This window comes from Cnephaeus nilssonii, assembly GCF_951640355.1.
Source record: "Cnephaeus nilssonii genome assembly, chromosome: 6".
Classification (NCBI taxonomy): Eukaryota; Metazoa; Chordata; class Mammalia; order Chiroptera; family Vespertilionidae; genus Cnephaeus; species Cnephaeus nilssonii.
This window is the reverse complement of record NC_137077.1, coordinates 37,029,697-37,262,640: the sequence shown is the minus strand read 5'-3', so window position 1 is coordinate 37,262,640 and position 232,944 is coordinate 37,029,697. Positions and strand designations below refer to the sequence as shown.

Here is a 232,944-nt window from a genome sequence, read left to right as displayed (position 1 = left end):
TCAGGTCATGTCCATCCTCCACTGTAAAACCTCCAGTTGCACCCATCGCGCCTTTCCATCACATCTCCGACTCCCACTACTCCTGACAACAAGTTTTCACACACTCTGGACTCACCATCTTGTTGTTTCACAAACACATCTGGCTGTTTTCTGCTTCAGAGTCTTTTACGGATGATCTTCCCTCAGACACGTGCAGGACTAACCCCGTCTGCCCCTTTAATTTTGTCAAATGCTTTTTCTGCGTCAATTGAGATGACCATGTGGTATTTTTTTCTTTATACTGTTCTTACACTGATGAATTTTCATATGTTGACTCATCCTTGCCTCCCAGGAATAATTCCACTGAATCATGATATAACCCTTTTGATATGCTGCTGAATGTGGTTTTCTAGTATTTCATTGCAGACTTTTACCCCTCATCTCCTTTAAGTCTTTGTTCAAATGCTACCATCTCAACGAGGTCTGGCCATCTTATTTAAAGTCACAGCCCTTCCGTTCCCCACCTTCCTTTCCTCCATAGACATTCATCACTTGTTTTGCCTATTGAATTCTCATGAGGACAGGGACTTGCCATGAGGAGAGGGATTTGTTGCATTTTTTTTTTCTTTTCCCTAATTCACATACACAGAAATGCACAAATCTTAAGTGATTTGTCACATGAGAGGTTGTTTTTTTTTTAAATGTTTTTATTGATTTGAGAGAGAGAGAGAAAGGGACAAGAATAGAGAGATAAAAATATCGATGACAGAGAAACATCGATTGGCTGACTCCTGCACGCCTCCTACTGGGGATTGAACCTGCAATCTGGGCATGTGCTCTGACCAGGAATCGAACCAGTGACTTCTTGGTTCATAGATCGATACTCAACCATTGAGCCACACCAACCCAGCAAAAAAGTGAGAACTTTTAACAAAATTTATGTAACTGATTAGAAATGATTCTTGGGTTTTTATTTTCTCCATGAGCACTTACTTAATATGCTCAGAAGTCTTAAAGTGTAATGACTGATAAGTGCATGAACTTTCATACGAACTATTAACTTATTTAATAAAGAAAAATTAGTCTGGGAATAGAGATATTAACAATAAGGATCTCAGTGGTTAGAAATTCTCTCTGTGGTTGTGGGGAAATTTTTATGCTTCAGTGGAAAACTATGCATTGTTTATCATTCACCCTCAAACCCCCGGGTCCTCTGATTCTCTGGGAACTGTTTTTACAAGTTTGTAAATTGTAGCTAGCTAACAGCAATCCTAAATAAATCCTATCGGCATGCAAATTCCTTCTGTCCTGCTCTGTAGAAAACAATGCTACTTTTGCCTCCATTTGCGGATTCATTACAATATTCCTGATCTATGAATGAATCTGTAGGCATCCCCTTTGAACTGGTTGTAGCAGCTGACCAGTGTGCAAAGAAAATTCAGAGAGCTCCGCTGGATAGGGAATATTTTATTGATCAAGAAACAAAGGTCACAAACTGGGAGACTTCAAAACCACCAGCAGTAAGCAGCTCAGCTTCAGCAGTGACAGCTCCGTAAAGCATGCAGGAGGAGGTGCACTGTTTTCTGCTGTGATTGGTTACTAGAAGCTCACGTTCCGCTAAGAGGAGCAGCATCGCTAAGCTTCCTTGTTTGTGGCTGATTGGCTAGGAAGCTGCATAGACATGCTGACTTGAAGAAAGCTTAAGGTGTTTTTTTGTTGTTGTTGTTTAAGGTCAGCGTGAGCATTTGGGGGAGATCAGGACAGTTGAAGTTTTACTTATGTGGCTAGGGATGGTTGGCTCAAGGGTATACTCAAACTGTGGCCTTCATTTTGGTTTGTCTTTAACACAAGTTTCCTCATTAATGATTTTTTAAAAATCTTTAACATGTGGGTTTTTTTTCATATCTACATGGGAGTAATGATTTTACCCTTAATTATCCTTTAATTGAATAATTGGTCAATCAATTAAAGAAGTAGTTAACCATACCAGAAGGCTTATTAATTAAGTTCTAAGTGCTACACTTAGGTGTATTATTAGCAGAAAGTGGATCTTTAGTAACAGAAGTGTGGGTTGGTTTAGCCAGAATTCGTTTTATTGTCCTCCCTCTCCCCAACATACACATGCTTACCGATTGATCAAGCTGGTCAGATTGTGAATAGATAATTGAGGTGATATTTGATCAGAAACTTGGTCTTCAATAGTCATGGCCTCTTAGGTCTTTCAATAATTTTTAAAATTGATTTCAAAGAGGAAGGGAGAGGGAGAGAGAGAGAGAAATATCAACGATGAGTGAGACTCATTGATTGCTGTCTCCTGCACGCCCCACACTGGGGATCAAGCCCACAACCTGGGCAAATGCCCTTTTTGGGAATCCAACAGTGACCTCGTGGTTCCTGGGTCGACACTCAACCACTGAGCCATGCAGGCCAGGCTGCCCCCAAACCTTGCTTACTCCCACTTCAGTTTTCTTTCCAAAGCAGCGCTTTACCTTTGCCTATTTCCAATTTTCTCATCAGCAAAAACTGTTGTTCAAATGCAGTATTACGCAGAACTCAAGAGGGCGTCACCACAGGTGCCTGTGCCTCCCGCTGGAGGAAGCCCGCGCTTGTCCTACACTGGGAACCAGATTCGAAATACTTGCACCTCTCAGTACCGCAAGACAGTGTCCCTCAAACCCTCACCTAGGACCTGGGTAAAAGTCGGGTGGATCATGGTGGTGCCCGAGAGTCTGCATTTCTGACGAGCGCCCAGGGAAGGCAGTGCAGTCAGTGGTACCATCTGAAGAGCGTTTCCGCATTACACAAGCACACCCCTCCCTACACGTTCAGGCGCAGAATCTTCAGAGCGAAAGATGGGAGCTGTCATTTAAAAAGCTCCAAGAGCCAGTTCCGTGTACGAAGTTCTAGTCCAGGGGTCGGCAAACTCATTAGTCAACAGAGCCAAATATCAACAGGACAACGATTGAAATTTCTTTTGAGAGCCAAATTTTTTAAACTTAAACTTCCTCTAACGCCACTTCTTCAAAATAGACCCGCCCAGGCCATGGTATTTTGTGGAAGAGCCACACTCAAGGGGCCAAAGAGCGGCATGTGGCTCGCGAGCCACAGTTGGCCGACCACGGTTCTAGGGCAACGTATTCCCAACTCCCCTGATGAGAAGAACTTAAGCCACTTGATTAAATTCCAGTTCCCAGGTCGTGACTGGGAGATGCTGATTTAGTAGTTTGGGGATGCAACCCTGAAATCTATTTTACAAGGAATGTATGACTAGCGGCCCCAGGGTTTGGCAGACAACGGCCCTTAAACACAATTTGGAAGCCATTCTATTCCGCATTCCGGCTCTAAGATGTCTTCATTCTTGCATTCATTGGACCTCAGTGTTAGCTTTTGCACAATCTCCTCCAGGACTTGAGCAACTGCTCTGTTTCTTTATCTTCATCTTCATCGACTTTCAGGTGATTCTGAAAGGTCCCCGCCCCAGGCAACTGTGACCAAGGTAAGTTCCTCTGGTCATTTTTCCAGTTATCATTTATTCTTTCAACTTTCTCTGAGGGCTGAGGACACTTAGGGCCGCTGAGGTCATGCCTGACAGAGCCTTGGAGAGTTCCTTCATCGCTATTTCGGTGAACTGGGTTCCTCTATCACTACCCAAGTTGGTGGATTTTTCCAGAAGCAGAGAACTAAGTTTCCTTGCTACTGTCAGAGCGGTTGTTTTACAACAAGAGAAGTCCTCTACCCAGCCAGAAAACAGAGTAGTAAAAACATATTAACAACCTCACGAGGAAGAAACCCAATTAAATCCCTTTGTAGAGGCTTTAAAAAGGACATAAAAATGTTGGCTCCCATCAATGTTTTATCTTTATCGTTTTCCCAGGGCTGCGGTTCAGACGGATGGATCGTATTCCAGAGATACCCTCTGAACTCCGAAAGTTGACATAATGAAAAATATTTACTTGGTCTTTGTCCCTGCGTCAGGGCGTGCCTGCACCCCATCTGGCAAAACTGGGGCAAACAGTGAAGTAGCTGTGAGGCAGGAAAGTGAGAAGCTAGGAAAATTCCTGGGCAAGGGGGATGGGGAAACTGAGACAAGAAAGTGCAACGTTAGGAGATTTCTTCCTTGTGCGAACATCACCGCGTGCCCTCACACACACCAGGTGGTGTAGCCTACTCCACACCGAGGCTGTCGAGCCTATTGCTCCGAGGCTGCACACCTGTACAGCACGTTGCTGTAGGGAGTCCTGTAGGCAATTGTAACACAGTGCTAAGGATTTGTGTGTCTAAACATAGACAAGGTATAATAAAAGTGTTACAAGACAGTGAGAAGCTAGGAAAATTCCTAAGCAAGTGGAAAAGGGAAACTGAGACAAGAAAATTAGCCAAGGCGGAACAGTTTGGGGAGCTTGCAGCCAGCTCGTAAATAACAAGCCATCATCTTCCCCAACCAAGGACAACTGAGAGCAAAAGGCTGAATCCCTCTCCTCACTGAAGAATGCGGGAAGGGAAGGGGGAGAGAGAGGGGATCTTAATGCCCCTTCTCTCTCTGACCAGAGAAAACCTAGTGTAAATCACCCTGGAACTGAAGGCAGGAAGGGGGAAGAAGAGAGAGCGTTAAAAGCCTGTCTCACTGAACAAAGAAGCCAGCCGTTTTGGGAAAGGAAGAAAAGTTGGGGGGTGGGAGGGAGCAGTTTCATTTCACTCCCTAAAGAGAGAAGGCAGCAGTCTCGGGCCTTGTCAAGATAAAATTACCAGGTGCTTCTCATAATTCTGGGAAAGCCATAGCAAATAAAAAGGGAGACCTCAGAGGTGACGGATGTTCGGACTGTAGGGCAATGCAATCCTGAATGGCCATGTGCAGGCTTCCCGCCACGGGAGAACAAAAGACCGGGAAAAACTCTGCCAAAACCGGTTTGGCTCAGTGGATAGAGCGTCGGCCTGCGGACTCAAGGGTCCCGGGTTCGATTCCGGTCAAGGGCATGTACCTTGGTTGCGGGCACGTCCCCAGTGGGGGGTGTGCAAGAGGCAGCTGATCGATGTTTCTCTCTCATCGATGTTTCTAACTCTCTATCCCTCTCTCTTCCTCTCTGTAAAAAATCAATAAAATAAAAAAATAAAAAAAGACCAGGAAAAACTCGCTGGACACCAGGAGGCAGACCATACAAGGGATGGAAACTTCCCGGAGGCACCTGATCGCATACCTGCATTCCACCCGCATTCCAAGCCCACCAGCTCAGCCTCCAGCCCCACTGCCCACGAAACCTCCCCGCCAAGGACTACATATGAGGGTGACACCGCAGCTCCTGGGGCTGCCATCATCCACCGTGTCCCCTCGGCTCGGAGATGTGCAGCCCTTCCCTTGGTTTATTTTTTCAAACTGATTTTATTTTATTTATTTTATTTATTTAAATATATTTTTATTGATTTCAGAGAGGAAGGGAGAGGGAGAGAGAGAGAGAAACATCAATGATGAGAGAGAATCAGGGATTGGCTGCCTCCTGCACGCCCCCTACTGGGGATCGAGCCCACAACCAGAGCATGTGCCCTTGACCGGAATCGAACCCAGGACCCTTCAGTCTGCAGGCTGACGCTCTATCCACTGAGCCAAACCAGCCAGGGCTCAAATACTTTTTAACCTACCTACCTGTTTTAATCTATGTAAGATTTCACTTAACCTAGAATATCTATAATAATAAAAGTGTAATATGCTAATTAGACCAGACAACCTTCCCGATAACCTTCTGGATGAAGCCAGGGCTGTGAGGGAAGCCCGGGTCCCGGATGCCAGAGGGAAGCTGGTGCCGGCAGCCGGGGGAAGGAAGGCCTACTCTTGCACACATTTCATGCATCGGGCCTCTAGTTCTAATTATAAAGCATTCTCCATAGAGGGATGAACACTGACCCTCGCCCCCCTCACCCACCATTCCCATGTTACAGTTAGAACCTATAACCACTCGGAGGGTCTTGCTTCGCTCCACAGTTGCAAAGACTTAACATACACAACGAAGAACATTAAACTAGAGTAATGTTCCCAAGTTCCTGACATAATCTTTGGGATTCAGGAAAGAGAAATCAGAATTCCCAAGAATTCCAGAAGCACTAAGTTCCTCTTAAAAATACTGCCAACATTCTTTCTACTCTTTATTCATTGTTATGGATATCTGAAACAAATTTGTTTAGTGATGAATAAATATTAAGTTTGGAACTAGTACAAACAGCTGTAGCCTATAGAGAATAGTCAAACCCTGAGAAACCATGAATGAACATTCGTAACTAGTATTTGATTAATGTAACATGCAGATATACCAGCAAGGTTAACAGCCCTACCAGAAATCATATAGAGAAATTGCCAACTTGAGCATTTATCTTGCTTCGCAAATGTGTTATTTCTTGTAACACCACACACAGGACTTGCACAAAGTAGATCATGCATGTAGGCGCATTGATATTTATTTTGTCAACTAGCATTCCCGTTGCAGGAAGTTTCCTGCAATAGGGCTTCATGCTGCACTCTATCCTGCCCTGCCTGCTCTCCCTTCCCCCGCCCCGCCTTCTCCGCCAGCCCCGCCTGCTTTCCTCCCTTTTCCACCAGCCCTGCCTGCACTCCTTCCTTCTCCGCCAGCCTGCCTGCTCTCCTCCCTTCTCCCCCGGCCCCGCCTGCTCTCCTCCCTTCTCCCCCACCCCACCTTCTCCGCCAGCCCCGCCTGCTTTCCTTCCTTCTCCGCCAGCCCGCCTGCGCTCCTCCCTTCTCCTCCTCCCCGCTTGCTTGCTTCTCCACAGCTTTGCTCCCTTCTGCAGCTCTTGGCTTCTTTCTACGCTGTCTTGATACGCAAATTAACCACCATCTTGGTTGGGGTGATTTGCATATTCACCCTGATTGGCTGGTGGGTGTGGCTTGGGCGTAGTGAAGATGAGGTCAATTTTCATATTAGTCTATTATTAGGTAGGATATGTTTGGGGCCGTGAATACACAGCTATAAAACAGAACAGCCGCAGTCAACACTGATTAGATGGTGACCGCTTCTCTCTAAGTGCTGATGTCAACCTTCAGCTCCACGTGTCAGCCAAACGAGGAAAGGGATTCCGGCACAGACACAGTTAAGTGGGGGCAAATGCAGTAACTCTTGCCTCAGGACCAGCAGCAGTCACCTGTTTGCAGCTCACCCTCATTGCATGCGTACCAGGCCCCTGCCTGCTGGGGCTGAACTTGGAAGAGCCCTTTTGCCTTTTATCTTCTCCCCAATATTAACTAGCCTCTACTTCCTTTCCGAGACCTCCGGAACTCCGAATGCTGCTTCCCTGTCATGACCTCCAGCTGCTTCTTCTCACACCCATTTCCCTGCCTCTCAGACTGCCTACCGCCTGCTTGGCTCCCAGACCTGAGGACTGCCAGCCCCCACTCCTGTGGATGCCCTGGTGACATGCGGACGCTGATAAGTTCATCTTACGTAGGTGGGCCTTAAAAAGAAATACATCTATAAACATAAAAATACCTGAAGCCCATAGAGATAAAACACTTCATAGATCATCTCAGTCTCCTGGCATCTCTGAGAGGCTAAGAAGATGGCAGAAATTACTTTCTCCAGCTGGAGGTGAGAAAAACGGATGCGTACGGAAGGTGCGATAAATGTATCAACATTTAGTAGGGCTGGACTGGGACCCGTGTTTCCATTTGATTCTTTGGGTGGATCTGTGAGTGCCCGCTGGGTGCCAGGCCCCTGATGCAGCTCTGAGGTCACTGCTCCGTGTTCCCCAGGAGGGAGTGCTCTTGCATTAGCAGGGAAGAGCAGCTTCCTGCCAGTCAGGTTATTGCAAACTGATATTCATAGCCAGAGGTTCCCGAGGAAGAGTCTGTGCTGGTGGGATGCTGTTTAGAAAGCATTCATCACGTCTGGGTACTTTCATTAATTGTTTCTTAATAATCGATGCTAAGAGCTAATCCATCCACTTTCACAGCCCAGAGAGAGATGCCTGGGGCACAAGGCAGAGGGGGACGGGAAGTGCACTCCAGTTTACAAAGTGCTTTCACTTTCATTCTTCTAAAAGCATGCTCTGAAGGAGCAGGGCCAGGAGGATCCTCAGCACACAGAGGAAAACCAGGGTGGGGGGGGGTGGGGGGGTGGGAGGGGGTGGAAAATGAGCTCCGAGGACTACTCAGCTCTTGCACTCTTGATACATTCAAACTGAGTTTGGAGAACCCACGTGGGGGCCAGGAATGTGGCAAGAAAGTGACTTTGATAGAATATTTAATTTTACCCAAATGACAAACTAAGATAAATCTTGCGCTGTCATTGAGCAATCCACCCGTTTTATTTTTATTTTTTTAATTTTTATTGATTTCAGAGAGGAAGGGAAAGGGAGAGAAAGACAGAAACATCAGTGATGAGAGAGAATCATTGATCGGCTGCCTCCTGCACGCCCCACACTGGGGATGGAGCCCGCAACCCGGGCATGCGCCCTGACTGGGAATCAAACCATGACCTCCTGGTTCATAGATCGACGTTCAACCACAGAGCCACGCGGCCGGCTGGGCCCCAGTTTTTGACAACGCATACAGGCTGAGACTGGCTGCCTTTGTAGCTTCAAGCTAGCAGCTCCTCTCACTGTGTTCCTGTGTGTTTGTTCCCAACAGCCCAGGTTCAGCCGCACTAAGTTGCTGTCTCAGGAGCCACCACTGAATGCTACATGGAGTGCATGTCATCCACGCAGCTCCTGTGCTTAGCGAACCAAAAAGCAGCTGGGGGGATATGAGTTTGCCAACGAGAGGCAGTACAATACAGTGGCTGAGAGTTTGGGACCCTGGATGCGGCTTGGGTTCCAAATCTGGCTTTGTTATTTGCCGGTGGTGCAACTTGATCCCTTTCCTTACCTCCTCTGTGATTCCGGCTCCTCGTCTGTAAATGGATAAATACGGCACCAGCCTCAAACGTTGTTGTGAAGATGAGGTGGCAGAATATGTCACCCCAAACAGGCCCCTGGGACACAAGGATTATTTTGAGCGAAGGCATCTACAAACACGGCAGGTGCAAGAAGGGTGCTCTGAGTCTTTTCTTCCTAAAAAGCAGGAGATAAAGCCCCCAAATGAAAAAACAGCCCTGGTGGAAGAGGTTCCTTTCTCCCGTTAATCTGTTTTATGTCAATTTAATCCTCAGGCCCTGATGAAAGGCTGAAGGTAAATGTAAAATGTTGCTTCCCGTATGAGGATTAAGTAAGATAACAATGTACCTGGAACACATCAATACAGAGAAATGTTTATTATTACCTACTAAATATGTGCATAAGTATGAATGTAAATGCAAAAAAAAAATCTGGAAGAACACAAAACTGACAATAGTGGTTATTCTAGGGAAGTGAGATTTGCGGGGAGGGATTGGGAATGATGGGTACCTATCCCATTTACTGTTCCCTTCTGGATTTTATATTTTTACAATAAGAATGTATTGATCAATGTAGTATTTGTGGAATTTTAACAGTGATGTATAGATATGGACGGTCATTGCAGCACTCTTAGAAAATACCCCATTATAGTAGTATATTAAAAATACCTATCATTTCATAAAGTAATACAAGATGTGTACTTTTTTTTTTTAGAAATCAACTTTATTTTTGTTTGTTTGTTTTGTTAATCCTTCCCTGAGGATTTTAGAGAGAGTGGAAGGGAGTGAGAGAGACACACAGAGAGAAAAACATCCATGTGAGAGAGACCCATCGATTGGTTGCCTCCCGCATGTGCCCCAACCAAGGCCACGGACAAGTTTGCAACCGAGGTATGTGCTCTTGACCAGAATCGAACCCCGGACCCTTCAGTTTATGGCCCACGCTCTATCCACTGAGCCACAGCTGCTAGAGTCAGGTTTTGAATTTTCTAGAAAAAAGATACAAATCTGATTTTTAAGATCATATTGGTTTTGCCATGGGAAATTGTTGCTCTAGGAAATGACTAGAACAATGTCATAGAAACACACTAATGTGCTCTCACCGCATCATCCTAGAAATCTCAGGTGCTGTAATTATAACAGAAGGTACGTGCACGGCAATGCTATCTGTTTTCATTACCGAGCTGCCGCCGTAGACTGGTCATTGCCTTTAGCCTGGGGCAGTCATACCGTGTATATCTGAGTTTCCACATCATAAACGTACATTCACGTGACCAAAAAGAAGTCCCCGATGTGTGCTGCTGTTGATATTCCATCAGGGCCACAGCCCTAAGTTATGTAGGATGTGTCAATGGATAAGAAAAGTAAGTTACAACTAAAATAAACTTGTAAATTTAGAGTTTATGTTCGGCCCACTAGTGATGAATTTTTTTTTTCTGACTTTTGTGGTTAGTGTGTGGGAATATTAAGGAGAACGATCCTTGAGCTGTTTGAACAGTTTTACCCTTCATTTCAAGGGCATAAACGTTGGGAGGAGGAGCCAGGGTACAGAGCTTCTGGAGTTTTTATTCCCACAGATAGAACCTAATTTTCCCATCAGAGGTCTCCACTGACCCCTCTCCTCCAGGGTCAGGTGTACTGACAAACCACGGGATGAGGGATGCGTTAAGGCTGAGGCTTGAGTTTCCCCAGCTGGTAACTGAGTGGAAGATAATTTGGACATCTCTTCAGTATGGTAGACCATTTACACTATCCCAAAAGGAAAAAAGCCGTTTCCAGGGAAAGGTGGGAGCTGAAGAGGAGGGGGAGGGAGTGGAGAAAAAGGGAGGGGCTGAGTGTTAAGCAAAACGGGGCTCACAACCCCAGAATGTGGTCTTTCCAGAATCAGCCCAGGTAGAAGCTCCTGCTGTTACAAGACATAACCACCAGGTGGCGCGTATGAAAGCATCAAATTTAAATCTAAACTTCAGGCTTGTGTTAGCTGACCAGCCCGCGGGGTCAAATACAGAAAGCGTGACTCTACACCCTCGGGAACTGCGCGGCATCCAGGTAAGAGGGAATTAGACGGGGCTTCTAATAGGATAGGGTTCCTGTTGGATGGTTTTGAAAAGGTTCGGCAGAGTGAGGATTGCTCTGAATTGGATGCTGTCAGAAAGTGGGCGTCATTTGGAGACAATTTTTACTGAGGAGCGGGCAGGAATGGGATAAAGAAGCAGCAGTTGCTCAGGTTAGCCAGGAGAGGGAGCTGTTTGGTCATCTCTGAGGGTCACACAGTGTTCTTGTTCTTGGGCTAAGACAGGAGTGACAAGTGGTCTCTTCTACGTCTCGCTCCGTGGCGGCCAGAGTGAGCTCACTAGGCTTTTCTTTCTTTTAAAATATATTTTTGCTGATTTCAGAGAGGAAGGGAGAGGAAGAGAGAGAGATAGAAACATCAATGATGAGAGAGAATCATTGATCGGCTGCCTCCTGCACACCCCCTACTAGGGATTGAACCCGCAACCCCGGCATGTGCCCTTGACCAGAATTGAACCCAGGACCCTTCAGTCCGCAGGCCGACGCTCTATCCACTGAGCCAAACCGACTAGGGCTCACTGGGCTTTTCTGTTCTGTGAAGTGGCTTGTGTTTGTGCCAGACCAGTTCCAGGCTGACAGCTGTCAGAAGTCTTATTCTTTCTCACCTGCTTCCCATCCCCAAGTAGGAGGAGCAAGCACGAGAGGGAGCACCCCAGGAAGCCGCCCCTCAGGAAAGCCCTGGCATGGTGATTAGATTCCCACGCTGTGACCTTGGACTGGCCTGACCTGACTTTGCATCCCAGCTCTGCCTCTCACGGGCTATGTGGCCTTGAGGAAGCTATTTACCTTCTCTGTGTCTGTTTCCTCGTTCCTGAAACAGAGCTGAAACGATGGAAACTGGGGAAATGAAGTGACATAACATATGTAAACCACGGAAAACAGTGCCTGTCGCATAATGAGCATTTCACTCAGGCCCTCTACCCTGTTCACCCTTTGTCAGAAGTCACCTTGTCTTGGCAAACCACAACCCTCTGGAAACCCAGCCCTGGGTTTGAATGATCAAACAATATTTGATTCCAATAAAACTTGTTTTGATGGAAGGAGCTCAGAAAAGGAGCTGATGGGTTGTCTTTCATTTCTGGTTTGTCAAATTTTCTAAAAAAAATATATTGTTATTGATTTCCGAGAGGGAGGGAGAGGGATAGAGATACAGAAACATCAATGAGGAGAGAATAATTGATCAGCTGCCTCCTGCACACCCCACACATTCAGACATGTGCCCTGACCGGGAATGGAACCATGACCTCCTGGTTCATAGGTCAACACTCAACCACTGAGCCACGCCGCTAGGGAAGGATTGCCAAACTTTTTTAAAAAAACATTCCAGACTTGGTAAGAAGAGACTTGCATTCAAAAGGATTATCACAAGGGGGGAGGGGAACTGTGGCCATAGGAGAAAGCTGTGACCTGAAGGTCTGCAAGCACCTCAAGAGTTAGGCAGAAAGCGTTTTTCTGTTGTAGACAAGAGTACACAAGGCTTGGAGAATCAGACCCGGGCAAGGGGGAGGCACAAGGGGCATGATCAATAGTGGATCAGAGAAGGCTTGACCCTGAGGCCCGGCTATCCTCAGAAGGGGGGCTGTGTGCTGACTCAGGCTGAGGGAAGGTGGGTCCAAGCTCAGGGGCCTGGAGGAAGGACAGAAACTTAATCAAAGTTGGGTTAACAGCATATTGTTGGAACTGATCAGAGGGCGAGCAGTTCAGTTAATCATTTCTGAAGCAAAGAAAGGGATTTGAGGGTCCGTGTCTAGCCTCATCACAGGTAAACGCGGGTGAATCTTATCTAAATCACCTGGGGAGGGTGCGGCCTTGCCGGAAGCCCTTTCCCAGAACACCGGGGGCTGGGGGATTCCGCCCGGTTACTATTTTCCAGGATCCCTGGGCTCAGGTAAGAGTCAACATTGTCCGGTTGCAAAGTACATGTTTTCTGTTTCTCAAATTGTTGTTTTTCAGATAAAGGATGACATTTGGGCTTTAACGTGACCTGAGAGGTTCTGGGTTCTTGTAGGGAGGCGCAGGTCCCCGGGGGAGAGGGGCTGGGGCTTGTTGGTTTGTAGCGCCCTTGGCAAACCAGACTGTAGGGCACATACTTGTGTAGCTCTTGCATTTCTTCTGACTTAGAAGTGAACCAAGGAGAAATAAAACTTAAAATAAAGCAACATGCCTGGCTGGTGTGTCTCAGTGGTTGAATGTCAACCCATGAACCAAGAGGTCAACAGATCGATTCCCGGTCAGGGCACATGCCCAGGTTGCAGGCTTGATCCCCGTAGGGGGTGTGCAGGAGGCAGCCAATCGATGTTCCTATCTCTCTACCCCTCTCCCTTCCTCTCTCTCTCCCTAAAATCAATAAAAACATATTTTTAAAAATAACTATAATGAAGCAACATCGGCACAAATGCTGAGACCACACTTTAGTTCAACCCCTTTGACAGCCTCTCTCTTTCTGGGATGCAAGAGCCTGCCTGAAGCTCAGCCCCGAAACGCTGCTCACTGGCCTGCTTCCCCTGCAAAGTTCCTGCTGTCTCCCCCCGGAGGCTGGACGGTTTCCTGTGTTGCTTGCTTTGCTTCCCTTCAAAGAATTCAAATGCTTTGCCTGCGTGTCAGGGCTTTCTAAACCAGTTTGCACCTATAACACCTCCCTCTTTCCTTTGTCCCTCTCCTTTTCACAGCCCCCTGTCCTGTAATTCCTACCTGCTAACTGTCCTGGGAAGCCAGCCTGGATCTGAACTTGACCCTGAGCAATAGCCTCGGGTCCTCGAGCCTGCTCCTTCCCCTCGATGGACATCTTTAGTAAAGGTTCCTGCCCGATTCTGAGCCATCCATCAAGCTTTGCTTTGCTTTCCTTTTCTAGAGCCGAGGGAATAAAGCTGTCAGGTTCAAGCTGGTGATCTGAACGAATTCGGAGGACTGGTGGGGAGGCTCAGAATCCTAGTGGGAAACCAGGAGCAACAGCTTGACAACCACAACTGGGAAGTGGGTGCTGTGTGTCCTTCCTGCCCTCCTTGCACTGCCCCCCCTCCCCCAGCCCCTTTCCTCTTTGCTGAAGAAGCTCCTCTCTCCCCAATCTAATGCCCTCTCCCATTCTTACAGATAAAACCAAAAACTGCCTGTTGGGGGAAGAAAGGATGTGAATCATCGAATCCTCTAACTAGAGGGAACTTGAATGAGTTTCTACTCCAACTCCTTCGTTTTGTAAAATACTGTCACACACACACACACACACACACACACACACACATACACACACACACACACACACATACACATACACACACACACACACACACACACATACACACACACACACACACATACACACACACACGTGCGCACGAAAGAAAAAGAAATACTGTCCCTCCACATTTGGAAACCCAGCTCTAGCCCTTTTCCTTTACATCTTGGAAGCTTCTAACTATGCATTTCCCCAGGAGCGGAAGAAAAGCAGTCGCTTTTCATCTGTTGTCCTCCTTCCTTCCCCTAAAGGCTGCGGCTTCTGGAAGAGAAGGGTATTGTGTGGCACCTCCGAGGAGAAATGACAAAACACTTAGAAATATCATTGTAACCCTAACTGGTTTGGCTCAGTGGATAGAGCGTCGGCCTGCGGGCGGACTGAAGGGTCCCAGGTTCAATTCCCGTCAAGGGCATGTACCTTGGTTGCGGGCACATCCCCAGTAGGGGGTGTGCAGGAGGCAGCTGATCGATGTTTCTCTCTCGTTGGTGTTTCTAACTCTCTATCCCTCTCTCTGTAAAAAATCAATAAAATATATTTTTAAAAAAAGAAATATCATTGTATCCAGGGCAAAAAAAGAAAAAAAAAGAAAAAGAAAGCGGAGTATCTTAGAGGGAGGCATTGATTACACCATTGGGGTGGGGATGAGCAAAAGATTTGGTCAAACAAGGCTGTGCACTGCTACTCTCAAAGACACCGTCATGTCTGCAGAGGATTCCTGCAAAGGAGCAGGAGAAGACAGGAGGGTGTGATGTCCGCAGCCCCATCTTGGACAGAGTATTCATCCTTCCCTTGCCGCCTCTTAGTCACTGTGCTCTCAGTGACACTGAATCAGCACCAGGGATGGAACAAGTGGCCCAGCCTAAGCCAATCAGCACATTCTCCTCCCCCAGGCCACTGTGATTGGTTCAGAAATGAGCACAAGATCCAAGATGGTCCAATCGTTGGACCCCAGGACTTGTGTGGCAGCTCCCTGGAAGAATGTCTCTCTCCTTTTCATTGAACTTGAACCTAACAGATAGTGAGGCTGGAGCTTCTTCTTCTTCTTCTTCTTCTTCTTCTTCTTCTTCTTCTTCTTCTTCTTCTAAATATGTTTTTTATTGATTTTAGACAGAGAGGGAGAGAAACATCAATGGGAGAGAAACATTCATCTGCTGCCTCCTGCACGTCCCCTACTGGGGATCAAGTCTGAAAACTATGCATGTGCCCTGACTTGGAACCAGCCATCTTTTGGTGCAACTGAGCCACACAGGCCAGGCCCAGAGCTGCTTCTTCAACCACCTACTTGGAGCCAGAGAATAGAACCAACAAGCAGGGGAAGGCAGAGTCAGGCAAGAAACAGAGAAATCTCTTTCTCCTTCACATTGTTTGAGCCCTGAGTCAGTCCTCTCCTGAAATGAGTCCTCAATTCTGTGTGCTGATAAATTCCCATTCACCTCAATCCAATTTGAATTCGTTTCCATCACTGGATACTCTGAGTCCTACCTGAGAGAATAAATATTATTACTACACTAGAGGCCCAGTGCACGAATTCATGTACCAGTGGGGTCCCTCGGTTTGGCCTGCAGTATCGGGCCAAAACTGGCTCTCCGACATCCTCCGAGGGGTCCCAGATTGTGAGAGAGTGTAGGCCAGGCCAAAGGACTCCATCGGTGCACTATCGGGGCCAGGGAGGGACACAGGAGGTTGGTCAGCTGGGGAGGGACCACAGGAGAGCTCCAGGGCGTGTCTGGCTCATCTCGCTCAGTCCCAATCTGCTGGACTCAGTCCCCAGCAGCAAGCTAACCTACCAGTTAGAGCGTCTGCCCCCTAGTGGTCAGTGCACATCATAGCAAGCAGTTGAGTGGCCTTAACATATCATTAGCATATTACGCTTTGATTGGTTGAATGGCTGACCAGGTGACTGCACACTTAGCATATTAAGCTTTTATTATCCTATATAATAAAAGGCTAATATGCAAATAAACCTAATGGTGGAATGACCGGTCACTATGATGCGCACTGACCACCAGGGGGCAGTCGCTCAATGCAGGAGCTGCCCCCTGGTGGTCATTGCGCTTCCACAGGGGAGCACCGCTCAGGCAGAAGCTCTGAGCTGGGCTCACGGCTGGCTAGCACAGTGGTGGTGGCAGGAGCCTCTTCTGCCTCCGCAGCAGCACTAAGGATGTCCAACTGACGGGAGTGGGCCTAAGCCATCAGTTGGACATCCCCCAATGGCTCCTGGACTGTGAGAGGGCACAGGCTGGGCTGAGGGACCCCCCCCCCCAAATGCATGAATTTCATGCACTGGGCCTCTAGTGTAAGATAATAGGAGCACAAATAGGTATTGGAATCAATTTAATCATCAAGTGAAGGGGTTCAAAACAGGCCGCCCCAAGATGAGCCACTTAAGTGTGTGGATTATTTTGAGCTGAAGGTGATCAAGACCCTGTGGGTTCAAGAGAAACTTTTACCTCTCCCTTAAAGAATTTATATTTGGAACCTTGTCTATAATAAGAGTTATCCGTAGAAATAACTTTTATGACCTATCTATAGGGCAGGGCACACTTCTAATTACACCAACCTGTCAATGACCCTCCTCTCTGAAACCTCAAGGTGACTTACCTCACCCTTAGCTCAAACTGTCATATACACCTAATGTTACCTTTGTGTCTCTGACCCTCTCTTGTATATGGGGTTCCAGTACATGCACATGTAGTTAAATTTGATTCTTTTCTCTGGTTAATCTGTCACCTGTCAATTTGATTATTAGACCAGCTGGAAGAACCTAGAAGGGGAGCAGAAAATGGCTTCCTCCTCACGAGCATCTGTTGTTGTTTTTTAAAAGATATATTTTTATTGATTTCAGAGATGAAGGGAGAGGGATATTTTATATATATATATATATATATATATATATATATATATATATATATATATAATTGATTTTTTACAGAGAGGAAGAGAGAGGGATAGAGAGTTAGAAACATCAATGAGAGAGAAACATCGATCAGCTGCCTTTTGCACACTCTCTACTGGGGGGGGATGTGCCCACAACCAAGGTACATGCCCTTGACCGGAATCGAACCTGGGACCTTTCAGTCCGCAAGCCGACGCTGTATCCACTGAGCCAAACCGGTTTCGGCACGAGCATCTGTTTTTAATGTACCGTGCAGGTATCCACACACATTTTAGTCCTTCTGGGCTCCTTTCTTCAAGTGAGTCCAAAGAGCTTCATGTGCTTCAATTCAAAGTAGGTGAGCAGTAGATATTATTTCTGATGGAAGATGAGCAGAATTAAAGTTTGGCGGGAGCAAGAAGGAAGAAGGAAGCAAACTAGAGAAAATGAAGATAAAAAAAGTTGGTGGAGGACTTCCAAAATGAGTCCTTACCTTCTCAGAAGAGAGGCAAAATAAACATCCCTCCAAGGAGTTGGATGCTATTGATCTCTCTTAAGTGAAGAAACTTAGAAACAGTGCAGAAAGCCAGATGCTTATCTGGCTTGCATCTCGAAAAGCATAGACTTTTAAGACACTGCAAATGGTATGAGCTGGTTCAATCCCATTAGAATTGGTTTTGCCAGCATTTGGGGGAAATTTTTCATTTTTGACTCGTGTTTCAAATACTTACTACTAGGTAACTATCACAAAACCTGGTGGTTTAATAAGTTTATTTTGCATGCGGTCTTGTGGCTAAGGAATTCTGGGAGGGCTGCACTGGGCCGTTTGCCCACCTGGCTTCATGTGGGCAGCCAGGTCTGGAGGATACACTTCCAGGCGGCATCTTTGCTCACATGTCTGGTATCGCAGAGCTCCTGGTACTTTCTTGTTCTCCACCCGGGGCTTCAGACCTCAGGGCTTCTTCGTGGGGTCGGGGTTTCTCACAGCACAGTGGTCTCATGATAGCAGTGCTTTCTTGAAGCAAGAAATAGATGCTATCAGCCAAAACCGGTTTGGCTCAGTGGATAGAGCGTCGGCCTGCAGACTGAAAGGTCCCAGGTTCGATTCCGGTCAAGGGCATGTACCTTGGTTGCGGGCACATCCCCAGTAGGAGGTGTGCAAGAGGCAGCTGATCGATGTTTCTCATCGATGTTTCTAACTCTCTATCCCTCTCTCTTCCTGTCTGTAAAAAATCAATAAAATATATTAAAAAAAAGAAATAGATGCTATCAGGCCAATTAAAGGTTCTACCTGGAACAGTGCCTAGATCAGTCACAGATCACACCCAGGTTCAAGGGGGAGTGTAAAGGTCGTGTTGCAGAAGAGCAATGAGATTGGAAGAGAAGTTGTTATGGTCATCTTTAGAACATATAATCTGCCACAGCCCATAATCTTTTCCTTAGGAATTTATGGCATGGAAATAATGCCAAAGAAGGTATACACACAGGGAAGTTCATTACGGCTTTTGTAACACCACCGACAAAAAAAGTGGAAGCAACCTACATGTCTACTAATAGATAAAGGACCAAGTAAATTATCACATAATAACACACATGTTCCAACTAGAAATATGAAGCCACTATAATTAAGAAGATTACGAAGCAACATGAACAAATGTTGCTATAATAGGAGAAAGGGCAACATTAAAAAGCATGTGCACTCGATGATAATTACCTGAAAACCTGCCTGCATCTGGACAAAGTCTGGAAGGAAATATACAGAAATGAAAATAATTGCATTAAAGTGGTAAGATTATGAATGCCTTCCATCTCCCACCTTATTGTTAGAGCTTCACACACAAAAAAAGTGAAAATTAGATGAAAGTAAGAGAATTGAAGCTTTGTCAGTGCTCAGAACCTGGCAAGAACATGTACTGAAGAAGCACAGGAGAAAAGGGAACCCATAGTTCTCCCTATAATTCACTCAGATCCGGACAGACTGCCAGGTCAGGGGGTCCACAGATATTCTCATCCATAATTCACCTTCTGCTTTGACCACCCCCCCATCTTTGGAATGTTGATTTTCATGGAAGCAATAATTGTTGTATTAGTCTTTCTCTGTGCGTAAGGCTGTTGTTCATGATATAACACTGAAAAAACTTTAGGAAACATAAGGTGATATTTTAATCTTTTCCAAAATGAGTCCATCTTCTCCAAGGTTTCTAAAATTGTCTTTGGCCATTTGGCCTGGGAATTTACCCTAGAATGCTGTAGTGAGAACTAGACGAACTCTAGGCCCCCTGTTCACAGCCCCCATTTGCCTGGGGACTGTTTTGTAGGTGAAGAAGCTGTGGGGTCTGGAATAGTCTATCCTAATTAAACTGCAAGCAGAATTCCTGAAATAGCCTTGAATTTAACCTGGGTCCCAAGACCAAGGACCAGCCCTCATGGGACTATGACGCTCCTCGCTATGGTGACCTTCAGCCCTTCACCATCAAACCCAACCTTTGAACAGCATTGCTTTCTAATATTACTTTAACTTGTTAGTCATTATTGTGTCTTTTTTTTTTTTTGCAGGAGTTTAAAAAAGTTATTAAGGAAGGTGAAAGAAAGTTCAATAAAGCTCAAAGTCTTAAGAAATTCTGATTAAATAATTGCAAAAACATTTTTTTTAAAAAAGAGCTATTTGGTTAGTTGGCATGACCACTGGTTGTGTTTATACAGTTAATGATTGGAGAAAACCTGGAGGAGGGAGGGGTTTAGATAATGTCTGGTAAATTATTTTGATTTAGTTCAATTGCCTTTTTGCAAGTTAAAAAAAAGAGTCTATCTACTGGTTTATAAATGCAACCACTGATGTTATTAGAATTACTGTTTCAGCCCAGCCGGAGTGACTCAGTAGTTGGGCATCAATCCATGAACCAGGAGGTCATGGCTCATTTACTGGTCAGGGCATATGCCCAAGCTGCGGGCTTGATCCCCAGTGTGCAGCCTTCAGGAGGCAGCCAATCAATGATTCTCTCTCATCATTGATGTTTCTATCTCTCTCTTCCTCTCCCTTCCTCTCTGAAATCAATTAAAAAAAAAAGAATTAATGTTTTCCCCCTTGAAACTAGTGTTTTATTTAACAAATGCTTACCTACTAGTCATTATGTGGCCTTTCCTGTACTTTGTAGGTATTAACAAACTTAATTCTCATTCATAGGTACTATTATCACCAGTCTCATTTTCCAGATGAGGAGATGGGAGCACCAAGAAGTCAAGAAACTTGTGTAATATCACCAACTAGTAAGCAGCCTAGTCAGGACTCGAACCCAAGCAGTCAGAACCCAAGCAGAGTCCTGTACTTAACCACTAGACTGTGCTCCCTGGGTTAGCCTGCCATTAGAATTCCGTTAGATACAGCCACAAAGAGTCTTTTTTCCATTTATTAGCTCAGTGACATTTATTTCAGCTTTTGATCTGAGTTTGTTTTTCTGCTCTTCCACAAAGAGTCTTTAATAAAACACTGCCATATCTATGTGTACGCTTTTTGATCAAGTGGCAGCAAACAGTCCAATACTCAAAGTAATTCATAAGCTTTCTCTGACCTTGTTCATATCACTCTGCATTAAAAAGGAGTTCCATAATTTGCAACACAGCCAAAACCTTTAGAGGATTTCCTCCCTCTCCAGCTACCAGCCAGGATAACAATAGGTGAAGCGTACTGAGCCTTTGCATGGTGTGCTTGTCCATTTCATTGGTTGCCTCGTGGGGACCCATTCCCGTGGAACACTCCTGTTGGTCTTCATGCTCCCCCATCCCCCTCACCCCCCTAGTCCCTTGAATCTGGGCTGGCCCTGTTGACCAGTAGAATATGGTAGAAGGGATGCTGTGCTTATTCCAGGCTCATGTCTTGAAAGGACAGTAGCTTCTACTTTTTTCTCTTGCAAGCCCTTTGCTGCCATGTAAGAAATCCAGCTGCCTTGCTGTGGAGACCATGCAGGGGCCATGTAGAGAGGGAGAGGGCCCAGCCCAAATAACCGGTTTTTTAAAATCACTCTTTTGGGATAGTGTGTAATGCGGCAACAGAACACCGGGGCACCAGGAGACTTTGCCTTTTTTAATGCACTCACTCCAAAATATGTATTGAATATCTACTGTGCGCCTGTTCTAGGAACTGGATATGTGCTGAAAGTTAACGATTAGCCAAATAAGTAAACAATGTTTACTCTGAATAAAATATAGCTAGTTAAAGAGCGCTTGATGCCAGCGGCTATTTTAGGTCAGGGGCGTCAAGAAAGGCCCTTCTGAGGATGTTCCATTCAAGTTGAGATCTGAATGATCTAGAAGGAGCCAGCGACCCACCCCAGGATTAGAAGGCAGCAAATTCCAGACATAGCTGACCAGTTAAAAGGCTCTGAGGTGGGAGGGGCTTGGCATGTCTGAAAAGCAGAAGCCAGGGGTGGGCCATAGTGAGTGAGGGGTAAGGTGGTGAGGAAATGCAGTCACAGAGGTTGGCAGGCACTCGATCATGTTTGGGCCGTGGTGGAGTTTGGATTTCATTCTGTGTGTAATGGGAAACCATTGGGGTGTTTTACACAATGGAGTGATAATGGGAACGCTTAAAAAGATGGTTCTGGAAGGTGTGGAATAAGAACTACAGGGGCAGCAGGCCACCCTGGTGGGAAGTTCTCACCCATCAAGGACATTAGTTAGGCCAGTGGTCAGCAAACTCATTAGTCAACAGAGCCAAATATCAACAGTACAATGATTGAAATTTCTTTTGAGAGCCGAAAACCGACTTCTGCGCATGGGCCACGAAGTTTCAATCGCACTGTACGTGCGCGCCCGCACGTGGTGTCTTGTGGAAGAGCCACACTCAAGGGGCCAAAGAGCCACATGTGGCTCGCGAGCCGCAGTTTGCCGCCCACTGAGTTAGGCAATAGTCCAGGACAGTGATGGCGAACCTATGACACGCGTGTCAGCACTGACACGCGTAGCCATTTCTGATGACACGCGGCCGCATGCCGAGGATGAAACATTTGCTGCTCCTGAGGATGAAACATTTGCGACTAGAGTCTTGGAGTTAGTTTTTTCCTCAAAGTGACACACTACCCAAGTTGTGCTCAGTTTTTTGGCGAAGTCTGACACACCAAGCTCAAAAGGTTGCCCATCACTGAACCAGGAAGTAAGTGAGAGGGGCTCAGACTAGGGACGTGGTTCTCAGTGTGGACTTGCCAGCTTGGTGGGTCCTCAGAGTTAAACACGGAATAATTACATGGCCCTGCAGTTCTACCCCTAGCTGTATACCCGAGAGAACTGAAAACATAGGTCCACACAACAACTGTAGGCTCATGCTCCTAGCGACTTTACTGGTAATAGCCATGTTAACGTAAAAAACCATTGAAACCTGTAAAGAATTTTTGTGAGTTTATTTGAACCAAACTGTCGACATATGCCAGGAAGCAGAACCTCAAGAAATTGAGATAATGCTCCGGAGAATAGCGGGTTACATCTATGTTTATACATAGCAATCGAAGGAAAGGGACGTAGGTGGGTTACAGGAAAGTCATTGGTGATAGATTAAGGAGGTGGGATAAAGCAAAGCAGTGAGAGCGGGGCCGGGGGCGGGGGGGGGGGGGGGGGAACGGGACCTCTGGGATAGGGTAAAAAGTGAAATGATGCACAGGGGCTTCTTTTACAGAGATGGATACAAGATAGTTTAACATAATTAACAGTTGACGATTAACTTGATAGCAATAACAATGAGGGAATGTCCTGATGCCATTTGTTGTGCCCTGAGGGGTCCGGAAAAAAAGGGAAGTTACAAGTTACCCAGACATTTCACAGATATGTTATCTTAGAGGCAAAAAGACAAATGGGCTCAGGAAAGATCTAAGTTGATCTTTGTCAGGGAAAATACTGGCCTAGGATGTGACTAACCACCATAACCTGTTTGTAGTTAAATATTTAATTTTCAGGCCATCTTTTGTGGTTACTTTAGGTCTCTGAGTTTGCAAGACCGCCATGCAGGCCTCCCCTGAGCTTGTCAGGTTAGCATGTGGCCCCTTTCGTCCACAGCCAAAAGGAGAAAACAACCCAAATGCCCACCAACTGATGAATAAATAAAGTGTGGTATGGCCAGACAATGGAATATTACTCAGCCATACCACAAATGAAGTACTGATACATGCTACACCATGGATGAATTTTGAAAATATTATGCTAAGTAAAAGAAGCCAGGCAGAAAGACCACATCTTGTATGGTTCCGTTTTTATGGAGTGTCCAGAATTGGCAACTCCATAAAATAAGAAAATTGATTCATGGTTACCAGGTGCTGGTTTGAGGGGGATGGGTAATGATTGGTAATGGAGTGATGAAATTGTTCTGGAATTAGGTATGGCGATTTTGATCTTAAAAAGATAATGTTTTTGGTATATAAATGAGACCTCAGTTTTTACAAAATGTTAAAAATTGTGGTCTGGGAACCCCTGAGACATTCTAGTGGGTCTGCATGGTCAAAACTATGTTCCTACTCACAGGAGGACCTTATTTGCCTTACTTAGTCTCATGAAAGAGTGAGGATTTAAAAAAAAAAAGGTATATTCCTTTTAACATGCTTTCAACACAAAACAGTACATGGAAATAGTTAAACTACAGTATTTTCTGGTGAAATGATATGTTATAATATCTGACAGTTTATTTTAAACAATCTAGTGTGAAGGAGGGGTGGAGACAATCTATATATATAAAAGGCTAATATGCAAAGTGTCCCCTTGGGAGTTTGACTGGGCGATCCGGAGTCTGATTGCTTGCTATGATGTGTGCTGACCACCAGGGGGTGGCACGGAACAAAGGAAGGCTCCAGCTGGCAGCCGGAAGGCCCCGTTCAGCCCTGATGGTTGGCTGGGCCTAGGGACCCTACCCATGTACAAATTTCGTGCACCAGGCCTCTAGTAGAGTTATAAATGAAATAAGATTGGCCATATGTTGCTAAATGTTGAATCCAGGTAACAGATGCATGGGTACTCATTAATCTATTCTTTCCACTTTCTGTATATTTGGAAATTTTCATAACAAAAGTTTAAGAAAAACGTTCAATATTTATCCAATGTTTGGAGACTATGGCTGCTGTTCAGAAAAGCATACACAGGATACAATGCTGTAAATTGTTTTTTATATTTCATTTGCTTTAGGTTTGTTTTTTTTTGTTGTTTTGTTTTTGTTAATCCTCACCTGAGGATATTTTTTCTATTGATATTATTTTTTAGAGAGAGTGGATGGGAGGGAGGGAGGGAGGGAGGGAGAGAGAGAGAGAGAGAGAGAGAGACATCTATTGGTTGCCTCCCACACACGTCCTGACCAGGGCTGGGGAATCAAACCTGCAACACAGGTACATGCCCTTGACCAGAAATTGAACCCGGGACCCTTAGGTGAGAGGGCTGACGCTCTAACCACTGAGCACACCAACCAGGGCTGTTTGGTTTTTTAAAGGGATTTTGTGAAATTGTACATTTCAAGATGAATATAAATAGTAGTGTGTATTTATCTATAACCTCCTTTATAGTAGCTTCTGTGTGCCTCATGTATTTCTAATTATAGCAATGAGAGTAAATAATTACCCCTGATTTGGTCTCAACACTCAACTGCTGTCACATTAATTGCTACCTTTGTGTAGCTACTGCCTGCCGGTAGTTAGTGGTTAACGTTTGAAAGTACATTTCTAGATAAGACAGACATTTTAGTGTCTAGTTCAGATATTAACTTAGCAAGCTTTCCATTTTTAGTAATTTATTTTTTTGGGGTGAGGCGTCAAACCTTAATTCTGTTATTGGCTTAGTTCTTTATTATAATCTGGCCATATTTGCTTTAGAGGAGTCTCCAGAATTCTCTTTTTACCCAACAATGTTGAAAACGTGGTCCTACCATATTTAACACTTCTAGCTATAAATTATATATATACAGGGTGTCTGGAAAATAATGTATACACACTTTGAATACAGTGTTTATTAAAATACATTTTCTTTTCACAATAGTAATAGAATCTATAGCTATCAGCTGTTAAAGTGTGTATACATTTTGGGGGGGGGGACACACTGTATCTATTAATATTTTTTTCACTGCTTCCTCCCCTGTGCCCCATGTGAGGACATAACAAGAGGTTGGCTGGCTGCAAACCAGGAAGAGAGCCCTCACCAGACAACCCATCTGTGGGCCCCTTGGTCGTGGACTTTTCAGCCTTCAGAAATGTGAGGAGTAAATTTCTTTGTTTAAGCCACCCAGTCTATGGTCTAGTGCTACGGCAGCCTGAACTGAGACAAGAAGTTTGGTGTTTTATAAGCCTAGAGTGTCAACAATTCTGTGAAGTGATAAAGAGTTAAACTTAACTAAAGTTAAGGACAGAGCAGCTAAATACAGAGAGTCGGGGTTATTTTATCCATCTCAAACCTTGAAGAAATGGGCGTATAAATTTAGCATGGTTGTTCCATGCTGCTGGCTCTTCACTACTAGATAATGTTCTTTCCTACACTTAGTTAATAACATGCACATCTAAATTTAAGCCTCTTGTGTTGCCTTGGATTCTGTTACTTTAAATAGGCACCCACCAGATTATAATTTTTGCTTGTTTGAAGATTGTTGGAGTCTGATATTATTTTTTTTCCTGCCCCCCCCCCCCAAAAAAAAAATCACAATGGGCAAGCTGGAATTTAGAAACAATTATTCGGCATAGTACAATTAAATTGGCTTTTCTCCCGGCATTTTTTTTTTCTTACTACCTTTAATTATTGTTAGACTCTGAAGTTCAAGGAAATAGTCATAGGAGAAGAATTCTTTCAACAAAAAAGAGAGTGTGCATAGTTTCCCTAAACATAAAAGGTACTTTCCATAGTGTATTCCAAAAATTACATAAAGCTGAAATTGCTCCCCAAAAAGGATGCCTATGGAGGGATATTGCAGGCATACAATAAGAATTGTTCAATAATGAATGATCATATAAACTTGGGAGATAGTTGCTTAGAAGCGAGCTAAGATGAATAAATATCCTAAAATTTCCATTGAAGAGTTCAAGCCTAATTTAATAATGGGATTACATCTAAATGGCTAAACTTAAAATAATTGCCTCATGAATGGTATTATCGATTATGCCTGAAAAGCACAGAGGATCTGTGCTCTATTTTTAGTTTAAATGAAAGCTCTTTGTTGAGGAAGCTGAGGGATTCATTTACTCGATCAATTTTCTGAGAAAGTGAACCGCGTGATGTGTGAATGTAAAGGAAGAGGGAAACAGATTCTGACTTCCAGGAGCTCTCAGTTGCACAAGCTGGAAAGAAGAGGTTTGCATACCTGAATTAATTAACATTGCAATACTAACTTGTGTAGGACTAATGACAAGTGCCTCTGAATCAGAGTGGGAGAGAATAAATGAGTAAGATTTCTGTGATTTAAAGGAGGTGTTAGAAATTGTATCTAATAATTTTTACTTGTTTGAAGATCATTGGAATCTGATATTAATTTTTCTAAAACTGAGAATTCAGGTTCAAATTCTGCCATGTGGCTAAGATCTAAAGATGCTGCATTGCCCAGCCAGTGTGGTTCAAGGGTTGAGCGTTGACCTATGAATCAGGAGGTCACGCACACATGGTTCAATTCCTGGTCAGGGCACATGCCAGGTTGTGAGCTCGATCCCCAGTGTGGGGCATGCAGGAGGCAGCTGATTGATGATTCTCTCTCATCATTGATTTTTCTATCTCTCTCTCTTCCTCTCCCTTCCTCTCTGAAATTAAATTTTTTTAAAAAAAGGATGCTGCATACAAAATATACTCAGATCAAGATTGATAGTTTTATTTACTTGGCTATCCAATTCGGTGCTTTCAACCATAAGGTTTTTGAATGAAATTGAGAAAGATTACAAATTTATGACATGAAATCAAGTTCATCACTGAATAGCCAAATTAAATGTTTTTGATTATTGAAAATTATACATACATAAACATATATATTTGGCTCCATCTCAATATTTATAGTTACTTATATTTTTGAGACTACTTGGGGTCTATAAATATGCAGCACGATTTATCTATACGACTTTTAGTCATTGACATATGCTTAGAACACTGCCTGGCATATATCAATAAGAATTGTTAAATAATGAATGATCATGTGTGTATGTGTACATATGCATATATGAATATATGTATAGTCATTTGAATTAATGTCAAGAATCTATATATATAAAAGCCTAAGCAACTGGTACAACCAAACAACTGGAACCACTGGAACAACCAGTTGACCATTTGCTATGACGCACACTGACCACCAGGGGGCAGATGCTCAATGCAGGAGAGGAGCTTCCCCCTGGTGGTCAGTGCACTCCCACAGCCAAACTCCTGAGGCCCCTCCCCCAGGCTGGCCTCCTCCAGCCCCTTCCCCCAGCCAGCCCAGCCCTGATGGACCCTAATCGCTGGCCAGGCTGAGGGAACCCCACCTGTGCATGAATTCGTGCACTGGGCCTCTAGTAAGTCAATAAAATAGTCACAAGTTTGAGTTATTTATATAATAACTATGATTCACAAAGTTGATAATCTTTTCTCACAGGAAGATACACACTTAAAAAAGAAAAGCTTTGAATTGCAAAAAGTAATAGATACCTGTTGTATAAATTTTTTAAAATACAGAAATATGAAAAATAAAAAGTAGAAGCCTTTCATTTATAAGCACAAACATATGTATATACTTTTTTTAACACAAACAATAAAATCATATTATAGGTTTTTCTTTCTTGACTTTTAAAAAAATGTATTTTTATTGATTTCAGAGAGGAAGGGAGAAGGAGATAGAAACATCAATGAGAGAGAATCATTGATTGGCTGCCTCCTGCACGCCCCCTACTGGGGACTGAGCCTGCAACCTGGGCATGTGCCCTTGACAGGACTCGAACCTGGGATCCTTCAGTTCGACAATCTATGCACTGAGCCAAACCAGCTAGGGCCTTTCTTGACTTTTCTATTCAACTTTATTAGATACATTTTTTTCCATCAATGCCTCCTCATTCTCACCATTGCATTGCATAGATATACCAGAATTTATACAACTGTTTCTTCTTGGTAGAGATAAGATTGTCACCACTTTTTTAATTATCATGAACAACGTTTCAGGGAACGTCACTGTACACATATCCCTCACTTGTGTATTTCCGTAAGAGAGACTCTGAGATGCAGAACTGACAAATCAAAGGGTATGAGTGTTCTAAATTCTGATAGAAAAGCTGCATTTTAATAGCTATTCTTATATGGCTGATCTTGGTTTAGTGAGAAGGAACCCAGCCAACCAGGAGAATGACTTCTACAGAAGATTGCTAAGATTTCTTTCTCATCTTATGGCCCAGATTCCCGGAGGGGAGCCTGCCGTAGCTGCCTGAGGCCCTAGTGGCATGTTATTGACATCTCCTTAAAAAGAGATAGCTCTGGGATTTTTTTCCCTAGAATATGGAATTATATATTTCTTCCCCTTTAGATTTAGAATATATTTTGTTAAATGGAAGGGAATTTAGAGATCAACCTTCTCATACTAGAGGTGTACTTTCAGTATCAAGTAAAAAAAAACCAAACTCCAACTGGCTGAAACAATAAATGGAATGTATTGGCTCACATTAACTGACAAATTCTAGATTATCAGCAGGCTTCTTGTGTGACTTGGTCAGAGTTTATGATATAATCTGCTTTTTTAGAGTTTCTCTTGGCTCTGCCCTGTTCTACAAATTGGCTTCATTCTTGGCCGGGCTTTCCTTCTAGGGCTACCAACAATTCGCAGGACCGTATATTAACTTGTTTATATCCAATGTAGGAAGAGGGTGTTTCTTCCTCCAAGCATAATACAAAATTCCTGAGCCTCACACTAATTAGACCAGTCTAGGACAATTGTCCATCCCTAAATCAATAACTTACAAGGGACGACGTAGGTTCCCAAAGCTTCACCCTAGAGCAAGGAGTAAGGCCAATGTCAAACAACATAGATGCGTCGCAATGAAGGAGGAGGGGAATTGATTCAGATTAAACCACTGCCTCTTAGGGAGGGACTTCCTTTCTTCCTGCCTCCTGCTTCCAAGCAGTAGGGACTTCCCCTCCTGCAGCACTCTGGGCTCCTCCTTCACCTCTTCCTCCTTCCTTGACTGTGGATGGCAAAGTCTGACATGTAAGGTCCTCATTTCTCCATGGATGAATCTACGCTTATTAAAGTTTGCAAGCATTGAAGATTCAGCTGTTTTCCTTGGACCTGGAGCTTGTATGGGGCAGCGATATAAGATAAATGTGGATGTTCTGCAGCCTCAAACATCCCTTTCTGTGTGCTGTGCTGGGCCTGGCCTGAGGGAGAGGGGGTTGAAGGGATGTGGAATAATGCGGCAAATCGTTATGTCCACTGAAATAATTTCTCTCTTCTAATCCGCTTTATTAGTAGAGTCTGTATTTTGTTCCCCATCTCTTGGTGTCCTGTCTTACTTCTGAGCTGGCTCTCACTTAGGACAGAGAGAAGAAATGGCTTATTGGCCTTTTAAAATCCAACACTACACTGTTTCAGGTTCTGGCCTCTTTAGGGCTTTTCCTTCCCATACATAGATGACCTGAATATGATTTTCCAGGCCTCTCCTTGCCCCATTTCCTGCTTCAAATCTAGATCTTCTACCAAATCTAGCCCCCATGTTTCCTAGTTAGAATTTGTCATTGTGCCTAGGTTACTGAAATTGGGTCGTATCTTACATGCAAACGTCACTCTCCTTTGATGAGCCCTAAGCCTTACGTATCTTAGGTCCAACCTCCGTAACCTACCTAGGTCTCCAGTTCCTTTCTCAGACCGGGCCCTGGCCAGTTCCCCTCTGTGTCAGTTTCCTAGGGCTGAGGCAACAAATTACCACAAACCTGGTAGCTTAAAAGAACAGAAATGTATTTCCTCAGTTCTGGAGGCCAGAAGATCAAAATCAAGGTGTCCGAAGGAACAGCATGGATGGAACTGGAGAGCGTTATGCTAAGCGAAATAAGCCAGTCAGAGAACGATAAATAGCTCATGATCTCATCCATTTGTGGAATATAATGAACAACATAAACTGATGAACAAAAACAGATCCAGAGACAGAGAAGCATCTATCAGACCGTCAAACCTCAGAGGGAAGGTAGGGGAGGGTGGGGGTAAGGGGAAGAGATCAACCAAAGGACTTGTATGCATGCATATAAGCCTAACCAATGGACACGGACACTAGAGGGGTGAGGGCATGAGTCGGGGGGGGCAACAGGGGGATAAGGACACATATGTAATACCTTAATCAATAAAGAAAAATAAATAAATAAACAAACAAATAAAATACAAATACTTAAAAAAAAAAAGGGTGTCCGCAGAGTTGGTTCCTTCTGGGGGTCGTGAGGGAGACTCCATTCCATAGCGCTCTCCTAGCGTCTGGTGTCTGCAGGCAACTTTTGGCAATCCTTGGCTTGTAGGAACATCACTCCAATCTCTGCCTCTGTCTTCTCATGACCTTCCCCTCTGTGTGTCTCTGTATCTCAAATCTCTCTTTCTCTTATCAGGACACCAGGATTGGATTTAGGGCCCATCCTAAATCTAGAGGACCTCATTTTGAAATATGTAACTTTATTATATCACTAAAGACCCTATTTCCAGATAAGGTTACATTCACAAATGCCAGGAATTAGGTCTGGGACATACCTTTTGGGAGGACACAATTTACTCCTTCACTTAAAAAACAAATTAATTTCAGAGAGAGGAAGGGAGAGGGAGAGAGAGATAGAAACATCAATGAGAGAGAATCTTTGATCAGTTGCTTCCTGCATGCCCTCTACTGAGGATCAAGCCCACAACCAGGCATGTGCCCTGACCGGAAATTGAACCGTGACCTCCTGGTTCATGGGTCAACACTCTATCACTGAGCCACACTGGCCAGGCACAACCCTTCACTTCTTAATCCAACTGTGGAAGCTGTGACTCCTATGACTTCCTGAGGCTGACTCCTTGCCCAGCCTTCTGAAGGCTACCTGCATTAGATCCTCTCTTCCGCCACCTTTTGCAACAAATAAATCTTATGACCCCTTTTGATGACGTCTAGATACCTGCTAGAGTTTATGGCCCACCTTGGATGCCAACTTTGACCGCCAAATATAACCTCTGCTATTGGCACCAGCACAGATTCTGGGTTATCCTCACCCGCACTTCCCAGTTTATCACAGTTTTTTTTTTTTTATCCAGTTTATCACACTTTATTGAGTAGGTCCAGGGCTAGGGTTTGATAGCCCCACTGGCCCTGTCTGATTATAATTGATCATGCCCTGCTGTATTCTGAGGTGCTACCCAAGAAGCACTGGACCTTTTGGAATTTTCATTAAGAATTTCAAATATTTATAGTAATATCCAAGCACTGGTTTTCTAATCCCATAATTTCTGCTAAAAGTCAAATAATGAGATATTGTATATTAAACTATTTAGCTCAATGCCGGGCTCCTGGAAACAATACCTTCCATGTATTCTATGCTTTCTGTATGCCAGGCACTATGCTGAGCACATTATCTGTATTGTCTCCTTTGAACTTCACAATGACCCTAGTATGATCCCCATTGTACAAATAAGGAGCTTAAAGCTTAGTAACATTAAGCAGATTGTCTTATGGGTAAGAAGAGAGATTTGAACCCAGGCAGTGTGACCTTGGACACAGATCAAACTGCCTCAAAACATGCCAGCTGAAAAAATGAAGATGGAACAAGTTTTTTAAATAAGAATTTGAATCAGTTCTGTCAATCAACCAAAATGAGTAGAATTTTAGGAATTGTAAAGTTTTGAAACATAAAATGCCATTAAAATTGACATAATTTTTGCGTTTTTTCTTTCTAAGTAGATTTCATTGAGCTATAATTTACAGATATTAAAATGCACGCATTCTATGAACATAATTGAATAGGTTTTGACAAATGTGTGTACCTGTGATATCACCACCATAATTAAAACATTACATTTTTCCATACTCCAGAGAGTTCACTTTTGTAGTTGATTCCCTACCCCTCCGCAGCCCCAGGCTGCCACTCATCTGCTTTCTGCCTGCTCTGGAACTTCACATAAATGGAATAACACACTATGGACTCTTTTGCATCCAGCATCTTCTTGTTCAGCATATTTTTTGACACAGTCATCACCTGGTTGAATGTATCAGAAGTTCATTCTTCTTTACTGCTGAGTAGTATTCTATGGTATAAGCATGAAAATTTATTCATTTACCTAGGGAATGAATGGACAGAAACCATTCATTTGAACAGGAAGATCTATACTAATAAAAGGGTAATATGCTAATTAGAGCGGACGTCTTCTGGATGTCTTTCCAGATGTCCTTCCGGACAAAGCCACAGCAGAGGCTATGAGAGCCAGGCTGAGGCTCAGGCAAGCTGCTGCGGCTTCAAGGGCTGAGCAGCAGGATGATGGGGATGGTGCCTTCCCCTGATTGGCCTAGTTGCCTCCTGCAGAGGGAGGCCAGACTGTGGCTTAGGAGCGGGCCTATGCCGTCAGTAGGACATCCCCTGAGGGCTCCGGGACTATGAGAGGGGGCAGGTCGGGCTGAGGGACCCCCACCCCAGTGCACAAATTTTCGTGCACTGGGCCTCTAGTTTAATATAATCAGTAATTAGTAAAAAGTGGTTAATGACTTAAAGGGGTAAAAGAGGATCTAGAAGTAGCAAGTAGGATGAGGGAGAGTGAACTCTGAAGGAGCCAAGGACTGAGGGGAAGATGCCCTGCCCCTCGCAGGCTCTGGTTCAGACCTCTTTGAAAAGAGCGTGGCTGCCACAGGAATGCACAGCCTGCTTGTCTGTGATGAAGAAACTTGCCAAAGGATACAGGCTGGACCTGGCCCATAGGTGGCCCAGGGTTCCCAGGTAATGCCAGCAGCTTGGAGCTGGTCTTTAGTAGCAGCCTGAGGGGGAGAAGAACAAGGCCTGAGACTGTGGCTGGAACTGGCCAGTGAGGGCTGTGGAGGGGAGTGCTACCAGGTGTTAGTCCCTGGGCTGAGTAAAAATATGGGAGAAGGACTGGCACCCAGAAGGGAAATGCCTTCCTGCTGATATCACCTTGCAGCGTTCCTGCAGTATCCTCAATCTGACAAAGCCTGACATTGTGCCAGTGGGCAGAGAAGAAATGCTTGCAGGCTCCAGCTCCGGCGTCACAAAGCCGGACAAGGAAAGGTGGATTTGAATCTGCGAGAGAATAACTTGATAACTAGCATAGGTGATTTCTGGTTTGGGATTATGCACAAAACTGCTATGAACATTTGTGGGAACAAGTCTTTCCGTGGTCATATGTTTCAATTTCTCTTGGGAAAAGCATACAAGCGGAATTTGCCTGGACATATGGTAACTTTATAAGAAACTACCAAAATGCTTTCCAAGTTGTATCACTTTGCATTCCAACCAGCAATATATGCATCTTCCCCAACACTTGACACGGTCAGTCTTAAATTCCATCTATCCTAGAGCACAGGAAGTGGTATCTTTTGGTGATTTTGTCATCCCTGATGGGATTTAGTCATCCCTGATCTTTATCTGTTGAAACGGTGACTGATGTTGGGCATCGTTTCCTGTGCTTCTTGGCCATTTGTAAATTTTCATTTGTGAAGTGTTTGTTCAAATATTTTGCCCATTTAAAAATGGGGTTGTCTTATTGAGTTGTAAGAGTTCTTTAAGCATTCTGTAGAAAAGTTTCTCGTCAGATATATGTGTTACCAACGTTGTAATATTAAGAGTTTTAAACACAAAATACAATCTACCAATAGGAGAAAAAGAATTTTAAGGTAGTTTTTATTTTTATTTATTTATTTTTTAAATTACTTTATTGATTAAGGTATCACATATTTGTCATCAACCCGCCCCCTATTCCCTTCCCAAACCCCCCCACACGCATGCCCCCCTACCCTTGTTGTCCGTGATCACTGGTTTAAGGTAGTTTTTAAACATTATTTTAAAGAATGCTGACGAATGTGATGCCTTAGTTACTTTCAAATACTTAAGTAAAAAACAAATAAATAAAACAAAAATGGCAAAATGTTAATATTAAAATTAGGTGAGGGGTATGTAGGTATTTGTTATTTTAGTCTTTTTGTATATTTGAAATTTTTTCCTTATACGAAGAAAAAAAATCAAATCCAAAGTGAATCTCTGAAGCTATAAGCAGCATAAAGGGGAAAGATTAGTTAAGCCAAGTAAAGAGCTTTCATATGTTTATAGACATTAGGATTGAAAGGGCCTTTAAGATGTCCTATTATCCAGTCATTTATGCTTTGCTCCTGGTTCACTAACAACGTGTGTGTCACCAAAGTTCTGTGAGACTTAGATATTTTTTTGTAAAATGAAGGGCTGGCTTAGCTGATCTCAAATATTCTGTGTTAAACGCACTCAAAGCTAGCTAAGACTAGCTTTCCAGGTACCAGCAAGGTAGGTATCTATACTAATAAAAGGGTAATATGCTAATTAGACCGGACAAACGAAATTCCGGACGTCCTTCCGGACGAAGCCGCGGGGGCAGTGGCCGAGGCAGAGGTGATTAGGGGTGATCAGGCAGGCAGGCAGAGTGGTCAGGGGCAATCAGGCAGGCAGGCAGAGTGGATAGGGGTGATCAGGCAGGCAGGCAGGTGAGCCGTTAGGAGCCAGCGGTCCCGGATTGCGAGAGGGATGTCCAACTGCCAGTTTAGGCCTGATCACACATTGGGCCTAAATTGGCAGTCGGACATCCCCCAAGGGGTCCCAGATTGCAAGAGGGTGCAGGCCGAGCTGAGGGGACCCCTTTCCCCCGTGCATGAATTTCATGCACCGGGCTTCTAGTAAGATTATAAGAAAGTGAGTCAACCCTACTTACCTGGCATTCAAGGCTCTTCATGATCTGGCTCCAACTGAACTACTGTTCTCTACACACTTTTTTTTACCCCAGTCATTTCTGTGCCTGGAATGTCTGCCTTCCTATATCTACCTGACAAAATCTTATTCCTCTTGTAAGGCCCATCACAAATATTAGCACTTTCATAATATTTAACTGGATTTCTTAAGATTTGACGTCTCTGCTCACTAAATCCCATATCACTTTCTGAACTTGTCATGTGGAATATACCACGTTTTATTTTTATCATCTCTTTTTGGTATTTTAATTATTTCTGAAAAGTATTTTCCTTCCTTCTAGACTACAAATTCCTGAAGAAGAGGGATCAGACCTTATTAGTTTCAGGTGCTCAAAGCATAACACAATGACTTATACAGGAGATTTTGGGGGAGATAATGTTGGACTTATTGTATAAGGTAGAAACAGATTTATGTGAAATTGTGAGTCATCTGTTTTGTACCAAACTCTTCTTGGCATAAACTGACCCTTTTTTCTGAAACTATGATAAGGGAATATGATTATTGATTTTCCAAATAACTTTTTGTTGCGATAAGATTTTCCCAGAGAGTTAAAACCCTGGCAGAAGAAAACGTCACTCAAGATTTTCTTCAATTGCAATTGTGGTTATTTGGCACGTTTTGTGTTATTTAGAGGTTAAAGTTGGGATTATGGCCGCCACTGCAATAAATTCTCAATTCAATCCAGGCAGCAAATGCACAAGGAACAATAGCAGAATGCCAGATAATGTTCCAAACATCTGAGCAGCAACCTGCTACCCTGGAAGGACTGTAGTAAAACCTCAGATGGAGGGCATGACTTGCACTTGGACTAGCTGAGCTCTGCCAGCAGCCGCTGCCTACGGGAAACAGAAGAGTAGAAATTGATAGCACTGCTAATCTGGTGGCTTAAGGTGGTTGACTACAAGGAAAGTGTGGTCCCATGAATGTCTAGGGCTCTAAAGAGTTACTTTAGCAGCCCCTTGTCTCCTGTTTGTGTGTATGTGTGGATGGCATGGTGGAGCTGAAGACTGGGGTTGATAAGGGTTGTCTTAATGTGGGAACAGGATATGATCTCTCTCCTCCTCAATACAATTTAAATATTTTGGAAGATTTATTTCAAGTCATTTGTGTTCACTACACTAATTTATCTCTGTCATTATTTTGGAGGAAAACATGTGTGCAATGGTGTATAGTTAATTCTTGATTATCCTTTCAACTGTTCATTGCAGTTTACTGCAGATTATACCTACACAGTGTTATTCTGAAGTGATAATTAGAAATGGACGCAGATATTTTCAAATTAGTGTGAAATCCTAATGTGTGACTATCTTCTTGAAATCTTTAGGAAAGATTTTGTCAATTTTAATGAGATTTATAGGTCATATTTCAATACATTCTGTTTGAGCTTCGTTCTAGTTCATCATCTTAAAAACTAGGGCTTTTAACGTAGGGCTTTTTTTTTCTTTTTAAAAAATATATATTTTATTGATTTTTTACAGAGGAAAGGAGAGAGATAGAGAGTTAGAAACATCAATCAGCTGCCTCCTGCACACCTCCTACTGGGGATGTGCCCGCAACCAAGGTTCAATCCCTTGACCAGAATTGAACCTGGGACCTTTCAGTGTGCAGGCTGATGCTCTATCCACTGAGCCAAACCAGTTTTGGCTAATGTAGGGCTTTCAAACTCATATATTAGTTACTTTTCAAATGAACAAAAGTAACATCTCTTGGCTAGTGCAAACAGTAAATTAGTTTTTTGTTGTTCTTTGTTTGATTAGTCTAGAATTTAACAAACATTCTGTAAGAAGCTATAACAAAAATAGGAGAAACACATATACCTCCGTCACTCCCTCCCCTTCTTCTTCTTTAATTCCTTTTTTTGTGTTAATCCTCACCCCAGGATATTTTTTTCCATTGAATTTTTTTAGAGAGAGTGGAAAGAAGGGGGAGAGACACAAAGAGAGAAATATTGATGTGAGAGAGACACATCAATTGGTTGCCTCCTGTATGAGCCTCAAGCCAGGGCTGGGGATCGGGTCTGCAACCGAGATACATGCCATTGACAGAAATCGAACCTGAGACCCTTCAGTCCATGGGCTGATGCTCTAACCACTAAGCAAAACCAGCTAGGGCTCCCCTTCTTTTTATTTTATTTATTTTTTATTTGTTGATTTTAGAGAGAGAGGAAGGAAGAGAGAAACATCGTTTTGTTGTTCCATTTAGTTATCCATTCATTGGTTGATTCTTTATGTGCCCTGCAACCTTGGTGTATCTGGACAATGCTCTAACCCAGTGGTCGGCAAACCGCGGCTCACAAGCCACATGCGGCTCTTTGGCCCCTTGAGTGTGGCTCTTCCACAAAATACCATGGCCTGGGCGAGTCTATTTTGAAGAAGTGGCGTTAGAAGAAGTTTAAGTTTAAAAAATTTGGCTCTCAAAAGAAATTTCAATCGTTGTACTGTTGATATTTGGTTCTGTTGACTAATGAGTTTGCCAACCACTGCTCTAACCAACTGAGTTACCTGACCAGGGCACTCCCTCCCCTTTGCTTTACACATTTTAGTGCCCTCTATATGAGGAAAAGCAATAATTGTATAACAAATTAGCATGTGTTCATAAATATGTTATAGATATTAAAGTTTGTGTATTTTCCTAGTAGCATGTTACTACCTAGATAACCACCCTTCTATCATCTATAATAATAAAAGCGTAATATGCTAATTAGACCGGACAGCTGAACGACCTTCCAGATGTCCTTCTGGACGAAGCTGCCGCAGCAGGGGTCAAAGCAGAGGCAGTTAGGGGCAATCAGGCAGGCAGGCAGAGCAGAGTAGTTAGGGGCGATCAGGCAGGCAGGTAGAGGTGGTTAGGGGCAATCAGGCAGGTAGGCAAGTGGTGAGGGGCAATCAGGCAGGGAGGCAGGCAGGGGAGCAGTTAGAGTGGATCAGGCAGGCAGGTGAGCAGTTAGGGGCAATCAGGCAGGCAGGCAGAGTGGTTAGGGGTAATCAGACAGGCAGGCAAAGTGGTTAGAGCAATCAGGAAGGCAGGCAGAAGGGTTATGGGCTATCAGGCAGGCAGGCCGGCGGAGGGTTTTGGGGAGGTCAGGCAGGCAGGCAGGTGAGCAGTTAGGAGCTAGTGGTCCTGGATTAGGAGAGGGATGTCTGACTGCTGGTTTAGGTGCAATCCCACAGGGATCCCTGCAGGATCGGGCCTAAACCAGCAGTCGGACATCCCCCCGAAGGGCCACAGATTGTGAGAAGGTGCAGGCCGGGTTGAGGGACCCTCTCCCCCTGTGCACAAATTTTGTGCACCGGGCCCCTAGTTCATTCAATAAATATAAGTTGAGGGGCTATGTGGGACCAGGGTTCTGCTAGCTATTAGAAACATGGGGAAGCAGAGAGCATGGCTCCTGCTCTGTGACGCTTACAATCCAGCCAAGAAGACACACAGGAAAAGTCATTACAGGTGTTTTGAAGGGAAAGGGCAGAGTGCAACAGAAGATAAAGGTCAATTATCCAGGCTGGCTCACCCTGATTTCTTGATTTTTCTTCCATTTCAAATTGAAGAGAAATGAGGATAGAAGCTACAGTAAATGATGGTATCTTTCAGGAAGAACATTATTCGGTCAAATAACTGAGGTTAGTTCTCTCAGTCCACTTCCCTGGAAGGTTTGCTTGTGTGTTCATGATACCCTCACCCCTCCCCACACCCCACCCAACCTTACAGCCAAATCCTGAAAGAAGAGATGACAATGTGGAGATGATATCCATTCCGTTTTTCACCTTTTAAAGGAGTAAGAACTGGTTGGCGAGCTCCTTCTGAAGAATGGATAATCAGAGGAAAGAGCAAGATAGAAAGCCATGGCCGCGTGAGCAGCAGGAGTTCAGGGTCGAATTCCTGTTGCCTTATCAGTCTCTGATTGTACCTGCAATGAGAGCCGATAATATGAAATGAGTGCAGGGCAGGGAAACTGGAGCGCCTAGGCTATTTTACACTGACCTGGAAAATGTCAGGCGAGGTTAGGGAATTGGTGAGGCGGGGAGGAGAAGTTGGCAATAGTAGTTCTTTTAGAAGTCTCAATGCTTTGTGGCTATTGATTCCTCCGCCCCCCAACCCCCAAGCCTCCCGCAGAGCTTCACCAATCCACTGAGGAAGGATGGCTTGCGAATGAGGGTGAGGGGGATTCAGGACGAGGATCTTAACCTGAGATAGGCGTCTGCCCATGCCACCGTTTAAAAGATGAGGATGGTCCAGACCATATTGTGGGGCAATGATCTCAGAGTGGCTCTTCACCTTGCCCAAAGCTGCATTAAAACATTAGGCTAGCATCCCTTTCGAAGGCGGAATCCCGCGCTTGGGCTAACCTACTCTGCTGGTTGGCGGAGCGCAGGAGGCGCTAGAGTGTGTGTGTGGTCGCCCCCCGCGCCGCATGCCGGGCTGGCAGCACGCACCCCGCCCGCGCCCTGCGCTTTCCCGGAGCCCGCGGGGCGCGTGCGCGCACGGCCGAAACGCGTGCTCCTCGCGCGCGCCCTCCCTGGCGTCTCCCTCCGCCAGCCCCACGCGCCGGCCCCGGGCGCCCGCCCTCCTCGCGCTCCCACCGCGGGAGCGGGGCTCAGCTGACCTGCGGGCGCCAGACGCCGGGCTCGCGGCTGGCCGGCGCAGCGGCGGCGGAACGAGCCTCTCCCGCGGACACTCCCCCTGCGCGCCCCTCCCCCACCCGGACCGGCATCGACACCGGGACTGACTGGGCGCTTCTCCGGCGCCCCGAGAGGAGCGAGGCTGCGGCGGCTGCGCGGTCATGGGCGCGCCGGTGTCGCCCTAGGACAGGCGCGCGGAGACCGCAGCCGGAGCGGCAGCGAGCCTACCGAACGGCGGCGGCGGCAGGCGCAGCGGGGCCGGGATGAGCGGGAGCGGCGCGGCGCCCGGCCCGGGCTCCTCCCCGGCTGCTTGCCGCTTCGCGCACTACTTCGTGCTGTGCGGGATCGACGCGGACAGCGGGCTGGAGCCCGACGAGCTGGCGGGTAAGGCCGGGCTGTGGCGGCGCCGCGGGAGACGCGCGGGAGGCGGGGTGCGGGCTCCAGACAAAGTCAGATGCCGGCAGCTCCCGCTCCCCGGCCGGCCGGGCGCTCGGGCGGCGATTTTTTACTGACATTGTAATTTATTTCGCGTGCAGGGTGCGTTCCTGAGCCCGCGGGCTTGTCTGCGGGGCGCGGGGTTGTGAATAACGGGAGCGGGGGCAGGGGCAGGGGCGGGGGCGGAGGTGGCCCGGAGGACACGGCTCCTACCCGCACGCCGATCCCCTCGCCTGCAGCTGCAAGCGAAGGCGGCCAGTGAGTCACCGGGCACGGCAGCTCCCCGGCCTCCTGCGACCCCGCGTACCCCCCTCCCACCCGCGGTGCCCGGCCGCGAAGTTTCAGCCCCGGCACGTGACGCGGCGCTCGGCCCCCCTGGGGGAGGGGGCGTGGGAGATGGCCGGGCTGCCGGGCGCGCGCCCCGGCGGGAGGCTGGTTGGACTTCATCCCAGCCTGTTCCCGGTTCTGCGATGACGGTCAGCCACCTTCTGGAATCCTGTCGATCTGGCAGGGTCACGGAGCTGGCGAGGAAGGACCTTTGAACGCTCGGGACCGGCACGACGCTCTTGTTGACACTGCGTCTCCTGCTCCCGAGTTTCCGGAGTTGGATGTTTCCCCCTGTGCCGGGCGCGCCGGGTGCTCCTGCCTGGGTTTTCCTGGAACGGCTCCGGTGCCTCCTCTGGACTCGTTTGATGGCGCAGTGCAGGGCTGAGCTGGGGAACCGACGCTGGGGAAAGGCGCCCTTAAAGGATGGATGGAGGGTGGGTGGGTGGGGAGGGGGGGTAACCGGTGCGCAGTGTCGAGAGGAGGAGGCCGGGGAGAAACGACTGACTTCATTTTTCACGCCTCTTTCTTTCTGCTTGCTTTCTTGGATCTGAAGCTTGATTTTTTTTTTTTTTTAATGGATGAGACAAGTGACATCTACCGCCTGAACTTTATCTGTGTCAGTGTTAAACGCTTAGGTCATAGCCTTTCCGAACAGCTTCCTTTGGATATAGCATTCCAGTGTGTTGCGTGTGTGTGTGTGTGTGTGTGTGTGTGTGTGTGTTCTATTTTTCTTTTTGGGTGGGTGGGAGCCAGGAATAATGCACTAAATAATAAACAATAGTAAACAAAACTGTTCAGCCTTAAGATGCAGCACCCATCAACCCACGTCTTAGCTAAGTGAGCATCTTTTTAACTCGTTTTCACAGCAAAACGTTTTCAACAAAAACTCTTAAGTCTAGTCTTAGTTAAATTTTTTTCTTAAAAAAGTGGATGAGTACCAGTTTTTCTGTATGTGTAATTAGGTAATCACGTTGTTTCTTCAACCAAGATTTCAGGTATATGCTAAAAATGTCTTTGTTCAGGAATACAAAGTTAGGAAAAAAATGTCTGCAGAGGTATTTGGAGAGATTCCTCTTTTGGGATTGGTGAAAGGATTATTTTATTTTCTAGAATCCCTTCTTTCCTAAACATACTAAACGTTTGTGGCACAAGGTCACTTGGAGGCCTTCTGTCAGTGGTGACTGGTAAAAGGAAAAAGCCTGTAATTATTTTTTCTTCCTCTGTCTCAAGTCTGTATGCCTAGTAAAGCTAAAACAACACCTGTAGGTGTGTCTTGGGGCTCTTTAGACATAGTGCTAAGACTTCAACAAAATTAAACAGTAAAAAATATTTTAATTAATTTTCAGACACAAACTGGCTTTTCCTTTTGCAGCACTATGCATAAGTGTGGGTGATTGAGGTTTCTGTTCCTTATAATACTTGGTGTTTTGAAGTAACAATTTTGCCTGATAACATTGCAGTATCAACAAATAGTTGAATGAAAGGATTTTGAAAGCCTTTAGGTGTAGATTTTTTTTTCTAGGTGTGTCCTAGGTATGAGGGGCAGCTGTGAACAAAGCAGTCAAAAGTCCTTGCCATTATAGTGCTTACATTCTAGTGTAAAAAACAGTGAAAATACATAGTTTGCCAGATGTTAATGCTTGCTATGGGGAAAAATAAAGCAGAGACACAAGACTAGGCTAGTGCCAGCAGAATGGTGGGGTGGTGGGGTTGCAGTTTTAAATAAGGTGGTATAGAAGGCCTTACGGATAAGTTGGCATTTGACAAGAACCCTGAAGGATTCAAGGAAGCAAGGCACAGGGATTTTCTTGGGGAACAGCATTACAGGCAGAGCCAACAGCACCTTCCAATGGAGATAATCAAGCAGGCGAAGACGTCTTTCAGGGGTCTAAATTTATATTTAGATATAAAGCCATGATATTGGGTAACATCACCCAGGGAGTGAGAGAAGATAGAAAAGAAAAGAGGCTCAAGAGTCCTGGAGACAAGCCAGCATTTAGAGGCGGGGAGGATGAAGAGGGGACATTACTGCGGAGGGTAAGAAGTGTGCCCAGTGAGATGAGAGGAAAGCAGGAGAATGTAGTATCATGTTCCCAATCAGCAATCTTGACTGTTTCCACAGAGCTGCATCTGGGGATGAGGAAACAGGGCTAGTGAGTTTTAGGTAAATTAGCCAGGAGGTTGTTTCTGTTACGCTGCTTTAATTTCAAAGTTAATGACAATGAAGTTTCTATTTTACTTTTTTGGAACTGATCTATTTTTATCATACTTTTTCTTAGCAAGTTGTTACTCTGCCTTGTAGAAGGTCTTAATTAACTACCTTTAAACATAAATTTTACCAATTGCTTTATGGACTTTTTCATAATGTATGCATGTTGCTAGAATTTATACTCCTCAGGTGGTGGGACATTGAAATCAAATTAAGGACAGCCCTGGGTGATGCAGCTCAGTTGGTTGGTCACCGTTGCATGCACAGAGAGGTTTCGGGTTTGATTCCAGGTCAGGGTACATGCCTGGGTTTCAGGCTTGAGCCCTGGTAGTAGGCTTGCAGGAGGCAGCTGGTGTTTCTCTCTCTCCCTCTCTCTTCCTCTCTCTAAAAAAAAACCACACACAATAAAAATATTTAAAAAGAAATTCAGGACACAAACCATATGATGAAATATTAATAAAAATAAAATAGACTAAGACCTATTAAAATAGACTCAGACCAATAAAGTTATCAGGACTTCAAATTGTATTTTAGACATTCCTCCCAATAAAGCCCAGCTTTTCCAACAATGGAAAAGATTTCTTTAATCTCAAATAGGTCTTTTAACAGCTGAAAATAATTTGAATATGTAAATCAAAATATTTTTTAATGGAGGACCTAGAAATTTTCCTGGGAGATAACCTGCAACCCAGGTATGTGCCCATGACTGGGAATCAAACTCACGACCCTTCCGCGCACGGGGCCTACACTCTAACCACTTGGCAACACTTTCCAGGGCTCACACTGATTCTTTACTGCCTACAGAAGAAAGGGTAAATAGGAGTACGTTGTTGGAATTGGTTGATGTGAAGGAAGGCAGATGTCATTTGAAATTTGAAATTTTCTTTTATGGCTCATTTCCTCTAAGATCTAACTATGGGAATTTATGTGGCTTGATTTACAGCAACAAGTCTTTTAGGCAGTGGAAAAATGGACATACTTAGACTTTTGTTTAGGTAACATAAATATGCAAGTCTTCAAGAGGAAAGGGTCTTTGCCTCTCACTTTCATAGTGCCTTATACACAGTACACAGTGTTTAATAAGTGAATGAATGTAATTTTTACATATGCGTCAACAAATTGTGTGGTGACAAAAATACTCTTAAAGCATTCCCATGGTAGCCTGGATTCAGTCCTGCGGATATTGAAGTCTGGTGGGTGGGATTCCTGCCACAGGCCTTTGTTTAGCTCTCTTCCTTGGTGCCTCTCTATTTATTTTTAGCTTTGGTGATCGTGGGTGTGGTTTCCAGAAGAGCTTAGAGACAGTGGAGACCATGGTCTAAATTCAGATACAAAATGTAGTTGAGACTGATGGAGTATCATTATGCATTGAAGAAACCAAGGCTGAGAAGTTAAGGGCCTTCTCAGAGATCACGTGACCAGCAGCAGACACCAGAGTGGAGCCCACTTGTTCTACTACACTATGCTCCATAGTTATTTTAGATCAGCTCAGAAAAAAGATGAGTTTGGAGTTCAGCAAGAATTTCAGGCTTACCCTTATTCCAGACTGAATGTCAGTCATGATTGTTTTTTAAAAATGATGGTCAGGTGTACAGGCCTGGGTGGGGTAGGAGCGGCCCTGATCTGACCACCATAGGTAATGCCTCAGTTGTTAGCTTTGTTGACATCCTTGGGCCCAAATAGATTATGTTTGGGAGTTTGGAAGGCCTGGCCTAGTAATTGGGGATTGGAGGAGTAATGCAAACATCAGCCTCTATTCTAATGAGACCAAAGAAAATTCAAGTCTAATTGCTGTGGTCTAGTGATTGCTTGATTTTTTAAATCCACTGGGAATAAAACTCTTTAAAAAAATATATATATATTTCTTTATTGATTTCAGAGAGTAAGGGAGAAGGAGAGAGAGATAGAAACATCAATGATGAGAGAGAATCATCAACTGGCCGCCTCCTGCACGCCCCCCACTGGGGATCGAGCCTGCAACCCAGGCATGTGCCCCTTGCCGGAATCGAACCCAGGACCCCTCAGTCTGCAGGCTGACGCTCTATCCACTGAGCCAAGCTGGCCAGGGCGGAATAAAACTCTTTATGTTGAAACTAGAGGCCCGATGCATGAAATTCTTGTAAGAGTAGGCCTTCCTTCTCCCAGCAGCCGGCACCAGTATCCCTCTGGCACCCGGGACCCAGGCTTCCCTCGCAGCCCCGGCTTCATCCAGAAGGATGTTAGGTCAGGCGTCCGGGCTAATTAGCATATTACGCTTTTATTATTATAGATTGGACCAAAGTGAGTACAGCTAAACTCCCTGTGATAACCCCAAGGCTCAGGCTTCTGCTCCATTTGTTGATACAGAACAGAGCAGAGAAGATGAGATGATACAGAGAGGAAGGGTGGAGGTGGGGAGGGGGACCAGTGTCTTTGGAGGAGGAGAAAATAGAGGAAGGGTAAGAAAGAGGATGGGGAGAGAGAAAGGAAGCTGGAAGAGTGCAAGTAATATCTGCTGCTAAGGTGTGATGGCAGACTGTTCTGACATTGCTTGTATTTCCACTGCTGGTCACAGACACTCTTGGAGTAATAAAAATAAATGTCTAGAATACACTGCATTGGTAGTCATAATTTCCATGAAGATCCATTCAGAAGAAAACATTTTCCTCTTTTATAATTTACTGGAGGATAGAGACAGTTCCTACATAAGGTACTTTAGGAAACAAGTGCCATATGTCCAGGTCCTTAACATTTTTGATTGATAATGACCTAATGTTTTCAGTAAAGCTATAACTAGCCATTATACTTTGGATTAATTATTCAGTGTAAAATGCTTATGGTGTGCCAGTTTGTGGGGTATATTGGTGAGTCACCATTCTGTAAGAATCTGCAGTGAAATAGCAATAATAAAATAACATTTATTCAGTACTTTCTACATGCCAAGCACAGAGCTAATTGCTTGGTAGTTATTACCTCATTTAATCTTGAAAACACCCATAGGAGGTGGCACTATTTTATTTGTTTAGCAGATGAGGAAACCGAGGCTAGGGAGTTTAAGTTTTTACCCAGGTTCATATAATAAATGAGAGACCTGGACTACAAACTGTCTGATGTGATCCATCTTGCCCATAACTGCTACAGTTGCTGCCTCTGTAAGAATATACATTGGATAACCTTATAATCAAATGAGGTTATCTTTCAACTTCTCTATACAGGATAGATAAAGAGGGAGACTATGACCTGACTTCACTTGTCTCCTCATAAGACTAGCACTAATGGCCCTGGCTGGTGTGCACGCTCAGTTGGTTGGGCATCATCCCAGGCACTAAAAGGTAGCAGTTTTGATTCTTCGTCAGGGCACATGCTTGGATTACTCACAGAAAGAGAAATGAAAAAAAAAAAATCCCGTTTATCATTGCATCAAAAAAATTAACATACCTAGGAATAAACTTAACTAAGGACGTAAAAGACCTGTACTCTGAAAACTACAGGACATTGAAAAGAGAGATAGAAGAAGATATAAACAAATGGAAGAACATACCATGTTCATGGATTGGTAGAATCATTAAAATGTCCATACAAAGCAATCTATAGATTCAATGCAATACCTATTAAAATACCAATGGCATATTTCAAAGATCTAGAACAAACTCCAAAAATTCATCTGGAATAAAAAAGACCTCGAATAGCCACAGCTATCCTGAGAAAGAAAAACAAATTTGGAGGGATCACAATACCAGACATCAAGCTATATTACCAAGCCACAGTTCTCAAAACTGCCTGGTACTAGCACAAGAACAGACATATAGACCAATGGAACAGAATAGAGAACCCAGAGATCGACCTAAGCCATTATACTCAATTAATATTTGACAAAGGAGGCAAGAGCATACAATGGAGTCAAACAGTCTCTTTAATAAATGGTGCTGGGAAATTTGGTCAGATACATGCAAAAAAAAAAAAAAAAAAAAGAAACCAGGTCACCAACTTACACCATACACAAAAACAAACTCAAAATGGCTAAAGGACTTGAATGTAAGAAGGGAAACCATAAAAATCCTTCAAGACTCCATAGGCAGCAAAATTACAGTCATGTGTCGTAGCAATATCTTTAAAGACACAGATCCTAGGGCAAGAGAGACTAAGGAGAAAATTAACAAATGGGACTACATCAAAATAAAAAGTTTCTGCACAGCAAAAGAAACCATCAACAAAACAATAAGAAAGCCCACTGCATAGGAGAACATATTTGCCAATGTTATCTCTGATAAGGGTTTAATCTCCAACATTTACGGGGAACTCATACAACTTAACAAAAGGAAGATAAACCATCCAATCAAAAAATGGGCAAAGGACCTAAATAGATACTTTTCGAAAGAGGACATTCAGAAAGCCAAGAGACATATGAAAACATGCTCAAAGTCACTAACCATCCGAGAGATGCAAATCAAAACAACAATGAGGTACTACCTTACACCTGTCAGAATGGCTATCATCAACAAATCAACAAATGACAAGTGTTGGCGAAGATGCAGAGAAAAAGGAACCTTCCTCCACTGCTGGTGGGAATGCAGACTGGTGCAGCCACTGTGGAGAACAGTATGGAGTTTCCTCAAAACTTTAAAAATGGAACTGCCATTTGACCCAGTAATACCGCTTCTAGGAATATATCCCAAGAAAACAGAAACACCCATCAGAAAGGATATGTGTACCCCTATGTTCATAGCAGCACAATTTACAGTAGCTAAGATTTGGAAACAGCCTAAATGCCCATTAGCTGATGAACAGATTAGAAAACTGTGGTACAGGATTACTATGCTGCTGTAAAAAAGAAGGAATTCTTACCATTTGCAGCATCATGGATGGAACTGGAGAGCATTATGCTAAGTGAAATAAGCCAGTCAGTGAAAGAAAAATACCACATGATCTCACTCATTTATGGATAATAAAGAACATTATAACCTAATGGACAAAAAGATAGATACAGAGGCAGAGAAGCATCGAACAGACTGTCAAATTACAGCGGGAAGGCTGGGGAGGGTTGAGGCGGGGGAAGGTAAGAGATCAACTGAAGGACTTGTATGCATGCATATAAGCACAACCAATGGACGCAAGACACTGGGCGGGGGGGCGAGGGGGAGGGCATGTGCTGGGGGGTAGGGGAGGCTGGGGGAAGGTCAATGGGGAAAAAAAGGAGACATATGTACTACTATTTGTAATACTTTAAGCAATAAAAACAAACAAACAAACAAACAAACAAACTTGACCCTGTATCTTAGTTTGTTCAGGCTGCCTGCCACCCATAGATTGGGTGGCTTATAAACAACAGAAATGTATTTCTGACTGTTCTGGAGCCTGGGAAGTTTAAGATCAAGGTCCCCACAGACACGGTGTCTGGGAAGGGCCCTGTTCCTCGTTCATAGATGGCCTTTCTATGTGGAAGGAGTGAGGGTGATCTCGGGGGTTCTTTTATAAGGCCACAAATCCCATTCACGAGGGCTCCACCCTAAGCACCCCCCAAAGGCCCCACCTCTGAATACCATCACATCGGTGATGAAGTTTCAACATATGAATTGGGGGTGGGGAAGGGAGGGAAGCACAAATGCACAAATATTTAGTCTGACACCCTGGTTTACAAAGCCTGGACTCTGTCTACCTTTCCATTTCCAACCTTCACTGACTGGATCACTCTTTCCAGCAACGTTGGATTTCTTATAGGTCCTTAAACACATCAAGCTGCTTCCTGTCTCATGGCCTGTTCATCTTCTTTTCTCTCCCTGGAATCCTCTTTTCCTAGACCAGCATCTGTAAAATATGAGATGAATTTGCAATTTAAAATGTTCTGGTAGCCACATCTAAAAAGGTAAAAAGAAACAGATGGCATTAATTTTAGTGATTTATTTATGCATCTTGGCTATTATATCAACATTTAATCAACATAAAACTTATTAATGAGATACTTGATTTTTTTTTCTTACTAAATCTTAAAAATCCAGCATATCTCAGTTTGGACTAGCCACATTTCAAGTGTTCAGTAGCCACATGTGACTAGGCTACTGGCTACCCTGTTGGACAGTGCAGCCCTATATCTTTGCAAGTTTGTCCTCTTATTCAGGTCTCTGCATGCATGTTACCTCCTCCGAGTGACCCTCCCAGACCGTCCTGTATAATGTCCTTCCTTTCCCCGCCTGCCCCATTCTTGCCAGACACCCTGCTTCATAGCACTTACTGGTACATGACAATATATTATAAATGCATTTCTTTCCTTTTGCTTTTTAATGTCAATCTTCCTCAATGGATTGTTGGATCCTAAGGGGCAGGACCTTAGTGTCTCTTGTTTAACATTGTACACCCAGTGAAAAATAATGTGGAAAAGGTAGTCTCATTCTGAAAATTCTTGGAATCTCTGGCTAAAAGGCCATTAGATGGTGTCATCTTAAAGACCCAAATAGTGCCTGGCCCATAATAGGTACTCAAATAGATTGTTTGGCTAAGTGAATGAGATAATTTGAAATGGACAAAAATATAACGTTTCCTTCTGCTATTGACAATAAAAGTTAGTATGTTTATGTGTGGGTTTTTTAACCTCTAAAAATGAGAAGCTTGAGATTGATGAAAAAGCAAAAGTGTGGATGAATGATTATAACTTTTTAAAAAGGTATATAACAGCTTTGTGGTGAGCTACTAAAATTCTGTCTGTAATATTTATGAGCCTGTTCCTTCTCTCTTGAAATAAGCTGCGATAAATAAAATTAATAACCTTTTTTTCTTTATCAGCTTTATGCAAGCAAGCATGTAGGTATCAGCAAAGCTTTGATATTTTTAAAGCAAATAGCATGTTTTATTTATTTATAAACTAGTGCCAAGGGATGAGCACATAAGTGGTGGGTAGTGTTTATGGAATTTCAGGAAGTGTTTGTGTTAAAGAGCGCTCCGAGATGCATTTGTGGTTTTAGAGGAATATCTTAGGAAATTGCAGTCACAGTTTCCGTCTTCATGGGCATCTACCTCAGTTTGGGGCATGGTCAGCCAGTACAGTTCTCTTTGTATCTATAAAGTTTAAATCTTTGTATGTGTTTTTCCATTTATATGTTGTCTTCATTGTATCTTGTGTAATGTTCTGTTCTGCCTTAGGCTTGGCTTTTTAAGATGACACCATCTAATGACCTTTTAGCCAGAGATTCAAAAAATTTTCAGTGTGAGACTACCTTTTCCACATTATTTTTCAAACAAAATGCAAAGATGGTTGGCTGAGTGTAAGGAGATAAGAACTGTGAATTCTAGGAATAAAAGTAGAAGTATTTTATATGCTGCTGGACAGCACATCCAGAGGATAGAAGAACATGAAACATTGGTTTTCTCAGACATCCCTGCACCTTTCCCAAGAACCCATGACATTTATTAACTATCCTAAATTAATACTGTAACTTTTAATTCACATGGACTTCTTGAATTAATACCTTTTATTTTTCTTGTATACATCACTGGTACAGAAAGCTATTTTTCTTAAAAAAAATTTTTTTTAATCCTCACCCGAGGATATTTTCCCATTGATTTTAGAGAGAGTGGAAGAGAGAGAGATAGAGAGAAACATCGATGTGAGAGAAACACATCAATTGGTTGCCTCCTACACACGCCCTGAAGAGGGCCTGGGCTGGAGAGGAGCCTGCAACCGAGGTACGTGCCCTGGACTGATATACCACAACCTGGGTATGTGCCCTGACCGGGAACTGAACCCACGACATTTCCATGCACTGGACTGTGCTTCACCCAACTGAGCCACATCAGCGAGGGCAAGGCAAAGGTATTTTTAAGTAGTCTGTTTTTAGATCTCAGAGGCCTAGTGATGTAAATCCACTTGTTTTGCGTAATTTTCTCCTGCCCGTGCCTGGAGAATCCAGGTTTCTGCTTTGAAGACCATGTTTTCTTGCCCTGCCTGGTTTCCTCTTTTCTAGTACAACACACTTTTACTGTCATTTAAGTAGCACAGAAAATTATTCTATAGTTTGAAGAAACATTAGTGTAGAAGTGACAAGATTAAGCTTCTGATAGTCTTCATTCCTCAGTGCAGTGTGACACAAGTTTGCTCAGACCAGGCTTTTGTACGTTTTTTTCCTAATTCCTTTTTCAAAGATCACCCCTACTTTTACCTTAGTCCTCATGAAGCCACCTCCTATTTGCTCTTTTGGTTGTCTCTTTTCTATGGAAACCTGTAGAAGAGGTAATCTTTTGGCAAAAATTTCCAGTGATATTAAAACCTCATAGTGAAGAAATTCTAATGTTTAATTGAATCTCCAGTTCCCTTCATCCCCAGCAGAAACTGGGAAGAGTTTCTTATTTCTCATATTTTCTGTTTCAGGTTTCATATTTTCTGTTTCTAATATCCCTTCAGTTTCCTTCCTTTTGAGAAAACAGGGACATTCTGCTCTAGAGCAACAATATTCTTCCAATATATTAAATTTACATCACTTATTTTTTGTTTTCTGTAGATTGGGACTAAAATAGCAAGGAGGGATTGTTTCCCTCTAGGCAGATGAGACATGAGTTGTTTTGAGGGGCCTGAGCATCTTGAACTGAATGTCCTCCCTGTCATAAGAACCAGCCCCAGCATATCAACTGGAATTCCGTAAGGATGAGACAGAGACTGTCATAAGAAACGTGTGAGCAGTAGGCATTTCGGACTGGCTATAGGTTTAAAGCTTCCCGGACCACAGTGTTTTGTTTGATTTTTCTGGGTTCATGTCTCTTCAGTTTAAGGAAATTTCAATGGCTGGGGTAGAAAGATAACAGGTTGTTTAAAAAGGTTTCCATCTACTGTCTCAAGTGTATTCTTTTTTTTTTTTAAATAAATAAACTTTTGTCTGGATTTCAAAATATAGTGGCTCAGCTCCAGGGAAATGAGCTGTGGTACTTGCCTTCATTTGCTTTGTGCCATTGTTCATGAGAACAATGACTGATTTCCACAGGTTATTAAAACACAAGCGTTGGTACCACTGAGGTGATTATGCCAAAATAGGTTATTTTGTTTAGTTGTTCTCACTCCTGTCTGGCAGTGCTTATTTTTCCATTGGCAGCCCTGGGTACGGTCTGATTTTAAATAAATACTTGAAAGCTGCGTGTGCTTGAATGTAAAATCTTGTGTATCCCTCATAGTGAAGGACCGACAGGTCTCATTCACTGTGAACCACTTGTAAGCCTCTTGTCCGTGGTGGAAGAGGCTAGTGGGGAGAGCGTCCAAGGGTGGGTGCGTGGAAGGTGGAAGGTGGTGGAAAACCAAACATTAAAACCACACTTGTTATTCCAACATCCTCTTTTCCTGATCTGTCCATCTCTCTCATCCTCTCTTCTACTTGGCAAACAGCGTTTTATGGTTAGACTGGGAGAAATGGTACAGAGATAGCCATATAAATGTCCTAGATTGTGGAGTCCTCACAGTTAATTGCCCACTAGAGGAGTCATTATAGAGTCCCTTGCACAAATGTTGTGCCTACTGAAAGTTGAACAAAATTGCGTTCACTCTTCCCTGGAATGAGATCTCGAAGCAGGAGCAAGAATTTAGCTTTTTTGACTGTGGCCATAAGGCCAAGCAGTAGACAGAATTTGTTGAATCACTGGGGGGAAGAGGCCTTGATGTGAGATGCGTGTTGACATGTATGCACATTTAGTATTTATTTCTGTGCCCCATTGAACTCTGTTGAATAGATCAGTCTATTTTGTTGAAAGGCAGTCTTTGAGGGACAGCGGAAACATTGGTGTGTGTGCCTGAGAGAGAGAGGTCTCTCTTCGTTGTTTTTTTTTTTTTTTTGTTTGTTTGTTTGTTTTTCAAATGTAGGGGAAAGAAAGTAACTTCTTAAATACTTGCTCTTAAAAATAAGAAAATTTGGGGGTAAAATTTAGATTTGCCTTGGGGCATAAAGGAGAGTGCAAATGGTTGTATTATTTTAGTAAACACAACTGAATAGTTTTTGAATGTCTTCTGAAATAATGAGATATAGTCTCCTCTCAAGTGTGGGAACTATTTTGCACCCCCTGACCTCTACCTTTTGACCCACTGCTTTGTGCTGAGATTATGGGCCTTTGAGTTTTTCTCCAGTCTGCCCAGGTTTCCTTACACAGCCACATAAAAGCTTTAAGCTTCCTTAAAAGATGTTCTTAGAATTGAGGAGAGCGTTCAGATTTAATGGTGGGCATGACTTTTGTAAATTTTTTTTCTCTAAATTTTTTTATTAATACTGTCCTACGTACCTATATATTTTCTAATAGGAGCTTCCAAGTTTTGTGGCTGTGTGTATGACTAAACACATTTTTTCTTTGGAGTAAAACGTCATAAAGTAATGTTGCTTATTTAGGGAGAGGCTCAAAATTAGAGCTTCCAGGATAAGGGAGCTCAGAGAGACCTAACTGTTTATTCCCCATTGTTGTCTCCGCAGGTCTGAGAAGTTAAAATCTGGTTCAGAGGGTGTCATGCCAGAGCAGCAAACCGAATACTGTTTGCAAAGAGAATCAGCACTTTAACCTGCTGATCTTATAACAAACAGTTTTTTAGATACCTTATCAGATGCCTAAAATAGGGTAGGAAGGGAACCAGAGACAGACAATAGGAAATAATTTGCTACTTGTTAGTAATTTATATGAGTGGTGTTGTTGTTTTTTTTTATGGTTTTATTATTTATTTATTTTTTGGAAAGGGAAATATTAGTGTCAAGATGAGAGTTTGGAGATTATGTATCTTACTTTTTTTTTTTGCATATCGCCTTCAAGTTTATCTAGAAAACTAAGCATTGGCTCTGTTTCAGACCTTTCAGTAGGACTTTCTGAAGAAGGTCTGTTGTATATGGTTTACATGGCACTTTTCTGCTACTGAATATTCCACCAGGAGTGAGGATAGATAAAATTCAATAACTACTTAAAAAAATTGTGGTTTTTAAATTATGAAACTAATATGTGCTTAGTTGAAAATCTGGACAATGCAGGGTTGCATTAAAGAAAACAACAGTCACCTATTATCTCAAAGGGGAGGAATTTAAAATAAAAACAAGCCCCGCCCTGGCCCATGTGGCCCAGTTGGTAGGACGTCATCCTGTGCAATGAGAGGTTGGGGGCTCGATCTCCAGCAGGGGCGTGCAGGAGGCAGCCGAAGTTGTGCTCTCACATCGATGTTTCTCTCTCTCTCTTTTGCTCTCTCTCTAAAAATCAATTTTAAAAATCTTAAAAATAAATAAATAAAAACAAGTTCAGATTTCTGGTCATTAGAAGCCAGAATGACCATTTTTAAAAGTTTATTTATTTTAAAATATATGTTTATTGATTTCAGAGAGGAAGGGAGAGGGGGAGAGAGAGAGAGAAACACCAATGATGAGGGAGAATCATTGATAGTCTGTCTCCTGCACGCCCCACACAGGGGATTGAGCCCACAACCCCGGGCATGTGGCCTGACCAGGAATCGAAACATGACCACCTGGCTCATAGATGCAGGCTCAGCCTCTGAGCCATGCCGGCTGGGCAGAAGGACTATTTATTTTACTGAGGTGTTGTGGTTAAATGAGCTGGGCAACAGCCCAAGAAACACAGTAAGATTTTTTTTTTTTTGTCCAAGCCTTTGCCACTGATTTAGTTAGTATATGACATCTGGAAAGACTTCTGTAATTGTTGACTAAAAGAGTGAATGAATAAATAAAATGGAGTTGTCTACCACACGTGTTGGAGGGATAAAAATTAAGTCTTTAGTACTTGCAACACATTAATTTTTAAAACACTGTCCCAGTGTTGGCTTCCTCTTCAGGGCCGCTTCCGTCGGTAACACAGTGGGGCAGTAGTTGAGGAGTCACATTTGCACAGGACGCCGTCCTCATCCACTCCCCACTCATGCCAGGAAACAAAAATCTGGGTCATTGTTATGCTTAGGCCACGTTAGGGTCACACTTCCCTGGGGCCCATCCTTGAACCATTAGTGTGGCAGGGAAGATGGGATGAAGTGACTGTTTAGAGACCAGTTTGTGATAACAGCTACAGGACTGCCTCACAGTGGGAAAGGGAAGGAAGTGGCTGCTGGGAAGCAACTCGCCTGAAGGTTACACTGTGAAGAGGGCTTCTCGAAAGACAGAAAAGCGTCCTCAAAGGTTTTGAACAGCGGATGGCATGCTCACAGCTGTGCATTAGGAATATCCCTCTGGATGAGGGGTGTGGACTGGGATCAAATTGGGACGAGACTAGAAGTGGGGAAACCCATTAGGATATTGTTCTGTAAAACAAACTAGAGGGGAAGGGCCTGAACTAGGACAGTGGCCGTGGAAGTAAAGAAGAGAGGATGGATATACAAGATAAGATGGACAGTAGACGAACTTGACAACTTTATTGTATGTGAGTTTAAAAGGGGAGATGAGACACAATGACTGAGATCATGGGCCAGGCAACAGGGATATGGTAGTGTCATTCATACAAGGAAAAAAGACAGGAGGGAATTAGTTTTCAGAGGATGGGTGGTTAGGTTAATTTTGAATTTGTGGTAGTGATGGTGCTGGTATGACTTTATTTTCCATTATAGCAAGGAGGATTAAACCCATTTTCTCCACATCTTATCACGATAGTAGTGGTCAACTATATCAAAGGATGTGTGTACAAGCAGTAGTGGAGCTACAACTTGAATTCAAGGCTTTCGATGCACAGCTCTATATTTTTTCCATAATGTCACACCTCTATTTGTAGACATAATTCAATCTCCTTCCTTTCCCTCCCTCCCTCTCTTCCTTATTGAAGGAAACCAAGAATGTATGCATGTTAATTTATTTTGTGTGTGCATACCAATTTAAATCTGTGAGTTTTTTAAAAATGTATTTCTTTATTGATTTCAGAGAGGAAGGGTGAGGGAGAGAGAGAAACATCAATGATGAGAGAGAATAATTGATTGGCTGCTTCCTGCACACCCCACGCTGGGGATTGAGCCCACAACGCATGCATGTGCCCTTGGTCAGAATCGAACTCGGGACCCTTCAGTCCGCAGGCTGACTCTCTACTCACTGAGCCAAACCAGCTAGGGCTAAATCTGTGCTTTTAAACAAAGTATAAAAAATACTATAATTAAGAAAAATGCCATAATTAAGAAAAATATAAAAACTGCCCTGGATACAAGCTGAGATTTATTTTTGAGTTAGGGTAATTTGTGGCACATTAATTAGTAAATAAGTTACCTTTTTTCCTGCGGTGCCTCCGTTTGTAGTTAAAATGCACAGCTGTTTTTGTGGCAGGCTCTAGAGGTGTATTTAGAATGCATCAGCTGTGAGGCAGGGAACCATATGCTCTTTAACATTTTGGAGTTGGTACAGCAGACAACCGTGTAACCGGTTTGAATGTGTGCTGGTGCTTGCACTGGGTTCTGGGCATTCCCACCTAGAATGTTCAGGCTATCTGGTACCACTTGACACCTGTGTATATCAACTGGCTGATAATGCACAGTAGTGCGGATGTAGTTGCTCCGTAAACATCTGCTACGTCCTTGTTAACACAGTTGATTTGATTAAGCCTTAGGCACTTGGATGACATTTCAAGTGTTGCTGGAACTCTCCTTTACATGTTCAAAGACAGTACCCTGGGGTTGTGTCCTTTTTGTACTGAAGGCTAATTTTATTCATTATTTTTAAAATAGACAACACGTTCATGTGGTATCATTTTCAGAAGATACAGGAAGGTAGTTAAAAATGTCTAATCACTTTACCCAGACTTAATAGATATAATCCTTTCTTATAATAGTTGAAAATCATCCACAAGGGCAACTATTGCATTAATAAGAGTTTTACTTAAAAAACACACATGCTTTATTATCTAAATACAGAACACGTTTTGGTTTAATTAACCTTTTTCTTTGGTAAGGTACATTTTTATAAATTATGTGATATCCCCTTGATTTAATGGAGTCTTGCTATGCTAAGTGGAAGTTTTGATGGGAGAGTAGGACATTATCCAGTGTGTATGTTTTGTCTGCCTAGAAAATTTTAAAAAGACCAATACCTTTTTGATATGGAAAACTTTACACTTACATAAAAGAAGAGAGAATAGTATATGAATCCTCATGTGGCCATCAACTAATTATCAACTCAAGGCCAATTCACCTTACTCCATCCTCACTCTTACCTACCACTACAGAATTGTTTTGAAATAAATTCCACATTTTGTGCCATTTCATTAACTTTGTATTGAATAAACAATATGAAATGACTTAGGTTTATTAACCACATAAGCCTAATGGTGCAGTGATTAAATCAAGAAGTAAGTCATATGTGTGCTTTTAAAAAAATTCTCCAGAAAATTTTTTTATTGAATTTTTTCAGAAAGAGAGAGGAAGAGGGAGAGAGAGAGAAACATGGATGTGTTGTTCCACCCGTCTTTGCATCTATTGGTTGATTCTTGTATGTGCCCTGACCAGAGATCGAACCTGTAACCTTGGCGTATCTGGATGACGTTCTAACCAACTGAGCTACCTGGCCAGGGCCTTATGTGTGCCTTTAACATTTTTAAAGTTATATCAACATAGATTTTGAGAAAGTAAGTTATTAAGAGCATGAATGTTATTCCAACTTGGAAATTTAGAAATCTTAGAAGGCTTTTTCTTTTCTTTAATAAAAACAATCCCACACATTTATTATCATCTGATAATAGCATAAGGGTAATCAAAGCAATATGAATAAATGTTTAAGAACTATACTTCCAACAAAGGACACCTAAAAAACACAAACTGTATTGCTTCTCAGCAGTTTCTCAATTTATTGGTTGTTTCTTGTTGGACATACTGTGCTCCAGAGTAATATCTCCTTTTAGCATGATCTGACCTAGTTATTTTCTTGACTTCTTTTTACAATGCATCATCTAATATGAGGTTCATGTACTCATCAAAACCAATGGTATAGCCCTCACGGGTTTGGCTCAGTGGATAGCGTGTCAGCCTGCGGCCCGAAGAGTCCTGGGTTCGATTCCGGTCAAGGACACACGGCCAGGTTGCAGGCTCAATCCCCAATAGAGGATATGCAGGAGGCAGCTGATCAATGATTCTCTCTCATCATTGATGTTTCTATCTCTCTCTCCCTCTCTGAAATCAATAAAAAATGTATTAAACAAAACAAAACAAAAGTCAATGGATTTCCATTCCTTTAAAAAAACAAACAAGCAAAAAAACCCCCAATGATACAGCCCTCTATCCTCATAGTTACTTGCTCATAAAGCCACACCTGAATCCGAGATCTGTTCTGCACGTATCTGGAGGTGAGGTTGATGGGCTGTACGTTTTGGTCCTGGCCACGCACACCATGGTGGAAACTCACAAAGACCACACCAAGCTGGGGGCTACCTCAAAAAGCTACTCCTGAAATCAGAAGGCTCTTTCTTTTAACGCCATTGTTATAAACAAGCTTGTCAATAGGGCTGCTTGATTGTATTAGTTTGCTATTCCTTTGGAACAAATTACCTTACAATATAGCACTCAAAATAAGCGTTTATTATCCTGCATACTTCCGAAGAGTCAGGAATCCAGGAGCAGCTTAGCTGAGTAGTTCTGTCTCAGTCTTCCTCTCATAAGGTCAAAGTCATCTCAGAATCTGTCCCATCCATGGCTGAAGAATCACTTCCAAACTCACTTGTATCTTTGTTAGCAGCCTCTGTTCCTTAGCCCTTGCGTCTCCCCATAGGTCACCTGTATGTCCCAATGACAGCTGCTGGCTTCCCTCAGAGCAAGTGAACAGGGTATGGTAGAGGGAAGCCATATTTTTCAAATAACCTAATCTCAGAAGTGGCATGCCATCATTTCTGCTTTATGCTATTGGTCACATAGACCAACCCTGGTACACTGTGAGAAGGCACTCCACAAGGCTGTGACTAAAAGGAGGCAGGGATCACTGAGAGCCATCTTGGAGGCTGGCCACCATGCTGATTTTGGCAATGTTAAAGCTTTTGTTTAAATCCTCACCCAAGGATATGTTTTTATTAATTTGAGAAAGAGAAAGAGAGAGAGAAACATTGATGTGAGAGAGAAACATTGATCGGTTGCCTCCTGTATGGGGATTGAGCTCGCAATCTAGTTATGTTCCCTGACTGGAAATTGAACCTGCAACCTAGTTATGTGCCCTGACCCTGGGAATCGAGTCCGCGGCCTTTTGGTGCATGGGTCAGTGCTCCAACCAACTGAGCCACCCGGCGGGGGTGCAGTGTTAAGGCTTTTAAACCTCTGATGTAGGACTTAGAATCTTTAGCAATGATTTTAAATAGAATATACCCAAACTGTGGTAGTGTGCAGGGTTTTTATGCAATCGGTACTTGAATAAATAACACATCTATTGTCGAGAGGCAGTGTCACGGAGTGTGAGTGCAGGCTCTGAAGCTGGGTTGCTTTGGGCAAGTTACTTAAAGGCTCTTTACCTAATAATGAATGGTGGTACTCTAACTCCTCTTGGGATTTGCTGGTCAAATGCCTAGAACAGTGCCTGCACCTAGTAGGTGCTCCAAAGTGTTACATGATTATTACTTTCGTTGCTGAAAGAACTCGAGAATATAGGTGAACTCAGCTGCTTTTGTATCTGGAATATCGGGTCGGATGTTGGCAGGAGAGTGCAGAGGTAGGCAGAGACCAGTGTGCTGCGGGAAGGATGGGCCTTCCTAAGCAGAGTTGATTTGTGTTTATGCTGTTGCTAACCCTTGGCAATTAGTGTTTATTTTAAGCTACTTTGTTTGAAAAGAGTGGTTAGGCGTTTGTAGCACTTCCTGTGTCCATTTTTGCTTCAGTATCAACACCTGGATTCATGCTGCAGCTTCAGCAGTGTAGGGCACACAGGTGTTCTTTTCTTTTAAAAAAGTTTTTTTAAAAAAAATAGAAGTCCCACTTTGAAAGAGAAGTTGGGGTGATATTGCTCTTTAAAAGAGGAAAATGAATAAAAGAAGAATGAAAAGGGTGGTAGTGGAAGGAACTGAAAAGTGCTTGATAAATTATGTAAGGACGCATTTGGCTTTGGTCAGAAATTTAGTTGTTAGCCAGCTGCGAGCGAACCCATCTGGCACACTTTTTCATTATTCTTCTGAAATATTCATGGGCTCCAACAGTCCCTGCCTTGTTCCCATTAGATCCTCACATACTCTCCTCTTCCGGTAGCCAATCTGGAGTTGCAGTGGGTTGTCCTTGTTTTGTTTCCTTGTGTCTGTGGATGTAATCAATAAAGAAAAGACCAGGAAAAGTTTGTGCATACTCAAAAATTCTCTTGCAAACTAAGGGATGGGGCAAATCAGTATAAGATTTGAGAACAAGCAATGGCTGAAGTAATCCATTCCACTGTAGTTCATTATGCTTTAAAGTAACTCTAATATTTTAAACATCTCTGAATTACGAATTCCTCTGATCATTAAGCAGTACCCTTCATTTTCATTAAAGAAATTTTATTTTTGATTTAGAGAGCATAAGATTAGTAAACTTAAAAATTTTTATTTATAAAATTAACTAAAATGCACTAGTTTCTCATTAATTTCTCAGACATTTCTTGAAATCACTTAATATGTAGATCAAGGAAGATCATAAGTGATACTTTTATATTTTAAAATTAACTTCTTTACTTCAGATCATAGATACTAGGATTATTATTTAGCATTCAGAACCAAGAGTTCTGAAAATTGGTGATAAATTTATGTAGACGCTCATGAGAGCGCTTTTTCACTGAGTAGTAATTTGAGATTCACCTAGTTATTCCCACTTTATATTTAAGAGGAAACTTCGCACTATTAGGAATGTCTTCAGTGTTCAAGTCTGATTTTCTCTCATTAGCTCCCTGTTTCACTTGGGAAGAGTACCCTCTTTTTTTTTTTTTTTTTTTAAGGAGGTTGGCAGTTTGTATACCAACTGCTGAGATTTTTCTGATCGTAACTGAATGATAGATTAAGATTTTAAAAGCAGAGTGGGGTCGGTCTTTTCATTTTTGTAGTCTTACGTCGTCACAGTAGTATTGGGAGAGTAGGGCGGGTTTGTGTCACAGATTTTTATGATATGGATTTTAGTGTTTAAGTCTCATCTTCCTTTGGTTCCTCTTCTTTTAGCTTTGGCTCCTTTGTCTGCTCTGGTTTTACAAGATGAAGAAACATAATGGCTTTATTGGGGTCAGTGCTTCCCAGAGACCTGGCTGGCTGTGTTTGCCACCTTTTAAACAAAGGGTTTGAAGGCCTTGCAGGCTGCCCATCTGTCTTAGGAAGCTTTGTGTGGCTAATGTGTGAAAGGAGTTTTACTTAGAGGCAGAAGGAAGCTTTTTCTATATAAGTATTCAGAATTTATTTAAAAAAAAACAACACACTACACACACATACACACACACACCACACACCACACACACAGACACTTTCTAGGTAAATACTTAAAGTGGTATTTAGTTTTGTGCTGTACTACAAGTCACCTGACTGTTCCCATATATTAGGAAGAGATGAGTTGGACAGAATTAGAAGTCTTGTCACCGAAGTAATTAAGGTATTACAGAGCAGCTTTTTTAGAGTAGAAAGGAAGGAGCTGGGAATTGGTCCATTAGTGGCTAGGTCAGAGATTGTGGCAACTCAGAATGGACAGTGAGATATGATCAGTTTCTGGTCCATTGGTCTATTATTTTCATTCATTTTATTTTTCTTATAAAATTGCTATCATTACCTAGATCAGTGATGGGCAACCTTTTGAGCTTGGTGTGTCAAACTTCGCCAAAAAACTGAGCATAACTCGGGTAGTGTGTCACTTTGAGGAAAAAACATTATTTCGCAAATGTTTCATCCTCAGGAGCAGCAAATGTTTCATCCTCGGCATGCGGCCGCGTGTCATCAGAAATGGCTACGTGTGTCAGTGCTGACACACGCGTGTCATAGGTTCGCCATCACTGACCTAGATCATACACAACAAGCCATTTATTTATTTAAAATTAAATTTGTCCTTTAGGGAGTAATTCTGTAATATAAAATGTGCACTTTTTACCTGTGGGTACTTAATTTACCATTTTTATTTATCAGGTAGACTTTTGGGTACTAAGGAAGTGGGGCTGGCTGTGTGTATTAACATTATTTCTAAGCACCTCTCTCTGTCCTCTAGACTTGAAGTTAATTGAACAAAACCATTTAGCATAGTAGTTAAGAGCAGGGATCTGGAGTTTCTGAAGTGCCTCAGATTGCCCTGGCTGGTTTGGCTCAGTGGATAGAGCATCGGCCTGAGGACGGAAGTGTCCCGGGTTCAATTCAACCAAGGGCACATGCCTGAGTTGTGGGCTCGAGTCCCAGTAGGGGGCGTGCAGGAGGCAGCCGATTAATGATTTTCTCTCATCATTGATGTTTCTATCTCTCTCTCCCTCTCCCTTCCTTTCTGAAATAAAAAAAGAAACATATAGGGGGAAAAAGTGCCTCAGATTAAATCTACCACTTTCCAGTTTTGCCTTATAAACTTTCTAAGCCATAGTTTATCATCTCTGAAGGAGGGATGCATTTAACTTGTGAAGTTGCTGGATTGAAAAATGAGAGAATATGTAGTGTCTGGGGTACATAGGAAACAATAAATATAACCTACTAGAGGCTCAGTGCATGAAAATTCATGCACTGGAGGGGAGGTCCTTCAGCCCAGCCTGTCTCCTCTCACAGTCTGGGAGCCCTCAGGGGCGGGAGGCAACCTGGCGATCAGGGGAAGGCGATGCCCCATCATACTCTGCTGCTGCCACTGCCAGCAGTGCAAGCCTTGGCCCGCCCTGGTTACCTGAGCCTTGGCCGGCCCTGGGCAGCTGGGCAGCCACCATCCGAGGCTTGCCTGCACTTCGGGCTGGCCCAGGGCGGCTGGGGGGCTGAGGGGACTGGGGGACTTCGGAGGCAGGCATGCGGAACAGCCAGGCCCGCCTGCTACAACTTATGGAAAGTAACTTGCTGCGTGCCTGCTGCTCGGACTGGGTGCCGCCATCTTGTGGCTGTGGGTGCCACCATCTTTGAGGGCAGGGCAGTCAATTAGCATATTCCCTCCTTATAGGCTGTGGGCACCGCCATCTTTGCGACTGCATGAGGGTCAATTAGCATATTCCCTCTTTATTAGATAGGATTGTTCACCTTTCTAACCTCTCAGCCATGCACATAATAGATGCTCATGGTACATTGTTTGAACAGGAAAACTTCCAGAATATGTAGCTATTATCAATATAACTGATAAGTATATTGAAAAGAAAAAAAAAAGCCCATGTTTTTTATATTTGTGCCTCAGTTTGATTGCAGTCACTACACTCTTGAGGTCCTATCAGGTCCTATCATAGGCCTGACAAATATGAGACACTCCATTACATGTTTGAATAAATGGTTGATTTTTCATTCCCCTTTGAAATGGCAACTTTTTCTGTTATTCTCTTTATGTTTTCCTAAAGAAATTGGAGTTTTAGGTATCCTTTTGAAAACTGAAGCTATACATTTAGGAAGTTAGATGTTGGCTAATCAGATTTCAAAATGATGATTTTTGTCATTGTTTTGTTCTTGATTTTAAAGCTGAGCATCAAATCTCAGGTAAGCCTCTTTTCTTAGAGACAAACTAGGACAGGTATATGGAGCAGAAATTGTTTATTTGCGTATACTTGGAATTGGGATATATTTCCTTGCTGTTTCTCTTTTGCCATGTGTGGGTAAGGAAATGCTTTGCTATACTTTACATTGTTTTGTTCCCCCCCCCCCCCCCCCCCGAGACTCTTATCTTAGTGTGTAACAACTGTGTATTTGTTACCCAGATAAGGTCTCTGAATATAGTTCCTTTTTGGTAACTGATCTCTTTTCTTTATCCTTTGCACATAGAGTTCTCTTTTCAAGTCCCTAAACATTACTGGGGTCTTGACAAAAGGTTTCAGCTAATCTCCGATTCCATTTTCTTATGGGAATATATCCCCTCTAGTTCTAGTAATTTCTTCCAGTCTTTGCTAGATGAGATGGGTTTTCTTTTCTTTTTTCTCTCTTTCTTTCTTTCTTTCTTTCTTTCTTTCTTTCTTTCTTTCTTTCTTTCTTTCTTTCTTTCTTTCTTTCTTTCTTTTTTGTGGTGAAGGAAGGGGCTGTTATTAAATTTTAAATAGAGTGGACAGAGAAAGTTATCTTGGATTAAAGGAAGTAAGAAAGTTAGCCAAGTAGATATTCGGGATAAGTGCCTTCTAGGCTAAGAGAACAGGCTGGACAGAAGCCTTCAGTGGGGCCTCCGTGGTTGTCTGATGACTGAAACCCTAAGGGGGGAAATAACCCGAGGGGAGGGCAGAAGCGTCACAGGGAGCCAGATCATGAAAGGGCCTTGTAGTATTGAACGGGTTTTGGTTTTGACCCTGAGGGAGATGGGGAGCCATTTCAGGTTTTGAACAGAGGCGAGACCTCTGACTTAGCTCTACAAGGGTCATCTGGCAGCTGTGTGAAGACTAAATTGGAAGGGTAAAAGGGTAGAAGCAGAGAGATCCGTTAGGAAGCTTGCAGTAATCTAGGTCAGAGATTGTGGCAACTCAGAATGGACAGTGAGATATGATCAGTTTCTGGATATATTTGGAAAATTGAAGCAATAGGATTTTATTACCAAATGTGGAACGTGAGAGAAAGATGGGGTGATGGAATTGAGCACAACTACAAATGGAGTTGCGTCCATTTCAATAGGGAAGACTTAGGTTGGAGGGAGGGTGGTGTAGAATTCAGTTTTGGACATGCTGACTTTGAGGTGCCTAATAGATATCATAGTTAAGAAAGTGATTATATATGTGGAATCTAATGAACCAAATAAACTGATGATCAAAAATAGACCCAGAGTCATAGAAGCATGAAAAGACTATTGAACCTCAGAGGCAAGACAGGGGAAGGTGGGTGGGAAGAGATCAACCAATGAACTTGTATGCTTATATGCATAACCTGTGGACACAGACAATGGGGTGGTGAGGGCCTGCGGGGGCGGGGGGCAAGGATAGGAGTGGGCTGGAAGAGGTTAATGGGGGAAAAAGGAGGACCTATGTAATACTTTCAACAATAAAGATTAAAAAAAAAGTGGCCCTAACTGGTTTGGCTCAGTTGATAGAGCGTCGGCCTGCAGACTCAAGGGTCCCAGGTTCGATTCCGGTCAAGGGCATGTACCTTGGTTGTGGGCACATACCCAGTAGGGAGTGTGCAGGAGGCAGCTGATCGATGTTTCTCTCTCATCAATGTTTCTAACTCTCTATCCTTCTCCATTCCTCTCTGTAAAAAATCAATAAAATATATATTTTTTAAAAAGTGTTTAGATATATGACTTTGGAGTTAGGAGAAAAGGCAGCAGGAATTAAAAATCAGACATCTTTTAAGTTCTTAAGACTGGATAAGATCACCAAGGGAGAGAATGTAGAAGAGGAAAAGGGGCAAATATAGCTCATAAATACTCTAACGTTAAAGACTGGTCAATAAAGACATTTAACACATTTTAGGGGAAACATTATGAGTATTTTGTAAGGAAAAGAATACTAAAGAAGGAGGGCAGCAACACTCAGAGTATCTCTCTTTTCTTCCCCTTTTCCTTCCCTTATGTAATTCTTAGAATTTTTCATTTGGTAGTAAACTCAAGGTCAGAGTAAACACACAGCTGGCCCTTTTCCTGGTTGGATTCACATCTTTTGATTTTGTTCCTTCGCTATTTCATTGAAGTTCTTTTTTTTTTTAAATTAAAAACATTTAAAAATTTATAGACTTGAGAGAGAAAAAAACATCTATTTTTGTTGTTCCACTTATTTATGCATTCATTGGTTGATTTTTTTTTTATATAGTTGTATTGATTTCAGAGAGAGGAAGAGAGAGGGAGAGAGAGAAACGTCAATGAGAGAAAAATCACTGATCGGCTGCCTCCTGCACGCCCCCTACTGGGGATTGAGCCCACAACCCGGCATGTGCACTGACCAGGAATTGAACCCTGAGTTCCTGGTTCATGGGTCCACGCTCAACCTCTGAGCCACACCTGCCAGTCGTTGGGTGAGTCTTGTATGTGCTCTGACTAGGGATCAAACCCTCAACCTTGCATATCAGAACAACGCTCTAACCCACTGAGCCATCTGGCCAGGGCTTGAAGTGCTTAATTCCTTGATTAAACTTCAAGTATATATTTGCTAAACAGATATTAGTAAGTGCTATCAGAATCTTACATTTCCATTTCCCTTTTATTAAGCTGAACATTGAAACAAAATATAGGCAGAAAAATATTCTTACTGCTAATAACATTAATATTATAAATTTTGAAAATGACTAATTGTTGAACATACTAGGGTTTAAAATATTTTCCTTGTGTGTGTTTTTTTTCTCCTTGCCTGAGATAATTCCAAAATATTTGTGTTTTAGCAACATTATGTTCGTAAGCAGTACATCATAATGAATGATAGGAGGTAGCTTATCTAGCTGATGGAAAATCCTTGCTGGTACTTTCAATTAGATTAATGGAGCTGATTCTGAACGGTAATGTGGCTTAGGAGAGTATGACCTCCTTTCTCCTCTCTTCTTCCATGCTGTGTTCCCAATTCCTAGACTTGTCTTTGAATTTGATATGTTGAGGGAAAGTAACTTACGGAGAGTAGCTTGATTTGCTATCAGTTCATTTCCTCTACTAATGGAAAAGTTTGCCTAAAATAGGTTGGAGACTGATTGCTCCCCGCCCCCTTCCTTCAATAATAAGGATTATCAATACTGGGATGGTAGAAAGTTTGCTTTTTATTTTTCACCTGTGGTTAAAGCTTTTGTTTCAAGTGACATTTACTATTGCATTAAGGTGCATTTGGTGATTGAATGACTAATATTTTAAAGGACAACCATACTTTTCTCCTCTCCATACAGATAATGCTTCAATAATGCTGAATAAATTGGCAGTCAGAGAGTCTTAAATCACTCCTTAGGAGGGATGAAATTGTGTTAGTTGCATTTGTTAATAAAAAAAAAATCAATATCAGACTGTATTTATGAGGTTTCCATTTTGAAGAACCAGAGTTTCAAATACTAAAATAAACGTCCAATTGCTAAATGGATGTGTAGTCAATTCCTAGTTATTAGATTGATTTGTGTTTGGGTTTTACTGCTGTAATTAAGCCAATTCTTTAGAGGCAGGGAGTTGATTTCGAGTACTCTACAAAATGTGTTTTTCTCCATCAGTATGAGTATTTTTCTTTTTTTATTGATGGAGTAATAGGTTCAGAGAAATTTTATTAATTTTAATTTTAAAAAATTATTGTTGAGAGTATTACAGATATCCCCCCTTTTCACCCCATTGCCCCCCTCCACCCGATTCCTGCCCCACCCCAGGTCTTCACTACCCTATTATGTGTGTCCATAGGTAGTGCATATATGCATATAAGTTCTTTGATTAATTTCTTCCCTTCCCTCTGAGATTCATCAGGCTGTTCCATGTTTCCATACCTCTGGTTCTATTTCATTCATCAGTTTATTTTGTTCATTAGAGTCCTTGTTTATTTATTTTGGTTTTTAGATTCAATTATTGATAGATATGTATTTATTGCCATTTTATTGCTCATATTTTTGTTCTTCTTCCTCCTCCTCTTTCTCTTCCTCCTCCTCTTCTTAAAGACTACCCTTCAACATTTCATCTAATACTGGTTTGGTGGTGATGAACTCCTTTAGCTTATTCTTGTCTGTGAAGTTCTTTATCTGACCTTCAGTTCTAAATGATAGCTTTGCTAGGTAGAGTAATCTTGATTGTAGGTCCTTGCTATTCATCACTTTGAATATTTATTGCCATTTTCTGCAAAGTTTTTGTTGAGAAATCAGCTGACAATCCTCTGGGTGCTCCCTTGTAGGTAACTAACTGCTTTTCTCTTGCTGCTTTTAAAATTCTCTCTTTGTCTTTAACCTTTGGCATTTTAATTATGATGTGGGCCTCTTTGAGTTCCTATTGTTTAAGACACTCTGCACTTCCTGGACTTTAAGTCTATTTCTGTCACAAGGTAGGGGAAATTTTCTGTCATTATTTCTTCAAATAGGTTTTCAATATCTTGCATCCCTTCTCCTTCTGGCACCCACATAATGTGAATGTTGGTACACTTGAAGTTGTCCCAAAGGTTCCTTACAATATCTTCATATTTTGAATTATTTTTTTCTCTTCTGGTTGGGTGTTTTTTGCTTCCTTATATTGCAAATAGTTGATTTGGTTCTTGGAATCCTCTACTCTACTGTTAAATCCCTGTAAATTATTCTTTATTTCATTTAGTGTATGCTTAATTTCTGACAGGTCCCTTTTTGTGTCTTCGAAATTCTCACTAAGATCCTTGAAATTCTCACTAAGTCCCTTGAGCTCTCATTAAAATCCTTGAGCATCCTTATAACCATTGTTTTGAACTCTGTATCTAAGAGTTTGTTTGCTTCCATTTCATTTAGTTCTTTTTTAGGAGATTTCTTTATTCTTTCATTTGTGACATATTTCTTTGTTTCTGCATTTGGGCTGCTTCCCTGTGTTGTTTCTATGTTTGAGGTAGAGCTGCTATGTCTCCTGGAATTCGCAGAGTGTAGTAGGTGTCCTGTAGGGCCCAGTGGCTCAGCCTCCCCAGTCACCTGAGCTGGGCATTCTAGATGCGCTCCTGTGTGGGTTATGTACACAGTCTTGTTGTAGTTGAGCCTAGATTGCTGTTGGTGTCACGGGGAGGAATTGACCTTCAGGCCAATTGGCTGTGAAGACCAGCTGTGACTACAGTGGAAGAGCTGCTGTGGAGGAGACACCCCTATGGTGTCTTGCATTAGTGGGGCTTTGGTGCTCACTGAGTCTGCCCCTTGAGTGTGTTGCTCGTGTATATGTAGAGTTGTAATCTGTTATGGTCTGAAGCTGTACCCCAGGTGCACTGCTTCTGGGGACTCTGGCACTGCCAGGGGCCACCTGGCAGGAGCTAAAGAGTGATCTACAGATGGCTGCTATTTGTTTTGGGCTTGGAAGGGCCAAGCTAGGCCAAGCTGTGAAGCAAGACAAGCTGCTGCTAGTGCCGGATGTTGGGACTGATATTAATAAGTATGGGGCATGCTTATTCCAGCTGCTGCTTGTTTGAGAGATTTTAGGAAAGTCTGAAGCCTGAGCCAGGACAGGCCATTCATATGAAGAAGCTGCTGCAAACAGCTTGGGTGGGGCTGCAAATTGGATGGGGTGGGGTCTCAGGGAATCACTAAGGCAGAGCCAACAGTTTGAACCAGGCTGATGGAAACTCAAATATAGCTGCCAGTCAGCTCTGCCAAAGGGGAGGTCTCAGCATAGGAACAATGATCCCTGCAAGCACCCCTACCTGGGAGAAGGCTGCCCCCAAGTTCTTGCTCTGATGCCAGACAATCTAGATCCAGTCCCCCCAAGCCCCTCCCCCATTGCTGGAGCTCAGAGGGATCGAGTCCATGTAAGTTTGTGCACTGGCCCTTTAAGAGGAACTGCCTTGGTCTCCAGCAGCGTCTGTGTCACTCGGCCACAATCCCCACTGGTTTTTACAGCCCAAAGTTACAGGGGGATGTCTCTTCCCAGTTCTGGAACCCTGGGTTGAGGGTCTGGTGTAGGGCTGGGACCCCTTACCCCTCACGGGAGGCCTCGGCAGCTTAGATATCCCTCCTGATTAAAAAAACGCCACACATGGGTGTCGGACCAGCCCATTCCACACCTCTGCCCCTCCTACCAGTCTCAGTGTGCTTTCTTCTTTACTCCTCTAGTTGTAGGACTTCCATTCAGCCCGATTTCAGGTGGTTCTGAATGATGGCGGTTCTGTATTGTAGTTATAATTTTGATGTGGTTGTGGAAGGCGGCAAGTACCCTCATTTACCTATGCTGCTATCTTGGTTCTCTGGGTTTAGACAAGTTTTAATGAAAACCCCAATTTTATTTGTAACCTCAGAGTAAATCTTGTAAATAAAAGTTGTGACACTTGGGTACAAACTAAAAGACTAGAAAAGTAAGTTATTTGGATCTCACATCTAAATTTCAGGAGTTCAGGGAAAAACGCTTTGGACCCTAGAGGTCTAGAAGTCTCCATATGTCAGAAACCTGGGGTTCAGTTTTTGTGGTTTGCTGTTTTTCGGTTTCGCTGCAGTAATCTTTGGTGGGAAAACTGAGAGCTCATGTTACTGTGAAGTGTCACCAGTGCAGTTGCCTTCCGTTCTAAGCCCAAGAGAAAGAAAGAGGCGGGAGAGCTCTGATCCATATTGGTACATGACATATAAGAAAATGTAGAAAAGTCCGCTATGAGGAATTACTGAAAAGAACAGTAAAATGTGCTCTGTGACATACTTCCACATTACTTTAAAATGGGCTCTGTGTTCAGTATGGCTAGAGCTAGATTATCGTGACAGTGAGCTCCTAAGTCTGGTCTGTGTGGTTGGTTTTGTTTGGGGGTTGGTATACGTAAGAACAGCTTCCCCCTGTACTGCTTTTGATGTGGCAGAAGTGGTGAGCGTCTCTCTGGTTTTAACAGATTACAGATTGTTCCCACCCTTTCAGCTTTTTCTCATTTCTCCTTTTCCCTAAATACCTGAATTGTAGTAGGTGGTAGATTTTTTTCACTTTCATTATTTTTTTTTCCATTACTAACTTCCTTATTCTGCCTAAGCCTTGAATTTGTACTTCTACTTTTGTTTTTTAAAAAATAATATAATTGTATTTTTAAAATGATTGTAAATATATCATGTGATTTTGTGGAAAATTCAAGCAGTACAGGAAAACATAAAAGAAGTAAAAATGAACAGCAACCCAGCTGTTGAGATATAACTACTGATGCATTTTAATGGACATCATCTCTCTATTATCTATAGTAATAACAGCGTAATATGCAAATTGACCCAACGGCTGAACAGTGGAATGACCGTCCGGACAACCACACTATGACACCCACTGGTGCCAGCCCAGCCAAGGCGAGTGTGATGCGATTGGTGGGGGGCCCTACCATCGCCCGTGATTGCCCTGCGGAGGAAGGCCCAGTCCACTGGCTGGCGGGGCAATCAATTTGGGGGGCTCCACGATCGCCCCAAAAGAGGGAGGCCCAGCCCACATACCAGCAGGCTGAGGCAGGTGGGCGGGGCCTCCCTCTGTGGGGCGATCAATCACGGGGCTCCCAGGCTGCAAGAAGGCGCAGGCCGGGCTGAGGGACCCCCCTCCCCAAGTGCACGAATTTTGTACACCGGGCCTCTAGTATATACATAAAGATACAACATATAATAGGTAACTTATTTATTTAATATGTAATAAGTAACTTGAAAATATATTATTTAAATATTTTAATTTAAATTGCTTAATAATTATAATATGATTTCAGTATAGACAAATACTGTCTTAAATCTTTAAACCTCAATATATTTTGGAGATGATTTCATTTTAGATCTGTGTTATCTTTTTAGTAGTAGAACATCATTTATTTTATGGTGCACCCTTAGTTGTTTACATATTGTCTTCCTTTAGGATCTTAGGTTATTTTGAACCTTTTTGTTATAAACAGTATTGCACAGAACTTTCTAGTAGGAAAATCCTTGTACACATTTGAAATTTATTTCTTTAGATCACATTTCCAAGGGGGAACTACTGAGTCAAGCAGCATGCCTATTTTATTTTACTTTATTTTTATTTTGCTTTATTATTATTTTTAATCCTCACCCGAGGATGTGTTTTACTGTTTTTAGAGAGGGGAAGTGAAGGAAAGAGGGAGAGAGACACACACACATCAATACTAGTATATGAAAGAAACATGGATAGGTTGCCACTCATACACACCCTCCACCAGGGATCGAGCCGGCAACCTTTTGGTGCACGAGACAGTGCTCCAACCAATTGAGCCAGCTAGCCAGGACCTATTTTATTTTTTACTGCATATTGCCAAACTGCCCTCCGTAAAAGCTGTGCCTGTGCTCTTCTACCAGTATTCTTGAAGGAATATTACTGGTTTTGACATTTTTTAAAAACCCTCCACTGTGTACTTTGTTAAGAAAACACCCCACCGCAAGATTCAGAATCTCTGTTCTATAAATAAACAGTCGGTTTCTTAATAGTGTTCTGCAGTGTTTCTGTAATTCCCAGGTGTCGTAAAGTTCTCTTCTGAAAACATGAATCTTAAAATGAATTTTAATAATCTTAGTTTTCATTTACAGTTTTCCTTTAAAAAAATCATGATTTCTTTTTTAAAAATAAGAAAAAAAAGGCAGCGTCCTTTTAGTGTAACAAGAATTGGTTATCATTGCTGATAGGAGCAGTGGTACATTTTAATTCATTTCTGAACTTTCTTACGGAAGCCACAATTAGAAAATGAGCTTGGCTTTCAATATAGTGTTTATTGATCCTGTGTTAAAAGGCCCAAGTTTTCAGCTGCACCCAACAATATATTCTCTGAATATGGAGTCTATCGTACTGACCTTTGAAAAAAATACATAGCCATTAATTAATTAAATGGCCCTCTTGAAGGTCCTCTTGCTGAAAAGGTCTATCCTTTTTCCCAAAGAAGAAAGGGTTTGATTTATTTACAGGTCTGCTCCAGCATGTAATATAGTATTTGGAAAAATGTCAGGCTCTCATGAATTAAAAAAAGTTGTCATATGGGAAATTCACCTGTTAATTGAATTAGCTTCCAGAAAGACGTGAGAGTCTAAGCGGGTCTTGTGATGGGAATTAGGTTTGTTGAGAGGCAGTGAGTTGTGTAAGGAAAAAATACCTGTTCTCAGATATTCTGGGTTTTACTGCTACTGGGAGAGCTGCTTGACCTCTTCAGGCCTCAGTTTCCTCAGCTGTGCTTGGCACACTTTTAATGCACATGCCAGGGCCTGGGGTCCTGTTAAAATTCAGGTCTGGGGTGGGCCTGAGATTCTGCATTTCTCACAGGCTTCTGGGTAATGCCGATGCTGCTGGCCCTGGTGTCGCAATTAGAATAGCAAGGAAGTAGATGATGTCTGTGTTTCCTTCCAGCTCTGAAAGTCTGATTCTAACTTAAGCTGTCCTAGATATTAAGTTTAATATCTTAAGTTAAAAAACTTTTTAAAAATATCATTAAGTGAAAGAAGACAAGCGTCTTTACAACTTTTAAGTTTGCTAGTGAGAAATTGTTTTCTGGTCATCTTCTAAGATTTGTTTTAGAATATTCTAGCACTCACTGTCTTCCTTAAGAAGTTAGGAGGGGAATAGTTAAAACGAAAATAACAAAATACTGATAATTGTTGCAGAGTGAAGGGTACATAGGAGTTCATTATACGTTTCCCTTATTTTCTGTCCTTAGGTGTATATTTGAAAATTATTTTAAAAAAAGAAATGTAAAACACAAACAAAAATAAATGTGAAACTGCCAGGGTCACAGACTGAGGTATTTAAATATTCTCTCTCTCTCTCTCTCTCTCTCTCTCTCTCTCTCTCTCTCTCTCTCATTCAGACAGTGATTTCTCAATGCTAACTTGTCTAATAGGAAGCCAGGTGGCAGTGACCTGAGAGAAACTCTTTGAAGGAAAAAAGCATTTAATGGCTGATGGAGCACATTTGCTGGAAAGAGAGAGACTCAGAGCCACCCTTCCCATGTGTGAGACTTAGGCGGGTTGTTTCTGTTAAACATTGCACATGTGTCTATGCCAACTAAATTTGAATGTGTTGGTGAGATATTTTTGGAAATTCACTTTGCAAACTGTAAACTCAAAATAGATTTTGGTTGCTGTTGTTGAAAGTATCAATCAAATATTACATTTGAGATGAAGATACTTAATCTAGGGGTATAGGAAGTGCATACCCTAGGGTGAACTTTTTTTAATAGGATGAAGATACTTAAAATAAGGTATAGGAAATGCATACACAACAAATGTTTCCCACTACTCCAGGGGTCTTTTAGATGCGAGGTTATAGTGCTGTTTTAAAATCCAGAGTGATGATTTTACACTCTATGAAATAAAAATTTTATTCCAACTAAATATGTATTTTTTCAGGGAGGAATTGAAAACAAACGAAGTGGAGAAGGAGTGTAGCTCAGAGAGCTTGGTTTTGGTAAGAATTTGGGGAAATGGTCAGAAAATGGTTATGGAATCAGTGAGGCATGGAGGCCTTCCACAGCTGAGCGCCGCCTGCTCCAGCCTTCCCTTCTGCCACTGCCTGCACTTCCCGGCATGCAGACCACGCCGTGCAACAACTTCACCTCCCCCCACCTCCTGCCCCACTGGCTAGCCTTGTCCCCATCCAACTCCCACGACCCTGCTGCCTTCTGCGCCTCCTTGGAGCTCCTCAACACCTATCTGGTGTGCACACAGCTCTGCTCACATCCCATCATGCCTCCTGGTTCCTAGCCATCGGGTCGCTGGTTCTGTGTGCCTCACAGGGCCTACACCACAGCCAGGTCCATGTCCTGTCGGCAGAGGGAGGACAACCTTGGTGCAATCACAACCCTCCTCCAGCACATTAAGGGGAAATCAGACTCAGAAAGGGCTCAGCCTGCGATATGAATTCCTTCCCGAGGTACCTCTGTCATATTTTTACATTGAACTTAATTCCAAAAGCAGATTAAGAATTGTCTGGCAATGGGCCATGTCTTTGAAAAGCCAACAAAAGCCAAATACCACTCCTTGCAGAAAGCTAGAACCATTCCAGGAAACAAGAGAAGGGTGCGCTGGGAAGATGGTCTGTCCCTTGCCCTTGGGACACCAGTGCACCAGGGGGCTCTCTGCCCAGAATGTGGAGGCCTGGGCATGGAGTTGGAAACCAGGAGCCTTTGTGGACAGGCGTCGGTCAGCTCCGCTCCTTCTGTGCACTGAGCCTTGATCTCCGCACTCTCTTCTAGAAGGCTCCGGTTCTGCTTGGCCAGTGTCTTGATCTGGCTTCTGAAGTGATGTTTCTCTTCCTCCAAGTTCTGCCTCTCGCGGGTGAGCACCTAAAACCCAGGTCAGCAAAGTCTCACACACCACACGCCCCTGGGACTCCACTGCTGGGAATCTGCTCCTAAAAGAAGAAAAAGGCCACGTGCACAAGGAGGCCATTCCGGTGTGATCTACACCAGTCGGAAGGGCCAACACAGCCAATGACATGGGGATGGCCAAGGGCGCTTTCCAGTCAGGCAGCCACTGGCACGTGTGGCCACTGAGCACTGAACTCGCAGCCAGTCTGAGCTGGGAGGCGCCATCAGTGCAACACATACAACAGGTTCTGGGGACTTAAACAATGTAAACTCATTAACAAGCTGCCTGCAGAGGCGGAGGCCGTTACCTGTCCACCTCCTGCCGCAGTCTCTCGTTCTCCTGGGCGGCCAGGACCTTGGCCTCCTGCTCCTGCTGCAGGATCTCCCAGTTGATGGTCAAGAGCTTCCTCAGTTCCTGCGGCGCCGCCTCCTGTTGGAGCTGGTCCTGCTGCCTGAGTAGGGAAATGCACAAGCTAGGCACAGACTCGCAGGAGCCTGCACAGCCTCCGTGAGCGGCTTCTCTCTGCAGAGCTGAGGGAGGCGGGGATGGGCAGGGGTCTCTTCCAGACCCCAGTCCACCATCTCCCCCCACCCCCCGAGGTGTCCCCAGGGTCCCTTCCAGTCCCTGTGAAGCAGCGGGTCCAAAGGAAACACAAGGGGCCGCAGCGAAGGGAGGACAGGAGCCCTGGGGAGCCGGCCAGTCACCCCGCTAGTGGCCGGCACTCACCTCAGCCTGACCGCCTGGCTCTCCATCTCCAGGGACCCACGCAGCAGCATCTCGGGTGGCTGTGCTCGTCCTTGAGGGCCTCGTCCTGCCCCGACAGGTGGTCATGGGGCGCCCCCTGGCATGCGGGGTCCTGCTTCAGGGCCTCCTGGGCTGCAGTCAGCTGCTCCTGCTGCTCCCCCAGCTCCTCAAGCTCCCGCTCCTCAGCCCCAGAGGGAAAAGGTGAGGATGCCTCACTGGGTGCAGCCCTGGGGAGCCACAGACTCCGCATCCCTGCACCCCCACAGGCAGTGAGGGGCCAAGAGCAGGGCAAGTGCAGGCCCCAAAGGAGCAGGCAACACCCAGCCTCACTGAGGATGGTTCTTCCAGGAATTAAGGAACTGCGCTGGGCCGGGCCCATGGCATGAACGGACCATCACATGGTGCTACACTGCGTCCTGCTTCCTCTCCACACACAGGACCTTTAGGGGCGAATGCCGCCCGCTCTCTGGATCAGCTCCTTGGTTACACTGACTACTTTTAAAAGCCTGTTGGAAAGAAAAAGGGGAAGTAGCCCTAGCTGGTTTGGCTCACTGGATAGAGCATGAGCCTGTGGACTGAAGGGTCTTGGGTTCCATTCCAGTCTAGGGCACATGCCCGGGTTGCGGGCTGGGTCCCCAGTGTGGGGCATGTAGGATGCAGCCAATCAATGATTCACATCATTGATGTTTCTCTCTCTCTCTTCTTCCTGCCTCTCTGAAATCAATAAAATTATATTTAAAAAAGAAAATGGTTATAGAATGACATCCTGTTTAGGAAATGGCATTTTGATATGGGATAAACAAATATTCTCTAATATAAAGCTAACCTATCTAGATTAATTATGTAGGTCATGTGTATAGTTTATAATTTGAAAACAGTATATTTAAAGCACAGATTAATGCCAGGTGATTTAGAAAAATAGAAAATAAAGAAAAAACATTTTAGAAGCATAATCCTCAGCCACAACCATTGTCAATATTTCACTCTATTTGGTGGGCACCAGTCCTGTGGGTGACGACCAGACTTCCGAAGAACCCAGGGCAGGGCCGTGACTGAGGCTGGAGATGCAGCTGAGGCTGGAGCCAGGCATCGGGATGCAGTACCCTCTACAGGCGGGTCCTGGCCCCACTGCCCCGCAGGTCGCAGGTCGGGGTGGCGGGTGGGGGGCGTGGTGCGGTGTCTGGAGGGGGTGGGCACAGTTGGGGTGTCCTGGGCTTCCACGTGCAGCCGCTCAGTCGGGCATTCACAGTGCTGGGGCAATCAAGCACCAACTTTAGGAAATCCAGCAACATAATCCCAGCCCCTCCACAATGTCCAAGGCTGTCTGCCTGGCCCCTCCATGATGCTCAGGGCCAGGAGTCTGCCGCGGGGGTGGAGAGTCACGTGAGGAATAACCAAGTGCTGGGAATTGGAAGTGGCTCTGCAAGTGTCCATGCTGCGCACGAATAGCCCAGAGCAGGGGTCCTCAAACTTTTTAAACGGGGGCCCAGTTCACTGTCCCTCAGACCCATTGGAGGGCCGGACTATAGTTTAAAAAAAACTATGAACAAATTCCTATGCACACTGCACATATCTTATTTTGAAGTAAAAAAACAAAACGGCAAAAACACCCGCATGTGGCCCGCGGGCTGTAGTTTGAGGACGCCTGGCCCAGAGTGAAGCAAGAGAACCAGAACCGCCTCTGTGTTCCCACCTCCTTCCAGGCCCATCTGCCCACCCTGCAGTAGGGCTTAAGGCTCAGTGACCTGGACCGACACCCAGAGATCCACCTCACCCTCGATGGTGCTGATGAAGTAGGTGCTGACCTCCATCTCATCACGGGTGGTGGGGGCCACCTGACCCAGGAGGAGATTGTGACGGGCGGTGCCGGCCCTTTGTCGTGATTGCTGACTTTAGGAAAGATTCCAAGAACCCTGGGGGTCGGTGGCACAAGGGAATCCCCAGGGAGGTCATCCCCATGGCTTACGTCCCAGTGAGCCGAGCTGTGACTCAGAAGTTTAGGGTATGGTGGAACTTCAAAGGGCGGCAACAAGGCAGGTCCCCTGGTGAGGGATAGTGGGAATTTTATCCACAAACGGAGTGAAGTGAACACAGCTATGGAAATGACTCCAGCTATGGTGGACACAGGCCTGTTCATCAGCGTGGCTGAGAGAGTCTGTTTCGGGACGTAGGTCGCTCAGTGAACATGAGAGTGAAGCCTTTCTGTTGACCTGGCCAGGATTGGAGTGTGTTCCCCTGAGTCCCCAGCCCACAGCCAGGTGGACATGCCTCTCCGGGAGCCTTGCTTAACATGTCCGTGCCAGGGGGAGGGCAGGACTGGGGGTGGGGAGTTAAATCCAGTCTTCTTGTATTGTTGTTAAATGTCTTTTTTAAAAAAGAGAAATATAAACATTTTTACTATTTAAATATGCCGTTTTTTAAGCGAAGTACAGCTTGATTACATGTTTTATGTAAAACATTTACCAAGAAAAAAAAAAAAGAAGTGGCCTGTATTATAACTTTTAACTTGAGCCTGCTGGTTAAGCTTCTGAATATTGAGTTTGCCGAATAATGTAAATCAGAATTTTTCTTTAAACTGGTCAAAGGAAATGCTTCCCTGGTGTCTTACTGGAAGCGCTGGAGTTTTCTTTTCTGCCACCCTCCTCGGGCTTTAGTTTTGTTGTGATCACGCACAGTACTTTGTTACACATTTTTAAAAAATACAGTTTCATTGATTCCAGAGAGGAAGGGAGAGAGAGAGCTAGAGACATCAATGATGAGAGAGAATCATTGACCGGTGGCCCCCTGCCCGCCCCCCACTGGGGAGTGAGCACTCATCCTGGGCATGTGCTCTGACTGGAAATCGAAGTGTGACCTCCTGGTTCATAGGCTGACGCTCAAGCACTGAGCCACGCCAGCCGGCGCCTTGTTACACATTTTAAGATGTGGTTTACAGAAGTCTGGCACGTGTAGCATGTGGTATGCAGTGACTAAGTGTGAACTACCAGAGGGAAATGTGGCGGTTCTTCTGTTAAGGGTTCATTCTGACCCCTGTTGTGGGAAGCAATTGGCCTTACTGCTGTGAAATATGAAACACTTTTAAACGGTTGTCTTTCTGTTGTTAGTATTTTTTTCCTTTATTATTACTTGCATGGTTCAGCATTAGAAGTTCTCACCTCTTTATATTGTTTGAGGGTTGAAATAAAACAGAATGGCGCCCCCCCCCCCTCAAAGTTTCGCTATTTTTTCTTTCAGTTTTTAGTGTGGCTGTATGTGGTTTTTCGCCTACCTTATATATTCTTTTATCCTGTGGGTTCCCCCCCCCCCCTTGAACATTGTAAATAAGTACTTTTCATTATTATACATTCTTTTATAAATATTACCTGAGTGAAATGATTCTCTGTGAGGTCTGGGTGAAGATCTTCATAGTCCCCAAATGGGTAGTCCAGAAGTCTCGTTCAGCTTTGATTTACTTTTAGGCAAGGACCAGGTTGTCTATTATGGTGAGTAGAATAGAGATTGGAAGTCATTTTTCTGCTGGAGAGACCAGGTTAGTTGCAGGGTCCATCTAATATTTGAGAAAAGTTTGAATGGAATGATACTCATATATTTATCCTGGAAAGAGATGCAATCCCAAGTTGAACAGAACCACAATAAAACCTGCAGTCCAGAACTGGGCTAGCTCTGATGCCAGGATTCTGGACTCTGAACGCTCTTATGGAAGTCAGACTTGTGAATCAAACCCAAAGTGACCCCTTAGGAATAATAGGGATATGATATTACTGATTTTTGTCAGTCCAGGGAGTTCAAGTCTTGCAAAAATCATAGACTTTAAGGACAAGTTTACTGTAGTCCTTAAGGACAAAACAAAAAATATACATGCACACACATGGATTAAGTGAATTTATACAAATGTGCTAAGAACAGTTCTTACCACATAGTAAGCATATAAGTGTGTGGTATTGTGTGTAGAACTGAAGAGAATTCAAGGCATCCTTTATGTCTGCTGTTAAGTGTATTGGGAGCTTTTTAAATTCAGGAAAGCGTGAATTTCTTTGAATACTGAATAAGCTGAGCCAAGTTGAAAATAATGATTAAGCCTGTTTGTTGCTGCCTCTCCTTCCCTTTCATGTTTTACCAGTTTAACTGAGGACCTTCCTCAGTTTTACACATTTCTTTCATTTAAAAGCTTTTTCTTTTTAATGCCTGGAATAAAATGATGAAGCAGGGGGAATTAGCTCATAACCTCATTGGTAACTGACAGTAGCAACTTAAATTTAAGGTCCCAGGCTTATGTTCCTCTAAGGTTTAAAGCTTTCAGGAATAAATGTACTTATTCTGTTAAGAAAATTCTTTGAAGCAAGTTCTCAGAGAATTTTTATCTTCTGAACTTATAACTTGAACTTGACAAATTTCCCCTCTTACTGCCAGTGTAATTGCTTTGAAAGGAGTAAAAGAGTATTCTATTTTTAAATTAAAATTTTTTCAATCCTGATATTTTGTTTGTGGTTTATTTGGATTTTCAGGTCTCTAGCAATGTTAATTTTTAAACGTCAAAGTTTAAACTATGTTGAGATCATTGATCCATTGAGAGTGTAATATTTGAACCTTTGTTCTAGAAAGATGTATATGCATTCAAAATGTATACAGTTTCAGACTTTTCACGAATATTCTGAAACTTACCCATTTATTGTTTGTAAAAACTGTTGCCCCTTCTTGGATAATTATTAGTCTGTTTCCAATTAGGTAATGTGTCCAATTGTGTTCAGTTTCATTCGAGTTGAAGTACAGTGCTGTAATGTTTAATTTACATAACACAAAAGTTCTAGATCCTCGGTTTGTAAGAAATAATAAAGCAAAGGAGGGACAATTAGTTATACTAAATGATTTTTGGAGGGTGCAGAATTCAAAGTAGTGGCTACTGATATGGCAAATATAGCTATATGTGTTTTTATTACTTGTCTTACTTTTAAAAATTAATAGAAATACTTTAAAAAACTGACATAATTTTTTGGGGAGCATTTTTAAAGTGTATTTCCTTGAGTGATGGTTGTTTTTCAGTTGATAGTAAGTTTGATTCTTATTGTGGGTCTTGAATGCTGTTGTGGAATGCTTAAGTGGAATCTTGGTCCTACGTCCCCCATCTCAGAGATTCTGGATCTGCCCTTTGACTAGCTATATATCTTTTAAAATGTGGGGGAACCAGATCTTTCAAGACCTTTCAGTAGTCTGGGCTTCTTTCAGGGTCTGGGGCAGTTCCTTAAAGAAATGCTGGACTATCCAGTCTTGGGATGTCGGAGGTTATAAAATTTTCTCTCACTCTTCTCTGCCCTGATGCCCACCACCTTGTGATTTCATAGGCTCCTGACACCGTCTTCTCCTTTGGTGATCTATCCAGTGTCATGTCTTTAATGTAATCCAGGATCAACACTCTCCTGATGAGTGCTAAATTTATGTCTCTAGGCTAGACCTTTCTCCTGAAATCCAGACTTCACTGGGTAACTAACTGCCTTCTTTTAAATCAGCTCCATTTTGAATTAGCATCTCAAAATCAGTATGTCCAAAACTGGATTCCTGTTACTTCTCCGCAGAATCTCCCCCTTTTCAGTTGATAGTAAGTCAGTCCACCTCGCAAAAGCCTTGGCATTATTCCTGATTCCTCTCTTTCTGTCACACTCCATGTTTAGTCTCTTAGTAATTTTTGCCTCAATCTTTGGTATATATCCTGAATCCAACTACATCTCACTAACTCCACTGCGACTGTTACCGGCATTGGGATTCTTGGGTTTCCTAAAATAGAAATCGAGAGGAAACCCCAGAGAAACAGCCAGACGGATTTTATTAAGCTTATGCTTGAGCACAAGGGAGGCAGCACAGAGGAAAGGAAGGTCCTCTGAACTGACCTGGGGGCTGGCTCTGCTTGGCTGCTTTTATCGGCTGGGGGCAAAGTGAGCTTACTTGAAAGGGTGGGCGGTTTGAAAAAGGCAGGCTTGCAGAATTTTCCATTTCAGAGTAGGGTGACTTCCTGCTCCAGCTGTGTTGCCCGGGAACTGTGTTGCACCTGCGCTGTGGGGGCAAGATGGGACTGCTCATTACCACTACCCCAGGAGGACCTATAGCAGTCAAACCTTGATCAGCTGTGCTTGCGGGTCAGTAGTTGAAGAAGCAGTTAGAAGGGCAATAAAATCAGTTACCTCTGCGTTTTTTGTGTAGGGAGGGAAGGGTGGTGACATTTTTGTGTTCCTTCTAGCCATCAGGTCTTAACCTGGCTTCCTGGGTATTCAATATTTTTCCATCACCAGGCCCGAGTTACTATACTGTTTCACCCACCCTGGTCAGAGTTACTATCCTCTCTCGCCTAGATTACAGTTTCCACAGTTGTCTGCTTCTACTTTTGCCCTCTCCCACAACCTCAGTATATACCTTTTAGAAATGTTCTTTTTCTACAATTTCTTATTTTGAAAAATATCAAATATACATAATTTTCAAAGAATCCTATATAATAAAAGCCTAATATGCAAATTGACCGAACGACAGAATGCATGGTTGGTGGGGGACAGGGCCAGCGAGTAGGCGGCGCCAGGCCATCCAAGGTTGATGCCAGCGGGCAGAGGGAGGGGACAGCAATTGGGGGGCAGGGCCGACTGCTTGCTGGCCGATGCCATTCCCCCACCCCCCCGATCGGCCTGCTGGTCGCCTCCTGCAGAGGGAGGCTAGATTGCAGCTTAGGCCCTCTCCTTAAGCCATCAGTCGGACATCCCCCAAGGGATCCTAGACTGCGAGAGAGCGCAGGCCGGGCTGATGGACCACCCCCCCGCCACCCCGAGTGCATGAATTCTCATGCACCAGGCCTCTAGTAGTGTAATAAACAGTCATAAACTTTCCTGCTAGATTCACCTGTTGATAACATTTTGGTACACTAGCCTGGAGAGTCTACTTAAAAAAGAAAAACAGCCCTGGCTGGTTTGGCTCAGTGGATAGAGCATCAGCCTGTGGACTGAAGGGTCAAGGGCACGAGCCGGGTTGCAGGCTCCATCCCCAGTAGGGGGCGTGCAGGAAGCAGCCAGTCAATGATTCCCTTTCATCACTGATGTTTCCATCTCTCTCCCTCTCCCTTCCTCTCTGAAATCAATAAAAATATATATTTTTTTAAAAAACAGCAACAAACAAACAAAAAAACAAACCCTGATTGATGTCTCTCTCTCTCACATTGATGTTTCTCTCTCTGTCTCTCTCCTCCCTTCCACTCTCTGTAAAAATCAATGGAAAAATATCCTCGGGTGAGGATTAACAAAAAAGAGAAAAGGTCATATTAAACAAATGCAGTTTCTGTGCAGTTACACACGGTTGAACTTTAGACAAGAAGATTATAGGACCTGACATATTTTCAGGGTTAGATGCACAGTAGTACGTCTAGTCCATTCTCTTCTGCCATCAGAACTTCTCAATCCTATCCATGTTACCACTTAAAGAGATGAATCTTAGAATAACTATTAACCATTTGTGTCCTTTTCATAGGTAAATTTTATAAAATAAATTTGATTTCATTTTATTTGCCTACATCAGTCTCTGAGGGTAATTAATTCTGTGATTCAATAAAGACACATTGAGTACCTACTGTCTGTAATGCACTGCTGTTAGGTAATGGGAATGTAGATGTAAGGAAGAATAAATTTTTTTTTTTTTACCATTCAGGAGCATGGGTTCAAATACAGTATTGATAATATGTAACAGTGTAGTAACAGCTGGTTTGACAACATAGAGGAAATTATTCGTTTTGGCTGGGGTAAGTGAGAAATGGGGGAGGTGAAAAATGGAGGAGGATCACATTTGAACTTGCCTTAAAGTATGTGCAGAACTTTTAAAAGCAGCTTACTTGAGATATAGTTTACATACCCTATACATACCGAACATACCATTTAAAGCAGACAGTTTCAGTGGCTTTTAGTATATTCACAGAGTTGTGAAACCACCACCACAATCAACTTTAAGAACATTCTCATCATCCTATAAAAGAAACCCTGTGCCTGTGTTGACAGTTAGGGGTGACCAGGTCACTTAGTGTGACCAGGTCCCCTTAGTCCCTGGCAGCTACAAATCTTTCTTTTTTAAATATATTTTTATTGATTTCAGAGAGAAAGGGAGAGAGAGAGAGAGGTAGAAACATCAATGATGAGAGAGAATCACTGATTGGCTGCCTCCTGCACCACCCCCCCCCCCCCCCCCACTGAGGACTGAGCCTGTTAACCTTGGCATGTGCCCCGACCACGGAATTGAACCATGACTTTCTGGTTCATAGGTCGATGCTCAACCACTGAGCCATGCTGGCTGGGCTACAAATCTTCCATCTCTATGGATTTGCCTATTCTGGACATTTCCTATAAATGCAATCATGCAATATTTGTGTGACTTCTTGCGCTTAGCATAATATTTTTAAAGTTCATGCATGTTGTAGTACATATGGTTCTTTAGTCTGTTGTATTGTCATATATAATTCCATTAGAGGCCTGGTGCACGAAATTCGTGCATGGGGGTGTGTGTCCCTCAGCCCAGCCTGCACCCTCTCCAATCTGGGACCACTCGAGGGATGTCCAACTGACCCCTTGAGAGGTTGGGCCTAAACGGGCAATCGGACATCCCTCTCACAATCCAGGATGGCTAGCTCCCAACTGCTTGCCTACTTGCCTGCCTGATTGCCCCTAACTGCTTCTGCCTGCCAGCCTGATCACCCCCTAACCACTCCCCTGCCAGCCTGATCAACGACAAACTGCCCCCCTGCTGGCCCGATTGCCCCTAACTGCCCTCCCCTGCTGGCCTGGTCGCCCCCAACTGCCCTCCCCTGCTGGCCCCGTCGCCCCTAACTTCCCTCCCTTGCCAGCCTGGTCACCCCCAACTGCCCTCCCCTGCCGGTCTGGCTCTTCCCCCCAACCCCCAACTATCCTCCCCTGTAGCCCTTGTCCCTCCCAACTGCCCTCCCCTGCAGGCCTGGTCTCCTCCCAACTGCCCTCCCCTGCAGGCCTGGTCGCTCCCAACTGCCCTCCCCTACAGGCTAGTTACCTCCAACTGCCCTCTCCTGCTGGCTTGGACACCCCCAACTGCCCTCCCCTGCAGGCCTGGTCCCCCGCAACTGCCCTCCCCTGCAAGCCTGGTTGCCCCCAACTGTCCTCCCCTGCAGGCCTGGTCACCCCCAACTGCCCTCCCCTGCAGGCCTGGTCACCCCCAACTGCCCTCCCCTGCAGGCCTGGTCACCTCCAACTTCCCTCCCCTGCAGGCCTGGGTCCCCCCCCCCCAACTGTCCTCCCCTGAAGGCCTGATTGCCCCCAACTGCCCTCCCTTTCAGGCCTGGTCCCCCCCCCCCCAACTGCCCTCCCCTGTAGGACTCGTCACCCCCAACTTCCTTGCCCTGCAGGCCTTGACCCTCCCAACTGCCCTCCCCTGCTTGACTGGTCACCCCCAACTGCCCTCCCCTGCAGGCCTTGACCCTCCCAACTGCCCTCCCCTGCTGGCCTGGTCGCCCACAACTGCCCTCCCCTGCAGGCCTTGACCCTCCCAACTGCCCTCCCCTGCTGGCCTTATCGCCCACAACTGCCCTCCCCTGCTGGCCATCTTGTGTTCACATGGGGTTGGCCATCTTGTGTGTTGGAATGATGGTCAATTTGCATATTACCTCTTTATTATATAGGATTGTATGAAAATACTACATTTTGGTTTTTCCATTAATTAGTTGATGGACATATGGGTATTTCCAGTTTTGGGCTATTAGGAATAATGCTACTATGAATATTCATGTATAAGTTTTTGTGTGGATATATTTTCAGTACTCAGGTATTGAAATTTGGGAGTGGAGTTGCTGTGTTGAGGAATTGTCAGACTATTTTCCAGGGCAGCTATACTATTGGACAGTGTATGAGGATTCCAGTTCCAGTTTCTTCAAATCCTAGCCAACATTAGTTACTGGGCTTTTTTTGTTTTGTTTTTTGTTTTCATTTTAGAATAATACTAGTGAGTATGAAGTGGTTTCTCATTGTTTTTTTTTTTTTGTTTTGTTTTGTTTTTAGTTTTTACATTTATTTATTGATTTTGAGAGAGAGAGAGAGAGACATTGATTTTTGCTGTTGCACTTATTTATGCATTCATTGGTTGATTCTTGTATGTGCCCTGTTCTGTGATTGAACCTGCAACCATGGTATATCTGGATGATAATCTAACCAAATGAGCTATCCAGCTAGGGCCTCACTGTGTGTAGTTTGTTTTTTTAATATGTTTTTATTGATTTTAGAGAGAGAGGGTGAGAAGAAGAAACATCTGTGTGAGAGAAACATTGATTGGTTGCCTCCGCACATATCCGAACGGGACCACACCCGGAACCTGGACATGTGCCCTGATGGGGAATCGAACCAGCAACCTTTCATTGCACGGGATGACGCTCAACCAACTGAGCTACCCAGCCAGGCCTCATTGTGGTTTTGATTTGCATTTCCCTGATAACTAATGATATTGAGCATCTTTTCATGTCCCATTTGTATATCTTCTTTTGAGGCATAGAATTTTAAAATATGAAGAAAAGAAAAGGGAAGGGAGCACTTCAGCCTAAGACCATGGTCGGCAAACTGCGGCTCGCGAGCCACATGCAGCTCTTTGGCCCCTTGAGTGTGGCTCTTCCACAAAATACCACGGCCTGGGCGAGTCTATTTTGAAGAAGTGGCGTTAGAAGAAGTTTCAGTTTAAAAAATTTGGCTCTCAAAAGAAATTTCAATCGTTGTACTGTTGATATTTGGCTCTGTTGACCAATGAGTTTGCCTAAGAGAACAGGGGTGCCGGAGAAATGGTGAGACAATCAGTAAAACTAGAGAGTAGAGTCCCCAGAGGAAGGGAGTGGAAAATTGTTTGGCCCTTATGTTTAGTTTTTGATAGGCCAACTCACACTGTCCTTTGCTTATCTTAAGCTTACATTGCTCAAATTTCATGGATATTCCTTCTTTTGTAAATGTCAGAGTGTGTTGTAGCTAGCTCATTTGATGGATCCATTCAACCTTAAATAAGAATTACTGAGGGCTTACTTCATTCCAGGCATTCTGAGCCCATTAGTCAGAGGTGTGGACCAGTGAGCAAAAACAGACAAGCTCCTGGCCTTTCATGGAGCTCATTTATTAATGGGGATGGTTTTGTACCAATAAGAAAGTCTTGTTAGAGGCTTTATCCCAGCATTTCAGGGTTTGGTAAACAAAGCAGGTCTACTTTTGTTCATACTATTGCTGATTTTATCAGTTTTAACCTCTTCAGACAATTTTTAATTTTTAATCCTAAATCTCCCCTTACAGCAGCAGCCTGAAATTCCCCTTGGCATCCTTGTTTCTCTTTTTGGGACTGTTGTAGGTGAAGTCCTTTATTTCCACTGTATTTGGTACTGATTAACTAAAAAGTCTGATAAACTATAAAGTTACATGCATATTTTAAACATTTTCTCTTAAAACATACATATCTGTGTTTCATCAATCTTTTGTTTTAGGACCAAGGCTTTTCCTTTGAATAAGGATCTGCTTACTGTAATATTTACTGATGTTTCTTATATAAACCCCACATGTAATGAAATCATCCATTGCTTTAGTTTCCATTTCTTTACAGTGGAGTGAGAATGTAAAGCAATTCCAAAGAAACCTGAGTGTAAAATCCTTTTAGATTTTTATGATTTTCTATCCTGATTTTTACTTTCTATATCTAATTGGATAGCTGTTTTACTTTTTTAGCAACTTGTCTATCTCTATACATATTCAACTTCATTTTCATAGAAATTACAACTCTTTCCACAATCATATTTCATAGGTCTACTTAATAATTAAATTATGAATCCAGTGTCATGTACAACTGCATAAAGAGGTTGGGAACAGGTCTGTAGCAAGCAGTTTCAGGTAGTGGAAGCAGAAGTGCTACTGGCCATGACCATTTCCGGCCAACGATGGGTAACAGCCATTGTGTTTTACTGGAGAAACAGGAAACACTAGTTCAGTCCAGGTTGTTAGAGATTGCTTAGGAAAGCCTCTACTATATATTCCAAGTTAAGCACTCTTCCACTGTGTTCTCTGCCCACTCTTGTATGACAATTACCTCAGTGTTATGTAATTGTCTACTTTTGGGGTTTCATAGTCTTTGAGGTCAGGGGTATACTCTGTTGTTGTATGCGTAGTCTTTGAGGTCAGGGGTATACTCTGGTTAGTTCCTCGTATATACTTGGCATATAATTATGTATTCCCTATAAAAAATTAATTGACTGCAAGCTCAATAGAACTCAGTAATATGCCCTAACCGGTTTGGCTCACTGGATAGAGCGTCGGCCTGCGGACTCAAGGGTCCCAGGTTCGATTCCGGTCAAGGGCATGTACCTTGGTTGAGGGCACATCCCCAGTGGGGAGTGTGCAGGAGGCAGCTGATCGATGTTTCTCTCTCATCGATGTTTCTAACTCTCTATCACTCTACCTTCCTCTCTGTAAAAAATCAATAAAATATATTATGAAGAAAAAAAAAAAAAGAACTCAGTAATATGATCAGGCTGTCCAAAAAATGTTTAGTGTGATTCCTAGGTTGCATTAGTTGTATGCAATGTTCAGAATAATTCCATTATATTCATATTGTGCTGAACTGTGGTAATAGGTTTTTTAAAAAAAATTTTGTGTGTTTTTCGTGTTTTATTTTGTTAATGTTTTTATTGATTTTAGAAGAAGGTGAGAGGGAGAGTTAAAACATCAATGAGTGCGAGTCTTCAATTGGCTGCCTCCTGCACGCCCCCTGCTGGGAATCGATCCCACAATTCAGGCATGTGTCCTGATCGGAAATCTTACTACCCTTTACCTCTTGGCACACAATATGCCACAATTGCCTAATCCTCACAGCTTCCAACTACACGGTAACATTTAGTCTAGTCCAGTGGTCGGCAAACTCATTAGTCAACAGAGCGGCAAGCCGCGGCTCGCGAGCCGCATGTGGCTCGCGAGCGGCGGTTTGCCGACCACTGACGTAGTTCATGAATCGAAGCTCAACCACTGAGCCACACCGGCTGGGCTGGGGTGATAGATTTTAAGATACACATCGCTGAACTGGAGCACATCCCCTAAATGTCAGTTCTGTGAGGCAGAGAACACATATGTTTTATTCACTGCTGCACTCTAGTACCTGTGATGCAGAATATGAATGCCTGGCAGACAGTAGGGGCTCGTTGCATTTTTAAAAATTACTGAATCCAGGGAATGTAGAACAGGATGATGAAGGTTCTTTATGTTTCTTGAGAAATGGTAAAATGAATAGAGTCTGGTTCCTTAGAAGAGGAAATCAGTAAATATATATCAGCCAATTTTGAAAATTTGAGGCCTGGTCGTATAGAAGAGAATGTGGACCTCATTCAGCTGTAGAGTTGAACAGGGAAGAGAGAGTGTGTTCTAGGAAAGCAGATTGCATCTTTATAATTTTGTTAAATTATTAAGACCATTAAAAAATAAAATGTGTTATTTCATGAGTCACTGGAACAGAAGTTTACTTATTTTAGGGATGTAAAAATACAAATTTTTGTCTGAGATGTCTAGACAAATTCTAAAATTAATCTTAATCTAGGTCCTGTGAATAGTAACCTTTTATTTCAGTCTTTCACAGCCTGAATATTCTTAATCAATCATTTGTCATATAAATTATATAGATTTTATGGCCTTAAACAGAAATAAAATTTCTTAACCTCCCCATTTAATTTTCAGGTTTGGTGGAAAACATATATCTTATTACAGTAAAATATTTTTAAAATGGCATTCTTATAATCTAGTAATTTTGATGGGTCGGTATTTGAAAATCAGATTTTTAAAAGTTCTAATTGTCTGCTTCATTCATTAGTGGTACAGATGGTTGTGTGAATTAGTCTGGCATCAGATTGCTGACAGTACTGTTTGTTGAGTTTGCTGAGTGCAGTAGTCATTACACTCCTGCTTATGATACGTAATGAATAGGCATATTATAATGAATAAGTTCTGTGAAATACAACTATGATATAGTACTATAGAGGTATGGATTTTTGAGTCTTTGCTGCCTCATATCTGTCATAGCACTTGGCAGAATGTCTTATTATTATAAGGTATTCAATAAATATTTGTTAAAAGGCTGGAAAATCTCTTGAGCCCTTAAAAAACTAAGCACCCATTTGTGGAATTATTTTTTGTTTTACAAAAAGTTCATAAATCATAAGTATTTTGGTTCAAATACCAAGGTTGCTCTGTTTGTTTATCCCAAATTTATGATACATACCTATAAAAATGATTTTCCCCTTTGCCTAATTTCCAAAAAACTACGTTCATATTGTGCTGAATGAGGTAATAGGTACTTGCTTATGTACTTCCTCTGCTTTCTTCAGGTGGACTTCTTCCAGTTTTGCCATGGTAACATTTGTGAGGCCGGCCTCCCTCCCTCCCTCCCTCCCTCCCTCCCTCCCTCCCTCCCTCCCTCTCTCCCCCTCCCTCCCTCCCTCCCTCCCTCTCTCCCCCTCCCTCCCTCCCTCCCTCCCTCTCTCCCTCCCTCCCTCCCTCCCTCCCTCCCTCCCTTTCTCTTCCTTCCTTCCTTCCTTCCTTCCTTCCTTCCTTCCTTCCTTCCTTCCTTCCTTCCTTCCTTCCTTCCTTCCTTCCTCCCTCCCTCCCTCCCTCCCTCCCTCCCTCCCTCCCTCCCTCCCTCCCTCCCTCCCTCCCTTTCTCTTCCTTCCTTCCTTCCTTCCTTCCTTCCTTCCTTCCTTCCTTCCTTCCTTCCTTCCTTCCTCCCTCCCTCCCTCCCTCCCTCCCTCCCTCCCTCCCTCCCTCCCTCCCTCCCTCCCTCCCTCCTTCCCTCCCTTCCCTCCCTCCCTTCCCTCCCTCCCTCCCTCCGTCCCCCCCTCCCTCTGTCCCTCCCTCCCCGAGGATATTTTTCCATTGATTTTCAGAGGGAGTGGAAGGGAGGTAGAGAGATACACATAGAGAGAAACACCGATGTGAGAGAGATACATCGATTGGTTGCCTGTCGCACGTGCCCTGAACCAAGCTAGGGATGGAGCCTGCAACCAAAGTGCATGCCCTTGACCGGAATCGAACACGGGACCCTTCAGTCTGCAGGCCCATGCTCTGTCCACTGAGCCAAACTGACTGGGCTGCGAGGCTTTTCTTTTTTTTTTTTTTTTTTTAATATATTTTATTGATTTTTCACAGAGAGGAAGGGAGAGGGATAGAGAGCCAGAAACATCGATGAGAGAGACATCGACCAGCTGCCTCCTGCACACCACCCACCAGGAGATGTGCCCGCAACCAATGTACATGCCCTTGACCGGAATCGAACCTGGGACCTTTCAGTCCGCAGACCGACGCTCTATCCACTGAGCCAAACCGGTTTCGGCGAGGCTTTTCTTTTTGAACAGTGCCCATTCCCTGATATCTACAGTATCACCTTTCTTATTGATTCACACGTATGTGGCCAAAGGAACAACTCTGTTTTCTAAAACGCCTAGAGAACATATAGCAGGTATGTTCCCTCTGTGTTGGTCATTTTGACAAATAGTAATTTTTGGAGATGATGGTTTCAGCTGAGAGAACCATAGATTAGTTATTGACCTTCATATGGAATATTGTGGCTTCTTTCACTCAAAATATTACTAATGTTCATCCATGTTATAGTGTGCATCAGTAGTTTATTGCTTTTTATTACTCAGTTATGTTCCATTGAATGAATGTACCACAATTTGTATATCTTTTTGCTTTTTTGGTGGACATTTGACTTTTCAGTTTTTTGCTATTATGAATAAAGTTGCCATTCTTGTACAAATCACTTTTTTACATATATGCTTTCTAAGGAGAGTTGTAGGTGTTATGAGTTAGATACATGTTTAATTTTATAAGAAACTGCCCGACAGTTTTCTAAATTGATTTTACCATTTCACACTCCCACCAGCAATGTATAAGAGTTCCAGTTGGTCTATACCCTCACCAACACTTGGTATTGGTAGTGTAAGTCTTTTTAATTTTGATCAGTCTAGTGGGTGTGAGATGGTGTTGCATGTGGTTTTAATTTGTATTTTACCTGATGACTAATGATGTTAAGTACCTTTTCATTTGCTTATTGGTTATTTGTATAAGTCATATTTATTCTCTTGTTCAGATTTTTGTCCATTAAAAATGGGTTGTTTGTCTTTTTTATTATTATAGGAATTTTTTATTCTGGTGACAAATCCTTGGTCAGATATAAGGACTTTTGGTTTTGAAAATTAGAAAAATGTTCAGTTTAGAGGTTTCAAGATTCTTTGGAGATCAGAGTGATTGGTCAGTTTATAATTGGCAGAAATGTAATTCCAATTCTAGATCTAGGGTTGTAGAAAAAAATCAGGGGGTACGTGGGATTTACCAGTTACCTATTGCTGTGTAACAAACTACTCCATTGTAATCACTGGTATTACTTATAAACTCTAAGATATAAGTAATACCAGTGATTACTTATATCTTAGAGTTTCCTGGGTTGGCTAGGCAGTCACTCTGCTTCACGTGGCGTTCACCGGGGTCACTAATGTGGCTAGATGTCCAGGATGACTTTTCTCACTTGACTGGGGCGGCCGTAATGACTAGGGGCCAGGCAGGCCTCTCCCCACTTCTCCATGTTGTCTCATTATTACTTAATAGTTCAGCCAAAGCTTCTTTAAATGGTGGCTGGATTCTAAGAAAAAACAGGAGCTGCCTGGACTCGTAAGGACCAGGACTAGAACCGGCAGTGACGCTTCTGTCTCTCTCTCCTGGTTAAAGCAAGTTTCTGGACTAGCTCAGGTCCAGGGGGAGGAAAATAGACCCCTCCTCTTGGTGGAAGAGGCAGCTGGCCACATACAGGGGAAGGAAGAATTTTTGGTGTCCATTTTTTGTAACATTTTACCACAGGGGAATAGATGCTTAGAATTTCCTAATAAAAGATCATGTCATTAAAAGTAGATAGTTTAAGAGTTAGTCCTGTGTTTATGGCTAAGCATCTTTCCAACTCTTTTTTTATTCCATGCATTTGTTTATTCCTTATCACATACATCCTGTCACTAGTATTTCTAAGACACGATACAAAATTGGAGATTAAAAAAAGACTCAGTAGTTTTCACTTAAAAGACAACTTACTGAGCTATTACAGATGTTAATTAGGATTCATTTACTTTAATATGCTGGAAAGAATGTTATGATGCCACTTTACTGATGAACAAAATGAGCTTAATCACATCCTAGGAGCTAAATATTCTGACATTATAATCTCTTCTCCCAGAGCCCATCACAGTAGTCTTAGGATTCAGATCTATTCCCGGGCAACATTGTAGGACCAAGTGAGTCATGTGCACATAGTGAAGGAAAATATGATGGCCTTTGTGGTCCTGGAGTATTTTTTTCATCATATACTTCTTATTTTTAAAAATTGAGGCCAAAAGTTACATAAACATAAAGTTAACCATAGACCATCTTAAAGTGTAAATTTAGTACATTCACAATTTGTACAACTCCTCATATACTTTTTTTCCCCCCATCCTCACCTGAGTTGATTTGAGAGCGAGAGAGAAAGGAACATCGATCGGTTGCTTCTCATAGGTACCCTGCCCGGGGATTGAACCCGCATCCTTTTGGTGCATTGGATGATATTCCAACCAACTGAGCCACCTGGCCAGGGCTTCTCATATACTTTTTAAAGGAAGAGTTTATTTTCACAGGAATGAAGAACAATAAAATAATTGCAAAACAGACTAATAAGGTGTCCAAACATTGACTCAGAAAGAACGTGTCTTTGGTGGAATGGCACACTGGGGCCACTATATTCCCACGTAAGTGCCTATGTCGGTCAGCAGCAGGATGGCCTAAGCGACCTCCTCCTTGCCTCCTGCCAGCTGCCTAAGTCCTCCAAAATTGCAAGAATAGATCACTTGTATTTCACCTTTCCTCTTCTTCTGTGGTTAGTAAGCATCCTCAGGGAATCTATTAAATTGGTCCTCTATACCCCAAGGCTTGGGACTTTCACAGACCTGAGAATAGCCCTTTTCCTGGGAGTAGAGACTGTGGCCATTGATTAGCCTCTGCGGGTCCTTTTCCACACCTGCAGGATGACTGACGCACAAGTTGTCCTAAGGGCTGAGGTCACTCTCAATAAACTGGACATTGCAGGTGCATGCAACCCCTGCCCTCCCTCCCCTCCCAGATAGAAATGCATTTATATGTTTTTGTCATTGGTGCTTTGCTGGGGTCAGGTAAGAACTGAATAGATACAGTAAGTTATTAGAGACTTAAAGATGCTTAAAATTTTTTTGGTCTACTCTCCCCCCCCACACCTACAACCGTCTCAAGAATTAGCTACCACCCTCCTTGACCTAAAGAAGGTTGGAAGGATAGGGGAGGGAGGAAAAAGAAATACTCTGTCCAGAAGAATTGATCATTACAGCATTCATCTTAATGATGAGAATGGGATAGAATAGAGCAAGAAGATTAAAGAGAAAAATAACCTCCTTAGATAGTAGTATCCCAATGATTTTTTTGGGGGGGGGAGGGGGAGTTGGAAAAGGAGTCCTGATGATTATGGGATACACTAACACTAAAAATTAGCAACCTTACTAATTAAAATTGCATACCAGTCATAACTTCTTTGACATTTCTCTTACCTATGAAACGGAGATCTGCCCAATTCCCAGAGGAAGATGCATTTAGGATTGCAAGCTACAGCACATTTTCGTTCCCAATATGACCATGCTTTTGTAAGAAATTTCCAAAAGTAATTCGACTCTGATTTTAGCCTGACCTGATCATATTAGAGCCAAACCCTCAGAAAATTGGACTCCACTGCAAAATATGATAGATGCTGTAAAAGGGCGGTTAGAGGAGTGCATCTAATTCTCCCTGGCGGGAAACGGGGAAAGTGTCACAGAGAATGTAACGCTGAAGTAGGAGCAGATGTTTGTTACCTTGGCAAGGATTGAGGGGAGGATGTCTTAAAATGTGGGAAGACACTTGTAAAGGCAGAAAGGGGTAAGCATATGACAGCAAGTAATTTACTATAGCCAACATGGGTGAGAACAGGGAAAGTAGGGAGTAGAACTGGAGAGATAGTCAAAGGCCAAATCCAAGTTTTATATTATAAGCTAAGGAATTTGGATGCCGTAAAGAACCATCAAAGACTTTTATGCAGGGGATTGTAATGATCAAACTAGCATATTAGCATTATTAAGAAGATGATTTTGGCAGCAGTATAGAGGCTGGGTTGACAAGGAGAGTCGGTTAAGAGTCATTGGAATAATTTGGGCAAGAGATGATAAAAACCTAAACTAAGACAACTCTTTATGATAAATTGAAAGAGGAACTTCAGGAATCTGAGACTGTGTTGCTCAATATTGGAGCCACTTAGCCCCATGTGGCTATTGAGCACCTGAAACTTGATTATTCCAAAATGAGTTGTGCTGTAAAATACCAGATTTCAAAGAATTAGTATCTCAGTACAATTTTTGTATATTGATACAAGTTGAAGCAATATTTTGGTTACATTGGGTTCAATACAATATATTATTACAGTTAATTTCCAGTTTCTTTTTACTATTTTAAAAATGTGGCTAGTAGAAAATTTTAAATTACATATATAGCTCACATTATATTTCTGGTGTTTTGTTTTTTTATTACAGACTAAATTCATTTCACTACAATTACCTGCCTAGTTTTGTGCTGCCTGGTTGACTAAAAAGTATTTCATTTTTATTTGTAATAGGTGTCTGCAATAATTCAAAATTAAAACTGCAATAATGCCAAATTGTGTTTTCATATCTTTGGGAAACAAGGTAAAAAAGTTTGATAGGACCTTATAGCTAATTTTATTAATAAGAGCCTCAATACAGAATATCTGCAAGAAACTGGCTTTTGCAGATGAGTTCACAATGAGTTTTGAAATCCGTAAGTTGGATAATGTTAATTTACTCTTCTGCAAATAAATTATTTTTGCAATGAATCTTCCCAAGCTGCTACATGGATAAGATTGTCTTAGGCTCTACAGCAGCGGTTCTCAACCTGTGGGTCACGACCCACAGGTTTAGAACCGCTAGCAGGGTCACCTAAGACCATCGGAAAACACAGATATTTACATTACGATTCATAACATAGCAAAATTACAGTTATGAAGTAGCAATAAAAATAATTTTATGGTTGGGGGTCACCACAACATGAGGAACTGTATTAAAGGGTCACGGCATTAGAAAGGTTGAGAACCACTGAACTAGAGAAAAAGTTTATTTGGAAAACATTTTTTGAGACTTTGTAGGTGTCTAAACGCTCTAAATTTTTTTTTGGGGGAGGGCATGTTCCAGTTGACAAAGGCAAGAAATGACTGTACAAGGTAGCAAACACTCCTAGCAGATAGAGATGGCTGCCGTATCAAACACTCTGTCTACCGATGGGTACAGGGTTTCTTTTTGGGATGAGCAAATGTTCTAAAATTGGATAGTGGTGATGGTTGCACTACTCTCTGAAGTGATTATATAAAACCTCAATCTCTACATGTACATTTGTTACAGTTACTGACTTGCTAGTCATTTAATGAGAACTGTATGAGCAGACTTATAAAAAGCAATATTTCAAGAATCCTTGTGATCAGACAAAATGGGCTGTACTCTTTTAACTTCTATACCAGCCGCACAGATCTGATGGCATGTAGGGAAGCTTTGTGGCCTTCTTTGGTGGGTATTTGTAAAGTTATTAAACAACTAGAGGCCCAATGCACGAAGATTTGTGCAAGAATGGGCCTTCTTTCCCCTGGCTGCCAACACTGCCTTTGCTCTGGCCGGAGCTGCCTTTCCGCTCCCACCTGCATCCTGCCCCACCCCCAGCCACTCAGTGCCTGTGTATGCAAATTAACCTGCCATCTTTGTTGGGTTAATTTACATACTCACTCCTGATTGGCTGGTGGGTGTCATGAAGGTACAGTCAATTAGCATGTTACTCTTTTATTAGGTGGATGTTTGTCTAGCCAATGGGATGGAAAGATTGAGTATACTTCATTCTCATTCAAATTCTATACAAAATGAATGTGAAACACTGAAAGTTGTAGACTGAATCCAACAGATGAGTGAAAACAAACAAAAAAACACCAACCACTCCAGTATTTAATCATTTGATGCTGAAGAATTTATTATTCAACAAAGTTTTTAGACAAAGTTAGAGTTGTTTACATCTACTCTGGATCCTGTTAGGCACATCTCCCATTTTTTGTACCTCAGGTTCTTCCTGTAGAAAATCATGCCATCTAATTCAGCAGATACCCAAAGGAAAGCCATACAGTATTTTCAGCTTCAGAGAGTGGCGAAGGATGCATTTATTTCTTTCCCATTTGCTACCATCTGAAGTAAGTAACATTTTCTGGCTAGTCACCAAGCCCCCATCATCTCAGAAGCAAATTTGGTGCATCTCTTTTCTCTCCAGTCCTCTTTCCAAGTCATTTCCAGAGAAATACCAAGGCACAGAGAAGAAGCGGGACCCGTTTGTCATGAGCAAAACGCCTAGGTTTGTACACAGCAGCTGCGTTCGTCCCGATCCGTCTCCAAAACAGCCTCATTACCCGGCCTTGCTTTGTGTCTGCTTTCAGCAACCTTTCTGACACAGGTTTAATGCTGATTAGTCCCAAACCAATTCTAGGGCAGGGTTCCCTGCCAGGATAAAGAGGGAACAAAATTGGTTTGCACACAGGCCAGCTGCAGTCGCTGCAGCTAGAGTCTGTCAGTGTGGACCATTTTCTTGTTTACCAAGGCAAGGTTAAATTAGCACAGCATGAAGCAAAACGGATGGGAAATAAAAAAAGAAAACTAGCTATGCTGGTTGATTATGATGCGGTGAGTGTGGAATTAAGGCGATTTAAGTTAGTTTGAGAAGGGAGGGTAGTATACTGTACTAAAAGCTTGATTAAAACTTGAAAGATTTGCTTGCTGTAAATGGGGGAGAAGGATGGATGGACTGCATAATCTTTTTAAAAATATATTTTTTATTGATTTCAGAGAGGAAGGGAGAGGGAGAGAGAGAAAAAAAAACATCAGTGATGAGAGATAATCATCGATCGGCTACTGCCTCCATGCCCCACACTGGGGATTGAGCCCACAACCTGGGCATGTGCCTTAACCGGGAATCAAACCATGACCTCCTGGTTCATAGGTCGCTGCTCAACCACTGAGCCACGCTGGCCGGACAGCATAGTCTTTTAAAGATTATTTAAGTTTAGCATGTTATGAATTATTTGTTTATACAGTGTTATTTTCTAAAATATTTGAATCGGGATTTCCTGCATTTATAGAGTGATCTCTGGCAGAGAGACTTCCAATGTAGAAGAGAAGGTAAAATGAACTATGTAATGAGAGAACCTGACCTAAGAGGTCTAACTCCCTAAGCTTCAAGTTACCAGGCTTCCCTTCCCTACCTCTCTTCTCAGTACTGCTCCTACTGCAGAGCCTGCCCACAGATCTCCCCTGGGGACCCAGGCTTCTGACCCCATGAGCACAAGCAAAGCTGGACTGAGGGAAGGCGCTCCATCCTCACACCCTCCACTCCACCAGCCTGCAGGGGCAAAGTAAATAACTGAGGTAGGAAAGGAAAGGGGGAAAGAAAAGCAAATACAGAGAAGACAGTGTGAGACAGAAAGACACAGAGAAGCATGAGTTCCACCCGACACAAAGGAAAGAAATGAAGTAATATACAAATCCGTAGCCAGCTCTTGAGTAGGCAGATAGTGTGTTTTTCTGCAACCAAAGAACTGACCAGTGACCAAGAACATCCATAATGAAATACCAAATTAATGAAGGAGTGGACAAGATAAAAAAGGCCAAAGCTTCTTAATGGCTTGGGCCCAACATTTTTTTTTTTTTTTGGCGTGAGATACACTAACACAGAAATTATGTTGTGCATCATTATAGGAAATGAATATAAATAAATGACATATTTTAGTTACTATCAGCAAAAGAAGCAGGTTCAGAAACTCTGCACAAGAAATAAGGCTAACCTGCTCACCTACTTTACACTCATGTTTCTACGTGAAAAGTAAGCATAAGCTTTATTTTTCTGAAAGAATGGTTTTAATGCATATATTTGAATTATTTAAAAAATACTGTGTAGCCTCTATTTTGTGATATAGTTGTCTCTTTGCCAGCTGGAATTATTGCCTTCCCATGAATTTTTCCTATAAGCAGTGAGGAAAAATCATTACTAATCATTTTCCTATATTCCTAATACGCTTGGTTAAGCTCATAGCAAGAACTGAATGTATTTGTTGGTTGACAGTATAGAATTTTGAACAGCCTATTCACCACCAGTAATATTGTGCTCTAGTGAATAAATAAGTTCAATCTTGGTGGAAAAAGTATTTCTGTGTAACATAGTTTTGTAAATCACAGTTTACTGATTATTTTTATAGAATTGAACAAAGTCTGAAATTGTTGGATTTTTGTTCATTCATTCATACAAAATGGAAAGGCCTTTAAAACTCATCCTAAAAGCGCCACACACCAATGCCTACTATTAAAAGAATAGAAGACAACAAATGTTGGTGAGGCTGTGGGAAAATCGGAACCCTTGTGCATTGTTGGTTGGAATGTAAAATGGTACAGTTGCTGTGGAAAACAGTATGGTGGTTCCTCAAAAAAATTAAAAATAGAATTACCATGTGATCCAGCAATTCCACTTCTGAGTATATACCCAGAAGGATTGAAAGCAGACTCTTGAAGGGATATTTGCGTACCAGTGTTCATAGCAGCATTATTCATAATATTCATCACATGGAAGCAACCCGGTATCCACTGATAGATGAATGGATAAGCATAGTGTGGTTTATACCTACAATCTAATGAAATATTATTCCGCTTTAAGAAGGAAGAAATTTTTTCAAAATACTACATTGTGGGTACACTTTGAGAACATTATGCTAAGTGAAATAAGCCAGTCACAAAAAGACACAATATAATTCTCCTTCTATAAGGTACTCAAAATCAGAAACACAGTAGAATGGTGGTTGCCAGAGGGTAGGGGGTGAAAGGAATGGGAGTCCTTGTTTGTGGGTACAGGGTTTCAGTTTTATAAGATGAAAGAGTTATGGAGATAGATGGTGGTGATGGTTGCACATTATGAATATATTTAATACAAAAAAAAAAGAATATATTTAATACCACTGAATTGTACACTTAAAAATGGTTAAGATGGTAAATTTTATGTTATGTGTATTTTACCACAAGAAAAAGCTATACAATAATTTGACTTCTTACATTCTCTCGCAAAAGCATAATTTAACAAACATTTATGCAATAAAATTTATCCACCATGTAAGTATACCTGCAAAATTATATGTATCTGGAATGGCCTTGCAGGAGAACAAATTCATAATGCATCTCCCTTTTTCATTTCTCAGCTATTTCTATATCATATTGTAAAAGAAACAAATACTTTTTACAATACTAGTAATGATCATTTTAATTAAGAATTTCAGTATAATTATAATTGCAAACCTTAAATGCTTATTAAACGACCTTCATACCACTATAGAAGTATTATCTTAGAATTTGACATGTAAGATAAAAATCTTTACACAGTCAGGAACAATCACGTGCTCTTTCAACTAGCCTGTGCTCATACTTGTTCATTTACTTAGTAAATAGTCCTTGAATTCATATTTATTTACTAGGTACTGTGGAGGCGCTGGGGTTCAGTAGTGAACAAGATATCACGCTTACCCTCATAGAGCAGCAAGCTTTTCCAGAAGAAATGACTATAAGCTTAGATCTGAAGGATGGCCAAGAATTTGCAGGTGGGATAGGGGTAAGGGGGTGCGGCAATGCTAGAAAAAATGTTTATGGTAGAAAGAACAGCATATGTAAAAGTAGGCTAATTTGAGAGAGCATAGTACATATGGTGAGCAGCTAGTGATTTCTGCATGGCTGGAGCACAGAATACAAAGGATATGGAAAATTCCACGGGAAGGGCTAAGGCATAGCAGTTAGATTGTGAAACATTCTGAAGCTATGCTAAGGAATTTGAGATTTATCCTTAGGATAATGAAACACTATTGTTTTGAAGGAGAGTAACATCAGATTTGTATTTAGAAAGATTTCTTGGCTACTTTATGGAGTAGGAATTGGCAGGAATAAGCCTGGAGGCAGTTAAAAGGTGATGACATTTGTAATAATTCAGATGAGAGATGACATTGGATTGGGCCAATATAGTAGCAGTGGGAATGGACAGAGTTGGATAGATTTAAGAAAAATAGGGGGTAAATCAGTAGGATGAAGTGACTGATTAGATGTGGGGACTAGGAGGGAAGGAGTAGTCAGGGTGACTCTAGCATTGTGACGTGAGCCACAGGTTGAATGGTTATACTATGCTGAGCTAGAGAAATTACCAGGCGGGGTGTTGGAAGTGATTCCCTCTTTGGTCTCTAAGAATTCTTCCTATTGTGAGTCAAAGAATTTGTGATTCTTAATTAAGAAAACCCATTCTGTATCCTGCAGATTAGACCATTTTTGCTGTCACTTAAGTAAATAGATATGTCATTCCTGAGTTTATATATCCTCCTATATAATAAAAGCTAATACGCAAATTGTTCCCTTGACCTGGAGTTCAACTGGGAGTTCGACCAGTGGGCGGGGCTGGCCAGCAAGGTCCCTCCCCCAGCCGGCCCAGCCTGATCAACCTAATTGGGGTGGGCCGGCTGGACTCCACCTATGCACGAATTCGTGCACCAGACCTCTAGTATTATATAATATTATAACATATATAACCCTTTATAATCAATATAGTCATGTGTTAATGACTCAAAAAGTAGCTGTAATGATGACAGGCACTGTCACTGAGGCTGACAACATAAATATACTATTTAAGTAAATTAGTAAATATTTAAGAACTCTCATTCATTGCCAGTGGGAAAAGCAAAGTGCTACAGCCACTTGAGAAGACAGTGTGACAGTTTCTTATAAAACAAAACATACTTCACTGTACGATCCATCAGTCAGACTGCTTGATATTTATCCAGAGGATTTGAAAACTTATATCCACACAAATACCTACTCAGAGATGTTTCTAGCAGCATTATTCATATTGCCAAATTTGAAAGCAACCAAGGTAATCTTCAGTAGATGAATGGATAAATAAGCTGTGGCACATCTAGACAATGGAATATCATTTTTTGGTGCTAAAGAGAAATGAGCTATAATCCACCAAAAGACATGCAGGAACCTTAAATGTATATTACTAAATAAAAGAAGGCAACCTGAAATGACTTTATACTGTCTGATTTCAACTATGTGACTCTTTGGGAAAGGCAAAACTATGGAGACAATAAAAAGGTAAGTGGTTGCCAGGAGTTAGAGGGCGAGGAGGGATGAATAGGCAGAGCACAGAGGATTTTTAGGGCAGTGAAACTGCTCTGTACCATACTATAATGGTAGATACATGCCATTATACATTTGTCAACACCCCCAGCATATCCATCACCAAGAGTTAACCCTATCGTGAACTGTGGGCTTTGGGTTATAATGATATGTGTATCGTATTTAAATTCAGCGTTATCTTTTATTCAGATACCCTCATACCCCCACATATATGAACAAATATTTTTTTTTCTGGCTTTTACAACGCTTTTTGGAAATACTGCTTATGTTGTCTTACATTAGTAACTAAAGGGTATTTCTCCCAACAACAAGACAGTACCTAGTAACACTAGTAGATTCATATTACTGAGAAGTTTGGTGTGGGTGGTGGTTAATGAAAAATGGGTGCCAGCAAGTGGAGAGCTAACTCTGTAAATCAAGAACACTGTTAAACATGCTTGCTGTTGTGCTCACTTTTCCTAACATTTGGAGGAGGATTTTGACAAAACCTTTATACTATTTATGACACATTTTTATGACATAACTTTACTCATCATTGCCATTTTCCTCCTGGGAAACACAGAAAGACTGAGTCGTTTACCCAAGGTCACATATGGCTTAGTCATTCTACATTTACGCTCCAGGAACAGAAAAGCGAAGTCTCGTTCTCCACATTAGAGAATATTGAACCCTCCTTATTACAGAAAACACTTTGTATGCTAGAAGAGACTTCTTTCATCCCATTTTATTTTCCTTAGCCTTTTTCAAGAGAAGAGAGAGCAAATTCCAAATTTTGACTCAGATGGATCTTGGTATTATTTATTGGCACAAGGAATAGAGGAAAAAGAGGTAGCGTCAGGAACACATAAGGAGTTCAGTTTAGGGTACCTTGACTTTTAACAGTTTGTGATAAATATTTGCACTAGGCACTTGGAAATTTTGACCTGGAGAGATGACTGATCAGGCTAGGGTATATATTTGGAAGTTATTTTGGGGTAGTGTAGGCTGTTGGAGTCTGTAGAGTAAGAAAAAAATGAGCAGACAGAGCCCAGCGGAACACACATATATGGAGAGCAGTAGAAAAAGAGGAACCCATGGAGGTAACAGCAAGCTCCCTTAATAACTGCTCAGTCCTTACGAATTAGTGGAAGAGAGAAAATAACAACTTGGATACGGGCAGCTGGACTTTCCAACGCCAGGTCTTGTTACCACTTGCAAATCTCACCAGTCATTGCTGCTACCACCGTGCTGGTTTTGGGGAGTACAGCTCTCTCTCCACTGTGCTGGCCTCTCATTTCTTACAGCCGAGAGTGTAAAACTTCACAGAATTCTTACAGATTAGCAGAAGGAAATCTTAAATGGAAAGTAACATAACCAGTTTAGGAGAAATATGTATATGGTTGCTTTTGCTGCTCATAGAATCAGTTGGTCATTTGGGGCCCTTGACAGAGTTGAGTTCGTTCCCAGGGGGAGGCTCGCCTCCTTGCTGAAACCAGGATTTGCCTCCACACGGCAGAGATTCTTTTCCTTCCACATGTGAGGGGAGTCGTTAAGCATATCTGGACTGCTCGTAGTCTAGGCTCAGAGGAATAAGGTCTAGAGACAGGAAAGAGTTCCTTCATATTGGTCCAGGTTCCACCTCTCATATCTTCTTGTCATGTCATAAGCTGTATTTTCTCAAGGTGCTTAACAGTGGGAGTGTCCACCGCCTTCAAGAGAGACAGACAGTACCCTTTGCCCACCAGGGTAACCATCTCATAATACATTTGTCCAACAAAGGAATAAGATAAGCACGTACCACTGCAGAGAGACTCTTGCAGTGATCATTGACATAAAATAACTTGAAGAGATTGGTGTCACAGAACACAAGGGAACAAGGGGATTGGAGTGTCAAGTGCTATAGAAAGGCCAAGTAGAGTGAGAGCTGAAAATGGCCTTTAGATTTTTTTTTTTTCTTAGAAAGAAGCTCTTCTGCTTTTATTATATATGTCAGTGCCGAGCTTTATGCTTTTGAGTTATTTTTACTTTGAATTATACCCTCCACTGCTCAGTGCTCCTGGAGAGGTTAATCTAGTTCCGTGAGTGGAGTGGAGGTGCCTGGGAGTTTGACCTCACTCCCGCAAGGACGTGGGGTTTAGTCAGCTCTGTAATTCAGAGAGATCCCCTATGGCTGCTGTGCTGTGTCCTGTGGGCAGCAGTCCAGGGGTGAGGAGACGGGGCTTTGAGGCAGCATTTTTGCTGCTTCCCAGTGGTGTGACTTGGGGGGAATTCCTCAGCCTCTCTTGAGTTTCAGTCTCTCGATCTGGACATCGGAGATGTTGGCCGCGGACTTGGTAGAGTTGTGTGAGGGTGTGCAGACTGTGATGCCTCCTCAGTCCCCCTTGAGTGATGCCTTCAAGTCATGTCCGTCTTCAGATTTTTAATTAAAATTGAAAGCCATGCTGATGCAGAGAGACTTACAGGTTGTTTTTGCTTAGCATTTTGGTACCGACAACTTCAAGTAGTTGTGGGAAGAATAATGCTTCTGCTTGATTTGTATAGGAAGGTTCTCTTCTCCAGTGAATCTTGTTAGTAGCATTATTTTGCCCTGTTTTGCTGTTAGAATAAAATTGCATAGACCATGTTAGTGAAATGGATGCACCTCTTCCCTGCCTAGTCATTTATATCTTTCTTTTAGAGAACTTTGTTGATTTCTAAAGTAGGATTTTTTTAAAAGAGGAAACATTGATTGGTACCCCTATGTGAACTAAATTGAGTTGCTCATGCTTCTGACTCCCTAGGTAAATTTTTTGTATGTGTGTGTGAGAGAGTATTGTCAGCGAAAAGTAATGAATGGAAATGGAGGGAAAGGTCTGTTTTAACTGTGTGCACATAGCTGCTGCTTTGAGTCATGCAGCGGAAAAGTTTCAGTTTGAATCATCTTAGAACTCTAGCTCTATAGTATAACTTGTCAGATATAAATATTTTATTTGTAGGTGGCTTTCCTTTGTTCCTGAAAGGCAAACAGGTGTCCCTCTGGGAGTCTCTTTGGCAGAGAATAAGTCCTTTAGCAATAGGGGAGGATTTGTCTTACGTATCACAAAATGCAGCATGAATAATAACATTAATATGCTTTCACACAAATAGTTGGATAAGTGAGTCTCATAAGATAGATATCTAATAATATTACTAATAATGCATTGTTATTATAGTAATGAAATATTCATATTTTATATGTGAGGGAACCTTGAAGGAATTGTGATTTGTGCTACGCTACTAGACCCCAGATATTCAACCAGAACTAGAACCTTGCTTTCTTGGCTATAATTATTATTTGAAAATCACTTATATATTCTTCAAAGTAATCAAAATCACCTATTAAGCACTGATGAACACCCGGTATTTATTTGAGTATTAACCTAAAAAGTTATGGAACCTTTCCTCTTAGAGAGTTTCATGATGCCAGTTACAATACTTCAGTGACTTTAAAAGTTTGTTTCTTATTTTATTACAAAAAGGATAGTTGCCAGTGGAAATGGGGTTCTCTCACGGAGTCGCAAGGAAAACATTGTGGAGGCCCGGGTGTGGGAGGATGTGAAGTAGTGGGAAGGCTTATTGAAGCTGAAGTAAACACAAAGCGCTATCCTGCGTTTAGCTCCTTCTGCTCTGAAAAAGTTCAGCCTTGTCTTCATCAGGTCCAGAAACGGGGCCAGTGTCCAGGCGTGTTGCACCATTGGTTCATTCAGTCCCGTCTAGTCCCTGTCCTCATCCAGCGAGCTTAGCTTCTGATCCTGCCGCAGCCGGGGCCTTGTGCCCAGACCCACCCTTGGAGTCCTGGCTGCTGCGAGGGGCACACGGCTGCTCTGGAGAGAAAATGGCACAAACCAACAATCCAGAGAAAGAGAGAACACTTTCTCTTTTTTTATGTGTTTTTTATCGTTCATGGTGTTACGGATATCTCCCGTTTTCTCCCCCTTTCGAGAGAATACTTTCTAAAACTTGGGTTATGTTGTCTCAGGCTTGGGAAGAACCAGGCATCCTTTCAAACCAACCCATCAACTTCCTAATCTTTCCCAGTCTGGCGCTGGGACCTCCCCTTAACCCCGTGGTCGGCGAACTGCGGCTCGCGAGCCACATGCAGCTCTTTGGCCCCTTGAGTGTGGCTCTTCCACAAAATACCACGGCCTGGGCGAGTCTATTTTGAAGAAGTGGCGTGAGAAGAAGTTTAAGTTTAAAAAATTTGGCTCTCAAAAGAAATTTCAATCGTTGTACTGTTGATATTTGACTCTGTTGACTAATGAGTTTGCTGACCACTGCCTTAACTAATTTATTTCCTAGATCTTGGGAGGGGTGGGGGCTGTGTCCCTTATCCAATCCTATCTTTTTCCAGGCTAGACTGACGGGCCTCTGTGGGCTTGTCTTAGTTCCTACTGCGCATGCCTCAGAGTAGGAGCACCCCACTCCCCACCCCCCCTGCACTATCTTGGCTCCTACTGCCCATGCGCCCAGCAGAGGACTCTCCTGCTGTTTTTATTCCTCCTCCATAATGTTCCTTCCTGCTGGCTTAGGAGGATTAGGTTCCCAGGGTGGAGGATGCCCTGGGGAGTGTGTGAAGCTGTAATTTCCTAGTGAAGCAAGCAGGCTAATTGTCTGATTCAGTTCCCCAGTTTATTATGCTTAATACTATTTGATGTCCCTTTACTTTCCTTCGTTAATATCTAGCCACCTACACTGACAGTATGACAAGCATGGCTTAGGAGCAAAACACTTGTTTTGTTTATTTCTCGTTATCAGAGGACTGTGGTTAGGTGATTTTTGCAATGAAATAAGCCGCTGTTGTGTTGTGTTCTTGGTGGTAGGATGCACGGTACCTAATTAGAATTCCACTGGTCTTTGTCCTGAGTTCCTGGCACACTGTAGGCACGCTGGAAGTTTACTTGAATGAGTTAATATCTCCTATCTTTAAAAACCAAACCCAGAACCCTTCCCTCAACCCCATATTCTCCTCCAATGTTATCCTCCATTTCTCTTCTTTCCAGCAGAAGCCCTCAGGAGAGTTGTTTGTACTTTCTGCCTCTACGTCCCCTCTTGCCTTCTTTCTTGGACAACTCCACACTGGTTTTCACCCCACCACTCCACAGAAACCTCTTTGTCAGGGTCACAGTGTCTTCCATATTATCAGCTTCCTCTTTGTTAAAACATTTTCTTTACTTGGCTTCCGTGATAGCCATGCTTCTGTTTGTTTTATCTTTTTTTTTTTTTTCTCCCTCTTACTGGCTGCTTTTTCTCATTTACCTTTCTGCCAGTTCCTCATCCTCTCCCCAACCTCTTATTGTTATGTGAGTCCCCTGGAGCTCTAACCCTGGCCTTGCTGTCTCCATCTACATTCATTTCCTAGGTGATCATATCCAACCCTGTGTTAACGAAAAAAAACCATTGAAACCTGTAAAGAATTTTAGTGAGTTTATTTGAGCCAAACTGTCGACATATGCCGGTAAGCAGAACCTCAATGAATTGAGATAATGCTCCGGAGAATGCAGGGTTACATCTATTTTTATACATTGAAATCAAAGGAAAGGGACGTAGGTGAGTTACATGAAATCCATTGGTGATAGATTAGGGAGGTGGGACAAAGCAAAGCGGGGAAACTTCTGGGATAGGGTGAAAAGCGAAATGATGGACATGTGCTTCTCTTACAGAGATGGATACAGGATACTTTAACGTAATTAACAGTTGACAATTAACTTGATAACAATAACAATGAGGGAATGTCCCGGTGCCATTTGTTGTGCCCTGAGGGGTCCGGGGTCAAAAGGAAGTTACAAGTTACCCAGACATCTCACAGATATGTTATCTTAGAGGCAAAAAGGCAAATGGGCTCAGTAAAGAAGATCTAAGTTGATCTTTGTCAGGGAAGATAGCAGCTTAGGAATGACTGCCCACTATAACCTGTTTGTAGTTAAATATTTAATTTTCAGACCATCTTTTGTGGTTATTTTAGGTCTCTGAGTTTTCAAGACTGCCACACAGGCCTCCCCTGAGCTTGTCAGGTTAGCAGGTGGCTTCTTTCGTTCACACCTGTGATGTTAAATGCCATCTGTTTGTTATTCACCCCTAAATTTCTGGCTTTCCCCCTGAATTTTATTTTTTAAAGAATAGTTTATTGATTTTTAGAGAGAGAGGAAGAGTGAGAGAGATGGAAACATTGGTGTGAGAGTGCAACATCGATTGGCTGCCTCCTGCATGTCCCCTACTTGGGATCAAGCCTGCAACCTTGGCCAGGAATCAAACCAGCAACATCCTGGTGCGTGGGATGATGCCCAACCAACTGAACCACACCAGCCAGGGCTCCCCCTGAATTTTAAATTCATATATCTAAATGCTTACTCAAAAATTTCACTTGGATATCTAATAGGTGTCTTAGACCCTAACATAGTCAAAATGAATTCGTATTCCAACCCTCTGACACACACCCCCTCCAAATCCAAAACCCCCTCCTTCTCCTTTGTTCCTCTTTTCAGTAAATAGCTACACTTCTTCCAGGTGCTCAGACCGAAAATTGTAGAATCATGGAATCCTTCTTGACAACTCCTTTCTCTCACATCTAATCTGTCAGCAAGTCATATCTTTTATGCCTTCAGAATTATTTAGAATCTTACTACTTCTCACCACCGTAACTCTATTTCCCTAATCCATTCTGCCATCACCTCTTGCCTGGATTATTGCAGAAGCCTCCTGGTAGGTCTTTTTATTTCATTCTCACCCACTACAGTCTGTTCTCTCAGCTGCCAGGGTGATCCCTCCAAAACAAATTCCCTTCTCTGTTTAAAATGCTGCAGTGACTTCCCATAATACTTAGCATAAAATCGAAAGTTCTCACCATTCTGTCCAAGGCGCCTGTTTTATCTGACTCCTGGTTGCCTCTCTGACATCTTCCATGCTTGCCTCTTGCTGCATCTTAAACATGACAAGCTCATCTCTGCCTTAGGGATTCTGCACTTGCTTCTTCCCCTGCCTGAAATATCTTTTCCTGAGATGACCTCATATGTAGAATTAAGAGCACAAACTCTGGAGTCAGATTGAATTTTCTAGTTGTCTAACATTGGACAAGTTAGTTACACTTATTGTGCCTCCGTTTCCGTATCTGAGGACAATAATAGTACCTACTTCATCGAATAATTATGATGACGGAATGAGCTAATACCTGTAGAGCACTTGGAATAACAATGCCATATAGTAAACTCTATGTGTTAGCTGGGATGGTGATGATCAGGCCTCTACTCCCATGCTGCCCGCTCGGAGATGATTTAAATAGTGCCAGAATCATCAGAATAAATGGTAAGTGTGCCTCCTGGGGGATCTGCTTGGAAGAGGACAGCCCACTGTGAAAAGGACAGCTCATGTACAGGTGAATGCCACAGTCGTGCCCCTTCATTTTACTTTCCAACCTGTAACCTTCCACATGCCTCCCCATTTCTCTTTCCCCAGTCAGTCTGTCTCGTAGGACTCACTGCTGTTCAGTATTTTGTCTTCCAACCCCAGCTCATGCCAGTTCAGGCTGAGTCTTTGCAAACCTGTGTGGACAGACATACGAAGGAGAAGAGTTACCTCACCACCACATCCTTTCCTTTCCTCCTCAGTATGGAGTTCACGGGCAGCATCCAGAGTTCTCCATTGCCTCCCCTCGCCTTTATCAAAGTGCTGGGGAAACATTTTCACTGTGAATATTTTGTCCATATTACGTGTGTGTGTGTATGTGTGTGTGTGTGTGTGTGTCGGGGGGGGGGTGTTGTTGTTTTGTATGCGTTTTAAAATGAAAAAGGGACAGGGCGGAAGAGATTAATTACCTTTTTAAACTTCCCATCTATTTCCCTTTTCTTTCTATCAGCAAACTTTTTAAAAAACATCTAGACTTCTGTGGTATCCTTCAGGGACAGGAAGATAGGGAAATGTTGTGAGACTTGACCTTGCTTTGTAGGGAAACACGGTGGCAGAAGTAGTCTGTGGTGGAAATGGATAATGAGGGAGGGAACTCACTGGGGCCCTAGGAGTGAGAAGGTTCAGAGAGGAGATAAGTGAAGAAATCTGTAACAGGGCCGCCAGGCTGAGGTGCAGCTCCAAGGTCACTCATCTCACAAATCCCTCTCTACCTGCAGCCGCATGCACAGGCTATAGAAATCCTCAGCAGTGGCTAGGAGCTGGGGTAGGGTCCCACTCCCAGGGCCAGTGAGAGGAAGCGTGGAGCCACCAAAAGGCCAGGTCTCACGCTCCCAGCCACAGTGAGAAGAGGGGTATTCTCAGCATTCTAACATCATTGCTTACAATTCTCTGTATCACTGGCCAGAGTAGATTGACCTGGAATGACTTTCATTATTATTATTATTTTTTCCGTTTTCTCTGATGAAATCAGAAACAAGGGCTCTTTGAAGTAACTGGAACGAATGGTAAATATTCCTAGTGATACCCTGAACACAGCCAAGAGTTTTCACCTTAAGCAGGACCCAGTGGGTTTTAGATAAGAACCTATTCTGTTAGACCAGTTAGTGGATTGTTTTCCCTACTTTGTGTCTCATTTTTGTGAGAGTGATGCTTGCTTTTCCAAATGGGGAGATTTAAAAAATATATATATACTAGTAGCCTGTTTGCACGAAGATTCGTGCAATAGACCTTCATTCACCTGGCTGCCTGCACCAGTTTTCTGCCGGCACCGGGGACCCAGGCCTTGGCTGTGGCGACCGCCTTCTGCCTTTTTCAGGGTCAGGGCTTGGCCCGGGGCGGTGGCCTTGGGCTCGGCCGCACCCAACATCCCTGCTAAGGATCGCAGGAGCCGACCCCCAGTGGTTTCCTGCGATCCGTGCAGGCTCCCTGCTGGTGCCCAAGGCCGGGAAAGCCTCCGCCCCGAGGCTTTCCCGGCCTTGGGCTCCGCCACACCCCAACGTCCCTGCAATGGTTTCCTGGTGGGCGAGGTTGGTGGGCGTGGCTTGGTTAGTGGGCGTGGCTTGGGTGTAGCAAAGGTGCGGTCAATTTGCATATTTGTCTATTATAAGGTAAGATAAATAAATTTCAGAGAGGAAGGGAAAGGGAGAGAGAGAAAAGCATCAGTGATAAGAGAGAATCATTGATTGGCTGCCTCCTGCACACTGGGGATTGAGCCTGTGCCCTTGACTGGAATCGAACCTGGGACCCTTCAGTCCGCAGGCGGACGCTCTATCCACTACTAGTAAGACAAACCAGCTAGGGCCAAATGGGGAGATTTTTGTGTCATGTTCTAATACTACTACGCTCTCCTCTAACGAGTAGTCATTATTCCTGCAAACTGGAAAGAGGAAATACCTGTACTATATATTTAATGAGTGCGGTCTGCTTCTTGAATTCTTTCATGCCAGTACCAATTGAAAGATGAAACAGAGGGCAGGAGACCAGAATACCAGGACACAGGCTTTATTGGAGGAGAAGACCCTGCCGGCTGCCTTCCAGAGGGAAAAAGAGAGAGCGTGCCAGGGTGAAAGCGCCTTTTGAGGGGAGGGAAGGAGGGGACGGGGCTTAGGGCACTCAGCACACGCTGATTGGTGGTTTCATGTAAGGCACATGATTAGGCACCTAGGGACTTAGGAATCGGGGGCTTAGGGTATTTGGCAGGTGCTGATTGGTGGTTCAATGTACAGTCCATATAAGGTGTTCAGGAATGTTCGGGCTGCAGGTGGAGTTTACGTCATACTCCGTCCATCATTTGGGGGAAGGGAAGATCTATCACCAATAACAGTTGTTTGCCTCCCAGAGGAGTGCAGAGTCCTGGAGGAGATGGACTTTGTATGCCCTCATGAGGGGTACCCTCAGCCAGCGACGTCACACACGTGTGTGGGGCTGTTCAGAGGTCCGTCTGCTTTGGGCCTCTGTCCCTGATGATGGGTGTCAGTTCACAGTCCTGACTGTCCCTCAAGATCCAAATAGCTTTCTTGGTGACTTCAGGGTGCTTTTAGTCTTTTCTCTATTCCGTCAGTTCTGGAGTCCCATAGGCAGCTTCCCCTGGCCTTTAGGTCCCTGCATTGTTCGACTCTTCAACGGAGACGCTGACATCTCTGCAAAGATGTCAAAAAGCTGTAGACATTTAGGTAAACCATAAAAACATCCAGAGGTTTTTTTTTTCTTTATTTTGTTTTTTAATCTTTATTGTTGAAAATATTATGTGTCCCCTTCCCCCCCCCCATTGACCCCTTCCAGCCCGCCTCCCTCCCCCCGCCAAGTTTTTTTTTTTTAAATACGTTTTCATTGATTTTTTTAGAGAGAGAAGAAGGGAGAGGGATAAAAAGATAGAAATATCGATGAGAGAGAAACGTCATCGATCAGCTGCCTCCTGCACACCCCTCACAGGGGATTGAGCCTGCAACCCCGGCATGTGCCCTGGCTGGGAATCAACCAGTGGCCTCCTGGGTCAACGCTCAACCACTGAGCTACATCAGCCTAGCGTCCAGAAGTTTAACACTCTTTAGCGCCTCTCAGTTACCGAGCTCTGATGTGGATTCTTTCATAGCCTGGTCCGCACTCTAGTAAGCTTTCCTCCCGAAGTTGACACTTCTTAGTAAAAAGTGCTTATGAGGATAGTTGATTAAAGTGGAATCTTGGTACAGAGCAAACTTCAGCTTATGCTTGCATAGTGATTTACAAAAGGTAGACTTCTTATAATATTGAATATACTTACATGCTTTTGTCCTTATCTTAAATGTTGGAATGTAATTTTTAAAACAGATGTGATTTTTAGAGCAGTCTTAGATTTACAGAAAAATGGAGATAGTACATAGGTCCTACACCCCTCACCCCTCGTCCACACATGAAGTTTTCCCTATCATTAACATCTTCTAGCAGTATGATACACGTGTTACAATTAATTAATCCATTTTGGTACATTTTTTTTTTAATTTCTTTATTGATTAAGGTGTCACATATTTGTCCTCATCCCCCCACTCCCATCCCACACCCCTCCCCACGGATGCCCCAACCCCCTGTTGAACTCAACCATTGGTTAGGCTCATATGCATGCACACAAGTCCTTTGGTTGATCTCTCCTCCCTCCCCCCACCTTCCCCTATCCTCCCTCTGAGGCCCGATAGTCCGATCGATGCCTCCTTGTTTCTGGTTCTGTTCTTGTTCATCAGTCTATGTTGTTCATCATTTCCCCTAGATGAGCGAGATCATGTGTCACTAGAGATATACTTATATGAACTGAATGTGAGATGAGCAATAATAGTTATGCTGACAGGCAAATGAATCAGTCTGTAGTGAGTTTCTTTCTGGACCAACAGTTCTTTTGAGACCCAATATCAATGTCCACCAGTTCCTTATGTGTACATGTCGGCACTGACCCCTCTGCTCTGGATGGTGGACAAATGGTGGTAATGCAGGTTCGATTCCCTCTGGTTGGGTCTCGGCTGGACCCAGGGGCACGGCTTCATCTGGACCCAGGGGCACGTGGCCTCACCTGGACCCAGGTGCGCGTGGCTTCCCCCGGACCCGGGATCCAGCCTCACCCGGATCCAGGGGCACATGGCCTCACCTGGACCCGGAATCCAGCTTCACCCGGACCCAGGGGCGCATGGCCTCACCCGGGTCCAGGGGCCCACGGCCTCACCCGGACCCGGGCATTTTGGTACATTATTAACTAAGGTCTGTACTCTATTCAGATTCCCTCAGTGTTTATTTAATGTCCTTTCTGTGTTGGGAGGATCCCATCCAATGCACCGCGTTACAGTCAGTCGTCATGTCTCCGAGGCTCCTCTTGGCTATGGCAGTTTCCCAAACTTTCCTTGTCTTTGATAATCATGACAGTTTTGACAAGTATTCATGAGGTATATTGTAGATTTCTCCTCTTGGAATTTGATGTTTTTCTCCAGATTATACTGAGGCTATAGGATCATATGATGAGACTATGTTTAGCCTTGTAAGAAACTGCCAAACTGTCTTCCAAAGTGGCTGTGTACCATTTTGCATTTTCACCAGCAATTTATGAGAGTTCTGTCACTTGTATACTTGCCAGCGAGTCAGTTTTTTGGACTTCAGCCATTCTGATAGGTGTGTAGAGGTTGGGATATAATTTTTAATTTAGTCTTACTATCATACTTTGTTATATCTGACTATCCTATATAATAAAAGGGTAATATGCAAATTGTTCTCTTGACTGGGAGTTTGACTGGAGTTCGACCAGGGGGCAGGGCCACCCGCCAACCTCCCGCATCCCCTCCCCACGGCCAACTTGGCTCTGATTGCCCCCCCCCACCCCGATCGAGGGCAGGGCCGGCCAGCCAACCACCCATGCCCCCTTCCCCCGGCCGGCCCGGCCTGACCGCCCTGACCAGGGCAGGCCAGCTGGACCCCACCCGTGTACGAATTCATGCACCGGGCCTCTAGTCCTCTATAATAAAAGGCTAATATGCAAATTGTCCTCTCCACCAGGAGTTCGACTGGGAGTTCAACTGGGAGTTTGACTAGGGGACGGAGCTGGCTGGCCAACTGCCCACGACCCCTCCCCACAGCTGGCCCCACCCCAATCACCCTTCCCCCCTTCCCGATCGAGGGCAGGGCCAGCTGGCCAACTTCCCGCAGCTCCTCCTCTTGGCTGGCCCCAATCAGGGCAGGCCAGCAGGACCCCACCCATGTACGAATTCGTGCCGGGCCTCTAGTAGAAACATAAGCTTTCTCCTGATATTTCTCTTCAAATTACTATTAAGAAAAGAATGTGAGCTTTTCGCCATTTGAATAACAGTTACAGATGTTTAAGTAGCATTTCACTTATTATAATCTATAATAATAGAAGCATAATATGCTAATTAGACCGGATGTCCTTCTAGACAAAGCTGCAGTGGGCAGGGGCCGAGGCAGAGGCGTCAGAGGCCCACGGGGGTGGCAGGCAGGGACTGGGCCAAGGCCCTTGCACAAATTTCGTCATCGAGCCTCTAGTAAAATATAATGACCTGTTCTCTTTCCTTTCTTATTACTAGTTTATAAGCTGCATACTATTGGCGTTAAGTTACATTCTATTGATGTTGATGTTTCATGTTGATTGCTTTTGTTTAATTTTTTATTCTCATTTTCCATTCTTCAGAGTCCAATTTTTTGCTTTTTTGTTTGTTCATAAAGCTTTTTTGTTTCTGTTACATTATGTAGTTTTGTACCAATGGCTAGAAGCAAATCGTCATGGCAGGAGCCAAGATGCTGCAAATACGACCTCAGGTAAAAATAAAAAGTTGAGGTGTTAGAAATCATTATTTTAATTCACCCAAGCCCATCGTAATTGTTTGTTTATTCAGTTTTGCTCAGGCAAAATATAGGTATTGTTTTGTTTTTCTATTCTTTCTTCTTCATCTTAATTTTTTAAAAGATTGCATTTGCTTCAAGCCTTGAAAAAAATTATTCATGAGCCTGTAAGCTCTCTTGGCAGATATGTCCTATTTTTAAGGGGGAAAAGTTTAATTGCAGCTAGGTTTAGGAGATTACTTGACAGTATTATTTGAAATTAAGTCTTTATGTAGTTGTAGTGGGGGGGATATTAATATTTGCACAAATTTACAATCCTTGTTCATTTCAGGATAATGTTTGAAGGTGGATTTTAAGTTAAGTAAAGGATGCTTATATATAATTTCTAGTTCCTGGGAATCCAAATTCTTAGACTGATTCATTTCTCCTGCTAAGTCCTAGTAATAGATTCTAAGTTAGAGGTTTATTAAAACCTGGGCTCAAAATGAGAAGATAAGGTTATTCCCCCATTTCACATCTCCAAAATGCATCTCCAGGTTTTCTTCTCTGACTGGTGCTAGTAGGAGTAGCTGAACCCACTCATTTCTAAATCCTTAACAGTGTTACCAGAATTTCTCCATAGTTGTTTATTCCCCTAATTTCCTTCAAAATAATATTTGCCAAGACAGCTGCATATATAGCAGTGATCTTTCCTATAGCCCCCACCCCCCTTTATGGCAGTCTAATGAAAGGTGGTGGTGGTGGTGGTGGTGGTGATGGTGATGGTGATGGTGATGATCGTGGTGGTGATGATGATTCTGTTTTTTTGTGTTGTTGTTTTTTTTTTGTTAGATTTGGGTTTCTGTTTCATGAGTTTTTTGGGTTTTGTTTTTGTGAATTTTTTTTCTCTCTGGAGGTGGTTTTCCTTCTCTCTCTTCTGGTGATTAATTAATTGGTCCTCAAGAGGGTGTGGTGTTCCTTAGGGAGCAGAACAATTATACTGAAAATGGCACTATCGTGACTTTTCTGATTTATCTTTTATAACATCATATATGAATGAGGATAATGTTCCTATTTTAACTGAACTCAGGCAGGAATCATTAAAAGGTAAGTGTTTCAAGGAGTTCTGTCCTGCGTAGGTGCTGTTTCTTATGCCCCACAGTGTTTCATATTTTATTTACATTCATGGATGATAACAATAACCATTTGGGGAATTTGAGGGTGGGCGAAGGAGGGCGTTCCTTGGTGGCTGTGTATTTCTGAGGCTGTCCTGTTGTTGTCAGTAGCACAGTCAGCAGATAGACCTTTAGAACCAGGAGGAAGTAAGTATCTGTTTTATTTTTTTCTCTGACTTGAGGTAAAGTAAAAAGTAAACTTTTTTTAAAAAATGAAGAAGTGACTAATCTAGAATACAGGATTAGCTTAAAGATGGCATTCATCCTCCTGAAATAAACGCTTTTCTTCAGACACATTGACTCATGGACCATTTCCCATTGACTTTTTGATGTTTACAGACCCTTAGAAGCATGGTGCAAAAATGGATAACTTTCCCTAGGGATGCCTTTGACATGTGTCTCCTAGAAGTGAAAGCTCTCTACTCCATCTCTTAAAAGATGGAAATATGGGGTAGAAAGATGAAGTGCTTGCCTAAACAAATAAGAGGAACAAACCCAAAGGAAAATAATCATTAGCCAAGGGCTCAAATTAGAAACAGTAGGTTACTTGCAGCAAATCTATTTAAATTATGTGCCTTTATTCAAAAAAGCTCTTATATATTATATTGCAATCTCCAGCAAGATTTTAGAGCAAGCATGTCAAACTCAAAGACTAACACGGGCCAAATAAACAAGGTTTAAGTTTATGTGGGCCGCAAAAGCTTCAAATTTTCATAGAAACATAGGTTTATTTTGATAGAGACGAGCTGAATACAAAGGGCTGAAATAAATGAGTAGTTGTTACCATAAGATAATAGAACACTTTAATAAAAATTAATATTTTTTTGAACATTAACTTACCAGACCCTGAATAATTGCACAAAATAATAAGCGTAACACAAATAAACCTATTTTTCTTGTTCTCCGAAAGCGAAATATTTCCTGTTGCGCACACCAAACAAGTCAGTCCAAGACTAATGATGTGGCTATTGGCTGCTAAAATATTCGCTGCTAGTATTAGTGGAGAGAAATGGTGCACCTGCGCATAAGGCGTGTAAGGGAAATGAATGCAACACGATTATAGTAATCAGTCATTAGCGAATGTTGTAGTTTGTTATTAATAATTATGTATAACAGGATATTGTAAAAATTAAGTTATGAAATTTTTATTGAAATGTTTTTTTACATACCGCTATATTGGCTGGGCTGCAAAAATATTTGTTGTGGGCTGCCTGCGGCCCGCGGGCCGAGAGTTTGACATGTTTGTTTTAGAGTGTGCCTTTTCTCTCCTGTGATCTGTTTTGCACTAAAAGGAGTTTTAATATTCATCTCTTCATATTTTTATGAAAAATGGAAACGGAGTCTGACTACATGTCCAAGTGTGACTCATAAATTGCTTTATGATATTTTTACTTTTACAAATACTGGTAACTGGCATTTATCTTTTGATATAGCAGCTCGTGTTTTGCACTTAGAAAGTAAACTTTAAAAGTACAAAAAACACAGGAGAAAGAATAATGTTGCTCCAAGGTCTTCTACTTTCTCAATCTCAACTTTCTGAAATTGAGAATTTAAGATCCATCCACATTAAAATAGTTTGTGAAACTAAGGCATTTGTAGGTAACAGGTCTCATGGGAGCTAATTTGATCGAGGAGATAAAGAACTGAGCTGACATCTGTTATTAAATTTTCTTATGTATAACAATCAAAGACTAGTCTACTTTTCTTTCCAGATTTTTGGCAGGTGATAAATTTGGTTTAGAATAGATTGTTTCTTTCCAGAGTTTAGTGTGTTCAGTGTGTTTTGTCTACTAAGCTAGACAACTCAGTAATGATGTTTCTAACTCTGTTAATTCTTGTAAAAGCCTGGAGATGCAGAGAATTTTGTGGAAATTTAAGCCCATTGCCTTTTTTGAGTACTGCAGCATTGGGTCTGTCCATGTACAAAATTTCGGGATCATAAGAGGTATGATCAGTTTAATTCAGGATGTTTCTTTAATGAATTAAATATTTCCAAATAGATATTTTTATCATTACATACTGCAGTGAGGACAATAATTAGTTTACGGAAAGGATTATATCATATCTGACTTTTAGTATCAATTGTCTAGCCAGTATTTAAAAATTCAGATTCTAAAGTCTTCAATGCAGACCTTTTATTACAGGTGGTTATTTTTTTTTTCATTTGTCCATTGAGAATTTTACAGTGCAGACTATTAGAAGTAGAAATTGAATTAGATTTCAATACCATCAGTCAATATAGCTACAAAATAAAATTAAAGCTATGGCATGCTTTTGAGGAAATTCTAGATATTAACTAATTGTTAATTATTTGTTATAGGTGAAAATTTTGACCAGAGTCCTTTGAGAAGAACATTCAAATCCAAGGTTCTGGCCCACTATCCTCAGAATATAGAGTGGAACCCTTTTGATCAAGATGCAGTGAATATGGTATGTATTTTTCTTTTCCTTTTTAGCCTTTTTATTTTACTGAGATGACAATAGTGACTATTTTGAATGTCTTACATTATTTTATTTATTTATTTATTTATTATTTATGTTAATCCTCAGTCAAGGATATTTTTCAATTTATTTTATTTTTTCTTAGAGTGAGGGAAGGGAGGGGGAGAGACAGAGAGAAAGAGAGAGTGAGAGAGAAACATCCATGTAAGATGTCTTTCTCACATTGGTTGCATCACGGCCAGGGATCGAGCCTGCAACCGAGGTACATGCCCTTGACTGAAATTGAACCCGGGACCCGTCAGTCCAAGGGCCAGTGCTCTAACCACTGGGCAACCAGCTAGGGTATTATTTAATTCTTTAAATATACATTTTTATATTATAATATACTCATTTATAGTTGTAAAAAATTAAACTCAGAGAGTTTCAGTAGCTTGCCTAGGGTCCCCATAGCAAATAATTATGTACAACGGACCCTCTAAACCATTTTCTTTTTCTACTCTTAAGCTGTGTTGTGAGTTTGTATTAACTAACACAGAGATGGCTTTGATAAACAGTGATATTACTTTGTTTTCCTGGAAAGAATCCTGATGGAAGGAATATGATTACAGTTCTCACATTTCAAGAAATGTTGTATGATAGGCCTGTAATGTACCATAGTCACAGAGTAAAGAGCGAAAGGACCTTCAGTGCGTCATTTAAACAGTAGGAATTTGTTTGTAAGGGCTTTGAATTAATGTCATGCATTACCAGCGGTGATTTTAAGTCTCTTTAGAGATACTTGGGCCTAACTAACTAAGTAGGGTATAGTTTGCAGATAATTTAGAGATCTGCAAATTAATTCTATCTAATAAAGAGGGAATATGCTAATTGACCATCATGTCCTCACAAAGATGCCGGCACCCACAGCCAATAAAGCTGTAATATGCTAATTGACTGTCACACCCTCAAAAGATGGCGGTGCCCAGCCCCCTCAGCTCTGCTTCATCCAGCCAGAGTCCCCCAGTCCCCTCAGCCCTGCAGGGGAAGGCAGTTGGGGACGATCATGCCGGCAGGGGAGCAATTACGCGTCTATCAGGCCGGCAGGGGAGCAGTTAGGGGCTATCAGGCTGGCAGGCAGAGTGGTTAGGGGCAAACAGGCAGGCAGGCAGGCGAGTGGTTAGGAGCCAGCAGTCCCGGATTGTGAGAGGGATGTCTGACTGCTGGTTGTGGGATTGGGCCTAAACTAGCAGTCGGACATCCTCTGAGGGGTCCCAGATTGAAGAGGGTGTAGGCTGGGCTGAGGGACACCCCCCATGCACAAATTTCATGCACCAGGCCTCTAGTGGGAAAATATTAAAGAAAAGAGTGTAAAAATAAAGCAATGGAAAAATGGATAAGAATGTAAATAGATTATAACACTTGATCCTCTTAAATTAGTAAGATATTTCAAAGTATAAATTATTTTGTGAGAAATTAGAATGGTGTCCATAACTAGGGTCTTAACTATAATATAAACCCACAGTCATTTGGAACCAAATATCACAATTGATGTGTGTATTTTTTCTTTTAATCACTTGAATGGAGTAAAAGTGAGATATTCGTGAAACTAGGGAGGGTCCTGCTTAGAAGCCTGGATAATATTTTAGACCTCCTTGAACTCTGTGATTATAAAAATCAGGGGGCCCCAAAGTGAACAAATCAGAGATCAGGCATGATAGGCACCCAAATGATTAAAGGTGGACTGAGACACTAATCGGTATGGGTTATTTTGCCTTTGTTTTTTTAACTATTTTAAAGGTAGAGCCAAAAGACTCTGTTACTATAAGGGAAGGAAGTTAATGTTTAGTAGATGCCTGCTAGACACTTCATGTATGTTACTTTCACATACATGCTTGCATGTACCCATTGAGGACCCTAACTCATATGTTGCAGAGGCTTAGTTACTTGTCCAAAGTTATGCAGGGAGTCTCAGAGGTTAAATCCAGATCATTTTTCCCTCCAGCTCACCCCCCCAACCCCCCGCATGCTGTCTCCCCCAAAGAAAAACTATGCAACTTAGTTTTGACCTGCACCAAGATGATATGGGTCACACTGGACCTTTGTGGTATTTCTATATCACAGTAAACCCATTCCAGTCAGGGGCTTGCACCAAGGAGAGAGTAGCATGGTAATTTTTCTAAGGACAAATGCCTAAGCCTCTTGGCACTTTAAGTCATGACAGAGTCCAGTGTAGTTATTTCTCTAAACTGTCACCCAATACCAAAATAACCAGAGATGCCATTTTACTGGAAGTTAATACTGCGGAGCCCAGCCTCCTCTTTGGTGAAGACAAAACTATAGACATGAAGTAGAACACAACTGTTGTATTTATGGGAGTTGGAGAATTATAGACAAGTTTCTGACTAAAATAGTCAACAAGCAGCAGTGACAAAAAATAATTTATCAGCTGCTTATGCCAGCAAATTAATGGGAAAACAGTAAAGAGTGTCAAAATAAAGCAATGGAAAAATGGACAAGAATGTAAATAGATTATAACACTTGATCCTCTTAAATTAGTAAGATATTTCAAAGTATAAATTATTTTGTGAGAAATTAGAATGGTGTCCAGAACTAGGGTCTTAATTACAATATAAACCCACAGTCTTTTGGAACCAAATATCACACTGATGTGTGTGTGTGTGTGTTTTTCTTTTAGTCATTTGAATGGATTAAAAGTGAGATATTCGTGATAGCTTTTGCTTCTATCTGCAAAAAATTAATTTTTAAATTAATTATTCATTTCCTTGCTCTGTCTTTGCTATTTTCCTCTCTCCTTGCCTCTGAGGTTATTTTATGTAAGCAGCAAACTCTGAAGAATAAACACATAGGTGTGTATTTTGATGGTTAAGCACCACACAGCATTTTGTTCATTGCTGCAAATCTAAAGGGATTTGCTGGCACTCCTTGAAAATCTCTGAAAAGCATCCCATTAAACTAGTCTGCATTTGGGTCATAGATTTACTGCCCTTAATTTCCTCTTTGATTTATTAGTAAGTGCATTTGTATGAAGCTATAATTTATTCCACCCAAAGGCATAAAGCTTTGTTCTGTTTGTAAGATTTATCTTTATTGTTGAAAGTATTACAGATGTTCCCCCTCCTCGCCCCCCATTGACCCCCTCCACACTGCTCCTCCCACCTCCAGGCCTTTCCCTCTCCCCCCTCCCCCACTATTGTCTGTGTGTAGAGCTTTGTTCTTGCTGTTAGCAAAATCCCACTCCAAGGAGTGAGTCACCGCCTTCTGTAGTATCAGTCATTCCTCTAACAAGCAACAGTGGTGCTTTGAAATAAGGGTCAGTAATTTCACACAGAAATTAAGTACCCCAAAGCAGTGAACTTCATTAAATAAAAAAATTCCACGTGTATGAGGACAATGCAAATATAATAGAAAATAGATATAAGTGACAGGTGAAATTGTTTCTGAATTAATTGCTTTTTATATATCTTTTGGTTGTTAATTCAGAGATTTTTATGGGGATGGGGATGGAAGTATCATAAAACAGAGAACAATACAACAAACAATTTTATACCAACAACTCAGAACTAACACATGTCAACACTGACACTTTGCTTCAGATCCATACCTTTCCTCTTAAAGCAAAGCATTGCAAATAGAGCTGAAGTTTTCCTGCCTTTCCCCCCATTTCAGATCTCTCTGCGTACTCTGTATTGGCATCCAGATCGTTTATGCAGCGTTCTAGTAGATAGATCTTCTCCTTAAGAATCTGTGGCTCAGTTGGTTGAGAGTTGTCCCGTGCACCAAAAGGTCGCTGGTTCAGTTCCCAGTTGGGACACAAGCCCAGATTGTGGGCTCAATCCCTGGTAAGAGTGAGTGCAGGAGGCAGCCAATCCATGTTTCTCTCTCACATCGATTTCTTTCCCTCTCCCTGTCTCTCTCCCTCTTTCTCTCTCTCTCTCCTTCCCTCTCTCTCTCTCCCTTCCCTCTTCCTTCCTCTCACTCTAAAACCAATAAAAACATAGTAAAAAAAAAAAAAAAAAAGAATGCAGTGACCTGGGAATTGTTGGAAAGAAAATATGGTCAATACCTTTGAAGCAAGTTATCCTATATAATAAAGAGGTAATATGCAAATTGACCATCACACCCTTGCACAAGATGGCTGCCCCCATGTGGTCACAAGATGGCCACCACAAGATGGCAGGCAGGGGAGGGCAGTTGTGGGCGATCAGGCCGGCAGGAGAGGGCAGTTAGGAGCAACCAGGCTGGCAGGGGAGGGCAGTTGGGGGCGACTGGGCCGGCAGGGGAGGGCAGCTGTGGGGGACCGGGCCTGAAGGGGAGGGCAGTTGGGGGTGACCAGGCCCACAGGGGAGGGCAGTTGGGGGCAACCAGGCCTGCAGGGGAGGGCAGTTGGGGGTGACTGGGCCAGCAGGGGAGGGCAGTTGGCGGTGATCAGGCCGGCAAGGGAGCAGTTAGGCATCGATCAGGCTGGCATTGGAGTGGTTAGGGGGTGATCAGGCTGGCAGGCAGAAGTGGTTAGGGGCAATCAGGCAGGCAGGCGAGCGGTTGGGAGCAGCAATCCCGGATTGTGAGAGGGATGTCCGACTGCCGGTTTAGGCCTAAACCGGCAGTCGGACATACCCCAAGGGGTCCCAGATTGGAGAGGGTGCAGGCTGGGCTGAGGGACCCTCCCCTCCCCCCCCCCAGTGCACGACTTTTGTGCACCAGGCCTCTAGTATGAAATATAAAGATTCTGTTTTGTATATCCTAAATGAAACATCTGATGTGTGATATTTGGCAATAAAAGAGTAATAACTATTATAAAGCTCTAAGTTTACAATCTGTAAAGGTCAGTTTACAGTTTATTATTTACTTTTATAATGAAGAAGGGTGGAATGGAATGATAAGCAAAGAGTAAAGGGTTGACTGGAAAAAAACCCATTCAGATGCCTGTTTTGCAAGATTCAAAAAGAAAAGGGCAGTATATATACTTTATAGACTCAGCAAGAATTTGAAATGGAGAACCCTTAGTTACATTAATAGGTTTGACATTAGAATGAAAATAAGCACTCATTTTAACCCAAATTTAAGTTTTTGTCTCACAGTATACTCATAGGAATGGGATTCTAATCCAGTCATTACCTGGGTAGCCCCCTTGTTTTCTTAGCATCACACCAAGACGATCACACTGGCATCTCCTGCTCCTGTCCTTTCCGTTCCTTGCACTGTAGCTTCTGCCTAAGCTGTTGGTTCTCTCAAAGGCTCTTCTTCACATAGTAAATTCTTATTGACCCCTCAGATTTCAATTTAAATGTGATTTCCTCAAAAAAGCCATTTTTGACCACCTTCCACCACCTTCCCAACATTCAGTCCGGTTCCCGTGGGTTCTCTTAGCACCTTGTACCTTTTGTAGCACTTCTCCCAATTGCAGTTAATTATTACGTAGTTAGTTGTCAACTCCGTGTCTCCTGCTATAACTCTGCATCTCACCATTAGGCCAGGAACACTTTCACTCGTTGCTATGTCCCTCACTTTGCACATAGTAGGGATTCACATCACTGAGTAAGTGGAGGAAAGTTTACTTGCTTACAAAACTTCCCTTCCCCATCCTTGTCTAGTCAGATGTCATCTCTACTGCAAAACCATTCCTTAAGCAGTAGTTAGGTGCTCTCTCTTCTCTATTTCTATAAATCTTGAACATATTCCATAGCAGCACTGATCACATCATTTTGTAACCATTGGTTTACACTATGTCTGTTTTTCCTGTTAGATTGTGAGCTCCCTGAAGTAGGGATTGTTTTCATACTTGTCTTAAGTTATCAAGGTCTAATGCAATACATGCTATAAAATAATATTAAAGGAAGAGAGGAGGGGAAGGAGGAGAGTAGGAAGGAAAGCAAACTGACTATTTCAGAGTTTTCTGAGTAATTTCTCTTTTATTTGGGTAATAGGAGAGAGGGGGCATAGGAATCATAGAATGATAGAAAAGAGAAAAAGGATGACTAAAATTGTAGCCAAACTTCCTAAATAAAGGGTCCAGAGGGACAATAAGGACATTTGCTCAATCAAACCAGGAGATGTGCACAGCATTGTGAGCCCATTTTTTGCTAAATTAATTTTGATTTCCAGTGGCAATCTGGGCAACAGTGACAACTCTGAATTTTTAGCTGTTTTATTGTGAGAGAGTGGTATGGGGCAGGGGGTATTGTTAGTAAATAGCAATATTAGGGAGTAACAAGAGATAGTTGAATGCCATAATGAGTATCTTGATTTCTACTTCAGATTTTCTGAAACATAAACCTGATGTCCTGGCTGGGTAGTTCAGTTGATTGGAGCATCCTCCCAATGCATTAAGGTTGTAGGTTCCATCCCCGGTCAGGGCACGTACAGGAATCAGCCAATGAATGCATAAATAAGTGGAATAATAAATCAATGACTCTCTCTCTCTCTCATATCAATAAATAAGTTAAAATTTTCAATAAAGAAACCTGACAATTCATATAATAATTCTTAACTTTAAAAAATATTTTGTTTATTGATTTCAGAGAGGAAGGGAGAGAGAGAGAGATAGAAACATCAGTGTTAAGAGAGAGAGAGTCATTGATCGGCTACCTCCTATACCCCCCACTGGGAATCGAGCCCGCAACCCAGGCATGTGCCCTGACTGGGAATGGAACTATGACCTCCTGGTTCATAGGTCGACAACCACTGAGCCACGTCAGCCGGGCAACAATTCTTACTTTTAAAAATGAAAAAGCAATAGCATTTTCCAGTTCATGGTTCTCAGATTAGAAATATAATTCTTACTTTTTTTGATTTGTAGGAAGAAAATTTAAGAATTCTTAACATCTGTTATATGTAGTGTAGAAAGTCACTCTTTTACTTTGAGTACAACTTCTGGCAAGCTTTCTCTATAAATGTTTGACTATGTGCTCAAAAAAGCTACAAACCCTTAGGGGAATATTTGGCAGCTGTTCAAGAATAGTTCAAGCTGTAATTTTGTGGTTTATGGTGTCAGGAAAGCCTATCGATTAAATTAAATCTTTATGTTGACTTCAGAGGTCACTATGTTTCTTTTATGGCCTACTTGAGGTAAAAAGAGAACTACAGACTGAATCAAGAGATGAAATGAGTCTGATCCTGTACTCCCCAGCTATCATTTTTGTTTTCTTGTTCATTCATTAATGTATTCATTCAACAAATGTGCCATGCTTTATGCTAAACAAGTTTGAGTTTAGCCTGGAGCAAGAGTGTTTCAAATCATTCTTCCTACAATCTTTTTTTTTTATATATATATATTTTTAATTGCTTTTAGAGAGAGAGAGGGAGAGAGAGATCATCGCGTAGAAGCAGCCGTAGAGAGTGCTGGGCTGGATGAGTGTGATGGTGTTCCAGTAACATTTTGCTTTCAGGCCAAAAGGCTGTAGTCTGTTGATTTAAAACAGGATTATTATTTTGCTTATAAATCAACAATTTGGATAGGGTTTGGCAGGGTTGCCCTTCTCAAAGTCTTACCCATTCCTTTATCTTGTCAGCAGCTGCTTTCACACTACAGTGGTAGAGTCGTTGTAACAAAGCCTATATGACCTGAAGACCCTAAAATATTCATCTGGATCTTTACAAAAAACGTTGGTGGGTCCTTGATGTCGGCACTGTCAACGGCCCACCCAGACTTGCTGGGAGAGTGGCAAGGTTCTGGAAGAGCATGTGGAACTAGAAAAAAATTGGGAGCCATTTTTAGAAATACAGTCTGCTACAGGGACAAACCATGTGGATACCTAGGGGAAGGTTATTGCAGCCAGAGGGAGTAGCAGATTTTGGCAAAAGCTGGCTGGGTGTGCCACAGAACAGCAATCTGGCTAGTGTTGCTGGAGCAGAGTAGGTGAGCTATAGAGCAGTGGGAGATGAAGGCAGAGAAGTTGCTGGGGCCAAGTCATGTGGGGCAGGATTTCAGCTTTTAGGGAGATGAGAGGCCATTGGAGGGTTTCGAGAAGAGTGACAAAATGTAACATTTTTTAAGGATCACTTAAGCTACATATGGGGACTAGATTTTGGGGGACAAAAGCAAAAGCAGGAGACTGGTTAGCAGAATGTTAAATAGTCATCAGGCAAGAGAAGATGTGACTTAGATTAGAGTGGTAAGAGTGAAGATGGAACGAGCTAGTTCGTTTCTGAATATATTTTTGAAGGTAGAATTAGTGGTCTTTGTTGATGGATTGGATAATGTGGTGAGAGAGAAAGAGAGAAGTCAGAGATGACCCCAAGGTTCTGAGGCATTCTTGCCGTCTCCTTGGCACCCCTTTGAAAACCACTGCCTTTCCGTGCAGGAAGGTTGATGAACCACGAGGCACATCTAATTCTGTCCCCCTCCTACTGCTGAAAACCCCTCCGAGGCTTCCGTTGCCCTCCCCAGACTTCTAAGGTCACTCACCAAAGCCCTTCAGGGCCCAGCCCCTAATTATTTCGCCTGAGCTCTCTCTCCCCTCCCCTCACCTTGCATCCTGTTCCCCGCCCACAATGACTCTCAGTTCCTCAGACCCTCATATTCTGTCACCTATTGTCCTCTCTGCCTCCTCATCTCACTAACACCTATACTTATGCTTGGTTTCCGCCTGAATTTTCTTCTTTTTTCTGGGAGCTACCCCTTTTCTCATTTATGTCCTTCTGCTGTGTTTCATAACATCTTGTGTTTACTCTGTTATATTACTTCCCATACTTTATCGTTTATGGTTTTTAAAAAATATATTTTACTAGCATTCCCGTTGCAGGAAAAATCCTGCAATAGGGTTTCCTGCTGCACTCTACCCTGCCCTGCCTGCTCTTCTCCCTTGTCCCTTGCCCCGCCTTTTCTCCCTTCTCCGCCAGCCAGCCTGCTTTTCCCTTCTCCCCCAGCCCCGCCTCCACTCCTCCCTTCTCCCACGCTCTGCCTTCTCCGCCAGCCAGCCTGCTTTTCCCTTCTCCCCCAGCCCCACCTCCGCTCCTCCCTTCTCCTCCCCCCTGCTTGCTTGCTTCTCCGCAGCTTTGCTCCCTTCTGCAGCTCTTGGCTTCTTTCTACGTTGTCTTGATATGCAAATTAGCCGCCATCTTTGTTGGGGTAATTTGCATACTTGTCCTGATTGTTTGGTGGGCGTGGCTTGGGCATAGTGAAGGTGCGGTCAATTTGCATATTTGTCTATTATTAGGTAGGATTGATTTTTTACAGAGAGGAAGGGAGAGGGATAGAGAGTTAGAAACATCAATGTGAGAGAAAACATCGATCAGCTGCCTCCTGCACACCACCTACTAGGGATGTGCCCGCAACCAAGGTACATGCCCTTGATCAGAATCGAACCTGGGACCCTTCAGTCCACAGGCAGATGCTCTATCCACTGAGCCAAACCAGTTAGGGCCGTTTATGGTTTTTTAAATCATCTGTCATTCTTACTGGACTAGAAGCTCCAAAGGAGCAGGGACCGACTTGTGTCTGTCTCTCTCTTCATCCTGCCACCATCGAGGGCCTAGCTCATAAAGGCAGTTAGCAAGTGTTTGTTGACAGTTTGACCAAAGTACGGGTAACTTTCAGGCAAATTGTGTTTTCTTGCTAACGTGGGGATGGATTTGGAAAAACTTCTCATTTTTACACCACATCAATGATCAAGTCTGGAAAAAGGAAAATAAAAATATAATGTAATAATGTATGATAAAATTATTTCTATGCAGAAAGCATATCCTATCTAATAATAGACAAATATGCAAATTGACCATACCTCCGACACACCCATAAGCCATGCCCACCATCCAATCATAGCGAGTATGCAAATTAACCCAAACCAAGATGGCTACAGCCACAGAGAGCAAGGTTTCCTAGGTAACAGAGGAAGCCAAGCTTTCCGCCAGCCGTTGCAGGCCTAAGCCTCCACTCAAGCTACAAAGTTTCAATTATAGAAGGTAAACAAATTCAAACAAATGGCGGCAGAATGGAGCTTGAGAGAGCAGGCCGGGGTTGCCGCCGGCAACAGGGGAAGCAAAGCTTTCCGCACACCCTGGCCGGGCCCACCCGCTTAAGGCAACAAAGTTTCAATTATAACCCCAACACAAATGGCTGTGGGCCTTGGAGGGAGCCCCAGGCTTGGCTCTGCTCCAGGCTACAAAGTTTCAATTGTAGAAGATAAATAAATCCCAGATACCAGGGCCTCTGCTTGGGTTGCCAGGGGGCATAGCCGGGCTGCAAACAACAACAGGCCCCTCGCTCAGGCTGCCCCACACCCCAAGGGAACCCCCACCTGATCCGGGACGCCCTTCAGGGCAAACCAGCTGGCCCCCACCCCTGTACCAGGCCTCTATCCTATCTAATAAAAGAGTAATATACAGATTGGTCATCATTGCAACACACAATATAGCTGCCCCCATGTGGTCAAAGATCCTGCCCCCATGTGGACACAAGATGGCCACCACAAGATGGCCAGCAGGAGAGGGCAGTTAGGAGGCACCCGGCCTGCAAGGGAGGGCAGTTGAGAGGGACCAAGCCTGCAAGGGAGGGCAGTTGAGAGGGACCAAGCCTGCAAGGGAGGGCAGTTGGAGGTGATCAACCCTGCAGGAGAGGGCAGTTAGGGGTGACCAGGCCGGCAGAGGAGGGAAGTTGGGGGCAAACAGGCTGGCAGGCAGAAGCGGTTAGGGGCAATCAGGAAGGCAGGCAGGCAAGCAGTTGGGAGCCAGCAGTCCTGGATTGTGAGAGGGATGTCCGACTGCCCTCAAGGGGTCCCATATTGGAGAGGGTACAGGCTGGGCTGAGGGACAACCCCCCTCCGTGCACGAATTTCGTGCACCGGGCCTCTAGTTAAAATATAAAAGTAAAAAAGGAATATATAAAACTTAATAATGATTCTATTTGGGTAGTTGAATTATAAGTTCTGTTTTTCTTAGTGTATTTCAAATGTTCTGTAATTTGTTTTCTTTTATTTAAAATATTTTTAGAAGAATTTTGAAGGCTCAATTCTAATTTCTTATGCATTTTAAGTATCTTAAATATAACATCTTTAACTCCTTAGGTAATTTATCCCCAAATTTGACTGAATCCTGGGTAGTTCCCAAGACCCAGAGCACAATCTCTACTGGAAAGAATCTGAAATGTCTGGTTTCCACCCTTCTGCTTCAGTAAATAAAAAAATCATTCCACTTTCAACGCTTATTTTTCAAGGATGAAGTATTATATTGTTCAAAATAGATAAAATAACTTACTATTCTGTATTTATCAAGTGAGCCTTCATCTATTCCCTTATTTCTTTGAAACATTATCATCACTCCTCTAAAAATAGTACTTAAATATTAAATATCTGTAAAGTGCTCTTGACTATTTTGTCTTCAAGTCACTGATGTAGCAAATGTTCTAGATAAAGAAACTGGCTCAGAGTAGTTACATGATTTGCTGAAGGTCACAAGCTGGGATAGAGGTTCGCAAACGTTTTTTCCTGGTGTGAGGTTATTCGCGCACTGCATTCTGATGCTTCCCCCCTTCCTCCACAGTTGTGCATGCCGAAAGGGCTGTCTTTCAGAACACAGACCGACAACAGAGACCCTCAGTTCCACTCATTTATAATTACCCGGGAAGATGGTTCTCGCACCTACGGTTTTGTCCTCACGTTTTATGAAGAAGTTACCAGTAAGCAGATCTGCACAGCTATGCAGACACTCTACCAGATGCACAACGCCGAGCATTACAGCAGCGTCTACGCTTCCTCCTCCTGCAGCATGGACTCGCTGGCCAGCAGCATTGACGAGGGAGATACAACTTCCCTTTTGAAACTCCAGCGATACAACTCCTATGACATCAGCAGAGACACCCTGTATGTTTCCAAAAGCATATGTTTGATCACACCACTGCCTTTCATGCAGGCCTGCAAGAAATTCCTCATCCAGCTTTACAGAGCAGTTACCTCGCAGCAGCCACCACCCTTGCCGCTGGAGAGCTACATCCATAACATTCTCTATGAGGTACCCCTCCCACCGCCAGGGAGATCGCTGAAGTTTTATGGTGTGTATGAACCCGTCATATGCCAGAGGCCTGGGCCCAGTGAGCTCCCCCTCTCCGATTACCCTCTGCGAGAGGCCTTCGAGCTGCTGGGGTTGGAGAACCTGGTGCAGCTGTTCACCTGCGTTCTTCTAGAGATGCAGATCCTTCTCTACTCACAAGGTAGGTCTTGCCTAGACTCTGAGTCTCCCGGAAACAAGGACCTATGCTCCCAGTTGCTGTATTTCCATGGGGTGTATTAGAACCGAGTAATTCTTGGTCAGAAGTCTTTTCTGTTTTGTGAAAAAGGAACAGGTGTAGGTGGGGCCAGAGGCTGAGACATTACATCTCTTCAGGGTGGCAGTGGCTGTAGAGAAAAGCAGGAAAGAATACAAAAGCAATAACTTGGCTGACTTGAGTCTATTTTTTCATGGAAAGTCCCCCCTCCACCCCACTTCCTGATAATACGTAATTATCCTAAAAGAAACAGTTCTTTTCATAATGGAAGACAGAGAGTCCGGTTATTACCAGGAACATGTAGACTTTTCATTTTTTACAGATTAGTAAAGGTTCACGTCACAACACAGCTGACGTTAGAAAGGGAGAAACGAAATGGTTAGGACTCTGCAGCTCCCTAAGGCAGCGGTTTCCAGCCTTTTCATCTCGTGGCACACACAAAATATTTATTAAAATTGTGTGGCACAACAAAAACTTTTTTTTTTTTTTTTTTGCCAATCTGACCAAAAAATAGGTATAATTTTGATTCATTCACACGGGACAGCTATTGTTGCATTGGCTGTTGTTACTGTTGCCATTTTTTATTTGACAATCTAAGGGAAAAGAGGTCATTGCTCCTGACCAAATAGTCAGGTATTGCATATGTTAAATACACTTTCGGCACACGGGTTGAAGATGGCTGTCCTAAGGCAATCAGCTTTGGGTCTTTGCCTGTGGGTGATTCCACGTGGTGAGAGAAAGGGGCACAGCTGTGGAACTCTGTACTCTCGTGGGTCTAACAATTCCACCAGACTTACGTGGGGGCTTTTTGTTTTGTTCTTAATTCCAGAAGGAAGTTACCTTGGTGATATTTTTCATTCAAAGATCTCCCAACACATACTTAAGAAACTAGCATGATGTGGGTTTTATTTTATTTTACCAGTATGAATATGAATTTGCAGAGGAAATAGAGATGCTGTGTCTTGATGGATAATGAATTGAAGGAGAGCATAAAATGGTACCTGTGCACTGATGAGCCCTCTGAGGAATGTGGCCCAGATATTGGGGTTTGCGTTTTGCTAACTTGTGTTCAGGCAGAATCGAAGTGCAGCCTCCTGACTGCTGCTGTCAGGCGTATTTTACCACGTTCCGGTTTTTCTCTTCTATTTCAGATGATAAGTGAGGCTGAGCCAAGTAGTCTATATTTGTCCTTCCCCATCTTGTGTGTATGTTGACACTATTTGTGTGTTGACAGCCTTCCACGGGGTTGTATTTTCTTCAGTTTATCCTACGTAATGTTCTTTGATAATGTGTCCCAGTGTCTCAATGCTTGTTGTCAGGAAGCTCTTCTCTAATGGCCAATCTATGTTCTTTCCTTTCCTCGCGCTTTCGCTTTCTTAGTGCTGGCCGTAACCTACGGATCACCCCTTTGTGTCTGAAAGGTTTAACCTGAAGTAATTCTCGCTTCCTTTCTATTTCTTCCTTTCTTGCTTTATTCCCTGAAGGGTGTAAGGATTAGAGAGTTGCTGAAGGGGCAGGGGCTTGGAGCTTAATATGCTCAAGTGTAGTAACTCATTAGAAAAGAGAATTTTAGGTCCTAGATATACAGGTCATTTTCAAGGTCATATAGTTCAGTGTCCTAATGTTCTGGTTAGAAAGAATATTGGTTTCTGAAGTCATAACAACCCTGGGTTCAAATCTCTGCTCTGTCACTTACTGATTGTAACCATGGACAAGTTACATAATCTTCCTGAGTGTTAAGTTCATGTTTATGGGGATGACATTTGTTTTTTTCTTCTCCTCACCGATTTATTGTGAAGGCTAAATAAGAAAACATGTACAAAATACTTTGAGCATAATTGGCTCACTATATGTTAGCCAATGTTGTAATTATTAGTTTTATTAGTCCAACATAATCCTTTCTGAATTATGCACATCTTAAATTGTGAAGGTCTAATATATTACTGCATTTAAAGTATAACTTTGTTAAATAGTTAGGCCTTTATTTCAGGGTTGAGAACCTAATAAATGTTCTCTTATACTGAATGTCATGCTTTTTTTCTTCAAAATATATTTTTGTTGATTTCAGAGAGGAAGGAAGAGGGAGAGAGAGATAGAAACATCAATGATGAGTATCATTGATTGGCTGTCTCTTGCACGCCACCCACTGGGGATTGGGCCCGCAACCCAGGCATATACCCTAACTGGGAATCCAATCCCATGACCTCCTGGTTCATAGGTTGATGCTCAATCACTGAGCCACGCCAGCCGGGCTGTAATGCTTTTCTTTAAAGAAAAAAAACCTTCCGTTATCACACTTCCTGTTTTAAGTAGCACTGTATCTCTCATTGCTTGTGGTCTGTCCTGAGTGCTCATCTTTCTGCTCTGATTACCTTATCACATCTGATTTATGGAGTCTGTTGAAAAGTTACAGTTGATTAATGTCTACCTATTTATTTCAGTTTCAAATGAAGAATTATTACTTATGAGCATGTTTTTGTACTCAAATGAATATTTTTTGGTAACTTGATCTTATGTTTAGAACAAGAGTGACTCTTGATATTATAGAAATATATATATATATATATATATATATATATATATATATATATATATATATCTTTTAAGAGTGTCATACAAAAAAAGTCTCATACAATAATTTTATAGTCACTTGCTGCAATCACTGTATGTTAGGAATTGTACTATAAAGATGCCTTGTTCATTTTGGTTTTATTCTCTACCTTTAATGCTCTCAGCAATGAATTAGTACTGTTATCCATCTTTTACCAAGGAGGAGGCTCAGGGATCCAAGGTCACACAGCTGTTACATAATGTGGTGCAGCTAGAAATGGGACTCGCACCAGTCTTTCTGCAGGGCACTTAACCACCAGGTTCACTGTGTTGGGCACTGCACTTAACCTTTCCTTCTCTGTCTCAATAAATTATTTTTAAATTATAAACACATTCTGCAGGTCTATTGTGTAGATAACATGCTAAGTAATTACAGAGTATTACAGAGTAGTACATGCACATTTTAATATTGACAATGTCTCTCCCATTAGAGAAAGACAATTCATTTAAATGAATGAAATAAAGGGAGTCATTATGTTGATTTGTGCTCTGGTGCCCTCCTTCATTCTTCCTGACTGTGTTAAGGGGGTTTTAATAACGTCTGATACTTCATTTCTTCTTCACTGATAAAAGCTGTGCCATAAAATTTTAAAACATCGCAGGTGCTGAAAAATTACCATGAAACTGCAAAGTGAATCAAAGCAGATGTATTTCAGTGATGAAATGGTCTTTCTAGACTGATTTGAAATTCTGGTCACAGCCCATTCAAACGATTCAGATTGTTACTTAGAGAGTGTGTACATTACCGTCACTTGGCTGTGGGTAACTAGCTAGACATTTTAGGTAGAGAATGCACTCCCCCAGGAGGTTAAAGCTCTTTTCTGGGACCCCAAATCAGAAAAGAGCACTTTCTTCTGCAACCAGGAAATACCCGGAGCAAGACAGGGAAGATTGGAGTATGGTTCTCTTTTCAAAGAAACAGGGGAGGAATAAAAGATAGGGGAATTTAAACACCAGGGTCTAACTTTTGATACCAATACGGTAATTAAAGTCTCAGGAACATCTTTGGGCCTTGCTTACCTCCTTTGACCCTTCACAATGGAAATGAGCAGTTACCCCACAGCCCATACTGCACAGCCTGTGTGCCTACACAGCCTTCTTCTCTGCTCCCCTCCCTCCTGTAAGTTGGGCATGAATTTAACCTTGTCAGAAAGTAGAGCTACTTGAGGTTTTCTAGAAAAAGGGGGGAGTTTTCTAATCACAAGTTGCTGACCATGCTGAACTGAACATCATAGCTTATTGATTATGGAGTTTATAAATCATAAAAGCACAATTGATACATTTTTAAAAATAGGTTTGTTTGTTTTTTAATATATATTTTTATTGATTTCAGAGAGGAAGGGAGAGGGAGAGAGAGATAGAAACATCAGTGATGAGAGAGAATCATTGATCGGCTGCCTTTTGCACGTCCCCTACTGGGGACCGAGCCCGCAACCTGGATATGTGCCCTTGACCGGAATTGAACCCGGGACCCTTCAGTCCGCAGGTTGAGCTAAACCAGCTAGGGCAAAAATACGTTTTTATTGATTTTAGAGAGAGAAGAAGGGAGAGGGAGAGAGAAACATCGATGTGAAAGAGAAACATCGACCAGTTGCCTCCTGCATGCACCTGGACCGGTTATTAAACCCACAACCTGGATAGGTGCCCTGACCAGGAATTGAACTGGTGACCTTCTCGTGCACAGGATGTCGTTCAACCAACCGAGCCACACTGGCCAGGGCACAACTGATATTTTGATGGCAGAAAGTTGGTTCCTATGATCTGTATCTTAAAAGCAGCAGAGTATTGGTCAGCTTTGGCCAATATTTTTATACTATTAGCTTTATTTTGTGATGATAAAGGGGTCTTAATATTAAGACATTTAAAAAAATACATTTTATTCATTTTTATTTTGTTTTTACAGAGAGGAAGGAAGAGGGATAGAGTTAGAAACATCGATGAGAGAGAAACATCAATCAGCTGCCTCCCGCACACTCCCAAGGTACATGTGCCCACAACCAAGGTACATGCCCTTGACCAGAATCAAACCTGGGACCCTTCAGTCCGCAGGCCGACGCTCTATCCACTGAGCCAAACCAGTTAGGGCTTAAGACATTTTAAGTGATTTTTTTTGTTTTTGTTACATATTCAAGAAACTAATCCTTTGTCAATTTATGTGTAACACATATTTTTTTCCAATTTGTGGCTCTTAATTTTCCTTTAGGGGCCATTTCATGAATTAAGATGCTCTTAATAGTCATGAGTTCCAATTTATCAATTTTTTTGAGCTCATGATATAACTTTGCTTTATTTAAGAAGTCCTCTATTCTGAGATCATAAAAATAGTCTACTTTTTTTAAGAAATGTTTTAAAGTTACACTTAGTATTTAAGGCCTTAGTCTCCGTATAAGAAGTTGATTTTTGTTTATGTAGTGAGGAAGAGATCAATTTTAATACTTTAGAAATATCGATAACTAGTTATGGGAGTGCTGGGTACTGAGCAGACATTCTTCCTCCCTCCGATCTTCCATCAGACGTGGAAGGTCCTGTACATGAGGGCGTATTTCTAGCCTTTCCGTTTATTCTGCTAGTCTTCCTGTCTCAGTGCTAAATTACCATAGCTTTACAGTAAGTCTTGGCATCTGATAGGACAATTCTCTTCACCACCATCTTTTTATTGAATGCATTGAATTCAGTTTTGGGACAATTAACATTCACAATATTAAGTCTCCCCTTCCATGAAAATGATATATGCCTCCATTTATAAAGATCTTCTTTGAAGTTTGTCAGTAAAGTTTTATAATAGTAAAGTAGGTAATAATGTGCAAATAATGACAGCTTTGTTGCTTCTGTTCCAATCTTTGTCACATTTATTTCTTTTTCTTGCCTTACAATACTAACGAGGCTCTCTAGTACAGTATAGAATGGAATTGATAGCAGCAGACACTTATGTCTTTTTCCTGATTGTAAAAAGGATGCTTTTAATGTTTCACTATGAAGTGTAACATTTGCTGTAATGTTTTTAGTAAATAACCTCATACCAGGTTAAAGAAATTCCTTGTATTTCTAGTTTCTTCAAAGTTTTTAAAAATTGTGACATGTGTTACATTTTATTGAATACTCTTTGTGTATCAAGATGATCATTTTTTTTCTCTTTTTAATCATTTAGTAAGGTGAAAAATCTATATTCCATCCTTATATTCCTATGATAAATCTGACTTTGTCATGATGTATTATTACCTTTTTAATATAGGCTTGATTTAATTTGATAATATTTTTATTAGAATTTTTGCATTGTGTTTTTTAATGATTTGGTTTATAATTTTCATTGCTTGTACTATCTTGTCTGGTTTTTGGTGTTAAGGTCATTCTAGCTTCATAGAAAGAGTTGGAAAGTGTTCCATTTTTCTCTGGAAGGTAAAGTGGAGAAGAGTTTATGTAAGGTTGGAATTATTTGTCCCATGGATACTTGAGAAAACTTGTCTGTAAACTGGTCTTTTTGAAAGATGTTAAGTACCAATTCAATGTCTTTAATGGTTTATTACTGTTCATATAGGGCAGTGGTCGGCAAACCGCGGCTCGTGAGCCACATGCGGCTCTTTGGCCCCTTGAGTATGGCTCTTCAACAAAATACCACGTGCGGACGCGCACGTACAGTGCGATTGAAACTTCGTGGCCCATGCGCAGAAGTCGGTTTTCGGCCTGGGCGAGTCTATTTTGAAGAAGTGGCGTTAGAATACTCAAGGGGCCAAAGAGCTGCATGTGGTTCGCGAGCCACGGTTTGCCGACCACTGATATAGGGTAAAGTTACATGGGTACAGAATTAGTGGGCTGTTTTTACCACTAGGCCATACAGCTGCATTCAATGTTAACCCCAATTTGCCAGATGCAGTGAAGGCAGGACCAATCAGGCAGGCTCTGAGGAATTCTGACATAAAGGTTTAAAAGCAGAGTTACAAAAGTAGTTCTTGCCCTAGCCGGTTTGGCTCAGTGGATAGAGCGTCCGCCTGCGGACTGAAGGGTCCCAGGTTTGATTCCGGCCAAGGGCACATGCCCGGGTTGCGGGCTTGATCCCCAGTATGGGGTGTGCAGGAGGCAGCCAATCAATGATTCTCTCTCATCATTTATGTTTCTCTCTCTCTCTCTCTCTCTCTCTCTCCCTCCCTCCCTCCCTCCCTCCCTCCCTCCCTCCCTTCTTCTCTGAAATCAACTTTTAAAAAAAAGTAGTTCTTGCTTTGGAATCGTCTCTGCTTTTGGCACTTGTAGTCCTGGGCCTGGTAGGAAAAAGAAAGTTGAGGCAGTATAAAACCATAGTCATTATACCAGCATCCATCTATCCCCCTTCCCCAGATGCACCAGAAAAACAGAGGACTCTATCTAGTGGGGACCCGCCATTAAGCCCCTTCATGTTGAGTATGAGCCCACACGCATGAAGGCGTGAGTCAACTCTTCATGCCTTTATCTCCACCCTGTTAAGACAGCGGGTTTTTCAGTTGGCTGGTCCAGTTCTCTATTAAACCATGACTCTGAGGATGATGAACAACACGGCATGTCCATTCGATGTGATATCTCTTTGCCTACTGTTGAATGCTATGTGCTGTGAAGTGCGAAGTCTGTCTCTTGCTCTGAAGAAATGTAACTCACCAGCCTAACTTGGTAGAGTATCTTCTGTTTCAAACCTCTCATAGTATTTTGAGCATTTGCATCTACCACCGAGAATGCAGAGCTAAATCCAGAATGAGTGTCTATTCCTGTTAGGACTCATTTATAACCCCCACCCCCCAGGGCTGCCGGCATCCATCCAATATAATACACTTGCCAGTCATGGAGGGGGGGGTCCCCCTCCCCCTGGGAATCTTCCTCGGAGCCATCTGTAGTCTCTGTCTCTTGTTGGTAGACAAAACAGTTCCTGTTGGCATTTTGTGCCTCAGAAGGTGTAAGAGGAATATGTCCAGATTCAGCTAATCTCTGCATTGCTATAGCCTCCCCCATGTCTACTCATTTCATGGATCCAGGTGGCCACTTCAGAAGGTGCACTTTGTAGTTCCAGTCACCTCCAGAACCTGGAAGGGGGTTCTTGTAATGGGCATCAACATGTCCAACTTTAATGTGCCAGAATGATTTCCATAGGGCTGTGCCTCATAAGGCATCCTTTTAAAGTCCAGTTTTCCATTGCCCGTGAGTCATTAAAAAAAACCCCAAACATACGTGCTTTTACCATTGTTCAGTTCTCCCATCACTGCTAGGAAAACAGCATGCAAATCAGCCCACTGAGCTGCTATGATTTTCCCTTCCTTGATCACGATGGTGGCCTTCCAACCAGGGTGTTGTTCATTCAGCTTGGAACTGTCATTCATAAACCAAGCAGCTCTCTGTTGGTCATTTGAGAGGTGTTTATAAGGCACTGTCTACGTGATGATGGAATCTAGCAGCTCATCACTCAGTTCGAGAGTCCGTCCTGTGGGGAAGGAGGTTCCTGGTTGTATCTCCTCGAATTCTCCTTGTAACAGGATTCCAGTATAGACCATTTCCATTTTATTATGGAACTCTTCTGAGCATTGCCTTCCCTCATTAGAGTGTTTTTCTTGACATCATGGTTATTTCAGGTTTCAAGATTATTTTATGTCTTTCAGTCATGGGGACAGTCTAGATTAATGTTCAATAGCAGGCTAATAATTGCCTCTCAAATGACAAATCTTTAGTCCAACATCCCAAAAGTTGTCACTGGGAGACGCTCACAGGCTTTTGCCGTAAGTCCCAGTCTGTGCTCCGCATAGGGCTACTGCACAGTTGGTTTGTTCCAGCACTCCAGCTTCTTTCCTGTATCTGCAGGCCCAGGCAGTCTTATTTCCATTTAGCATGTCCAATTAGTGTTGCTTGAGGGGTGCTTTACATGCCTCTGTTTTACTTCTGGGGGAAGCATTCCCATTTAGACATAATATCCATTCCATAAAACATTCCCATAAATGCTGTTTAAACATCCCAGTTTTCACCTAAACTTCCATCTTAATCCTATTAACCTTAATGTTTCTGTATTCTATCAAAGTAATTGTAGCCTGCATTACTTCACCAAAGGATTTTGGTAGCATAGCGCATGCAGGGGGTCCCAGAAACATCTCAAACCTATCCGCCTCCCACTATTTTACCCACTTTTGTTCTCCTCGCACCCCCTCCCCTCCCACTATTTTACCCACTTTTGTGCATTTGGCTTTAAGTTCCCAGCAGGGGGTTGAGCCAGGAGACCCTGATCCTTTTGTCAGTCTCTATCTTGATTACTCTGATTATTGCCCCAGGCCATTCCAGGTCTGGTTTCTCATTAGAATCTTTGCCTTTCCTATGTTTTAAATTTCTCCAAATTTAGACTAAACTTGCTTGGGGACCTTTAATGTAGGGGGATCAGCAGGGGTCCCTTTGGTCTACCCAATCTTATACAGTAGTGCTATATTAAGACCTTTGTTTCAACCACATCAATGTTTGTTTCATTCATCCCATTTCTTTTATTTTTTTAATCCTCACCCATGGATGTTTATTGATTTTAGAGCGAAAGAGAGAGAGAGAAACATCAATGTGAGAGAGAAACAATGATCAATTGCCTCCCATATATGTCCCAACCACGAATCAAACCTGCAACCTAGGTATGTGCCCTGACTGGAGTCGAAACCAGAACCGTTTGGTGTATAGGACTATGCTCCAACCAACCAAGCCACCCGGCCACGGCTCATCCAATTTCTTAATAACCTCTAAAGATTTCCACCCTGCTGGGATGAGTTTCTTGACGCTTCCCCTTTTCCTCTTTGTTTTGCTCCTATCAATGTTTGCTTTATTCACCTGATTTCTTAATAACTGTTTAAAAATTTCCACTCTGCTGGGATGAGTCCCTTAAGTCTCTCCCCTGCCTCTTGGCATTTTCTTGTTAAATAATCTAATGTCTTCATTAGCATCTGTAAGATTCATGAGGGGAAGCTGAGACAGCAAATCTGACCTATTTTGTGGCAGTAAAGTTACACGGGTGCTGTTGCACTATTTATCATGACCTGAATAATGGGCATATTCAGTGGGTGAATACCCCAGTTATCATAAAGCCAATTCCACACAGTACGAATCATATGAACTGCTTCCTCCGGGTGTTGCACTTGGCGTTTGTAGGGGGAGTTGGCAGTCCCCGTTCTCAGGGTAAACAGACTTTACAGTAGCTTTCCTCCAGTCCACCAGGCTGGCTGTTCCCTCAGGGACAACCTGCTGTGTGTCTGGATCGTAGCGAGCCGTCTGTGACCGTCCCATAGTCAGCTGTGGGTACTGCATCAACCCAAGTTTTGGAAAATTCTCATCGATTTTTCTAAACATTGCTTCCATTCCTCTTTTTTTAAAAAAAAAGTCTTTCTGAAACACTAATAAAGCATGTAAATCTGTCTTGCTCCATCTCCCATGTCTCTCAGCCTCTTTTTCTGTCTCTGCCTCTGTGCTGCATCTTGGGTGATTTCTCCATATCTCTGTCCAAGATTATTCTATTTTTTTTGCCTGTATCTAATTTGTACTTAACCCTTCCTTTGACATTTTCATCTCCGTGGCCTATAAACAGTCCTGGTCCTTAGTTCTTCCTTTAATTTCCTTAAACATAAAACATACATACTTGATATTCTTTGTCAGATAAGTTTCAGTATCTGATGGGTTGTGTATCGAGGATATATTCCTCCATGAAGGCTGTTTCCTTTCACCGGGCATCTGAGTTCACTGGCAACACGAGTTTACTTGAAATTAAAATTTTCAACTTAGCGTTTCTTTGGGACATACAGATAGCATAAATTTGGGCTCCGAACATACTTGAAAGCTGGCCAGAATTCTCAGGTAGGCTCATTTTCTTTTCCTCCCAGAGCGAAGGCAGGGCAGACAACTTTCCTCAGCAGTACAGCCCTTTTTGTGTATGTGTGGTATCATCTTGTTTGTTTTTCCTGTCTTGATCTCTTTTCCCTGAGGTTTTTAACCCTCTTTGGGTCCTAGCTTTATGCAAGAGGATCTACTGTCTGGTGAAGGAAAAATAAATCATATATACCAGTCTCTCAGTGTCTAGTGAAAGAGGGGAAAATTGATTTTCACTTCCCATGTGTAAATTTTTCATCGTCAAAGCAAGAAAATAGCCCCGGGTGCTAGTTTCCATTATTTAAGAATTTGTGTTTTCTATGACATTGAACATTTTTTCCATCAACCGTAAATAAAGTAGCCATGCTGTGAGGGGTTTGATTCAACTGCTTAAAATCCTCTGCCTTTCAGCCTAAGTCCAATCAGGAGACAGATTAAACCACACAATAATTTAAACAAAGGAGTGTAATATGAAGAGTGGAATATACTAACTAGGAAAGTAACTCTAAAGACTTGAAGGAAACGCTGAAGGGTACCTTAGGAATGACCAAGTTGGAAGGGGAGGCTCCACTTCCCAAGACTGAGGTTCATTCCTCGTTGAAGAAAGTGTGGTTGCAGGTCCTTAGATGGTGGAGAAGGTCAGTGGGTTGCCTAGGCCTGAGCTGATCCTCAAACGTCAAGTAAATAGAAAACCATCTCCCAGGCACCAGTGAGCTGTGGGTGGTGAACAGGCAGGCATACAGAAATTGTCAGGGCGCCACTGTGGGTGTGAGATCTGAGTGTGCAGTATCCGTGTACGGGGAATCATGTGAAGGTGACCACTGGCCCATCTCTGAGACGGCCTACTTCGGGCATGTGGCTGGGGCAGTGCACCACCAGATGTGTACCTCACATAGCGGCACTACTGATCAACATTCTGCAGGGGCAAGAACAGGCACAACACTGCTCTCTGAACTGAGAAGAAACCCCTTCCTCCTGCAGTGCCCTCTGCTGCTGAGACTCAGCATGAGCTCACTGTAAAGGAAATGCTTACAGGTCCATTGTCATAGGCCATGTACTGAGTGAATTTGGAGCTGAGAGGCAATAAATAGAAAACTGGTACAGGAGCTGTATAATAGAGAAGGAAATAAAAAAGCAGTGCCTGACCTCCAGGAACTGATCTGGCTCTCACAGGTAGACCTCACTGTTATTACGAACTGATCTGATGCTCACAACTAAGCCATGTGCTCCTACGGAACATGAATGGTCCCATAAGAACATCCACTTTAAGCAAGGTCACTGTGCAACCCACAAAATACCAAGCATCCTCCTCTCTTGCTAAATTAGTAACTGCTACTTCACTTCCTTACCAATCACAGCTTTGTCCCCCACTTCAGTCTGCCCTTCCTATAGATCAGATTAACTGAGATGCCCAGTGATAAATTGTCCTGATTTCTGACAGCATCCAAGTCAAAGCAAGTCTCTACTACTTCCTTAGACCCAGGCCAAAATTATCCAACCACGCCCAAATCCTATAATAGGTTTCTCTAAGTCCTCTTAGTAAGACATCCCACAGTTCTCCAGGGTGTGCCTTCTTCCGCTCTGCAATGAGTAATAAATAAATCCAACTATTCAAATACAGATGTGTTCTTGGGGTTTTTGACTGAGGAGCATTGACAGAATAAAGGATTACTAAGTATTTTTTTAATCATTTTTTTATTTTTCAATTACAGTTGACATACAATATTATATTAGTTTCAGGTGTACACCCCAGTGAGTAGACATTGTATAACTTATTAAATGATCATCCCAATAAATCTCATACCCATATGACACCATACACAGTTAACACAATATTATTGACTATATTACCTATACTTTACATCACCATGACCATTCTGTAACTACAAATGTGTAGTTCTTAATCCCTTCACCCCTTTTACCCATCCCTACCACCCCCATCCCATCTGGCAACTGTCAATTTTCTCTCTTATCTGTGAGTCTGTTTCTAGTCTGCTTGTTCATTTATTTTGTTTTTCAGGTTCAATTGTTGATAGGTACGTATTTATTGCCATTTTACTGTTCATATTTTTCTTCTTCTTCGTCTTAAAGAAGACCCTTTAATATTTCATAGAATACTGGTTTGGCGGTGATGAACTCCTTTACCTTTTTCTTATCTGGGAAGCTCTTTTATCTATCCTTCAATTCAAAATGATAGCTTTGTTGGATAGAGTAATCTTGGTTGTAGGTCCTTGCTTCTCATCACTTTGAATATTTCGTGCCACTCTCTTCTGGCCTGCATAGTTTATGTTGAGAACTCAGGTGACAGTCTTATGCGAACTCCCTTATAGGTAACTAACTGCTTTTCTCTTGCTGCTTTTAGGATTCTCTTTGTCTTTAACCTTGCATTTTAATAAAGCTTATATAAAGCATCAATGACAGAGTTATTTAAAAGGATAGTTTATTTGTAATTATGTGAGGTGATAAATATTAATTAAACTTATGATAATCATTTTGCAATATATAGACACATCAAATCACCATGTACTTACAAAACTAATAGTGTTATATGTCAACTATATCTCAGAACTGGGGAGAAAGGATACTTTAATATTGTAGACAGATTTTAGTTTTGATAAATTAGCTCACGTAAACAAAACACAATAAAATATAAAAAACCAACCTTTAATTTTCTGGTAACTTTTCACTTTGTCCCCAGATTTGATAGTTCTATAGTTGGGGGTTAAATATAGAAAGTGTGACTATAAATGCGTATATCTGTTGATTTCTTATACCTACAAAATTAAGTTTAACAAAAATATAATCTGGATAATTATATATACAAGACATAAAAGCCTCTGAATTTGGGGATTGTATAGATGTACATGTATACAAGAAGTGATCAATAGCTATATTCTGGTACACTTTTAATGGGAGAAGTGCCAAGAGCAGTTTACTTAGTTCTTGTTTCCTCCACTTTTTAAGGGAATGTAATTCACATATCAGTGATGTCAGAAGCAAAGAATATGATGATGTTTCCCACCTATCCATCCTCTCTTAAAACCACTCAACTGAAACCACTTAACTCTTTAATTATGGTGAGATAGAATGACCTATTTTCTGTATGGTCATAAAGAAAGATTTTATTTATTAGCACAAGAATTTTTTTGGAAATTGATACTTTCAAGCTCAATGCCATGACTATGTTTTTACTTGGAATCTTCCCCTCCGTTTTTCCTTGTTCTGTGCAGATTACCAACGCCTGATGACTGTGGCGGAAGGCATCACCACACTCTTGTTCCCATTTCAGTGGCAGCATGTGTATGTGCCCATCCTCCCTGCTTCTCTGCTACATTTTCTTGATGCTCCTGTCCCTTATCTGATGGGTCTTCAGTCAAAAGAAGGAACTGACCGTTCCAAACTAGAACTTCCTCAAGAGGTAAAAGTTATAATGAATGATGAATCATTTGCTGTTTGTTGATTTAGGTCAGGGATACTGTCCTTAGATAGCATTGCCATTGTCCAAACCCTGTCTCTGTTCTGAATCTCCCAAGTAGGTTTAGGGTAGAGCCCGAGCCGTAGAGCTATAGACTGCAGATCTGACTCCTGGTGGTTCCTGTGACAGTGGTTAATTGAACCTGGTGCAAAGCAGGACGATGGCATGTAAATTTGTGAAGATGGAACAATAGCATTGTTACTTAATTGCTTTATTATTCCAGTGACATTTTATTTCCTTTCCCCGATTCACATTATACATTTTGTTTCTAAAACAATGCAGCCCAATTTTAACATCCTTTGAAATCATTGTATTAATTGAGGTGAATTTGATTCTTGACCTTCATCAAATGAAAAGTAACATCTTTCAGCAAGCTAGGGATAATGGAAATATCAAATGCTTTAGTATTCTTTGTTTTTGGCCTAAGGCTAGTTATCAACTTTTTCTAGGTGTCAGTTTAGCTAGGTGGTAGAGATAAGAATTCTAACCCCTAGTTTTTAGGCCCCTTAAGGTTACTATGCTTTCTGTGGGTTGTATTTTCAAATGTTGTTTAAGAAGAAAGTAAACAGGAACTTCTGAAAGCATTTTAAATCTGGTTTATAGCTGTTGTTTACAGTCCTCAGAATTAGAGTGTTAAGCCTTTGAAATGAAATATCGATGAGTGCCATGGCCTATTAAAAAACATAAAATGGTTAATTACATTATTAGCTATTTAATTAGCACCTTTCTTAATAAAATCTTTTGTGCTGTGCTTCACTTTTATTTCTTATTTCCCATAGAATGTCTCATTTTAATAAGTGAATTTAAAAATAACACACTAAGCTGCAGCCATTATATTCAGTAATGATTCCTCTAATCATCCATTGCTTACTTTATTCTAATGAGCATTTTCCTACCAAAACTAGCATTTTTGTTCTGGGGAAAGTAAGCATGATTCAGATCATATAAAACACACATGCAGACTGTCTTGGTCTTTTTAAGCTTTATTGTATGCTTTCTGCTTTTGCCTCCCTATTATACCTTTTTTTTTTCTGTTACCTGAATGCTCTTGTTTTCTCTTTTATTAAATTAATCTCAGTATCGTGATGGCTTAAAGACGTAAATCCTTTAAATTTTCAAGGAAAAAGAAATAGACTAGCCAAATGCATTTTGTTTTCAAGTCTTAAATAGTGACATGTTTTAGTTTCTTGAGTATCTGGTCTATTTGTATGTTAATCAGATGATATTTTATGAGATCCTTTGTTTATATATAAATATTATTATTCCTTTTTTGCATGAGTAATAATAGTTGAGGATTTTAAGATACTACCGCCCTAGCTGGTTTGGCTCAGTGATGGAGCATCGGCCTTCGGTCTGAAGGATCCCAGGTTCGATTCTGTCAAGGGCACATGCCAGACACATGCCGGGTTGTGGGCTTGATCCCCAGTACCGGGGCGTGCAGGAGGCAGCCAGTCAATGATTCTCATCATTGATATTTCTATCTCTCCCTCTCCCTTCCTCTTTGAAGCCAATAAAAATATGTTTAGCTCTACCTGGTTTGGCTCAGTGGATAGAGCGTCGGCCTGCGGACTGAAGTGCCCTAGGTTCGATTCCAGTCAAGGGCATGTACCTTGGTTGCGGGCACATCCCCAGTAGGGGGTGTGCAGGAGGCAGCTAATCGATGTTTCTCTCTCATCGATGTTTCTAACTTTCTATCCCTCTCCCTTCTTGTCTGTAAAAATCAATAAAATATATTTAAATATATATATATATCTTTTTTAAAAAATACTGTCTTGATGTAGTTGGGAAATCTTTCTGTCTCTGTCTGTGTGTATCCTCTGACTCTAAAGATAAACTTAAAAATTTTGTAAGTTTTACAGTAATATCTAATTTTTATTCATTAAATCAACACTATTCAATAAATATACATACCCATCTATTTATTCATGGAGTAGAATAATATGAAATTACTTGAATCAGCTGTGACAATAGCAGTGCTTCTGTCTAGGAAGTATAAATTAGTCCATGGCTTTCAGAGGAAAGTATATCACTTTGCTCTGGTATCATTTTATAATGAGATGAAATAATTTACTTCACATAATTTGGGGAGGAAATAGGTATAAAAATAGCCATTTAAAAAAAAGTACTTAAATATGCTCACTAGTAATACTCACCACTACCACCACCACCTTTTTCTGAAAACTGTAAAATAAAATAATAACTAAAAATAATAACAAAGCTTCTTAGAATAGTTGTGAAAATGTTTACGAAATGGTTATTTTAAGAAGATATGATTTTAGTTGTTAGTTGACTGATGTTACTACATAGACTTAGAATTAACCACCCACTCCCTTTCCCCATGATTCCAAATAATGGGCACAGGGAGCCATTTGTTGTATTTTTTTTTTTTCTGGGGTTGGGGATGATGGTGGAAGAATATAGCACTGAGGAATAAATGCATAAGATGGCACCTTACTTTTTAAAAAAATATTTATTGATTCAGAGAGGAAGGGGGAAGGAGAGAGAGATAGAAACATCAATAATGAGAGAGAATCACCAGTCAGCTGCCTCCTGTATGCCCCCTACTGGGTATCAAGCCTGCAACCCAGGCATGTGCCCTTGACCAGAATTGAACCCGGGATTCTTCAGTCTGCAGGCTGACACTATCCACTGAGCCAAACCAGCTAGAGCGCTTCAATAAATTTTTATAACAAAAGTTCCCGATTCCCATTTCTACTTTGTGATAATCAAAGCCCCAACTTGGGCTCTTCTCTCCAGACACAGAGAGTCTCGTGGGAACACAGAGCCAGGCCAGTAGCCGTGGTGCTGGAACACCCACCTTGCCATACACTTTCAGCTCAGCAGTGATGACATGAGCATAACAAGCTTTAAAATTTCCCAAAATGCATCACTTTTTATTCTCCTAGGAGAAGGTGAGGGATAAAAAAGGATAGCAGAAAGGCATTAAATGGAAGCAGTACAAAATGTAAGTGGTGCGAAGTTGCTGGTTAACATTTAGATTAGCAAGTTAGTGGATTTTTTCTTCCATTTTAAAGATATTGAATCATCCATTTGAATTATGGTGACCTACTTTCTCCCTGTAAGCTTTTCAATATAGCCTGCTTTCTAGAGACTAAAATACATGTAAAGATTTGGATTTAAAGAAAGCTGTAAGCAGCACTACTGTCTTCAGCAAGATGTGACTCAAGCTCTTCTTCATTTAGAGAAAACCGTTGACATTGGAGAAGAGGAAAGATGTCAGGAAAAAATCCCTTAAACCACCAGGCTCTTTGAGAATGCATATCTGAGACAGGTGACAGGAAGTCATCTACCTTTTTTAGGACTCAGTTTCTTCATCTGCAGAACTAATGGGTTAGATTCAAAGGCTACGCCACACTTGAAGAAGTTACTGTTGGTTCTCTGTTTTTAGATGGGGATATCTTGAGTCTGTATTGAGCTTGATTTGGAACTTTGCTATACTTCTTGCTCATCGATATCTAACATGAAGAGAAAAACAGAGATCCAACTGTTAGCTCTCCTCTTTTCACCTTTCCAGCATTCAGGATCAGAGGACCATGTGAATTCTCCCCTTGCTGACCTGGGAAGCGGGGGTGAGGGCGGGGCTGGGTGGGGAGATGGGGAAACACAGATGAAGCTTCCTATTCTGTTTGTTGACTTGCACCCCGTGCCCTGTGTTCAGCCCCTACTGCAGTCAGGATCAGTTTTATGGGCCCCTTCCCTCCCCAGACTAGGGTTGCCGTCTTCCTTTATACTGACAACCTAGTTCAGATTAAGAGGGTCTAAACAGTAAAAGTAAAATACCATTTTGGAGTCTACTATAATCAAGTACCTGAGAGATAATCAAAATTTTATGCAGCGCTTGGCTCCTTGAATTTTCCATATCTACTTGAAAAAATATTTAAAAGTCTTTTTATTGAAAACGTGGAGTAGAAGCAAACTCATAAAAACATTTCCTCTGATTTCTGTCTCCTCTTTTCCTCAACTCAGAAATATCAGGATCCTGAGTCAGCTCTTAATTATCCAAAAGTTAATCATTTATCGTTCTCTAAGCACTGCTTCTGCCACCTCCCTCTGCCCCCTGTTCTTATCTAATAACTTCTGAAATGGGTTTGTTGTCCAAGAGGTTGAAGCTAATTTGGGATAAAGTAAAAATGTGTGGGTTTGCTGTGATTTTGGATTGCCAATTTTATCCCATTTTTTTCCCGGGGGGGAGGGGTACTGTAACTGCTAAATTTTAGCAGATGTTATTTCTAAATTACAAACGGTGTTGGAGCCGTGGAATGGCATAGAACGTTCAAGCTCATTCAGTGAGCACACGCAGTGCCTCCTATTAGTAAAGTACTTACTATCAGTCCGTGCACCTTTACTCACTTGGGAATACCTAATGGATGCCGTATATTACAGAAGCATGTCTTGATTATAATAAATTGATGAGACCCAGGAAAATTATTTGTTTATATTCAATATGGTATAGAACACGCACATAAGGGGAAACTGCTGGCAACACAGGTTTACTTTTAAAGAATAAGAAGTTGTTAACCTTGAGAAGGTTAACATAAAAGGCTGTGTAATTTGTGATTTTGTTTCTAATAATTGGCAAAGATATTTTAGAACTTAAAATTCCTTTATTCTAAAACCTTCCCCCCCCCCCCTTCTTTTTAGGCTAACTTGTGTTTTGTGGATATTGACAACCATTTTATCGAGTTGCCTGAAGAATTTCCACAGTTCCCCAATAAAGTGGATTTTATCCAGGAACTCTCCGAAGTTCTTCTTCAGTTTGGGATCCCTCCTGAGGGCAGCCTACACTGCAGTGAGAGTGCCACCAAACTGAAGAATCTGGTTCTGAAGGACTTGGTCAATGACAAAAAGAATGGCAACATCTCCACTAATAGCATCAGCATGTATGAGCTACTGAAGGGCAACGAAACCATAGCCCGGCTCCAGGCGCTGGCCAAGCGGACCGGTGTGACGGTGGAAAAAATGGACCTCTCTGCCTCTCTGGGTGAAAAGGAAAAGGATTTGAAGCTGCAGTGTGAAGAGGCAGAGCTGAGGGACTACCAGCTCAACGTGCAGCTCCGAGAGGTGTTTGCTAACCGCTTCACGCAGATGTTTGCCGACTACGAGTCGTTTGTGATTCAGAGTGCCCAGGACATGGAATCCTGGCTCACCAACCGGGAACAGATGCAGAACTTTGACAAAGTAAAGAGAGCCATAGTTTCCTTTTATGGTTCTTAGTGGGCTATCTTATTTGATTTTGTTAACTTTTTTTTAAACACAGATTTTTTTTTTTCCCCTCTTTCCCTTTCCTTAAGAACTTTTCTTTTACCAGTATTTTACACTAGATACAACAATTTCACAGCAAAGCAAATCAAGTAGCTCATTAAGCCGGCTATTGAATTTTGTATTAAGTTGCCTTTCATTTCATTTTTAAACGTTCTTTACTTGAAAATTTTTGAACTATAGAAACTCAAATTTCACAGGTTTTTAAAATCTGTTAACACTATCTGATCCTGTAAGAGTTTCATTGACTCTTATTTTAGTTAGGATCAGGTGTAGTCCTATTCCTTTTCTAATAAATCCTGTTTTTATATTGTGTCTCCAATATAATGAAGTTACGATTTGTCCATGTTAAAGGTAACAAACAGTTTGGTTTCAGAGGCCAAATTTTTATCTCATCCGAGAATCAAAAGAGAGAAGGAGGAATGAATTAGGTTTTATTATTATAAGCCTAAGGCTCTGTTCCAGTTTTGGGGAAAGGAAGACAGAAAGTGGCACCAGCTTTTGATTGTCCTGCTGGCGTTGAAGTGTCTTACTAAGATTTAATCCAGATTATTCTGCCAGGTTTTTTTTGACATATCCATCAGACACTCCTCCCACCACCCCCAACCCCCCAGGACAAAAGCACTTAAGGGAGGGGCATTAACTCTTTCAGGTCACCAGGGTGTAGTTCGGTCTCCTGCCTCTGTGGTAGATGGGGCATGATATTGCCATTAGAATGAATTATGGCTTTTCGCTAAATTGTATCCTTTTGTTGTGAAAGACCCCTTAAAGGGGCTAACCCATTCTGAGAGCCTAATCTACAGTCTTGGAGCATCTGACAGATAAACGTTAATTTTAAAATTCTATAAGAGTGGGTAGTATAAAAGATTATTTTCTGATTTCATCAGATACTTTTTTCAGGTGGAGGATATAAACTATGATGAACAGCTAAGTTCTGGTGCCCTTTATGTTTGAGAAAACTTCTTAAATAATTTAAGAAGCCTTCACTTCTCCAGATGTATTTGTGCTCTTGGGTTCCTTTCTCATTAAGCTTAACCATTTTTCCACATTTTTTTCCTGTTCAGCTTGGAACTACTGTGTACACTCATGATGCTTGGGGTAATTCAAATGCTTATCTAAATCGGGCACTGGTACTTTCTTCCTCCTTAATCTTTATGTAGCTTGAAACTATAAATGGAATTCTTTTTATATAACCCCTAGAGAAATGAAAGTTTCATGTCGGATTCCAGAAGGCTTGTCATCATCTAATTTTTCACTAGGACAATTTACAGGACTGTCACCTACTAGCGGAGCAAGCCAAGTCTCTGCGGACCTTAAATGTTGTGGTCCATGAGAGTCTGAATATCAAAGCCAGACATTAGGCCTGTTTAGGGGGGAAAAGGGCTTTTTGCTCTATAAACTTGGCTGTTTATCTGTGAAATACCTCTTAAGGAGATGAACTGATATCTAGAGACTACTGTGAACCTTCTTCTGGCTATTTGGATGTGTAAATATAACTGAACTGTGGAAGCACTTAAATTAAGTAAGTGGGTTTCTGTAAGGAAGTTTTTTAAAGGCTCTCTAAGTTTCAGAATGAGAAACGTGCTAGGAAGAAGCCGACGAGTATTCAGGAGAGTAATCTTACATGAGAACTTACCCTCCCATCCTCGAATCTGCTCTGAAGAACGAGAAGTCAAACCAACCCAGCAGCTGGAGTAGTCATTCATCGTCAAATTTCAGCTGGTGCCAAACTGCAGCTAGGATTTCTAGACACACAGACCTGAAGAACCACAAAAAAATGAACACTGTGAATTAAAAGCTGATTACAATTTACTGAGCCATTCTGTGCAGCAGACAAACCGGTAACAGGAGTGTGTTGTGCACAATTTCCAAAGGCTTCGTTTGCTTCGGATGGTTTTTTAGAAAATGCTTTTTTTAGTTGTTAAGGCCCAGACTATTCTTGTCAGCACAGGTCCAGAGGAGTCTGATCTTAAATTAATACTCACCCATCAGTCTCTGACAGAGTTGGGGCCTAGAAAAACACCCACTTAAAGAAGAACAAAAAGATTCCACCCATAAAGACAAACTCCATGTTGTTTTTAGTTAAGGTTATTGTGTATATATCATTATTGTATTGGTTAATTACCCCACTGCCTTACGACTTGGAGGTATATTGCATAGGCTAGAAACAGAGAGCAGAAGAAATTATCGCTCACTGGGGGAAGGGGTCAAATTTGATGGTCAGTGAAGAGGATGATTGATGGTCTATAGCAACTGACCCATCATCTTTCACTAATGATGCTCTATTTTCTACATGATGGTCATGAGTATCAGAATGTAAATCAGGTTTGAAAAGTAGGATCAGAGATAAAGACCTAAGTGGCTGAAATTCCATGAAATTAGAAGAAAGGAAGGCATAGTGAATTTTTAAGGATTTTTGAATTTTGTCAGGTTTGTGTGTTATGATTTAAAAAGAAATCAAAATAAATAAGGAATCTAATGGACAAAATAAACTGATGAATAAAACAGAACCAGAGGCATGGAAACATGGAAAGACTGATGAATCTGAGGGAAGAAGGGGGGTGAGAAGAGATTAACCAAAGAACATAGGCATCTATGCATTACCTATGGACACAGACAATAGGGTGGTGATGGCCTGGGGCGGGATGGGAACCAGGTAGAGGGGGGCAGTGGTGGAAAAAAGGGGGGCATCTGTAATACTGTCAACAACAACGATTTTTTTTTTTAAGAATGACCTTAGCAACAGATAATTTTGGGGTTTATCATGTCGTATTGAGGTGGGTCACTTTGCCCTAATAATTTTTTAATTATCTCATTACAGGCTTCCTTTCTGTGTGACCAGCCTGAGCCACACCTGCCATTTCTTTCACGCTTTATTGAAACCCAGATGTTTGCCACCTTTATTGATAACAAAATTATGTCTCAGTGGGAGGAGAAAGATCCTTTGCTTCGGGTCTTCGACTCTCGGATTGAGAAGATAGGACTGTATAATGTCAGGGCACCCACCTTGCGGACATCCGTATATCAGAAATGCAGCACTTTAAAAGAAGCAGGTGCGTTTGCCATGCCTTTTAAAATTAACTTAAAATCCACGATTATTTTGTGTACATTGTTGGCCTTATAAACCAAAATATTGTCAGTTTTAGACTTGATGGCTCGTCCTTATAAGAGGTACTTTCTTTAGTTTTGTTCCCTTCTGTTTCTGTGAGTTAATGTCCATCCCATTCCTACTTGACATTCCTTTCTCTTAGAAGAGGAAAACGATAAATCGAATGGAGTATAATTACAAGGTTGCTATGATTCTTATCATGTTTTCTTTATCGCCTTAATAGAAAAAAAAAGGTTAATTTTTATCTTGCTGTTGCTTTTTTAACTTCTGGCTTCTTTTCTCTTTATCCAGGAAAAGATAAGTATTCATTTAAAATAGTAAATCTGAGATGCTGCCTAATTTACATAACTATGACTGTATATTTAGTTTAGTGGTGCCATTAATTATAATAGCTTTTTTTAAATTGAAATTACATCTCTGGATTCTTGTATTCAAATTAGCAGTTTCCTAACCCTGACACCAGTTTTCCCCTCCAAGAATTATGAGTTTTGGGCCAGCGTAATATAGTAGTCTACGAAATAAATAGTCATATTAATAGTCAGTGTTTACTGACTACTTACTGTGTGCTGAACATTTTATGGTGTGTTTTACATGCCCTTTTGCATATGATCTTAATGATGAAGGGTGGGAGGGATGTAGGCACATTTACTTTTGTTTGGTTTTATAACCACCCTCATTTTACAGTTGAGAAAACTGAGCAGTCAAGCCACTTGCTTGTGATTGTGTAGCTTGTGGTTGTGTAGCTTGTGATTGGTGGAGTCGTGATTTGAGCCCAGGTGTGACTGATTCTAGCCCCCGAAGCCTCACTATGATGTTAGCTACGCATTTAATAAACACGTAAAATGTACCAGTCCACCCAATTTTATGTATTCATCCCTGGCTCCTAACCCTTCGTTTGCCAAGTAAACATATTGATCACCTGAGTGCCCCCTCCTTTGATTTACTATTTCTTCAAACGTAGGAGCTATTGGGAAGCAGTTTTTTGTCTGGAGAAAAAGGAGGCAGCAAATGTGCAGGGTCTTTGCTCTGCTTCTGTTACTTGCCTTTGTCACTTTATGTCCGTAGATCAGAGTCTAGGAGTTGTGAGGCTGTGGTTGCTGCATACTGAAGGAGAGAAGTAGGTAAAGAATGTCTCATGTCACCGTAGAGGTCTCCCTAGAGCTGGCTGGACCCTCGTCCTGTTGTGCTCGTGAGGGTGGATCCTTGGAGCCTTTCAGGGAGCAGCAGTACTGCTGTGTCTCTGGAAATGGAGGGACAGAATGAATGAATGGTCCCCGCCTGTTGGAGTCTCGTCTGACTTCCGGTGCCTTCAAGGCCATCCGAAGAGTATAATGCCTTTTTGAGCCAACTTCATGCCTCCCTTTCTGACAGAACTTTTTTAATGGGGCTCAGCACTGATTCCTTTGTGTGCTTCCAGAAATCTTTTCAATTAACATAGATTTTCTTTCAGCCTCTTAGAGAATTTGATACTCCCACTATCATGTCAGAAATTATATAATACTCTTGAAAATGTACCATGATAGATTTAACAGATATGAAAATGAGATTCAGCCTAAGCAGTCAGTAGTCTCCCAGGAATTTAATTTATCAGAGACTTTTTTTTTAAAGTAAAAGGAGGCAGCTGGCTGTGACTGTTCATTTCTCAAAGAGGGCACAGTAGTTTCTTTTATCAGATGAAATTGTCTTCCCCCCTCCTCCAGCATACGCTGTGAAGGTTGGGATTTTGTTGTCAGCATTGGATTTTTATTGTGTATTGTTTTTGTCTTTTGTTGTTTCTCTTTTGCCTCTAACTAAAAAAGGATTTTGATTTGCAGGTGAATTCTTTAGGCAGAGGTTATCTGCTGTTGACATTGTGGCACCAGAACCTCATGATTTCTGTGCTGAAAGGCAACAAGTTGACCGTAATTCAGTTTTCTTTTCCCTTACCAATCACAGAAACTGGATATTGGCACAAACCCTTGAAAGTGTAACACCCGTGACCTCTTAAAGCAGGCATTTAATCATCTCTGAATGTTCAGTATTCACTGGTGGCATAATCACTGAAAAGTAACTTTGCATTATGTTCCCTATGGCAGTCTTACATGTAAACCTGAGAGTAGTTCATTGTGAATGATGATTTTTATGTTTTAAAAAGATTCCTAACTAAAGGAGAATAACTCAGTATCAGATGGATTTCTCTGTCATTTAAATCCAACGGAAAAAACTGAAGCTCATTTTCCTTTCACGAGGACAGAGGCACTAGTTGGCAGAGATGGAATTTTGTAGTATTTCATGGAACATAAAATTGGCAGGAACTTCATGCCATGAATCTAAGCATTATTTTGCCTAAACCATCTGTTAATTGTGCTTTATAAATATTAGGAAGCATTGAGAGCATAAATAGGGCTGTGGAGTGCCAGGGGTCATTGTTGAAAATTAAATATCATTTCACATTAAAACATGGCATCCGCTGGTTTGGCTCAGTGGATAGAGCCTCGGCCTGCAGACTGAAGAGTCCCAGGTTTGATTCCAGTCACGGGTACATGCCCGTGTTGCGGGCTCGATCCCCAGTAGGGGGCGTTCAGGAGGCAGCCAATCAATGATTCTCATCATTGATGTTTCTCTCTCTCTCTCCCTCTACCTTCCTCTCTGAAATCAATTAAAAAATATATTTTTAAACAAAACCTGGCATCCTTTTTGCCCAGCATAGAACATAGGGACTATGTTTCAAGATAAGTTACACGTTATGCATTAAAAATAAATGAAGTTCAAAAAATTTTTGGATAAATTTCTATGGAGAAAAATTAGGGAAGCTTAACATTTTGAAGTTTATGTCATAGAGGGTAATAGTAAGTTCCTCAGAGCTTCCCTTAATACTATTATCGTCAGACACAAACAATCGTTTTGGGTGAAGCACTGATCTCACATAAGAAGGTGTTAAGCGTGTTCTTCTCACAAGAGAGTCAGGGGCAGACCCCTTCCCACCCAAAAAAGAATATTTTTAGACTGTGTTTGGGCAATAACTGGCAGTACTAAATCTGTGGTATTGAAAGAGGCAAGATAATCCCAATGTTAGCAGTTCCGCGGTGTGTTCTATTTATCACACAACCACGGTCCCTGCTCGTCCTCCTGTTTTAGTAATTTCTAGGCAGAGGATTGGAGACATAGCCTTGATTCTCAAATACTACATTTCCTCTTGAAAATTCAGTTAATGAAAACACTTAAGTCCAGATTTTTTTTAAAGACAATGTGACTTTTTAAAAATTATATATTTTTATTGATTTCAGAAAGGAAGGGAGAAGGAGAGGAAAAGATAGAAACATCATTGAGAGAGAATCATTGATCGACTGCCTCCTGCACGCTCCCCGCTGGGGATAGAACCTCCAACCCGGGCATGTACCCTTGACCCGAATCGAACTCGGGACCCTTAGGTCCGCAGGCTTACGCTCAATCCTCTGAGCCAAACCGGCTAGGGCCAAATTTTTTTTTTTTTAACCAAAGACATAATTCACTATTTCTTGGGTCTTTGAGACAGTCCCTAACTTTCAGTGGTTTAAAAATAGGAATATTGAGTAATTCCTGTCTTTTAACTCTGTCCCATTCTTTAAAAGGTCAGTTTTTTATCCTCTGGACATTTTCTAAATGCCTGCTTGTTTTATTTGTCTCTGCATTACCCCTCTTGATCTAATAAACACTCCTACTAATGAGAATGTGACTGTTACTAAAAATAACTTCACATAATTCCTTGTTTTACAAATTCCTTGCTTTTACAAAAAGAACCACGACTATTTAGTGGGTCTTTGTACAAAGAAATGCAGTTAATATAAGGCTTCTGTGCTTGCTGTTCCCTTCTCTTTACCTGTCTTTCAGCTCAAGGGAAATATTTGCCATCCATTAAGAATGTTGAATTTCCCACTTATGGGAAACTTTTCATGATTTTTTTTATCCCCACTGCCCTACTTTTGACAAAGGCAGAAATATTGTGAAAATTAATTATCTAGCATTTACTTAAGATTATCCTTTTTTGTACTTATATTACACTGATTTTGAAAAGCTTTAGTAAAAATCTGTTTCAGGATGTCAGAAAGAATGAGTTCCTTGTAGGTGCATGAATGGAGGAAGAATTATTTTTTAAGGCTTAGCCAATGTCTCTAATTTGTTATAAATTCCATTTATAGCCCAGTCAGTTGAGCAGCGGCTGATGAAAATGGATCACACTGCAATCCACCCACATCTACTTGATATGAAAATTGGTCAAGGCAAATATGAGCAAGGGTTCTTTCCAAAGTTACAGTCCGATGTCTTGGCAACAGGGCCAACTAATAACAAGTAAGCACATTCTTGATTTGAGTAGTTGATTGAGGAATGAATGAAGGGTGTGTGCTCTGCAACTCTAATGGAGTAACGCTTAGCCATTAAACATTTTACCAATCTGATTACCTTTTTCAAAGACCAAATTAATTCATTTGAGATAGGGTTTGACTTTTAATTTGCTCATGTAAAAGAATCCAAAGACTATAGATTTTTTCTTTTTTAGGTAACATGCACTTGGGAATAGCTTTGCTTTAACTGACTGTGTTTAACTATAATGCTAATACTGTCTAATGGAATTATAAAAGTTGTACTTTCATTATCTGTGTCATTATACTATCTGTATTAGTTTCCTAGGATTGCGGTCACAAAGTTCTACAAACTTGGTGACTTAAAACAACAGAAAATTGCCCAGCCGGCATGGCTCAGTGGTTGAGCATCGACCTCTGAACCAGGAGATCACGGTTTGATGCCTGGTTAGGGCACATGCCTGGGTTGCAGGCTCGATCTCAAGGAGAGGGCGTGCAGGTGGCAGCCAGCCAACGATTCTCGTCATTGATGTTTCTATCTCTCTCTCTCCCTTCCTCTCTGAAATCAATAAAAATATCTTTTTTTTTAAAAATCAACAATAACAGAAATAGATTCTTTTACAGTTCTGAAAGAGGAAAATCCAAAATCAAGGTATTGGCAAGGCTTTTAGGGGAGGATCCTTCCTTGCCTCTTCCAAATTCTGGTAGCCCCATTCCTTGGCTTCTAGTAGCAAAACTCCAGTCTCTGTCTTCCTGTTTACATGACTGTCATCTCTCTGTGTATGTGTCCAAACTTTCCTCTTTTTATAAGCACACTGGTCTTGCTGGTTTAGGGCTTGTTCTGATGACCTTAACTTGATTACATCGGCAAAGACCCTATTTTTAAATAAGGTCACATTCACAAGTATTGGAGTTAAAACTTCAACATATCTGTTTGGGGGACACAATTCAACCCATAACACCATCTTTATATTTTTTAAGCATTGAGTGCAAAAATTGCAAAACAAGCAAAAAGAAAGATAAATCCTGTTGAAAGATGATTCCTTTCAGAAAATATCTGAATGTGGTTAGAAATGGGCTCAGTTATTTGTGTTTAGGGGAGTCCTTGGTTTTAGGTGAATACAAGTGTTTTAACAAGTGCATGATAGGGGTTTTACAAGAAAAGACGCAAAGAAGGTTATTAATGGGGAATACAGTAAGTTCAAAAGAACTTTGGTAAATCAGCAGTTCTGGAACTTAGTTCATTCTTAACCACTAACCAGCTTAGGAACTTTGGACAAACTGGAATCACTTTCCTCTCTTCTCATCTGAAAATACCATTTTACACCTGTGATCTAATTAAAGAGAGTCAGAGAAAGGGGGGGGGGGAAAGAAGCCAGGCTGTGGCAAAGAAATGGGCTAGAAGACGAAAGTAAACACAACATGGACGTGGCATTGAGCCACCTAAGTTTTCAGAAGGCAAATGTAGAATCAGTGAGGGCCATAAAAAAGAGGTGGAATTATGCCTTTTGGCCTAAGTGGCCCACTTGAAATAAGTAATATGAAGGTTTTTAAGAGATGGCCCAAGAGTATTATCAGTGGGGTGCCCTTTGTGTCCGGTGGAAGTGGGATTCTTGAAGTGTTGCAAGGAAAGGTATTTCCTGAGACTTGCACAGGAGGATGAGGTATTGTGAAAGCTTTATTGATGTAAAATTAAGGAGGTTCCCTTCTAAGGTCCCTTCTCCCTCCATCTTGCCATGGAAAAAGCCCAGCCTTGTCTTTAGAGCAAGAATTAAGGCCACTGCCCAGAGTTTCTGCCCCATATTAAAGTCCAGTCCAATCCAGCATCTGGCTAGCTTTCCTTGTATTCCCAGCTGCAGTCTATTGCATGTGGGGTCCACATGGTCATGGGCCATGCAACTACTTAAGACCACATGGCAGGCAAGTCACAGAGCAAGAGAATGCAAGGGAGCGGGAGCAAAGCAAGAGCAGAACAACAGAGAGACCTCTTTGTCTAGGGGTTACGTATTCCCAAGTTTTTGTGGGCTTGCATTGGGATGGACAGGGTCGCACTTTCCCTACGTCACACTAACTTGTGTGATGTGCATGTGCCCATTTTCCCCTTTGTTGGACCCCTTCCCCAGGTGATTTGCAGGGAATGGACAGGTGTGGAGTGAATTTTCCATCAAAACAGATTAGTCATCGATTTATTCACTGTTTTCTTATTTATAAAACACCCTGTTTGAATCACTTCGATACAGGGAGACTTTTAATTTTAATAGTTTTACTTCCTTTGGATAGCATTAGATTGCTCATTCATTCATTTGGCAAATATTTATGGAGCCCCTCCTAAATGTAAGGCACTGTCTTGTACACTGAATGCCTAGCAATAAACAAAACAACCAAAATCCCTGCTTTCAAGCAGGAGAAAAGAAACAAAGAAACTTAGTAAGTAAAATAAATAACCTGCCAGGCAGTGATAAGACTTATGATGAAAAATAAAGCAGGGAAGGGAAGGAGGGGGGCGCTCAGGAGAGAAGATTTCAGTTTTTAAATCTTACTGCCATATTTTCTTGCTTTTAATCTTATATATAATCTCAAGGTTTCCCATTTCTACACAGAGCCCAAGCATTGTATTTTCAGATAGACTGCAGTCTGAAAGAAAAAATACCTCAGAACTAATTTCAGGGTAAAGGGATTTATAACCATGCCCATGTAAATGGTTGATCAACTGTTAGCGAGAATTTAATATGCTGCTTACAAGGCAAAAGCAAATAAGCAATCCTTAGTGATTCAGCAAATATGATTATCTTTGGTAAAATTATACTTAGTAAATAAGGTTTAATAATGCAAAGAATAAATTAATTATTTAACCAGATCAGGAATGTGTGGATTTTATAGTAATTTTTTAAAGCAGGTGCTCATTTACCTGTTTTGAAAATAAAATTAAATAGGGCATTTTTGTCCCACTGAGTGTATAGTAAGATGCTAGTTATATTATGTAAATTAATATTTATCCTTTTCTTTACCTAAAGTCTTTACTACTTTGTCTGCCAAGGGGAACGTTCTGCTCTTTATATTCTACCCTTCTTTTTATTATATAAACCAGAGACCTGGTGCATGAAATTCGTGCACGGGTGCAGTCTCTAGGTCTGCCGGAGATCGAAGCACAAACATCTGGCATGGAAGGGCAGGTCCCAGCCAACCTCTAGGCCCTGGGCCCCCGGGCCCTCATGCGCTCCCCTCCACCTGAGTCACCGTGCCCAAGTTCCCACGTGGAGATGCGGTGAGCGTGGCCAGACGCTGTGAGCCCGAGTGCAGTGTGGGCCTCTGGGCCGCCCAGTGGCGCTTCACGGAAGCTGATGGGCAGCGCACTCTCTCCCAGCCAGCCCTGCGGTCCTGGCGGCTGCAGCCTGGCTCACCCAGAAGAGGCCACATGGGTGTGAGGCGGGCTCCTCGCAGGCATCCTAGCACCTGACGCGGGGGCTTCCCTGGAGCGCAAGCCCTGGCGTCCCGGGGGAGGGTAGCAGGGGGAGTGAGAGCGAGATACCCCGCATTCTCACCGCACTTCCGTCCCATCACCCCCGCCCCCAGGTAGCTGGTGAGAGGTCGTAGTGCATCGCCGAAGCCCACCATGTTCCGCGCCACCCCCTGGTAGCGCACGTTATAGTGAGTGGTCGAACTCCCGGTCTCATGATCGAATGACCGCCCGAGGGGACAATTTACATATTAGGCTTTTATTATATAGGTTTATTTAGCTGATGTCATGATTCTATTTTAGATTTTTACTGAAACCACCCTGCCCAATAGCCTTAATTTCTTAAAACACTGAATAGATTTTACAAACTTACACTGGCTTTTTTTGCTACAGGGCTGTTTTCAGGGCCTCCAGGTCAGAAATCTATACCCAAGTCTTTTTTTTTTTTAATCCTCATGTGAGGATATTTTTCCATTGATTTTTTGTTAGAGAGAGATGGGAGGGAGGGAGGGAGGGAGGGAGGGAGGGAGGGAGGGAGGGAGGAGGGGAGAGAGAGAGAGAGAGAGAGAGAGAGAGAGAAACATTGATCTGAGAGAGACATGGATTAGTTGCCTCCCGCGCGCACCCTCATCAAGCCTGCAACCAAGGTACGTGCCCTTGACCTGGAATCAAAGCCTTGGCCCTTCCATCCTCAGGGCCTTTGCTCTAACCACTGAGCACTGACTAGGGCTACACATATTTTTGTTACTTATATTTTACTCTTTCCCTTTATTTATTGTATAAATTTTTATCAGCTGGTGTTTATACTCTGCTTCAGAGTTGTTAAAGGAAAATATTCATGACATTTTTGAAGATGGTAAGACAGACTATTCAAGAGACCATGGCGGTAGGTGTAGGGACCACCACAAGGGGGTACTGCAGTGTGGAAGAGAGATTGGCCTCAACTCCAAACATATGATGGGCAAGGGGGGATTTATAGCCAAGGAGCAGAGATGGGAAATTATTAAGAGGAAACATTAGGGTTGAGGAGGGATTCAGATTAAACTGTCCTAACTGGATTCTTGCTGAAGGCTGGCCAGCTGATTGGGCATCACCTGGGGGATTCGAAGGATGAGGAACACAATCAGATAAGAGAGTTCCTGACCCTGAGGGTGGGAGCTCCTTCTCAACTGACTTAGGGTTCTGACTAAAACGGGATTTTACAAGGAAGTGAACTGATGGGCCTGGAAGGAGGTTCAGGTGCCTGATTTTGGTTTGGTCAAGCAAAAAGTCTTTGTCAGTGTCTTACTATGGTTTTTTTTTTGGATCTTTTCCGTTTCCTCAATTTTCTTTTTATTTTTTATTATATATTTTTATTGATTTTAGAGAGAAAGGGAGAGGGAGAGATAGAAACACCAATGATGAGAGAGAATCATTGATCGGCTGCCTCCTGCATGCCTCCCACTGGGGATCGAGCCCATAACCCCGGTATGTGCCCTTGACGAGAATCAAACCTGGGACCTTTCAGTTCGTAGGCCTATGCTCTACCCACTGAGCCAAACAGGCTAGGGTTCCTCAATTTTCCTTGTATCCTTTTTACAGTCTTACAGTGATCCTTTGCTTGAGGGAGATTTCTAAGGATTCCACTTCAGAGATCTATCACTAGATCTTTGCACATTTTTCCCCCTGATATAAACTATCTATATTCTTTTTTAAAATATATGTATTTTAAGAGAAGCTATCTTTCTTGCTACCATTTTTCTTATAATTATTTAGTGTTCCTCTAGCAGACTGAAATGAGATGATTGAGAAGCTTAAAACCAAAGTCATGCATAAATTATTTTAAAAGAAACAAGCAGCTTTCTCATTTTAAGTTTTTTGTAAATTGGATACTTTATTAATAACATATTTAAAAGTAATAAGTTGTCAGAAATGCAATATGACTTTTCCTGAATGACTAAAATATAAGTTCATTTTAATATATTTTTATTTATTTCAGAGAGGAAAGGTAAGGGAGAGAGAGATAGGAACATTAATGATGAGAAAGAATCATTTATCGGCTGCCTCCTGCTCACCCCCTACTGGGGGTTGAGCCCGCAACCCGGGCATATGCTCTTGACTGGAATCGAGCCCGGGACCCTTCAGTCCACAGGCCAACGTCCTATCCACTTAGCTAAACAAGCCAGGGCTATAAGTTCAATTTAAATTGTGGTTATCTCTGCTATCAAGGATATACTCAAGAGTAAATATTCTTAGAATGGTTTGATGAATACATAGTCAAACCTAGGAAATTTTTTAAAATAGTTTAATATAAAACAATACACATTCATTCAAAATTTTACTGGAAAGCGATAGGGTAAATTTTAGACCCACCCATAATGCCATCATCATGATATGTGAACATTTGTTGGTGTTTTTCCATTGCATGGATCCTGGTGTGTGTGCACACATATGTGCATGTTCATGCTTTTTCCTTTTTTACAATATTGTTTGTAGAATGTTCTGTCTTGCTTTTTTTTATTCATTATTGTATCAGGGGCGCTCTCCCATAGTACCTCCTATTGTTGAATATTAGGTTGTTTTGAACACATTTACTTAATTCTAACTGTTGGGTGTAAGATCTGCGATTAACTCAAAAGCTTTTTCAAAAAGTATGCATTCAGCATGCTTTTGGAGTGAAAGGTATATCCTAGTTTCAGGAAAATTTAAAAGCCAAAATGTATCTTGGAATAAAGGAAACATACTGCATATGTACTATGATGAACATCTGTAAACCTAAATGTTAGGTTGCATCTGTGATTATTTATTTAAGGTGTGTTTATAGAAGAGGCAGGTGACGTAGTAGATTCTGCCAGTAAAATGGCTGATAGAGATGATACAAGCCCTTCAAGAGTTTATAGTAGAGAGGAAAGATAAGTAAGAATAACACACTGATAGGAACTACAGTTGGGGAATATCAGAGGGTTAGCAATTTAGATTTGGAAGAATCATAGAACACTTTCTGTGTGCTGTCTATGCTATCTGAAAGATGAATAGACGGGAGAACATCGCGTGGACAAAGGCTCAAATGTGAGAGAGCATTCCATTGGAAAATAGATGGGGTTTTAAGGTAGAAGGAGTGATCAGCAGTACTAAATGTAGCAGAGAGTTTGAGTAAGCTAAGAATGGAATGAATAATAGCCATTGCATATGGCAGGTGGGGGTATTTGGCTTCATCAGGAGCATTTTCATGGGAAGAAGCTGATTTGAGATGAACTAAAGAGCCAAAGGTAAATAAAGGCCTTACCACTAAACTTTCTAAATATTTTAAAAGTATTTTTACATAAAAAGAGTGAAGAAAGTGACTTCAGCATAACTATAGAGGGTCAGCATGCTTGTAAGCTAAAAGGAAATATTCAGGTGGGAGAGAAAAATTGGATTGGCAGCAAAGGTGGTGATTAATAGAGCAGGCTGAAGAAGGCAGGAGAGAATTGGTCAGGGATATAGGTGGAACACATAAGTTTTGAGGCATGGCCAATATTTTTCATACTTTGGGATTAGAAGAAAGATGAGGTGTCTGTGTGTGTGCATCACTAAATAGAGGGCATGAGGAAGGAGGCAAGGTGGGTCTTCAGTTCCGTGGAGGTACTTGAGAATACAGTGAAAGGTGTGGGAATCGTCTTTGAGGGGGTTGGGGGACACTTGATAAAGGGCAGGTAAAGTGATTCATGGGTAATCATGAATTAAATAAAAAACTAACCTTCATGGGTATGAGAATAAGGAAGTGAGAGGGTAATATTATTCACTCAGGGTTTGGGGTTGTGTTAGGTGGGCAAGATGGAAAGGAGACGGTCATTACAGAGGGGATAACTATGCATTTTTATAAATGTCTTGATTGTGGTGCTGATTACATATCTCTTTGAATATAGTAAACACCATTTAACTTCATGCTTTAAATGGGTGATTGTATGGTATTTAAGTTACATCTCAGTAAAGCTGTCATGTGTTTTAAAAAGAAAAATAAGTATTGTCAGTCTTTTGTTTTGAACAGTTCCTTCTATTTTAAAGTTAAGTGACTGCATTGCTTGGGTTTGTTTGTTTTCACCTCTGGATCCTGTTTTTCAGTCGCTGGGTAAGTCGGAGCGCCACCACGCAGCGCAGGAAAGACCGCCTCCGCCAGCATTCCGAGCACGTGGGCCTGGACAACGACTTGAGGGAGGTATGTGGGCTGCCTTCCTGGGATGTTTGATGCAGAGCCACCAGCTAGGCTCACTCAGCCCAGCAGGTGTCATTGTATAGGGCCTTTCCCATTCTTAAAAAAAAACACAACAAAAAACAGTTCAGTTATATTTTAATCCTTTTGTACTGACTTAGAGCAGAAAACACCTTTTTTCCCCCATTTTTGTAATTTTAGTACATCTAAAAAAGGCTCGAATGCAAGTCTCCTTGTGTATCACAATTACAAGGCCAAGTTTAAGATAAATTTTTGGTCAATATATCTCCTGTAGGGAAAAAATTTTATAAGAAGCATAGACATTATTTTAAGCATAATTTAAACATAGTAGGTAAAGATGTATCTGCCTGGTCTTTGTCTTCGTCTTCGTCTTGCTGACACCATTTTAAAAGTTTTCTTAAGTTATTTTAAAATTAAGATCCTATGCTTTATTTGTACTACTTGAAAATAAAACCATAATTATATGTTTGAGTAATTTTAAATAAGTTACTTCTTGAGATCAAAAGAAAAAATGCAATCAGAAAATCTATTAACTATAGTCTAAACTCAAATATGTAAAAATAAAGCAGAAAACATTTTAAATATATATTGCTTTTTTTTGTTCATGCCTATATGATTTTAAACATTTTCTTAAGAACTGAATTTATGTAGTGCTTTTCTTTGTGCTACTGTATTTTCTCTCTCCTTTTTCTTTTGCTGTGACTTTATCATATGCATGCTTATTTTGCTTGTCTCTTTCTCCCAAATCCTTTTTTTTTTTTTTGTCTTTGGCATTCTCCATCCTCTTAGCCTTCCAGGGAACTTTTGGTCTGTCAGAACTCCATGGCATTCTGGGAGTGGGATCAGGGCCCACCTCCTCCTGCACGACTTCCCAAAAAATCCTTCTCTGAGTGCTGCCTGGTATGTTCTTAACCTGAAAGTGCTTTGCAGATGTTCCCGAATCTTGCCTTTGGTGTTCCTTGAATGACCCACTGCGTGAGTGCACAGAGCTCTAGCATGGCCCACATCACCCCGAGACATGAACACGCCGCCTCTCCATTCTGCATTTCGCTGCCTCTTGTGTTTGGCACCTTTTCGTGGTGGTGTGTGCTAACACGAGTAATCCTATACCGTTGGCGGGGATTCTTCAAGTCCCTAATCAGTGTGATTGGCAGGGAGGATGGAGAACAGATTTAGCAAATTATTTTTCTTCCAAAGGGAACTATATTAAATATTTAGACTCCCTTTTATTTAAGCATTTTGCAGAAGTGATTTACTTTTAATCAGCTTTTTGGTTAGGTTTTTATCTCCACAGCATTTTAATTTACCCTTTCTGGTCTGTATTTAATGTGGTCATAAAATCGGCTCATCAAGGTAGTATCTTAGTACTAAGAGAAACCTTTGAGGTCACTGAAGTCCAAGCAACTTGTCCAAAGTTAGATGGATACACAAAGGCCGCGCCGGCCTACAGCCCAGGACTCCTGACTTCCGGGCAGGTCCTCTTCCCTGACCCTGCATACCAGGTGGCACTAACCAGCCACCCTCAGGGCAGGAGGACTCTTCGTTGTATTTTGTTCCTATTATGACATTAGCATAAATTTACCCAACTTGACAGTGTTCTTCTCTTCACACGCTCAGTGCCAGGCTGTCTATTAGAAAACTCGGGGAGAGCCTGTACTGAAGAGCAGTTGGTCCGGTGGTGATTAATGAGCAGGATATATTTCCATAGGTAGTTCCTAGTGGTCCATTGCTTTTGGCAGAAATGCAGAAGGGCATATTAGAACTCTCAGAAGAAATCCAAGGTGACTTCCCACTGCAGTGAAGTAGGCTATAGTATTATAAAAACATTCCTTGTGAAAGTTTCTCTTTTTCCTCCATTTTCATCTTAAAATACACCTTGTCTTCCAAAAGCAAATCACGTTTTTCTCATCGCTTGATTTGTACAGTATACGGAGGCCGCCTCCCTTCTTGCTGTGAGGAAGGGCCTATGCCACCCTCAGCCCCCTTTCTGTGCATGCCCGTGGGATGTCACGGTTCTGTGCCTCCAACGGAGATGCTCAGGAGACTTGACACGTGGCCTCGTGGGGCTCACTGGTGGCTGATAACTGTCCCCACGCCACGGGTACAGTGCTGGGTGCTCAGAATGTATGGCCACTCAAAGGGCAGCCCTGTTATAACTTTTCATTTATATACTAGAACACAAATTTTAAACAGGGCCTAATTAGTAATCCAATTATTTTTTTCTTCCTACCCTCTTGCCTGACCATGCTCCTCACTCCTTTTCTTGCAGGCAGTGTTTCTTCCTAAGCCAAGTTTGATACTTAACCCTTCTTGAGAATTGAGTCTTGTAGTAGTTCTCTCTGCATTTGCACAAGTCCTAGAGGCAGAGGAACTGAGGATGGGGGAGAAACAGAACCTCACCAGATAACATTGTTTTTACCAGTCTTCTACCTCTGATTCGTAATATTCCAAATAACATTAGTACAACCTGAAATAATAGGAATTGCAGATACAATTCTCACATGGGATCCCTGCCTCTATCTCAGGTTAGTTTTTCTAACACTTTATTTCCTGCTTTTATTTCTTTGAAAACTGACCTTCAGGATATTTCAATAGACCTGTTAACACTTAGTTTCCTAGTGGTGATAGTTGTCTCTCATTCTCAGCTCTCCCTCTAAAAATGGTTTGAAGCAGAAAGAGGTATACATAAGTTTATGGGAACTTAATGCTTGTGGAGTTCATTTGACTTTTAAATCTATATTTAAAATGGTTGCACTGGAAAAGAAACAGGTCATTTCGTTAATATGGCATTTCATCAGGAGAGTCGGGAAATAGCAGGTAAACTAGTCCGTTGAATCCCTAATCAGTGGGATTTTAAAAACAAATTATAACAGCTTTATCAGATTATTTTTCTTATGGAGGAGAAATACATTAAAGCAGGGGTCCTCAAACTTTTTAAACAGGGGGCCAGTTCACTGTCCCTCAGACTGTTGGAGGGCCGGACTATAGTTTAAAAAAAACTATGAACAAATTCCTATGCACACTGCACATATCTTATTTTGAAGTAAAAAAACAAAACAGCAAGAACACCCGCATGTGGCCCGCGGGCCGTAGTTTGAGGACGCCTGCATTAAAGTATAATCTCCCTTTCATTTAAAGAATGCAAAGGATTTTACACATCTTCACTTACAGTTTCAAATTCTGCCCTTAAGATAGTAAGATAGATTTCACATATGTGTCTGTGGGAGGACGCGCTGGCTAGCAATCTCTCTCCCTCTCCAGCAAACTGCTAGTTTTACTATATAATTTAGAGTAGTTATTCTCTAAATATGGTCCTACGGTACTTGGAGTTTGGGGGATTCTGTCCTGTGGTCCTGAAGCAAGCATAAGGTACCTGAATGAGCTTTTGCAGGTGGCATAGAAAGAGCCAGCAGGCGTTCTGCACACATCATATGTAGTGATTGTGTGTTTTTCTGGGAACTTACTAACCAAAGCTCAAGCTCCGTGGACTGGGTTTCTCAGCTACTCTCTGAGCCCTCACAAGTATGGTGATGTTCCCACTTTCTCTTGGTTAAGGAAGAAGGCACAGGACAGACATGTCACAGAAACACGCGGCCTCCTGCATGTGGGCCACTTTTCAGAGTGGTCCCAGGGCCTTTCTCGTGAGGGAGGTGGGCCTGTTTTGTGCCCATTTTATGAATAAACAGAACGCCCGTGGTCATAAAATCAGTTGCCCCCAGATTCTAGAGTTCCTGCGGTGACTTGATTTGAGGAAAGGGTTGGGCTGGGAGCAGTGCCCGAGAGCCTCGTGATCTGAGGTGTGGGAAACCAGTGACCGGAGAATCACTGAGTTCCTGCAGAACCTGGACTGTAACCCAGACACCCAGTTTTTTCATTCCAGCCATGCTCCTGACTAATCACAACCTCGCGTCTTTCCAATGAAGAGACCGAACGAGGTGAAATTCCATCTCATTTTGAATGCATTTTATCCTGATGGGGTTTCTGTCCCCGTTTTCACGGGGCTGACGGTTGGTGGGAGCACAGGGCCCTCTGCCTTCTGACTCACTGAGACCTGAATTGCTGTTGCACGTGTACACGTCTGTTGTTCCCACACTTGCTTTTATTCAAGGTTAAATAGGTCAGAAGAATATCTGATGTTTATGCATTAAAAATGTTCTTTAATTTTTAGAAATATATGCAAGAGGCACGGAGTTTAGGAAAAAACCTGAGGCAACCCAAATTGTCAGACCTCTCTCCTGCCGTGATTGCACAGACCAACTGGAAATTTGTGGAAGGCTTATTAAAGGAATGTAGAATGAAGGTACGTATTACTCACAGATGCGAGGACACGGTGCACGTTCACGGGTACTCCACGTGTGGGGCTACGATGAGCAGAGGTCACCCCGTTTGAGCCCGCAGCCTCCCTAGAAGAAAACTTGTACTGGGGCCTAAACCTCGTGTGCTTTCTCTCCTGAGGTCATGAGCCTCCATGGCTCCTCCGTGGCCCATAGAATCAGTGACTTGGGAGCCCTGCACAGTTTTGTCCCCTTTTCAGCCATGGCTGTCTTCCTCTCTGACATGAATGGTTATTAAGCCAGTCAGAAGCTGTGTCAGGGATGTTGTCATCTTATGCAAAAGACAGCACATTTATGTGTGTGTGTCTGTATATGCAGCTGTTGGAACCTTATCTGTGCCCATACATGTGTGAGTAGACCCATAAGGAAGAAGATGCTGGCTGTGTTGTGGGCTTGTGTATATTACGCACCAGTCTCCTCTCTGATATCTGTATTTACCAGAGGTGGCAATACAGATTGACAAACCTCAGAACATTTTAACCAGTAATTTTATTCATTCATCTGTCAGTCATTTCTCCAGGACTTTCTCTGTGTGTATTCAATAAATGCCCTATTTTTAGCATCTGCAGTCAGTGCTGAATCAGACAGACAAGGTCCCTGCCTAAAGGAACTAGATTCCCCCTCACTTTACATTTTATAAGAGCAGCTAAGACTGCTGTAAATCAGCTTACCTGAACCTGATTTCCATTTCCTTTCCCTTTTTCGGTGCATGCTCATGAGCACACAAGAAATGAAACAGAAAAGGAGGAAGCAAAAAAAGAGACCCAGTGCACTCCTCATTAGAGAGTTCCGCTTTGTCTTGTGGCTTCTGCCTCAGTGCAGTCAGAACTAAGTGCAAATACTGTCCGTTTGCTGAGGCGTGGGGCAGTGGGGTTTTAGCTCCTGACGGTGCATTTTCCAGGTCTGGTGTAATTCCTCAGCGTTACTCAAGTTAGTCATCTGAAAAGTGTCGTGTATAAACATTCACATGTTTACATGGGGGTACTTTAAAATGGTTTCAGAATACCTCTTTAGTGACCCTCTGTTTCTCTGACAAAATAGTAAAAGTATACATGATACCACTCCAGTGAGTTGACCGCAGAGATTAAGACACTTTTCCCAGGGTGACTAAAACTCTGCAGTTAGAAGTGTAATGCAGGGACCCCAGGCCTCCTGACCCGGTGACGGACTTGTTGGGCTCTGGCCTCGCTGCTGGGATAACACTGGTGGCCACACGCGATGTTTGCAGACCAAACGCATGCTGGTGGAGAAGATGGGCCACGAAGCGGTGGAGCTGGGCCACGGAGAGGCCAGCATCACGGGCTTGGAGGAGAACACCCTGATCGCCAGCCTCTGCGACCTCCTGGAGAGGATATGGAGCCACGGCTTGCTGGTCAAGCAGGTAAGCGTCTCCGCGCCCCGGTGGCATGGCCGTTAGGAGCCCTGTTAGGAAATGGAGGAGGAGACAAGGACGCCATCATAATGAAAGGGTCGGTTTCCTTGTCCCAGGATGACTAGAAACGCACCCCGGGCGTTTCGATTCCAGAAAAAGAAAACATAACCCCGTGATTAGGAGGCGGCCAGCTCTTTCCTGTTCGACAGGAAAGGATGAAGCCGCCCACTCTCTGCAGAGGCTCTGCCCCCGTGGATGCCACTCAGGGCCTGCTGTCACTGTCCAGCAAAGACGTCTGTCAGCCAGAATTAGCACTTCATTTCATGTTATCTAGTTATTCAGGATGGAAAATTTAAAAAAAAAAAATTGAGATGGTTTCTTTGCTTTTGTCTCTCTCCTGTCCCTTTCTGGTTTTGTGCTGTTTCGTTTTGTTTCTGTTGGGTGCGTATTTCTTCCTTCTTTCCCTTCTCTCTTTCTCCTCTTGTCCCAACTTTCTTCTCTGGTTGCCATTCCATATATTGAAACGTATTTTGTATATAGATGTGCAAAAACATCATGTGCTGCTAGAGCCTCTTAATTCCCTGGTTTCTGGTGTGGCTAATATAGAGAGTCCTAAACACATACAACTAAGGAACAACCAAGCCGGAGCCAGCGATCTGTGTGCCTCCACTTCTGGCCTCGTGCTTAGTGGCGCCGTCCCCAGCTGTTGCCAGTGTTCTCAGTGAGGCAAAGAATGACCCTCGTTACATGTGGAGTGACGCGCTCGGGGCGTCACACAGCTAGGAACGGATGCGCTTGAGTCGCCAAACTTCACAGTGGCTGTTTCAACGTGAATGGTTTTGATGAGAAATTATTTTTTTATGAATTATTTCTTATAAAATGAAAACTTTTATATCCCTTGTACTTTCAGGGGAAGTCGGCTTTGTGGTCGCATTTAATTCAGTTTCAGGACAGAGAAGAGAAACAAGAGCACCTTGCAGAGTCACCAGGTGAGAGTTCATTGGTTTGGTTGTTTCTACAGAAGAGGCAGCATGGGACCACGTGAAGAGTCAGCTTTGTCTCTACCTCTCTCCCCACTCAAACTAGCCCCGTCTCGTCAGTAGTGGGGTAAAGTAGAAGGAGCAGCATTGTGTACTAGCTGTCAAGCCTTTCTGATCTTCAGCTTCCTCATTCACCAGACAGAAAAAATAATAGTATCTATGCCAAGACTGTAATGTTGATCAAATAACACATGTAAAGGATCATGCAAGTGTAGCAGTGTTCTCGAATAATGTCATTTTTTCAAAGTTGTTTCGTTATAACGTTGATGAAGAAAAAGTCAGTTCCTGGCCGTGGCCGTTGTCTCTATGGAGTTGTCTCCGTGGACTTGTTTCCTCCCACATCCCAAAGGTGTGTGCGTGAGGTGGATTGTTGTGTCTAAGTTGTCCCACTGTGCGTCAGCGTGGGTGTGAGTGCGCCCTGCGACGGAGAGGCGCCCTGTCCAGGGTGGGCTCCCACTGTACCCCTGTTCTGCCAGGCTAGGCTCCAGCGACCTGTGACCCTGAACTAGAATAAGCAGGTTGGAAAATCATCTTACTTGTTTTCTTAATGGTAACATGGGTTTTGTCATACATCATTTTGCTTCAAGTCACAGTTTCTAAGAACTTACCGATATTAAGTGAAGATTTACTGTATACCTTACTCTCACCGTATTAGGGTGATTTTTTCTGAAAGAAAAGTTTTATAACCATCATTCGTTTTTCAGGGGAAACAATGTGCATATATGTCTCCAAAATCTTCAGGAGTGAGATTTCTTCGTCAGTTTATAACAGGACATCATTGTTAGAAGTGTCATACTTCTTTAGCTAATTAGAGTTATGTAGGATTCCTAGATAACTGGGTTATTTTTCACAACAAGGAGCTTGCTTTTCTTTATGTAAAATAGCCATCTGTTTCTCAAAAAGTAGAACAGTGGAAAGCCTAGTAGAGATAGAATGTTTTATACTGAATTTGGAAAACTTTTCTAAAATTATATATTTTTTTAGACATTCAGAAGTATAAAAAATTTATTTTAAATCATAAGCCAACCTCCAGCTTAAGAAATAAAGCCTTGTGTACAATTGCTTAAAAAAAAAAAAGAAAGAAAAGAAAAGAAATAAAGCCTTGCAAATAGGATTAAAGCACTCTATTTTTATTCCCCTCACTGCTGCTAGAGCACAATACTACCCTAAATGTGGTGCTTATTGTAGGAAACCTAGTTTTTAAACGTAGCCAATGAAACAGCTAGAAATAAGATTTTTTTTAAAATTTTGTAATATGTTTTTATTGATTTCAGAGAGAGGAAGGGAGAGGGAGAAAGAAGTACACATCAATGATGAGAGAGAATCATCAGCTGCCTCCTGCACACCCCCTACTGGGGATTGTGCCCGAAAACATGGACATGTGCCCTGATGGGGAAATGAAATATGACCTCTTGGTTCATGGGTCAACGCTCAGCCACTGAGCCACACTGGCCAGGCTAGGAATATGACTTTGATACTGCATTCCCCTAGAACCCCTCTTAAAAGGATGTTATGATTCTAAAGACCCAAAATGTATATTTATAAAGACTGAGGTCCACTTTAAAAGCATTCTCTAGTGTCCATCTCCTTTGCCCCATTTTTCTGTTGAAAAAGTAAAAATGCATTGGCATATACTCTCTGTAACACTTAACCTCTGTTCATAGAAAATGTAGCTTTTCAGCCCATAAGACCATAACTAAAGTAGCTTACCCTAGTTAGAAAACATAAATTCCTAGGCGGGCAAATTAGCCATTTTTAGGATGAAGTGCTGGAAAGCCAAGCTCAGTTAAGGCTGGGAGATAGAAGCCTTTGCCTCTTGCGCCAAGTGGGGCATGTGAGACTGTCCAGCTGTTAAACAGCAGCTGCTGGGCAACGCTGGCAGCTTGGTGGCGTTGGCAGGTCAAATGTTGGGTGGTTGAGCTGGAGACCAGAGACCCAGCTGTTTCCAGTGGCCTCCAGTCAGTCATTCATGGGACCAGCAAAACTCTGAAGTCAAGGCTAAGAAATGCCGAGTGTCAAAGCCCCGCGCAGTCACGGTGCTGCACTGTCGGGTGCTGAAGGGCTAATGAAGCACAAATGAACATAAGCTAAATATTTTACTGACCCGTAAGAGGGTAAATATAAACCATGCAGCTTTTGAAATCAAATTATTGTCTGTTTGGAGGAGTGGATTTTATAAATATTGCTCTAACACTTTTGATGATTCAGCTCATGAAGTTAGGATTTAAAAATATGACAGTGTGAAATACATATAAACACATCAGTTTAAAAATGAAATATTTCATTATTGAGAAACAGTGTGTCCTAATTGTACAGAAATGAGCAATTCTGTCTGCTTTTAAATCCAGGTGGTTTATTTGGTTTGGTTTGGTTTTTCAAAAAATACTTTTTGTTTGCTAACTATTAAGCTTTGTAATTAATGCATTTTCAGATTAAGGAAAGATCCTCCATAGAGTCACAATGGGTTTAAACACTGTTTTTTTTTTTATTATTCTCTACAGGTTTCTTTTTAAAATCTTATTTATTGGTTGATTTGAGAGAGGAAAGGGAGAGAGAAAGAAAAATTCGTTGTTCCACGTATTTGTGCATTCATTGGTTGATTCTTGTATGTGCCCTGATCAGGGATCGAACCCGAAACCTTAGCGTATTGGGACAATGCTCTAACCCAGTGGTCGGCAAACTCATTAGTCAACAGAGCCAAATAACAGTACAACGATTGAAATTTCTTTTGAGAGCCAAATTTTTTAAACTTCTTCTAACGCCACTTCAAAATAGACTCGCCCAGGCAGTGGTATTTTGTGGAAGAGCCACACTCAAGGGGCCAAAGAGCCGCATATGGCTCGCAAGCCGCAGTTTGCCAACCACGGCTCTAACCAACTGAGCTACCCAGCCAGGGCTGAGCACTGCTCTTATTAACATTCAGCCAGGATGAGCCTAGATGATAGATCATTACTCCTTCAAAAGCAGCACTATACAGGAGTCAGAGACATTTAAGAGTTGCAGAAGAATGGAAAAGGTTTGTCTTAGCAAGAGGACCATAGCAGGGTCGACTTTCTTAGTATTTTTTAGCAGACTTTATATTTTCAAGCAGCTTTTGGTTCACAGCAACAATAAGCAGATAATACGGAGATTTCCCATATACCCTCTGTGTCTCCCCCCCACACACACACACACACAATGAATAGCCTCCCCCATTATCAGCATCTCCCACCAAACTGGTACATTTCTTACAATTGGTGAACCATCAACCAAAGTCTGTAGTTTACATTCGGTTTCACTCTTGGCATTGAACTCTGAGTTTAAACAAATAGGTAATGACATGTAGCCACCCTTATACTGCCCTGAAATCCTCTGTGCTCTGTTCATCTCTCCCTCCCTCAACCCCTGGCAACTGACCTTTTCACTGTTTCCATAGTTTTATCTTATCCAGACTGTCATTTAGTATATAGCCTCTTCACATTTACTTCTTGCGCTTAGTAATGTCCATTTGAGTTTCCTCCGTGTCTTTCAGACAATCTTGATTTTGACCTAGTCAGGTTTTGTCTGTGTCCCTGCACATAGTAGTTTGAAGTTATTTTATGGATAAAGGACCTCAGACTGCAACTGGTCCTAAGGAAGGGGACTGTTCTTAACACATCACCCAAAAGTTTCTACTTTTAAAAATGTTGGCCAGCTTAGACACAGGCTTGCATCCTCAAACAGGGTTCCACTAAACTGTAAATGATTTTTATTTCATTTTATTTTTTGTTCATCTTCACAGAGTATTTTTCTCATTGATTTTTAGAGAGTGGAAAGGAGGGGGGGAGGGGGGAGAGAGAACCATCAATGTGAGAGAGACACTTTAATTGGTTGCCTCCTGCATGTGCCCCAACTGAGTCCAGGATTGAGCCTCCAACACAGGTACATGCCCTTGACTGGGAATCAAACTCATGAGCCTGTGGTTGCACAGGCTGAGCGATGTTCTAACCACTGAGCACACCGGCCAGTGTTTGTTTTTATTTATTTATTTATCTTTATTGTTGAAAGTATTACAGATGTCCCCCTTTCCCTCCCACATTGACCCACTCTACCCCACTCCTGCTCCCTCCCCAGGTCTTCCCAGCATTATTATCTGTCCATGGGCTATGCATATATGCCTATAAGTTCATTGAGGAATCTCTTCCTGCCCCCCCTTTCCTCTGAAATATGTCAGTCTGTTGCATGCCCGGACAGGGTTTTAAGTGGATTTTTAAGTCAGTTGACAAGGGCTAGGGTAGAATGCAGAAAGGGGTGGAGATACTCCTTTTAAGGGGTTATTCTAGATCTAGCCCCAAAATTTTGAGTCTCTCTTCAATCATCTGATCTTCATCAGAAGTTTTCTGTTAATGACTTGCCTCCCTATAGACTATAGATGGTTCTGAAAAAATAATGCATAGTCTCTGCAAAGGTGCTGCCTGTGCAGTAAGCACTGATTCAGGCAGATACACAAAGGGCGTTCCTGTGGCTGAGTATTAACCCGCGAGGGTTTTCCTGAAGGAGAGGGTAGCCTACTGCATTTAAGTGTATTGAAGTAAGAAGTAGTATAGAGGCATATATTTAAGTAGTTTATACATTTTTCTTCTGGAGTAGACCCCATGGAAACCTTAGATTTTAGATCTCTGCATTTAAAGTATGGCTTCACTTCGTAACCAGTTAATTGCCACACGTCCAAAACAGAGACCATCCCCACACGCCACGGTATTTGGAATTTAATTTAAAAAATCAATTTGCAATGAATATTATAAAAAATAAGTATATTACAATTCAGGTGTTCTTAAATATTTTCAGTCAAAAATTCTCACGAAAAATGATTTTAAAGTTGGTCAGGGCTGCCACTTAGGGAAAACTTTTTTTTTAATTCTTCCAAAGAACATTTTTAATTATTTTTATGTAGCACATACACAGTTGAAAAAAAGTATTATTTACCCTTAGTTATTATTTAAAAAATTAAAATGGCCTCAGTGTATGATAAAGTTCAATGGAACAAAACATAACGGAACATTACATTGTTTACAAAAGTATCTGGTTTCTTTTTGCTGTTTTGTATCAATACTAGAAGAAGAGCATACCAAACACCTTTTCCACATAGATTTTTTTTTTTCCCAATCGATGGATATTCCCCCCAAAAAAATGTCATTCCTATAATCTGGATGGCAAGTCAGTGGCATAGCGTTTTCTTTTTCTCAGGTCGTGCTAATTTATGTTTTTGAATTAGTTGCCTGATTACCTGTAACTGGAAATCACCAAGTGTAATATTGCCTTTTTTTTTTCTGCTATAGACGTGCGTGGCGTGTGGGGAAGGTCCGCCGCTTGTGTCTATAGACGCTTATAGCGTACATACAAAGGGTTAACTCCTATCTGCCTTCTACTCCCAGGCTTCTAAACTGTTTCCTCCAAAGTCGCTAGTAAACTACTGTGTTGGTTTCCTGGGCTACTGTAATAAAGTACCACAAACTAGTCGACTCAAACAACAGAAATTTATTGTCTCACAGTTCTAGAGGCTAGAAATCCAAAATCCAGGTTTCAGCAGGGGCGGTCCTCCTGAGGGTTCCGAGGAGAATCTGTCCCGCACCTCGCTCCTAGCTTCTGATGGTCTAACCTTGAGACGAACCGCATGGCCAGTAGCTGGTATTCTCCCTGTGTCTTCACACCTCTTCCCCACACATGACTGTCTCTGCACCTGAATTCCCCTCTTTATAAGGACACTAGTCACATTGGATTAGGGTCCATCCTGATGACCTCATCTTAACTTGGTCATCTACAAAGACCCTGTTGCCAAGTAATGTCAGATTCGTAGGTGTTGGCAGTTAGATTTCAGCATTTTCTCAGGAAACATAATTCAAACCATAACGACTACCATTGCCTACTGCAGTGTCATCCAGCTACCCCATTAGCAGATTATTCACAGATCTCTTTCTCCAGCCCTAGATCCTAGACACCTGTTTTTTTTATTGTTGACATTTTATTACAGATGTCCCCATTTTCCTCACTTTGCCCCCCTCCACCCAGACTGTCCTTCCTTCCCTCTGGCCCTCACACATTGTTGTCTCTGTCCATGGCTTAGGCATGTATGATCTTTGGCTTTTCTCTTCACCTTCTTTCATCCGCTCCACCCCACCTACCTTCTCTCTGACATCTGTCAGTCTGTACCACCTACATATGCATTTTTAAAATATATATATTTTATTGATTTTTTACAGAGAGGAAGGGAGAGGGATAGAGAGTTAGAAACATCGATGAGAGAGAAACACCCATCAGCTGCCTCCTGCATGCCCCCTATTGGGGATGTGCCCGCAACCAAGGTACATGCCCTTGACCGGAATCGAACCTGGGACCCTTGAGTCCGCAGGCCGACGCTCTATCCACTGAGCCAAACCAGTTAGGGTTACACATGCATTTTTTATGGCCCCTTGGGACCTCAGACCCAACGTGTCCTAAATCAAACTCCTTATTTCAACACCTCTCTCTCCAGTCCCTACCAGGCTCTCTCTCTCCACTTGATTTAATGGCATCAGCACCCTTCTCACAGTCAAGCTTAGAAGCTGGAAAGTCTACAATGTAACAGAAGCCCACCGGGCATGCCATAGAACACTCTGCCCCCTTTAATGAATGTGTATGATTGGGTAGGGCTCTTAATTGGGCCTCAGTTTCTTCATCTGCAAAATTACAATTAAAAAATTCAAAGGAAAGCTATAATTAGGATAATATGTATTTTATATCCATATCTAATATATTTTTTTTTACTCTTGAGTCTTACTTGCCCTTTACATCTGATCACTATTAAGTCCTGTGTTTTCCACTACTGTACCTATCTCCTCTTTATTCTCCCTGGTTGCTACACATTGGCCTTTGGCATAGCTCGTAGCTCATCTCTCTTATTTCTTTTACACTATCACTCTAGCTGATAAAAAGGTACTCAGGAGCATAGCTTGTCTTTTCAAAACCCCTCCTCCCTCCCTAGCATTTCTGTAAATTTCTAACATATTTTTTAAGGTTCTGCCATTTGGCCCTAAATAGTCTCATCTCCCTCAATGAGTATTTGTTGAGCGTGTATGTTGTGTGGGGCCTCTGCTAGGCCCTCTGGCTATTCTAAGACTAGGACCTGACCAAGCCTTAAGAAGCACACAGTTTCACAGGAGTAACAGAAACGTTAAATTGTGGCTTGTTTATGGTAGGTGTTCCGTTTCACAGGTCCTGTTGAAGAGAGGGAATGATATCTAATAGGGTACCGAGGGCAGAGAGAATATGCAGGAAGGCTTTCACACAGAGGCAGAATTAAGCTAAAGTTTATTTATGGAGGACTTAGTTTGTGCACTATTCTAAGTGCTTTACATCTAATTGAATAAGGTAGATTTTGTTACTGTTCCTAATTTGCAGATGAGGAAACAGACCATAGAGAGCTGTTATGTTTTCTGTAGGGCTTGAAAAAGCCTTGTTCTTAACCATTAATCTGTACTGTTCTCAAGTAACAAGTAGGCTGTAAACAAGCAGAAAGATATGGAATGCCAGAGGATAAACCAGAGACTTGAACGGACGGCATGGAAATGTGATGAGCACGTCGCATGTTTAGGGAACACCGATCAGAGAGGGGTGGCTAGAATATAGGGTCCCAAAGTGGGATTCCCAGAACACACCGGGCCTGTGGCTGCTCTTGTTGTGGAAGCTGTCTGAAATGCCAGGCTCCTCTTTAAGCCGCCGCTTGTCCTCTGCTCCACAGGCACGATTCCTTCGTTGTCACGTCCCCCTCCAGCCACCTTGCTCAGTATGGTGTCAGCTCCTTTCTCCTACCTCGTGCTCTCTTTTTCCTCTTCTCAACCTGTTTCTCACCACTTGTGTGGCCCTCTTTCATGCTGTCTAATAATCTAGATTGTATTTTACTTTATTTCCCGAAAGAGAGATGTTCTTTCATGAATAACACACTGAAGTACTGGTGGTCTCAGACAGGAAGACACAGCATAGTCTCTGGGACAATTTCCTTAGGGTCTTTTACCTCCTGGGTATCAAGAGGAACTAGTATTTTCAGTGACCCATTGAAAACTTCCTCCCAAGTGTCTTAACCCATGGCATGCTTATCACCCACCCTGTATGGAAGGCCCTCAAAGAACTGCCTTTAGGTTGGTCTGGCCACATTTTCTTTGCCAAGCAGCCCTGTCAGTATTCATTTATACCTGCCGAGTGTCAGCCCCGCCTCTCTCACCAAGCGCCAAAACATGTAGATCCTAATACAACAAAATGTTCCCTGTCATCTTCCTTCAGTGTCAGCTTCAAACAGATTTGTGTTTCCATATTATATCCTAGCCCCCCCAAGTAGGATGAATCTAAAGACTGAGAAAATACAGATTTCATATACAGCAAAACCCACATCCTAAATTCTGGTGTTATTGATGTACAGTTGTCCCTTGAACAACAAAGGAGTTAAGGGCGCCAACCCCCATATAGTCAAAAACCCACATATAACATGACTCCCCCAAAATTTAACTACTAATAAATAGCTTAGTGTTGACCAGAAGCCTTACCATTAATAAAAACAGCCAATTAACACATATGTTGTATGTTATATGTGTTATATATATATAAAAGCCTACACAACCATTACAACGGAATGACCTGTCAACCAGTCACTATGATGTGCACTGACCACCAGGAGCACTGCTCAGCCAGAAACCAGGCTCATGGCTGGTGAGCACAATTGTGGTGGCAGGAGCCTCTCCCGACTCTGTGGCAGAACTACCGAGCGGCAGTGGCAGCAGATGCAGCAGGCCAGGATGAGCGTGAGCGGTGTGGTGCCCAGCCCCAGTTCTAACTCCTCCCTGGCTGCCTGCTGCTTGGTGCACTGCTACATCCCTCTCGCAATCTGGGACCCATCAGGGGCCTACACCGGCAGTCGGACATCCTCTAAGGGGTCCAGATTGCGAGAGGGTGCAGGCCAGGCTGAGGACACCCCCTCCCCCCAGTGCATGAATTTTGTGCACCAGGCCTCTAGTATTCTTATAATAAAGTACACTACAGAAAAAAATGTTATTAAGAAAAGCATGAAGGGAAAATGCTTTTACTGTACTGTATCGATACCTAAGTTTAGTTTATGTCATCTGTTTACAGGATGGGTCATCTGTCAGTACCTACATTAAGATTGTCTTATATGGTGCAAGACACTGTAGATTTTATACATATTACTAACACGAGACATCAGAAATGAAAAGATAATGGGAAAAGCAAATTTATATTTATTTACAGGTATATCGGTTCATGCATTGATAACAAGAACAATATGATTGCTTTATAGTAGCATAGTGTAATCAATACAACTACTTCACAGAAGTAAGGAAAACTGGGGAGCTGGGGGACTGGGAGAGGACACTGGGGGATAAAGGGGACATATGTAATACTTTAAACACTAAATTTTAAAAAAGTACAAATTAGCAGGTACAGAATAGTCATGGGGGTGCAAAGTACAGCAGAGGAAATATAGTCATTAATCCTATATAATTAAAGCCTAATATGCTAAGTGTCTGGTCGTCCACTCAACCAATAAAAGCATAATATGCTAATGATATGCTAAGGCCACTCAACTGCTCGCTATGACATGCACTGACCATCTGGCAGACAGTCGACTGGTCGACCAGTCACTATGACGTGCACTGACCACCAAGGGGCAGATGCTCCGACTGGTAGGTTAGCTTGCTGCTGGGGTCCGGCCAATTGGGATTGAGCAAGATGGGCTGGACACGCCCTGGAGCCCTCCTGCGGTCCCTCCCCAGCTGGCCAACCTCCCGCATCCTTCCCTGGCCCCGATCGTGGGTGGGTGAGTGGGAGGTAATTAACCAAAGACCATCCTATATAATAGAAGGCTAATATGCAAATAGACTGAATGACGGAACAACCGGTTGCTATGACGCACACTGACCACCAAGGGGCAGACATTCAACACAGGCGCTGCCCCCTGGCGGTCAGTGCACTCCCATGGGGGAGCGCCACTCAGCCAGAAGCCCGGCACACGGCTGGCGAGTGCAGCTGTGGTGGTGGGAGTCTCTCCCACCTCCGTGGCAGCGCTAAGGATGTGCAACCGCCAGCTTAGGTCTGCTTCCCCTGGGGAGCGGGCCTAAGCCGTCAGTCGAACATCCCCTGAGGTCTCCCAGACTGCAAGAGGGCACAAGCTGGGCTGAGCTCCACTCCACCCCGAGTGCATGAATTTCGTGCACTGGGCTTCTAGTATTATAATAACTATGTACGGTGTTAGATGGTACTAGATTTATCGGGATGATCACTTTGTAACTTATATAAATGTCCAATCACTGAGTTGTGCACCTGAAACTATACTGTACCTCAGCTCTAACTAAAAAGTAAAATAGCTCTAGCTGATTTGGCTCAGTGGATAGAGTGTCAGCCTGGGGACTGAAGGGTCCCGGGTTTGATTCCAGTCAGGGGCACATGCCCAGGTTGCAGGCTTGATCCCCAGTAGGGGGTGTGCAGGAGGCAGCCAATCAATGATCCTCTCTCATCATTGATGTTTCTATCTCTCTCCCTCTCTGAAATCAATAAAAATATATAAATAAAATTAAAAAATTTTAAAAGGAGTAAGGAAAACTCCAAAAGTGTTTCCAATATATTTATTGGAAAAACTCCATGTATAAGTGGACCTGTGCAGTTCAAACCCATTTTTGTTCATGGTATTTGCTAAGTGTGGTGTTGCAATTCTGTTTTTACTTGCAGATGGGAAATAGAAATAAAGGAAGAGTACAAAACTCCACAGCATCTCACTTACAGTGAGATTGAGCCCTCCCGCTATAATACATTAGCAAATAATTGATTGCTTTAGACATTGCTATATAATAGAATAATTTTTCCTTCTTTTATAAATGTAAGCTATTCAGGTTTCAGAAGAGATTTTGCGTAATATGCATACTGTAGTTTGGATTCTGAACTTGAAAGTAGAAATTTACCAACCTAGAGAGCCCAAACTCTCAGATTTTCCTTTTAAACACTCTTTCAGAGTACAGTAAGTCCTCACTTAATGTCATTGGTAGGTTCTGCATCTTGAAGCGAAACGACACTTAATGAACCCCGTTTTACCATAGGCCAATTGATATAAACAAGAGTTAGGTCCTGTGGCATCTCATCAACGTTATAAAGCAACAACGCAATCTGAAGTCCTGGTGTATAGGGAGATTGTGTGATTGCAATGCATGAGCCCAGAGGTAATTCACATGCTCAGTAGCTTAATTTATAGATACTGCTTTCATGTAATTATCCAGTTCAATTAGTATGAATAACTTTAGAAAATGGCCATTATGGCCAGAATTTGCACACATTACATTAGTTGCTAAGTGGGCTTTTATAATTCATTTTAAATTTACAAACACAGCCCCAGATTAACTGGAAAGAATATAGCCAGTTTATTGCATTAATAAAGTGACAACAATTTGATCTTTTCTTTTGTCTTCAAAATTTGTTCTTCAAAAGTAATTTTAACGTATTTATTTATAGAATGTGAATCATATAGATTTTTTTTTCCCTTACAGTTATTTTTCTAATACTTTGCTGGTATTTTTCTACATAGTTGCCCTGGGACCAGAAAGAAGAAAATCTGACTCAGGAGTTATGTTGCCAACACTCAGGGTCTCCCTTATCCAAGACATGAGGTATTTGTTATATGTGCTAGCAAGTGGTGGTGACTTTGAAATATTATGGCTTTCACTTAAATTGCTCAAATGATTTTGGCTGTGTTTATTTTTGGCTTATGTATTCTCAAAAATCACATTTTTATGACCTTGTTTATTTTACTTTCACACTATTATATTTTTCCTGACATTCAATCCAAAGGGAAAACGCAACTGAAAAGAGTTTTAAAGGAGCCGTAAATTATTTTACAATTTCTTTTGTTCAGCTTTTTAAAACCTCCTTAAATACTTGCTACCCACAAATACAGTTCAAAAAAAAATCTGCAAATAAGGACAAGTTACTTGGCAGAAAAACTGTTGTCAAGCAGATTTAATTTGAAGCAAATGCAAATCTGAGAGAGATCACTTGCAGTTACTGGCCTTAGAAATCATTAGAAGGCATCCGTGTAGCTAAGAAGATGTATTGAATGAGGGAGGCAGAGGCTTTTTTTCTTTTAAACATTTTAGGTACAATGCTTAATCAACTCTTAAAAACAGGTGGGCTTAAAGTGAATATTACAACATTTATAACACTTGTAACTTGATTGCTTTAGTAATATTAATAGGATGTTTATTTGATTTGTCAGGTACTTGTGACTGAAATGCATAACTGTTATGAGTGGCAGCATGGTAGAGTGGTAACACATCCTGGCTTCATCACTTACTAGCTGTGTGACCCCAAGCAATTTTTGTAACTTCTCTGTGCCTCAATTTCCCATCTCTCAAATAGAGATCTAAAAAGTTATCTATCTTATAGCATTGAAGTGAAATTTAAGTGAATTAGTCTATAGTCTATTACTGTAAAAAGTTTCAAGAAGTACGTGGCTTTTGTAATGAGTAAGTTTATATACTAATAACTTAAATGTTATGTTCCTTGGTAGATGACATGTAGTTGTCCTCGTGTGGCTTATGATTCCTTTTGATGGCCAGCATAAGAGGAATAGTTGTAACTACTGCTCACTTATTCCATTGACTGTTAGATCAATGAACAGTGACCTCTCTAGTCTGAGCCCCTAAAATTTCTCGCCTGGATTGCATCCTGGTCCCAATATTTCTGTGCTTGCCCTACTATATCCACCCCTTGCATATATGGTGATCTTACAATAAAGTCTAGATCACTTGCCTTGGCTAGCAATAGTCTATGGGTGCACATCAGGCTAAAAATAATCCTATATAATAAAACCCTAATATGCAAATTGACCGACTGGCAGAACGACCGGTCACTATGATGCACACTGACCACCATGGGGCAGATGCTCAATGCAGGAGCTGCCCCCAGTCGCGGCCGGCGAGTGGATGGCGCTAGGCCACCAGTCAAGGCGGGTGCCAACGGCCCCCACCCCCCCCCCGCCCCAGATCACACCGCCTGCCGCCCCACAGATCAGCCCTGATCGCCGGCCAGGCCTAGGGGTCCTACCCTGTATATTGGGTTCAGTCTCTTAGATTTAAAAATTAAAACCTGACAAGGGTACTGTAACACTGAAAAAAAACAGGATGATGCAGCGATGACATGCATGGACTCTGGCTTGCCCATTTTGTGGTCAGCCCTGATTCTGACACTTATAACTGTGTGACAAAGCCAATTTCTTAACTTCTCTCTGCTTCAGTTTTTCCACCCATAAGGTGGGGAAAATGGTACTACTGCCTCAGAAGGATCATGTTATGTACTACTTTTCATAATCAGGACCAAAAAAAATGTAGCTGCCCAAGCAACAGCAAGATGCCTTTCACCTGTATGAAAAATATGGTCACTGGTGCATGCTGCGTCCCAGATTGCGAGAGGGATGTCCAAAGGGTCCCGGATTGCAAGAGGGCGCAGGCTGGGCTGAGGGACCCCCCACCCCCCTCGAGTTGAGTATAATCTTGGATAATCAATATTGGTCCAGGATACTCAATTAAAAAAATGATGTCCTGTGACTTCCCACTTAAGGGTACTTTGGCTTTTAATTTTCAGACTTAGTCTTACAAAAGTATCTGAGAGACTCCCCCCTAATATCCTAAAGTGATGTTTTGGCCAAATGATAGATGCTTTTAATAAAACCTTGATTGATTGATTACTTTAAAAAAGGTGCTTAGTAAGGTGGGAAGGCTTTGCCCAGAAAAGACAAGCTGACTTCCCTAACGTTTTATTATAGAAAATTTTAAATGCAGCAAAGTCAAAAGATTTCATAGTAAACACATCCATATACCCATCACCTAGATTCTACCGTTTATGTTTTTCTATGGCTTTTTTAAAAGTTGTGGTTAAAACTATATATATATACATACACACACATATCATAAAATTAACCATTTTAACCATTTTTACATGTACAGTCGGTAGCACTGAATACATTTGCATTGTTGTGCAACCATTGCCACTAACCATCTCCAGAACTTTTTTGTCATCCCAAACTGAAACTCTGTATTCATGTAAACAGTCACTCCCCATTCTCCCTCCCCCTACAAGCCACGACTCTATTTTATGTCTCTATGGATTTGACTATTCTAGGTACCTCATGTAGGTAGAATCATGCCTTTTGCATCTGTTTTATTTCACTTAGCATAATGTTATTGCGGTTCATCTATAGCATATATCAGAATTTCCTTCCTTTTTAAGGCTGAATAATATTCCAGTGTATGTGCATACCACATTTTGTTATCCATTTATTCATCAGTAGACATTTGAGTGGTTTCCACCTCCTGGCTGTTGTGAATAATGCTGCTTTGAACATATGTATTTGAGTCCCTGCTTTCAGTTCTTTTCTGTGTATACCCAGAAGTGGAATTGCTTGATCGTATAGTAACTCTGTGTTTAATTTTTTGAGGACCATCGTACTGTTTTCCACCGAGGCTGCACCATTTTACATTCCCACATGCAACGCACAAGTGTTATGTTTCTCCACATCCTCGCCAGCACTAGTTATTTCTTGTTTTGTTTGCTTGCTTGTTTGTTTGTTTGGACAATAGCTGTCCTAATGGGTATGACTTCCCAGTTTCTTATGCCATACATAGCCATAGGTCTTTAAATGTGAAGCTAGAGTCTTCAACTTTATAAGCTCAGATACCAACTCATTAGTAAACCAAAATGTAATTAGACTCTCAGATAACTGACTCTTGCTAACCCAAAAGGCTTACTTTAGACATCTAAGAGATATGGTGAAATAATGGGCTGGATCCACTCTTGTCTAGTTGTCATGAAGCCAATTTATTATTTCCTTAACAGATGACTTGACATTCTTTCATTGATATGGGTAGGCTCAGGGGGAAGCTAGATTAAAGTCAGAAGGCATCGTGCTCAGAAGCAGAGATGTGGAAGCCTGATCTCCGATCTTCCAACTAGCCATCCTGGTGCTCATGGGACGGATGTCATCTCAGAAAAGCCCTGCAGAAGCACTGCCCGTGTGTGTCTCTTGTTTCTCTGCTCCATTCTGCCTTTTTATTTATTGTTATTCTTATTCGTGATATGTTTACTTTAGAGTTTAACTCTCAGTGGACCAGCTTATTTCCCTATTACCAAATTCTGGGTTAGTACTTCACGTTAGTCCCTAATTGCTACTTAAATAGTTGCTGTAGTAGATCCAAGAACACCACCAAGTAATATTCTAAATTCTGATTTCTTTAAATCTGGACAATTGAAGGAAAAGCGTATTTTCTAAGGACTGGGTAGTATATCTCTCTGAGCCCATGCTCTCTGTTGGGCACATGCCTCTGTCCTTACCTCATCTTCTCAAGTTTATCTCTTGAGGCTAATACATTGGCAGTTTAGGGACTTGGAGTTCTCACTGATGTCGTGAGTCTTGGCACTGGATTGCTTAGCAGCTATAAGGAGCCCAGGACACCTGTCTGAAGGCTGTCCCCTTTGTCTTAGTATCGCAGACCCCTTCCCAAGACTTTCAGAGTTGCCAGATATCACCAAACTGTCACTTATAGAATGACTTTTTGTTCCAATGAGAGAGGTTGGGGACTGATTATCTACATAGAGAAGAGGAGTATTGTTGTCGTGGTACCATTATTGCCAGTTTTTTTCCAGAGTAGCTCTGCACATATCATCTAGCTGTTGGGCCTTATGTTCTTAATGGCAAAATATAATTAACGATGCGGAGCATAGCAGAACATCTAGGAGATTGTGAATACTATCATCCAAGTATAGATAATCTGAATATGTAAACAAATGAACAGGATGTGAGTAAATCCTAGAAATATTCTATCCTATCTAATAAAGAGGGAATATGCTAATTGACCCTCACACAGTTGCAAAGATGGCGGTGCCCACAGCCAATAAGGAGGGAATGTGCTAATTGATGCCCCACCCTCAAAGATGGCAGCGCCCACAGCCACAAGATGGCGACACTCAGTCCCCTCAGCCCCACCAGGCGGCAGGCGCACAGCAAGGCCGGGTCCGCCCCTAGTCAGGCCCGGCCGCTTCGCACGCCTGCCTTTGGAGTCCCCCAGTTCCCTCAGCCCCCCAGCCGCCCAGGACCGGCCCAAGGTGCAGGCAAGCCTCCGATGTCGGCTGCCCAGCCACCCAGGGCTGCCTGAGTTTCAGGAAACCAGGGCCAGCCGAGGCTTGCACTGCTGGCAGTGGCAGCAGCAGAGGTGTGATGGGGCACCGCCTTCCTGTGGTCGCCAGGTTGTCTCCTGCCCCTGAAGGCTCCCGGACTGTGAGAGGGGGCAGGCCGCGCTGAGGGACCCCCCCTCCAGTGCATAAATTTTCATGCATCGGGCCTCTAGTTTACATATAAAGATGGGGATAAGTTACTTGAGGGTAAATTGGCAAGTGACTTTATCTTTTTATAAATAATGTGTACACATGTGCTAATGAGCATCTGGTTTTATTCAACACTAAAATTGAGTAGTCATGATTGATTTTGTTACAAATGCTTTTATGATGGGAATGCTGATTGCCACCTAAATAAAATACTTTTCATCTTATGTACTCCAATTCTCTCCATTTTCCTTAAACACAGATTATTTTTCAAATTATAATTATGTTCCACTTTCCTGGGAAGGACTATTTTGAGGAATTTTTATGACTGTACAGGATATGAGCTTATACTAAAATTGGCTGATTCTTTTATTTCTCTAATGAATATTACTAGGGTTCACTATTAATGCAGTAAAATAAGCACCAGGAAATGTAGATTACATTTATTTAGGTGCTGTCAATCTTACAAATCATTCAGTTTGGGGAAACAGAGTCTTGGCACCAGATTGCTTAGCAGCTGTAAGGAGCCCAGGACACACAATGAGAAGCTCATTTGAACGGCTTCAGCAAACATGGGATTTATTGGAGATATATAAGGGTATCTTCCAGAATCCAAGAGCAAGAATTGCAGCTGGGAGGGAAACATTCGTGTCATAGGTCACTCTCTGTCTCACAGGAAGCAAATCCTCTCTGCTTCTCCCGTTCTCTCCCTTCCCTCCCGGCTGTATTGTGCACATGCTCTCCCAAGCCCTGGCTCTAACATCCTGTCTTATTTTAAGCATTCAGTGAGAACTCACTTGGTTAGGGTACTCATTCCCAGCTTCTGAGAGGAAATCTGACTGGCTGAGGGGTTAGGAGCATGGGGCCGTGGGTCCCGGTGGCCCCCGGAGTTGTGTCTCCAAGAATGTGAGTGCCAGGAAGAAGAGACTGAAAGAAAATGGGTGGCTCCTCTAGAATAACACTTGTGATCTCTGTGACCTTGGGTGGGTCACTCCGTCTGAAGGAGTCTCCGTTTTCTCCTGTTTACAGTGAAATAATGATGACCTCCCTCTCACTAGTTACTGTGATGATCAGATAAGACAAAGTACATAAAAACTTGTTTAAATTAGAAAGCTCTGTATCACGGTTAAAAACTAAATCAAGTAGATAAGTTATTTAAACCACACCATGTATGCTTTTCTGTGAATTAACAGGCTCTATTTTACTAGAAGTAATACTTGTATGATATTATTTATGCTGAATGCCTTTATAATTATCTGTAATAAATTATTCCAACTAAAAACAGATTAAAATGGTATGACTACATGCCCTGGCCAGTGTGGCTCAGTTGGTTGGAGAGTCATTCCATACACTGAAAGGTTGTGGGTTCCATTCCCGGTCAGGGCACATACCCAGGTTGCAGGTTCCATCCCCAGTCGGGGATCTCTCTCTCTCTCTCTCTCTCTCTCTCTCTAGTGTGTGTGTGTGTGTGTCTGTCTGTCTGTCTTTCCCTCCCTTCCTCTCTGAAAATCAATTTTTTAAAAAATCACATACCACATATTCTCGGTTGAGGATTTAATAAAAATGGTATAGCTACACAGAAAAACATTTAATAGATTTGGATAAAAGTTTAATAACACATATAAATGTCTTTAAGCATAAAATTATATAGTGATATACAAAGCAGCAGAGCTGTTTTGTGGTATTTTTTTTTAGCTCCTAATATGTGCTGGGCCTTACAGGATACAAAGAAGGATGCAAGGCTACTCAGAGGTATTGGGCTCCTTGCTTGTCCTCAGGGAACTTGGCAAGCTGAAGAAAGCATAAACCAAGAGAAAATGATCAAATAGTAGGCAGTGCATGAAACATGTCGATTAGACTACAGAATTTCATAAATTAGAGAGGTCGTCGGAGGCTGTCACGGTCAAGGAAAGCGTGCCAGCAGAAGCTGGGATTCAGACATGAACAGAATCACAGAGGGCAGCAAGTAATGGGATGCGGAATCTCAGGAGCCACTGCTGTGACAAATCCCTCGCCGCCCACCAAAAACACTAGCACAAATGCTTTCATGATGGGAATGCTGATTGCCACCTAAATAAAATACGTTTCGTTTTATGTACTCCAATTCTCCCCATTTTCCTTAAACACAGATTGTTTTTCAAATTATAATTATTTTCCACTTTGTCATTCTTCACCTGCCATGTCTGCAGATACCTGTTTAAGGCCAGCATAACACTAATTTCCGTAGAGTTTACTGTTTTAGAGTAGGAAGGGTATGTAGGGAAACATTCAGTACTTACCAACCTCCATATAGATTCATTTTCAGTGAATTCCTTTTGAATTAACTTGGTATTCTTGGGTTATGGGGGCTCAGAGCCCGCCCGGCACTCATGGGGTTCCGTGTAAATACTGTCGAAAGTTAAGTGGTAAACGCCTGAGCATTTCCCCACGTCAGCCGTGTCAGCCTTTGGGGAATGTCAGTAGGACTGAGGGGCAGCCAGTGCTGTTGCAGGGGCTCACCCTGGGCTGTCGGGGCTCGGCCCTGCCACCACCCCCACCAGTAAGAACCAGGCTCCAAGGGGGGCCTGCTTGCCCCCAGCTTCCTCCGTTCATGACCATCCATAATGGTATTAGCCCTTTAAAAATAAGTGCGTCATAAATCTCATTCACGCATGTTTGCATGCCACCTCTTCAGTGCGTCTGTGTGATGTGATGTAATGCTTTACATCTTGTTTATCACGAGTGTTTGATTATAAATCAGCACTTAGTATCGAGGGCCTCAATGTTCAGATCCAAGGATTGAGAGAGAGGGAGGAAAAAAGAGAAACGCGCGTGTGTGTGTGTGTGTGTGTGTGTGTGTGTGTGTGTGTGTGTAGCAAAATAAGGCTTTAGTCCTTATTCTGAAAGCTTAGAGTCATCAGACAAAAGGTTTTCTTGCAATATTTATTACAGCTAGGATGAGTCATTTTAGATTAAAAAAAAAAAAAAAAGGCGGATCAGATCACAAAGGTCTCAGTGACTCACTGTAGTGGTTTTACAGTTGCCCCTCCCGTAGGCTTGTCCTTCCTGCCTGTCCTTCGTCCCCTTAGGAAGAAAATCATTTAGGAAGATAAACACAACCTATGGGGATAGCATTGACTTCTACATGAATTTCCACAGTATGTTACGTTCAACTGGCGTGTGACCACACAGTGTTTCTTTATAGCCACACCATTTTTCAAGTCTTGCAAATTTTGTAAATGTTGAATTTGTCAGTGCAGTACAGCGTGTCTGCTGATGCCATAGAAAGTAAGATTTCATCTTTTCCGTGTGTTGTCTAGGGCTGCGACAAATAATTCAGTGGGTTAAATTTGCGGCAGATACTTCGTTATACTATAGAATAATTATTTTGAATAAAAACTTGAATTTCAGCCTGGTTAGTTTATTTTCCTGAGAGTCGGGAATAACCAAGTGCCAGTTTATCTGTGAAGCTGAAAGAACATAATGAAACGTTAAAGGATTAATGGGTTTCAAATGCTTTGTGTTTCTTAAGATGTTGCCTGTATGCTTGTGTTTTAAGGGTAATTCTGATGTGGGGCTAGATTCATAACTAAGATAGAACCTTTGAAGGTTTAATCAACATAAACTGTGTATTCCCTCTTGCTTCATTTAAGTATAAATGAACTTTCCTGTGCAGAGTGCTGCAACCCTGAGGTCTTTTCCAAACCTTAGGATTCACATCTCTCCTGTTGCTGCTGTTCCTTAGGCACATTCAGAACATGAGTGAGATCAAGACTGACGTCGGACGAGCTCGGGCGTGGATAAGGCTGTCTCTAGAAAAGAAACTCTTGTCCCAGCATCTCAAGCAGTTGCTGTCTAACCAGCCACTCACCAGGTGAGACAGGTTGAGGCATTTCGGTTTCTATGACCTGTGTGCTTGCTTACAAAGCACATTGCGAAAGTCGACACACTGTAGTTCTGTTTCTCTTACGTAACAAGGAACCTGGGGCTAGGCGGTCCACAGGGCCATCCTGGACGCAGGCTCTTTGCCCCTCTCCTCCTGGACAGCCCACCGTATGTGCTGGTCACCTCATGTTACAGGGTGGCTCCTCTTGTAAAATTAATGTTGGACTGGTTTAAAAGAGGTATTACCAGCAAATTGCTTTCCTGAAACTCTCAGCCCCACTGTCCATCGGAATAGCTAGCTACTCATTGCCCCCACCCTCGTCAGCACTGGTCAGCACTTTCTGATCTCTATTAGTTTCGTAGACAACATGGATTTGTGGTTTGTTTTCCCCCCCATTTAATGACTGATTAGGTTAAGATGTTACCTGTCTGCATGTTCATTTTTGTGAATTGTCTGTTCTTTCCAGATTAGAATTTCTACCCAGTTTGCCTCAGTAGAGGTGTTTACTTTTCATGGGAGACATAATGAGAAATAGCCTACACTGTTGTTGTGCTTGCCCTGCTCTTTCCTAGAAAGCTTTATAAGCGGTATGCCTTTCTGTGCTGCGAAGAAGAACGAGAACAGTTTCTTTACCATCTTCTCTCCCTCAACGCTGTGGACTACTTCTGTTTCACCAGTGTCTTCACCACTATCAGTAAGTCTGGGAGCGGCTGTTCAGTGAAGAGTTGCTCGGGTGACTAATGGAATAGGGTTCGTATTTTTTAAAGTGAGACATACCCTAGTATACTGAGATGGACACTGTGACGCCCCCACTCCACCCCCCTCTCCTTTAGGATTGAAGGGTCCTCAGCTCTCGGCCCTGTGGGGAGGGAGTGCCTCACCCCAGGGAGCCCTCCTGCGAGGGCCAGCCTGCTCTGACTGGTCAGAGGCGGTCCCAGAACTCGCCATCTGGCCAGCTGACGTCATTACGTCATTACGACAGCTTCTCCCTCCCCCAGGCCTGCTTTCTGCTCTCACGTTGATCCCAGAAGCAGCATTCTGGTGCTGATTTCTGACTCTGGGTCTGCCTCCCAGGAAACTCAGTCTGCGACAGGAAGTGGGATGGACGTGAAAAGGAGTATATTTCTAGATCTTATCCAAAACCCATAAATTCAAAGAATCAGTAGGTGATAAAAATAAACTTTTCTACCTGAACATCATTACTCTCTGGTAATTCTGAAAGACTTCAGGATCTTGATGGGGGAGTATAGGCTGTGGAGGGAGGAGATGCTGACTGGAGATGCTGACGGGTTTGGATAAGCTGAATTAAAGCGTTTATTCTCTTCACCGTTGCTAATTCTTATTAGCTGTGGGTCCCCTTTCCTAGTTTATAGACTTTTTACTTGTATCAGTTTGGAGCTATGTTCAGCTGCAAGTTTCAGAAACTTGCAAAACAGTGGTTTAAACAAATTAGTAGTTTTATTTTTCTTGCATAACAAGAAGTCTTGTAGTAGGCAGTCCATAGTGCCATCATGGACATGAGCTCTTTTATCTTTCCAGTCCTCACCTGAGGATATTTTTTCCATTGATTTTTAGAGAGAGTAGAAGGGGAGAAAAGGGGAGGGAGATAGGGAGAAAGAGAGAGAAACATTGATGTGAGAGAGACACGTCAATTGGTTGCCTCCTGCACATGCCCTGGCTGGAGCCAGGATCGAACCTGCAACGGAGGTACGTACCCTTGACCAGGAATCAAACCCGTGACCCCTTGGTCCTCAGGCCAACGCTCTAACCACTTGGCAACACCGGCCAGGGCTTGGACGTGGGCTCTTTGTCCCTCTCCTCGTAGACCAGGGGTCCTCAAACTTTTTAAACAGGGGGCCAGTTCACTGTCCCTCAGACCGCTGGAGGGCCGGACTATAGTTTAAAAAAAAACTATGAACAAATTCCTATGCACACTGCACATATCTTATTTTGAAGTAAAAAAACAAAACGGCAAAAACACCCTCATGTGGCCCGCGGGCCGTAGTTTGAGGACGCCTGTCCTAGACAATCCTCAGTGTGTGCTCATCACCTTCTGGTCACAGGATGGCTATTCTCAGTCCGCCTTCCAGCAGGAAGAAGGAAGGAATGCCAAGGAAAAAGCGTCAGAATCGGTGTTCGAAAAACATAATTTTCCAAGCAATCACCATAAACATCACTAGCATTTCACTGGCCAGAATCGTGTAAGTTTTTGGTTTTTCTAGTCTCTGGTAGAGGCAGACAAGGAACACTGGAGTTGAAATGGTTATTGAGCCAACCTATCTGGGAAGCTTCTATTCATTAGGTTATTGCAGGAATGAAAAGCTAAAATGTTATATACAGTTTTGAAAGAGAAGAAACAGGACTCCTACAATCCTCCTGATAGCTGCAGATTTCTCTTCAGCTAAGAAACTCTTTCAATTTGAGGAATTGAGATACTTCATGAAAGAAATATTCTGCGTTTAAATAATGTTACTTTTTATACTTGATGAAATCACTGTTGTGCATCTGCTGGCCCTTTTCTGCAGCTTTTCTAATCCTGTCAGTGAAAGAAATTAGAGAAACCTCTGGCACCCAAAATAGTCTTGCTGTAACCTCTTCTGCTTTCAGTTCCAGAAACGATTTGATTCTTGTGATGACTAAAGCATGCAAGTGGGGCCTTTCCTCTAGCATTTCTGCTCCTTCGGCCAAAATAGACAGGCAGGGAGGTGATCCGCTCCACGTGAAGAACGTGGTCTGTGTAAAATCAGGAAAACGAACCGCTTGTCCCATTCATTTTCCTCACCTGAGAATGCACTGAACCCTGAGCCCGTATGGGGAGGCGGCACCTGGACGTCTGGCCCAGTAAGTGTGCTCTCCTTCCCTGTACATCTTTCAGGGAGGGCTTCTCATACGCCCTCTGGTAACCGAGTGAGCAGAAATCCCAAGAATACCAACAAAAAATATGGATTCTACCCTGCTTTTTTGGGGGTAAAACAACGACGGATGGCTCTGAAGGATAATGACGTGGTACTGTGTTGGAGCCGCCCCCATTTTTTAAAGGAAAATGGAGGGGGCGTGGTGATGTCTAACTTTATTGTGTTTCCACATTTGAGCAAAAGACAGTGGTAGGACAGTGACACCTAGTGGTGTGCCTTTGAAGAGCCTTCAGAAGGCGAGGTTTCCCACAGCCGTTTCCACATCTTGATTCTTTTCCTGAGGCCCCTCCATGAGTCGCCTTCATAGCTTTCCAAGTTGTCGTTTCAAGACCTTACGTTGTGTCCAGAATGGAGGTGCCGTTGTTTATTTTTCTTGGCTTTGCATATTGAGCTGTAAAACTGGGATGGGAACGTTCAGAAGTGCCGTGCCTTAAACCACTGCCCAAGACTGTTAGCAGCAGGGATGCTAGCCAAGAAGTCATCCAGCCCCTTTTTCATATGAAACCAGCCAGGAGCCATGCTCACGTGTACTCGATTTTGAAACAAAATTAATAAAAGCGTTAAAGCAATGAAAACACTTTACAGCACTGTTAGTGTTCATGTCCTCAAGTATTCTGGTGCTAATGCCTGAGATTGTGTATAAATGCACGGGGATGATTATCGCCATGGTGATATGCATGCCATGCACACATGGTGGTGTATATGCTGGGGAAACCACCTCAGGTATCAGGACTTAGGGCTTACAAACTGGACCTCATTTTTCTAAACTAGGAGAGGCTATAATCTCATCTTTTTGTCCAAGTACATCTTGATAGATCATAAAAAGTGAATTATCTGTGGCCCTGGCCGGTGTGGCTCAGTTGGTTGAGCGTCCTCCCATGCACCAATAGGTCAGCAGATCGACTCCCAGTCAGGGCACATGCCTGGGTTGTGGGCTCGATCCCCAGTGAGGGGTGTTCAGGAGGCAGCCAATCAATGTGCCTCTCTCCCTTTCTCTCTCTAAAAATTAATAAAACACATTTTTAAATACATATATTTAAGTGACTTATCTGTGAAAGCCAACAGAGTTCTTAATACATGTTTGTTTTGTTATCAGGAGAATTGTATTGTAATTTTTCATTAATTTCAGCATTTTCCTCCAGTGATTCCATATAGGTCGGTGATCATCCCCATCAAGAAGCTGAGCAACGCGATCATCACCTCGAACCCCTGGATCTGTGTGTCGGGAGAGCTGGGAGACACGGGAGTGATGCAGATCCCCAAAAACCTCCTCGAAATGACCTTTGAGGTCGGTGCAGCTAAGACCTGTCCGCGCAGAAAGCGCCATACGTAATTCTACACAAGGATTCCAGTTTCACTTTTTCCTTTTCCTTGAGTCAGATAATACAAAGGCACAGTCAAGCATGCAGGATCATTTCTGGGGTCATGTACTTGTGTCAAGTTGTCGTAAACACGCTAATTTGTTTTGTATCTTGGTTGTAAGTGTCATGGTTAGCTCTGTTTTCCTACCTGTGATGGTGCATTGGGGCCTTTTCCAGTCCTGCTCCGGGACTCCTGTGCCTTAGCACTCAGCTTTTTCCCCACAGCGGTCCTCATCCCCACTGCAGACGCTCCCGCCTGACCCTGGCCACAGGGACAGGAGAACTGTGTCCGTGTTTATGGCTTGCAGACCACGTGGTGACATTTATAAAGTGATTTTCTGAAAATACCTTTCAGTGTCGTAGTTCAGGTCTCACTTGGGGAAGGATTCCCGTGTGTGTGAGCTCACAGGCAGGTAGGTCCCGGCATGCTGGAGGAAGCCAGGGCCTGCTCTGGAAGGATGTGGTACCAGCTGAGCGCCCTGTTCTCGTGTTCCTTGCGACCCAGGAATAGCACTCTCCCCACAGAATCCCATTTTGGCCCTATCTACCCAGGGAACTCACAGCCATCTGTATATAAAAGATTAAAACCCTTAGCTTTTCTTTGACTACCAAGAATGGAACATAACTGCACCGTACGTCCCATCAGTGCTGCTTCCAAACTCCCTCACATCTGTCTAGTTCCTTCCATCTCTGCAGCCACAGCTAATTTAAGGTGCCATCCCCCTCACCTGAGTCACTGTGATGCCTTCTCACTGCGAAACAAAGTCAAGGGCCTAAGAACTCAGCCCTGATCATCCCACCCACACGTAGGCAGTGGGGTCTGTGATGTTTTATCAGAACTTAAAAGTCAGCATTTAATTGACATTTATTTTTACCATTCCTGTTAGGATCACTTTCTTTTGTACTTTTCCACAAAGGGCCAGGAAAGATGTTGATAACTATGCTGTTTTGTTGTGTATGTTTTTTAACAATAGCTTTGAAGATTTCTATCTAGTAGATGAGGTTTAAGGTCAGTTCTGCCTGAGTATTTTATTTGAAACAAAAATAGCTGGGTCAGTGATTTTTTTCTTTTTATATCTATAGTTGTTTTTCTGACCTCTCTGCAACTGATTCTAATAGCACCCTTTTTCTGCTTCTTGAAACTCTTCTCATCCTTTAAGGCACAAATCGCTGTCTGTGTGATGTTTCTGGGTTCCCCAGTTAGAAATAAATTTTCCTTCTCCAGCGTCTGCTTCCACTGTTTACATCTCGAGCCTAGCACCTTGTGCAGTCCCTTCATTGGATCCAGTCCACCTGTCTCCTGTCTCATTAGCTGGGGTGTATTGGAGATGACTGTGTTTCTCTAGTGCAGAGCAGAGCACACACGCAGAGTGGGCCCTCTGCAGTTGAGGGAGGTGGGACCACAGAACCAGCGAAAGCCCAGAGGAAGTGGGATGGGATCGGGCGCTGACTAACCTGTGGTCCTGTCCCTACAGTGCCAGAACCTGGGGAAGCTGACCACTGTGCAGATTGGTCACGATAACTCAGGACTGTTAGCCAAGTGGCTAGTGGATTGTGTCATGGTCAGAAATGAAATCACAGGACACACGTACAGGTGAGTAAATGTCCTTAGGAATTCAGAGTTCCTATTGTGAGACTCGCTAGACAAGGAAAGGTTTAAGAACTGTTTCTTTCTAAAGCTTTCCCTCTGCCTTCTGTATCTTAGTTTAGTTTTTTGGGGGTTGTTTTGGTTTGGTTTGATACAAAATTGCCCCAAAAAATACTTTACCAAAACACATTGTGTTCACTGCTAATGCTTTGTTCACAAGTGTTGATTGTTGTGTTGAAAACGATTGCTGTAACTCTGATAAAAACGGAAGAAAGAAACAAGCTTAAAACAATTTCAGTATGAGGACAGGATCTTTGGGACTCTGCTAGCTCCAGCCAGCACCCCTTTCTGTGAACATTCTCCTCTTTTCTTCTGTAACTTAACTCTGATACTCAGAGTTTGAGACTGTTCTTTCAAGAACTGATCACAAAATTTTGATGAGTTAGGTTTGAGAAAATATTAAAGAGTTATTTTAGACTGGCCAGTGTGGGTCAATGGTTGAGCATTGACCCATGCACCAAGAGATCGCTGGTTTGATTCCTGGTCAGGGCACATGCCTGGGTTGTGGGCTCAATCCCCAGTAGGGGGCATGCAGGAGGCAGTTGATCGAAGTTGTTGTTTCTCTCCCTTCCTCTTCCTCTAAAAGCAATTTTTTTTAAATCTCAAATTTAAAAAAAGAATTATTTTAATTTGGTTGCGTGTGATAATAACCTATGGCTATATAAGAGAGAAAACATCTTTATTATTTAGAGATTTATACTGAAGTGTTTTACATGTCCTAGTGTATGTAATTTACTTTTAAAATGCTTCAACAAAAAATGATAAGTCTAGGTCAGTGGTCGGCAAACCGCGGCTGGCTCGCGAGCCACGGTTTGCCGCTCTGTTGACTAATGAGTTTGCCGACCACTGACCTAGACTCTCGATTCCAATAATTACAGGCTGTTGTTGTTCCTTGTGATTAAGCCCCTATCCCAGTGGTCGGCAAACTCATTAGTCAACAGAGTGGCAAACCGAGGCTCACGAGCCGCAGTTTGCCGACCATTGGTCTAGGTGGTAAGAATACAGGTGTTTGTTATACTGTTATTTTCTCTGTTTTTCTGTGTTTGAAATTTTTCATAATTAAAAGAAACAACCCACAGGCACTAAAATGGTGGGCTTTACTCATGGTGCTATTTTTTAAATTCTGATTAAAACTAGTAAATAAAATATTGGTGATGCAGAAGGTGGTTTTTGTTGGTTGGTTGGTTTTCGTCCTGCTAGGTTCCCGTGCGGGCGGTGGCTGGGGAAAGGCGTTGACGACGGGAGCCTGGAGAGGATTCTCATTGGAGAGCTGATGGCGCCCGTGGCGGATGAGGACCTGGCGAAGCAGTGCCGGACTCCCCCCCAGCAGAAGTCGCCCACCACGGCCAGGAGACTGAGCATCACTTCACTAACGGGAAAAGCCACCAGTAAGTTGGTCCTTTATTTCTCGGTGTCTCAGATGTTGCAGGCGTCACATGGCCATTTCACAGAAAACTGTCTCATTAATCAATTGTGGTAGGGAGGTTACAAAGAAGAAAGCTGAGGAAAATTAACTTGGGAGGAGGGACTTTAGAAAAGAGAAGAGGGGAGAGAAAAAAAGGAGGAAAAAATAAGGCAAGACTTTACAAATAATTAAAAGCCTGAGGAATTCACATGTTAAAATTCAATAAAAATGCATGCTCTGTTTCAATTAAGCTATGGAAATATGAATAAGTAATATTTTTCCTGAAACCTAAAAGAGGAATAAAAAATTGTTTTGTATTACAATACTCCGACATAGCCACATTTAGTTATATAGAGCCCTTTATTCTAAGAGAAATTCTAAAAACCCCTGTCCCCACCCTCCAGCTTCATATAAGTGATGAAACAAGATACTGTAAAGGAGTGAGTTTTGTACAATAAACTCCTAGTTTATACTAATGTGGTCTTTAGTAGGCTGAATAATGTCTCCCAGGATATCAGATCTAATGCCTAGAATCTGTAAATGTTACTTTATTTGGGAAAGGATGTAATTAAGTTAAGGATTTTGAGATAGAGAGATTATCCTGGATTTATCGAGGTGGGCCCTAAAAGCGATCACATGTATTCTTATAAGTGGGAGGCAGAGGGAAATCAGACACACACAGAGGAGACGGTGTAAAGACGGAAGCAGAAACTGGAGTGATGCAGCCACGGCCATGGAAGGCCAGCAGCCACCAGAGGCTTGACGGGCAGGGGCCCTTCTTCCACAGAGCCTCGGAAGGGAACGTAGCCTGCGGGCACCTTGGCCTCCAGGACTAGGAGAGAATAGTTTCTGTTGTTGTAAGCCACCCAGCTTGTGGTGGTCTATCACTGGAGCCACAGAAAACTCAGGCAGTATGACTTAGTGAAAAGTTACACAAGTTTGTCAGTGAGGTAGTTTTAATTTAGTTATAGATAATTACCATAATAGGATAACAAAAGTACCTAAGAAGCCCTCAGTTTACTAACAAAGCAGTTTCCTTAGATAGTATTCACGATTAGAATGTTATTGAAAGATCCCCCTTATCCTTTCTTAGGTTACTCCCCTGATTCATAAATGCTTTCTATAGTCAGAAGTAAAATTTACACCATGCACTCACCAGAATCGATAAAATTTGAAAGACTGATAATAGCAAATATTGCTAAAGATGGAGAACAGTGCAGTGCTCATACACTGCTTGTGGGAATGTAGAAGGAAAAACAGTTCAGTTTCTTATAAAGATACTAGTAGCCCAGTGCACAGATTGGTGCACATTGAAAGGAAATTAATTAGAAGGTGACCGGAGGAGCCGGACTGGGCAAGACAGGCCAGACATGCCCTGGAGCCAACCTCCCGCGGTTTCTCCCCAGAGGCTGTACCTGGGGCAGTGCCATGGCTTGAAGGGTGTCTGTGGAGTGAGCAGGATCCCTCTGGCAGGTGGGGTCCTTTAGCCTGGCCTGCGGGGATTCGGCTAAAACTGACTCTCCAGCATCCCCCAAGGGGTCCCAGGTTGCCAGAGGGCGGTTCTTGGGTTCTCAGCAGCTCCTGTGTTGAGCGTCTGCCCCCTGGTGGTCATTGCACCCATAGCTACTGGTCAGGTGGTCGGGTGGTTGATGGTCGCTTAGCCTTTTATATATAGAGATTCATACACTTACCACATACTTACCCCCCAAATCTCCTCCTAGATATTTAACTGAGAGAAATGAGTACATATATTAACACTAAGACTTGCACTCAGATGTTCATAGCAGCTTTATTCACAGTAGCCAAAATGGAAACAACCCCAATATCCGCAGTTGGTTCATGGATAAGCAGATTGTGGTATATCTATTCAAGGGGATACTTTTCGGCAGTATGTAAAAGTGAACAAATGATTGGTACATTTAACAGCATGGATGAATCTCCAAAATATTCTGTGAAGTGGAAGAAACCAGACACAGAGGACTAGGTACTATATGATTCCATTTTCATTAAACTTTGGAAAAGGCAATGTAAGGTCAGCAGTTGCCAGGGGTTGAGAGCTGGGTAACAGGATTGACCCAATGGGGGCACAGGGGAACTTTCTGGGTTGAGGGAAATTTTCTATATTATGATGGTGGTGGTTACTTGACTATATACCTATCAAAGCTTGCCAATTTGCACACTTAAATTTGCTGAATTTGTTGTATGCAACACCTTAATTATGCTGATTTAAAACTTTAAAATAGATTTTGCCTCAGCCCATCCAAATTACTACAGCTTCTGAATGAGTGCAGTTCCAGGGATAGTACTGTTGTGAGAAGCCTTGTCCCCCACTTTTGGTTATGTTTTCTTTTCTTACTCAGAAAGCATAAAATCTTAGATAACCTGAAACCCAGAGATGGGTCACTTAGTATTTTCTCACCATGTGTGCAAGGTGATGTTTAGAGGACTCAACGTTTTTTGTTTTGTTATATTTTTTAATGGAGAATAATCTTTTTAAAAATATGTCCTTACTGATTTTTTTTTTTTTTAGAGAGAGAGAGAGAGAGAGAGAGAGAGGGGAAGAAGGGAGAGGAAGAGAGAGAGAGAGAGAGAGATAGAAACATCAATGAAAGCGAAACATGGATTGGCTGCCTCCTGCACACCCCCTACTGGGGATCAAGGCTGCAACCTGGGCATGTGCCCTGACCGGGAATTGAACCAGTGACCCCTTAATGCACGGGATGATGCTCAACCTACTGGTCCACGTTGTCCAGGCAGAACTCAAAGTTTTAAATCAGTTTTAATATACTGCTGGTCAGTGCAGGGCTCTGTTGGAATGGATAAAAGCTTTCAAAATAGATCTTCATGTTCAAAAGAAAAAATATTCAGAGAATGGTAAAAGTGAAAAAACTACTAGGAGCTGAAGAAGCCACAGCATCAGTGCTTCAGTCATAAGTTTCCATTGTTACCATTTTTATTCATTGGTGTAGAAAGAAACTTACTTGTTGTTACCTAAAAAATGAATTTAGAGATTCTTAAAAACCAAAATGTATGGTTTGTCCTTTATTGTGTGACATGTAAAATGGATATAGTACTTAATTTACCACAAGAAAATACCAAATTCATCATTTTTCTCTTGTTACTGACTTCTGTCCCTGGATGAAACCTGTTTATCACTTTTTTATTTTTTCCATTCCTGGGGTTTGAGAGGCAAAGGCAGTTAAGAGGCCACTCAAACAGCTGCCGAGCTCGCCCTCCCTCGGGGCCTAGAAGACCAAGTGCTGGCCCGGGGACGCAGCGGCGAGTAGCCAGGAAGGGAAGGAGTTCTGGCAGGGCGCACAGTAGACCTGGCATCTTCCCTTTACTTTAAACACAACAGCAAAAAGCACAAATTCCAGGTTAGCCTAAGAACCTCAGAGGTCTCGGTCTGTGCCCACTAAGGAGCGCGGAGGAAGGTGGGGTACGGGGGTGGTGTTCCTGAGGAATGAGCTGTGTGTCTCCCCTGTCTCCCTCCTCAGAGTAAATCACTGTGCCAGGCGATTTACACCTCATACCTCATTCCTAGTGACCCGTGTATGCAGTATGTGTATGTTGTGTATTTTCCCCATTAGACTGAAGACATTTGACCAAGGTTATAGATTATACGTGGTAGGGCTGGGATTTGAATGTAGGTGTCTCTTGGGTTCTTTTCCATTGTGCCAAGATGCCTCTCACTTGGCCAGACTGGCCCGGGGCAGGTCTGATGGAGCCCCCGGCAAAGCCAGCCTGCGCTGGCGAAGTGCTTCCTGCATAGGTGGACACAGTTGATGTCCCATAGCGCTTTGGTTTATTTCCCTTGCGTGAGAATTCGGCCACTGTTTATTGTTTTTCAGAGCCCAATGCTGGACAGATCCAGGAAGGAATTGGAGAGGCTGTGAACAACATTGTGAAACATTTCCACAAACCTGAGAAAGAGGTATGATGAGCTATAAAACTTAGTATAGTAGGATTTTAAAGCCGCTTTTATGCACGATACATAAGGCAATACCAAGTGCTTTGATTTTCCTTCGCCGGCTTCTGATAGCTGCAGCAACATGCCCCATGCTTCAGCGCCTGCCTCCCGGGCAGGGTTCCTAAGCACAGGCGCAGCAGGTCACGGTTTGGCCCTGTGTTGTGTCCGCAGAGAGGAAGCCTCACGGTGCTGCTGTGCGGAGAGAGCGGCCTGGTTGCAGCGCTGGAACAGGTTTTCCACCACGGCTTCAAGTCTGCCCGCATCTTCCACAAGAACGTCTTCATCTGGGACTTCATAGGTAAGTTCAGGCAGGTGGATGCCAGTGTAAGGTCATTGAAATGCTTCTTGGAAAACTCAAAGATCCAGGAATTGGGCAAATAAGGGCTCATTTTAAGGGAGTATGTTTTTTTAAAAAAAAAAAAATCAAATAAGCACTGTCCTTGCTTTTCATTCAGTCAACAAATATTTATAGTGCCCACCAAATTCCAAACGCTATTCTAGATGCTCAAGATATAACTAGCCCTAGCCAGTTTGGCTTAGTGATAGAGCGTCGGCCCGTGGACTGAAAGGTCTTGGGTTCAATTCCCGCATGTTGATTGCAGAGCAGGTTCGATCTCGGGGCCTGGGTTGGGGCGCCTGCGGGAGGCACCAATTAGTGTGTCTCTCTCACATGATGTTCCTCTCTCTCTCACTGTCTCTCTCCCTCCCTTCCACTCTCTAAAAATCAATGGAAAAAATTATCCTCAGATGAGGATTAACAACCAAAAGATGTAACTAACCACACACGAAAATTCCTGTGGTTGATAAGCTTACATTCTGATGGGGGCAAGGAGGACAAATAAGACAAAGCAACATAATAAATATGCAATTCATCTATTATGTTAGGTGATCGTTGGTCTGGAAAAAATAGAACAAGGTAAGAGGAAATGGAGTGTCGAGTGCTCTTTTAAATGGGTGGTTTTAGGCTTTGTTGACAAGGTGACATTTGAACAAAGACTTTCAGGGAGTGCGCAAGTGAGCCCTGTGCATCCTGGGAGGAGGGCACTCAGCTGAGAGAGGGGCCAGGGCGGGGGCCCCGAGGCAGGGGTGCGCCTGGCCGTCCCGTGGAGTCCAAGGGGAATCGGGCTGAGCAGAGTGAGGGGAGAGAAAGGATTTGGGGGGAAGAGGTATTTACTGCAAGAGGCAGGTTGTGAGGGGCTTCCAGGCCTTTGGAAGGACTTTGGTCTTTATCCTGAACGAAGTGGAAGTTATTTGGGAGATTTGGATATAAGGAGTGAGGCGTTTGAAAAGGATGACTCCAGCTCTGTGTTGTCCAAAGTGGTAGCCACTGGACACAGGTGCCCATTTAAATTCAAATTGGCCTCCTGTACATTTAAAATGCACCTCCTCAGTCACCCAGCCCGCCTGTAGCTGTCTGTGGGCCCTTACAGATGGGGAACCTTTCGCAGGCACAGTCCCCTCCAGTGTCTGCTCCAGCTTGCTGAGCTTGGTCGTCTTTATTTTGGTATGCAGCTCTTCTAGAATTCCCAGTTTCTTTAAAGGGGTGATTAATCATTCGCGTTTTGTACATAAGGCCTAGTTGATTTCATCTAATTTAGAATTTTTGGACAAAGAAAGGAAAGTTGACAGATTAGTGCCCCAGGAGTGATTTTTTTCTTTCCCTTCTAGAATGCCTGGAATATGGCTCCTGCTTCTGACATGTGTACACATACCTCTTTCTCCAGTTTACTGGTTCAGTTCCATTTCAGAATTGTGTTGCCGTATAAGCCTGGCATGCTACAGCTGGAACCGGGGCCCCCATCCCAGTGGCTACCATGTCTTTGCTGCTTACTCCTGGAAGGTTCCAGTCAATAGAGGAGTCTGTTTTTATTTTTCTTCCTCTTGCCAATTTCCATTTCAAGCAGCTATTCCAAAGAGGGTAACTTTTCCCAGCCTTCCAGAATGCAGTCTAGAAACACAGAGACCTTTAGAAGCTTTTTGTGTGCAAAATAAACTCCCCGGAGCACATTCCTGAAACATGGGCCTCTAGACTTCGTTGTGAAACCAATGGTAAAAGGAGGATTTGGGTTCCAGGACTGGCTCTAATGCAGAGCACCGTTAGTGTTTCCAGGTAAACCTAGTGGATGAGCCTTTCTGTTACAAAGTGCTGATGTGTATTGTGATGTGATTCTGACTTCCTTCCCCAGAGAAAGCGGTTGCTTATTTTGAAACCACTGACCAGATTCTAGACAATGAAGATGATGTCCTTATTCAGAAACCCTCCTGCAAAACCTTCTGCCATTATGTCAATGCTATTAATACTGCACCCAGGAACATTGGGAAGGACGGCAAATTCCAGATTTTAGTTTGCCTTGGAACACGGTATGAAGCCAGTTCTTGACTTTCCCTGTCTTTGTTACACGTCGAACAAGGGTCCAGAAAGGGTTAAACCAGGTCCTGCCCCTTCCAAAGCTCTCCCGTGAGTTTCTTTCATTCCAAGGTTCATGATGAGAATGCTGTTTATTGGGTACTTGCCCTGTGTTGGGTAAAGCACTATGCTAAGTATACTTTACATACATTATCTCGTTGAATCCTCCTGCTGTTCACCACCACCAGTACTTGAAGTAGCAAGTATCCCACTGGGATACCACCAGTATCCCATTCTGTAGATGAGAAAATAGATGAAACACAGATAGCAGATTTTCCCAAGGTCACACAGAAAGAGGTGAAGCCAAGGTTCACGTCGTCTCACTCCAGAGCCCAGGCTCTCAACCATACACTCTACTCGTTCCAAAGATAGGTAAGTAGTTATAGGTAAAGAGTATCCAAAGATAGGTAGATAGTTACTGGTAAAGAGTATCCAAAGATAGGTAGATAGTTACAGGTAAAGAGTATCCAAAGATAGGTAAATAGTTACAGGTAAAGAGTATCCAAAGATAGGTAAATAGTTACAGGTAAAGAGTATCCAAAGATAGGTAAATAGTTACAGGTAAAGAGTATCCAAAGATAGGTAAATAGTTACAGGTAAAGAGTATCCAAAGATAATAAATAGTTACAGGTAAAGAGTATCCAAAGATAGGTAAATAGTTACAGGTAAAGAGTATCCAAAGATAGGTAAATAGTTACAGGTAAAGAGTATCCAAAGATAGGTAAATAGTTACAGGTAAAGAGTATCCAAAGATAGGTAAATAGTTACAGGTAAAGAGTATCCAAAGATAGGTAAATAGTTACAGGTAAAGAGTATCCAAAGATAGGTAGATAGTTACAGGTAAAGAGTATCCAAAGATAGGTAAATAGTTACAGGTAAAGAGTATCCAAAGATAGGTAAATAGTTACAGGTAGGTTGGTAGATAATTAGATACACTGACACATACACACATATACATGTACTGTCTAGAGCTTGTATAGTATATATATACCACCATATTAAATTTAATAACGTTGCAAATTCTTACTATATAGTCTTCTCTTTAAGACAGTTTCCTACCCCTTTATTTCTTGAAAATGGCACTTATGAGCTGTACAACTCATTCATTTTAAAACAGCTCTCATAAGTGTAAGAAATGAAACACAGAGACCTTTAGAAGCTTTTTGTGTGCAATGTGTGCTTTCTCCTAAACCTCTGGAGTCCTGCTCGGCTGGTGTGACTCGGTGGTTGAGCGTTGCCCCATTAACCAAGAGGTTTCTGGTTCGATTCCCAGTTGGGGCACTTGCCGGGTTTTGGGCTCGATCCCCAGGAGGGGGGTGCAGGAGGCAGCTGATGGATGATGTTTTCTTTCATCGCTGTTTCTGTCTCTCTATACCACTCCCTTCCTCTCTCTCTAAAAATCAGTAAAACATAGTTTTAAAAAACAACAACACCCTGGAGGCCCAAGGGAGGTTCAGGATGGTCTAGTTAGGGCAGTCTTTGTCACGAAAGGCCTTGGAAGGTGCTTAGTAAGGATGTCTTAGGTACCTAGGGACAGGAGTTTAATCAGGAAACACTGTAGCCTGAGACTTCAACTGGCTTGTAGAACTAAGTTCTGAATTTCTTAACAAAAGGGGCCCATGTTCAGCTGAGCTTTTAAAGTTCCTTTTGAACACGATCCTTATCTCCTTTTATCTCTTCACTGTTCTGATTTATTAGGCCAATGCCACCTCTCTTTTGGTTTATAAAATCTACTTAATGTTCTGCTTTGATTTTGTTCCTTACCTTATTACGTTGTATAAGTTGAAAAACAAAACAAAAACAAGCAAATCCCTACTATTTAATGTAATCCTTCCTCCCAAAAGGGTTACATTTGCATGCCTTGCCACAGATGTCTAACGCCCCTGTAAAAAAGAAATATAAAATTACATTCTGCCTCTTTCTGAAAGTGGTAAAATCGGAATGGAGAATTTCCTCAATGTGTGGAAATCCTCATGGCCCACGTGGCCTACTGTTAAACTCTGATGGGTCTTCCCGTCAGCCTACACTGTCTCGCTCCTGCAGCCTTCCCACCAGTAAAGATCCAGCTTCTTGACCTGAGTTCCCTCTCAGCTGACCCCGGAGCTTGGCTGGATGTGCCCCCTGGCCCCACACCTTCCCGGTGGGAGCTCCGGCATGGGCTGCTCTGCCACGAGGCAGCCACACTCAGGGCTGTTTCTGTTCGACCTGTAGGGATCGCCTGCTCCCCCAGTGGATCCCGCTGTTAGCCGAGTGCCCTGCCATCACCCGGATGTACGAAGAGAGCGCCCTCCTGCGGGACCGCATGACCGTCAACTCGCTCATCCGCATTCTGCAGACCATCCAGGACTTCACCATCGTCTTAGAGGGATCTCTCATCAAAGGCGTGGACGTGTAACCCCTGGTAGAAACTCTCCCTCCCGACCCCTTGCTCCCTAACCTCCCCCCGTCGACGGACCGATTTGGACTTGTCTGGCGCGGTCGTGAGTCCTGCAGGGGCCGTGCACGGGCCGTGCACCGTATGCCCCGACTTGAACAGTCCTCACACTGCAGACAAGGCAAAATGCTGTATTGTAGTTCATTTGAACCAGGAATTTAGTATGAAATAGAGTATTTTCATGTGTTAGATGTGTGTAAATATGCTATCTTCTCTAAGAAATTATATTACTCTAATAAGATACTTTTTCCTAGATTGAATATTCCTGTGATTTAAAATAAGTAGCTTAAAAGCATTGGGAGTTGCGGGGCGCGGTGCTAGTCAGGAAGAAGCCAGTACACGTGTAGGTACCGTGCAGCCCAGAAGGCATTGCAGTGTGTGGCCATCCATCCTGGGGTCTGACTCTTCGTATTCTGAATGTAAACAGCTCTGCCCACTGGGGATCCAGCTCCCTGACTGGGAATCAAGCCTGCGACCTTCTGGCTCATGGGTTGGTACTCAACCACTGAGCCATACCAACCAGGCTGCCCTTGTATCTTTTAAGTTGCAAATGGTTTCATACGTACGAATTGAGTCACTTTTCCATTCTTTTGGGCAGTTTCACCCCCCCCCCCCACTTAGGCAGAAGATGAAGATATAATTCAAATACTTTAAATACTGAACCCTAGGAGCTTGGCTTAACTGGGTAGACAGCACACAAAGGCCCAAGAAGTGTGTTAAATGGTGGGATTATAACTTCTTTACTCTGTGGAAAGATTAGCCTAGACTGACTTCATTCCTAGCATTTTTATTCATGTTATTGGAAGTACTTTGGGCAGATGTCGCAGTCATAACAACTGCAAACAGGCGTTTGATCCTGTGCTTTTTATTCGGCCCTGGGAGCCCGGCAGTGGTCCCTCACCTCGGAGGGAGGGACCCCCTTAAGCCCGTCTTTGTTTGGCTCCCGTCGCCCCCTCCCCTCCCGGGTGCCCAGCCCCCTCTCAGGAAATAGAAGGAATGTCTGAGAAGGAGGAGGGCTCGGTGTGGCTTGGAATGTTTTTGTGAAAAGTATTTGTTGACCAAGATAATGCAAATAACAGGAGAGAGAAAGAATGGCCCCTTTCTGGGTGTTTCAGGGCACGTTTTCGGTTGCTTTGTAAGAGGGCTGATAACATGAAACAACTGGCCCAGAGGAGGTGAAAAGCCAGCGCGGCACAGGGGGGCAAAATGCACACAGAACCAGAGGCAGCCGTTTTGAACGACCAAATGTTGTGCGTAACTTTCCAGTTCGGTGTTCTATCCCGGAGTCAGATAAACGTGGTGTGAGCTGGTCACCTTAGGTCTTCCTCACAGCAGGCCCTGTGGCTCGAGTGAGCGCCTGCACGTTGCTCGCTGTGCAAGTGCTCGCAGAGCTCCAGGTTGTATTCCCAGTTGTGGCTGAGACGCGAAGCCGTGGCCCGCAGGACCCTGGGATCTGAGGGTCCCCGCTGGAGCCCACAGTGTTGTCTCCCTTACTTCCTGGCGGGAGAAACGAATGAAGCCAGTGCCTCCCTCCCTCTATAAACACCGTGTACAGCCAGGCAGCGAGGCCCACCCCCTGTGATATGTGGCCTAGTTCTCGGGGAGGAAAGGGGGGTTGAAGCATCTAGAAACCCATGGAAAGGGGTTAAGAAGATGGTTCTGGGTGACTTGGGGCCCAGAGATTCACTTGCCTGAGGGTAACATGTATCTGGGGGCGTGGCTGTTCAGGGACAAGGAAATTCTTCAATGGGAGACATCCTCAACCTGCTGACACCAGGCTCAGACTGCGTTTTGGGGATCAGAAGCCATATGCTGATCCATGGGGGGCTGGGGGGGGGGGAGGCGGGGAGGGCGGCTGTTCTCCCTCCCTTTCCCATGAGGCCATGCTTCTGACGCACTCGGGGCAGCCAGGGAGGCCACGTAGCTGATTGAGTCATCTAGCCCAGCCGTCTCATTTTGTAGATGGGAACACTTAAGGATTAAAGAGATCACACTCTCCCACAGCTGGTCAGCGACAACACGGGGTCCAGGACTCGCGTTTTTTAATTACACCGGGCTGCAGGAGCCTGACCTCGGGCCGTTCATCTGAGTAGTCTCTCCACCCAGGACTCATATCCACGTCTAATGCTCATTTACAGGGATTAATACTCATTTTAACAAATTGTTCACACGTTGTTGTGAAAACGGGGAGAACATTGGATTTGGGGTCTGTGAATAAAACCATTACTTCAAAAGGGAATGCCCCAAAGGAGTTCTGCCTAAAGTCCTGTCCTGCTCTGTGTAGTGGGACTAGAGCAGTGCAATGACCGATGTCAAGAGAGAGAGACACGCCCCCCTACAATCCTAGGCCCTTGAAAGCGGTCACCTTGGGAGCCCATCTGTCCGAATTCAGGGAGACAGCCCGCGCTCCGGACACGTGGGGGCCCCCGGAGGAGCTGCCTGAGAGGCCTGCTGCCCATAGGATCCAAGTTGATGAATAAAAAGGACGCGAGCAGAGTTTGTCACATAAGAAACACAGCTCTAGCCCAGTGGGCATGGCTCAGGGGTTGAGCAGAGACCTATGAACCATGAGATCACGGTCCCATTCCGGGCAGGGCACGTGCCCAGAGATTCTGGGCTTGATCCCCAGTGTGGGGCATTCAGGAGGCAGCCAATCAATGATTCATCATTGATCTTTCTCTCCCTTTCTCTTTGAAATCAATTTTAAAAACTATTAAAAGAAAAAGAAACACAACTCTAAAGAAATACGATTTAGTTCTTATGTGGCTTATAATTGTCTGAGCCAATACCAAATTATTTTGAGCAGGACAATGGCAGAATCTTGAGAATAAAGGTACATAGCCTCACAAGCTGACTTGCAAGGACTAGATCCATTTAGAGCTATCCTTTCCGTTTATTTTTAAAGTCAGTATATTCCTTTATAATGACACCTCAAAGTTAAAGTAAATAAAAATAAATTTTGTAATTGACTTTCCCCCTTCAAAATAAGTTAAAATCCATGTCTGGAACCATAATTAGTATTTTTGCATAATAGCTTAAAAAGAAATTGTTTTAAAATTAAATTGCCAAAAATATCAGCTCTTGAAACATATTTTTTCACGTGTCCTGAAACTCTCTCTCAGCCTTTGTGACCCAGGAGCATTACACCGGTGTGAGGCCCCACAGCTGTGCCCTCTCCGGGCTCAGTAGCACCTTAACAGTGACGGAGGCGCAGTGTCCAGGGGTTAAAGTGGGGTCTGGGTGGTGGGAAACAGGCTACCGAGAAGAAAAGCAGGGCCTCCCAGCCTCCCCAGCCTCTTCCCACTGGGGCAAGGCTTCGATCTAAGGAACCTAAAGCTTGCAGACGTTTGCGATTTCCCTCCAAAATTTACTTTCCATGTTTCAGAAATGTTTGTACCTATTGTAACCCTGTGGTGTTGACTTTTACATGGCTTTTTCAAAAATCACTTTAATGAACTCTGTCACCCTCTATGAATGACATAGGGGAAATACTGAATTGCTTCTATTTCCTTTTTTGGCAATAAATCACCGTTGTATATAGATGTGAGTGAAAGAGGGGTAGAGACTATGCATAACAGTTTGTGTGTAGTGTATGTTGACACCTCTAAGCTATTTCGAAACATGAGGCAATAGACGAGGACCTCCGATCCCCAGGGAAATATTTATTTGACGGCACTGAGAGTGTAGCTCTTAGTAACAGAATCTCCTTCTGCTGAGAATTGTGGCTTTTCAGGAGGTTTTTATTTTGAGAACTGTATTTTCTCTGTGAGGTTTACAGAAACTAGTCGCTCCTTTTCACCACGTTGCAAGGACAGTCTGAGCCTTCGCTGTTTAGATTTCAGTGTTAACACCTTCACGGAGGAGAATGGAGTCTTCAGCTCCTCTCAACTTTTTATAAAGTGAATCCTGTTCCCAAGTCATCTGCGGCTTTCGAAATCCCTGTTTCTTATGTAAGTATTTATTACATTTCCATTTAGCTTAAAAGAAGAAACAAATAATAAGCTATTCAGCCCTTTATTCCTCTATATAAATTTCTTGAACTGATTTCCAAGCTTTTTGAAGAGGGTGTTGGACTGTGATTGGAGGAATCCAAAGAGAACCTCATCCCTTCAAATCTTACTAGAACTGTTTGTCCTCTCAAGGGCAAAATAGAGCTTGGCTCCAGAAAAATATCACATTGAGCAATTAATACCAGAAAAATATCATCAAAAGATTTCCCCTCCTTTGGGGAAAAAGAAAAAAATCCCCTCATTTGAAGGAATCCAGGGTATCCTTGGGTTATCTGGGAGGGAATAATGCTTGATTCAGTTACCTGAATGTATTATGTATGGCTCCAGTCTTTATTCCAAACACCACATCTTGACAGAGAGGCATGGTAAGGAGTTCCTGTTGTCAATCAACGGAAGGTGTTTAACACATGGAAAAAGTCCTCTATGTTACACTGGAACCATGTATAAATGTACCTGTGTATGTTTTTAACAAATGAGCCTTTCTGCATTTAAGTTATATTGTTTTTCCTTGTATTGTTAATGCATCAGAACTGGATTTTTTTTTCCCCCTCATCTGAACATAATATAAAATTTGAACAGTATTGTGATATCAAGCACTTTAGCATACATATCAGAGAAACTGACGTGGGTTTTTCAGGTTTTGGAGTACATTTAAATATGACTTTTCATGCTTTGTTCTTTACAAATAAAACTGTGGGATTGATACTTTGTTCTGTTTTTTTATTATAGAATCTTAAAACTGTCTGTTTAACAGAGCAAGTGTATTAGAGTTCTTCACAGAAACAGAACCAGTAGGATATGTATGTAAACATAAAGAGATTAATTTTAAGGAAATCACTCAAGCGATTGTGGAGGCTTAGTAATCCAAAATTACATGGTAGGCAGGTTGGAGACCCCTCAGGAGAGATGCAGTTCAAGTCCAAAGGTAATCTGTTGGCAGAATTTCTTCTTGCTCAGAGCAGCTCAGTCTTTGTTTTATGAAGGCCTTCAACTGATTGGATGTGTCCCACCCACATTATGGAGAGTAATCTGCTGTACTCTAAGTCCACCAATATAAATGTTAACCTCATTAAAAAAGAAAACACTTTATAGAAACATTCAGAATAATGTTTGACCAAATATCTGGCACCATGGCCCAGTCAAGTTGACACATAAAATTAACCATCAAAATTATAACAAGAGATTGTAATAATGATTGACTTGCTAATAAGTGATAAAAAAAAAAAAGAATGCTGACCCCTAGCTGGTTTGGCTGTATGGATAGAGCATCTGCCTGTGGACTGAAGGGTCCCAGATTCAATTCTAGTCAAGGGCACATGCCCGGGTTGCAGGCTCAATCTGGGGCGTGCAGGGGGCAGCTGATCAATGATTCTCTCTCACTGATATTTCTATCTACCTTCTTCCTTCCTCTCTCTGAAATTAATAAAAATATTAAAAAAAAAAAAAGAATGCTGAAAATACAAGAACTGCATATATGGGGAGCAGCCACTAACCCGAGGCCTGAGGGAGACAAATGAAGAGTTGCCTTGCCCTTGGGCTGAGAGCAGCTTTATTAAAGCAGTTACCACCCTGGCCCACTGGATGGCAAAGAAGTTACAAGATGCTGCACTGCTGGCACTTGTTTGGAATCTGCCTCCAAGCGCTACAGGAGCATCCACGGGGAGGTGCCATACCCCAGGACTTGCTGGGAAGCCACTTGGGCTGGGAGGGGGGGGGGAGGAGAGAGGGGGTGCTAGGGAAGATGTCCATAGAGAAGTGCTATACCAGTAAAACCCACTCCAGAGCCACCCTAGGGGGTGCAGCGTGAGGTGAGCTGCTGAGTAGCACGAGAGTGAGACCCTGCACATTGCAGGAGCCTGCAGAGAGGAGCAGAGCTGAACCAGGAAAAGAAACCCTCCTCCAGTGTCTCTCCAGTGCAGTCTACTGACAGTTGTGCCAGCTGGCAAAGGAGAAAGATCCACAAGAGGGTCTCGCTCCATGTTGCAGAGCACACAATCAAGGGTAGATTTGGAGCTGAGAGGCAATCTATATACATAAAAGCCTACCCAACTGAATGACCGGTAGACTGGTCGCTATGACGTGCACTGACGACCAGGGGGCAGACGCTTAGCACAGGAGCTGCCCTCTGGTGGTCAGTGCATTCCCACAGCCAGCCTCCCACAGCCCCTCCCCCGCTGGCCAACCTCCCTTGGCCCCGATTGGCCCCCGATCACCAGCCAGGCCAAGGGACTCCACCCGCGCACCTAGTACATTTATAATGCCTCTAGTACATTTATAACTGCCCAACTGTTTAGCTCCTTATTTTCAGTTAGGAGGAAACAGAGGAGAGGAGTGCAAAAATGCAGGTGGAAAAGATGATAAGATAGAGCACATGTGTCCATACTTGTGAAGCAGTAGTTTAGAGCAGACTGTCTGCCATGTTCATTTGAATGTGGTCCAGATGTATAAAGTTTTCATCACTGCCTTTTAAAATACTGACTTTAGCCCAGCTGGCATGCTTCAGTGGTTGAGCATTGACCTGTGAACCAGGAGGTCATGGTTTGATTCCCAGTCAGGCACATGCCCAGGTTGTGGGCTCGATCCCCAGTGTGGGGTGTGCAGGAGGCAATCAATCAATGATTCTCTCTCATTGTTGGTATTTCTATGTCCCTCTTCCTTCCTCTCTGAAATCAATAAAAATCTATTTTGAGAAAATAAAATATAATACTAATTGAAAATCTTGATTAACTGCAGTTAAGGTCAGGAGGCTTTTGCCATCTCAGGGAAAGAAGACCACAGTGGTAGCAATAAAGGTGGTGAAAGGTGCTGGGTTCTGAGTATATTTTGAAGCTAAAGCAAGAGATTTCCTGATGGATTGAAGGTGAGAGACAAGTGAAGAAGAATCAAGAATGACTCAGGGTTTTGACCTGAACAACTGGAAGGCTGAAGCTAGGATTTCCATGAACTGAGATGAGTAAGAATGTGGGGAGAAAAGGCTTTGGAGATAGATCAGGAGTTCAGGTTTGGATACTGTAAATTTCATATATTGATTAGATATCCAAGTGGAAATAGTGAACAGGAAATTGAATGTCTGAATCTGGATTTTGTGAGCAATTGGACTTCAGATATAAATTTGGGAGTTGCCAGTATTTATAGATGGAATTTATTGTCATAAAACTGGATGAGGACGCAAAGGGAGAGAGTTAATAAGAAACCTCCCAAAACAATTTTAATTCTACATATGGATGTGGCATGATTTATGGTTTGACATTTAGATTTTTCACTGTTCTGAACAATGCTATAATGAAAAACATCTAGATAGCTCCCAGTGTTTCACTACTCTCTGAACAATACTACAATGAACAAACATCCTTGCCATTTTTGTAAGTCAAAGGCTAATGTCAACAGCTCCGAATGATTCACCCTAATATATTTGATAACTCCTTTGATTCTTTATCCTGGATGCACTATACTTTGATTGAAATAGATATCACAACCTAGATGGAGCTATTAATCTCTGGGCAGCAACACCTCAAAATAAACCACTCTAGTTAGAGCTAGCATGTGGGCCAGGTGTTCCCTATACCCCTCTATAACATAATCCTGAGGTCTATTGTTTACCTCTCCATAACTTGTGTAACTTGGATCCCTGCGCGCCCCCCCCCCCCCCCCACCCACCCACTTTGGATTCTTAAATGCCTCAAAACTTTCTCTCGGTTTCTCACATCCTATTCAAAATAGCAAAGTTTCAAAGTACGTGAAACAAAAATCAATGGAATCAATGAGAAATAGACAGATTCTCAATTAAAGTAGGATATTTCAGCATCCCTTTCTCTACAGGAAACCAGTAGACATAGAGGACTTGAACAAACCAATCAACCAACTTGACCTAGTTGATACTCTACTCAACAATAGCAGAATACAATTCTTTCCAAGTACACAAAGAACATTCTGTCAAGGTTAACTATATTTGGGGCCACTAAACAAGCCTCAGTCGACTTTAAAAGACTCAAATCATGCAAAGTATATTGTCTGGACACAAGTGAATTAAATTAGAAATCAATGAAAATATATCTGAAAAATCTCCAATGTTTGGAAATTAGTGATGTACATGGGTCAAAAATGAATCAAAAGTGAAAGCAGAAAGTATTTTGAACTGAGTGAAAACAAAGAATATCCAAATGTGTGAGATGCATATAAAACAGCTCTTATGAGAAATTAATAACAATGAATACCCATGTTAGAAAAAAGTCTTAAGTCAATAACCTTAAGAAACTAAAAAAAAAAGGAAGACAAAATAATAAAGATTAGAGCAGAAATCAATGAAATAGAAAACAAAACAAAAAGAAAATCAGTGAATCAGTTTCTTTGAGAAATCAATAAAATTGATAAATCTGTAGCTAGGTCAATTAGAGAAAAAAGAGACAAGATACAGATTGCCAATTATACAGAATAACAGAGGTGACATAAAAACAGATCCTACAAAAATTAAAAGGATAATAAGGGGATATCATGAACAACTTTTCGGCAATAAATTTCACAATTTAGATGATGTTTTTTTTTAAGTTTATTTTTATTTTTTAAAATAAATGTTTATTGTTCAGATTATTACAGTTGTTCCTCTTTTTTCCCCCCATAGCTCCCCTCCACCCGGTTCCCTCCCCACCCTCTGCCCTTACCCCCACCCCCATTGTCCTCATCCATAGGTGTACGAATTTTGTCCAGTCTCTTCCCCCACCTTTCACACCCCTTTCCCCCTGAGAATTTTCAGTCCACTCCCTTTCTATGCCCCTGATTCTATTATATTCACCAGTTTATTCTGTTCATCAGATTTTTTATTCACTTTATTTTTAGATTCATTTGTTGATATGTATTTGTTGTTCATAATTTTTATCTTTACCTTTTTCTTCTTCTTCCTCTTCTTAAAGAATACCTTTCAACATTTCATATAATACTGGTTTGGCGGTGATGAACTCCTTTCCTTTAGCTTTTTCTTATCTGTGAAGCTCTTTATCTGACCTTCAATTCTGAATGATAGCTTTGCTAGGTAGAGTAATCTTGGTTGTAGGTTCTTGCTATTCATCACTTTGAATATTTCTTGCCACTCCCTTCTGGCCTGAATAGTTTCTGTTGAGAAATCAGCTGACAATCATATGGGTACTCCCTTGTAGGTAACTGTTTTTCTCTTGCTGCTCTTAATATTCTCTCTTTGTCTTTTGCTCTTGGCATTTTAATTATGATGTGTCTTGGTGTGGTCCTCTTTGGATTCCTTTTGTTTGGGGTTCTGTGTGCTTCCTGGACTTGTAAGTCTATTTCTTTCACCAGGTGGGGGAAGTTTTCTGTCATTATTTCTTCAAATAGGTTTTCAATATCTTGCTCTTTCTCTTCTTCTGGCACCCCCATAATTTGGATGTTGGTACGCTTGAAGTTGTCCCAGAGGCTTCTTACACTATCTTCGTATTTTTGGATTCTTTTTGCTTTTCCGGTTGGGTGTTTTTTGCTTCTTCATATTTCAAATCTTTGATTTGATTCTTGTGATCCTCTAGTCTGCTGTTGGATCTCTGTATATTATTCTTTATTTCAGTCAGTGTATGCTTAATTTCTAGTTGGTACTTTTTCATATCCTCGAGGGATTCACTAAATTTATCGGCGGTTTCTAGAAAATTCTTGAAAAACCTTATAACCGTGGTTTTGAACTCTCTATCCAGTAGTTTGCTTTCCTCCATTTCTGTCATTTGTGACTGTTTCTTTGTCTCCGCATTTTGGCTGCTTCCCTGTGTTGATAGAGTAGCTTTGTGTGCTAGGTGTCCTATAGGGCCCAGTGGTGAACACTCTTGGTGCACCCCTTTGTGGGCTGTGTGCACAGTCTTGTTGTAGTTAAGCCTTGATTGTTGTTGGTATCACTGGGAGGAATTGACCTCCAGGCCAATTGGTATGAGGATCAGTTGTGTCTACGATGGGAGAACTTCTGTGCTAGAGGCACCCTTATGGGGCAAGACTTGCTTCAGTGGGGCTTTGGTGCTCACTGAGTCTGCCCCCTGAGTGTGTCCCTTATGGATCTGAGGAGTTGTAATCTGGATGGTCCCACTCTGACCACTGGGTACACTGGCTCTTGGATCTCCAAGGAGGTGCAAATTTAGCCTCTGCCTGAGGCCACCCAGCAGGAGCTACAGAGAGATCTGCAGATTCCTCTTCTTTGTTTGGGGTTTGGAGGTGCCCAGATGAGGCCCAGCTGTGAAGCAATGCAAGCTGCTGTGGAGCCTTGGGCCTCCTTTTGGAAGTTCTGGGGCTCTCTGACCCAGCTGCAGTTTGTTAGGTAAGTTTAAATTTCAAAGGGCCAGGCCATTCATATGCTAAAGCCTCTGCTCACAGCTGGGGTGGGGTTGTAAATTGGGTGGGGCGGGGTCTCAGGGAATCACCAGGGTGGAGCAAACAGCAATGGCTGACCTTCAGCCCTGCCCTAAGAGGTCTCAGTATCCCGCAGTAACGCTGCAAGCACCTCTGAGAAAAAGCCACCCTTGTGTTCTGGCCTGATGCCAGACAGTCCAGTTTCCCCCTGTATGAGTCTGGATCCCCAGAGTCTCGCCTGGAACTGGAATTCAGAGCAGTCTGGAGCTTGTGTCTCCCTCCTGATTGAAAAAGACAACCATGTCCTCAGTTGCCAGCCCTTTTCGCATGCGTCTCCGTACCTCCGCCCTTTACTTCCGCACCTCCTCTGAGTCTCAGTGTGCTTTTCTCTACCCTTCTAGTTATAGAATTTCCACTCAGCTAGCCTTCCTGGAGTTCTGGATGATGTCCATTTTGTCTTTTAGTTGTAATTTTGAAGTGGTTGTGTGAGGCAGCAAGTTCAGGTGTTTACCTATGCCGCCATCTTGGTTTCTCCTAGATTATGTTTCTTAAAGCTATAAATTATCAAAGCTTACTTAAGAAGAAATACATAACCTGAATAGTCTATGTCTATTAAAGAAATTGATCTTGTAGTTAACCTTCTTACAAAGAAAACTCCAGGCCCAGATAACTTTACTGGTGGATCTTATTAAACATTTAAGGAAGCTCCCTGGCCAATGTGGCTCAGTTGGTTGGAGTGTCATCCTGTGCACCGAAGGCACTTGGATTCAATTCTTGGTCAGGGCACCTACCCAGTTTGTGGGGTTGATCCCTTTCAGGGCACGTATGGGAGGCAACAGATCCATGTTTCTCTCTCACATTGATGTTTCTCTCTCCCTCTCCCTTCCTCTCTCTCTAAAATCAATAAAAACATATCCTTGGGTGAAGGTTTAAAAAGAAAATCTAAGGAAGAAATAATGAAAATTCTATACAACCTCAAAAAATTGATGAAGAAGTACATGTTAGTTTTTTAGGGCTGCCATAACAACGTACCACACACTTGGAGGCTTAAACAACAGAAATTTATGTTCTCACAATTTTGAAAGCTGGAAGTCTCAGATCAAGGTATCAGTGGGGTTGGCTTTTTCTGAGGCCTCTCTCCTGGCTTATAGATGGCTGTCTTCTCTCTGTCTTTACACGTCCTTCCTCTGTACCTGTCTGTGTCCTCATTTTCTCTTCTTATAAGGACCCCAATCATATTACATTAGGGCCCATCCTAATAACCTCATTCTACCTTATTTCTTCAAAGACCTTATCTTCAAATACAGTTGCATTCCGAGGTACTAGGGGATTAGAACTTCAACATATAAACTTTGAGGGGACACAATTCAGCCCTTACCAAAGTAATACTTCCCAACTCATTCCATGAGCCAGCATTACTACCCTGATACCAGTACGAAGCAAATAACAAGAAAAGAAAAATACAGACCAACAACTCTCGTGAACATAGATACAAAAATTCTTAACAAAATGTTATCAGTTCAAATTCAGTGATAAAAATGATGGCATGACTAATTTGGGTTTATCAAGGGATGCAAAATTGGTTTAATATTCAAAAAGCAAGCAATAATTTTGCAGACTGAAATAAATGAAAGCAAATCAGATGTTCATCTCAATAGAAGCAAAAAATTTTTTGACAAATTCTAACATTTAATCTTGTCTTAGAAACACACACAGTAAATTTCCTTATGTCAGGTATACAGTGTTCACAGGTCAATGATGAAATGCCTAGTATGAAGAAACTGTTGGGGAGAAAAAAATCTTCTGCTCTTCTAGGTTCTTTGGTCTAATAATCAAATTAACATAACACAGATTAACAGGAGGAAAACAAATTTAATTATAAGAATATGAGACCCACAGTCAGTCAAGCTGGCAAAAAAAGCTTATATGCTCTTCTGGCTAAGAAGGGGGTAGGTGTCTAGGGCTGCTGTCGGCAAACTGCGGCTCGAGAGCCACATTCGGCTCTTTGGCCCCTTGAGTGTGGCTCTTCCACAAAATACCACGGCCTGGGCCAGTCTATTTTGAAGAAGTGGTGTTAGAAGAAGTTTAAGTTTAAAAAATTTGGCTCTCAAAAGAAATTTCAATTGTTGTACTGTTGATATTTGGCTCTGTTGACTAATGAGTTTGCCGACCACTGGTCTAGGGCTTCAAAGGGAAGGAAGACCATTCCCAGGGAGATGGGAAGAGCAAATGTTTGGTAAACAGATGGTTGCCATGCTGTGCAGAGAGAACAGTGGGACGTAGAGGACAGAGAGAGGACTTTGATCTCCAGGTCTTGCCTCGTTCCCCCGCCCACCCACCACACCTAGCCCATACTCTTTGTAGTAACCTCTGGTGATAGTTTTCTTCCTGGGCTAGGCCAGCTATCCCAATTCTTTTAGGTAGTTAAAGGAGAGGTAAAAAGCTCTCCCTCAGTCTCTTTAGGCTTTGATTGTCTTTTTAGCTCAAAGTAGTCCACAAGCCAAAGTGGCATTTTCTGGGGAGACTTGTTCTGAACCTCTTCAAAACACATGACTGCATCCACACTCCTTCCAAGAAAGCCAGCTTTCATTTTAGCTTCTAGGTTTCCACAGGGCATGCTGTTATCATAATAATGCCTCCTCTTTTTAAAAATCCTTTCCCGGTGTGTCCATTATTCCTAAACTATTACATTATGATCCTACCCAATCCTACCCAACCCTCCCTCCCCCATAGAAAAACCTGCCTCTGACTTGTCTTTAAAACCTCAGTAAATATCCAGACTTTGCCCTTTGCCCTCTGATAAGTTCCATCAAGGTAATGATCCTTCTGAATGTGCAAGCAATGAACAGATTACTTTGATAATTCAGGAAGCCACTGTCAACATTATGGATCATTCATATTTCCTCTTCTGAATTATTTTAGTAATCTTTGTCTATTTCTTCACTATAATGTGCATCTTTGGATTTGAAGTTTGAAAACATGCTTTAAGCTTTTCTGTCTGCTCTATACAATGCAAATATTTCCTCACTTTCCTGTTAATTTTTGGTGGGTTTTTTGTTGTTGTTGCACAGGAATTTTTAGTTTTCCATTGTTTAAAGTCATTATCCATTCCTTAAAAAAAAGAAAAAACAAACAGTTTTTAATGCTATAGTGCCTGGGTTCAAATCTCTCCTGCTTGCTGGCTGAGGACCCTGGCTTATCACTTAACTCTCTGTGAACCCGGCTGCTCATCTGACTCCCCATGGGAATGTAAGCTCCAAGCAAGGACGAATTTTTTACCTTGTTAACGACTGTATCCCCAGCTCCGGAAACAGTGCTCGATACATAGTAATATGTACCAATACATATTTACTAAATGAATGAATCTACAAAGCCAGAATAATAATCTTATTTACCTAATAGGGTTGTTATAAGAATTAACTAGCCGGAGCCGGTTTGGCTCAGTGGATAGAGCATCGGCCTTCGGACTCAAGGGTCCCAGGTTCGATTCCAGTCAAGGGCATGTACCTTGGTTGCGGGCACATCCCAGTAGGGGGTGTGCAAGAGGCAGCTGATCGATGTTTCTCTCTCATCGATGTTTCTAACTCTCTATCCCTCTCTCTTCCTCTCTGTAAAAAAATCAATAAAATATATTTTTAAAAAATCAATAAAATATATTTTTTAAAAAGAATTAACTAATCCTCAGAAATTATTGTCTAGAACAAGCTCGGCACAGAGTAAGAGCACAAGAAATTGACGTTCTGCATCTGTGGGCAGCTGTCAGCCCCTTGGAGAATCCAAGAAAAGCTATGAACACTCTCCCCAGAAAAACGCACCCACTCTCCTGTCCCGTTTCAGGGAGCTCCCACAGCCCTGACACTGAAATGACTTTTCAGATTCCTGAGTTAAACGGACTTGAATGTCAAAGGCTCCTTATGGTTTCGGACCAACAAATCTCAAGGGGTCACAGGAAATCCCTACAGAAATCGCTGTGAGGGTCAGGCTCCTCTGAGACGCAAACTGCTCTCTCCGCTAAGGGGCCGGGGCGGCGGGGGGGGGGGGGGGGGGGGGGGGGGGGGCAGAGGACGCCTTTTGCTCCTTCCTGGCTGCGTTACGGGGAGGGGAAGGGCACCTCAGGAACCAGGCCAGGGGGCAGGGGGCCTCTAAATGGAAGCTGGGGCTCGGGGAGAGTCTAAGGCCATTTATAAACTTCCGCAACCCTGCTCACCTGCACACAGGTGAGTTACCTCGGCCTCCCAGCTGGTAACCAACAAACCCTGACCACCTTGACTACCCTCGATGAACGCAGGTGAGTTCCTGTCTCCCGCAGCAGGAAAGGGGAAAATCGAGCCGGTCCCACAGCCCTGTTATCGAAAGAAAGTGCCTGGCCTGGCCACTGGCGGTGTGACGTCCCATAACCTCAGTGGCCTGCGTTTTGCCTTAAGAACGGGAAGAGCAGAACGGACCTCGGACTTTTGTTGTGAGAAAGTGAGAGCACTGTAAATCGCTTACACAATATTTTGCACCTAGTAGCACCCAATAAGGGTTAGCTGTTCTGATTAAATTAATATCAAATAATAGTTCAAAGGAAGGATGTTGCCTGCTTCCCAAAGCCAGCTGCGGGCCTGGGACGGAGCCTGGGGGACTCCCACCCTCCCCAACCGCAGGCCTATCCGGATGGTCCCCTGCCTCGTTCCGTCCAGTAACACACAGGTCCTCCAGGGGCTCAGTCCTCCCCTCCCTGGAACCTCGGGTTATGACCCCGGTGTCTAAGGATGGTTGTCATCCCGGCCAAAAATGATTGGGCTCAGAGAGCCGGAAGGATTGGTCCAACCCCTCCTTTCATTATTCTGATTAGAAACAGCCCCCGAGGTGGAGTGATTTGCCCAAAGTCCTGCGACTTCCTGGAACTCTACACCAATCGGAAGATTTCCACGTTCCTGTCCTTTCCGCTGTTATCAGGTTACCTCGGAGCCTCAGGCTCTGCTTTTGAAAAGGAAAGAAGAGGTCGACCCCGAGGGCCAGGGTTTAGTAACGGCTTGTGGCAGGGGCTGAGAGAATGGGGGTGATACAGTGTATAACCTGCTTCCCCCCAAAAAAACATCATGTGGACAGTTTTTGAATTGCTTGACAAGGTCATGCATTTTAGTGCGTACCTCCTCCAGGGGGGCTGGGCACTCACCTGTCTGGTTTACCTGGCCGAGTGCCCAATGCCGAGTCGGTGCTTCAGGACCGTGCCACCTGGAGGCCTGCGTGGCTGGCTGCACCATTGGCCACGGAGACGCGGGAGGCCAGGGAGCCGCGCCCCAGTGGGGACGCCTGCGAAGTGCCTTCCCGTTTGTCTCCGTTCTGCCTTTGCCACGCACGCCCTTCGTTCAGAAACCCTTGGCTGCATCTCCTGGTTATTTCCTTAGGGTGTTCTCCTAGCGGTGGGGTTACTGGACTGAAGGCTGGGCACATATTTCAGGCTCTTGTTCCGAACCCCTCGGGCAGTTCACAAAGGCATCAGCGTCCCAGCAAACTGGCCCCAACTGGGTATTATCAGGCTTCATTTTTATTTTTCACTTAGCTTCCCTTTTTTACCATCTCGGCTGAATAAAAATGACATTTTAGTGGCCTCTCTTTGTGGTAGATGGAGGTTGAACTGATGTTTAAGAAACACTCTGTGGAGCCCAGAGGGGTCCCGCGGTGGGCAGGAGACCAGGGAGGCCCGGCCCTTCTGCCCCGGTGCGGACCAGGGCACCTGTGCGGGGAGCGTTGGCCTGAGGATGTCACACCTGAGCCGGCCGGAGAGGCCTCCCCGGCAGGGAGGAGAGCGGCTTTCCTGTGTCTATTTTCATCTCCTGGTGCCAACTGAATGCTCCCCAACACGTGACACACCTGCATGCCTGTCTTTACGGACAGCGAGAAAAGGCAGGAATGGGGGTAACGACTGATTTCCGCTTAAAGTCCTGGAGAAGCAGGAGTGAGGGGTGAACTTGGAAGGATGTTCCCAGAAGATGAGAGGTAAGTCCCTGGGGGTCGCTGCCAGCGTGGAATGGGGGGGGGGGGGGAGGGACTGAGCCCAGGGGAGTGTCCTGGAGAGACTGCCCTGCAGGGTGCCGCTCACAGGGCCAGGGGTCCCCGAGGACGCCAAGGGCCTTCTCCCGGCCGCTGGGGCATCAAGTGAAAGTGCAGGGACAAAGCGAAGTGGTGAGGGAGCCGAGGCCGCGGAGGCCGTGAGCCCGGGGAGGCGGGAGGGCGAGGGGGCCTTTCCCCAGGAGAAGGGGGAGGCCGACCGCTTGTTGGCCATGAAACAAAGGACTTCTCCCCGAGCCCGCCGGGAGCTGTGCCGGCCCCCAGGTGTGCGCGGCTCTCACAGGCCCTGCGGGAGGACGGATGCGCCGGTGTGGACAGACAGCTGTAGTTACCAAGCTTCCTCTCACCTAAATGCATAGTCCTCATTGATAATAAACACCCAGGATGTGTCTTACAGGTGCTGTTTTTAGACGTTGTGGGGAGAGTTTGTTTTCCTGACTGCTTTAGCGTTTCCTATTAAAGCCTGACGTCGAACCATCAGCCTCTCACAGCCATCTACGCATTATCTGCCCCTTTAATTCTTCGAAAAGGGCTTAAGTCAAATACGCAACGGTAGGTCTTAGAGGTTTCAATGAATGATTTCAAAACCTCATCACACTTAAAAAATCATTTGGTGACTTTATGAAACATCACAGTTTCCCTGCCCCCCCTAAGGGGACGGATTTACCAGGGCTGAGACATTCCCGGGACCTGGCATTTAAAAAGCCTCGCAGGCGACTCCCAAGTTGCTGCTACAAAGACCAACTTCGGGGAATTGATGTCTAAATGTTTATGTATTTCTGTTTGTTTTTAAACGGAGTTTGGAAGTGGCAGTGGTGCCTGCTAAAATATTGAGTCGTGTTTTGCATTCCTGGAAAACCCTCCTCTTCCACCTCCCTCCCCGCCCACCCTGGGCTCCCCCTGCCTGGGCTCCTGGGTCCTGACCGGACCGTCCGAGCCCCGAGCCCTCGCTCCCCGCGTGCCTCTGGGTTCCCATGATTCCTGGCTTTCCTCTCTGGCAGCACCCTTCGGGCTTTCTTTTGTGAACGACAATTGGCCTTTCTTCTCCTACCGCCTTTGGAAGCCCGGCTGCCGCTCAGGGTGTCCTGACCCTGGGCCATGGGATCCACTTCCCCACTTGGCGCCTGGGCGCTTCTGATTCTCAAACCTGCCTCTCTCGCTGCTTCTCTGGGGAGCTCCCCGGACCCCCACCTTTTAACTGCCTGCTACGTATTTACTTTTGCATGTCCCACAAAGCATCTCAAAGTCAAATATTTCTAGTGTCTTTTAAAAAAAATAATAATACTTTCCTTCCACTTTTCTTTTTTCCCCCCCTCCCACTTTCCAAGTTCTTCTGGCTGGGTTAACGATCAAATTAACAGAGACGGATTGACAGGAGAAAATGAACGTTTAATACATGTAAGTTCACATAGGCATGAAAATTCCAAAGACCATGAGGCGACACTGGGGATATAAGGCATTGTGGGGACAAAGAAGGGGGGTGTTAGATTTCAGAAGTGAGAATGGGCGAGTCACACAGGTGGTTGAGGAAGAGCAGAACACCGGGCAGGAAAGTCCTTGCTCGGCAACTTAGGAACAAGCGGGGGGTGGGGGTGGGGGTGGGGGTGGGAGGGTGTATCTAGCTAATGGCACCCCCCTGAAGCCCTCCTGTTTACCACACTTAATTCAAATTAGGCCGAGGCCGCTTCCAAAGATTCCCTTCCGGAAGCCAGTTTCTCCGAATCTCTTGGGCAGGAAAGGGGGGGGGGGGGGGGGGGGGCAAGGCTCCCTCTGAGTCTTGTTTCTTAGTGAACAGCTTAGAATTGACAGCCCAAAAAGTGGTTTCAGGGGGCCCAGCCTTGGTTCCCTTCGCTGGCACGTTGGTCCTCCGTGTGTGATACCTCAGAGAATGGCTCTGCCAAGTGACTCAAGGCAGAAACCTGGGGGCAACACTTCATTCTTTTAAAGCCCGTGTTCTAGGCCCTGGGGATCCCATAGACACCCCAACCCCAGACCTCCACCCTCACTGAACATGTATTCTAGACGGGGGACAAGCAATCAGTCCTTAAATCTCCTGGATTCTAGTCCTTTGTTTCTCTAGACATAACTTTGCCTCTTCAGTCACTGCCGTAGTTCAACCCCCCCCCCCCCCCCATGGCCTCCCTCTTTCTCTCTCCTTAACTCCCTCCCCACTGGAGTATAATCCTTCTAAACCCAAATCTTAAATTTTAGCCTCCAGCTTTTGCTCTTCCTCCAGATAAAGCCCACCTTCACAAATCTGGGCTAAAAGGTTTTACACCCACACCCTAGCTGGTTTGGCTCAGTGGATAGAGCATCGGCCTGCAGACTGATGGGTCCCGGGTTCGATTCTGGTCAAGAGAACATGCCTGAGTTGCGGGCTTGATCCCTAATGGGGGGGGGGGGGGGGGGTTGTGGTGCAGAAGGCAGCCGATCAATGATTATCATCATTGACGTTTCTATCTCTTTCTCCCTCTCCCTTCCTCTCTGAAATCAATAAAATATATATATATATATTTTTTAAATATTTTTTAAAATAAAAGATTTTATGCCTGGTAGGCCCTGCTGGCCTCTCACAGCACATCTCCACCCACCGAAGCACTCTCTGCTCAGTCTCTGAATTACTTCACTGCACTGCTGCCCCCCTTCCCTCCCCCTCCCCCTCCCCTCTTCCCTCCTCCTCCCTCCCCTCCTGCCTGGCTGACTCCTGTTCACTCTCCCATCAGCCTCCTGGGTGGCCCCATTGACTTCTGCCTCCTAGTGTTCGTGCCCTTGTGTGTGAGCTGGATTTCCTGATGTTATTCTGAAGGAGAGATTATGGCAGAAGTGATGGGCTCCTGACATTAGGTTCCATAAAGACTGTGGCTTCTGTTAACATAAGTAACATTCAAACCTGTAAAGAATTTTTGTGAGTTTATTTGAGCCAAACTGTCGACAACGGTGGGGAAGCAAAATCTGAATGCATTGAGACAGTGCTCCAGAGAATGGTGGGTTTTCACCTATTTTTATAAATTACCACCAAAGTAGGAGATGTACTAGATGTACCTGTTAATAATGGCAGATTTTGTAATCAAAGAAAACACGATAATTTCAAGAGAAACATCGAAAGTGCTTTATTCAAAGTAATGTCCATCGCTAGCTACACATTTCCCCCATCTTTCAGGTAATTTGTGGATACCGTCCCAATAGAACTTTTCTTGTTTTGAGGCAAACCATTCAGAGACCCAATTTTCCACTTCTTCGTATGTTCTGGTGAATATAGCGGGTGGGTTAATACTTTCCAGGCAAGATCTTTTTAACGTGTCTTTAACTGGTTTTGAAGTGTGTGATGGTGTGTTATCATGAAGCAAAATTACTTTGCCGTGTCTTCTGGCACATTCTGGTCGTTTCACGATCAAAGTGTGGTTTAAGTTGATTATTTGTTGTCGGTAGCGATCAGTATTCATGGTTTCACCTGGTTTTTAGAAGCTCATAATACACCACACCTTCCTGATCCCACCAAACGCAGAGCATTGTCTTCTTTCCAAAGCGATTTGGCCTTGCAGTCAATGTTGATGGTTGACCTGGATCAAACCATAATTTTGTGCATTTGGGATTCTCAAAATAAATCCACTTTTTATCACCAGTCACAATTCGATGCAAAAAAGACTTTCTTTTGTGCCATTGAAGCAACATTTTACTGATGACTTTTTGGTTTTCCATTTGTCTTTCGTTCAGTTGATGTGGCACCCATTTACCTTCCTTTAAAAATCTTTCCCATTGCTTGTAAATGATCGGAAATTGTTTGCTGAGCAACATTTAATCTTTCTGCAAGTTGTTTTTGAGTTTGACTAGCATCTTCATCCAATAATGCTTGTAATTTTTGGTCTTCAAACTTTTTCGGTTGACCTGGACGTTCTTTGTCTTTCACATCGAAGTCATCATTTTTAAAGCGTTTAAACCAGTGTTCACAAGTATCTTGAGATGGAGCATGTTCACCATAAGCTTGCCGAAGTATACGATAACTTTTTCTTCAAAATAAAGTAATGAATTAAAACTTCTTGCAAATGCTCTTTTTTTTGGCACGAAATTCGACATTTTTAAGTGTAAAAATATCTATGATACTAATACCTTCAGCAAATTTGACATATGAAGTTTTGAAGCTTGCTGTCAATACAACAAAATAGCATACATATCAAATCGCATATATATCAACACTAGAGGCCCAGTGCATGAAATTTGTGTGTGTGTGTGTGGGGGGGGAGGGCGGGGGAGGGTGTCCCTCAGCCCGGCCTGTACCCTCTCCAATCTGGGACTGCTGGCTCCTAACCGCTCACCTCCCTGCCTGCCTGATCGCCCCTAACCCCTCTCCCCTGCCGGCCTGATTGCCCCTAACTGCCCTCCCCTGCTGGCCTGATTGCCCCTAACTGCTCTCCCTTAATGCCCTGATCGCCCCTAACCACCTCTACCTTGGCCCCCTGCCACTGTGGTTTTGTCTGGAAGGAGGACCAGATGACCTGGTCTAATTAGCATATTACCCTTTTATTAGTATAGCTATGTGTAACTCCATCTATTGAAAAAAATCCACATTATTAACCGGTACACCTAGTAAGTGGGTTACATGAAATCCATTGGTAATAGATTAGGGAGGTGGGAGAAAGCAAAGTGGGGAAACCTCTGCGATTGGATAAAAAGTAAAATGATAGTTTACCCGGCATGGCTCAGTGGTTGAGTGTCGATTTATGAACCAGGAGGTCACGATTTGATTCCAGGTCAGGGCATATGCCCAGGTTGTAGGCTCGATCCCCAGTGTGGGGCGTGTAGGAGGCACCCGATCAATGATTCTCTGTCATCATTGATGTTTCTATTTCCCTCTCCCTCTCCCTTCCTCTCTGAAATCAATATTTTTTTTTTAAGTGAAATGATAGACTCATGGTTCTTTTACATAGGTGGGCATAGGATAGTTAGCAGTCAGCAATTAACAAGATAACAATAACAATGAGGGAATTTGTGGTCTCCACCCTAGCACCCTGCTTGCACCCTGAAGGGTCTGGAAAAAGGGAAGTTACAAGTTACCCAGACATTTCAAGGGCATGTTATCATAGATGCAAAAAGACAGACAGGCTCAGTTAAGGTAAAGGTTGACCTTGTCAGTGAAGATACTGTCCTAGGAGGTAACTACCCACCATAACTGCGTTTAGTTAAAGTTTCATTTCAGACCATCCTTTGTGGTTACTTTAGGTCTTGAGTTTGCAAGGCCTTCCCTGAGCTTGTCAGGTTAGCATGTGGCCCCTTTTCATCCACAGTTATTTCTTGGGGCTCTCTTACTCCCTTGCTCTGTGGTGAGCCGGCTGCCATACTGTGAACTGCCCTGTGAGGGGCCGTGTGGGAGCAGCAGAGCCAGGCCTGCGGCCCACCGCTGTGAGAACTGATCCTGTCAGCTTCCCTGCGAGGGACCTGGAGTCAGTCCTCCACCAGTTGAGCCTGTGGCTGAGTTGCAAGACCTTCAGCCAGGGAGGTGCCTGCTAGGCCAACCCCTGAATTCCTGGCACAAAGACACTGTGAGATAATAAACACGTGTTGTTTTAAGCAGTTATGTTTTTGGTCATTTGTTACAAGGAAATAGGTAACCAATGTGGACGAAAGGGGCCACATGCTGACCTGACAAGCTCAGGGGAGGCCTGCATGGCGGTCTTGCAAACTCAGAGACATAAAGTAACCACAAAGGATGGTCTGAAATGAAACTTTAACTAAACGCAGTTATGGTGGGTAGTTACCTCTAGGCCAGTATCTTCATTGACAAGGTCAGCCTTTACCTTAACTGAGCCTATCTGTCTTTTTGCATCTATGATAACATATCCTTGAAATGTCTGGGTAACTTATAACTTCCCTTTTTCTGGACCCCTTGGGGCACAAAGAAATGTGCTGGGCGCCAGGACAGATACCACAAATTCCTTCATTGTTATCATGTTAATTGTTCCTGCACCCACCTAAGTATGTGTCCATCATTTTACTTTGTATCCAATCCCCGCCCCCCCCTCCCCACTTTGCTTTCTCCCGCCTCCAATCTATCACCAATGAATTTCACGTAACCCACCTACGTCCCTTCCTTTGATTGCAATGTATAACCCGCCATTCTCCGGAGCATTATCTCAATTCGTTGAGGTTCTGCTTCCCGGCATATGCTGACAGTTTGGCTCAAATAAACTCACAAAAATTCTTTACAGGTTTCAATGGTTTTTTTACATTAACACAAGGACTACTCTGGCCCCCTGCCTGTCCTCCACGCCAAATTCAGCGCCCTTCTGCGTTCTGGAGCCAGTGGTCTCCCCCCTGTCCTCCCAGCACTGGCCCTGAGTGTTGTAATTAGGGGTTTGTCCATAGCTCGGCCCCCAGATGGTAGGCTTGGTAGGGAGAGGGAAGGGAGGAAAGAAAGTCACCATGTTCCTTCTCAAGACTGAAGGCCTGCTGTGCTTCTGGCCCACCTTGGCCCACCCACAGTGTCCACAGGGATGTGACGCTGGGATCCCAGGAAGAGGCTCAGGCCAGCGTGAGCAAGCCTCCCGCCCCCACCTCCCCCGACACACACACACACACACACACCACACACACACCCTTGCACATGTGCACACAGGCACGTACCACACACAGACACTGGGCCCACTGCCCTTTGCTCAGGAGGAGGGTGGGTGCAGCCGCTCCTCGCCCCAGTCACCCCCCGCCCTCCCCGCGCAGGCTACAGTTCTGTGGCTTTTCTGAATGAAAGGTGGAGGCAGAGCCACCCAGGACTGAGCCTTCCACCTCTGAGCCTTTGAACTGCCGAGTCCCTCCGCCCTTGTTTCCTGCTAACAGAACTGTTGTGAGTTCCTGGAAAAAAGAAAAAAAGAGCCGAGCGTTACAATGTCTTGCTGCTTTCATTTTCTGATGACTCAACCTGTAGGCCAGTCACTCTCTCTGACCTAACCCCGACATGTGCACAGGGTGCCTGGGGGATTGGGCGGCACCTCCCTCTGGACAGGTTACCCGCGCTGTCCTGTGGGCTCGGGCCACTCTCCTGGGCTTTGCTAGAGGGAGGGCAGCTGTGTCCTCCTGGTGGCCCTTCTGTTCCCTGTGCCGGCTGTACACTACAACGGTGGCAACTTCCCCAGTCTCCCCTCCTACTCCCTCACCCGCCCCGCCCCCGCCCCCAGGCTGCAATCTGCCAGCCTGTCTATTGTGCCCAAGTAGGATGAATGAATGTTTGAGAGACATGCCCGGGTATGAACACACCTCTGTCTATTTAAGAAAAAAAGCTTCCAAATCACATTGCACCCTGCGGAGCGTGCTTCTGTCCTCCCTGCCTCGCTCCAGCACTCTCAGCAGTTTTCCTCCCGGCCCTCCCTCCTGCAATTGCTTTCTGCTCAGCTGCTCACTGTTGCCAAGAAGGTTATGCCCATCAGCTGCGCCCGAGACATGTCGTGAGGGCCAGAGATCTGCTTTCAGGTTTGAGCCCTGCCGTTGGTGATTTTGGACCCTGGTTGTGTTACCTGGCCGTCCTAGGCCTCACCTTGGATTGGGTCTGCTAATAAGCTGTTTCCCCAGTGGTTCTGAGATTAAAATAAACAAACCACAAATATGAGAACGTATGGCATATCGTAGTAGTAAGTGTCCAATAAATGCTTCTTGTCGTGTGTTTTAAAAGGACCTGAATGCCCTGGCCGGTGTGGCCCAGTTGATTGGAATGTCATCCTTTGCACTGAAAGGTCGTGGTTTGATTCCTGCTCAGGGCACATACCCAGGTTGCGGGTTCCCTCGCTGGTCAGGGTGCATACAGGAAGCAACCAATCACTGTTTCTCTCTCACATAGATCTCTCTCTCTCTCTCTCCCTCCCTCCCTCTCTCCTTCTCTCTTCCTCTCTAAAATCAATGAATTTTTTTAAAAAAACTTAAAAATTTTTTAAAATAAAAAACAGGGACCTTAACAATCCTTGTAATTTTTCCTTGGAAATATATAAAGCAAAAGACGATTTTGACATCCAAAATGTTGACAAAGTGCCACCTTAGCTTGTTTGTTTGCTTGCTTGTTTTTGGCAGGGGGTGGAGCAGGAGGAGGTCGAGGGTGCGGTTAGGGGGCGACTGCTGCGTGGGTTTTCATCGTCAGCCTCCGCAGTTCTGGGGTAATGATCTGGAAACAGCTGCTCAAATGCCTGAGGAGCGGATGTGTCTGAACCTGCCACCGCCTCCCAGGTGGGAAGGTGTTTTTCCCATTTGTATTCAGGTCTCTGGGCCTCTGCACAGATAAAAGGGGAATTCAGTGGCTAACATACAGCACGAACTGTCATTACCGGCAGGTAGGCAGGCTCAGAGGACCTGCATGTATCACTCAATTTCCAGACCAGCAAACACTTGTCTTTAACAATTAATAGTCGGGGATGGGCTAGGTGAGGTCAATGAGGGGAAAAAGGGACATATGTAATACTTTCAACAATAAAGATTAAAAAAAAAATAAAAACAAAGTGTATCCAACTTTCTTTTCATTGTCCAGAGTAGCCATAGAGGGTAGGATAGCAAGTCATGGGTTTCAGCAGTCTCTTCACCTCAGTCCCGATGATGGTCTAGGCCTAGGGTGTGTGTGTTGGTGCCTGACTTTAAACATAACCAGAAGAGGAGCCAAACACATTGTGTTGACATTTTTAGATAATGAAATCAATGAAAGAAGTTTCTATACCCACTGAAAATCCACTATTGCAACACTT

At 42.9% G+C, this 232,944-nt stretch overlaps 1 protein-coding gene and 1 pseudogene across 7 annotated transcripts; both read left to right on the top strand.

Annotated features, from left to right (window-relative positions):
• Nucleotides 1-39,414: 39,414 nt before the first annotated feature.
• On the top strand, nt 39,415-212,472 carry DENND5B (DENN domain containing 5B). 6 transcript variants are annotated; one of them, XM_079774039.1, is made up of 24 exons: nt 39,415-39,921; nt 114,567-114,632; nt 118,131-118,240; nt 129,728-130,394; nt 144,125-144,312; nt 149,032-149,568; nt 152,471-152,702; nt 154,573-154,659; nt 156,916-157,066; nt 164,618-164,711; nt 165,516-165,626; nt 168,895-169,026; nt 170,289-170,441; nt 171,343-171,421; nt 183,048-183,129; nt 191,559-191,687; nt 192,272-192,393; nt 195,757-195,902; nt 197,451-197,569; nt 198,824-199,011; nt 202,880-202,962; nt 203,170-203,296; nt 205,185-205,359; nt 207,617-212,472. In XM_079774039.1, the coding sequence occupies exons 1-24, from the start codon at nt 39,801-39,803 to the stop codon at nt 207,798-207,800; spliced, it is 4,083 nt and encodes a 1,360-aa protein (XP_079630165.1). In that variant the 5' UTR covers nt 39,415-39,800; the 3' UTR covers nt 207,801-212,472. The 6 variants fall into 6 exon arrangements, with proteins under 6 accessions (XP_079630165.1, XP_079630164.1, XP_079630166.1 ...); XM_079774038.1 differs by lacking the exon at nt 154,573-154,659 and having other exon boundaries at nt 39,419-39,921; XM_079774040.1 differs by lacking the exon at nt 165,516-165,626 and having other exon boundaries at nt 39,420-39,921.
• LOC307101967 (ribose-5-phosphate isomerase-like) lies at nt 76,150-77,376 on the top strand (annotated as a pseudogene). Its single transcript has 2 exons — nt 76,150-76,197; nt 76,720-77,376. The product of its transcript is annotated as a ribose-5-phosphate isomerase-like (transcript).
• Nucleotides 212,473-232,944: the final 20,472 nt, after the last annotated feature.

Bases quoted from the DNA above. Each gene is read 5' to 3' on its own strand.
- DENND5B (XM_079774039.1), top strand. From the start codon at position 39,801: ATGAGCGGGAGCGGCGCGGCGCCCGGCCCGGGCTCCTCCCCGGCTGCT. The intron at 144,313-149,031 runs GTAAAAGTTATA...CCTTCTTTTTAG, and splicing joins AACTAGAACTTCCTCAAGAG to GCTAACTTGTGTTTTGTGGA. The intron at 205,360-207,616 runs GTATGAAGCCAG...TTCGACCTGTAG, and splicing joins TTAGTTTGCCTTGGAACACG to GGATCGCCTGCTCCCCCAGT.